At 46.1% G+C, this 243,793-nt stretch overlaps 26 protein-coding genes, 5 long non-coding RNA genes, 2 other non-coding genes and 1 pseudogene across 56 annotated transcripts; 21 read left to right on the top strand and 13 right to left on the bottom strand.

Moving 5' to 3' along the window:
- The first annotated feature begins 1,271 nt into the window (after positions 1-1,271).
- LOC100822905 (small ubiquitin-related modifier 1) lies at positions 1,272-1,653 on the top strand. The gene has a single exon (XM_003560002.2). The coding sequence runs from the start codon at positions 1,309-1,311 to the stop codon at positions 1,651-1,653; it is 345 nt and encodes a 114-aa protein (XP_003560050.1). The 5' UTR covers positions 1,272-1,308.
- A 321-nt stretch (positions 1,654-1,974) lies between these two features.
- LOC100822593 (probable indole-3-acetic acid-amido synthetase GH3.7) lies at positions 1,975-4,823 on the bottom strand. Its single transcript, XM_003560001.4, is given in 5 exon segments — positions 1,975-2,833; positions 3,228-3,968; positions 3,971-4,062; positions 4,233-4,334; positions 4,447-4,823. Coding segments are annotated over 5 exon segments (1,869 nt in total). The 5' UTR covers positions 4,764-4,823; the 3' UTR covers positions 1,975-2,216.
- A 1,588-nt stretch (positions 4,824-6,411) lies between these two features.
- On the top strand, positions 6,412-9,160 carry LOC112269829. The gene is made up of 2 exons (XM_024457097.1): positions 6,412-6,706; positions 8,624-9,160. The coding sequence occupies exons 1-2, from the start codon at positions 6,412-6,414 to the stop codon at positions 9,037-9,039; spliced, it is 711 nt and encodes a 236-aa protein (XP_024312865.1). The 3' UTR covers positions 9,040-9,160.
- Positions 9,161-10,978: 1,818 nt separating this feature from the next.
- Positions 10,979-12,178, top strand: LOC104582050. Its single transcript, XM_010231332.1, has 3 exons — positions 10,979-11,528; positions 12,039-12,115; positions 12,158-12,178. Exons 1-3 carry the CDS (start codon positions 10,979-10,981, stop codon positions 12,176-12,178), a joined length of 648 nt encoding a protein of 215 aa, XP_010229634.1.
- A 1,632-nt stretch (positions 12,179-13,810) lies between these two features.
- On the top strand, positions 13,811-20,504 carry LOC100822100. Of its 7 annotated transcripts, XR_002962290.1 has the most exons (10): positions 13,811-14,229; positions 14,341-14,417; positions 14,496-14,572; positions 14,771-14,884; positions 15,001-15,126; positions 15,228-15,337; positions 16,606-16,747; positions 18,393-18,493; positions 18,718-18,814; positions 19,876-20,174. It is a non-coding gene; the product is annotated as an uncharacterized LOC100822100 (long non-coding RNA). The 7 variants fall into 7 exon arrangements; XR_002962291.1 differs by lacking the exon at positions 19,876-20,174 and adding an exon at positions 20,200-20,504 and having other exon boundaries at positions 13,811-14,417; XR_002962289.1 differs by having other exon boundaries at positions 13,811-14,417; positions 18,422-18,493.
- Positions 20,505-20,819: 315 nt separating this feature from the next.
- LOC112269881 lies at positions 20,820-22,584 on the top strand. The gene is made up of 2 exons (XR_002962110.1): positions 20,820-21,525; positions 21,918-22,584. It is a non-coding gene; the product is annotated as an uncharacterized LOC112269881 (long non-coding RNA).
- A 1,288-nt stretch (positions 22,585-23,872) lies between these two features.
- LOC100821657 lies at positions 23,873-24,376 on the top strand. The gene has a single exon (XM_003559998.1). The coding sequence runs from the start codon at positions 23,873-23,875 to the stop codon at positions 24,374-24,376; it is 504 nt and encodes a 167-aa protein (XP_003560046.1).
- A 2,922-nt stretch (positions 24,377-27,298) lies between these two features.
- Positions 27,299-31,604, bottom strand: LOC100821789 (40S ribosomal protein Sa-2). Its single transcript, XM_003562799.4, has 5 exons — positions 31,359-31,604; positions 28,748-29,010; positions 28,466-28,663; positions 28,157-28,355; positions 27,299-27,702 (listed from the first exon to the last, which is right to left on the bottom strand). The coding sequence occupies exons 1-5, from the start codon at positions 31,498-31,500 to the stop codon at positions 27,590-27,592; spliced, it is 915 nt and encodes a 304-aa protein (XP_003562847.1). The 5' UTR covers positions 31,501-31,604; the 3' UTR covers positions 27,299-27,589.
- Positions 31,605-37,457: 5,853 nt separating this feature from the next.
- Positions 37,458-40,711, top strand: LOC100821477 (tubulin alpha-1 chain). The gene is made up of 5 exons (XM_003562798.4): positions 37,458-37,570; positions 38,398-38,612; positions 38,705-38,904; positions 39,468-39,976; positions 40,095-40,711. Exons 1-5 carry the CDS (start codon positions 37,458-37,460, stop codon positions 40,408-40,410), a joined length of 1,353 nt encoding a protein of 450 aa, XP_003562846.1. The 3' UTR covers positions 40,411-40,711.
- Positions 40,712-41,875: 1,164 nt separating this feature from the next.
- Positions 41,876-42,934, top strand: LOC100821354 (putative cyclin-dependent kinase F-2). The gene has a single exon (XM_003559997.1). The coding sequence runs from the start codon at positions 41,876-41,878 to the stop codon at positions 42,932-42,934; it is 1,059 nt and encodes a 352-aa protein (XP_003560045.1).
- Positions 42,935-44,834: 1,900 nt separating this feature from the next.
- Positions 44,835-46,054, bottom strand: LOC100821055 (ethylene-responsive transcription factor RAP2-11). Its single transcript, XM_014896462.2, has one exon. The coding sequence runs from the start codon at positions 45,967-45,969 to the stop codon at positions 45,088-45,090; it is 882 nt and encodes a 293-aa protein (XP_014751948.1). The 5' UTR covers positions 45,970-46,054; the 3' UTR covers positions 44,835-45,087.
- Positions 46,055-48,933: 2,879 nt separating this feature from the next.
- On the bottom strand, positions 48,934-59,584 carry LOC100821182 (importin-5). Of its 2 annotated transcripts, XM_003562797.4 has the most exons (20): positions 58,132-59,562; positions 57,245-57,448; positions 55,109-55,213; positions 54,944-55,009; positions 54,618-54,782; positions 54,188-54,262; positions 53,956-54,107; positions 53,557-53,692; positions 53,397-53,466; positions 53,201-53,328; positions 53,047-53,103; positions 51,556-51,741; positions 51,369-51,461; positions 50,655-50,740; positions 50,515-50,581; positions 50,353-50,419; positions 50,137-50,273; positions 49,792-49,883; positions 49,649-49,715; positions 48,934-49,418 (listed from the first exon to the last, which is right to left on the bottom strand). In XM_003562797.4, the coding sequence occupies exons 1-20, from the start codon at positions 59,383-59,385 to the stop codon at positions 49,266-49,268; spliced, it is 3,360 nt and encodes a 1,119-aa protein (XP_003562845.1). In that variant the 5' UTR covers positions 59,386-59,562; the 3' UTR covers positions 48,934-49,265. The 2 variants fall into 2 exon arrangements, with proteins under 2 accessions (XP_003562845.1, XP_010236548.1); XM_010238246.3 differs by lacking the exons at positions 48,934-49,418; positions 49,649-49,715; positions 49,792-49,883; ... (2 more) ...; positions 50,515-50,581; positions 50,655-50,740 and adding an exon at positions 50,839-50,929 and having other exon boundaries at positions 58,132-59,584.
- Positions 59,585-60,882: 1,298 nt separating this feature from the next.
- Positions 60,883-65,156, top strand: LOC104584100. 3 transcript variants are annotated; one of them, XM_010238234.3, is made up of 2 exons: positions 60,883-61,452; positions 62,102-62,606. In XM_010238234.3, exons 1-2 carry the CDS (start codon positions 61,111-61,113, stop codon positions 62,117-62,119), a joined length of 360 nt encoding a protein of 119 aa, XP_010236536.1. In that variant the 5' UTR covers positions 60,883-61,110; the 3' UTR covers positions 62,120-62,606. The 3 variants fall into 3 exon arrangements, with proteins under 3 accessions (XP_010236536.1, XP_024313404.1, XP_010236540.1); XM_024457636.1 differs by lacking the exon at positions 62,102-62,606 and adding an exon at positions 65,139-65,156 and having other exon boundaries at positions 60,884-61,452; XM_010238238.3 differs by having other exon boundaries at positions 60,884-61,452; positions 62,173-62,606.
- LOC100846863 (beta-hexosaminidase 2) lies at positions 63,936-66,235 on the bottom strand. The gene is made up of 2 exons (XM_014895713.2): positions 65,161-66,235; positions 63,936-65,064 (listed from the first exon to the last, which is right to left on the bottom strand). The coding sequence occupies exons 1-2, from the start codon at positions 66,005-66,007 to the stop codon at positions 64,121-64,123; spliced, it is 1,791 nt and encodes a 596-aa protein (XP_014751199.1). The 5' UTR covers positions 66,008-66,235; the 3' UTR covers positions 63,936-64,120.
- A 960-nt stretch (positions 66,236-67,195) lies between these two features.
- Positions 67,196-67,298, bottom strand: LOC112270351. Its single transcript, XR_002962742.1, has one exon. It is a non-coding gene; the product is annotated as a U6 spliceosomal RNA (small nuclear RNA).
- Positions 67,299-70,281: 2,983 nt separating this feature from the next.
- Positions 70,282-71,737, top strand: LOC112270020. Of its 3 annotated transcripts, none has more exons than XR_002962308.1 (4): positions 70,282-70,678; positions 70,912-71,296; positions 71,405-71,443; positions 71,568-71,737. It is a non-coding gene; the product is annotated as an uncharacterized LOC112270020 (long non-coding RNA). The 3 variants fall into 3 exon arrangements; XR_002962309.1 differs by having other exon boundaries at positions 70,286-70,678; positions 71,196-71,296; positions 71,405-71,448; XR_002962307.1 differs by having other exon boundaries at positions 70,296-70,678; positions 71,196-71,296.
- Positions 71,738-71,883: 146 nt separating this feature from the next.
- Positions 71,884-78,212, bottom strand: LOC100846686. Its single transcript, XM_014897806.2, has 2 exons — positions 75,998-78,212; positions 71,884-73,972 (listed from the first exon to the last, which is right to left on the bottom strand). The coding sequence occupies exons 1-2, from the start codon at positions 78,104-78,106 to the stop codon at positions 72,017-72,019; spliced, it is 4,065 nt and encodes a 1,354-aa protein (XP_014753292.2). The 5' UTR covers positions 78,107-78,212; the 3' UTR covers positions 71,884-72,016.
- A 908-nt stretch (positions 78,213-79,120) lies between these two features.
- LOC100846554 lies at positions 79,121-85,265 on the bottom strand (annotated as a pseudogene).
- A 1,871-nt stretch (positions 85,266-87,136) lies between these two features.
- LOC100846075 (L-type lectin-domain containing receptor kinase IV.4) lies at positions 87,137-95,427 on the bottom strand. Its single transcript, XM_014897005.2, has 2 exons — positions 93,188-95,427; positions 87,137-89,072 (listed from the first exon to the last, which is right to left on the bottom strand). The coding sequence occupies exons 1-2, from the start codon at positions 95,231-95,233 to the stop codon at positions 87,423-87,425; spliced, it is 3,696 nt and encodes a 1,231-aa protein (XP_014752491.1). The 5' UTR covers positions 95,234-95,427; the 3' UTR covers positions 87,137-87,422.
- A 521-nt stretch (positions 95,428-95,948) lies between these two features.
- On the top strand, positions 95,949-106,221 carry LOC100845771 (uncharacterized hydrolase YugF). 4 transcript variants are annotated; one of them, XR_731975.3, is made up of 10 exons: positions 95,949-96,378; positions 96,510-96,602; positions 101,649-101,857; positions 102,878-103,022; positions 103,099-103,171; positions 104,473-104,619; positions 104,700-104,825; positions 104,947-105,013; positions 105,328-105,433; positions 105,947-106,221. XR_731975.3 is itself a non-coding variant. In XM_010238220.3 (9 exons), exons 1-8 carry the CDS (start codon positions 96,143-96,145, stop codon positions 105,004-105,006), a joined length of 1,089 nt encoding a protein of 362 aa, XP_010236522.1. In that variant the 5' UTR covers positions 95,949-96,142; the 3' UTR covers positions 105,007-105,013; positions 105,328-105,562. The 4 variants fall into 4 exon arrangements, 2 of the variants coding, with proteins under 2 accessions (XP_010236522.1, XP_010236519.1); XR_001405273.2 differs by having other exon boundaries at positions 95,950-96,378; positions 105,239-105,433; XM_010238220.3 differs by lacking the exon at positions 105,947-106,221 and having other exon boundaries at positions 105,328-105,562.
- An 839-nt stretch (positions 106,222-107,060) lies between these two features.
- LOC104584083 lies at positions 107,061-110,358 on the top strand. The gene is made up of 2 exons (XM_010238201.3): positions 107,061-107,632; positions 108,521-110,358. The coding sequence occupies exons 1-2, from the start codon at positions 107,524-107,526 to the stop codon at positions 110,071-110,073; spliced, it is 1,662 nt and encodes a 553-aa protein (XP_010236503.1). The 5' UTR covers positions 107,061-107,523; the 3' UTR covers positions 110,074-110,358.
- A 4,390-nt stretch (positions 110,359-114,748) lies between these two features.
- LOC112269719 lies at positions 114,749-117,938 on the top strand. The gene is made up of 2 exons (XR_002961634.1): positions 114,749-115,245; positions 117,387-117,938. It is a non-coding gene; the product is annotated as an uncharacterized LOC112269719 (long non-coding RNA).
- LOC100844851 lies at positions 117,828-121,645 on the bottom strand. Of its 3 annotated transcripts, none has more exons than XR_731972.3 (5): positions 121,035-121,645; positions 120,789-120,963; positions 120,223-120,292; positions 118,756-119,550; positions 117,828-118,131 (listed from the first exon to the last, which is right to left on the bottom strand). It is a non-coding gene; the product is annotated as an uncharacterized LOC100844851 (long non-coding RNA). The 3 variants fall into 3 exon arrangements; XR_731973.3 differs by having other exon boundaries at positions 121,141-121,645; XR_731971.3 differs by having other exon boundaries at positions 120,789-121,641.
- Positions 121,646-132,040: 10,395 nt separating this feature from the next.
- LOC100846251 (glucan endo-1,3-beta-glucosidase 4) lies at positions 132,041-136,241 on the top strand. Of its 2 annotated transcripts, none has more exons than XM_010238190.3 (5): positions 132,041-132,631; positions 133,040-133,182; positions 133,421-134,677; positions 135,805-135,832; positions 135,922-136,241. In XM_010238190.3, the coding sequence occupies exons 2-5, from the start codon at positions 133,092-133,094 to the stop codon at positions 136,049-136,051; spliced, it is 1,506 nt and encodes a 501-aa protein (XP_010236492.1). In that variant the 5' UTR covers positions 132,041-132,631; positions 133,040-133,091; the 3' UTR covers positions 136,052-136,241. The 2 variants fall into 2 exon arrangements, with proteins under 2 accessions (XP_010236492.1, XP_014752418.1); XM_014896932.2 differs by lacking the exon at positions 132,041-132,631 and adding an exon at positions 132,658-132,916.
- A 38,692-nt stretch (positions 136,242-174,933) lies between these two features.
- Positions 174,934-178,225, top strand: LOC100844544 (constitutive photomorphogenesis protein 10). 3 transcript variants are annotated; one of them, XM_014896934.2, is made up of 5 exons: positions 174,934-175,128; positions 175,198-175,505; positions 175,693-175,766; positions 177,594-177,741; positions 177,893-178,225. In XM_014896934.2, exons 2-5 carry the CDS (start codon positions 175,253-175,255, stop codon positions 177,988-177,990), a joined length of 573 nt encoding a protein of 190 aa, XP_014752420.1. In that variant the 5' UTR covers positions 174,934-175,128; positions 175,198-175,252; the 3' UTR covers positions 177,991-178,225. The 3 variants fall into 3 exon arrangements, with proteins under 3 accessions (XP_014752420.1, XP_014752419.1, XP_003562836.1); XM_014896933.2 differs by having other exon boundaries at positions 175,219-175,505; positions 177,893-178,210; XM_003562788.4 differs by having other exon boundaries at positions 174,935-175,128; positions 175,228-175,505; positions 177,893-178,210.
- Positions 178,226-178,408: 183 nt separating this feature from the next.
- LOC100844245 (putative mediator of RNA polymerase II transcription subunit 26) lies at positions 178,409-180,574 on the top strand. The gene has a single exon (XM_003562787.4). The coding sequence runs from the start codon at positions 178,861-178,863 to the stop codon at positions 180,271-180,273; it is 1,413 nt and encodes a 470-aa protein (XP_003562835.1). The 5' UTR covers positions 178,409-178,860; the 3' UTR covers positions 180,274-180,574.
- Positions 180,575-182,545: 1,971 nt separating this feature from the next.
- On the top strand, positions 182,546-183,892 carry LOC100843944 (chlorophyll a-b binding protein 7, chloroplastic). Its single transcript, XM_003562786.4, has 4 exons — positions 182,546-182,849; positions 182,941-183,244; positions 183,356-183,566; positions 183,657-183,892. The coding sequence occupies exons 1-4, from the start codon at positions 182,606-182,608 to the stop codon at positions 183,672-183,674; spliced, it is 777 nt and encodes a 258-aa protein (XP_003562834.1). The 5' UTR covers positions 182,546-182,605; the 3' UTR covers positions 183,675-183,892.
- A 1,323-nt stretch (positions 183,893-185,215) lies between these two features.
- LOC100843332 (succinate--CoA ligase [ADP-forming] subunit alpha, mitochondrial) lies at positions 185,216-190,893 on the top strand. Its single transcript, XM_003562784.3, has 7 exons — positions 185,216-185,544; positions 186,651-186,860; positions 187,323-187,493; positions 187,568-187,691; positions 188,155-188,216; positions 189,358-189,439; positions 190,485-190,893. The coding sequence occupies exons 1-7, from the start codon at positions 185,350-185,352 to the stop codon at positions 190,622-190,624; spliced, it is 984 nt and encodes a 327-aa protein (XP_003562832.1). The 5' UTR covers positions 185,216-185,349; the 3' UTR covers positions 190,625-190,893.
- A 452-nt stretch (positions 190,894-191,345) lies between these two features.
- LOC100843636 (bet1-like protein At4g14600) lies at positions 191,346-194,224 on the bottom strand. Its single transcript, XM_003562785.4, has 4 exons — positions 193,956-194,224; positions 193,719-193,824; positions 192,301-192,357; positions 191,346-191,765 (listed from the first exon to the last, which is right to left on the bottom strand). The coding sequence occupies exons 1-4, from the start codon at positions 193,994-193,996 to the stop codon at positions 191,604-191,606; spliced, it is 366 nt and encodes a 121-aa protein (XP_003562833.1). The 5' UTR covers positions 193,997-194,224; the 3' UTR covers positions 191,346-191,603.
- A 2,611-nt stretch (positions 194,225-196,835) lies between these two features.
- LOC100843030 (major facilitator superfamily domain-containing protein 12) lies at positions 196,836-203,033 on the top strand. Of its 2 annotated transcripts, none has more exons than XM_003562783.4 (13): positions 196,836-197,237; positions 198,397-198,599; positions 199,230-199,299; positions 199,406-199,602; positions 199,694-199,769; positions 199,857-199,931; positions 200,013-200,092; positions 200,313-200,439; positions 201,154-201,213; positions 201,654-201,704; positions 201,808-201,966; positions 202,267-202,399; positions 202,508-203,033. In XM_003562783.4, the coding sequence occupies exons 2-13, from the start codon at positions 198,430-198,432 to the stop codon at positions 202,675-202,677; spliced, it is 1,368 nt and encodes a 455-aa protein (XP_003562831.1). In that variant the 5' UTR covers positions 196,836-197,237; positions 198,397-198,429; the 3' UTR covers positions 202,678-203,033. The 2 variants fall into 2 exon arrangements, with proteins under 2 accessions (XP_003562831.1, XP_024313580.1); XM_024457812.1 differs by lacking the exon at positions 196,836-197,237 and adding an exon at positions 197,484-197,932.
- A 2,647-nt stretch (positions 203,034-205,680) lies between these two features.
- On the top strand, positions 205,681-213,916 carry LOC100845345 (probable histone acetyltransferase HAC-like 3). Of its 2 annotated transcripts, none has more exons than XM_024456968.1 (17): positions 205,681-205,871; positions 206,566-206,740; positions 207,288-207,393; positions 207,851-208,088; positions 208,162-208,341; positions 208,428-209,353; positions 209,610-209,879; positions 209,957-210,229; positions 210,585-210,713; positions 210,828-211,028; positions 211,117-211,259; positions 211,342-211,627; positions 211,707-211,846; positions 212,114-212,192; positions 212,321-212,590; positions 212,975-213,195; positions 213,308-213,916. In XM_024456968.1, the coding sequence occupies exons 2-17, from the start codon at positions 206,586-206,588 to the stop codon at positions 213,369-213,371; spliced, it is 3,681 nt and encodes a 1,226-aa protein (XP_024312736.1). In that variant the 5' UTR covers positions 205,681-205,871; positions 206,566-206,585; the 3' UTR covers positions 213,372-213,916. The 2 variants fall into 2 exon arrangements, with proteins under 2 accessions (XP_024312736.1, XP_003560039.1); XM_003559991.4 differs by having other exon boundaries at positions 205,683-205,871; positions 212,978-213,195.
- Positions 213,917-215,306: 1,390 nt separating this feature from the next.
- On the bottom strand, positions 215,307-215,427 carry MIR1432 (microRNA MIR1432). The gene has a single exon (NR_127122.1). It is a non-coding gene; the product is annotated as a microRNA MIR1432 (primary transcript).
- A 4,788-nt stretch (positions 215,428-220,215) lies between these two features.
- Positions 220,216-224,374, top strand: LOC100842725 (5-formyltetrahydrofolate cyclo-ligase, mitochondrial). 3 transcript variants are annotated; one of them, XM_010238148.3, is made up of 9 exons: positions 220,216-220,546; positions 221,116-221,253; positions 221,320-221,481; positions 221,607-221,648; positions 221,754-221,799; positions 222,635-222,705; positions 222,954-223,029; positions 223,166-223,248; positions 223,973-224,374. In XM_010238148.3, the coding sequence occupies exons 1-9, from the start codon at positions 220,300-220,302 to the stop codon at positions 224,110-224,112; spliced, it is 1,005 nt and encodes a 334-aa protein (XP_010236450.1). In that variant the 5' UTR covers positions 220,216-220,299; the 3' UTR covers positions 224,113-224,374. The 3 variants fall into 3 exon arrangements, with proteins under 3 accessions (XP_010236450.1, XP_003562830.1, XP_024313556.1); XM_024457788.1 differs by lacking the exon at positions 220,216-220,546 and adding an exon at positions 220,562-220,637; XM_003562782.4 differs by lacking the exons at positions 222,954-223,029; positions 223,166-223,248 and having other exon boundaries at positions 220,221-220,546; positions 223,973-224,332.
- A 7,555-nt stretch (positions 224,375-231,929) lies between these two features.
- Positions 231,930-233,627, bottom strand: LOC100842420 (protein BZR1 homolog 1). Its single transcript, XM_003562781.4, has 2 exons — positions 233,241-233,627; positions 231,930-233,101 (listed from the first exon to the last, which is right to left on the bottom strand). Exons 1-2 carry the CDS (start codon positions 233,499-233,501, stop codon positions 232,322-232,324), a joined length of 1,041 nt encoding a protein of 346 aa, XP_003562829.1. The 5' UTR covers positions 233,502-233,627; the 3' UTR covers positions 231,930-232,321.
- Positions 233,628-243,793: the final 10,166 nt, after the last annotated feature.

The following is a 243,793-nucleotide window of genomic DNA, read 5'->3' as shown; positions in this document are numbered from 1 at the left end:
TCGGACCCTATATATAAGGCCCCTGCACTCGATCTCCGCATCCATTCCCAAAGCCATTCGCAACAACACTCCACCGCTCACACGGCAAAACATCCACAACGAGGCAGCAGGCACACTGCTGGAAGCTCAAGCTAGCCATGCCTCCGCCGGCGGCCAGGCAAGAGGCGGAGGAGGAGGACTCGAAGGCGGCGGTGAAGCCCCTGATGGTGATGCTCAAGGTGGTGAGCGAGGAGCGCGTGGTCCGCCACGCCATGAAGATGACCGACAAGCTCCAGGTCATTATGGACGTGTGGTACCACAAGATGCCCGACATCCCATACGGCAGCGGCTTGTTCACGCTCAACGGCTCCCGGTTACGCCCTGAGAAGACCGTGGCCGAGCTCGAGCTGGAGGACGACGACATGATCGATTTCTTCGAACACATGATTGGAGGCCGGAAGTCGGATGCTGGACTGATCTCCGCGTAGGAGGCGCCTAGCCGACGGGATTAATTTGATCTCCGTAGGTCAGAATTGTTATCTGTATGGGGCATTTAAGCGTTACTCCGTACTACTAGCTAATTAGTATTGTTGGGAGGCAAATTGCTCGATCATGTGAGCGGTTCAGAGTAGTTGTTCTTGGATTTAGATGCCATCGTCTGTTCACCTTCCTATCTATTTTGTGATTTAGTTGAACCATGTCGTCTTTTATGCGTGGTGATCGAGTTTTTAAAATGAAACAACCAAACACACTGCAGGCGCCATCTTTCCTGAGATGGAAGCAGGACTAGACGCGTGAGCAGCATCCCACTCTGGTGAATGGCTTAAAAACCAACATTCGTAGTATTTTCAGACTTTGTTGTTGTTTGTTTTTCATATACTTTCTACTCACCACCAAAGTTTTGGAGAAATGTCAAGTTGGAAAAAGGTAAAACTAGAGTCGATGATATCGAAGGGTCATTTTTCAAAGCAAACACTTTTAGTACTTCGAAAAAAGAAAGAGTCTACAGAACTCTGCCTGAGCCTGTAGCCCAGTCCAACAGGCAACTTAACAGTGGCGCCGCTTTGGAGATGCACATTCCGGTGCAATTTATGTCCGCTTGGTGGCAAATGAATACCTTGATCGCTTCATTCCCCGCGCAGAGCACGTGACGAGCAGCCGAAACGTCGGTCGCTTTTGGCGTTACAAATCCCCGGTAAATTAAAACCATCCATGCAGCACGCGCACGGCCTTTATAAGGACCCGCAACACCAGACAGAAAACAAAACCAAGCCCAAAAACCCACTCACAACCGGAGGAAATCGGTCATCAGGCACCGGCGAACCGGCGATGTCGGCGGCGGTGCGTTGCAAGGAGGAGAAAGAGGAGAAGGACCGGAAGCCGGTGATCAAGCCTGGCGTGCACGTGACGCTCAAGGTGCAGGACACGGACGGGCGGTCGGTGTACCACACGATGCGGCGCACGGAGAAGCTGCAGGGCCTCATGGACTTCTACTACGCCCGCGTGGCGCCCGCGGTGGCCTACGGCACGGGCCGGTTCCTCTACGACGGCGGGAGGCTGGGCGGGGCGCAGACGCCGGAGGAGCTCGAGATGGAGGACGGCGACGAGGTCGACTTCTTCTCCGAGCTGCTCGGCGGCGCAGCCGGACGGGTTCCGGGGCCGATGGACGCGTAGGATGTAGTCACGATCGTCGACGTCGGCGTACTAGGCGAGTGGTGCTTTTACGAGTGACTTGCTGGTCTGCTGACTGCTGGTTGTCATATCATGGCCCCTAATCTTGCTGCCCAGTTCCTGTTGCAGTTCTGAAAGAAAAGAAGATGTTCTTCTGCATTTCCTTCTCCTGGTTGTCTCAAAATATTGTGGCTCTGGTGCGCCCGATACACCGAGTTATGTTACCATGATGATAAAATCTGAGAAGAGTCAGAGATCATAGCCACACGGCCCACATCTATTCACCAAGCTACACTATTTTGAGTCCAAACTCGACACCACACGAGGACCAAAAGAAAAATTACCAATCCAGTGTTGACGGTGACAATTTGCCAAATTTACAGCCAATCTGTATTATCTACAGTTCATGTTCTTTTTCACAAATCTACAGTTCTCACATTGAGACTTACATTTCTTTTTCTTATTTCTTGTGTTCTCAACATGGATTTAAACTTACAGCGCTGCTTTAAGTAGTACAATGTTTGTCGTACAAGGGATACCATATGAACCGTCAGATGAGTACATTCTCAAGTCCGGACGAGCCCAGTAGCATCAATTCCTCTGGATTCATACAAAGGACAGCTTGGATTTTGCTGGCTAAAGAACCTCCCTGCTACCCTCTCCTCCAACACCATCAGCGCTTCTACCGATCGAATAGCAGTTGGAGTTTTGTACTGACTGGCTGATGTGCCTCTGGAGATAAAGAAGTCCATCAGAGCATCAAATGCACCATGTTTCAGCACCCTTATCTCCAGTGGCCTGATTGACCCGCGGTGTCTGCTTTTGTGGTACATTTCATCAAAGCATTCTTCCACAGTCGAACAACAATTCTCCATGGCAGTTCGATCGATATCACTAGCCATATGGTTGCGACTTGCACTACTGACCAGCTCCCAGAACAGGATATAGTGGCCAGGCAACACAGATATGTCCGCATATGCTGTGCTGCCACCAAGCATGTAACCAAGAGGCCTAAGATGGAGCGCGTCAGCTTGTGAAATGGCCTTGAGCAGGTCCTCCTCACTTATCTTCTCATAGTCTATGCTTAACAAAACATCATGCCGTCCTGAGAAGTGGAACAGTGGTGTTGCATTGTAGAAGCCACTCACCGTAAAAATATCACCAACTCGGTATCTGTAAAGACCTGGTATGCACAAGATGTGAACTCAAAACATATTCACCCCATATTCTGAGGCAAGTTGGACCACAAGTTCTTCCTATTATTTTTCAGAACTTAATGAAATCCTTGATTGTAAACTTTATAACATAGCAAATCCACCAAGCTATGCAAATAAAATAAATCATCTTACACAAGCATGAGTAAATTATTATATTAGTAGGATGCCAATATCATTTAGTGTGTACTTAATGGATAAGCATGACACAATAAAGTGCTAGTTCGATTGGGTTCTTAACACTAATCATGCGTTTGGAAAATAAACCGATCAGAGATATATCATGATGACCAACACAGCTACAAGAAATGTGAAAAAAATATATGCAGATAGGAGATGATAAGGAGTAGCCCAACGGCTGACCTGCAAATGTGGTGACAATCAGCTCATAGCGCCGGCCAATTTTGACATCCACAAGATCCACAAGCTTTATCTCAACCAAGTTATCATCAAAACCATTAGTTCTCTGTACCTTTTCCTCATCAGCATGTGTGATCTCCGCAAACTCAAAGTAGGCAATGTTTGGAAGCAATGCATATGACACACAGGAAGGTGGATCAAGAGGCTTTAGATTGACACCTGGGGCGCACTCTGTACATGCATACAAGGGCGAGACAAATGGTGTCCCACCACCATAACTCTCAAGAATTGGAATGTACTGTGACATCGAGCCGGTAACAACAGTCCGGATATATCGTGCTCCTGGCCAGAGCCTCCTCACTATCCCATCCCAAGGCTTCCTGGCGCACTCCAATACAATCTCATCAGCTAGTGCTGGGTCAGGTACTTGCAGGTAACGTTCAGTGATGGCAACACGCAAAGGTTCGTGTGTGATCCAGTCACTGAGATGCCCACTGCGGATATTATCGCACATCTCCTTCCAGTTACATTCCAAAAAATTGATACCTCTAACAAAACTATTAGCAAAGGTGCCACCAACACGGTCTACATCTCTGCGTTGAACCAGGCCGCACAGCAACTGGCAGTACATGCTCTGCTTGCTATCTGGGCAGAGAATCGCCTCTATGGGACTTGTGCACCTGTCGAACTCGCTAAAGTCACGGTCCTGGAACTGGCTGCTGTGGTAGTATGCAGTAAGACTCACTGGACAGGCAAGCCTGACAAGGTCCGATCTCCAGGAAAGGCAAACATGAGGTACATCCCCTTGCCGCATTTATCCTTATCAGCGTGCAGATGCCTAAAACAATGTACACCCGATGCTTAGATTATACTCCTACAACAGCAGCAGCAGATAAATTGTGCACTCTTAAACCTCGTGCACATGATAATTACACAGACGTACTCCAGTTGGTAAAGAAACATTTATCCAAAGGGATAATTAACAAGACCCAGCCACCCTATGCTTACATGTTTATCACTAGCGCCTGGACAGCCTGGAAGAAGGCCTTCCGGTCGATCTCCTCCTCTGTAGACGGCAAGAGCTTCTGCTGTCCCCCAGATGTGCCCGAGCTGCGTCCGCGAGCGCTCGTCGGCAAAATTCCACCGTGAGAAACAAGTGCACAACAATTTGTCGATCGATTTCTATACATAAGGCCGGACACACCTCAGGGACGGGGTTTACCTTCTGAGGAGGTGGGTGATACGCTCGGAGCAGACGATGTCCGACGGCTCCCCGGCGGCGACGCGGTCCACGTACGGCTTGACGTCCTCGTACCCTGATACGGGGACGCTCTTCTTGAAGGCCTCCCGGAGGTCGTCGGCGGACGCGCCGGGTGGCAGACCGCCCAGGAAGCGACGGAGGTACCCGGTGTGGGCGTTCCGCGTGATGATCTGCGTGAGGAGGTCCCGCTGGAGCGCCGCGGCGTCGGTGGTGAGGCGCTCGATGAGGCCACGGCCGGCGGCCGCGTCCGCCGGGTCGAATTCCGGCAGCGACGCCATTACGGGCGGCTGCCAAGTTGGGGAGTTGACCCTGCTGGTGAAGTGGAGCAATGCTGGAGTGGGATCCGTTGTTTTTTTTTTCTCCACGAAACATATTTTTCCTCCGCAAAGGTATCGCTGCACGGTACCAATGGGCCCATTTATCCGGCCCATTCTTAATTCGTCAAGGCGGTCACGGAAACCCTGGCCCGTTCGCCAAACCCAAGCAGCTCCCACCTCCATGCTAGGCAACCGATGTACAAACACGAAGGCTGTGTTTCTCCTCTGCTTGGGCCAGCTGGGCCGAGTTAACGGACAGGTGGAATTCCGATTTCGCCCATAAGTCATACTGCTCGCCTCGGAAAGCATGACAGTTGGCTCAGGGAGACCCCAATATAGATTCACGTGGACCCTTCGATGAGGAAAATGGAGGGTCTATATGTTAAGGGTACCACAAAAGAAATCTCTATTGACTAACGCCGCAAAAGAGCTCTATGTTTATACCGGCGGAGTCCAGAAGACCTTGTAAAGATCCTAAAAGAGTGAATAAGGTTATGAAGGTTAAGCATGCATTCATATCACCATTTATGCATTATGAAAAGGCTAAGAAATAAGAATTTTTATAGGAGGCAAATACCCTAATTAGACCCCAAATAATTTTTTCTGGTAAAATCAGACCAATGACTTTAAGAATTTTACACAGGTCTCTACTGAGCCCATGCAAATTTTCAATATTTTTGGAGCTTATTCTTAATTTAACCTATATTTGAAAATATTATAAAAATGGTAAATCTATTTCCGAAATCCATTACTTACTCCGTCCAACAAAGGATGTATCAACTTTGACTAAATTTGAATGCATCTATACACTACGTCATGTTTAGATACATCACATTTTTGACAAACTTGAGACATAACAGAAAAGGAAAAAAATATCTCTGAGGCCGATGGACCACTTGGTGCAAACCTAGACGTTTGTTTCCCTTTCGTGTTTGATGATGCCTTCGTCGTCCTTGCGTGGGTCTTGCCCACATCACGCTATATCGACGGGCCTCGTATGGCATGGAATCAAGTGTTACTAATCGCGGGATAAGTACATGGGATTATGTGAAAAACGTGTTTACTTGTGTTTCTTGATTTTAACTTTTGATCTGCACCGCACGTCTTACATCCGATGGTCCACATGTATAGTGTGCATTGGATACGTCACCTTGCTAGTCAGCGCACATATCTTTTCCTCGCTACAAATATAAGGAAAACATTAGTTAAGTTCCTAAAATTAGATATTACTTGGCTACAAATCGACAACGCGGTGCATTTAATTGAAAATTTACAAAAGGAATTGGCCAGCTGTAATTTACGATGATGCATCCAACCACGATGAGTTGTACCAGGGAAAAACAAAACTAGAAAATCAGAGGAGGATCCTCTCACATATTGCACACTGACACATGGTCACTGACATGTGGGTCCCATTAATGGACCGCCTATTTTACAACGAGCCCAACTCATGTGCAGCATGTAAGACGGTCTCTCTCAAACTTAGAAATATGATCCTTAGCTGTCGCCGAAATTAAATCACCGCCCCTTTATTAGCTCACCCAGGGCGTCGGGCACTCCTCCTGCTCAAAGCAAATCGGCCAACACGCTCAATATTACTTCCGGTAGTATGTCGTCTCTCTCGACCACAACGGCGGCGCGAGGCGTCAAGAGGGAGAGGGAGGATGGCGGGCGCATCAGGATCAAGGTGCAGGACCTTAACGGGTCCAGGATCTACTACACCATGCGGAAAACTGACAAGTTGCAGAATCTGTTTGACTTCTACTACCGTAGCATGGCTGATCTTGATCTGAACACTGGTCGGTTCGTCCTCGACGGCAAAAGGATGCAAGGTTGGCAGACGCCGTCTGGTTTCAACATGGAGGACGGCGACGAGGTGGACTTCTTCACCCAGTGTCTGGGAGGCGCACAGAGGTCGGTCTAGCTCGATCCCCGAGAGCATATTATTTCTGCATACTGTCATCATGGCTATTGTTTATTTGATTACTCATAGAGGACAGCTTTGTGTTCCTAGTATTTCTGCGTAGTATTATGGTTCCATATTTTTCACCTTGGCATCTACTTTCTCATATATTTTTGTCCAGTGACCCTTGAAGTTTCCGTTTGAAGTTTATCTCACATGAAAGCCACCATTGATGTCTTAGTTCTTGCCCACCAATTTTTTTTGTGTGTTTTCGGGTCCTTATGTCGCCCCACACAGGAAAATTGAGGGTGAAATCCTAGCCATTGTTGCCGTCTTTTCTCCCTGCTCCTCCTTGTCGCCAACAGAGTAACAGCAAGAAGCTCATGCGGCCGCCGATAACAGTTGCGGCGAGGATATTGCCACTTGTGTGAACGGCTAAATATGAAGGCAACCTTGGGTGGAGAGCCGGCGACGACTCTCAGATGTGTGGAGAGTGCAGATGCAGGCTGAGAGGTCAGGTGGTGCTGATTGTGCGCTTCTCCGTAGCCTCCCTTCCCTTACCCCCGCGTGCTAGATCTATAGTGTTTTTGCTTCGTTAACCCGTCGCCAGATCTAGATCTTGGCAACCTTGGGTCCTTGGTTTTGATGATGCAGAGGTGCTGTTGTTTGTGAGGGGGGGGGGGGGGAGGGGGGGAGGGGGGTGTGATTTGTCCGGGAGAAACGTTTGGTCAGCTTGGTGGGCACGACGGCGGTCCCCTCCTTGGAGGTTCCATTGAGGGGGGCCCTACATCCCTACCGATTTTCTCTAGGGTGAAAACTCTTGGGTGAAACCCCTTCGATTTGGCAGAGGCAACATAAATGGTGTCGTGATCTCCTTGGAGTTGTCTCGATCCCTGGGTTTGGTGTGGGTTCGTTGGCGTGTGCTGATGATTGGTGGATGTTCCGCATTTATGTGCTATTGTGCTCCACGTGCTAGCAATGACGTTGTTGATCTAGGCATGTCCGGTCAGTGAGCTCTTATGAAATCTTTTATGCGCTCTTCACAGCCTCCCGTGTGACCTTTAGCGATGGAGTAAAGAGCCTTGAATTTTTAAAAGTCTGAAATGTAAAGTGTGTTTCTGTAAAACGGTTTTTAGTTCAATTTCTTTTTCTCCTGCATCACTTAAATCGGGACCGAGTGAGCAAACAACAATCACCACCGTCCGTCAAACGATCTCCAGCACCGGCCGCCCTCTGTGGGTCGACCCCTAGCACCCATCGCTTCCACCATCGGCAACCAGCATCAGCATCAAAAATATTATGATGACTAGCGCTGGCGTGATGGTTCCTCCCTAAATAAGGTGTGTAGCTGCCCCAGGCACAATGCAAAGGGCACAAAGGGGGCCAAGAGGCGATGGATGGCTATTAGTTTGGGGTATGGGGCTGCCCGGTTTATGCTGTAGACGGTGCTTCATTTTCTTTAGAGACAAAAGTCTATTTTAAACCCTGACTTTGTAGAACTTGTCTGAATCAAAACCCCACTTCCTAATCCTAGGTTTTCGGCCCCTAACCCATCTAATTCCGATCAACTAGCCCTCTGATCCTGGGAAACCTATTTGTTTCGCTCGGGATCAATGTTGTGCCACGGGATTCGGTGAGTTAGCCTACATGTGGGCCCCTATTGTCTTGGGGAATCGCTTTGCTTCGTTTTCCTGACCAAACACGTTGAACAGACCAGCTTCAGAAAACAACAGACAGTTAAAACTTGAAGTTAACTTCCCATGACCCCGGGGATTGATTCGCATGCACCTTGAGAAATGAGAATAGGCAGCAGCGGTCTCTTTGAATTACTACTTGTGCCACCGAGATTACCGGACATAACCACAGAGAACGAGAATGCCTGGAGTCCTGTCCCACAGTCAGCGTTGGAATTAACGAGGATGCGACCATATATATACACAACTCTCCGATCTGGGCGCCGCCGCTCCCACGAAACCTAGAAAAACACAACAACACACGAACCCCACCGACCGTGCAGATCCGCCGACCATGTGGATCACTCCGGCGCGGAGCGTCAAGGGGGAGGCGAAGGACGGCGACGGGCTCATCACGATCAAGGTGCAGGACCTCAACAGGTTCAGGGTCCACTACACCATGCGGATGACCGACCAGCTGCAGAGCCTGTTCGACTTCTACTACCGCAGCATGCCCGGCGTTGATCGCAACACGGGCCGGTTCTTCGTCGACGGCAAACGGATGAAGGGCTGGCAGACCCCGGCTGACTTCAACATGGAGGACGGCGACGAGGTCGACTTCTTCGTCGAGTTGCTCGGAGGCGCGCGGAGGACGGCCTAGCTCGATCGATCGCTGACGGTCAGCGTGAGAGTACTAACGAGCAATTTATTTCTGCTTAGTGTAATCGTGGCTATCCTTTACTCACTCCGTTTCATATTAAAGTGACTCTTTATTACATGTATCTGACGTTTTTTAGACATAAATACATCCGTATTTGAACAAATTTAAATCACGTAGAGAGTATTTGATTATTGACAGAGGATTTTTGTTGTTAACTCCTAATGTATCCGTGCAGTATTATGTTTTCTGAAGTTTCACCGTGGCATCTAATTTGCTTTTTTTTTTATTTCACCCGGCAACTAGCTGGGCGACCCAGGGCATTTGTGCAGCTAACCGAACAATTAACAGATTTTTATGTTGTTTTTCAATAGTGCTTAACTCACCACAATCAATGATCGACATAATCTAGCCTATATGTATAAACATGATCCCTATTTCCTCTTGTTTAACAAATGGGGATTCTTTTTGTGTGCACGCTTCATTCGTCGTTGTCCGGCCGGGCAATCAAGACTTCCGTTGGATCAACCCTGTGCTTGCCTTGTGCGATGCCAAACAATCCTTTGTCTCGTTTGGCAGCTCAGTTTGTTTTTTCAGTATTTTCACGATACTACAGTTTCTAGAATTACCAGGGTTTTTAATTACTGTGAGGTGATTGGTTACTTCTGAAAACAGATGCTATGCAAATTTTATTCATGATATTCAGACTATATGATGGCGAGCAAATTTGAATTGGTACTGTATAATGTTGCTCCTCCTCCTGATGCTTTCACGATCAACACAGCAACAACAATGGCTTCCCTTTCTATAGGATTGATCAAGTGCACACTGTTCTAAAGCTAACGACTACCTTCAAGCTAGCTCGGTAGTTGCAGCCGACGTCTACCTGCATGCATATAGGTGAGCTAAAAACTACGGCATAAATACAGCACGACCAAACGTCCTGGTAGTTTTGGTAAAACTGAGAAAAATTGTGGTTTCTACAAACCGTAGTATTCTTTGCACAGGCAAATAATACTGTGGTTTTGAAATACCATGGTTTAAAAAATACTTTGTGTCCAAACATAGCCTAATGTTTGTCCATTTTTAACATGGCAACTCGCCGGGTGATCCACGTATTTGTGTGCAGACATTCTTATGGTGTTTCCAAGGGCGATTAACCTAGTTGCCGATTGTTCAAGACGGCTGTCAGCCAGACGGCACCGATCTATTACGACGAGAGCCAGTACGATGGTTCCTATCAAGGTGACAGTGTCGCTGTCCCAAACACAATGTGAAGGGCAGAAAGGTAGCCTAGGGGTTCAGTGACTGCATAGTTGATGCTTGACAAGGTGCTCAATTTTCTTTGGAATCCCTTTTTCTTTAAGGCTGGTCATAGTGGGGAGTAACTAAGAGTAGTGTTACTACTCTGAGTTACTATCTCGATGGTGGATAGTAAATTATGTGTGGTGTCATGCATTGTGTCATTAATTGTCTTGATTTGTGTGATATTATGGTAACATATCTAGTTACCATCTTTCTCTTTTTTTTTCATTTATTGCCATGCCATATCACGAAAATGTCTAGTTGGCATCTATGTTACTACCAAGCCCACAAAACACGTTGAACACAATCTTCAGAAAACAAACATTAAAACTTGGCATTAACTTCCCATGACTCGATCGGGGATTAATTGCAATTGGCACCTTGAGAATAGCATTGGACTCGCGCACGCGCATGGTTCCGATACTTGGGCATCCGGCCAGTCTCTTCGAATTATTATTCTCGTACCAGCGAGATAACCGGAGACAATCAAAGAGAACGAGAATGCGTGGAGTCGTGTGAAAGTGGGCTGGATTCGCGCCGCGGCCGTGTGTATATGGACACTCCCCGGGTGCCCCCTGCCCTTCCCTCGAAACCAACAACGCCCAGATCAGCAACTGCAACCACAACCCGGCCGACAATGTCTGCTCCGGCCGTGAAGAAGAGGAAGGTGAAGGTCGAGCCAGCGAAGAAGCAATTCGTCACCCCCGTTGTGACGGACGAGGAAGGGCGCAGGTTGAGCCACACCATGCGAAGCACCGACAAGCTTCAGGACCTCATACGCTTCTACTACGCCATGGTGCCCACCGCCGGGGACGGGGATGGCGTCTTCCTCCACCACGGCAGCCGGCTCCTCTGCGAAGCGACGCCGGCGGATTACAACCTGAAGGACGGCGACGAGATCCAGTTCCTCCGGGAGATCGAGCCGTGCATGTTCGTCACTCCCGTGCTGCGCGACTCAAAGGGGCGCGAGTTCACCCGCACCATGCGGAGGACCGACACGGTGCAGAGCTTGAAGGAGTACTACTGCGCCATGGTGCCTACCCTTCCATACGCTGAGGCGGTTTTCTTGTTCGACGCCAGGTTCCTTAATAATGGTGCGACGCTGGCAGACCTGGAGCTGGAGGATGGGGATCAGATCAACGTTTTTCACCACCAGCCTATGTATTGTGGGCTTCCGCCGCATCGAGGTGATCTATTTCTAGCTCTAGCAAATGCGTAAGAAAACACCACATCATATCCAAAACCCTCGTAGGGTAGTATGATTCCTGGTTGAAGAAAAGGGCATGGTCTTTATATTTTACTGTTGATTTTATTGTGCAACTGTATATATATCCTCTGGCAAGACCTCGTGTCCGTCGTGTTGATATCATGGTTAAGGCCAGATATTGAAATCCATCGTACTCCCTCCATTTCATAAAGATTGGCATGATTTTGAACAAGACCTAGTTCAAAGTCGTGCCAACCTTTATGAAATGAAGGGAGTAGATAGTATCATCAATAGAGAATACAGAAAAGAACAGCAAAAAAAATTAACGTTTTTTTGATTCATAACTTGCAAAGAACAGCAAAAAAAATTTAACTTCATTATGGATGTTTCTAAGAATAGATTTCATGTTGTGGACCGGCGGGTTTGGAATAGGCTGGTGCAGGTCGAGCGTTGAATCAGTTTCATCTCTCACTTCTGTTGCTTCTCACAGATCTGCTTGTAAGAAATTGTGCTGAGGACAGGAGAAGCAGTAGTGATGAACATCTCAAATCTCGGTGGGCAGATCAGGTATGTTTCTATACAAATACGATTTCACAGTAATGTCTGCAGTTCATGGACAATGTCCCCTGAGCTTTATCATCTTTGTTTTGGTCCAAATTCCTTGTACATTCCCGCGTGTGCTAGTTTTCTTTTTTTCTTTTTCTGTACGGTCGAGTGTAACCTAATGGGCGGCGATCTTCTTCAGCAATAAATAGATCATTGTATTTGTTTCGTCAAAAAAAAAGTGTAGTTCTAAAATATAGTTAGATGCTATCTTTTTTTCTGTCCTAAAGCAATCAGAATATATATGCCCCCTGGTGTGTGCATTGTGTGGAGAAACATGGGTTAGTTACAAGGGTTTCTGAACTTACAGTAGTCTCAGTGAGCAAGCAAACAAGCGCTAATAATTATTCAGATTCAATGCGGTTAGCTTACTCATGTTTTGATTAGAACTATGATAAGGTTGCATTATGCTAGCATGCATTGCTTGGCTTTGTTCCTTTATGGTTTATTTGCATCAATGTTTCCTCAAGAATGTGCAATATTGGTTATTTAATTTGATGTGCACGTTCCTGATGAGCCAGCTAATTAGCTAAACATACTTGTGACATATCTGTTGTCCTCCCTGTTATATTTCACTATAAGCTTGCAGCTGAATTGGGTTGTATCAACGAATACTTATTCCTTTTTCCTCGCAAAAAAAGAATACTTATTCCTTTTTAGCCTAATTAATGTCTTCCACTTTTGTTTTCCAGCCAAGGATACAGAAGAGAGGTTTATGTTCAAGATTGTCCAAGGATAACATGCATCCGTTGAATCAATTGGCTTTGCATCCTTTGAGTTTAAGTTAGAGTTAAGTTATGTGTACAAGTTCTCTCGCGGTGTTCCGAACCAAGTTCATTGTTAGGAAATGACAGAAATGCTAGTGGGTGTATTTCAATGTTCATTGCGAGGCAACAAATCATTGTTTGGAGTCAGTTGCATGGGCATAAATTTATTATCCTTTGGAATTATTTGTGATTTCTTCTACAATACTACATTTTGTAATCCACGACTATGATTTTCTTAAGGCGCCGTGTGAGTGTGCGGTGCCCACCGCGGGGGAGATGGTTTAGAGGAGATTAGACACCAGAGAACTTGATGTTGAAGGATGAGGACGTGATCAACGTCAGAATGGTTATGAATATACGATGTCATAGGCTCTTCATAGATTTCTTCTCCCGGTCATAGGTTGTTCATAGATTTCTAATTGACCCTTGATGTCACCGGCCGGTTGCAGTTTGCAAGTTGACTGTGTTATGAGGCTTCTGAAATAAGAGAGTATGCTATAGTACTAAAATATCTCCTCTACTTTGTTTAAAAATATCCATCTTGAATGACTTTGTCCACTATGATTTGTGTCATCATATAAAATTTACTCGTCTTTTTTCATCGATTTCAATGAAACTTCTCTTCCAAGAACTTTAATCCGTTGACTCACCCAAAATATGAAGAAAAAACAATGGATGTATAGAACATGTCATAACTGAAATCTGTTGAGATACCCAAAATATGAAGAATAAAACGAGTACGCCACAGTACTCGAGAGGAAGAACGGTTTAGGGAAAACTGTGAAAGTCAATGAAATTCGAAGTTTCGAACGTGTTCTATTATCTATGAATTGAACTTCAATTCATATTTAACAGCTGATGGTTTTCGTAAAAAAAAAACTTGAATTCATAATGTTCAGCAGTCGCAGTAAGGAAATTGGTATGTCGCCAGCTCGCCACCGCCGCTTCCTCCCGACGCAGCCCTGCCTGCTCCGACGGCCGTATGCCTCCTCCTCTCATCGGCCCTCGAGGCCTCTCCCATTGGTCTCGTCGCACTACGGCACCAGTGCCCTTCAACCTCCTCGACCCATCCGCCGCCTCCTTGATAACCAGATCTGGGTATATCGTCAGGCGGCATCGTTTCCCCGATCTGCCTCCTCCCGCGACAGGACGAACCCTAGGTGTGTCGCCGCCGCCCTCGCCGTCCCTCGCATGATCGCATCGATCCCCTGCACCCCCACCATGCTCGCTCAGTCCTAACATCTCTCCTCTCTCGTGATCTCGATCAACCTTGGGAGAGCTTATGTGCGCCGCCACCACCGCCTCTTAGCGGTAGGTCTCCTGCTTCTCTTGCACATTCTCCCCATCACACCAATCTCCTCTGATCCCGTTGCTCTCTCCAACTCCCTGAAAACACACTGCATCGCCATCTGCCCGCTACAGAGGTCAAGAACAAGGTCACTGAGGGGAGCCGCATATGAGTTTGCCGGGGAGAAGATGGCGAGGAAACTCCATCCAAGGTGAACTCCCTCTGCCTTTACTCGATTCTTCTTGTTGTGTTTGGGCTTTTTCAGATAAATGTGGATTACGTCCTGTAGAAGGCTGGTCTGGAGGATCCTACGCCCAGGAGACCAGGACTGTAGGACATCAAGGGACTTCATTGCCACACTGCAAGGTATTAGATTAATTTATTCTCGCCTTATCTTTCTTCTTTCAATTTCTTGATGCTTATGGTTCTATTTCGATAGTTCATTTGCGTAGTCAGGATTTGCTGGCTATTGACATCAAACTGGTTGTCTTCCCAAAAAAATTAGAAATGGTTGTTCCTGAATCAAAATTTAGATTCAAATTTGTGTTGTCTACTTGCTGGCAGCGCAAAAAGGAGAAGAAGGGCATTGTGGATGCAGATAAGAAGGCACAAAGGAAGAAAGGAGGCATGCATGTCACTAAGTTGAAAGGGCTGGATCAGAAAATCGAAACGCAAGAAGTATGATGACATTCCATTTGCGAGTTTTAGATGTCCATGTATTTATCTTAACACCGTCCATTTGCAAGGATTGGGTGTTCAAATCTTTATCTTAGCACCTTTTTGATACTTGCTAGGTGCGCATGCAAAGATTTTGATTTGCTTAGCTTGTTCCAGTAACTGATCTATTTCTTCAAAACCAATTGAACTGGTGAAGTTCATGCCTTAGGAAAACGGGTTCTACGCTGAGAAATGGCCTTCAGGTGTGAAATCAGATACAGTTAACACATGATGTTCTAGTTTTTAGTGCACACTCTCAATTCATTTCCTATCTGATCAAATGGCTTATCTATTGTTTGTGCAGATATTGCAAAGAAGAAATTATTATGTGTCCATTGTTTCCAGGATATGTTTCCTCGAGAGCCCTTTTGAGCAACTTGGATAACTGGGAGTATATCTGAATTGAATACGATGGTAAGGATCTTCTTCACACATGACTATTGAAATATATATTTCTTTAGGCTTGAGAAACTGATTTAGATAGCACTCACAGGTGAATTTATAATTAACAATGTGATTTATAATTTTGAAAAATATAATCAATTAGACTAGGTCCAGTGCTCATGGTTACATAATAATCCATATTAACCCTAAATTTCTTTAGGCTGCAATGCATAACTTGCATATAAAATGCTCGTAAAGGAGTTCTTCACACTTAGTATAAGTGGAAAGACATGAAGAACAAGGAACCTAATTATTTAGCACCAATGTGTGGTCTCGTTTTGAGTTATGTGTATTGTGACAGAAAATTGAGCTAAATATTTTGTAAATAATTTGGATAAACTCGGTGATGTATTTATTTGCTCTGCACTTATGTTCGTGCATTAGCTAGATAGAAGTACACCGACACTTTATACTTGTATTCTACAACTGGTCACAATCAATGTTTTTAGCTAGGGTACAACAATATTTGCATGTGTTGTGTGTGGTATACATAATCAAGGTGGGCTACCTGAAAATATTAGATGGTAGTGGTGCATAACTGTTAAAGTTTGAATAAGAAGTAGTTGTCTTTATACTCCATGCGAATTGATGGTCTGATTCAAACACTCTCTTTGCTAAGAGAAATGAATAACATATCTAAACTAAAATCTGAGGGTAGTTTACAAGCAGTATGCAATTCTTGTTTCTATTGCTTCATCTCAGTTTGCTTTTATAGGATTTTTTCTGCTTTGTTTTCTGATTATAGTCTATTGATGTTTTGGCTGTTTATTTTAGGAAAGCATGCAAGCAATTTCCCCAATAAGCTCTATTTCTGTAGTATTGCATATGAAAGCATAAAAATTTCAGAGCGACAATATCATTGCAAGCTATAATGAGACACACTCGTTCAGCCTTCTTTATCTATTTGTAACCTGTTAGTAGCCACACTTAAAGAAATGAGATTGCTATGTATGAAGTGTTCATCATGTTTTTAGTTTTCTATTTTTGGCCGGTTTTTGTACTTCCCTGTTTTATTATTTTAGATTGCCCAGTCGGCTAGATCTACTATGATGCTCCTTGCTTACATATATGAAATAGACTTGAGATACCTTTCAAGTTTCTTTATGTGAGTTAAGGCATCAGTTTAGTTGCAAGATATTTATTTTGTACACTCAGCATTAGACTGATTCTTATGTTACTTATTAGGAAACATGATATGTTGAGAATACGAAGTTTATGAATTTTTTTTATCATTTCAGATCAAAATTTAAAGATCACGTCCAGACCATTCCATGTATGCCGGCAATGATGATGCTGGCTAGCAAAGTGGTTGGCCACAAATTGCCAAGCTCTAATGATACTAGGCTATAACTTGCAGCATATGTTAGCGGAAGCTGATAGGTATTACTCTAAGAAAGTTATCATTGGAATTTTGGTCGATATATCAGAGAAAGTTAACATTGGAATGTTCAAATGTAGAAGGAAACATTTATATATAGCAATATTCACATCACAAAGAAAAGATATAATCACTCCGATCCATAATAAGTGTCTGGGAATTAGTACAAAGTTAGTACAATTTTGTAGTAAATCTCATACACTTATTATGGATCGGAGGGAGTGAATGCTTTGTAACTCAAAATTTTCATATTTTATGAAATGTCCAACTATACTAAGCAAGTTATCATGTCTCCTTATACTTATTGAAATTCCTACCATTTTATCGGCAAATCGATGGGCATGGCAACATGCGCTATTATGGTCTAGTATATATATACACACTAGCTAAGTGTCTGCATTTCTAGAGTTTTCACAAATTTATCTATATATATTTAAGAAAACGTTAGTTAGACCGACAATTATCCTCTTAAAGCAATTTCACATACCTAGTTAATTGCTAATCTCACATTTGCCGTCTGGTGGCAATCAATCAAGATTGCGGCTAGCGGCGATTGGCCTAGAATTTCGGAATTCACGACGGTTAGGGCGTCTGGCATCTCTATCCTCTGAGATTTCACATGACGTGATCCATTGTCGTGTACTCGAGTCTCATGTGGTCTAGAGAACAACTGACTAGGATCCTGAATCCATGATCTATCTCCTCGAGCGATAAACACTTAAACCCCTGGTTGTCAAAAGTGTTGTTGCTGAGCTAGGGGTTGCTTAGCTCATTGCTGACTTCGAGTTAGGCCCACTAATTTCGCGCGTGTTGGGGTGTTGGCTGGCTCGATGTGATCTTAGGCCAAGCCCATTGTGCAGTGGTGATACAGTCCGGGCGCCGCTCCTCCCACGCAATCCAGCAAAGACAACAACACAAGCAATCCAGCAATCCAGCAAAGACACCAGCTGTGAATTTAATAGGTAGACAGATATAGATACTCTCCGGGCGCCGCCTGTCCCACGCAATCCAGCAAAGACAACAACACAAGCACCGCAACCACAGCTGGGCAGTGGACACCAGCTGCAAATTTAATAGGTAGATATAGATACTCTCCGGGCGCCGCCGCTCCCACGCAACCCAACAAAGACAACACAAGCACCGCAACCACAGCTAGGCATTAGGTGCCGGAAACCGACGTCCGTATCGGCTGACGATGTCGGCTCCGGCAGGGAAGAAGATGAAGGGGAAGGACGCCGAGCCAGCGATGGAGCAGTTCGTCACCCCCGTTGTGACGGACCAGGAAGGGCGCAGGCTGAGCCGCACCATGCGAAGCACCAACAAGCTTCAGGACCTGATGCGCTTCTACTACGACATGGTGCCCACCGTCGAGGATGGGGATGGCTTATTCGTCCACCGCGGCAACGACAGGCTGCTCTACTACAACAAGATGCCGGCAGATTACAATCTGAAGGACGGCGACGAGATCCGGTTCCTCCCTGAGATCTCGCCTCGCGTGTTCGTCACCGCCGTGATCGTCGACTTTAAACGGCGTCAGTTCACCCGCACCATGCGGAGGACTGACAAGATTCAGAGCTTGATGAATTACTACTATGCCATGGTACCCACTGCTCGATACCATGAGCTAGTTTTTGTATATCAAAACAGGTTTCCTCATCCTGAAATGACGCTGGCAGAACTCGGGGTGGAGGATGAGGATGAGACGTTTTTGAACAGCAGCCTTCCTGGCCTTCTACGCCTCCGCCGAGGTGATATATTTCTAGCATATCCAAAACTCTCGTAGTATGCTTGTAGCAGAAATGCTTCATTATGCATGAATATTCCTGAGAATAGATTTCTACGGTCCGCTTGTCGTCCAGCGGCTGATCTTATGCATTAATCCAGCAACATCTCGTCCTCCTCTGACTTCCTGCAGGTCGAGGGACGAATTAGTTTCATCTCTCACTCTCTCTAGTTCTATGGATTCTCACAGATTGCCTGTAACAAATTGTGCTGAGGAGGAGCGTGGAAGCAGTAGGGGAAGCAGTACCTCTTGAGGGACATCTCAATTCTCAGCAGCCAGAGACGAGGTATGTTTCTGCTACCAAACTACAGGTTCTGCGGTGGGCTGTTTCAGGTTTTTAAGCCTTTCAAGGATGCATACACATGTTTTGTTTAAAGCTTGAGCATTTGATTAATGTCATCTCTTTAGGTGAAATGAAGTCAATATCCGCCTTTGTAGAATTGATATGTCTTGGTTTTCACCATTTGTAATTTATGTGAATTGACGAGTTCATTCTGTGGGGGGTAGCTTTGTCATTTTTCTGCTTCTATACAAGCCTAATACGACTTTACAATAATCTGCGTAGTAAAATATATGATTAGATGCTCTCTCTTTTCATGAGTTATCATGCATGCCTTACTCTGAAGTTGAAGTTTTGGTTTGGTCGGCGCGCGGAGCCAACAATTTTCTTTTGTCCTTGTGATAATTTATCGGCACAATGATTTTTCTTAACACGAAGCTCCAAATTTGTAGTACACAATAAGTTTTCAATTGCAAATTGTGGAATGGTCCAGATTTAAATAGCCAAGTGTATATGTATGTTCAAGTTTGCTTGATGATCAAACCGGCACCATTTTTTAACTCCTCTGTCAGTTAACTTGGGATCAAAATGCCAGTCTTTTAAGCATTTAGTATTCGGCAATTACAGTCAGCTACTCCATTAGATTCAATTATTTGTCAATCAGATTTTGTTCTGTTAAAGGTGGGCCTTATTGCACTTTCTTGCAATTTATCAGGGTATTTAGCTAGCGTTTGATTCTGTCAGTACAAATGCCACGCTATGGTTATGAGAGTTCACTTCTTGCTGTGCTTTCCTAACTAGCAGATTTTGTTGTCTCGTACTTATGCTTGTACAAGTTTGAACGCTGTTAGACATCAGTTGAGCTGAAGCAAACGGGTTTTTGTCATCCCAGCTTCATTAACGAAACCGTAGACAGTGTCCTGATGAGCCAGATAATTAGCTAAACATACTTGTGACATAGCTCTTGTCCGACCTGTTATATTTTACTATCAGATTGTAAGAATTGAATTGTAAGTCATATTTATTCCTTTTTAGCCCAATTAACGTCCTCCACTTCTGTTTTCCAGGTAAGGATAAAGAAGAGGTTTATGTCGAAGTATTGTCCAAGGATAAAGTGCATCGGTTAAATCAATTGGCTTAGCATCTTTTGAGTTAAGTTTTATGCAGACCAAGTTCTCTGGAGGTGTTGCGAACCATGTTCATTGTTAGGAAATGACAGAAATGCTATAGTGGGTATTTCAATGTTCATTGTGAGGCAACAAAACATTGTTTCTGGAGTCATTGGACGGGCATAAATTTATTATCCTTTGGAATATTTGTGATTTCCTTTTGTTTTTTAGTACAATACTATGATTTTTTGTATTTACCTGTGGTTTTTACTGTTTTTGGAGGTGATCCTGGTGAACCCTAAAATCATCTTTGGTGGTCTTGGGGATTTCGTGCGTGTGGATTTCCTTGCCTTGAATCCAAACGAGAACGCACATGGCCAATGAAAGATTTCCATCGAAACCATTGCCCGTCGTATGAGATCAACTGATCAAGGATGAAGCATCGTAGGACGATGGCATATGAAGTGTGTGGTGGAGTAGTGTATTGTATCCGTGCATTCTATGACCATTTAAACTTGCAATTTGATAGCTGTGTAGTGTGAAAACGAAGTACAGTCGATTGGAAATGCACACGATAGTTTTTCCTATCGAAAGGGGACACGAATTTAAAACCTTAACACGGTCTCCCGAAATTTGGGACCCCGGGACGAAACATTGAAAATAACAGATTTGCTAAAAAAACTATTCGTCTTGTCTAACAAAGGATGTCTTAATTTTGATTAAATTTGAATGCATCTATACACAAAATCATGTTTAGGTACATCCAAATTTTGACAAACTTGAAACATTTTTATTGGACGGAGAGAGTATTATCTTGAGTCCAAAATTTGACTCATGCTGTCATGCATGCATGATGGTATCCAGAGTGCTCCATTTGCTTTGGGAATCCCTTTGCCTCGCAAAACACGTTAAACCCAGGCTTCAGAACAACAGAGACACTAATCTTTGCTGCTTCTTAATTCACACAGTTACTTCAGTCCATCTACGTCGTCCGCCTCACCCGCGTAAAGAAAACCAGTCGCGCGCGCTCCCGCGTCCCGCGATGAGAAAACCGAACAACAAAAGAACCGGTTTATGCGCCTGACAGTCCCGATCCCGATCGGATTCCCCTGCCTCCGTCGCCACTTCTCCGTCGCCGCCGCCCTTCCTCGCCTCCGCCACTGCCGCCGTTTCCCATCTCAGCAGCCGCAGCCCTCTATCCTCGCGTGCTCCGGCGACCCAACCATCCACCAGGGTTCCCCTTAAGGCACTCCAATCTCCATGGCCATGGAAGCCTACTACCTTCGCCGCCGCCATCTGCACCCGCCTACGCTCGCTCCCCGTCCTCTTCCGGATATAGCTGCCACGGAGTTCATTGCCCCGACCGGCATGGCCACCACGGCCGCCATCCTCCGCTCCCTCTCTATCCCTGCATCCTCCTCTGCCGGATCCAACCGCCATGGAGCTCGCTGCCGCAGGCTGCCGGCGCCATCCCACCCTGAAGCTGCGTAGCGACCACGGGCTCGCGATGGACGCGGCGGTGGCATCCGCCGCCTCGGCGACAACCTTTTGTTGGATCACCGGCTTGTGCAACATGCAGGATGCGGCTGCCCCTGGTTCTATTGCTAGGTATTGGCCCACGCCCCACTTTGCTCTACTTGATTTTCAGCCTATCTTTCTTCTCTTAGGCTCCTACTAATCTTGTGAGAACCATAGAAGTTAAGGCCAAACGTTAAGTCCAAAAACCTTTGTATCTGCGTTTAGTTCATCTGAATCAGAGCTAGACGTCGCAAGAGGAGTTTGTCTTAGCATGAAATCTAATTCAGAGAGATTGTTATAACTAAATCTTCACAAATGATCAGTCATGCATGCTCAAAATTGTAACACTTGGATGCTCAGACTTTACAGGCTAATGCACCATAAGCTGGATCCTTGTTGATAGAAAAAGTTGATCTGTACGGATGTCTTCTTGTGTTGACGGTGATCTGTACCAATGTTAATATGTTTGGGATTTATTACAGGGACCAAGAGAAAAATTAGCTCACCATCTTCTATGCTGGAAAGGTGCTTGTGTTCAGCGACTTCCCAGCAGCTGACATGGCAAAGAACTTGATTCAGCTGGTAGCAAGGGCAAACATGCCATTCAGAACACCCATGTATCCACACCTATTATCGACAGCAGCAAGGTCGAAACAGTCGTGTCGGCTTCACCAAGTAGCTTGCCTGGTGCGCAGACTGTACTTAATCTAAGTCTTCAAGCTTCATCCTGAAAAGGCACTAACTTAGTTGTTGCCGATTTAAAATGAATCAAGAAGGTCAGTCCCTATATTTTTGTCATTAGCTAGCAAGCTGTTTTCCTTTAAGCTTTTATAGAAGGAAACGGAAAGCATTGTACTTGACCGAGAAAGGGCAGAATTTATGTGATGATACAATGAATGGCCTACTTGCAAGAAATAGATGCTGTAAAAATTAACTTGCAGATTCCCTTTATCTCCCATGTATTAAACATTGACCTGATTTTGCAACAACAGAGGATGGATGTATTTTATTTTTATGGGCTATGTATACAGACTCCTAGCTACTGTATTTTTTTATGTTGTAAGCTCGGATTAATGTATGGGTCAGTATGCCATGTTTCTTCAGTTTTTAGTATATGTCAAGTACTAAGATGTGTTGTCCCGGAGATCATTTTTATGGTTCCTGGAATTTATTCCTAAATACTTGTCGCTGTACGGAGATTAACTTCTAACATGGAGTACATTTTATGGTCTTGCTTTTCATGCTGAATGCTAGCCGCATCGGCAGAACTGGACAATTCCTGATCATGATGAAATAAACAGTGCTAAAGATTGCCTGTTGTTGTAAGTCCGACAATCCGAATGGATGTCATGCACATTTGGAGCGAGACAATGCTAGATCTAAACGAAGGCAATATAGTGAGCAGAGTGCATGAAAGGAGAAGGGAAGATGACAAGTTTTCTTGTTTCATGGTGGGGGTTGGAGAAAGAGAGATAGATAACTGTCGAGATGCACAGTGATATCCTGATACAAAGTAAGCTGGAGAATAAAAAAATGCTTGTCTAAGTTGTTTGTCGATTCAGTTCGATCCCAAAACTTAATAAGGTGAGTAGAAGAAGATGCTAGGCAATTTAAAAGGGTGGTGGTTAGATATTCGCACGGTGGGTGCCAGAAAAGACGAAGACAAAACATCTATTGTGATGGAGCTGTGAATTACAAGGGTGTCACAGAGGTGCAAATATAATAAAATCGTCATTGTACGTACATATGATGTCTTATTACAAGGACAAATATAATAAGATTGCCTGTTGTTGTACCAGCAAAGCAAAGCAGGACACCCTACTGCCATTTTTAAAGGATTAAAGGGACCAGGTGAACTGACCGATTTGCATTTTTCAATTCACGTGTTTATTGCCAGACGTTCGCAGAAATTATGATATTTTTATCATGATTTATGGATGAAGTTTTCGATCCATAACAACGCATGGGCACCTTAACTGGTTGGAATTAAGTCCCTCGAGAGTCAGGGCGGCACCTTGAGAATAGTATTCGACTGAGTGCTCCATTTGCTTTGGGAATCCCTTTTGCTTCTCAAAACACGTTGACCGCAAGCTTCACACAAACAGAGACATTAACTAGAATGAACTCCCTCGAGTCAGGGATTAATCTTCACCTTGAGAATGGCATCAATTGGTTAGTATTGGACTCGTGCATTCATGGTCCCCGTCGATTCTCGGTTATCCGGGGAGTCTCCTTGAACTATCTGTGCCCACCGAGATTACCGGAGATAATCAAAGAGAACGAGAATGCATGCAGTCATGGCCCTGGACGGCTCTGTCGCTGCGGCCGACTATATATACTCCCGGCGCATCGCCACCTAAAGCAACAGCACCATCACTAGCACCACCACAACCAGAGCTGATCTCTATAGCGCGCAGCGTAGACTGGCCGGCCGGACATGGCGAAGGCGAACAGCGGGCAGTTCGTCACCCCCGTGGTGAAGGACGAGGAAGGGCGCCGGCTGAGCCGCACCATGCGAAGGACGGACAAGCTGGACGTGCTCATGGACTTCTACTACAGCGCCATGGCGCCCGTCGTTGAGCACGGGTACGGGGTTTTCCTGTACCACGGCCGGCGGATCAAGTGCGAAGAGACGCCGGCGGACCGTGGGATGGAAGACGGCGCCGAGGTCGAGTTCTTCCTGGTGACTAGGCCGCGGGTGTTCGTCACTCCCGTGTTAGAGGACCGTCATGGGCGCAGGTTCACCTTTTCCATTGGTAGAACTGACAGGATGCAGCGCCTAATGGATTTTTACAACGGCATGGTGCCGGCTGAAATGTCCGGGGAGACGAGATTCTATTTTTCAGGCAAAGAAATTACAAGAGAGCAGAAACCAGAGAACCTGATGTTGGAGGATGAGGACGTGATCAACGTCAAAGCGTATGATCCATTCGCCGACTGAGTTGCTCATCGATTTGTAACCCTTGTCACTGTTGGACATATGCCCTAGAGTTAATAATAAATTTGTTATTATTCAAATTTCCTTGTTCTTGATGAATGTTTATTATTCATGCTATAATTGTATTAACAGAAAACTAAATCCATGTATGGATAAATAAACAAATACCGTGTTCCTAATACGCCTGTACTAGATTAGCTCGTTGGTTAAAAGATGGTTAAGGTTTATTAACCATAGACATGTGTTGTCATTTAATAACGAGGTCATATCATAGGAGAATGATGTGATGTGCAGACCCAAACCTAAGCATAACTTTTGATCATGTCACTTAAGTTTAAATTGCTAATGATTTTATTATGTCAAGTATCATTTCTTTAGACCATGAGATCATGCTACTCCCTAGTACCGGAAGAATACTTTGTGGACATCAACCGTCATCTCGTAACTGGGTGATCATAAAGGTGTTCTTGAGGTATATCGGAAGGTGCTTGTTGGGTTGTATGGATCAAGACTGGGATTTGTCACTCCATGTGACGGAGAGATATCTCTGGGCCCTCTCGGTAATATAACATCCTAATGAGCTTGGAAGCATGTAACTAATGTGTTTAGTCACGGGGATATTATATTGCGGTACGAGTAAAGATAACTTGCCGGTAACGAGATTGAACTAGGTATGGTGATACCGATGATCAAATCCCGGGCAATTAATATATCGCGAGACAAAAGGGAATTGGATACCGGATTAATTGAATCCTCGACACAGTGGTTCAACCGATGAGATCTTCGTGGAATATGTGGGAGCCATTATGGACATCCAGGTCCCGTTATTGGTTATTGATCAAAGAGGTGTCTCGGTCATGTCCGCATGTTCTTGAATCCGTAGGGTCACACACTTAACGCTTAATGTCGCTAGGGTACGATGAGATAATAGATGGTGATATCGAATATTGATTCGGAGTCCAGGATGGGATCCAGGACATCACGGGGAGCTTCGGAATGGTCCGGAGATAAAGAATTATATATGAAAAAGCTGTTTCGGAAAAGTTCGGGATATTTTCCGGTATTGCCCGAGAATATTCTGGAAGGTTCCGGAAGTTCTCGGAAGGTTTTGAAATGTTCCGGATTATTTCTGAGAATTTAATTGGGCCTCTATAGTAATTAATTAGAGAAATCTAATTAATTATCCCCTATGGGCTTAGCCCCATTAGGGGAAAGGGAAGCCTTCGGTGGGAGTTGTCCACCACGTGGTGGAGCTCACGTACGTGGGGAGACCAAACAGAAGGATTGGGAATGCTTACGGGACTCCCTGCCCGGCCACCTCTAGGAAAGGAAAGGAAAAACTGAATTAGAGAATTGATCCTATGTGATCAAATTCCTATTTCTTGAGAGACAAGAAAGGAAAGGTGAGATTGTCTAGGAAGAGAGAGGCCAAGCCTCTTAAAGAGCAGGTTTTGTCGACGTAGATCTGACGCGGCGGTCACATGTGGAAGAGACTTTCCTTTATTATGTTCAACTTTCATCTTAATTATGAGTTCTGTAGTGAAACAGTTCAAGAAACAATGATATTAATGATGAAACATGAGGGAATTGTTGGCTAGGGACATATGTAGACTGAATTATTATTATTTTTGAGAGAGAGCAACGATGTGGTTTTATTCATTTATGAGACAAAGTACAAAAGATGATACACGGACGAAAAACACAAATAACGAATATATTCAACAAAACTAAAAGCTTCGTTGTAGTCCCTTTTCTTGATCCACCCTTCGCATCTTGATGCTTCTCCACGTATTCGTCGGCAAATTTCTAAAATACAATACTTACACAAGCTGAACTAATCTTAAAGATTTTGAGAAACTGCATCAGCCACCCACCGCAAACGGTGCGTGAAAATCTAGGAGCTTGATGAATTCCAGCTATGTTAGGCTGGTAGCGCACTCTGATCATTTGATGCTTCCTAGGCTCAATCTAATACTAGCAAAAGATGCCCGAGTAGGAATGACATGGGCCGGACACGAACTCAACAATCACCACCGGGCCAGAATAAACACACACCAAAAAGGACGCACAAAGTTCGGACTACAGCTAAGGACAAGGCTAGGATCAAAGGCCAAGGCCCAACAGGATCTACATTAAGAACGATCATGGTATCTGCTTGGAGGTAACAATGCACACAAGACCTATATGGGGCCTATAACTAATGGAGAACTGGCAGCTATAGCTTGCTGGTACATATGGTGGGAAAGAAGACAATTGAGCAAGCGTGAATCGATTCAAACTCCCCATCGCTCTGCGATGGCGATTCAAGCCCTCGCTATGAATTATGTGCGGGCTTATTCCAAGCCAACAGGGTCAGACAGGCATGGTTGGCGTCGACCTCCAGAAGGAATGCAGAAGCTTAACATTGATGCTTCTTTTATCGAGGATTTGGAAGAAGGGGCGACAGGAGCCGTTGTACGAGATGCAAATGGTGCTTTTGAAGGGGCAATGAACAGCATAATCCTGGTTGTGTACGATGCCACAATGGCAGAGGCCTTGACGCTCCAACGTGGTATTTTGCTCAGAGTTTAGGTGCTCCAACCTACTGATAAATCCTGATTGCAGCGAGGTCGTACATGAGATGACAAGTGGTAATTGGCCATCATCTCCGGCAGCAGCCATTTACATCTGTTTGGAGATTCTGAAGGACTTTGGGAAGATGATCATCGAGAATTGTCCGAGATTCTAGCAAAGTAGCTCATGAGCTAGAACCTCCCTAGTTTTATTTTACCTTTGCTCATCGATGATGTAACTTTGGTCTAATTTGCAATAAACCTACCCATGATGGCCTTCCCTAAAAAAAAAGAACGATCATGGTATGCATGTCGCTGGCAAATTCACTTGGCATACACCTTGGATTTTTCGTGTGATCAAGTACTAGGAAAGTAACAAAATAGCGAACAAATCGACTACCAACTTGTTGCTGGACATACATGTCGCTGGCAAATTCACTTGGCATAAAGTTATCCGTCCGAGGAAACATAAGGTTGGGGGCAACTCATAGTCAACAAGACAAAATCGATTTGCATCTAACACAATTCCTACTGTAAAAATTAAATCTACTTAAGCATGTCTACCAAAAGGATTCTTAAACGGCAAATAACTCATGATCCATGTGCTTTTACTCTTCTGGCAAATAACTCAGTCATCCACCCATGATCCATGTGCTTTACTCTTCTACTCCCAGTTCGGGGTAGCCGTAGCAGGTGCAGGCGCACTGCCTTGTTCCCAACCAGGGGCGGCAGGTGGGGGGGCAGCAACTGCATCCCATCCAGCATCAGCCGCAGGAGCTGCAATTCAGAATACCAATTTGTTCAGGTTGCTATCAAACAACATGCAAGCAGACATCTACATCTAAATCACCAGATGCAGGATGGGAAATAGAAATATCGAATAGGAGTTATCATTTCCCGGGTAAAGGTATAACATAACAGTTGGCTTCATATATCGGACTATAGGCATAGACCAAATATTGAGATCAAGGTTCTAAATTAATGCCAGCAGGCAGCCTGACTTAAAATGTGGGCCGAACCTTATGCTAGCACCAAAAAACATGATAGGAGCTTAACTCGCTGCAAACGCAAGCTTAAACCCAGCCTCAAGCCTTCCTAGGCCAGCCACAAGGTAGTATACAACATTGACACTTGAGAAAAAAAAACATCAAAGATAAACTTCATGCATATGACTGAAGGTTGATTTTCCGTTCGTTGGTAATCTAATAGCACGAAATGAAAGAAATCGAACCTGCAGCACCAGTCCAGTCAGCACCAGCTTCGGCCACAACGGCAGCAGGTGGAGCGGCAGCTCCTGGCCATTCACCACCCCAGGTATCTGCTGTGGGCGCAGCATATTCTGCCACTGCACCATAGTCAGGAGCTACCAGAGCCTCTTCTTCTTCAAGCTCCTTTGCTTCCTCGGGGTCCCTGTAGAAGAACAGATCAACCTACAAAAGAGAAACAGCAGGCAGCAGTAATTAGAAAAATAAAATATTGTATTAATAACATAACAAAAATAATGTTTAGCACAATACTGCTTTGGATTGTTGAAACTAACCATGATATCCCACTTGTGCCCTGGGAGAATTGTACCACGCATCTGCAGAACCATCCTAGCAAGCAGCCAAAATAGGCAACCAATGCTCTGCTTTCCCTTATTGTTGGCAGGAATGCCAATATCAACATAACGCATAGGAGAGTCAGTATCGCAGAAGGCAATGGTGGGAATGTTTCCAAGAGCGGCCTCCTTAATGGGCTGTACACAGTTTAACAAAACAATCAACAAAGGTCCTCATTTGAGTAAATGAACAAGAGCTTGTAAACAAATACAAGCTTATACCTGATGATCAGTCCTGGGATCAGTCAAGATAAGCAGGCGTGGCTCACTGAATGATGTTTGCATCTGGTTGGTGAATGTACCAGGTGTGTGCCTACCAGCAATGGCATTAGCACCAGTGTACTGCGCAAACTTGAGGACAGCCCTCTGGCCATAGGGCCTAGCAGACTGCACAATGATATCCTGAGGGTTCTCAATCGCAACAATGACCCTCGCAGCCATCACAAGCTTCTCCCAAGTCTTGCCAAGGTTGATAATGTAAATACCTGAAATTTTTTGCAGAAAGGAAGACATGCTCAATTGCATTTAAAGTTTTTTACATTGTTGATTGACGGAAGAAATTGTGAAATTGACCGTAAAGCAGCTAGCAATTGACTAAGGCAATCTCATGAATTCCCACATGTGCAACGATTCACAGGATCATATTCATTGTTCACAAGTTGCCACCAGAACTCAGTTACATAAACATATTCTACTGAGGTCCGTTAAGATGTTCTGGTTAGCACATCGGATTGTAGTCACCTCACACAGAAGTTTTTCTGACTAGAAACAAACTGTGACTGAACTGACCTCTCTAACCCAGTTTGATTGGAATTCTGGTTCTGGATATTTGACTGTTAGCTAACTAGACAATTGGGATTCATCTCTAGTGGTTGCTGCTTCTGGACATTAAGTATAGTTGTGCAGAAGTGTTCTACTAACCATCTAATGGTTGTACTAACATTATTCTATAAAGAGGTACAGCTCACCTTATGGTTCTAAGCTTTTGGATCCTGGAACTAATCAATTGCTTAACATGGTTAACTTTACTTCTAAAGCCTGACCTGGTTTCCCACTAGTTGGCTTATACAATGTTTAACCAATAAGTCTACCAAATCTGGGAACAAAGCATCTAACCGTAAAACCTGTTGGTGGTCTTTTGGGTTCTAGCTACACTGCACTGGAAACAGAAGATATGCTACAGTACACCCTTGACAAAGAAACTACAGGCTACCACTTCTAGCTCAATGAATTCAAGGTAGTGAGGTTCAGTTTATTTGCATACAAGTACAGAGAAACCATCACAAATCAGTTTTAGTCTAACACGAATTTGTTTCTAGATATAGCTCCTCTATTTTTTTATCTAAACAGGTAGGCAACCAGAAACACACAAAAACAGTTATTTACATGTTCAGAAACTTGAACAAATGCAGTAATTTTTACTACACTACAGATCAGTTCTACTGTAGGAAGCACATACACCGATACGTATCCGATACACGATATGGGGAACCGCGATACGTCAATTTTTAGAAAATATAGATACGAGGATACGTAGACGTTTGTACATATACATTATAATTATAAATAATACGAATACAGGAAGTAAGATTTTTCATCAAAAGAAAACTTGTCTGCATTGCTGGCTCCACCATGAACAGAACGTGCCCCAGTTCCTGCAGTGTTTGATCTCCCAATCGAAGCTGAAGTTCTGCTTTCCATGGCTGACCTGAACAGAAAAGGGAGAACTGGAGAAGAGAAGAAATCAATCCACCGTTCCAACTGAGAAGGGAGAAAAGAAGAGGTGGTTAGGGAAAAGAAGACTCACAATCTCTCAGATGCTGGAGAGGCCCCGGCTATGGTAGCAGACAACGAGCGACAGGTCAACGGCGGATGAATGCAGCGGTGGGAGACGGGCTGCAGGCAGCAGGCACAGGCTCCTCCTTCCACATTGCCTGGTGCTAGGAGAGCCTGGCGGTGGCACCTCGGCGAACTCATACAATACAAGAGGGAGGGGTAGGTCGTGCAAAAGATGGGGAAGGATAGATCGTTGCGATTTTGTTGGTTTCCCGTATCGAGCAGGTATCGGAGAGGTATCCTTCACGTATCCGAATTTTTTTCTTTTCTTTTAATCAAAAAATAATCCAATAGGCCAAAATACGTGTCGGGCCGTATCCCCGTATCCATGCAGTATCCGATACGAGTATGCTGGTTTTTTGTTGTATTCGTGTTTCGTATGTTCTAACAGAAGCATGCAAGCAAGGCAAACATATACAAAGCAACACCACCTTAAAATTTAAGCAATCAGGAATCTGGTGATCCACTGTAGTTCTCAGATCAGAGACGAGCTTGTGCAATGAAAATAAATTCACAGATTTTTACTCTTTAATAGACCTAAATGATTTTCCGAAATGACACTACCTGCTATGGAACACAAGGTCTGAAACTGAATTAACAGAGCTCCTATGTGCAAGCATACACTGATGTCATTGAGTTCAGCATGCTACCAAAGATGTTACTTGCAGTAATTCAAACAAGGCGTCTATTTACACAACAATCATCTAGATACACTAGGAAATAGTCAATGCAACTCCACGGACCAGTAACTAAAGCTACCGAAGGAGCAATTTTGCACAGCTTGTTCACATGATTTGACAGTCTGAACACGCCTATAATTGACAAGTAAACACTAGGCTGCAGCACAGTAGGCATTTGGACATCACAAGATGTGCAGGGAGTTCAACTTAAAAAACAACACTCGTGCGCCTAGTCAGACCAGTAACGCGGCCTGATCTACGATTTCTAAGACGAGCAATAACAAGTGCATCATGATATGAGGCGATTCGTTGGGTACCGTCTGTGCGGCGCTTGAAGACGTAGCGCTCCATCTGGAAGTCGCAGTTCTTGGTGCCGAGGTGGACGTCCGCGGCGAGCATCATCTGGATGTCCTGCTGCTGCTGGGTCAGCGCCGGGGCGCCTCCTTCCGCCGCCGCCATGATTGGAGGTTAGGGTTTTGCGCTGTGCGCGACAGCGCGAGAGAGCAGAGGAGGTGGGGAGGGCACGGGAGGTGGCGGCGCGAGGGGTCGCGGCGAGGAGACGGGGCTGGACTACTTATATGGGATAAAACCCTAGGTCGGGATCTCTTGCAGTTTTCCTTTTCGCCCCCCGTATGGGCGACCTATTTGCGTTTCTGTGATTTCAGGACTTCAGAAAGTATGGCGTTGTTCGCTTTCCGCGTGTGTTTCTCTCTGTTTGTTTTTTCGTTTGCTCCCTGTAGCGAGGCAGGAGGTTCGGCTGGACTCGCATGCGATGTTTTTTTTTTTGTTTGATACGCTCATTGATGTGTGATTCTTGTATGGGGAGGCCAGATCTCTTCCTGGCGATTCAGTCTCATCCCTTCCAACGGCTTCCAGCTGCATCACAGTTTTTGACAGACACAAAGCTTGATTCAGAGCAAGACAAGATGATGAAGAACAGTCACCGTCACCCACTCCTTGGCGGGGGCGAACGTTCAGCGGCCGTTAGGCCACCGCCTCTGTGAGCATGAGCAGCCCGAAGGCTCGACCTAGGTTCACCAATGTCGACCATGTCGTCGCCCTCCTCCCTCGCCGCCCGCCGCCCTCTCACTCGCCGAGTCGCCGATTTAGGGTTAGGCCGAAGGGGAATTGTGGGAAGATGAAGGAGAAGAATGTGTGGCGGGGTTTTCGCAACAACTTAAACAAAACGTTTTTTTTACAATAAACCAAGTCCACGCGACGCGCCTTGGCCATGCTGGCAAGGCACGTGGCGGCTTCGGAATGCATCTGACGAAAAGTGAATACGCATACAAGTTTTGAAGAGCCCCATTTTTTAAGTTCTTGTATCAAATTGCTCGCGGCCCAAGTTCTTGTAGTGCGGGTGTTATTACCTCGAGGCGTTAAAGAAAGAAAAGCTCCTCCAACATGCTTTTGCTGCTAGACTCACTTATGGGACCCATCGGCCATAATATAAAATTAGATTCTAAGACCTTATCCAACCTTTTCCATCTCACTCCTTCCTCTCAGCCCTGGCCCCACCAAAGTAACAATAATTTTTAGATAAGTTAGAACCCAAGTAAGTTGTTGAATCAGTTCCACAAAAAATTCTTAGCACTAGCTGCTGCAAACGTGCAACAGTTAGAACCAGTGTTTGAACTAGTTAGCTATGCTTGTTGACCAACGCTTCACATGGCCTTGGTTTGTGTTGCAAATCTACTAATTTGGTACCTCGTATGGAGTACTCCCTCCGATTCATAAAAAGTGCCGCTCACTTTACAAAATTCATATTAATTTAGTACAAAATAGACGACACTTTTTATGTACGGAGGGAGTAATTTTTTTAGTTAACTGAAGACATGACAACTGCCGATCTACTAAAATTCATCAGAAAATGTGTTTCTACCAAGTCGACGGATTTGATTCCTAACCCTACGTGCGTGCCGGTGCTGCTCCCCATTTTACACTGACATCAGAATTCAGAACCGTATCCCGTGGGAGGAACCCCCGAACGAGATCGAGGCCGACGCAAGCTCACCCCGCGGCGGCACCGAAATCCCCTGCCGTTCCATCCTCGCGTCTCTCCTTGCTGAGACCTTAGCCGCCTGCATGGGCATGCAAGGAAAACAAAAGTTGAATATCATATACTCAGGAGTGTATGTTGTATCGAACATAACGTTCATACGTGCTGACTTGCATGCAGTTTGATGTGGAAATTTTTGTGCTACTGTACTACAGTACCTTGCGAGGACCGGAGGCCGTGAAGTGGACCTTGTGCGGCGTTTGCTGCTGGTGGCCGCCAAGGAGCAGGGCCAGGCCTGTGGCCGCCGCCGCGATCCCCACGGAGCAGAGCACCCCGACGGCGTGCTGCTGCCACCCGTGGCCGTGGTGATCGCCTTCGCCTTCTTCTCCCCCGTCCTTGCTGCGCCCTTCTTCCTCTCCTGCCCCCGCCTCGATCAAGTCTTCCTCGCTCTCCGCGCCGGAGGAGCACGCCGTGGCGCGCGTGCAATGTGCTGCAGCTTCGAGTTCAGCGGCGGAGGACACGGGCTCGGAGGCGAAGTAGTTGGCGTCGATCGTCTTTTCGTTGTTGCCGGCGAGAAACCTTGCCTCCTGGTCGGCATCGTCGTCGTCGTCGTCGTCGTTGAGATGGTACGAACGGGTCATCAGGTCGGCGGCGTCGGGGACGAGCACGAACTCTTCCGCTGTCTCCTCCATGTCCATCTCCCTGACGGTGACGGGCGAATCCATATCTCGAGAGGAAGTTTTTCTGTTTCTTCCGGTGCAAGGGAAAAGGATACTACATATAGCTTGTACGTGTGCGCCGTCGTGGCGTGGGGAAGCCGGAAAGCCGAGATCGGGTGCACTGGCAGTTTTCGAGTCTGGACACGTTCCGTTGTTGGGCCGTAAAGCCGCACGGACAGATCCAAATTTCAGAAAAGCTCGAGTAAGTTTAGTTGGCCCATGAGCCCATCCAAACAAAATCTTTTTCCAGCTTCAACTTCGGTATACCTATGATTATTGGATGAAAGGCTATTTTCCTTTTTTTTTTCCCAAATTACACGAAGCAAAATTTTCTTGCAGCTTGAAAACAGTTCAAATTTGAAGGATATAATTCCTTTTGCGGGCGAGCAAATGCTTGAGGTAAAATACCCCCGTTGTTGCAAGCCGGTTTCTGTGTTTCCTTCTCGAAATAATCTTGACAAGGTAAGATCGTCGGCGCTGATTTCGGTTCTTTGGAACATCTGGGAGCGAAGAAACACAAATGCCTTATGCGATGAGACATGACCTTTAAATCTTGTGCTAACAACCTCTATTTCAAAACCTGCGTTTTCTATTTTGGTTCTTGGTTATTAATGAAAGGGTTCAGGGCTTCAGGCTGGCCTTGGCTTGTCGTATTTCTCTTAAACAAATGTTCCAGAACCACATGAAAAAGATAGCCAAAATCATCATTTTTCTGTCATCCTGGACTACGCCGCCTCCCAATCCAGCCTCAATTGTGTCGGCCCCATCACCTGTAACATTGCCGGTGTCGGATAAAGACTTCCGAAACCCTACGATGGTCACCAGCCACATTTCCTTGATGAGTAAACTTTGTTTTAAACCTTCAACCTGTAGAAACGGTCGGAATCAAACCTTGAACCTCTAATCGCTGAATTTGGCAGCTAACTAACAATTCCCGATCATCGGTGCCTTGACACTCGTTTCCAATGGGATTCGACGTGGCATCGACCAGCACTGGGATCTGTTTATCATAACCACTCCGGCAAGGCCTCTTCCCACAATTGCGTTTCCAAAAAAGAGAGAAAGGATACTCTCTCTTTTTTATACAACTGACAAAAAAGACGAAGAGTCAACGGTCATTATTATCCGGACAAAGCATTATGTCTTATATTTTCCTGTCTTGTTGTCTAGAAGCGAACGGACGTAAAAGTGAGCAGTGAACGGAGAACACGACTCCATTTCTTGACGCGATGCCTTCGTGCCCCTCTCTGGGCAACTCGATCCATCGGCCGCGCGCCCAACTCCATAGGAGCACAAGAGCAGCTAGAATGAGCAGAGCGCGGCCGAACGGCCCCTTCCGCTCAATTAAACCAGTAGAGGAAGGAATCTGTCACAAAGTTGCCCCGGTCAAGCCCAGCCTGAAGGAATCCTCTCGTGGACGTGGAAGTTGCACAATTATAAGCCACGGAACCCAACTTTCTGGCTGGCTTAAATACCCCTCCAACTTGCAGCTATCAGGCATCGCGAATGCGACGAACGAGCCGTCCCGTTGGGCTGGCCGGCAGGGGCCCGGGGAGAATAATCGAGCTTGATTAATCAGCGAGCAGGCTTGGGATCGAAGCCTCCCCTCCCCAGCTGTCACTGGTGGCAGCCTCACTGTCAGCCGTACACTGATCGGCAGCCAGCCAGCAAACACTCATGACCCGGTGACCCACTCATCAAGTAGCCATCATCACAACTAAATTAATACTCCTGCTGATTAAACCCCAATACAGTTGAGTAGACTAGCGTAGCGATCGCTGCAACGTCCGGCCGTCGACGAGCCTCGATCGGGCCGGCGCTCGGGGTTCTCCGGCTGGATCGCAGCTGTCCGTGCTGGCGACTGTCCACCGGCCGGACGGACGCCACATGACCCCATATTCCATGTTCCATCGGGTCTCATGATTGATACCTGCCCGTAACAGGTAACCAAGTGGATTGCTATGTTAATCGGGTTAATTAGAGAACCGGCCCGCCCTGTATCCTGGTGGCCTGGTGGGTAGTAGCTCGCAATCCGTACCGGCCGGGCCAGCTCAAAAGCCGAAACTTTACCACTTTTGAGAGATCGAGCTCACGGCATGTTCCGGGCCCGATCGGGACAATGTATCTGTAGTCGATCTTTGCAGGTTGGAGTGGATCCGTCCGTATTGATCTCCGATCGATGTATCGGAGCAGAAAGTGCAAAGATCAAGCAGTAAATCCCGGAGACCGGAGACCTGTAGAGTGGAGTGGATCAGTGGAGTCGAGCCGAGTGAACAACGGGAGCCGAGCGCGGTAGCTGGCGTGCGTTCGCACATGAGACAGACAGCTCACGAAAGCGGGTTCCCCATGTGCCGGCGCGGGACGGACACCTTGGCGGATGGCATTGGCATGGGCCGCACCGTGCCGTGACCCGGCCAGGTCTCTCTCTGCTTTGTTCGCTGGTGCACCCAGTCTTCCGTGGGACAAACAACACCCGGCCGGCAAACGCGCGTCACGGGGAAATGATTTGCAGCCAAATGGCGAAGCCCAGACGGCCAGAGTGCCAGACCCAAACTTCACTCATGTTTCGGATGGCAAATCCACGGAGCAAGTGCACGAGTGCGCTGATTCTTAAAAAAAAGGAAAATTATTATGTATTGAGTCTACGTGGTTAGCTAAATGCAACAATAGTGTAGTGGACCTATTTATCTCTCCCAATTAAGAAGTGACCGATCGACACTTCTTATCAGTGGTTTAAGTCTAAATAAAATCAGAAAAAAGAAAAAGGAAGGTACCCTTCTTCCAAGTTTACAAGGTGCCTAGTGTCATATACACATTTCAAAATTGGTGATGAAATTTAAACGCAATAGCACTTGCAAAAATGAAATTACCATTTGCGTCCGAAAATATTCTATTGCTATTGGGGAGAACATGGGCTTCGAAACTGAGAAGAGTATAAGTCTATCTATCAGGGGCAGGAAAAATGCAGTGACCAATCGATAACCAAAAACAAATGTTCTCATATCAAAACCCTGATGCTAAGGCACAGCCAACAGAGCAATCTCTAATCACAAAAAAATGTAGTCAAACAATGAGATCAAACTATATGTATTAATAATTCATTTAATTCCCACTTCAGCATTAACTCTTTTGCATCTACTGAGATTTTTTTTTTGCGGGTAGAGACAATTTTTTTTGAGAAAAAGAGACATTTTTGTTTTGATACCAGTGTTTTGCTTTGAGATCAATATAAAAGAGCCAAACAGAGTGTAGCTATTAGTAAACCAAACATGAAAACCTGCTAATTAACGTTCAGTATCAATAAATTCAGATTAAATGTAGCACGTCGATCTATTTCAGTTACGATGGCAAATGCATCCGCAGGCCGCAGCAGTTATCTTTCCCTCGTTGCCGTCATCGAGCCGTTTCCATTTGTGAGCCGTGCTCGTGAGCGGAACGGAACGGAAGGAAGCAGCGGCCGGCTCACGTGAATCGCGTCCACGGAGCATCGGCTTCTCGTAAAAGCAACCGCTCCCCCGCTGCTGCACCCAGGAACTACCCCCATCTTCCTCTCTCTCTCTCCTCCGCTCCGCCCCCTTTTATCTCCCGATCTCTCACATTTTGGAAAGAAGAGAGAGAGAGAGGAAGAGGCCGTTCGCTAGACCCGAGAAAAAGATCCGGGAGGAGAGGGAAGGGAGAGCGAGGAGGAGGAGGCGAAGATGAGGGAGATCATAAGCATCCACATCGGCCAGGCCGGGATCCAGGTCGGTAACGCGTGCTGGGAACTCTACTGCCTCGAGCACGGGATCCAGCAGGATGGCACCATGCCCAGGTACGTGATCCTTCTTGATCTGCAAACGCATTCCTGTTTCTTAATTCCGTGAGGCACTGCTTCGCGCGCTAGCTAGGGTTCAATTACGGTTAAATTAATTCCTAATTACGGTTAAATTAACTCCGAATTATTGGTTCCTTTTATATCTTCTGTTTTGCCTATTTTTTCGATTGCGGATCGTGGTCATCTCGGTGGAAATTTCCTTTCTATCAATGATTATTATGTTCCGTTGATCCGTTCGTTTGTATTTCCCGTTGAGCCTTCGCGATGGGCTTTTGGGGGAAGTGTTTTTATTGGCCGGTTGTCGAGAGACTAATGAGATTGTACTAATGAGATTAGTGCAATTGGTCTGTCCTGTTATTCTGTTAACTAGGCCGGACTGACGTCTTGCAGATTGTACTGCATTTCGTAGGCCGAAAACCTCTTTCGTAGGCACGTACTAGGAGACAATTGCGAGTTTCCATCTCTTTGAGATGCGAGATCTGGAAATTTAGCTCTCGTAGCATGCTTAATAAATATTGTGTAACAGGGGAGCAATGAGTGCCCGAGGGAGCACGGATCGTCCTAGATTGAAGAGTTTAATCTGGCTAGCTATTAAAAGAGGCATCCTGCCCTGTGGAGGAGAATTTGTTTTGTTGATTTGGTCTAGTGCTAATTTTAGAACCATAAAAGTTGTGCAAACGGTATCAGAATAGGAAGTCTTGATATAAAGTTATAAACACGGAAGTCTGAAACCCTTAGGGAGCAGAATGTGCAGGCCGTTGATAAGTCAGTGCACTGAGTTCTTCCAATCCAATTCTTAACACTTTCCGTCGTTTCATATTCAGTGATAGCACAGTTGGGGTCGCGCACGATGCATTCAACACATTCTTCAGTGAGACCGGTGCCGGCAAGCATGTCCCCAGGGCCATCTTTGTGGACCTTGAGCCCACTGTCATCGATGAGGTGCGCACTGGTGCCTACCGCCAGCTCTTCCACCCGGAACAGCTCATCTCAGGGAAGGAGGATGCCGCTAACAACTTTGCCCGTGGACATTACACTGGTAATTCATCTTACATTTCCATGATTGCTAGTGGAATTTTTTCGTTTGCGATTATGAATGTAAATGTTTCTGATTATATTTGTGGAATGCAGTTGGAAAGGAGATTGTAGATCTATGCCTGGACCGTGTGCGCAAGTTGGCAGACAATTGCACTGGGCTGCAGGGATTCTTGGTGTTCAATGCTGTCGGTGGTGGAACTGGATCAGGACTTGGTTCTCTGTTGTTGGAGCGTCTCTCAGTGGATTATGGCAAGAAGTCTAAGCTTGGTTTCACCATTTATCCTTCTCCACAGGTACAACTTATTCATGAATCATTGTTGTGCTATCATGTTCAGAAGTTTGAGCGTATTATTTAATAGTCCCTCCGTTCCATAATTCTTGTCTCAAATTTGCCCCAAAATGGATGTATCTATTCCTAAAAAGTGTCTAGATACATGTAATATTTCGACAAGAATTATGGAACGGAGGGAGTATGTTCTAGTTTTGTGATCTGGGAGGATGTTGTCTTAACTATCCATGAAATAATTAGAAAATGCAGTAAGCCAAGGCTCGAGTCATTTCAGTTTTTTTTAATAGAATATGTCAACAGTCAAAGTGCTAATGCTATTGTAGAATTAACTCACTTAGTGTCCTCATTTTATATCGATTCTGGAAAGCATGCACTTCACATGAGCCAACATTATCCTATATCACTGTACCTGCCTGTCCATGTGATTGTGGACCTTTCAGGCTGTTCATGTGAGTAGGTTATCTGCATCTTAGCTGTCGTGGGGCCAATATGGGTAGACTTGTTGTCAGATTATTTTCAGTTATGCCTGTCGTTCTAATTTCGATCTTATGCCACTCTGTATTTCAGGTCTCAACAGCTGTCGTAGAGCCATACAACAGTGTCCTCTCCACCCACTCTTTACTTGAGCACACCGATGTTGCTGTTCTCCTAGATAACGAGGCCATCTACGACATATGCCGGAGGTCTCTTGACATCGAGAGGCCAACCTACACCAACTTGAACAGGCTGATATCACAGATCATATCTTCACTTACCACCTCCCTGAGGTTTGATGGTGCCATCAATGTGGATGTCACAGAGTTCCAGACCAACCTTGTCCCATACCCACGTATCCATTTCATGCTTTCATCATATGCCCCTGTTATCTCTGCGGAGAAGGCTTACCATGAGCAGCTCTCCGTGCCTGAAATCACCAATGCTGTCTTTGAGCCCTCGAGCATGATGGCCAAGTGTGACCCTAGGCACGGGAAATACATGGCTTGCTGCTTGATGTACCGTGGTGATGTTGTTCCTAAGGACGTCAATGCTGCAGTTGCAACCATCAAGACCAAGAGAACTGTCCAGTTTGTTGACTGGTAAGCTATCTTTATCGCACTATTTGTTGCTCTTATTTTATCTATCACGAGAAGCTATGCACTTAATAAATGCAAACTTGATTGGCTAACTAACTGATTTATGCTGCCACTATCATAGGTGTCCCACTGGATTCAAGTGTGGAATCAACTACCAGCCACCTTCTGTTGTCCCTGGAGGCGACCTGGCGAAGGTTCAGCGTGCTGTGTGTATGATCAGCAACAACACTGCTGTTGCCGAGGTATTCTCACGCATTGACCACAAGTTTGACTTGATGTACGCCAAGCGTGCGTTCGTACACTGGTACGTCGGTGAGGGTATGGAAGAGGGAGAGTTCTCAGAAGCCCGTGAGGACTTGGCTGCGCTTGAGAAGGATTACGAAGAAGTTGGTGCCGAAGGCGCAGACGACGAGGGCGATGAGGGAGATGACTATTGAGTAGCTGGTTAATAAGTAGTTGGCTGGTTAATGATTGGTTTGATATGTATACTCGGTATGGTTCCATTGCCCTTGCGTATTGCTGTTATGCGTGTTTCCTTTTTTTGTAATGTTGCTAAATTGTTAGTCTCTGCGGGTGGCCATGATTGTTCATATCCTTTCCATTTTGGTTTTCGATGCTACTCGTCCCTTATGTGGTGTATACGCCACTCTTTAGCTGAATTGCAAATATTGTATGCTCCCTAATGCACTGTGCCATGTAACTACCGATATTTCCTATTGATCTCTTGTGCTTAGTATACATGTTCACTGCTCATTAGCGTTTTGTTCTGTACCCCAAGGCATGAAAGACCTGGCGCCACTACGCCAGTATATGGGTTGGCAGTTTAGTTAGCACATTGAGAGGCTTTGGGAAACCAAATTCGGGTTTGGTCACGGTTTCCAGATCGCTTACACGATCAGATCATCGGATTTCTGAACCCTTTTTTATAGGAGAATGTGGTATAGCCTCTGCTAAGCTGAATAATACACCAAACCACACAGGACGACCACAAGCTAGTGACAGAGCACTTGTACAACAACCTGACGAGCCTCAGCATTGGAAGATCTCCCTTCGCGAGCACTACCACTTGGCTCATGACAATCGCTGTACGCGCCAAGGAACTTCCCAGCAGGGTCACAATAGACAGCACTAGCAAAGCGTGGGTGGACCTGCATTGAGCTCCCGTGGTGCACTCGACATCGGCTGGATTTTAACTTTTCTGTTGTAGCCCAAGTAGTGGTGGACACCGGCTGATTCTCGTTCTAGCCCAGCACCATCCACTATTCCACGTTAATATCCAGAGAGATCATCTGAGAGGCGATCAACCTGACCAACTAAACCATTTTTATCCCGCAGAAAATGACCAGTAGTAGACAGGGACGTTTGGAAGATTTCGATACGAATTACCTGGCGACGCACAGTCCATATCTCCCAAAACAGTCACCAGAACTTTCATGAAACTCTCGTGTGTGATGACGAGCAATGCGTGGAGGTGAGATGATGAGCAGCAGACGCCCTCTTGTAATAAGGAAAATAAATAAAAGAGGCAGCAGCAGACGCCCAGGTCAGATTAATCAGACTTGGGCCAACTAGGTTCTGTAAGTATATGGGCTTTGTTATGGCGAGCCCGACAAAATCTAATTTGGGCCACCCGAAATCCTCATTATTTCCAATTTCTCATGGCTTCGTTAGGTTCCGTGAGTACTACGAATCCGATTTCGTGCAGCCTTGCGCGCCACCGCCACGCGACGCGCTTTCCGACTCCGAGAACCGCTCGAACTCGCCATGGCGAACCGCCCCCCGGCGGCGCGGCGCTCCTCCATATACGCGAGCCGCACTCCATTTTCGTCCTCTCACAAACCCCTTTAGCCGCGCGCGCATCCCGATCCCCCTCGATCGATCTTCCCCGCCCTAACTAGATAGATGGCCGTCAAGCGATCCGCCGCCGCCTTCTCCGTCGACGACTCTGCTCGCTCCTCCGCCCCAACAAGCCCAACCGCCCACAAGAGGAGGCGCGTCTACTGCCCCGACGACTACGAGGAGACGGGCGTCCTCGGCGAGGGCGGCTTCGGCGTCGTCGTCAGCGCGCGCCACCGCGCCACCGGCGAGCTCGTCGCCGTCAAGGCCCTCCACTCCAGCAGCAGCAGCAGCAGAAGCTCCAGCTCTAATCGCAGCAGCAGTTCCGACGCCGCCGTGAGCGGATTGATGCGGGAAGCCTCGTTCCTGGCGGCATGCCGCGGCCACCCGTCCCTCATCGGCCTTCACTCCGTCTCGCGCGACCCTTCCACGGGCGAGCTCTCCATCATCATGGACTACGCCGCCGGGCCGAGCCTCCACGACGTGCTCCACGTGCACCGCGGGAGCCGCCCGTTCCCGGAGGCCGAGGTCCGCGGCATCATGAAGGAGCTCCTGGGCGGCGCCGAGCACTTGCACGCGCAAGGCATCGTGCACCGGGACATCAAGCCGGAGAACATCCTCGTCATCGACAACAACGGCGGCATCAAGATCTGCGACCTGGGGCTGGCCATGTCGACGGCATCCGACGCCCCGCCGTACACGCGGTGCGGCACGGTGCCGTACATGGCGCCCGAGGTGCTCCTGGGGATGCCGGACTACGGCGCCATGGTGGACACGTGGTCGCTGGGCTGCGTCATGGCGGAGCTCCTGGCCGGCGAGCGGCTGTTCGACGGGGACGAACCCGGCGCCCAGATGCTGGAGATCTTCGACGTCCTCGGCGCGCCCGGGTGCAGCACGTGGCCGGCCTACAAGTCGCTGCCGCTCGCCGGGAAGCTTGCGAAGCCGCCCCGATGCATCCGGTCCTGCAGGAGGTTGAGGAAGCTGTTCCCCGAGGAGGTCCTCTCACGGGAAGGGTACCAGGTCTTGAGGGGGCTGCTTTCCTGCAACATCGACAAGCGGCTCTCGGCCACCGCCGCGCTCCGACTTCCGTGGTTCACCAACTCCGGCGATGCTTCAGCTGTGTGATAGATAGATAGATAGATAGATAGATAGATACCTCGATCGAGGCGGATGTGGTAATGCAAATGTGTTCATTGAAATGTTGTTACCAAAGAACAGAGATCTGTGTTGCCTTTCCCTGTCACATGTACTCTGTATTGCTCTTTGTGAATATACAAGGGGTATTATCTATTTTTTAATTGCTCCAGATTTCCTCAAAATTTAGTCACATTTATATACCTTCAGATCAACATTTGTTCATCTCCGTCTCTGTTTCACTTCATATAATTTATACCCCAGTCCATAATAAGTGTCTGAGATTTAGTATAAAGTTGTACTAAATCCCAAAAATCTTATCATGGATCCGAGGGAGTAGTAAGAGAGACAACAGATGTAAACTTATTTAAATTGCACACTTTTTAACTACAGTTTTACCTTCAACAATGTGTGATGTTGTCGTTTTCTTGTTTTGACAACTAATGTCATAAATATGGTTTTCCAAACGACCGGCCGCGTCGTTTTGTAGGATGTTTCATGAGGCAAGCGAGAATTATGTGACTGGACAGTAGAAACATTCCTGACAAGGAGATCTAACCGATCAATGTCATTAGTGAAAAATATCATATTACACCACCCAGTATCCCAGTGGTTAACTATATGCCAGAGGTTTTTATCTTAGCCATGATAGGGTTTTGTTGATACTGCAGGTTTCAGCTACCTCTATAAGACATTTCAAAGCATTGACGATGGATCAACTTGCTTGGGCCGGGCTGACGGACGAGCGTAGGCCGGCTACCCAGTTCTCATCAGCTGGGCTGCGAAAGAAGATGGAGCTAGAACTTGGCGGGAACCCGGCCGTTTCCGGCGCCCGTTTTTTATAGGCAAGCACCCATTCACCCAAAGTTAGCTGACACCGCGACACCCAACTTAATAGAGCTTACAGCAACTGTTCCTTTGTCTCGTTGCCTTCTGACTTGTCAAGCACTCTTTTCAGATGAAAAAAGAAGAAGAGATCAATAAAGCACTGGCCAACTGGCCATCTCAAAGCTCCCAATGGTATCGCCTCCAACCTCTAAGAACAGGGCAGAATCATGCCATATATAACAACTTTACATTCATTCATTTATTTACAAGTAGCCCAACATACTCAGCCGCGACTGACTGTTGCTGTCGTTCCCTTGCATTTGCGTACACTGAACTTGCCCCGGACGGATTGCTGCTGTGGTGTGCTACCTACTGCTATCCACTAAAGAAAGCTGCCCTCGCTCTCTTTCTTCTTCTTGTCCTGATATGTATGTGCGTTTGCTTGTGGCATTGTCGTAAGCAAGTACAAAACTAAGTGTGCAAACTGTTAGCATTTTGCTGTTGCGTTTCTTAAGCTGCAACTGATCAACCTGTAAATTGGGATTTTGGACGGACGTGACCATTTTATCATTCCCCTCCCATACTAGTGGATCTGAAAGGCGATTGGTGATTGATGGGTTCTGCTCTGCGAGTGCTTTAATACTTTAGCCAACTATATGAAAGAATGAAGTACCCATCAACCTGACCAAATTTCCGGTCAAATTTCTGGCAGAAAAACTTCAGATGGATCCAAATCTGTGGGCCTGAAGTTTGTTAAAAAAAAATCCACCGTGGATCAGTTCAATGCCCCAATAAACGGGGAAACAAGTTATTTCGGCATGGCATTTTGGGTTTAGCTCCGGTCACCAGAGGATGCCATATTCCTCTGTGCATTCCATTTCCACAGCAACTGTTCCTTTGTTATCACCTTGCAGCAATGAGCAATTGCGGGATGTTTCCAGGCTTCCAAGCAATCTACACATTCCTACTTGTGGAAAACAGGAGAACTTGCCGTTTTCTCATCCATTTTAAATCTCGGAAACTTGACTGCACCGTAGTACCTGGAGAAGCTGGACTAGATATATCATGGAATGCGCGGTGGTTTGAAGCAAATTTGAAGCATTTCGCACAAAAGTTGCACCGAATGCAACGAGCGGAAATCTAAGAACAGGTTTCCTCTTTACACTGCACTGCCTGGCCGCAGCAAAAAACCCAAGTTGACACGCACACACGCACACACGCTGACGCAAGACTGATGCATCTTCGCCTACAGAGGACAACACTCCAACGCCCGGTCGACGGCGGCCGGCCGGGTCGGCGTCGCGAAGCCGAACTAGCTAGTGGCACAGTGGCGAAAGATCCCAGAGCGGGTCGCAGGCGGACGCGTCGAACACCTTGTCGAAGTACTCCTGCAGGCCGTTCATGGCGTACAGCGACGCCGAGATCCGCCGCTCCACCTTCATCCGCTCGAACTCCGCCATCCCTCCCGCCGCCGCCGTAGGCGTCGACTCCTCCCCGGCCGCCGACGCCGCCGCGCAGCCGCCGTCGACCGCCACGAAGGCGTCCAGCTCCGTGAACTGGCCTCCCCCCAAAGCCGCCGGCTCGAACATCCAAGGCTCCAGCTCCTCCGAAACAAAATCCGGCCTGTACACCTCCCCTGCGTCGACCACCGCTTGCTTCACGGCGCCCTCCTCGCAGCTCACCCCGCTGCTGCTACTGCTAGTGCTGCTGCTGCCGCTATTACTATTGCTATTGCTATTGCTTGTGGGAGCGGCCGGTGGAGAGGAAGAAGGGATCTTGGTGGAGGCCGCGGGCGCCCTGGCCTTCTTGAGCTTCTTGTGGTGGAGGAGACCCCGGATGCGGAGTGCGAGCGGGCAGTCGGGGGAGATGCGGGGGGCGAAGTTGGTGCGGGCCTCGGCGCCGCGGAGGAGGCGGGCGGCCTCGTCGTAGGCGCGGGCGGCGGCCTCAGCGGTCTCGAAGGTGCCGAGCCACATGCGGATCTTCTGCGTGGTGTCCTTGATCTCGGCCACCCACCGCCCCGACGGCCGCTGCCGGACGCCCACGAACTTGCTGTGGCTGCTGCCGCCCTTCTTCCGGCCCCGCGGCTTCGTGGGCTTGGCTGCCTGCGCCGTGGCAGCGATGGCCTCCTGCTGGTGGTAGTAGTAGCAGTAGTCCTGGAGCTGGAGCACTGGGGGCTGCACCTGGAAGTGGAGCTCCATTTGTGAGGGAGGGAGAGCTTGGATTTTGATGGTGTGCTTGGAGTTGGGGGAAGGTAGGAGGAGTTAGGAGACAGGTGTCTGTTAAGTGTTTGCTCTGCTTTGCTTGGCAAAGGGGGGGATTTATAGGGGGGGGGGGGGGGGGGGGGGGTTTGGGCATGGCTTGATATTTCTTTTTTCAGATAGGTAAAGGCAAGGGGATTAGTGGTGATGTCCCTGTGGGGTTACTTTCAGGGCTGGTCAATCGTGGTCAAAGTAAAGTTATGGTCATGTCATATGTCCATCCATGCAGATGGAATTATGTGTTGAAGACAAGGTACCTGGCTTCTTCGGACCAATTTTTGTCCTTTCAGGGTTTTTTTGGCACCATACATGTGCATCCATGCAGATGGAAGTATGTTTGGGATGGTTGAAAATCTTAAAAGGGGTAACATTGTGTTGGAAGATTTTTAAATGAGTTAAAACGAATGAATGAGGTAAAATGTGCAACAAACTTTCTTAGTAAGGATAAAACGTTAAATTCGCTCTTAACTTCTTAAGATAACCACATCCCACTTTTAAACGGCTTGGTACGTGTGTTTTTGGGTAAGGAGTACTATACTAATGCATCAAGACGATACAAAAACATATCTGGATTCCACAACAACACGAGGTTATAGACATCAACGATGCACATGGCCAAATTTAAACAACATGACAACCAAATGTCATGCTGCAGTGAGCATCGGCACACATCAACAATCTTCAGCTTCATTCTCCTCATTTGATAACACTTGGACAAAGAGATGGGTCCTCCAAAACAACACCTCCAAGATTTTTTTTGCGAAATATGCACTTAATCGAATGTAAACCATGAAAATTCTGCTTTCTCCATATTCGTACATCCAAGCAAGCAAACATCCATGAGAATGTTTCCAAGAGCATGATCCCATTCCCACCTCAGTCAAAGGGCCTACCTCTCATAATGATTTAACAGGTCCTCACCAGTAACTGGAAAAAAATAGTCACTGACAGAACATGCAAGCAACTAATTAAGCAAGCAAGAAGCCATGAAAATTGTTTACCATGGACATGTCGCCACCCTAACTTGGATGGAGGAGTCAAAGGGTCTACATCTCCCGGTGATTTGCTACTACTAGGTCTTCACCATCATGGACTAGCTTAACCGAAAACTTTTGGGCCACTCTGATTTGGACCTGTTCATCCCTAATTTGTGGTTATCCAGTCAAACCCCTGCAGAGACTAAGTCGATTTCAGCACAGTGTGCCACTTGGCGGGTTATGAGACAACGATGACAACCGGTGTCAGTACAAACGGCTGAAAACCAACTTTTCATCAACCACGCCGCACGACTTTTGTTTTATTTATCAGAGTCACTTGACGATTTCGCCATCTGCCAAGTCTTCCTCTTTCAGTCGATGAGGCACTCAGTCCTTTGCTAGTTCAAATTTTGTCTTTTTTACGTACGCAGGCAGCAGCCGCCCTTAATCTGTTTTTCGTTTAGGTGCTTGTTTTTCTTAGTTCTCTGGAAATAGTTTTTGAATAACGGCAACTTGCTGCACAAAATAAGCTTTCAAGGTTAAGGTACATTATTACTACTACCTCTGTTCCAAATTACTTGACGTTTTGATAGGCTAGTTTGGTGTAAAATGTTTTGGTAGGCCAAAATAGCCTACCAAATTCGTCCAAGTCACTTATTTCCGGACAGACGAAGTATTAATTTGAAACGGAGAAAATAGTTCAGAACATGAACACCACAAAGTTCTTCCAAAGAAAATCTGAACTTGATTAATCTCTAGGGAACTTCGAGATGGCAACAAAATTGGATGATTAAGGTTGATGGCAAAAGCTCTCTCTTAATCTGAGACGCCACTGCTAGTCTGCTACGGAGTAGTATAGTGCAACGGGTCCTTTTCTTCTGCACCCATAAACCAGCATTTGAGAAGTAGCAAAATTATGGACTCGATTTAAAAAAGGCATGCTAACCTCATCGATCAAAAAGGCAAGTTTTGTCAAGTTGCCACCTGCCACGCTACTAGAATATTCTAAAAGCTCCCTTGATGGTTGAGCAATAAGACTAGCGCCACCCACATTGCGCTACGATCTTTTTTTATGTGCCGAGAGATGGCTCCAAAGAGGTTCTTCCTGATGACTGTTTGTTTTATAGCAGAGCAGATGCCTTCTTTGTCGCTGTCAAGTTGCGTTCTCTTGTCGAGCCCGGTAGATTATCTTTCCCAGTAAGACAAAAGATCGCTTTTTGGGCAGCAGAAATGTCAAGAGGGGGCATCTTCTCGCATCTATGCGTGTAGATTCGTTTCAGATTTGTCTTGTGCCAGGAGCCGCCATGAACCTGCAGGAGACGTTAATATTCCAGTCGCGTGCTACTGGGGCTAATCTCCACGGAGGAACGATTCAAACTCAGTTTCTGATGTCAAGCCCTGATACATAAAGATTATCCGATAGCTACCTTGGGTATTTCTTTTCCAACGGAGTACAATTTTGTGGATTCCTCCCACTAAGGTTATGGTGCATGCATCTAAAAGTTCATCATTCCGTTGAGAAACAAAGAATAACAGCTTCTAGAACATCATTGAAGGTCGCTAGCGAAACCTCGTTCGGGACAAGTTTGGCTGACATTGAAGCATGCATTTGATTTTGGATGACATCATTGAAATGCGATTCGGGCTTTAAAGACTTGATTTTAACCGCTTGTGCCAGCAAGCTATTAATAATACTCCCTCCGTTCCAAAATAAGTGACGTGAATTTGTATAAGAACATATACAGTTCCAAAAGAAGTGACATGAATTTGTATAAGAACCTATATCGTTCCAAAATAAGTGACATGAATTTGTATAAGAACCTACACAAAACGATGTCACTTGTTTCGTGATGGAAGAGGTTTTTTTAATCATAATAGCCGTTAGTAAACAAGCAGGCCTAAACCATTATAAACACAACATAATCCAAAACAGAAGGCTAGCATCACATTAAAACACAATAATACCATTACCAAAACTTGATGGCACCATCTGTTCAACCCAACCAACAACAAATTTTTGCCATTTCCCTTACATCTTTGACGCAGCACGTCCCAAAATCATATGTGAATACAGGATAATATACACTCTACACCAAAACCACAGGAAATGGCAACCTCCAATTCCTTGAAGCGAGCAATGCATTCACAAATGAACTCCCCCCGAGAAGATTCAACACAAAATTGGTTGACAGTAACAATGATGAATTATATCTGAAAAAACCAAGCCTGAACCTTTCAGCCATAAAAGAAAAAGGGAAACTATGTGGATAAGATGGACTGTAGCATAAGCTGCTGCTGTGGTTGCAAGCTGGAAAATGATGAGGCAAGAAAATCAGGTGGAAATGTCTTTAAAACATTGACCATCCGGGCGGTTGTTTCATCTGTAGCAAGTTCCTTCCCATTGCAGAGAACCTACATAAAAATCCAAATCATTTAGACATTTTTTCTAAAATACACATGGATATCAATAATCACTACTAGCACCCGAAGTCTGTCCACCACAAGTCTACCTCAAGAACTCGACCAAACTCCAAAAATAAACCGATCACACAAATTTATACATCAAACTGGATGTAAAAAATCAGTTTCATCATCGCGCACTAACAGGACGTGACAGAGAAAGCACGCAAGTCAGACATTACCTCAGCAAAAATTGAAACTATTTTAGGAAGATACTGCCTATGAGGCCCAAGAATATCTGCATCCGACCTGTACATAAAAACAAGTTATATTAAGTGTAAAAAACCACTACTTTTTTGTCAAGCTGCCAGTAGAGAGCACATACCTCTCCACCATTGAACAAAGCTGATCATGTACAACTTTTGCTTCTATCTTGTCATCTTTTATAGGCAAGCAACCAAGCCATGCTGGAATGATCTGAGAAGCATAAATAGATTCAGTACACATGCACAGTACAAGTAGAAGCTAGCACTATTTCGAATAGAACTTTGAACTCAAAAACTATTATTTTTTCTTAGAATCTAAAATACAATGGAGCATTCTCACATTTAATTGACAGCCCACATGTTCTTGTGTATGAATTATGGATCATCAAGTGCCACAAAGAATATGTACAACCTTAGAATGTCGACTCTATTAATAAAGCTGGAAGTGAGATTTAAGCATATACCTGAGTCACATCAATGCCATCACGATGGAATTGACATATTTTTCCAAGTGCTGAAACAGCGTTGTCATATGCCATAACATTATCTGGATGTTGTGCTTCAGGATGCCTGATAAGATTGTTCAGCTTTGACAGGGCCTCTGAATTCAAAAGCATTATATTAATGGTCTGAAATTAGAATGCTTGTAGAAGTACTAAACCAAAAGATTCAGAACTTACCTCCAACTAGAGGACGAAAAACATGACCACCAAACTCAGCGCATACGCCCAAGCCATAAACAGCAGCCTAAAACAAAAATGATTTTATCACCACATGAGTGCCATGTTTATAAAATATTGAATTGGACAAAATCAAGGCAACATGAGAACATAAATATAGACCTGCCGAACATCTGAATTATCATCATTCGATGCCTCCAACAGAAAAGGAACATAGGTATCATAATACCTGCTCAGACAAAAAGACATGATTAGTTATGATTAAAACCCAGTTTCCAGATAACTAGTGTCCAGAAACATACTTCAGAGCCGATTCTCGACATTGTTCTGCAATATCGTCAAAAATGCAGATAGCTATCCTTCTCTCCTCAGCTGTCTTATCTTTTCCCTGGAGATTACAGGTGACATAGAAATTTTTAATTAGGACAGAAATACTGGGGGCAGTAAAACAGGAATAGGCCTAGTACAGCATGATAATGGCCCGCGATCAATTGATCAATAGTCCCAGCATGTAACAAAGTGGCTACGCAGAAAGGCAGCCATAGAGCAAAGTCAAAAATGCTGTCTTATCTTTTCCCTGGAGATTACAGATGACATAAATTTTTTTAATTAGGACAGAAATACTGGGGGCAGTAAAACAGGAATAGACCTAGTACAGCATGATAATGGCCCGCGATCAATTGATCAATAGTCCCAGCATGTAACAAAGTGGCTACGCAGAAAGGCAGCCATAGAGCAAAGTCAAAAATGATTATTTATATCCAAGCTAACAAAGTTTTACATTACTGCTTGCCATCTCCATCGAGGTTTTCATAAAATATAACAGTTTAATTAAAGAAAGGCATGACATTCAATTCCACAGTTCTTGTGGACCATGGATGCATCCTATTGCACGGTTCTTGTGTGATCATAGATGCATTCTATTCCAGTATGAATAGAACAACAACTGAATGCAACACAATAGACAAAGAGAGCTCATCAAAGAACGGCAAGAAGGCAGGATTAAATCGACTTACCAACATCGGTGTAATGTACACAGAGAGCTCATCAAAGAACGGCAAGAAGGAAGCTTTGAAGGTTTTGATCAAAGTTCCTAGGCACTCGCCAACCTGAATTTTAAGAAACAGATAATATTAATTCGAAGATGAACTCAAAAGGACAGGTGATTTCTAGGGCCCAACGAATCATGTCAAGACACACAACCTGATCAAACACTTCCTCCTCCTGTTCATTCTCTTCTTTGAGTAGTTCTCCTTCATCAGCATCAAAATCTTCGGCTTTCGTTCTCTCTACCCTGTCTCTTTTCCTGGTTGCACTGGCTATAATAACATTCTTAATCTCATCTGAAATAGCTCTTACTTGGTTTTCATCAAGGAGGCGCCCAGAAAGCTGTTCAGTGAAAGTAACATCAATGAGAAATATGTTTGTGCAAAGTGCAAACCCTTTTAGAAATAAAAGAGCAGTTAAATAGCATGCCATACAGAACAGATAATTCAGTAACATGTTATAGATTATCAATCCAGGCTTTCCTTCATAGATTGATCCCCTCAAAAACAAAAACAAATTGTGTCCAGTCATTCAAATTCAAGCTTCTGAAAAGCACTGCGGGCTTAACAAACAGAGAAACTGATAAATCTAACTTGCTCTACAGTGATTAATCCTGCGTGCTTCTGTACAAAGGGTTCATTTGGCTTGTACCAAGAAGTTTTTCTTTGGAAGAAGCAACTTTATGGTAATACCAAGATTCCAAAAGGTGGTACCCCATGCTTGCCTGGGCGCAAGGCGGTCAGGAAGAGAGGGAGAGCGAGAGAGGCGGCCGCATGCTGAAGTTGATGGATGATATGTGGTAAGATTGAAGAAGCTCCTAGCTACTGGATTGGAGTTGAACCACCATGGCTGGTGTTGAAGGTTGGAGGTTGGGGGTTGCTTTTTAAAAAGTATCAGTTGTGGTCAATGGCAACTGGATACAGAGATTGAACAACCCATAAGGAGAGTGGACGGTCCAGATTTGTGCCAGAAGATAGACAGTCCAAATTCATAAATAAAAAACTTAAATGGACCACATATCCGTCTTTATCGTCTTCCTCCTGCTGTGAACATTCGCCCCCCTGCTGCGACCTCACCATCTAAACCCCTCCCTGGCTTTGACCCACTATGACAAACTCCGCCACCACCGCACCTCGCCATCCAGTGCATTCCATGTAGAGAATTGGCCATCCAGCGCCTCCCCATGCCACCACATAAGCACCCTAGGCGCTGTCAATATGCCAGCCTAGTGCCTAGAACCTTGGGTAGTATTAATACTTACAAACTCCACCAAACTATAATGTAAGGTAATCTGTGAGTTAATGAAGAGTGAAGTGCATATTCAGACTGACATGCAGAAGTGCGACTCACCCTGTCCCTCAGCATTGCTGAGACAGGATCAAAAGTTTAGTGTCCTCAACTGCATAATAATTCATAGATGAGGGTGGCTATCCCTTACATATGAACAATATGGCCCATATAAACAATATGTGCATACAATTAAAGGTACTTCATCATGAATCATTGTGCTGCTAAAATTTCAGCTAGACAAGTTAAAATCCATATATTCCCAAAACCAGATATTCTTTCTAAAATGCACAGGTGACACAACCCTTCACCAAGTACTGTATAAGCCAGTGCACTGCATAATCAGAAAATAGAACAAACCTGCATGCACTCGTTCAACGAATCCAGCATGGATGAGCACATTTCGGTTTCTGGCTCCTGTATGGTTGGACGGATGCATCAAATTCCGGCTGTTAGCATGGAGTAAATAAAACAATTTGTGTTATGATGAATAAAGAACAAGATTTTGCTAGACCTTGTGCAGCGCCTCCACGAGAGCTGGAATTATGTAATCAGACAATTGTTTAACATAAGACTCATCACGTCCTTGAGCCTGCCCCTTCTCAACAGCCAACTTTGCCGAACGTAAAAGTTCAGGCATAGCTGCATAGTCGTTGCAAAAAGTCGTAAGAAAATATGCAAACCTAATCACAAATAATTGTGGAACATACCTGCAACAGCAGCTCTCCTCACTTCTTCATGGAAGTAAAATTTAAGCAAAGGAACCAGCGTAGGAGCAACCTAAATGGAAATGTGTTCCAATCACATGGTGGTAAGCAGAGTCCAGAATCAGACAATTGATTTGATGAATAACTGAATGAGATAACAAACCTGATCAATCCATGGGAAGAACCCCTCCTTGAGCTCATCAGCATAGCAGCAAAGCATGTTGCAAGCTGTTGCTTTCTCTTCCAGCACACTAGTTCGGATTCCTATTCTTTTGTCCCCCAGTGTGATTGTTTCAATGCTGGGCGAAATACAAAATTGAGAGGCAAAAATAAGAACTATTGTAGGCAGTGTTCTATTTTAGGGGAGGTATTACTATTCAGCATGGAAGTTAAACTAAACCTCTTACTGTTCTCTAAAAGTTTCTAAAAGGAAGAGGTGAACCAAGCACATATTATACTAATTATACTAATTCAAATGACAAGGCTTCCAGGAATAAAGGCACCAATTTCTATTTCAGTGGATAGAACATCACAATAGAATTGTTGAATTGGTAACACAAACCTATCATCATCTGATTCTATTTCATCATCTGATTCAGCTGAAGTAATTGTGACATCAGGCTTCAGCTGAGCAGACTGAAGCAGCGGCGGCATAACAACACTCATGTAAGGAAGAAAATCCTGTCCAAGGCATTTGCATAGCCTGGCCCAAGCCTGTCATGCAGGAAGATTGTTATACAAATTCAAAATATTCTTTAACTCAAAGTATTCACTTTACAAGCTGTGAAGCAAACCTGCAACATGTAGCTGGTTATCGGATCGTCTGTTTCCATCGGAGTTCCTTGCAAAGCCATAAGTACTTCCATGACCTAGAAAAAAACCGAGGCAAGTAAAGAAAAATATATCTCGATAAAAAATACAACCGTCCAGGATGCAAATCATAAATGCAGTTACAGAACAAAAGGATACAAAGTTAGAAACTGAAGTGCTGAACAGTGAAAACCAACAATACATATGGAAAAAAAAGTGAGAATACCACAAACTAAAAGAAAGTGAGTATTGTTCCACCGTTAAAAAACCAGCCCATCAATTTGTATGCAATGAGAAAAACATGTAACCGTAAATTGATTCACCAACATGAATAATGATGACCATCTGAAATTCAAGTAATATAGAAATGTGCACTCCGTAAAAATTAAATTTTAAATGAAAGGACATGCTAACCTGCTTGGCGTCATCCCTAAACTTCTCCTTGCCCACAGCCATTCCAACAAGACTAATACACTCCATGGACTTGGCACGGAGCATCCGATTAGACTTGTCCGTTGCATTCATTAAAATAGCTTTCAGGTATGGCATAACAGCATCATAGTATTTATTGAAGTGGTCCTGCAACAGAAAGCGTATGAAATGATGTTATAAAATCATCACAGTGAGCAAACTAAAATTCATGAAAAAATACCCTATCTATTCATATGAGATTAACACAAAAATTAAGTCAATCACACATGATACTGAATGTAGTTATTAACTTCCAGACGAACATTTACCTGTGATGAGTCAGCTACTGATGCTAAAGCTGTCAATGCTCCCTCTTGCACCATTTGCTTGCCATTCTAAAATACAACATGAGAAGTTAACACATTCTCCACTGATAAAAGCAATTATGCTAAGCAGCTAAAATGTGAAATGTATTCAACGGGGTAAATGTATACCTGAAGAAGAACAAGCAACTTGCCAACAATCCCATCCAGGTATGGTGTCAAAATTTCTGGTGTGCAATTCTCACTGAAATTCAAGATAGCAGACGCAGCATGTGCCTGTCAAGAAGGATAAGACACAATATATCAATATAAGAATGCTATTTGATGCCTAATATGCAAAATATAAAATATGGGAGCGGAACTTCCAAGCCATAAGTTATAGCACAAGTATCATGAGTTTTAGAAAAGTAGTATCACAATGGATTCAAAACATTAAGGCAGCATCAGTGTCAGAAGCCCTAGTAAGTTAATACCATACACATGCAAATTCAATGCATTACAGTTTTCTACACTTAGCCACCAGCCCACCACTAGCACATGGACCATGCACAGCAAAAAATAAATGCCATGGGAATTTTTTTAGAATAAATATAATCAATTTAAGGAAGATTTATAGGGATCAGATTGGTTATAGAGGAACAATGTCAGATATGCACGGCCTAGATGGGATACAGAGGGGCGCAGTAAACCAAGCAAACATTTGGTATGGAGTAGAAATTGTTAATTTTATATGAATTCAGAAAACCAAATTATTAATCTATCTTGTAAAGTACTACCTCCGTTCCTAAATAAAAGTAGTCCTAGCTTTGTCCTATCCAAGTTCATAGAAAAATGTATCAGCATCTAGAATATCAAATAAGTATACTATGAAAATATATATCATGATGGATTTAATAAAAATAATTCTGAGTCGTAAATGTTGGTAGACTTTTCTATAAAGTTGGTCAAAGTTTAAAAAGTTTAACATACAAAGCTAGGACTTCTTACATTTAGGAACAGAGGGAGTACAAGTTAAGAGCACGTCACAATAAACTTCACGTTGTAGACTTCATAACCATTCAGAAAGTAGGTGTCCAAATATCTACTGAGGCGGAGCCAGGGGCGAGCAGGGACTAGACCCCCCAACCAACCCATCGATCAGGCCCCCCTATTGGTTTTGCAGTGCTGAGTAGTACTGAGTACTTGCCCATCAGCAAAGAACACGTTTGACTTCCTAAGGTCCTCAGTCAAACCCATGGATGACAGCCCAGGAAGGTCCATTACAGGAATTAGATGGGACCTCATGTCTTGATGGATGTACACTGCCAAGGAGGCAACGAGAGGCCAATCCATCAAAAGCATATACAGCTTCCTTGTTTGGTTGTTGCCTAGCCACCGACGACGCTCTGTCGACTATGGATCAGTGCCACCACATGGCTGCCGCCTACCAAGTGCCAACCCGTGTGTCACTCTACCCGGCAACCCTGAAACCTCACCATACGGCTCACACATAGATCTAAGGTATATCATAGACCTCAGGCATATCATATATTGATATTACATACAGATTTACACACTTTTATAGATCTAATACAAGTACAAGGTAACACGGACTTGGACGCTTGGCATTACTATTCATTTTAGATTTAGATCTAAGTACTCCTTTTCTTGTATGAGTAGTTCGATGGCTAGTGGCCGACTTGTTATAACGATCTCAGTGCTACTTTTAGGTGATAAATCTCAGCTCAAATCGGATACATGTATGTCCGGAAGTATTACTATTTCTAAAATATCAAATTTTGCGATCTGGAGGGCACTGTTTATTAGATTCACAACAAAGAATGTTCTAGGTCTATTATCTGCCATGAATTCACTAAGTAAAGCTGCAATTGCTTACACACTGTCTGACTATATCTACTAGATATATTTGTGCTTCCCTATCTACTGTCTTACGGACAGCAGTAAAAATCTGGAGAATACAAAGTTTGTGCTGTTTTTTTTCGCTCCTGTACTGGTAAAGAAATGCCTAATTAGTCCAACTACATCACATATAGGTTGAACTGCTTCGTCTAATGAAGAACCTTGTCGGATGTCTGGAGCTCGAAAGGAGTATGTATCTTAGATCTGAATGTGCTATATCTAGTTGTAACATTTTGGTCCAGAATGTACTAAACATACTAAAATCTTCTCAATCAGAGTTTTGCTGATGTGATCTCAGTCACATAAGCACTGGGAAACCATAAAAATGCATCATAAAAAAACGAAATTTTGGAGTTAAATGGTGTGAGATCAACTTATCAAGTTTAATGCTGAAATTTCAACACTTGCCTGCACCCGTGGATTCTGGAAATCGTCCATGGCGTTAGCCAATGCAGGCAGCACCTTTTGGTGGTACTGAACCTGCAAGTCTGGGCCCAAATCTGTAGACAGTTGACCAATGGCATTGATTGCAGCCCACCGTACACGAGGATGAGGATGTTGAAATCCATTCAATATCATTGAAACCACCTGCTCCAAATTTTTAAGCATAACCTGCCAGTAATAAACAGTAAAAAATGAGGAGATGAGCTAGTGTGGCTTATTGCTAGCCCAAAGGTCTTATACGCATGGCAATTTAGTATTTCTAGTGGGTGAACATGAGGAATCAATGGAAAAGCAAGGTAGCCAATGTCTGGTCATCCTATTTCTTATTTATAATACACAAATGATAATGAATAAATATTTGTTTACCTATTCAATAATCAATAAAGCAACTTAAATATTTCTCCAGCATTTCCAAGTTTTCAGCAAGCTTTTGAAGAAAAAAATTGGGCACAAATGAAAGAACGTAGCACCTGTGTGGCTTAGTAGTAACCCAATGGTCGTGTATGCATGGCAATTTAGTATTTCGAGTCGCTTAAAATGAAGAATCAATGGAAAAGCAAGGTAGCCTCCTATTTCTTATTTATAGTTCACAGATACTCCCTCCATTCCATAATTCTTGTCTCAAATTTGCCCAAAAATGGATGTATCTATTCCTAAAAAGTGTCTAGATACATGTAATATTTCGACAAGAATTATGAAACGGAGGGAGTAACAAAGAATGGATATTTGTTTACTTATTCAATAATCTATCGAGCAACATTAAGTATTCCTCTAGCATTCCAAGTTTTCAGCAAGCTTTTGAAGTAAACAAATATATTGCATAGGGAAAATGCCAAAGTTATCAGGCAAACCTTTGCACATCCTTCTGCAATCTGTGCAAGTGTGATGAGCGCAGCATGGTGCTTCTGCCATTCAGGAGCAGAGAGGTATTGTGGAAGCAGCTCAGATGCAATTGGCACAATTGCATTTCCGCCAATGGCAATGGCGAGACGGTCAAGGCACTCCTGTGCTACTCCATAGTTGTTCCCTTCACCTGCATCTTCATCCTCAGTTTCGGCTGTGTGCCATGCAGCGTCCTCCTCTACATCAAGCAGCATCTGCATGAGCACTTGAAAAAGTCTGCCAACAAACTGTGGGAGTCGCCGCATCATTCCTGGTGCACGCTCCCTCGCCTCTGCAAGAGTGATAACAAACTCTACAGCCAGGTGCCTAGTCCCATCCTCCAGCTGTGTAGCTTCAGCTATTTGCAGCATTGCTCCTGCCACATCCGCAATCTGTCGCCGCAGGAACCTTGGCTCTGCACCAGCGAGCTCCACGAGCAGCTCCAGCGCCTCCTGTGCAGATGCCTCCTGGGCAGAGTTTAGGCAATCCGTGAGTGCCCTCATCATCGCGGGCAGCAAATCCTGCATCTTGTCACGGTCGGCGTTGGTGGGCAGGCACTGAACGAGATTAACCGCAGCACTCAGTGCAGCGATGCGAACATCAGGCGATGTTTGGTGCGCCAGAGCAGAGGCGAGGAGGTTGTGGATGGTCATCAAGTGGTCGAGAAGAGATTCAGCAATGTAATCCGCAAGTCGAGCGAAGATGAGCAGCGCCGACTCCTGCAAGTTGGGCGCCTCCGGGGTCGAGGCAGCCTGGAAGAGGAACGGGAGAAGCTCGGCCCACGTGTTCTCCGGGAGGAGGAGCGCGGCGAGCTCGGATATGGCGTCGCAGACCTTCTTCGCGATGGGCTTGGGGGGGTCGGACTGGAGCGCGCTGAGGAGGTGGGACTTGAGCGCGGCCTGACCAGCGGGGGAGAGGAGGGGCCAGAGCGGCACCGGCGCGGCGGCGGACGAGTCGGAGGAGGGCGTCGGGGACAGGAGCTTGCGAAGGAGGACCGCGGCCATGGCGCGGAGTTCCGCGGGGGTGGCCGGCGCCGAGAGCGACGACGCGAGGCGCAGCGCGAGGGGCTCCGGGTGGGAGCCGCGGAGGCGGTGGAAGGCGGCCTCGGCGGCGGCGCGGTCGGCGTTGGAGGCCGACATGAGCGTGGAGAGCAGCGCGTCGAACGCCGCCGGGTCGCCACCCAGCAGCGCGGCGGCCGCGGCCTGGTCTTCGGCGGACGCCATCGGATCGGGTGCGGGCCCAGTCGGCGGCGGCGCGGCTAGGGTTTGCGGGAGGAGGAGGCGGCGGCGGCGGGACAGCGTGAGAGGGAGAGGGGGGCTTGGACAGAGGAAGAGGGCGACTCGGGATGGGTTTAATAATATATGGGTAGGGTTTGGGAGAGATGCGGCTCGGGGCTCGGCGGAGGTGGGGCAGAACAGAAGGAGAGGAGAGGGAGAAGGAAGGATGGGGTTTGGTTTAGTTGCGTTTGGGTTTGGGTTCGAACAGTTTCGCGGGATTCTTGTCCCCGTCTGCGGCCTCCGGTCATCCGGTGCCTGCCAACCCCTTGCTATTATTCCCGTAGATTTTATTTCCGTTGCGGCTTGCCGATTGTCTGTTCTCCTCTCCGAAATCCGGGTCATGTGTGCGGCCCTGGCGGCGCTCGAGTGTGAGCTGGGGATGGATGGAGCGGGGAAGACGAGTATGGAAGGTATGATTGGCCATTGATGATGGGTACAGGCAGGCGGCCGGGTTCCATCTCACACCACGTCATGATTGACCGCCTGGTGGCTGACAGGGGGGACATGACAGGGCCGCCTCCTATAAGCTTCCAGGGGTTTATGATTTTCTCTTATTTTTTGGGGCGCTTTTATTTAGCTGTACAAACGCGCACGCTCGAAGTGAAGAAGTCCGGTCTCGTAGTCGTTTTTGTTTCCCTAGTTACTGGATTTCAAAAATTCAAGTTTGAGCGGTTTATTCACATTATAACAACTCCGAGAAATCATATTTGTGTTCGGTGGAGTCACTTGGTTCAAAATCAAGGCCGAACAATTCATGCAAAGCCAACTACCAATCATTTTGAGGTTTTCTTGGATCTATTAACTAATTTGGTTTGTGGAGTTGGTGGTGTGTTCAATTTTCCTATCACAATTGTAGTGGGACTAAAATTCCTATTGCTTTTCTGTTTGGTATTTGATAGCATCACACCAATATTCAGGCGATCGCACCCCTCAAACATGTGAGACAGCATTTGTCACAACTTCTATCCATAAACATGTGGCTAACTCACTAAACGTGCTCGTCTCTGAGATCCTTCCTCATATACATGGATGCCAAGGAACCGCCTATTACCTCAATCACTTGACATGAGAAAGATTAGTGGTGCATAGGTGACAAAGGAAGTTAATGAAATAGGTGGTGGTTGCTAGCCGATTTCTAGACCCGCGTGATGACTCGTGGTACCATCGGAGGAAGTAAAATCACGGTAAGTTCTTTTCGGCTTCAGTTTTTCCAAAAACTGAGAAACTGTTTAAGCTTCGCCATCAACATAAATTGTTGCGGAGAGAAGCCACAGAGAAACTACAGTTGAGTTCTTTTTAGTTTCTACCATTTGAGCTTGGTGCTTGAGTTTACTCCGAGAAGTCTATAACGTCCTTGATTGAAACAGACTATATTTTCTGTACCTAATAATAAAAGCAATAGTTTTCGTCGGGGCAGTTTTTCGTTTTATCCTTCTGTTTTTTAAGAATCATCCCGCGGTCCAAGACATTTGAGTTTTTCTGCAAAATTCACCATGTCTCCCACCGGCTGCCGCCCCTCGATCGACCGCGGCGGGGACGACGACCCGCGAGGGGAAGAGTCGTTCGTCAACGCGCCTGTCCAGCCCCACCCGCGACGCCACCGCCTACTCCTTCTGCTGCCACGCAGCGGTCTTCTTCAGCCCGCCGACGAGCCCCGCCCGCGGCGCTGGCATGGGCCTGGACTTCGACTTCTCGGCCCGCTTCCCGTCGCCCTCCGCTGCAGCCATGTCCTCCGCCGACGAGCTCTTCCACAACGGGCAGATCCGACCCGTGCCCCGCCTCTCCGCCATCCTGCTCCAGCACCACCAGCAACACGCTTCCATGGCGGCCTCCTCCTCGCCTCCGCTGGTGGCAGTGGAGTCCGTGGATGCTTCCGGCGAGCGGGAGCACTGGCGCGTGCGGGGTGGCGGCGGCATGGATTTGTTCCCGCCACAGTCGGAGGAATTCTTTGCTTGGTTAGGGAAGGAAAAGAACTCTCCATGCCTGCGCATCCCATCCCTCCTGTCCGTGAAGGTATTTTCTGATCCTTTTGTTTTTCCTCTGTAAGGATGTGAACTATATGTGTATTATTCTGAAGTATGTGTATTTAGCCTGCTCACTTTCTGAAACAACAAGTTTATTGATGCATGGTAAAGACTAAAGATACACAAATAACCACAGTACCGCTCGGCATTCTTGGATGCAATTAAGCTGTTGAATGATATGTTTCGCTTGCTTGATTACATGTCAAACCCTGTTGTCTTTTCGTGGATTTGTATAGATTTTTATACAAATCCACGCCAGTTATTTATGGACGGAGGGACTACTTTGAGAAAACTATGTTATGGTTCTGGTACTTCTCTACCTAATTAAGTACACAAAGGACATGAGTTGAGCTCTCTAGGATTAGGATGACCACGACATGGCTTGGAGTTTGGCCTTTGGGCTTCGTTATGCTAACATGAGCAAATGCTTAAAGGGTGTTCGGTGTGCTCTGTAATTTTAAATCAAAGGTAATTGAAACCGGAAGAATCGCATGGTTTCTGTAAGCTAGAAAGAGAGAGGCCATGGTGCGTGAAAAAAGAATCGCATGTGGGAAATGCAAATCTAGCTTTAGATTCAGTTTCTTTTGTCGAACTAACATATTAATTGTCAACTGGTTGCTTTCTTCATGTTTCTACAGGAAGTAAGTTTCTTCTAGATAGTGCTTGCTTGGTTCGCATTTCATTACAAAATCTGCCGCTTTGTGTACAGTCTCTGATATCTTAAGGACATGGCGAAAAACACTGTGTTTTGAAGAGATAACGCCCATTCAGGATGAAGCATCCATCTAATGTGGAAAGCATGCAAACAATTTCAAGCAATCATACTTAGTTTGTTCAGCAACAACATATGCCATAAACTGACTAAGTTTATCCACGTTTGTTGTGCATTTAGTCATTATCGATGTATATTCTTTTAGGAGCTGTGGGTAGAGTTATAGGAGCCCAAGTTTGTTTTGACAAGGATTTATTTTCAAAAGACCGTGACAACACATGGACATTGAACTAGTTATATATGATGAATTTTGGGGTTGGGCTACTCAAGGAAGCCGGATGAAAATCGAGTTCTTTTCGACTTTACCCGGTGGACTTAGAAGCTGTCCTAGAAGTCAGAAAGAATTGGACCTAAGAAAATGTGGTGATGTCGATGATGTGGTGATCGTTGTTGCCATGGCACCACCGATGCCAAGGAAGAAATGACTTGGCATAGATGGAAAAGGTCACAGATCTAGGAACTATGTCGGATGGAGATATCAATTGGCAAATACAACAAGAAGGCCGAAGAATACATGGTTTTTGCAACGAAAAAAGCAAACATGGAGATGCCTGAGTGATGTGAATGAGGACCGGTTTATGAGAATTTGAGGTGAGAAAGTAGACGGAGATTTGATCGGGATTTTAGAGCAACCGGGAGATGGAATTTGGAGAGAGATTCGTGGACTTTTAATGTGTGAAACTAATAGAATGCAAGTTTTCATTTGCCCGAATTACTAAACTTCCCCACATGCGCCCGGTGCGAAAGCCAGCACTCCTGGCATGATTTGGGACAAAGTGAGTCAGGAAGCAAAGTTAGTGACACCATTTTTCTATATTTTTCAAGTTAATGTACTAAACTGAAAAATTATACCCTATTTAGGACGACATAATCCTTAGGATTTGCCTACAATGATCATCAATTTCGCCCATGCATTTCTGTTTCCTTTGCTTCATGCTCCCTCCGTTTCATAAACGTTGGCACGTATTTGAACTAGAGCCAATTCAAACCCGTGTCAACCTTTATGTAATGGAGGGAGTAATAATTAAATTTCAAATTTATTTACTATTAGTGAAATTAAATGCATTCCCTCACTCTCTCTATCTCTTCGCTCCTCCAAATGTTTATTTTGCTGCAAATCACCCAAAGTCTGTCATCTCACGTTTTCAATTTGCTATGAGCCAAAGTGACCCTAACTCCGTAAGAAACGATAGATACCCGAGCTCAAGAGATGCGATCTCACTCTAAAAGGTCAAAAATCATAGAGCTGTAAATAGAATGCCGTAGAGATATAGGATTTGATGTTTAATTAGATCACCTGCATGACGTTCCTGCGTAATCCGAACGCAATAGACGAAGAAGCTTAACTCGCTGTCAGGGTAAAATAATCCTAGATGGAAAACGCAGCTAGCGGGCAAATATGGGATCAGTTCTGCCGTTAGAGAGCTCGATGTCAGCTGCGTGTGAAAAGCATCCTCATGTCACAACAAAGAAAGTTCTACAGTTTTAGATAAACAAATCAAAATAAGAAATCGAGCGATGATGCAAACAATTTCCACGGGAAAGAGCCGGGGTTGATTGGCACAAACAACTCGACATTAACATCAACATTACTTTAATCAAATCAAGCACCAGTACAAGCACTGAATTAGCAAATGGGCCCCATGACGACAAAGCCGGCTTTCAAGGTCGGACAACTCCACACTACTTGTAGCATCAGATTAGATAAACATAACATGCCTTCCACTTCACACATAAAAAATCAAAGAACAAATCGACAAGCAGAAATGGCACTACCGGTAGTAGAATCCTCTCGCACAATCACACAACAAGAACAAAACAACATTGTTCTTACAACTCTCATGACTTTTCCATTGCCGGGATGCCGGAATGCCGGGTAATGTCCTTACCGAACCAGGTCGCACATTCCGGGGCGTGTCCGGCACCAGAGCGGCTGGATGGGCTCGGCGCGGACCCCTCTCCCCACCATGCGCTGCCGCCAGTCGTTGAGTCGGTCCGTGGCCTCGGCGTACCGTTTCTTGCCGGTCGCGTCGCGGTTCCCCGACCACAGCGCCTCTGCCATGGCCGAAGCCCTGGGCCAAATCCTGGCGTCCAGCACGGTCGTGTCGGCCTGCTCCGTCCACAGCGCCACCTCCCCGCCGATGACCAGCTTCGCCTCCTCCGCCGTGAGCCCGTGCGCGATGTCGTAGTCGTACACCCGCTGCCACGTCTTGAACGGCCCACACCAGGAACCCCCATTGGTGTCGTAGTCGCTCCTCGGGTCGTCGTACACCGCGTTGTTACCCACGAAGTCGCCGTGGCCGCAGTCCAGGTAGTAGAAGGACGCCGAGGAGACGATGGCCCTGTACCCGGCCTGCACGATCAGCTTCGTGTTGTTGGACCCGTTGTTCCACGTCTGCAGGATGGTGGTCGCCGGCGGGATCAGCGACGCGCTCACGTTCACGGTGGCGTCCAGGAGCACATCCTCCCAGAACACGGCCGTGCGGTTCTTGGACACCACGTGCGGGTGCACGGCGCGCACGTACTTTTCCAGGAGCTGGCTCAGCGTGCCGCCGTTGGCGATGTCGGCCTGGATCGATGGGTCCGCTTGCCAGCAGCCCGGGGTCACCTCGTCCGCGCCCGCGTGGTAGAATCCGTCCGGGAACAGGGAGGTGACGTCGTTGATGACGTTGGCCATGACCTCGAACGTCTTGGCCTTCAGCGGGTTCAGCTGTCCCGAACCCGGCTCCGCCGCCAGCCTGCTGCCCCAGTCGTTCGCGTCGGGCAGCCAGAACTTCCCCGCGCACGACACCACCTCCGGGTACGCCCCGGCCCACGACGCCGTGTGCCCTGAAATAACAAAGGGATTAATTAGTGGGCTAATGTAACTAATTGGGCCATCTGCAACTGGGCCTTGTTAACAGTGAAAAAGCGGGCTTTAGATACCTGGCGCGTCGATCTCAGGCACGACGCGGACGCCGCGGCTCATGGCGAACTCGACGATGCGCGTGACGTCCTCCACGGTGTACCGCATGTCGTCCCCGTAGGCGCCCTTCTCGGCGAGCGCCGGCTCGGAGGGGAGCTCGATGGGGAACGACTGGGAGTCCGTGATGTGCCAGTGGAAGACGTTCATCTTGTTGCCGGCCATGGCGTCGATGGTCCGCAGGATGTCGGCGACGGGGAAGTACGTCCTCCCGGTGTCCAGCATCAGCCCGCGGTGCTGGTACAGCGGTCGGTCCTCCACGCGCACGCCAGCGGCAACCACCAGCTGCTCCGCCTTCGTGCTCCCGGCTCTCCACGTCAGCTGCGAGAACGTCTCGAGCCCGCGCATGGCGCCCCAGGCCGTGGACGCCGTGAGCGTGGCCGCGCCGCCCGCGAGCGGGATCTGGAGCGCGTAGGACTCGTCCACGCCGTCCTGGAGCGGGGCCTGGGGGTCGGACACGGCCAGGGTCAGGCTCTCGAGCGCGGTTTGGGCCGTGACGTTGGCCGCGGGCCGGACGATGGGCCGGTACCGCTCGGTGAAGAGCAGCGCCGTGTAGCGCTGCGCGGCGGAGACGAGGTAGGGGTTTTGTTCCCCGGACGAAGGCGCGACGACGATGCGGAACGACGGGGAGAACGTCATGGCCATGAGTGGCTCCGCCCACGACATGGACACCGGCTTGGGCCACACATTGACGGGGAACGAAGACGATGGCGTCGTCGGCGTCGTCTGGGCGCGCGACCGCAGCGGCGCCAAGCTCAGCAAGGACAGGAGCAGGATTGCAAGGAAGCCATGCCTGTTGTTGGCCGCCATGTGTGCTTTGGCTTGAGCTCCTCTGCTCCTGTGCACTGTCTGCAGCGTATGATATATGATTGGTAGATTTATACGCTTGCTGATGGGTGCATCAATGTTGCCATTCGAGTTATATAAGGTTGGTGTCGCTATGTAATTAACGGCATTTTGCTCTCAGCTTTTGTCATGTCCATGTCCATGTCCTAATACTACAGACGGTGTATTGGATGCGCTACGCACATATTACAAGACTCCAAGTGGCTCTTTCAGGGCGACTTGGCTCTACCGTTCGTCTGTTTCTGAATTCTCTGGCTTCCAATTCGTTGCGTTTTATGTATATACGCCGGTTAGCCTGCATGCGCTACGTTTTAATTTCCTTGGATAATCAGGAGAATGTGCGTAGTGTCAGACGTTTATGCGTGCACTATTGTATTGCTGGAAGCTGATCGATTTGACGTGTTCATTCCGTCTGGCCCAAAAAGTATGTAGCGGAACGGCTGAAACGGCAGGCAGGAGCACGTAGTTTAAACAGGCATGCGTTAAGCAGATCACGGTGGACGGCCTACTGATTGTATTATACTCGATGCTTAGGTGAGCATTCAGCATTGTAGCGCATCGACTTTATTCTAGTGCTGCTGCAAGACAGCAAGAGAAGTAGCAGTCGAACACAACGTCCGTGATCCATCTGGTGTTGCATGAGCCTAGCTAGATTAGCTAAGAATTTCATGGCTTGCGCCCGCTGTCAGATTGTCTTTTTTTAAGATGCATCGGCGAAAGTTGGATTGATTCAAGAAGGGGGGGGACTTGAGCTTCCAATAGAAGTTATACCCAACGGTATTTTGCCGTGAAATTAGATGAGATGCGTTGGATGAAATAACAAGGTCACACTCTGTTAGAAAAAGAAATGGAAAATACATCTATGAAGTACGCTCCGGTTATATGATGCCTGAAAGATAAAGAACAAGTTTTTGGAGCATTTGATGCATGTATGAGGAAAACACCTCATTCGTTGCAAGATCAAAAGAGCCAAGAAGCACAGGGGATCGAACTGGAATATCTTAGGGGCACTTCTGTAGGCAAGAGATAAAAGATGAAGGACAAAATTGGCTTTCCAAGAAAAAAAAGATCTAAGGGCCTGGAAAGAAAACTCGAGAGACCTATTTGAATATAAGGGCAATGAAATACTGCAGGGACCAGTCGAAATCTCGAAAAAATTTGGACCATTTCTCGATTTGTGCGTGTCATCCTTGCGCAGGGGCCATGCTAATCTTCTCTGTATCGTTCCAATTTTATCGGATGTCCCCGAAGGGACAACCATGGTTCGGAGCGTTAGTTTATAAACAACACGGATTGTTCCTCGCTGGGCGAGGTGGTACTAAACACCCAATCTGTTGCCTGGTTGCTTCCCGCGGAGCCATGGGCCATGCCCATCCAACGGTCCCGAGCGTACAATCCTCATGCGCGGCCCAAGTTAGCAAGAGCTTGCTGGGCTTCTTTCGTTCTCCCCTTCCCCGTTACACGCATCGTGAAATACCTACATGGACTCTACAGCTCGCCATCCATTCAACATTTCAACCCATCTTCCACGGTCATGAAGCGTCATCCAGCTCCGTCTCCCATTCTCCCCTAAAAAAAAAAAAACTCCGTCTCCCATCCTAATTACCTGAGCTGGTAAACTGGACATGCTTAAAAACAGCAGGAGTCCTTGCCCAAGTGCGGCTATAATTCCCTTCATTCGATCGCTGGGTAGCTTGCAAGTCCTGTTTTGGTTTCGTTCTTTCACAATTTCCATTATAATCATCTCGTCACACAAAAGCAGATAATCATCAACTTTGAATCGTAGTGTGCATGCGCATCATGCATTACGTACATCTAGGCAGTGCTACTCACCTTCTCAATGGATGGTCCTTTTACACTTTTTTTTCCTATTTTTGACGGAAAATATCCAGGAGACCTGCACAACATGAGCTTCCACGACCAAATGTGCAATCAAAGTAGACAACGTATTTTACGTTTTCTACCCTAATATTAAAAGGACGAACGTTTCCTCCGTCGTCGTCCACCGGATATTTGCATTTTATCCCCTACCAAAGTGTGAAATCAACCTGCCGTCCAACCCTTCGTTAACTCGATTCCTCGCACCTCTGCCGCCCTCTGCCTCTGTCATGGCCCTGAACCTCGCCGGTCGTGCGGATCGATCTAGATCGAGGGCCTTCTCGTCCTCTCCCCACGACTCGCTCTGCTCCACCTTGGCTGTCCCAGCCGCGCCTCGTCCCGGGCGGACGCCGCCGCCAACCTCCTCGGATGGGACACGCACGGGAGAACGCCGTGTCCGAAGCCGCCGCCCTCACCCTCTGCGGACGATGCGGTCGCCCTCCCCAGCCACGAGCTCGCACCAGAGACGCCCCCCACTCCTCATCTAGGTCGTGACGGGACGCAGCCCCATACCCCGCCGTCGCCATCCTTCCCCACGGCCAAGGCCCACTATAGCAGGGGATCCGACTGTACATCCAACGGCAACAAGGTCGACATCAGCACCGAGCTCGCCCCGATCCATTCCGTCCGCGAAGGGCACCTTAAGACCAACCTATATAAGCCAATTCAGTTCTCGTCACGGATCTAGAAGACTTTGTATGATATTATGTAGATGCTCACGAGAACACTTGGGGTGAGCACAGCTTTGTGTCAAAGATATAAGCCAATTGCAGTTTTAGTACCCCTTTGTGCTGAAGTTATACACAAATTGCAGTTTTATTACCAATTAAATTCCAAAAGAAGTGAAAAGGAGAGATCTTACATACACCACTAACAGTTCTGCATAGCACATGGTGGAAGATGGTGTAGTAGCACTGAGAGACGCAAGGATTGCTGACGAGGGTTGCGGTGTCATGGTGAGTAGAGATAAGGTCAGAAATTTGCTATTGTTTTGGGTCCTTGGTCATTTTAGATGTTTCCTGGTTAGACACCCGTAACTGTAAATATTCATGTTGCTTTAGTTTTTCTTCAGATATAAGTTAATTCGAACAATATTTTATGAGTCATCTGTGAAAGCTTGTTTAAGAAAAGAAATTGTTTATGTTATGACCAAAGTTGATTTGATCTGAACTATGAACATGCATGTAAGTTGCTTGGATTTGGAAGAATTGCACTGGGCCTAAGCTTATGTTTCAGGAGGGTTCTTGCTTAATGTAGGTCTTGTGCTAATTCTGGCTGGTGTGGGAGATGAGGGCATGTCGGTGAGATGAAATAGTTTCTTTATTGCTTTCTTTCCAGTAATGTCTAAATGCTGATGCTCATGCATGTTTTCAATTAATCTATTTGTTCAAATTGGTTATAATATTTAACATTTAACTGCAATGCATGTGAATATATGGGGCTCTTCAGACCTTGATTTTCCAGCGGGGGAGATGAAATCTTTTATCCCAAATAGGGCAATGCTTCACAGACAGCTTCGATGTGGAACGCAATGCATCTTCTTCACAATCTTCAGATGCTACTGTTATTATTGACGGTGAAGTAGTTCGTATATCAACAATGTTAACCGAGGTACCATAATGGAGCCAGTAGCTTGACAGATATCAACTCGAAGCCTGGTGATACTGCTATAGTCTACTCATGTGAATTAGCAGAAGTAAAAGGAGAATTTGACCCTGCTAAAGCTGCTGGCCTGGACCAAAGTATCGCGAACTTCAACTTGGTAACTCTGTGCGGGCTGATCAATTTGATAAAATGGTCAGTGCTGATTGCTAAGTTGCCGAACTGAATTTTCTCAAACCGGTCTTTTGACAGGCTCATGGCCTCTCCGCACTAGCACATACTCTATGTCACTTAAAGGGCCTGTCTCTATTCACTGGACCTCCTCGCTGTGGTGGCGTGGTGCAGGTCATGCAGACCTAAAAGTTCCCAATTCTTTTTGTTATGTAGAGCAAGATGTGCTCAACCCGGTCACAAAGTTTCAAGAGTTAGCTCTACAAATAGATATAAAAAGTAAGACAATTCGACGGAATGGAGTAACACCAATGTTATGTAGAGCAAGATGTGTTCCAAATTCCAATGCTAGGTCTGTATGAACAATTGATTCAATACAAGTGACGAATAGAACACCATCTGTGTAGACAGTTCACTTGTCAAGCTTGATTCTAGATTTAGGAAGTAAATGACACTTTGATTAATAGCATTGTTTTATCCATTGCGAATGTCAAATCATGTTGCTTTTCTATAAAAATGAATTTTCATGTGCATATGTTTAAGAGGCCGTGGCAACGCACGAGCACTGGACTAGTTTAAAATGGAAGGAGCTAAAGCTTAGTTGCCTTTTTTTTAATTTTAAGTCAGTCATTTTCTGGGCCATCCGATCGCATCAACATCCCTGAAATTTTGGTTGGCTTTTCTTTCTTTTTTTTTCCTTTTTGCTCGACAGCTTCGTTTTCCATGTCTCGCCACTCCCTGGATTCCTCACTCCCCTGGGTGGCTGGGTGCCTCACGCCGCCTCCGCCGCCGCCGTGGCCGCCGCTGCCCCTGCTACGCTCGAGCCGCCCCCCATCCTTGCTACTGTGCCGCGCCGCCGTGCATTAGCCGTTTCCGATCGCTCGCTGACGTCCCTGCTGCGCCGTCGCTATCCAGGCCACCCCTGCTGCTCCTCCAGTCCGAGTCTCCGGCTTCCGTCCCTGCTGCTCCTTCGCCGCCGAGCAGGTCAGCATTCTCCTTCCCCTCCCTCACTCCCTGTCTACCTCCTATATGTTCTGTGCTCCCCTCTTCTCTGTTCCCTCGTGCCTCTTCTCTATCTCCTCTATTCTCTCATTCTCTGGAACTCTGAATCTCTCCATCTCTATATACTAAATTGCTGGTTTGTGAATCTCTCTTTTATGTAGTATGATTGTTGGTTGGTGGTTGTTGTAGGTTTTGATTGACCTGTTTCTACTCAGGTTAGTGGAGGAAATTTGTGTTCGGTGGATGTGATTTTCAGCTGAGCATGGATTGCTTGTTCCATGTTTTTGCTTGAATTGATCAGGAGGGTTGGTTCTGCAGCTATTTATGTTCAGTTGGGTTGTGCTCCCTCTCTAATGGAAGTGATTTTGGTGAAATACATGGTTGATGTGTGTTGATTAGGCTATCATTGCTTCAGTTTTGGTTCAATGGCAGGAGCAGCTTGTGGTTGTCCAAAGTATTGATGCATGTGTTCATGATATGCTATTTTTTGCAATCGCAGTCATGCTAAATATGTAATGCATTCTACTCTTCTAGACATGGTGCGTCAATCATTTAGTACTGTCTCTGCTATCGGCGGCAGAGTTTGCTCATCCCTGTCCAGTGAGTTCCCCGGCCTTTTCTTTTTGTTGCCGACGAACGGTGATTTGTGGTTCGCTTTGCTCATGTTTTTATTGCTTTGTTTTTTGGCTCGAATGTGGCGTGGCGAAGACATAAGAGGCGAGGGTTTTCGATCCATGCTCATCGGCGGTGAGGTCTACTCAGTGTGTGATTAATTAGTTGGTCATTTTTTCTGTTCCATAGCAAATGGTTGTGCTTGTTCGCTTACTCGCGCTTATTTTGTATTTGATTTTGCTTCCCTTATTCTTCGCAGCGGATGTGGCAATGCGAAGGCAGCAGAGATGAGGTGTTTTCCATCTCTTCTCGTCGACGACGTAGTTTGCTCTCCTCCGTCCGGTGAGTTCTCTGTTTTCTCTGTCCACGGTGAAATGGTTGTTGTAGTTTGCTTCCTCGAGCTTCTTGGTTTCATTTCCCCGGCGAAAAATTGGTGATTGCAGCGAATGGGGCGCACTGGGAACACTGGATGTAATATGAAAATAGTTCTTTCTAAAAGAATTGATGACGGGACTGGCAGAGAGTGTAGGAAGATTAGATGGTGTGAGGCAACAATACTAAGATATAGAAGATCATAGACAACTGAATGAATAGAAGACACTATTAAAAAAACTTACTTACAAACCCTCAAAGGAGAGAGAGAGAGAGAGAGAGAGAGAGAGAGAGAGCAATAAATAGGGGTATGAAGAGTTGATTACAAACACCGATTCATCTCCCGTCTAAAAGAACTGTCACTGAAGAATCACCGGATACAGTGTGAACGCTCTTCGCAAATAGAGGACATGGCATGATGTACGAATCGAACCCTTCATTCTGCATCAACGCCAATGTGCTATAGCTTATGTAGGTTGGAGACAAGTTAGGAACCGACCTGCTACGATCTAGGTACTGCATGACCTTTCTTGCACTAGGCCTTGTATTGGGTGATGGGTGTGCACACAATAAACCTAGTTTGAGAACGATGGTTACCTCCTGTATATCAAACTTTCCCATGAGTCCTGGATCCACTGTGTCGAGGATTGAACCATTACGGTGATGCTCAAGGACCCAGTCGATCAACACCATCTTGTTACCGTGTTTTTCACTCTCGACTGGCCTCCGTCCACAAACAACCTCTAGGAGGAACACACCAAATGCAAATATATCGGTTGCAGGTGTTGCCTTCCCGGTGCGTAAAAGTTCAGGTGCAAGGTACCCCATGGTGCCAACAACATGGGTTGTTTGACCATCCATGCCATGGTCATATAACCGCGCGAGACCAAAATCGCCTAACCGTGCATTCATTTGGCTATCCAAGAGCACATTGCTAGCCTTTATATCTCGGTGGATGACGATTTGCTCCCAATCCTCATGTAGATATAACAAGCTTGACGCAATGCCTTTGATGACCCAATACCTCTCTTGCCAATTTAGAGATGGTCCATTTTTGTTGTATAAGTACTTATCAAGACTACCATTTTCCATATAATCATAAACCAAAAGAAGTTCACTCTTGCGTCGGCAGTAGCCCAGTAACTGTGCGAGATTTCGGTGCCGGAGACGACCGATGCTCACCAACTCAGCTACAAACTCCCTTACTCCTTGCCTTGAACCATGCGACACTCTCTTCACCGCGACCTCCAAACTAGATGCAGGAAGCACCCCTTTGTACACCTTCCCAAATCCTCCAGCCCCTAGTAAATTCTTGTCCTTGAAACCATCGGTGGCACAAAACAGATCTTTGTATGCGAATCTGTGCGGTCCAAATTCATCCTCCCAATCTTCACGCACCTCAGCATATCGATGCCGACGCCACACAAAGAAGAAGACAACAACTAGCACTGCAGCGACGAGCAATGCGGTGGCCAGTGGCAGCACAACATCCAAGAGCTTGGACCGAGGCTTTGGACCCACGCGTGGCAGGGTGGGAAGCTTGGAGAAGTGAAGTGGTGGGGAAGGTCCATCGAGGCTGAAGCTCCATCCCAACACATAATGGTGTGTGAACACGACGCCTGATGACGATGAGAAGCCCACATACATTGGGTCCTCCATGAAGGTGGATAGATCAATTACCTCGGAGAGCAGAGGTTTCCTGGGCTTGGGCACTTGTATCGGGGCTAACGTCACATTGAGTTGCCTGCCCTGGCCATCATAGTCTACCCACACCTGCATCAGCTTTCGGCTGTTTAGCATCAGGCCTCGGAAGGCGCCATCATCATCGCCATAGTAACCTGCCGGCTTGGCCTGCCGTGACATGAGGCTGTTCACGTTGATGCCGACGTGGTTGCTATTGATGTCGCTGAACTCAGGGTTCATGATGGTGTCGAGCTCGACCGCCAAGATTCGGTTGCTCGCGGTGCCGTTTGTTGCATTGAGGAGGCCTAGGTACTGCCCGGCGTTTGCCGTTGACAGGTTCATGGTCGGGGTGACCACGAAGGCGAGCCCTTGGTCACTCAAGCCGTCGTATCTGGACACAACGGCGAACACGAAGGACGTGGAGAAGGACCGCGCCACGGCAGTGGTGTTCGTCGACGTGGGCTTGTTGAGGAAGCGGAGCGGCACGGGGTGGAAGGCGTGGCCTTTAGTCTGGTAAGTAAAGTTTGTGAGTGCGAGGAGGCCATTGGGCAGGACGGTAGCGAGTCCGTCTAGCGTAAGGTTTGCTGCCGCAAAGCCTTGGTAAGTAAACTGGCCGTCGTCCGCCGACGAGGCCATTTCTCCGCCCAAGCTCAGCAGCAAGAGCAGAAAAAGAGACAGCATGGTTTCTTTCTCTGCCCGCACTTTGCCCTGTTGCCTTCAAGAAGCTTAGACACAACTCCACTCAATCGGTACTGTTTATAACCACGATCGGTACAGTTTTTGACCTCGTGGAGATGGATCGTAGCCTACGACAGCAGACACCGGAGCTGAAAGTTACAGGAGGGACTATTTTTTCCATCTAAAAGTTGGCAGTCTACGACTTTTATGAAAGGATATGATATACTGATGTCGCCTGTTATTTCTTTTTTCCGAAGAACAAAACTAGTAGCCATTTGTCTGGTGCCTTAGCTGATACGGCGGCTCTGGTGTGGACAGGGACAATTTTGTATTCCTGTGAGAGTTCTGGTCACAGATTGCTAGCTACTTCTTGAAAACTGCTGTCCATCCTGTTTAGTACAACTAATATCTTCTGAAACTGCAAGTGGTCGGAGTTGCGAGTCTAGCTTGTGACTTGTGACTTTTGAGCCGGGTAAACGATGTGCATTGAAGCGTGAGAACGTTGTCATACAATGCACGTGGTAGAAAAGAAGGATGTCTGAATTTGCGGTTATCAGCCTCACATAGATCAGTTCCATAACAACTCTTCCTCTGAATTCCCCCTTTTCTTTGTACTTTCTTTAGATAACCGACAGGAATGAGTAGTAAATCAGTTCAGATGGCCAAGTGATGATTACTTTTCCTTACACGATGGCTAGATGCACCTACTCTCTCTTTTCCTGTTCTCAGGAATCCATGGACTTCTGGGTTTCTTTTTTCCTTCCCGAAGATGAAGCTTCATAGCTATGACAGTGTGAGACATTATCGCAGGGACTAATGGCGTGTTGATTCTTGGCTGGGATTCATTTCCACGGAACAAGACAATTTAGCGGTTTGTCATTGCGGTCAATTAGTTTGACATTTCTATACGTTCTTCCGTTTCAAAGAGGAACTGTCAGCTTTGCTTCGCCGCCCAGCCAGGAGGGACTAGGGAGACGCCAAGAGGGGCTTCCACATCGGACGCGCCCGGCCATCACGACACCAGAGGCCGCCCATCAGCAAGCCCGGCTCACAAGGCGCGGCCAAGCAGGCCACGACGTCAGGCTGCAGGCCGAGCCCATATGGCCAGCCCGCGAAACACCAAGCGCTAAAAAATATCTGGATATCAGGATGTGCAAGACATCCAGAGTCTTTTTCTTTTTCTCGCCTGGATCATTCAACATGCAATTCCTTTTTGGCCTTGGAACCAGTTGTTCCAACCAAAATGTTCTTTTTTTTATAAAAAAAGAGAGGAATACTTCATGCGGTTCAGAGCAAGAAGGGCTCCGCTGCTTTTCCAACCTAGGATCTCTCTCCTTTCCATTATGAAAAATAACGGAAATACAAAGTCTGTTCCAACCACCGAACATAAGGAAAGGAAGAACAATAGAGGGGAGAGAAACCAGAAACCACGGTGGAGCATGAAACCCGCTGACCAAGCTCCCGCAATCGGGAGCCTGACTATAGGACGAAAACCTGCTCCCTAACTATAGGCCCTAACAGCATTTAACAGAAGGGCTCTGCTGCTAGCTCTCGCCTCGCTGACCAGATCAACCATCGTCTCCAATCTCAACGTACGTGCACTGCACACCTCGCCTGGGACTAGCAATTGGTTTCTCCACGAAAGACGGTGACCACTGCTTACAGCGATTGTACGATGGCCGAGATCTGCCCGAGTCGCCGAGTAAACATGGGTTGTTCAAACTGAAAAGCACTACAGAACTGACACTTGAGACAGAAAAATTTCACCAACTGAACTCGGATTCATATATTTGTAAAAGAGCTCCTTCTGTGAACTCAGATCACATGATGTGCAAATTAAGGAAGACTCGGATCACGACTGAATACATACAAGCGCTTAATGAGAGAAGGGGATCAGAATGAAAAGGAGAAATCGGTTACAAGCTTGCTTCACCTTCCTTCTAGCAGAACTGACACTGAAGACTCGCCGGATACAGTGCAAATGCTCGTCTCTGACTGAGGGCACAACGTCATGTACGAATCAAACCCTTCGTGCTGCATCAACATCATCATGCTATAGTTCACGTAGGTTGGGGACAAGTCAGGGGCCGACAGGCCACCGTCCAGGTATTGCATGACCTTTCTCATGATAGGTCTTGTGTTGGGTGACGGGTGCGAGCACATCAAACCCAATTTGAGCACGAGGATGACTTCTTCTTCATTGAAATTTCCCGCAAGCCGTGGATCTATGACGTCTAAAATTGAGTCGTTGCGGTGGTGCTCAAGCACCCAGTCGATCAACACTACCTGGTTGTTGTTCTCGTCGATGTCGATTGGCCTACGCCCACAAGTGATCTCTAGTAGAAAAATTCCAAATGCGAACATGTCAGTTAAGGGTGTTGCTTTCCCAGTGCAGACAAGTTCGGGTGCAAGGTATCCCATGGTACCAACCACATGTGTAGTTTTACCAATTGTGCCATGATCGTATAACCTTGCTAGACCAAAATCACCCAAACGCCCATTCATCTGGCTGTCCAAGAGCACATTGCTAGCCTTTATATCACGGTGGATGACAACTTGCTCCCATTCTTCATGAAGATACAATAAACTTGCCATGACACCTTTGATAATCTTGTACCTTTCGCACCAATATAAAGTCGGGCCATTTTTAATGTATAGGTACTTGTCAAGACTACCATTTTCCATGTAGTCATAGACCAAGAGAAGCTCACCCTTGCGCCGGCAGTAGCCTAGCAATTGTACAATGTTTCGGTGTCGGAGGTGACCAATGCTCACCACCTCAGCAATGAATTCCCTTACTCCTTGTCTTGAATCATGTGACACTCTTTTCACTGCAATATCTAAATTGGCTGTAGGAATGACCCCTTTGTATACTCTTCCAAAACCTCCTATACCAAGTAAATTCCTCTCCTTGAAACCATCGGTGGCAAGAAAGAGATCCTTGTACACAAACCGGTGTGGGCCAAACTCGTCCTCCCAATCCTCTCGCACCTCTGCGAATCGACGCCGATGCCACAAGAAGAAAAAGATGGTGGCTAGCACTGCAGCGACGAGCAATCCGGTGGTCAGTGGCAACACGATGTCGAAGACCTTGGATCGAGGTTTTGGACCCAAACGTGGCAGGGTGGGAAGCTTTGAGAAGTCAAGTGGCAAGGCAGGTCCGTCCAAGCTGAAACTCCATCCGAGCACGTAGTGGCGCGTGATTATACTGATACCTGCTGACGATGAGAAACCGACATACATCGTGTCCTCCATGACTGCAGAGAGATCAATGGCTTCAGAGAGTAGAGGTTTCTTGGGCTTCGGCACTTGCACAGGAGATAATGTCACATTGAGTTGCCTGGTCTGGCCATCGTAGTCCACCCACACCTGCATCGGCTTGCGGCTATTTAGCCTCAGGTCTCGGAAGGTGCCATCATCGTCGGCATAGTAGCCGGCTGGCTTTGCCTGCTGCGACACGAGGCTGTTGATGTCGATGCCGACATGGTTGCTATCGATGTCTTGGAACTCGGTGTTCATGATGGTATCGAGCTCAACCGCCAAGATGCGATTGTTGGCGGTGCCGTTCGTTGAGTTGAGAAGGCTCATGTATGGTCCGCCATTTGCCACCGAGAAGTTTGTAGTCGGGGCGACCACAAAGGCGAGCCCATAGCTGCTCAGGCCATCGTATTTGCCTACAATGGCGAACACGAAAGACGTGGAGAAAGACCGCGCCACGATGCTGGAGTTCGTGGTTGCCGAGGAGTGTTTGCGGAAGCTGAGTGGTGAGGGATAGAAGGCGTGGCCTTTTTTGTTGGAGAGTTCGAGGAGCCCGTTGGGCGTGATACTGGCGACGTCCAGCATCAGCCTCGCCGTGGCGAAACCTTGGTAGGCGAACTGGCCGTCGTCCGTGGACGAGGCCACCTCTCCATCCAGGAGCAACAGCAGGAGCAGAACAAGGACTACCACTGACTGCATGCTTGTTGCCTTCAGGAAGCTTGCACACAACCCAGTGAGTCTTTGGTCCTGCCTAATAATTGCCAGGTTTGTTACCACGCCGGTGCACAGTTTTTCTTTCGACGGCATGGAGACCTGCTGCGGGTGGTTGTGTGGTGGGCTTTGTTTGACGGTCTGGAGCCGCCGAGCTGAAAGCTACACAGTCACGGACATGGAGCTACATCCATGGATACATATATTTGCAGATATCAGCTAAACATTTGTCCTCCTCAATCATTTATTTGTTTTTTTTTGCAAAGACCGGAGATATGTCTGGCAAGGTTGCTATCAGAGATGGCTACGTTTTGAACTGTAGTGTATACTGCTGAGTCGGCGTAGTACCTTGTGAGACGGGAAGTCGTCGCGGTTCTGTCGTGAGCTAGCTGGAGCACCGTGTTGTGCGGGGCGTTGCTCGTGGTGGAAAATTAGAAAAGAAGGAGGACTGAACAAGACCTCTTGCTTTTGGAAGGAATCGATGGAGATGGACCTCCGGGCACGCTCTGCTATCTTTGGCGTGCCGTATTTTTACTATAGAAATATCGAAAATATACAGTAGTAACAGTCATGTATGACGCTGCCAACTGCCTCCTCCTGTCCTACGCTGCAGCCCCGGCGCACAAGGCGCAGCCAAGCAGGCCGAGCCCACCATGGCCGGGCCGCAAAGCACCAGGCGCTAAAAGATAGTACTCCTTCCGACACATATTATTTGTCTCAAAAAAAAATTCAAATATAGATGTATTTATGTTTAAAAAACGTTTAGATACATGTAATATTTCGACAGGTAATTCCGACGAGAGAGTAGCTGGATAGGATGTCTGGATGTGCAAGACATCTAGGGTGTAAACTTTTTTCGCTTGGTCCCTCAAGATTCAACATATACAGTCCCTGTTTGGCCTTCGAACTAGTAGTTCCAACCAAACTGTTTTTTTTTTACAATTAATTATCTTGTCACAAAGAGGAATACTTCACGCGTAGTGACGCTAGCTGTGCATGCACAGAGGATTCAGAGCAAGAGGGGCGCTGCTGCTAGCTCAGCTCCCTGACCAACCAGATGATTCAGAGAACTCACAGTTGAGACAAACAATACTGATGCACGAGACAGAATTATTTCACCACGAGAACTCGGATTCATATATATATATTACTGCTTCCGTTTCATAATTCTTGTCTCAAATTTGTTCAAAAATAGATGTATCTATTTCTAAAAAATGTTTAGGTAGATGTAATATTTCGACAAGAATTATGAAACGGAGTGAGTAGTAAAAAAGAGCTCCATCAGTCAATCAACTGAGATCACATGACGCGCAAATTATGGAAGACTCAGATCACAACCTGAATACCAGCGCTTAAAGAGAAGGGGGTCAGAATGAAAAACAGAAATTCGTTACAAGCTTTGCTTCACCTCCCTTCTAGAAAAATTGACGCTGAAGAATCGCCGGAGACAGTGCAAATGCTCGCCTCTGACTGAGGGCACACCGTTACGTACGAATCAAAACCTTCGTTGTGCATCGACATCATCATGCTATAGCTCATGTAGGTCGGAGACAAATCGGGGGCTGGCTGGTCACCGTCCATGTAATGGATGACCTTTCGCATGGTAGGCCTTGTGTTGGGCGATGGGTGAGAGCACATCAAGCCCAATTTGAGCAGGAGGGTGACTTCGTTTTTATTGAAATTCCCCGTAAGCCGTGGATCTACAACGTCCAAAATTGAGCCATTGCGGTGGTGCTCAAGCACCCAGTCGACCAAGAGTACCTGGTTGTTGTTCTCGTCGATGCTGATTGGCCTACGCCCACAGGTGACCTCTAGTAGAAAAATTCCAAACGCGAACATGTCAGTGAAGGGTGTTGCCTTCCCGGTGCAGACAAGTTCTGGCGCAAGATATCCCATGGTACCAACCACATGTGTAGTTTTAGCAACCGTGCCATGATCGTATAACCTTGCTAGACCAAAATCACCTAACCGTCCATTCATCTGGCTATCCAAGAGCACATTGCTAGCCTTTACATCTCGGTGGACGACAAGTTTTTCCCAATCCTCATGAAGATACAACAAGCTTGACATGACACCTTTGATAATTTTGCACCTTTCGAACCAATATAAAGTTGGGCCATTTTTAATGTGTAGGTACTTGTCAAGACTACCATTTTCCATGTAGTCATAGACCAGGAGAAGCTCACCCTTGCGTCGACAGTAGCCTAGCAATTGTACAATATTTCGGTGTCGGAGCCGACCAATGCTCACCACCTCAGCAATGAATTCCCTTACTCCTTGTCTTGAATCATGCGAAACTCTTTTCACTGCGATCTCTAAATTGGCTGTAGGAAGGACCCCTTTGTATACTCTCCCAAAACCTCCAATGCCAAGTAAATTCCTATCCTTGAAACCATCGGTGGCAAGAAAGAGATCCTTGTACACAAACCTGTGTGGGCCAAACTCGTCCTCCCAATCCTCTCGCACCTCGGCGAACCGGCGCTGATGCCAGAAGAAGAAGAAGATGGCAGTTAGCAGTGCAGTGGCAAGGAATGCGGTGGCCATTGGTAGCACGGCATCGAAGACCTTCGATCGAGGTTTTGGACCCACACGTGGAAGGATGGGAAGCTTGGAGAAGTCAAGCGGCGGGGTAGGTCCATCCAAGCTGAAACTCCATCCAAGCACATAGTGGCGCGTCATTAGACTAATACCCGCCGATGATGAGAAGCCGACATACATTATGTCTGCCATGATTGTAGAAAGATCAATGGCTTCAGAGAGTAGAGGATTCTTGGGCTTGGGCACTTGCACAGGAGATAATGTCACATTAAGTTGCTTGGTCTGGCTATCGTAGTCCGCCCATACCTGCATCGGCTTGTAGCTGTTTAGCCTCAGGTCTCGGAAGGTGCCATCCTCATCGGCATAGTAGCCGGCTGGCTTGGCCTGCCGCGACATGAGGCTGTTGACGTCGATGCCCACATGGTTGCTATCGATGTCTTAGAACTCGGTGTTCATGATGGTGTCGAGTTCAACCGCCAAGACGTGATTGTTGACGGTGCCGTTCGTTGTGTTGAGAAGGCCCATGTATGGTCCGGAGTTCATCGTTGAGAGGTTTGTAGTCGGGGCAATCACGAAGGCGAGCCCATAGCTGCTCAGGCCATCGTATTTACCTACGATGGCGAACACGAAAGACGTGGAGAAGGACCGCGCCACGACAGTGGTATTCATGGTTGCGGTGGAGTTTTTGTGGAAGCTGAGTGGTGTGGGGTGGAAGGCGTGACATTTTGTCTGTGCAAGCATGAGGAGGCCGCTGGGTGTGACGATGGCGTCGTCCAGCATCAGCCTCGCTGCGCCGAAACCTTGGTAGGCGAACTGGCCGTCGTCCATCGACGAGGCCACCTCTCCGTCCAGGGCCAGCAGCAGGAGCAGAGCAAGAACAAGGGCTACCATGGACTGCATAGTTTCTCGCCACACTTGCTTTGTTGGCCTTGAGGAAGCTTGCACACAACTCAGTGAGTCTTGGACTCTTGGTCCTGCCTGGGTTTATTACCAGGCGGTGCAGTTTTTCTTTTTGACAGTGTGAAGACTTGTGCATGTTTTTGTGGTGGGCTTTCTTTGACGGTCCGGAGACGCCGAGCTAAAAGCTACACAGACAAGGACCTACATCCATGGATATCTTTGCAGATGTCAGCTAAACATTTGTTCTCAGTCATTTATTTATTTTTTGCACCTAATACCTGAGCTCATACGTCCTGTACTTGTGCAACGACCGGAGAAATTTCTGGCAGGGTTCCTATCAGAGATGGCTACGTTTTGACTGTAGTATATCCTGCTGAGTAGGCGTAGTCCCTTCTGAGACGACGGGAAGTCGTCGCGGCTGTGTCGTGAGCTGGTTGAAGCGCCGTGTTGTGCGGGGCGTTGCTCGTGGTGGAAAATTAGAAAAGAAGGAGGACTGAACTGAACAAGACCTCTTGGTTTTGATAGGAATCGAGGGCAGGCTCTGCTGTCTTTCGGTCAATTTTTTTCTGAAAAAGAGGGAAAAAAATATGGCCTCCGTATCGGTTGATGTATACAGTCATGATATTATTAAGTTTTAGTGGTCGTACAATCTCAAGAGACAAAACCAAAAACATCCATCAGAGGTTACATCTCAGAAAAAAATCAACTAGAAAAACATATCATCCTTCCAGCCTAAGATATGGTGCGCCACTCAAACCGACCGAAAAATTCCTCAATGACCGTCTCCAACCAGCTGCACCCAAATTTTATAAATAACTTGGCCACCGTCGGAAACAGTAGGGACTGATTACGGAGCCAATGTACCGCACCGAGGACGACCTGCAAAAAGATTGAGACTTTTTTCTTGCGAAAAATAACCTAGCAAACCAATACATGCACTCGGATTTTTTTTACTGTCACTCGAATTGGGTGTAGGCTGTAGATATTTCATTTTATAGAACAAGTTGTTGGCCGTAGATGAGTACTTCTACTTATTTTTCATCTGCTAGCTCGTTATACTGGATCGGCCTAGGCGGGAGTTGTTGCGAGCGCGGCGTACCGAACCCAGACAATAAACTTCCTCGTTTAGGTTTTGTGTGTCTCGCCGGCGACTCAAAGGCGAGAGCTCTACAAACGACAATGGCGACAGTTTAGAGACCATATATGACCTATCTCTCCGAGCCACAAGAAACATAGATGGACCGAAAATTTTGAGTGAGCCGCGCATTGTTTAAAGTTTGAACTTCAATTCTTCAAACCGAAGACCGGCACTGGCCTGGAGATTATTCGGATTCAAAAATAATTTGCTGCATGAGATAGAATATTTCACCATGAGAACACTCATGATTCATATATTAGTAAGCTCTGTCAGGACAGATCACATGAAGACTCACCGAAAAAAGGGGAAAATAGATCACAAATTCATTACAAGTGCGTTTAAAGAGAGGGCGAGGAGAATGAAAAAGAGAAATAGGTTACAAGCTTTTTCATCTCCCATCTAGCAGAGCCGAAACTGAAGACTCACCAGATACAGTAAGAATGCTCGTCTCAGACGGAGGACACGTCGATATGTATGAATCAAAACCTTCGTTCTGCATCATCGTCATCGTGCTGTAGCTCATATAGGTTGGAGACAGGTCAGGAGCCGACTGGCCACCGTCCAAGTATTGCATGACCTTTCGCATGCTAGGCCTTGTGTTGGGCAATGGATGGGAACACAACAAACCCAGTTTGAGTATGAGGGTGGCTTCTTCTCTGTTAAAATTCCCTAAGAGCTTCCGATCTACAACGTCTAAAACTGAGTCGTTGTGGTGGTGCTCAAGCACCCAATCGACCAACACAACCTGATTGTTGTTCTCGTCGATGCTGATTGGCCTATGTCCACATGTGACCTCTAATAGAAAGATGCCAAACGCGAACACGTCGGTTAAGGGTGTTGCCTTTCCGGTGCGTACAAGTTCTGGTGCAAGGTATCCCATGGTACCAACCACATGTGTAGTTTTAGCAACCGTGCCATGATCATATAACCTTGCTAGACCGAAATCACCCAACCGTCCATTCATCTGGCTATCCAGTAACACATTGCTAGCCTTTATATCTCGATGGATGACGATTTGCTCCCACTCCTCATGCAGATACAGTAAGCTTGATGCGACACCTTTGATTATCCGGTACCTCTCGTGCCAATGTAGAGCCATGCCATTTCTATTGTACAGGTACTTGTCAAGACTCCCATTTACCATGTAATCATAGACCAAGAGAAGTTCACCCTTGCGCCGACAGTAGCCTAGCAATTGTGCGAGATTCCGATGTCTCATACGTCCAATGCTAACAACCTCAGCAACAAACTCCCTTACTCCTTGCTTTGAATCATGTGACACTCTTTTTACCGCGATCTCCAAATTAGTTGCAGGAAGCACCCCTTTGTATACTCTTCCAAACCCTCCAATGCCAAGTAAATTCTTTTCCTTGAAACCATTGGTGGCCAGAAACAGATCCTTGTATGTGAATCGGTGTGGACCAAATTCGTCCTCCCAATCCTCTTGCACCTCGGCAAATCGGTGCTGACGCCACAAGAAGAAGAAGATGGCAGCTAGCACTGCAGCGACAAGTAATGCAGTAGCCAGTGGCAGCACAACATCGAAGACCTTCGATCGAGGCTTTGGACCCACTCGTGGCAGGGTGGGAAGCTTGGAGAAGTCGAGAGGTGGGGCAGGTCCATCCAAGCTGAAGCTCCATCCAAGGACGTAGTGGCGCGTCGTTAAAATGATACCAGCTGACGATGCGAAGCCAACATACATGGTGTCTGCCATGACATTGGAGAGATCGATGGCTTCAGAGAGCAGAGGAGTCTTGGGCTTGGTCACTTGCATGGGAGCCAATGTCACATTGAGTTGCTTGGCCTGGCCGTCGTAGTCAACCCACGCGAGCATCGGCGTGCGACTGCTTAGACTCAGGTTTCGAAAGGCGCCATCGTTGTCGCTGTAGTAGCCGGCCGGCTTGGCCTGCAGCGAGATGAGGCTGTTGACGTCGATGCCCACGTGGTTGCTATTAATGTCACCGAACTCAGGGTTCATGACAGTGTCGAGCTCGATCGCCAAGATGCGGTCGCTCCCGGTGCTGTTCGTCGCGTTGAGGAGGCCCATATACTTCCCGGAGCTCGCCGTTGAGAAATCTGTGGTCGAGGAGACCACGAAGGCGAGCCCGTAGCTACTTAGGCCGCCGAACCCGGCATCGATGGCGAACACGAATGACGTGGAGAAGGACCGTGCCACGGCCGTGGTGTTCGTTGTCGTAGCCGTGGGCCTTGTGAGGAAGCTGATTGGTGTGTGGTGGAAGACGTACCCTTTGGACTCTGTCTGGTACGTGGAGTTGGTGAGCGAGAGGAGGCCGTTGGGCATGACGGTGGCTGAGTCTTCGAGCGTAACGTTCGCCCTGGAGAAGCCCTGGTAGCTGAACTGGCCGTCTTCCTGCGCCCAGGCAACCTCGCCGCCCAGGCTCAACAGCAGGACAAGAACAAGGGCCAGCATAGACATCATAGTTTCTTGCCACTCTCGCCTTGTTGCCTTCAAGACTTGCACATGCACAGCTCAACGAGGGTCTTGTATATTTGTTTCATGGATGGACATACTGAAATCATCTAGACATCTGTGATTTGTCCTCTTTGAAAGATAAATTGCATCTATGCCTTGGCTCACGCGGTGCCTTATAGGCCGAAGACAATTCTGCGTGGATAGCTAGTATCCTCTTTCTGAACTGTCGTGCCGTGCGCGGTGCGTCCTGCTAGCTGGTGGTCGCAATTGTGCGGCGTGACTCGTGTGAGAGCCGGTTTGTCAATGCACTTTGTAGAAAACTGGAAAAGAAGGACGGCTGAATGAGACCTCACTGACTTATCTAAGCAAAACAAGAAAAAAATATATTTTCATCCCTAATTTATTGAAAAGTATGTAGATGGTCTTTTATTTTTTCCGCATATTTTTCGTCCCCTAACCGAATGGTCTCTCGTCCGTCGCAAATCGGTATTAATGTTGACCTAGCGGGTTACTTAGATATTAGTGTCCGGTTTTGGTAGTTATGCGATGAAAAGTATGATGAGAAATATAGAGAAAAGGAAATTAGAAGCCATTTGCATATTCTTTGACAATTTGGAAAATGAATCATATACATTATTTTTTCTCGAAAAATAAAAAATTGGAAAATGAACAATATACTTTTCTCAAGGAAAATCCAAGGACTTCTTGGCTTTCTGCCCTTGGAGCAGTATCTACTGTAGTACACTCTTCCATAAGAACTGAAGAAGGGCCGTTGTACTGACAGTGATGTCTGTTGCTTTAAAAAAAAAGGACTAGTCCTCACTAGTTTCACATGTGGATTCTTGGTTCCGATGGAGTCTGCCGTTGAAAAAATTAGCGCTTTGGCATTGCGGTCAATACTCAATACTTTTATCCTTTATATTGCTATGGTATCGACGTGTACTCACTCTGCCAGTTTATCTCACAGTTGCTTCTAACGATCGAGGAAATTTGGAACATTGATGATTTGCCATGACCTGAACAACTTCCATCAGCTGCATATTTATCGTTATTTCAAGGGAAAACAATATATAGTTGGAGCCTGAACTTTGTGACGAGATTCAAGTTGGATCACTAACAATGCAATCAAATCTAATAATTCCAAGTTCATATTGCACTCTGGAGCAATGGAGTAGTTTTGCCAATGTGGCATATATGACGTCTACAGTTTAATGTAGAAATTCAGAAGAGATCATAAACTCCGGGATTTTTTTAATTTCTAGAATACACCCAAGTAGGCCTATTATATATTGAAAAAGAAGTTACCGTGACGCGGTTACAAGCCCGTAGGCAACAAAGGCGACTACTCTATTACAGCCCACTCCGGATCGACTCTACCACCGATACAAAAATCAAACACCCTTTGAACAACGCCGCACTAGCCCAAGCTCGTCCCTCTCTGCACATGGTCTGTAAGACTTGATCAATCCTAGGCGCCGCTGAGTTTCTATGCTTCCAAAGGCACCAACACACAAGAGTTATACTAGTATTGAGATTCTTCTGCTCCTTCTTGTTGTTCACCTCCAATCTCGTCCACCACTTGACGAGCGAATCATTTGGCGAAGGGAGCCAACAAAATTTTCCCCACTCCTGCAAGCAAGATGCCCAAATCTGCCTGGCGAAAACACAGCCAAGGAGAAGATGATCCCAACGTTTGCTGGTCTTGATTGCAAAATGGGCATCTGCCGGGTTTGGCAGGCCACTTCTGCCAAGCCGGTCTGGCGTCCAGCATCGATTACGGATTGCTAACCACATGAAGACCTTGCACTTGCTCGGTGCTCGCAAATCCCAGACTTGAAAATGATCTGCTTGTTTTGAAAATTAAATTGGCATTTTTTTGCACTAACTTTCCCTAGTACTATGCAGCTTACGGAGATAATATCTAAGAAAAAAAATACAAGAACGATTCATTTTGGCACTACACAATTTAATGTTCACCCTCTCAATTTTGCACTAGAGAACTGACATTTGAAAAACTGAAACTGATGCATCAGACATAAATAATTTACTACTAGAACCCGCATTTGTCGTAGCTTAGTAAAAGAGCTCCGCCAACTGGCAGAGAAGAAGTACCAACTTTGATTACAACTCCCCAGAATTAGAGGGAGAGATGAATAAAATAGAGAAGTAAGCTATGACAAAGAGCTCCACCAACTTGCAGAGAAGAAGTACCAGCTCTGATTACAACTCCCCAGAATTAGAGGGAGAGATGAATAAAACAGAGAAGTCGATTACGAACTTACAAGTCCCTGGAAATAGAGGGAGAGATGAATAAAACAGAGAAGTTGATTACAAACTTACAAGTCCCCGGAATTAGAGGGAGAGAAGAATAAAACAGAGAAGTAGATTAATTACAAGATGTTTCATCTCCCCTCTAGCAAAACCGTCACCGAAGAGTCATCTGACATGGTGCAAAAGCTCCCTGCGGACGAGACATGCGTACTTACACCTTCTACCTGTAATATCCCCATTGTGTTGTCGCTCTTGTAGGTTGGAGACAAGTTAGAAGTTGAGTGTCCACCATCTAGAAACTGCATGACCTTCCGCATGCTAGGCCTTATGTTGGGGGATGGATGGGAGCACATCAAACCTAGATTGAGCACGAGGATGGCCTCCTCTGTGTTGCAGTTTCCAATGAGTCGTGGATCTACCGTGTCGAGAATAGAACCGTTACGTTGGTGCTCAAGGACCCAGTCGACAAGCACTATCCGGTGATTGTTTTCGTCCATACTGAATGGCCTACGCCCACATGTGACCTCTAAGAGAAACACGCCAAATGCAAACACATCCGTTAAGGGTGTTGCTTTCCCAGTGCGCACCAGTTCTGGTGCAAGGTATCCCATGGTGCCAACCACATGTGTAGTTCTAGCAATCGTGCCATGATCGTATAACCTTGCCAGACCAAAATCACCCAACCGTCCATTCATCTGGCTATCCAGGAGCACATTGCTTGCCTTTATATCTCGGTGGATGATGACCTGCTCCCAGTCCTCATGTAGATATAACAAGCTTGACGCAATGCCTTTGATGACCCAATACCTCTGATGCCAATATAGAGATGGGCCATTTTCGTTATGTAGGTACTTGTCGAGACTACCATTTTTCATGTAGTCGTAGACCAAAATAAGTTCACCGTTCCGCCGACAGTAGCCTAGCAATTGTGCGAGGTTTCGGTGTCGAAGTCGACCAATGCTCACCACCTCTGCAATGAACTCTCGTAGTCCTTGCCTTGAATCATGTGACACTATCTTCACCGCAATCTCAAAATTGGATGCGGGAAGCACCCCTTTGTATACTCTTCCGAACCCTCCAACACCAACTAAATTGCTACACTTGAACCCATTAGTAGCATGAAATAGATCCTTGTATGCAAAACGGTGTGGGCCAAACTCGTACTCCCAATCCTCTCTCACCTCGGAAAACCGGCGGCGACGAAAGACAAAGACGGCAACAAGCAGTGCAGCGACGACCAATGCAGTGGTGAGTGGCAGCATGATACCCAAGATCTTGGATCGTGTCTTTGTATCCACACGCGGCAGTGTTGGAAGCTTGGAGAAGTCAAGCGGCAAGGCAGGTCCGTCCAAGCTGAAGCTCCATCCGAGCACGTAGTGGTGCGCGATTATTGTACCTGAAGACGATGAGAAGCCAACGTACATCATGTCAACCATGATTGGGGAGAGATCAATGGCTTCAGAGAGCAGAGGATTCTTGGGCTTCGACATTTGCATGGGAGCTAATGTCACATTGAGTCGCTTGACCTGTCCGTCATAGTCCACCCACACCTGCATCGGTTCACGGCTGCTTAGCGTGAGGTCTCGGAAGGCGCCGTCCTCATCGTTGTAGTAGCCGGCCGTCTTTGCCTGCCGCGACACGAGACTGTTGACGTCGATACCCACATGGTTGCTGTTGATGTCGTGGAACTCGGTGTTCATGATGGTGTCGAGCTCAACCGCCAAGATGCGATTGTTCGGGGTGCCGTTCGTTGCGTTGAGAAGGCCGAGGTACTGCCGCCTGTTTGCGGTGGAGAAGTCCGTAGTCGGGGAGACCACAAAAGCGAGCCCATCACAACTTAAGCCATGATATTCGTCTTCAATGGCAAACACGAAGGATGTGGAAAAGGAGCGTGCCACAACGGCGGTGTTCATTACCGTCTTGGACTCTTGGATGAACCGGAGAGGCGTGGGGTGGAAAGCGTGGCCATTTGGCGGGTTAATGGAGTTGGTGAGCGCGAGGACGCCGCTGGGCATGACTTTGGCGGAGCCGTCCAAGGTCAGCTTCCCCGCCGCGAAACCATGGTAGTCGAACTGTCCTTCTTTCGCCGACCAGGCCAGCTTTCCGTCGAGGAGCAGCAGTAGGAGCAGAACAAGAGCTACCATAGTCGGCATAGCTTGTGTGCACACAAATATGAAGTGTTGGCCTAAAAAAAAGTATGAGGTGTTGGTGTTAATCATTGATGGATATAGGGAATACTGACGTGACGTAAATATTTGTCCTACGAGTATTTAAGAGAAAAAAAATGCTTTTAATAGGTTTATGGGTCTATTCCTTAGTTGATACGGCACCTTTAACTACTCTGTAGACCAGAGACAGCGAGAGGGTTTTTTATGAAATTTCCTGCTGTACTGCTTAGAACTATCTACTCCGTATGAAATTTCCAAGTCAGTCGCATTCAGTAAGCGCCGTGCCCTTCACGGTGACAGCGACCGGGGTCAGTCCATGGGGTAGAAAACAGGGATGGCCGAATGAGACCCGTTCACATTCGTATCTCCAATTTTGTGATTATTTCTAGATCAGATCAATTTTACATCCGACCAGAACTTTTCTACTCCGTATTTGAATTCCAGTTTTGCAGTTTCTTTATCCAACTAAGAGTGAGAAGTACCTCCCTCTATTGAAGATGCAGAAAGTGAGACATAGGGGCGCACAGGGGTCCACATTTTTAGTCGACTAGCTCAAAACTCGTATTTTGCTACGGATGAATTAAAGTGGTTGGAATATCCGACATAGACTAAAAAACCAGTATTATGTGTTAGTGGCACTTTTTTTATGTCACCTTTGATGGCTAGCATCATCGCCACTCAGTAATTTGCAATAGGTTTAGTTGTTTGCACTAGAATAGAACGAGGTAAGAGGTGGTGAGAATGTGACGGACCCGACACGGGGCTGTTGACGTCGATACCCACATGGTTGCTGTTGATGTCGTGGAACTCGGTGTTCATGATGGTGTCGAGTTCAACCGCCAAAATACGGCCGGTCGCGGTGCCGTTCGTCGTGTTGAGAAGGCCCAGATACTGCGCCCTGTTCGCCGTCGAGAAGTTTGAAGTCGGAGAGACCACAAATGCGAGACCATGACAACTTAGACCGTGGTATTCGTCATCAATGGCAAACACAAAGGATATGAAAAAGGAGCGCGCCGTGAAGGTGGTTTTCATTCCCGACGTGGACCCTTGGAGGAACTGGAGTGGTGTGGGGGTGGAAAGCGTGGCCGTTTGGCGGGTAAATGGAGTTTGTGAGCGTCAGGATGCCGTTCGGCATGACGGTGGCGGAGCCGTCCAAGATAAGGTTCCCCGCCGCCGCGAAGCCTGCCTTGGTAGTGGAACTGGGCGTCTTCCGCCGACCAGGCCCAACAGCAGGAGCAGAACGAGAGCTACCATATTCTTCTTGGCACCAGAACAGAGCAGGAGCATAACAAGAGCTGCCAGAACAAGAGCAGGAGACAGTAGCTTCTTGGCGCACTTGTTGCCCTGTTGCCTTGAAGAATCGTGTGCAGACAACTATGAGGTGTTAATCATGGATGGGTGTACTGATTGATGTCACGTAAATGTTTCTCCTACGAGTATTTAAGAGAAAAACTGCATTTAATACGTTTATGAGTCAATCTCTACCTTAGCTGATACGGCGCCCGTCTACTCTTTAGACCGGAGACTGCGAGGGTTCTTATCAGAGGCGGCTATTTTTTGTTGTGCATCTCCTGCTTAGTAATAGTACTAGCTAGGCTATGATTTCCAAGTCGTTGCATTGAGTAAGCGCCGTGCGACAGCGTGGTCAGTCCACATGGTAGAAAATATGGATATGGCCGAATGTGACCCCGTTCACGTTCCTTCTGTTTCCAATTTTGAGATTATTGAGCTGACCTAGATCAGAACAATTTATAACGACCCTTCTATTTGAATTCCAATTTTGGAGTTTCTTTTGGGCATCGGACTGTTTTTAGTAGTCTAGCTCAATTAAAGGTGGCAATCGGTCGAGTTTTGTCAAGTCAATCATTACCGTACCCGTATCCATACACATGATCTTACCTGCGATTCTTCTAATGGGCTTATAATCGACCATACCCATGGTTACCCCTCGGATTTAACCTACTGAAGTGATTATACACTAACATAAGAGCATAATAGACACGAAACAATTGATACTATATATGTAGGTTAAAATATTAAAGTGATTGTGCATCTATAGAAGATCATAATTCAAATGAAAAAATGATAGTGCATTTTCATACTTGTTGTTGTGCGATTTGTTGGTCTATCTGAAATTGTGTTTTATTTTTGTTATGAACCGAAAGCACAACACGATGTTGCCAAGGCAAGGCACCATATTAAATCCATACCATCCAAATTATTTAAATTATTAGATCTTAATGTTCAAGATTTAACAAGCGAAATATATTTGATGAGCTAGCTCTGAGGGGTTTAATACCCATATAAGCCCATCGTATTTACGTTAGTGTTAAGTCAATACTCTGTAAGACTATGAATGTTATGTACGTTAGTGTTAAGTCAATATCTGCTAGACTCTGTAAGACTATGAATGTTATGACCTCTTAGGTTATTATTTCACTCTTTTTATTCGTGAATCATGAGATGGTAAATATGTATCATAATCTATATTTTTTGTAAATATGTGTCACTAAAGGTTACTGAAGAATTGTAACCAAACTAGCTAAGTGACCTGTGCTCTTAATTGTGTTGTCTTCTCTAGAGCATCTTTAATTGTTGTCTTAAGGGTTTTTTTTAGGCTAAACCCATTAATTCTGCGTGTGGTGGGCCAGTTGTTGCTGATGGGCTAATGACTGCCTAGCTTGTCGTCGATCTTAGCCAGACCAATTAATCCTATGTGCAGTGGTGGTAGAGAGTGGTGGGTGAACGAACTCCGATTGCAAATTAATAGGTAGTATAAGCGTAGCTCGTTGTCAATTTTTGGCCCGATCCATTAATTTTGTTGTGACGGTGGTAGAGAGTTGTGAAGTAACAAACACCAACCGTAAATTAATAAGTACTTGTTCCGTTCCATAATTCTTGTCGAAATATTACATGTATTTAGATATTTTTTAGGAATAGATACATCCATTTTTGGTCAAATTTGAGACAAGAATTATGGGATGGAGTGAGTAGTATAGATATAGATATATGTAGAGCAATGCATGAAAGCATGATGACATGAAGTGTACGTGTAATATGATCGTCTTTATCCTTGGTGGATTGATTAAGTGAAGGATACTTGGATTCTCTCTATCATTTATATCACTGGGTTACTCCACTGAAATCTACACAATTGAAATGCTCAAAATTTACTGAAATTCCACTAGATTCCAAAAATTCAGAGAGGCCTCATGGAATATAAAAAATATGGAGAAACACATCATTGAAATTCAAAACAAACATTTGAAAAAAAATCTTTAATTCCGGTTTGACCAAAATTTCGCTCTGGTTTCACACCCAAAATGAGATATTAATAAAATTTAAAAATCTTAGCAAAACCGTAACGAAGCACCTCTTGGTGTGTTGGTGTAATGATGGGTGCATCTCCACTCGTCAGGGTTCAAATCGTGGTGATCACAGTTATAGTTATGTTGTAGGGGTTTTCCTTACGGTCTTTCCGTAAAAAACCCGTAATGAAACATACACCAAATTTGAAATGTTCAAAATTCACATAAATTAGAGTATACAACCTTTACAATTGGAAGGTAAGTCTTAATCTATACCGTATCGTTTTTATCTTTTCTGGATGAGTACCTAATCAAATCTCTAGAAGAAGCTAGGTTTTGTCAATTACACAATGAATCGCACTTGTTCACCTACGTTCCACGGCAAGAACCACGTCACCTTCCTCCCGAGAGATCAGAAATGGCACCCATGCTCGTCGACGACGCATTTGGCACCACGTTCTGCTTGAACTCCCCGTTGTACATCCTCTCGACCATGCTGAAGCTAAGGTACGCCGGCGACAGGTCCGGGAGGATCATGTCGCCGTCGAGGTACTGCATGACTTGCCGCATGGTCGGCCTCGCGTTGGCCAGCGGGTGCGAGCACAGCAGCCCGAGTTTTAGCACCAGCGAGACGTCGTCCGGGCTAAACCCAGCCGGAATCCTGGGGTCAACCGCGTCAAAGATTAAACCCTTGCGCCATAGCTCGACCACACGATCTACGAGCACGATCCGGTTGTCACGCTCATATTGCTCGATCGGCCTTCGCCCACAAGTGATCTCCAGAAGGAACGCGCCGAAGGCGAACACATCCGTGGACGGGGTTGCCTTGCCCGTGTGCCCGAGCTCCGGAGCCAGGTAGCCCATGGTGCCGACAACGTGCGTCGTGTGCGCGTCCCCTCCGTGATCATAGAGCCTTGCAAGCCCGAAATCACCCAGCCGGCCGTTCATCTCGCCGTCGAGAAGCACGTTGCTGGCTTTCACGTCCCGGTGGATGACGACCTGCTCCCAATCCTCGTGGAGATACAGCAACCCGGAGGCCACCCCTCTGATGATACGAAACCTCTGGAACCAATCCAGTGTCCCTGCCGCGGTGCTTGAGCTTGATCCATCGTCGTCATCGTGCAAGTACTTGTCGAGGCTCCCGTTGGGCATGTAATCGTAGACCAGGAGGAGCTCCCCTTTGCGGCGGCAGTAGCCGAGCAGCTGCACGAGGTTCCGGTGCCGCAGCCGCCCGATGCTGGCCACCTCCGCGACGAACTCCTTCATCCCTTGCCTCGACTCGTGGGACACCTTCTTCACGGCGACCTCCATGTCCCCGGGCTTCCGGAGCACGCCCCTGTAGACGCTCCCGAAGCCTCCTTCCCCGAGTAAGTTCTTCTCGCTGAACCCCTTGGTGGCATGGAAGAGTTCTTTGTAGGTGAACCGGTGCGGGCCGAAGGCGTCCTCCCAGTCCTCACGCAGCTCCGAGTACTTGATACGCCGGCGCACGAAGATGTAAATCCCGACGCCTAGAGCCAGAACGAGCGCCGCCGACGCGATGGGGAGGACGATCTCCAGCACCTTGGACCGCGGCTTGGGCCAGGCCCGCGGCAAGGCCGGGAGTGCCCGGATGTTCAGGGCCGGGGCCGGCCCGTCCAGCGCGAAGCTCCAGCCGACGACGAAGTGGCGCGTGGAGAGGACGCCCGTGGCCGACGAGAAGCCCACGTACGCCGTGCTCTGCACCACGACCGAGAGGTCGACGGCGGTCCTGAGGAGGGGCCTCCTGGGCCGGGCCAGGCCCAGGGGAGCCATGGTGACCGTGACCTGCTTTGCGGCCCCGTCGTAGTCCACCCACACCTGCATCGCCTTCCGGCTGATCAGGCTCAGGTTCCGGAACGTCCCCGGCGTGCCGTCGTCGTAGTACCCGGCGTCGGCGGAATCAACCGACATGAGACTATCCACGTCGACGCCGACGTGGTTGCCGTTGATGTCGCGGAACTCGGCGTTGAAGAGCGTGTCGAACTCCACGGCGAAGATGCGGTCGCTGCGGTTGCCGTTGTTGGTGTCGTTGAGGAGGCCCAGGAACTGGCCCGGGAGCGCCGTGGAGAGCACGTCCCTGGACGCGGCCACGAAGAAGGCCATGCCGTGGCTGCTCAGGTCCGCGTACTGCCCGTAGATGGCGAACACGAAGGACGTCGAGAAGGAGCGCACCGCCGCCGTGGTGGCGTTCGTCGATGATGATGCGGCGCGGAAGGGCAGCGGGGAATGGTGGAAGGCCTGACCTTTGGTTTGCATGGTGCCGTTGGTTAGTAGAAGGAGGCCGTTGGGGGTGACCGTGGCCCCGCCGGCGCCGTCCAGCGTCAGGTTGGCGCCGGTGAAGCCGTTGTAGGTGAACTGCGTGCCGTCATCGCCGGTGGCCGCGAGGCAGCGATCGGCGGCCACGAGGAGGAGGAGAAGAGCTACCAGGTGGTGCGGTTCGGGAAGCATGGCTCTGAAGGTATCAATCACTTCGCCGGCCGTGGCCACGGCCAGGGGTGGATATTATGGGTGCTCTCGGTCTTCTGAAGGATTAGCTGAGAATCCTCTGTTTTTTGTCCAGGAGTAAAGCGGTCAAGAAAAGAGTCATTTTTTTTTTGTCAGTGTTTGCGGCGAGGAAAATTCCGGGATGCTCGTGGGTTCGTGGTGCGTTCGACGTACCTAGAAGTTGTGTGGTCTGATGTCTGGATTGACTGCAGCAGTATCTATAGTTCTACGCATTTGCACCACATGTGGTCAATGCCATCTTGTTGTCTTTCACGGAAGAAACTTAGAAACGTACGACGCCCAGCCCCGGCCGGAAGTGCGTCAACTCCAAAAGTCGTTGTTCTTGACTTAATTAAAGCAGCAAAGTCATATGTAGCTACTCCAGATTTTGACTCCCCGGTGCACGTTAATTTGCACCAAACAAAGGTGTATAGAACACGCGTTCGATATCTTGTCTTACAGAACTGGCACCTTTTTTTTGTTTTTCGAGTAGGCATTTTGTTGCTGTTTGATCATTTTGGGGCCGGCAAAATGATCAGCACATCAGGAGCTGAATGTATGGAAGCGACCCGCAAAATCGCGCGTCAGTGCACTTATTTTGTTACAGTAGGACCTGGCACGGGAACAGAAAAACGGGAAGTGCCTGATCTACCCGGACGCCTGGCCCTGGCTAGCCCGTCCAACTGCCGAGGTTAACAAAAACTGGCTTCTCCGCCCGCGCGCCAGCGCCTCCCGTTCAGTTTCGCCCACGCGGCGGAACACCCATCCATCAGAGACATGGATGGCTCGCGCCGCGCGCTCCGTTAAAACTTCCCCCGCCTCGTCTCCCCAGTCTCCTCCACTCTCCAGCAGCACCGTGCGCGCGGCGGGAGGATGGCGTGCGCGGCCCCGCCCAGCCCCGTCCCCGTGCCCTCTCTCCCCGCGCGACGCCGCACGACTGCCGCCTACAGTCCCCCGTCGTCGCGGCTCTCGAGGCGTTCGTGGCTCCCCTCTGGAAACGCGCCCCGCGCTCGTCTGGCCGCCGGGGCTTCTAATGTCGAGCCGGCCGAGGAGAGCCTCCCCGCCGCGCCGCCAGGCCCTTCGGCGGCCCTGCCCCAACCAAACACCAGGTCGGTACGCGTGACACGTGCACTCCAGTTACTGAATTATCTCTACTTGCGATTTCCTCGATTTTCGAATTCTCCGATTGCCTTCGTCCTGTTTCCCAACGATATCCACATTTACATTTGTTCTGGCGCAGCACCTGGAATTGGAAGGGTTACAACATTCGCTATCAGTATGCTGGAACGTCTGGCCCTGCATTGGTTCTAATTCATGGGTTCGGGGCAAACAGGTGGGCATCATACACGCTCTTTTCTATTTGAGTTTACTATTTGCGGACAACAAAAGTTCTTCAGTGATCATCGCTCGGGGAGTTAGTTTAGCCTTTCAACTATAAATACAGTTTAATAGCTGCTGTTACACTTGATACCAACTGCTAAAATGTCTGATCGACAGACTGTTCCTTATAAATTATGCATACTTGCTAAGTTTCTATGATAAGGTGGAATACATTTCCATTCTCTGGTGAATACGAAAAATTTACCGCTTTACCAGTGAAACTGTTGGGCCTGACTATTTTTAAATCTTTTTAGATAGCAATTTTCCCATCTCGGTTTGTCAGTTTTCTTTTTCTCTGACCGTTTCGACAATGTAAAGCGTTATTTATGGTGAAAGCTTCAGTTGCATCTATTCTGTCCGGGTCGCACCATTTTTATTACTAGTACTGCTTACTGTAGCTATCAGTGGTTTGCAGTTGGGCTGAAGCAAGCCACCTTTGGTTAACTCTGTACTAGTTGAGTGCCCGTGCGTTGCTACTATGATTTAAGAAAAAGGAGGTCAGACCTTCTTAACGGGACACCTGGCCCCTGGATCCAGTGCCAGCGGGGTTTGCGGCAAGGGGACCCTCTCTCTCCTTTTCTGTTCATTATTGTGGCAGACGTGCTTCAGCGACTTCTTCTTGCTGCTTCTGCCAATGGACAAATCTCGCACCCCATCGACGAGACCTTGCCTTGCCTGGTCCTCCAGTATGCCGACGACACCCTTATCATCCTGCGTGCCGACCACTCTCAGCTTGTTCATCTGAAGGACGTTCTCTCAAATTTCTCGCTGGCCACGGGTCTGCAAATTAATTTCCACAAAAGTACCTTCATGCCAATTCACGTCGACGCTCAAGATGCAAGCTCAATGGCAGGAATCTTCGTGTTACGAAAATAGAGATTAAACTAGAAATGAGAGACACGAATTTTAACGTGGAAACCCTCGCGGGAAAACCACGGATGCACGAAGGCGCAACTTCACTATGTTGGAGTATTACAAGCACGAGACGACATGCCGTCTTTAGGTGTGACTACATGGGGGTATATATAACGGGCAATAAACATGAGTCCTAGTAGGACAAGGAAAAACGAGTTCAACTCGTATACCAACACAAAGCCCAAACCTATCCTGCTACGTCTAGCAGAGTTGGTAACGGATTCGGATCACTTTTCAACAATCTCCACCTTGAGTCGAATCCCCTCAAGTAGTCGAAGAAAGTAAACACCTCCAAACAAATGAGCATAAACACCTTGTGCGTCAAAGTCCATAGGACTAGTGAGTAATACCAACTAAGCCTGAGCAAAGCTCAAACTTATTGGCAGGAACTTGTTTTGTCATCATATCAGCTGGATTATCATGTGTATTAATCTTGCTGACTTTAACATCACCTTCAGCAATGACACCTCGAATAAAGTGATATCTCACATCAATGTGCTTTGTTCTCTCATGGAACATTTGATCCTTTGTTAGGTAAATAGCACTATGACTATCACAAAATATTGTAGTGCAAGACGCACTTCCACAAAGCTCAGTAAATAAACCTCTTAGCCAAACAACTTCTTTACAAGCTTCTGAAATAGCCATATACTCGGCTTCTGTAGTGGACAAGGCAACTGTAGCTTGAAGACTTGCTTTCCAACTAACGGCACATCTTCCAATGGTGAACACATAACCGGTAAGAGATCTCCTCTTATCTGAATCACCAGCAAAATCTGAATCCACATAACCAACAAGTCCATCTCTAGATTTTCCAAATTGTAAACAAACATTTGCAATGCCCTGCAAGTATCTGAAAATCCACTGAACTGCTTTCCAATGCTCTTTACCAGGATTAGCCATGTATCTACTAACAACACTCAACGCATGAGATAAATCGGGGCGAGAACAAACCATGGCACACATAAGTGAACCAACTGCGCTGGAATAGGGAACTCTAGACATGTACTCAATATCATCATCTGACTGTGGACATGAATCTGAAGAAAGTCTGAAATGTGCAGCTAAAGGAGTACTCACTGGTTTTAAATTCTGCATGTTGAAACGATGCAATACTTTATTGATATACCCTTTCTGACTTAGGTATAATTTTCCAGAGTGTCTATCTTTGGAAATCTCCATACCAAGAATCTTCTTTGCTGCACCAAGATCCTTCATCTCAAATTCACTATTTAACTGTGCCTTTAGTTTCGCAATATCAGCCTTGTCCTTTGCAGCAATCAACATATCATCAACATATAGGAGCAAGTAGATAGGAGAACTATTAGTTGTCTTTAAATAAACACAACTATCATAGTCTGATCTTCTGAAACCCTGAGAGATCATAAAGGAGTCAAACCTCTTGTACCATTGTCTTGGTGATTGCTTCAAACCATAAAGAGATTTCTTTAACTTGCAAGCAAAATTCTCCTTTCCCGGAACGACAAAACCTTCCGGTTGCTCCATATAAATGTCTTCTTCGAGCTCCCCATGTAAGAATGCAGTTTTCACATCCATTTGCTCAAGCTCATAATCACGCATAGCCACAATGCTGAGTAAAGTACGAATAGAACTATGCTTGACAACAGGGGAAAAGACATCTGTAAAATCAATACCAGGGATTTGGCTGTAACCTTTTGCAACAAGCCTTGCTTTGTACCTGACCTCTTCGGTCAGGGTGACGCCCTCCTTTTTCTTGAAAATCCACTTGCAACGGATAGGCTTCTTCTCACTTGGCAACTTGACTAACTCCCAAGTGCCATTTTTCTCAAGAGATTCCATCTCATCATGCATGGCAGTCATCCATTTATTTGAATCAACAGAAGTAACATCCTCTGAATAAGTTGAAGGTTCAGCATTACCTTCAATTTCTTCTGCCACACTCAAAGCATATGCAACAACGTTGCATTCTTCAATCAACCTCCTGGGTCGAACAATATTTCTTTTAGTCCTATCAACTGCAATGGACCGTTGTGGTGGCTACACAACATTGGGGTTGCCCGATCTCTTCGTTCCCTCAGAATTACCTTGGGCTGCCTTTGTCTTCTCACAAACTTAAGTTATCCGCCTTCCGTCCCATTATCGACAAGGTCGACCGCCGTCTTGCCGGCTGGAAAGGGAAGCTTCTTTCCATCAGCGGTCGCTCTATTTTAGTTCGTGTTGTTCTTAGATCCCTACCTTCCTACGCTATGGGGGCCATCCTGCTTCCTGCGGGCACTATTCAGGAAATTGACAAGCGTTGTAGGGCCTTTTTCTGGACTGGTGAGGACCATGCAAACGGGGGAAACTGTAAAGTTGCTTGGGATGAGGTTTGTGCTCCAATGGAAAAAGGGGGCTTAGGTTTCCGTTGCCTTCGCACTCACAATTCTTGTCTCCTCCTTAAACACCTTGCCAAGCTTCACTCACCTTCGGCGGCTCCCTGGGAGCAACGTTTCGCCTCGACCTACGGTTGGTCCGATCACCGAGACCTTGGCGATTCCCATCCCATGGACTCGCCTGTTTGGAAAGATCTTTTAGCCGGCCTAGACCTTTTTCGCAGCCTTACCAAGGTCACCATTGGCGACGGCCTCGCAACCTCATTCTGGCTTGACCTCTGGCTGGGGGATGTTCCCCTTGCCTCCCGCTTCCCCGCCCAGTTCTGACATTCTCTAAGGCCCAACATCTCTGTTGCTTCGGCTTTTCTCTCTTTTGACAGCCTTACGACCTTTCGCCCCCGACTCTCCAATGCGGCGACCATCGAGTTTGGCGACTTGCAAATTTTGTTGGCTACTGTGATTTGAATTTACAGGTCAAGGACTCACGTGTCAGTAGGCTGGACGGCAAGCCCCTTTCCATAGGATCTGCTTACTCGGCTTCCTTTGCGGATAAGCACAACGACCCGGCCGCCTCCGTCATCTGGAAGAGCTTCGCCCCGAACAGCTGCAGGATCTTCATGTGGCTGGCTTGCAAAAACCGACTATTCACCAATGAGAGACGCTTCCGACGTGGGCTATCAAACTCCGACAAGTGCCCGTTCTGCGACTGCCCGGAAACAACTTCTCACATGCTTCTTCATTGCCAATCGATTCAGGGGGTCTGGTCGGCGCTTCAATCGATCCATCCTGATGCTACTTCTGTTAACGACATCATTGATCTCTCCACCAATAGGCAGCCGCCAGACAGGGTGCACTCTTCAGTTCTTCTTCTCGTTCTCTGGAATATTTGGAAAAGGAGAAACTCGATGGTTTTCAATGCTGTCCTCGAAGATGTCAATACTGTTATTGAGAGATGCTCTGCGGATGCCTCTCTCTGGGCTCATAGATGCAGCTCACCTACACCTCAAAGACTCATGGCGGACTGGGCGATCATGTTGTCTCATCTGGCGAGACGTTTGTAATAAGTCGTAACCTCTGTATATTCTTCCCCCAACCCCCTAACTCCCTGTAAAGTTCCGGTTTTTGTTTAATAAAAGTTGTGCAGGCTGGCTTTCGCCCGCCGTAGTTCGGGTCAAAAAGAACAATGGAACTTTTTAGATAGCAATTTGTCCATCTCGGTTTGTTTGTTTTCTTTTTCTCTGAACTTTTCGGCAAGGTAAAAAGCGTCATTTATGATGAAAGTTTAAGTTGTATCTATTCTAGTGATAACAATGGAACTTTTTTTTTATCTTAAACTATACTACTCCCTCCGACCCATATTGCTTGTCTCAAATTTGCCCAAATATACATGTATCTATGTTTAAAAAGCGTCTAGATACATGTAATATTTCAACAAGTAATATGGGTTGGAGGGAGTAGTATTTTATTGAAAAATACTTTACATTTGTAGTTTGATTGTAGCTTTTGGTTGGACATGTTTCCATTGCACAAATTTGCACAGAGACAACTTAGAAAATAATGTTTCCATTGTACAAATTTTAGATAATGTGAGTTAAAAATTAACTTCCCCGTTTCACAAAAAAATATATTCCATGTACGTCCCATCTTTTTTATGTGTTTTCCTGGCATGTTAACAGCCTTATTTTCTTCATCAACCATGTACTGATTTCTCCTTTTTGGTTCTCCCTCAGTGACCATTGGCGGAAAAATATCCCTGTCCTTGCCACGGCAAATAGAGTTTATGCAATTGATCTAATTGGCTATGGCTATTCCGATAAGCCTAATCCACGTGAGTTTAAAGAAAGCTTTTATACTTTTGAGACTTGGGGAGAACAACTTAATACGTTTTGTGCTGAAGTGGTCAGGAGTGAAGCTTTCTTCATATGCAATTCAATTGGAGGTATGTTGGATGCTTACACACACAGCATGGAACAGTTATGTTTATAAGGACAAAATTTGTGTTTACTTTGGTTTAATGCTGCAATGAATTTGGCTGTGTGCCAATATTGATGCAGAGGCCAGGGATTACTCCGTTTTCGAAAAAAAAAATATAGACAGGAATTAATGTAGCAGGACAGTTCTGGTTACTTGCTACAGTCTGTAATAGACATTGAGGAAGCACAGATACGTGGATACGTATCTGATATGCGATACGGGGATACCGCGATACGTCAATTTTTAAAAACATAGATACGGTGATACGTTTCTATATATATGTTAAATAAAAAAAATACAAAAAGTAAAGATTTTTATATGAGAAGCAGCCAAAAATTGTGCTGCATTGCCAGATTCTTGCCAGTTCCTACGGTGCTCTAGCTCCCAATTAAAGTTGGCACTCTTCTTGCCGTGGCTGACCTGGGCAGAGAAGGGAACCAGAGAAGAGAAGTCAAGAAATCAATCAGCCATTCCATCTGAACAGAGAAGGGAGATGGGTAGGATGATGGCCGGTGGGCTTTTTCTGATGTTTAGTTTCCTGTATCCCACAAGTATCGGGAGGTATCCCTCGCGTATTGGATATTTTTATTTTTTTTGAATCGAAAAATCATCCGATACGGGCAAAATACGTATCGGGGAGTATCCGGCCGTATCCCCGTATCCATGCAGTATCCGATGCCGGCTCAGAGCCGTATCCGTGTTTCCTAAGTTCCAGAGCACATTTCCTCTTAATTTGAACTTGGTTATTTCAGCAAGCACACTTCCTGCATTGGATAACAGGTAGGCCAAAATGCTGTCTGCCCTGACTTAAACTTAGAAATTTCATCTTTTAAAGTGTCACCGTGATGAGCATAGGAAAGGTGCTGTTTTAAATTTGATTGCTCACAAATATCATGTTTTATTTTGTGTATATATGTCACTTGAGACGATTTCTTTTTGTAGAAACTGCTTAGTGAACACATTTAGTTTTTACATTATACTGCAGGGCTTGTTGGTCTGCAGGCAGCTGTTATGGAACCTCAAACGTGTAAGGGTATTGTTTTATTGGATATTTCACTAAGAATGCTTCATATAAACAAGCAGCCATGGTTCGGAAAGCCTTTCATCAGATCATTTCAAAGTCTCTTAAGGTAATTCACATTTCATGCTTTGTCACGATCTTCTTGCTCATTTGTTCTTTGCTAATAATGCCTTTCTGGTTGTCAGGAACACTGTTGTTGGAAGGCTCTTCTTTAATGCAATTGCAACACCAGAATCTGTGAAAAATATTCTTTGTCAGGTATTTATTTTAGCCTTTCATCTTTTAAATAGGTACTACAAATTATGTAAGAACAATATGTGGCATATATACAAAATCCATAGAATGTAATAATATTCAAATGGGAAACCTCTCGAATTAAGTAAAAACACAGATCTGGCTTGCTTGAATCAAATCATGTGCGTGGGCAAGAAATACCCTGTCTATGTAAAGTTAGACATGTCACAAACATTACAAATGTATTGGAGGTAACGCCAGTAAGCTTGAACCGTGAGCTGAAAGCTACCATAAGCTTGCACCCTAAACTAAGTACTACTATTAGAGTCATTCGAAGGATAACTGTGACCTTTCTACTAGGTGACGCCATATTCCCTATCTTACGAGTGTTCGCATGTTATGCACAAGCTGAAGCTCCTTGGCTGTAATCGTACTAATTATCTAGCAACAATGTTAAAGTAGAAGTCTAGAATACTATTCGTCCCATAAGTGCATGATATGTTTGCATGTTCCTTCTCAGATGTAGTACAGGCCAGTGAACAATTCCACCAGTAGGAATTCAGGAGTTAGTCAGTCTGTCTGTCTGTCTGTCTGTCTGTCAGGTTATAGATCCATGCCTGGCAACATTCAAGGTTGGTTTGAGATTATGTTCTTTGATAAGAAATGCTCCTTATAGATAGACTGTTGATCATTGTTCTGTAGGTCGCCTCAAATATGGAATTTCCTTCAGCAATTGTCTGTCCATTTTCTTAAAAAGCTTTGTCTGTCCACCTATTGGCTTGCCATTCTCCATGTAGAAGGAAATGTAATAGGTTAGAGCCCATTAGTTTTTTTTAACGCAGTTAGAGCCCATTAGTTTTCCATATGAAGAGTAGCAAACTGTACTCTCACAATATGTGTGTTCCCCTGTTGAAGAGGTTGGTATTAGATAACATGTATCACGCATTTCTTGCTAGTAATGTTTATCTTCAGTTTAGAAGAGTGTTAATTTGTGATGGTGCATTATTTTGAATCTGATAAGCAAACAAATACATGCATGCATGCTGCAGCAAATATGAGTTATATGCCTTACGTTCCAGAGGACAGTTTCATTGGATTTATTCAAATTCTTTAGGATTTTCTTTCCAAAACGTGCAATAGAAACATCTAAATTAAATGCAAGAGCTCTGTACCATATGTTTCTAGTGAAGCTTGGAGATGCCTTTGTTTCATTGTCTGTGAAGTACAAAACGTTTTTTTTCCTTCTTTAAAGATTAGTTGAATACTGCAATGTGTAACTTATTTTCCCCACCTTTATACTTTTTCTAATTCTGATAAAATTCCAGTGCTACCATGACACATCCGCGGTTACAGATGAATTAGTTCAGATGATTCTGCAGCCAGGTCTTGATCCTGGTGCGGTGGATGTATTCCTTGAGTTCATCTGCTACTCGGGAGGTCCTCTACCTGAAGAGTTACTTCCCATGGTGAAGGTTAGGATTTCTTTAGTTGTGTGATTGGTCGTTTCTTTTGTTTGTTAATTTTTTGTAAGGGTTTGTTTTCGATTGTGCAGTGTCCAGTTTTGGTAGCTTGGGGGGAGAAAGATCCATGGGAGCCTGTGGAGCTTGGAAGAGCCTATGGATCTTTTGATGCTGTTGAAGATTTTGTTGTCTTGCCAAACGTTGGGCACTGCCCGCAGGTCCTCTATCTAATAGCTGGATTTAGTTGAATATTTTGTATTGCAACCTGCCTAGCATTTTAGTAACAATCTATATGCATAAGGCAGCACCTGTCTCATATATTTATATTTCTTGTTGCAGGATGAAGCACCTCAGCTTGTAAATCCACTTGTCGAATCATTTGTTAAGCTCCATAGTTAACACATAGGTGGGTTGTTTTCTTTGTTTTTTCAAAGCCCTTTGTCCACTGGATCCAAAAGTTGCTGGAATATGGAAATGTATATTTCATTGCCGGATAACAAATGGGCTGTTCTTTCATAGGCCCTCTAGTTGTTTACACTGCCAATCCAGTTATTAGTTCATATAAATTGATAATAGAAAATACAATATTGCTTCTTTTCTGGAAATACAAGTTTTACTATTTTCTCTGCAGTACTTTCATTTGAGCACTGGTGGCGAAAACATACATTATATTGCAATTCAGGTATGAGATATTAGGAATTATCTGATTTTATATTACAGTAAATGAAGAACCTGTCTCCTCAGAATGGAAAAGTTCCGATGCCAGCAGCACAGATGTTTTATTCTGGTTTTACTCTTGACGGGATAATTGAAGTGATACAAGTTGGTATGTACATAAATTTCGTCCTTGTCTGCATCCATTGTTGGTAGAATCTCCACAATTTGTACAAACATGACGCTAAATGTTAATGTTGACATTCTTATCCCTTAAGATTTTTGTTCTGATACTGCTTTAGAGAATGGACAATACAGTGCTTAGTGAGGTGCTTTCAAAAAATAAACAGGTGCTTGTTTTTACAGGACAGGTGCTTAGTTTGGACCTCTAGCATAGAAATAAACATTGTTTCTTAAGGATAAACTGGTTTAATTTTATAGGCACCTCCTTAAGCACCTTGCATTGTACATGATCTTATATTCCTCTGTTTATAGTTACTCCCTCCGTTGCATAATTCTTGTCTCAAATTTGCCTAAAAAGCGTCTAGATACATAATATTTCGACAAGAATTATGAAACGGAGGTAGTACATGTTTTGGACATGAACACAATCTTAGACATGTAACTTTGACCGTTAATTTTCATAAGTATGAGATACTAAAAAAAATCATTTCTCGTGTTGCAGCAAACATTACATATCGCAATGGTATTTTTTTTTGAAAAGGAAAAGTGGTGAATGTGGATCATGAATATCGGGCGAACGCTGTGCCCTGTTGGTAAAATGCATTACTGGCCAGCACTTAGCTTCCTCAGCCCTCAGGCGCCCCTCGCAGGAACAGTTCATCATGGGAAATTAACGCCAAGCTGATGTGACACTGCGCCACGTAGATGTTTTAGTCCAAGACATGGCAAAAAAACATGGGCCGCAGATTAATTATCATGCAAGGTGTTGGTTTACTATTTTTCGACCGAGTCACCGACGAATTAGTAAGCAAAAGCACCCATGAGTCTAAACGCTTGCATAGTCCCATCGGTAGGACAAGACCGAGTCTCGTAACAATAGACTTTGAACAAAAATGCTCTGTTCTTGCTATACATCCAGCATGCAAACCCATTGGCCACACAGGAATCTCTCACCTGCAGTCGCGCGTCACCATCTCCCTGTTGGTTTGGTCTAGCTACCTCGTGTGATTGAGTATGAAAGGAAACAAAAGAAGCAAAACTTTGACGTATTTGTTATTGCGAACAACTCTTGAACGAAAAGGCTCGTCTTCTTGTAATCATCGTAACCACTACGCGCGTGTTGCAATAATCTGGCATTAGCAGTACCATTTTCCATAGGATCGAATCAAGGAAATGCATATTTTACCGTTCGCTGACTCAACTCTTTTTTTTGACGAAAAAGATAGGAGCTCTGTCATTGCATTAAGCATTAAGAAGAGAGAAACCATACAATCTACAAGATTTCGCTGACTCAACTAACGCTACGAGTCAATAACAATCGGTACTATGCAGCTACGGAGTAATATATAGTCCATATCGATATATATCGCGTACCTACAGCGATAGATATGGTCGTTTTTGGGCGCACGTTTTTCTTTTCTCTGCAAAGAAGCCTTCTTCTGCCCTTGTTCCGATCCATGGGCCATGGCCTCCAACTAACACACGTTCTCAAGTCCAAACGGCACGAAACGTTAAACAACACACACACACAGCCGGTACGTGTGCTCCACATGGAACTGATGATGCTTGCTATAGTGATATGGGGATGGACAATTAATGTTGGATAAGACTTGTGTATCCCCAAAGATGGAAGAGCCGTCAAGCCAAGCCATACTTAAACCCTGCAAAGCTAAAGCTAAAGCCAAAGCCAGAGGAGCTACGTGAAGTGAAGTCATCGGCAATACATCAAAGCACATTGTTCTCTTGCAAGTAACCACATGCCAAAGTGGTGGCAGAAGTAGCCGATAAGCCAGCGATCCTGGTCTGTGGCTACGAGGGCCGGCCCGGCTTTTGCCAAAGCCGGTACGTGTGTCGCCGAAAGAGACAAGTATAGGCAGCCTGCCAGACCCTCTGCCAAGAGTCCCAAGCCTTTAAAAAGGGACACCCATTTGCATGCCCCCCTCTGGAGCTGCGTGCAAGTGACTCGATCGAGATTTACAGAGAAACGAGCCGTGCACGCTTGGATCGAGCTAGCCTTGGCCCTTGGCATCCGTTTCTCTTCATCCTGCGATTGCCGTCGTCGTTGCCCGGCCGCCGGTGATGTCGAAGAGCAAGTCGTGGCTGGGCTGTGTGCCCAGGAGCACAGCAGCGCTGCCCGTGGAGAAGCACTTCGCGCTGCCGGCTCCGATGCCGTCGTGGCCGTCTTCAGGTACGTGGGTCAGTGGGTGCATGTTCAATTTGTCCATGCCATGTCTTTTTGTTCTTCCGGTATGTCGAGGTTGCTGTAGCCTAGAGGCTTGGCTGAAACTACAACAAGGAACAAGGAACACGCTTTGCTGCATTCATGAACTACAGGGTCATGCTCTGTTCTGAATTGATGTTAAAATTGTTTTATATGATTTTAATGAATGGTTAAGAAATTCCATACTATACGTGATGAAGTTGGCGACAATCATGGTTAAGAAATTCCTCAAAAAAAGTTGGCGAGAATAATGGATCCTCACACCAGCATATAATCTTGACCTAATCATCCAATCAAAGTTGCTTACGAGGTTACGCTTGTCGTTATTCAGGATAGCATATGCCTAGTTGGATTCTGTTTCCTATTTTTGTGGTTACGACTTATACAACTCAAATTTTTTTTGGCGAGAACGAGTCACAAATTTGAACTATATATAGACACGCCATCTGAACAGCGTAATTATTAATCATGTATACTAATTTAACATCTCACTTTGCTACGGATTAAAGAACATACACTACATTTTTTATTAAAATACATCCATTTGTTGACTCAGGTAAAATAAATCCATATATTTCCCACATCAAATGGTTTTGTTCCAAATGAATAGGTACGTACTATGATTTGAAACTAAATGAATAGTGCAAAGAGCACGAAATCAACAATTCTTATCCTACACATGTCAAGTTCTTGCACTTTTTGCTTCCAATAAAGCAGGGCCAAAAGTCTTTCCTAAAGAAACTGTTCTTACACAACATCTCACCAACAATGATTCGAACTTCAAATTTGCTCAGTTTTTCTCAACTCCTAAACATTTTTGTCTGACCACTGTCATAATTGCTCTCCCGATTTCAGACGGAGGATTCGCGAAGGGCAGCATAGACCTCGGAGGCCTGGAGGCGCGCCAAGTCACGACGTTCACCAAGGTCTGGTCCACGGCGCAGGGCGGCCAAGACGGCCTGGGCGCCACCTTCCTGAAGCCATCGCCAATCCCCGCCGGATTCCACGCGCTCGGGCATTACGCGCAGCCCAACAGCCGCCCGCTCTTCGGCCACGTCCTCGTCGTGCGTGCCGCCGCTTCCGGCACCGGCACCGGGTCAGCGCAGCAGCTCCTCGCTCCGCCGCTGGACTACACGCTGGTCTGGTCCAGCGGCGGCCAGGACGACGGCGGCTTCTTCTGGCTCCCTACGCCGCCCGACGGCTACAAGGCCGTCGGCGTCGCGGTCACGGCCACGAAAGACAAGCCGCGGCTGGACGAGGTCACGTGCGTGCGCGCCGACTTCACCGAGGCCTGCGAGGCCGAGGAGCCCGTGTGGAGCAGCGACAAGGACGGCTTCAGCGCCAGCAGTTTAAGACCCACGGCCCGTGGCATCGACGCCCGGGGCGTGCACACCGGCACGTTCCTGGCACAGAGCAGCGGCATCACGCCCTCGTTAGCGTGTCTCAAGAACAACAACGCGGCGTACACGTCGTCCATGCCGCGCCTGGCTCAGGTGCACGCCATCCTCGCCGCCTACGCGCCGCTGGTGTACCTCCACCCGGACGACCCGTACATGCCATCGTCGGTCACATGGTTCTTCGAGAACGGAGCCTTGCTGTTCAAAAAGGGCAGCGAGACGGCCCCGACACCCGTGGCCGCCGATGGGTCGAACCTCCCGCAAGGCGGCGGCAACGACGGCGAGTTCTGGCTGGACCTCCCGGGAGACGGTAATGAGAAGGAGAGGGTGAAGAAGGGCGACCTGGGCAGCGCCAAGGCGTACGTGCAAGCCAAGCCGATGCTGGGGGGCACGGCGACGGACCTCGCATTGTGGTTCTTCTACCCGTTCAACGGGCCGGCGCGGGCCAAGGTCGGCCCGCTCAACATCCCGCTGGGCCGGATCGGGGAGCACGTCGGCGACTGGGAGCACCTGACGCTGCGCGTGAGCAACTTCTCCGGGGAGCTCCTCCGGGTCTACCTCTCGCAGCACAGCGCGGGGACGTGGGTGGACGCTTCGCTTCTGGAGTACGAAGATAGCGCTAGCGGCAACGGCAGGAGGAGGCCCGTGGCGTACGCGTCGAGGCACGGGCACGCGTTCTACCCCAAGGAAGGGCTGGTGCTGCAGGGGGACGCGAAGCTCGGGGTCGGGATACGGAACGACTGCGCCAAGGGGAGCAGGATGGACACGCGGTGCGAAGTGGTTTCGGGTGAGTATTTGGGGGTGGTTGAGCCGGCGTGGCTCGGGTTCGAGCGAGGGTGGGGGCCCAAGGAGGAGTACGACATCGGGCGTGAGATCAACCGCGTGGCCAGGTTCTTGCCCCGGGCGATGAAGGAGCGGCTGGGGAAGCTGGTGAACAAGCTGTTCGTCGGGGAAGGGCCGACGGGGCCCAAGATGAAGGGCAGCTGGAGAAATGACGAGAGGGAGGCCTGATATCGATGATGATGATGGCTCCATTCGATCGCTAATCAGAGGCCATGTCCTCACGCAAGGACGAGCTCAAGAGATTGAGGATGGGGGACGTGTCAAAGTTATTAATCTGCATAGTTTGTTCTTGGTAGGTGTTCTGTGTACATCTTCAGTTGATGTGTTCATGTGTATTGTGTAGTAGTTACCCATGCATGTACGTGTTTACTTGCAAGGAGACTAAGAAAGTAAGAATACCATCACATCTATCTATTTCTGATTTGAAAAATTGAAAACGAGCTTGGGTGAAAAGTACAAGTAAATACGGAAATTGAAATGATACATGTTTCATAAAATGCATTATGTCGAAAGAACTTTATGAACTTAGGGATCAAATCTCCAAATTTGAAGGCCGAACCAGGTCGTGATAATTTGGACCATTTTTTAGTTGAAATGTTTATTAGGGTTTCATTTAGCATTAATTATGGGCATTATGATTAAAGTCACCGTTTCCATGTATACATAATTATGTACCATGTTCTATAGGTGTTTAATAAGAAAATGAATAATACTCAAATATTGTAAAAAAAAAGACAATATTTGCCATATTATGGGCATACAAGCTTCGAATAAAAATACAAATCAATACACAAATTTAAATGAGTAAATTTCACAGAAACACGGGTTTGGGGCTTCTTTCTCACCGAGCGACCACTTTTGCTAATTTGTCCGTTAAACCACAGGTTACGCGTCTAATTGACTCACCTCGTCCAAAATGAACGTTTAGGAAATCCTGACATTTTTTCTTACAAGTGGGTTTTCATTTGACCCCTGCTTTTCTTTTCTTTTTCCTCGTCCCTCGTCTTCTTCTTTTTCCCAAATTCCCGGCTCAACTTTTCCCCAAATTCCACTCCCGAATCACAGCGAAGAACAAGGCAAGGGAGAAATTAAGTGGCCGCCCGCCGTGGTTCTCTTCCCGCTGCCGGAGGGACGACAGGCACCTCGTGCCGGGCGATATCGACGATCTGCTCTCCAGCATCGTGGTCGGGGAGGGCAGTCAGGGGATGTGGCCTGAGACCTGCGTTGTTGTCGACACCGTTCCGAGGCAGCGAAACACCGTCAGGGGACGAGGCAGCCCCTGCGCTTATGTATGTGACGTTGTGCCCCTGTGCCGGCTACGACGGAGATGGGCTCGAGTTCCTGCGCCCCTGTGCCGGCTACGACGAAGATGTGCTCGAGGATGTGGATGGTGGAGCCCACGGGCCAGACCGCATGCGTGCACATCACCTTCGGCTCCAGCAGCTTCCGAAGCAGGTCGCGCTCCACGGGCACAATGGCGTCGAGAGCCTTGTCAGGTTGCTAGCGCTCGCGGGTGCCAAGGACAGGCATGCAATGCCGGCTAGCATGCCAGCCTCGTCGCTAGGGACACAACGACGTCTGTGGCCGCCGCAGTGTTCCCGTCGGTGAGGAGGCTGGCGTTGTAGAAGAAGACGAGGGGAAGAGGAAAAGGAAAGAAAAAGGCAAGGTGTTCGATAAAGAAGATGCGACGCCTAGGGATGCAAACGGGATCCCACTTCCAGTTCATTTGTCAAATCTTCTATTCAAAATTTTGCTCAAAATTTGAACAAGACATTTGAGAATTGAACTAGAAACGGGACTTTCGCGGGATCCCATTTGCACCCTTAGCGACGCCTGACAGACGGGACCCACTTGTAAGAAAAACTTAAGCGTTAATTTTGGGCAAGGTGAGACAATTAGAGGCATGACCTTTTGTTTTGCGGACAAATTAACAAAAGTGATGGCTCGCTGAGAAAAAAGTCTCAAAACCTGTGGTTCTATGAAATTTACTCAATTTCAATTAGTACATGCTTGACAAAATGCATCTATTTATATATGACAATATGAGGATACCAAGGGAGCCTCGTGTTGAGCTCGTCACATAATTGTTCTAGCCCTCAACGATCAAGAGGGTAAGGATGTTATATTCGTTGGGCTGGCCTAAAACATTAAAAAAAGGCCCATGTAGGCCCAATATATTCCAATACCATGAGATCTAAGTAATCGAATCGTTTAAAAAGAGTTAAAAAAAAAACAAGAAACCGCGCACGCAACGAGTGGCGGGACTAGGGGGAACGATGGGCGGCGGCGGCGTGCTCCAAGCACCAGGACGACGCAACGCTGGGAGATAGCAGGAAACGGCCTAGCAAGTGCCCCACCCAGCCCCAAAAAAAAGACGATTGACGCCTCTGACGAACGCTACAACTAGCACGAGCTGCAGAAGGCCATTGCTCAAACGTAAGGTAGAACCGCAAGAGATCAAGAAATAAAAGATACTCTCTCCATTCTAAAATTCTTGTCGAAATCTTACATATATCTAAACATTTTTTAAAATAGATACATCCATTTTGAAACAAATTTAAGACAAGAATTATGAAATGATGGGAGTAGATGTTTATTACCGATATGATAGTTTTTATGGACTGAACATGATTCTTGGTGGACATATGCTTAATCAGTTTTTATTGCCATCAATCCCACCGAGAGTTCATCCTCTCCTGCTTATTGGGACGGAGTTTTGGTTCGGTGGAGTCAGTAGTCACCGACATATGGATCCAAACCCCACGCAGTTTTATGACAGCTAACTTAGGTGGGCTCACTATGTTTTGGCTTGAAGCAACGAGATATTTTTATTTTTTTGCAGCACACATCGGTAGCGTTAGACTTTGGCTTAATTCATTTTTCTTGCTTATATTTATTATAGGTTTTGCTATTTCTTAGGAGACCGAGAAAAAAATATTTTTTAGTTGATAATATCAATTTTTTGATTCAATCAGTGAGATTTGTGTAAGATTAATGTAGATCTGATAGATAAAAAAATCTTAATTGAATGGCTACGATTTTCGAACGAGAAATAACTGTTTTTTAGGCGATGGAGAAATATCTATTAGCATGCCTTCCTTGCCAACTACTTTTGCACGTGGCATTCTGCAACTATGCAAAAGTTTGCCTAACAACCCAAGAGCCTTTTGGAATAGTATAGATAAGAAAATGTGTGAAAAAAGAGAAATTATATTTCCCGCTCTATCATTTTTTAGCTCGTCTTCGTTTCACGGGGAAAACCGAGGACAACTTTAGGAATAGCTTTACCTAAAAAAAAAACTTTAGGAATAGCAAAAAATAAATAAAATCGGGTAGCCACCGGCAACTGGCTGATGATCTGAATTTTAATTCTAGATACATAGCTAATATCACATGAAACGATCAATCAATTTGATGCAAATATTGATTGACCAGTCAGTCAACTCACATTCTAAACTTTAATTGCGAATTACTGCCTGGAACCACACACAAAACACCCATATGTTTCCTAACTAATAGGTGTAATGGGTTTGGTTAATTTTACTTTTGTACATGTGATGGGTTGATTAATCTTACATTCCTTACCACCAATCGTCCTGATGAAGCTAACTTCATCTGAGTTTTTTCTAATACCACTCAAACACAACATGACGATTCTTATAAACATTCAACCTACCTACTGACTACTGTGACCTAGGTTCAACTCACTTATACTGATACAATCGTTGAGGTAATTTCTTATACTAATATAATACCATGTAGAGATGGTGCACTCATAAAAAAAAAACCATGATTTTAGTGTTTTGTGTAATTTGTAGTTAAAAAAGAAGCTTATTTAATATAATTAATAGTTGGGAAATAAAATGTTTGCGCGGGACTCCTTTCTACTCGTTATCTGAAGAGTAGACCTCCAAATCTGAAGGCTAAAGCAAGTTTTGTAATAATTTGGTCACCTTTTGAGTTGCAATCCGCTCCGTTCCGCCAGGGTCATTACCAAATCGAAGTGGGTCTAGCTAGGCCACTGTGCCATCTCTCAGAAAATGTGTCAGGACATACACGTCGACCCATCACTGTTCAAGCTTGTTGACTCGCGAGATGGAGTAGACTGCAATGGCCAGGTTAGCTACATTTAAACATCGACTGCTTCTTCCTTCCGGAATCCGTTGTTTTCTTTACCGCTTCTGGTCTGAAGATCTGTTTTATCAGCGACCGATCCCTCTGCGGCCCGGCGATACGAACTACTGTACCGAATATTCCATATACAGAGGAGAGGCCTGTGTGATGGCAGACCGGAGTTTTCTCTCCCTAGTCCCTACTCCCTAGCACTGATGAGGATTCTTTTTTTGGCGAGATAAATGGACTGCCATACGTGCAGGAACATGCTAAACTAGAGCTGTGGATTTGACCAGATCAGTTTTCAACCTCGTCAATGATTTCGAGCACATCGGCAAAGTACAGTGTTATTGTGAGAACCTTGCACTCTAACCATCTTCTTTATGTTGTTACCATGGTCTGTGAATCTATTTGCAAGGACTGATTATATACGACCCTCACCATAACATCAACCGGTGTGCAAACTTTTTTACATCGAAACTTCCCCCGTGGGTGCGGCACAATACGGAGTATAGAACAAGTCACATCAAGCACTGGTCAGGGTTCACCTACGACTACTACACAGGTATGTCCAGAGAAACACAGGCGTGATGTGGTACTGCAAGAAGCAGACGGATCAATGGGTACTACAGTGATGAACTAAGGAGCACCAGATCAATGATAATGCCGCGCCATGATCTGGCAACACGCCCTGCACAGATCCCTTTATCAAAATGGACAGTGCGGCTTGATATAGGTGCACCGTGCACATGTTGACCCAACTACCCAAGCCAACAATCTCTATCTTCCTCTCGGGCTCTCTTCTCCCTCTCTTCTGTCCCTCCCGTGACCCAACTACCCAAGCCTCTTTTGTTCATCTCTCTCTCTCTCTCTCTCTCTCTCACTCACTCTCTGACTCTCTCTCTCTCTCTCTCTGACTCTCTCTCTCTGCTTGTGCCGCATAATCACCGGCGGCGGCGGCCATGGCACGGCGTACCCCTGCTGGAGCTCAACGCGGCGCTGGACCCAACGGGCGGGCGCGGTCTCGCCTCAGGGGAAGGGCCTGTTCGGGAGGCTCTGGCCGGCCGTCGCGGGCTTCCGCGCGCTCGCCGGGCTCTACCTCCACTACAACACGCTTAGCCCCTTAGCGGCGTCGTGCACCGGGAGCTCGCCAGGCTCGGTCAAGTTGTCAACAACTTCTCCGGGCCGATCCAGCCCGAGATCTCGGCGCCATGGCCTCGCTGCAAGGTGAGCAAAGTCAACAGATTTGCTTCTCTTGCTCCGTTCTATTCTCGTTTAGGAACAGAGAAAAATCGAGAGAGGATTTGCTAGTTGGAATAATCCAGAGAGATTATACTGAAAAATTAAGTTCTAAAAAAAATTTAAGGAGAGAGCAGAGCTGATTTCTCTCTATTGGTTTGGGCACGTTTTCTTGTATATTACATAAGTATAATTTCCTTAGCATTTAAAAGAGCTACGATTCCTTTCCATATCTTGTCGATTCTTTTCCGATTTTTTTTCTACTGCTGAGCTTGCTCTTCCTTTCCATATCTTGTCGATTCCTTTCCGGTTCCTTTTCTGAGCTTGCTCTTCCTCCTGCTAGCTTTCTCTTGACCAAGCGTTTGACCACGAATTATAGTTCATTAAGATGTGACTAATGTGATTGAAATGAGATCATAATCATAAAAAGTGTTAGTTCAAAGCAAAGCTAATAGGCTTACTATTAGTAGTATGCATATAGCGACTGGATACAAGTTAATTTTGCACCCGAATTGAAGCACCTCGGCCTATATAGCCGGGCGGCACTTCACGCAGACCGCCCCACGCCCCCACCCCGCTGAGCCTAAGTGCCTAACACCATGAGTACGACGCCGAGCGAAGCTCCGCCGGCGATAAACTGTGCTCCGTGCCCGCCCTGCCCTAGTTGCCCGGCGCTGCCCGCATGTCCACCGCAGGTCTGCCCGTCGCTGCCGCCTTGCGTCCTAGTCGTGGCCCGAGTTGCATCGCTCCCAGACGACAGCCTGACCCCATCCATCTTTTCGGCCAAGAACCCACCGGACACGCCCACCACGCAGTTCACATGCTGTGAGTGCGGTCCGTGTCCGGCCCCTCCGGCTTGCGAGCCCATCGTTTGCCCTACGGCACCGCCGTGCACATTGCCCCCTCCGCAGGCCCGCGCCAGCGGCCCGCGCCTGTCAGCCCATGCGGTATATGGGCTGATTGGCGGCGGATTGGGCCTGCTGCTGACGCTGCTGATGATTTGGACCTACTTCCGAGGATGCTTCTGCCGCCGCCGTCGACATCGCTGCCACACCAACTCCGTCGTCGTCAACGTCGCCACTGCACCAGCGTCGCCGCCGCCCCGATCACCGTCACCAGCTCCGGCGTCTTCGCCTCCGCCCACCTACCACTACAGTTATGCTCCGGCGTCTTCGCCTCCGCCTACTCCGCCTTCCTACGACTACATTTCTGGCATGTAGGTTAGGGCGTCTCTAAATTGTTGCTTCTCGTAGATTAATGCTAGCAGTCCTTTGATTTCAGTTCTCGGCGTCTTTATTTGTTGTTTTCTCGTGACTATTTGGAGTACGGATGGCAACCGATGGGTTCGTGTACGGGTACGGCTCAACCATACCTATACCCGACGACCCAACTCTCAACCGTTACCCGTACCAGTACCCGTGGTCGGGTATGAAATTTTACCATACCCGCCACCTGTCACGGGTACGGGTAACCCGCGGGTATTTTTACCCGACCCGCTGGAACGGAGAAGCGTCGGCGACGCGCGTGTACGAGGCGGCGGCGGAGCTCGGGGCCGCATCGGCGGTGGCGCTTGCGCTCAGAGGAGGCCCGCGCGTAGGGCAGCAACGCGCGTGGGCTGGGCAGGGGCGGCGGCGCTCCCGCTCAGCAGAGGCCCGCACGCGCGACACGGGCGGCGGAGGCTCACAGTCGCGGCGGGGGCGGCGGCGCTCGGGCTTGGCTGCGGGACGACGCACGTGGCAGGGGCGGAGGGCTGGTGGTGGGCTGCCGGCGTCGGACCGGCGAAGTTGTCGAGTGGAGGAGGCGGCTCAGGCGGGGCAACGAACAAGAGGAGGCTGGATGCTTGGCAGCGCGGGGAAGGGTCGAGGGATGGGATTTAGGGTTAGCTCATGGGTGGTTGGGTGCCATTATACGAAGGAACTGGGCTGGGCCTTAGGCAAGGAGATTTAATGGGCTTGTGTACTGGGCTTATAACTAGGTGTGGGTATGCAGTTACACGGGTTCGGGTACTTCAATACCATACTCGTACCCGCCAAACCCGTCGGGTATATAATTTTACCATTTACATATCACAGGTATTTTTTCTTAACAAACCCGCGTCTTAAACGGGTAAATACCCGTTGGGTATGCAGGTATGGTGCCATCCGGATTTGGAGTGCTCTGGCCATACTCGTACCTTAATTGCTGCTATTTGTGGACTGTAATATGTTAAACATCAAAGCTAGATCTCAACATTATTCAAGGGGTTGTGTCATATGTTTTTGGAAGACATACAAAGTACTCATTCAAGGAGTACCTCATTGAAACTAATAGTTTGTCGGTTGAAACTGAAATATTTTAAAATCATTTTCTGACAACACCATAAAACTTTCTGACAACACTATAAAACTTTTGCTTCCAGCAACACACACACAACAAATGCAGTCACAGCTAAGCTCCAGACCTTTTAATGCATCTAAACTCCGTGTGCATGCCGTGATGTGAGCAATAACAGAACAGCAATCTATATGAATTACGGGAGAAACAACAGAAGCAGATAAGCAAATAAATTCTAGCCGGAGCACACGATCACAGGGCGAAATACACGTGCTCGTAATCCTTCACCATAAAATCTTTGCAGTTAGTGAAAAACAATGACAGGAAGCGAATCTCATTATCTCAACACCAGCAACCGTACCGCCATCGTCAGCTAACTCTATTAAGTTCGACATATATAGCACATGTTGCAGCTTGCAGCTTGCAAAAGCTAACCCTAGAAGCTCGGTGAAGCAAAGCCAACCATCATCCAGGTCTAAGCGGGTCTTCCATTATCAACCTCCAAAGCTAGATTGCAAGAACCACACCTCTGATTCTCTGAATGATTTTCGGCAACAGCACCTGAAGCAGGAACGGTGATCATATTTAAAAAAAATACAAAATATGTACAAAATGTACAGGTACAAATAGAGGGGTAACCCCCAGGACACAAAACACACATAGGAGTTAAGGTACATTATTGATAAGACTAAACCAGTCAAGAGATAGCAAGTATAATAGATTCCTCAAGCCTAGGGAAATGATACATTAATTCCTGCCTGAAGCAACTAAACCAGCGACTAACAGAAGGGCCATCCCTATCAAAGACTACTAGATGGATAAGCGCGTTTTGCTGCGCCATCAACACTCATTTGTAACCAAATTAATATCCCACTTGCGTTTTTTTCAATTATAGCTCATAATCTGCTATAATTGCCTAGAGAAGCATTATCAAAATCGATCAAAACAATAACAGTCGCATATGGGACTGTCTGATCAGCTCATTGCTTCCTGGCCCAAGATTCCTACAACTAAATTTTTTTAGCTATAGTCAGACATGCAAACACAACAAAAACATCAGTAATCATGAATTAGCCTATGTCAATTGAATTTCTCCTCTACACAATGTGGGTGTTACAAACACACACCACCAAAAGGAATTAGAAAAAAGAGGAAACAGATAGGGAAGCAGGAGGCCAGGCGAACCTGGAGTTGCCGTTGGACGAGGGGAGGCGGATCTCCGCCACCGACGCGACCCCTGGGCGAACAGGTCCTCGTATGGCACAGCGAAGTCCCCAGATTCACAACAGCCGAATATCTCCCTGTAGTCCGTCCTTGAGCCGGTCGGAGAGACGAAGGTAGGCGGCGCTTTTTTTTTCTTTAATGCTTCTTCTCTTGGCATGTTCAAATTCGCCTCCCAAAATTGTGTGTTGTTGTCAGGCCTAGGAGTTGTACAAGAAGTTCTCTGCCAGTGCTACAGGTTAAGCTCCAGTGCTATATGTTAGTACTGATTTAGGCATTTGTATTCGTATTTAATCCTCCATAAGTAGTTCCCAACATATAATGAAATTGGGTGTTCCTTGACAAGCAGTTTTTTTTTCTGAAGAAAAAGAAGTGACGACTTTCCATTATTATTTTTCCATGTCAAATATTTTCAGCAAAAAACCAGCATAAGATTGTTGCAGCAATGTAACATATGCAGGTAAGTGTGTGTTTATTAGTTTGCATTATATTCAGATAGTGTCTGCAATTGCGAAGAATTTGAAGTTCTTGTGTCTACTACTTATTACACTCCATACTTTTAGAGCTCAGCATCGTGACTAACTTACTCCGACAGATAGACTAATTACACGTGGTGATACCTGCACAAGTTGTCCTGCACCGCATGGTAACCATTGTGATGCAGAATTCTCTCAGATAGCTAGTTACCACTTACCATATCCTACACAAAAAAGCTTTCCTCAATTTCTTACGTCCTCCTTGATTGCAGATCTGTTGGACCTGGATTTTACAATTCAAGTCCACTTAAAAAATCCAGACAAATGCAGCCAATTTCCAGAAATGCATGCCATAACAACTCACTTCCCAATTTACAAAATGCAAACTTGAAAATAGATTGGAGAGAAACATGCCAATTAGTTTCAGCATTCTCTGCAGAGTAGGATGTCCACATTTTGATATTTTGAACCAACACAGAACATATTGTAGCTGTCATAATCTCTCCTTTTTTGCGTAATCTATTATTTTGACTTTTCATGTTGAAATTTTAATAATAGTCAGTATGTACATTCTAACTATTTCACAATAGGCAGCCTTAGTTCAAGCACAAAAACGTGGAGACATTACACAACAAAGGTCAAATTTTTAAGAAGCAAACATTTTGGTTTTGTGTAGATGCTATTTCCTTATATTAAGGACGGATTAAAATTAGACAATGCAGAGACTACACAGAAAAATATTTTTGTCAACACCATCTGAAGGAGATCATTCAAACTTAGTAGCATGGAGCATGTACAGAACAAATCTTTCTAGTCTTAGGATCATATGCACCCACTATTTGTTTATAGGTACTTGTGCAAGCCAAAAAAAGCAGCTCTACAAACAAGCAAGGGAAAAGGGGTATACTTCCTCACGAATTTTGAGAACCAATATAACGATAAGTAGAATACTGACCTTTGGCTATTTTTTTAATAAGCTGACTCAATTGATTCCTTGCATCTTTGCTGAATTTCATGCCACACACCTGCAAAGATAGTCTGGTGGTCAACATACACATGTAATCTAATTAATGATTTTACAAAACAAAGTGGCACCACAGAAGTGCGAAGTCTCTCAAAGATATTGTACTTCCTTAGCAAATCTGTCTGATCTCTGATGTAAATGCAAGCATAATAATATGACGGTCACATGACTTTTAGTTTGAGTAAACTCCCAAGCTGCAGTATTGGTAACGGTAATAGTAAATCAAGCTTTAAGGTAAAACAAACAATGAAGAATTAACAAAAATGTCAAACAGTAAATTACAGGTTTTGGTACCGTCAAACGACTCAGACATCAGAAAAGGGTGCTCCGTATTATTTATAATAAAGAGATAACCCTTGCTTACAAGCAATTCGCCTAATTTAAACAACTAGGGAGTACATAGATACATGATCCTTAGATTTGAAAAAAGCAACCGCATCAAATCATATCAAGTCAGCCGGAGGGAGGAGGGGGGGGGGGAGGGGAGGGAAACTGACCTGCCCGTGCTCGGCTCCTCGGCAGGACGGCCGAGACCGGATTCGGCAGGAGCAGGAAGGGTGGCAGCGCAGCAGCAGGACGGCGAGCGGCACCGGCGCAACCACGGAGCAGCAGGGACGGGAGTGGCTCATCAGCAAATTCAAATACCCCATCGACGACAGAAGCTCAACCCGCCTAAGAAAAAACAAACCGTCAGGAACATGAATCCGGAGATGCCAGCGCCGAACGAGAAGAGATCGAGTCACCCGTGCGCCATCGAGAAAGAACCCTAGATGACAGCGCAGCCCATAGAGAACAAGTATCCAGATACGAGCGAAGGCACGCGGGAGATGAGGCAGCTCCGGGGCGCACCAAGCAACGGCAGATCGAGCGGGAGCGGCGCCGTCGTCGCGGCTTCAGACGAGTGGAACGGGAGAGGGCCGACAGCGAGCAACTTCCCGGAACCACGCCCACCAGCACCCAATCGGCCACACGGTGGAGCCCTTTTCTTTTAGCATAACAAGATGGAGCCTTCTAGAACACACCCGAAGATAGCCGCCAGCGAAAGCAAAGGCCCAGCACGCAACAAGATCGACGGCCCAACCAGGCCCGCAACCCACACAGAAACGAAAGACACAACAACATTGACGTATCGACGTGGACACTTCCAGGCTTCCAGCAACGGGAGGATTCTCCGACCTCTAGAGAAGAGAACTCTGCCCCAAGTTACTGACAATACAAGTTACTGACCCAAGTTTCAAGTACTAACCAGAACTCCGAACTCACTCCTAAAGTGGTAATTGGAACACTTTTGAAGTGCTACATCAGTCTAGCCCCTGGGGCTTTTCCCCGCAGCAAACATATATGATCAGAAATCAATTCTGACATGGTAGTTAAAAAGAATCATGCGAGCAACCACGTCACAACCAGGACACAAAAACATTTTGTATTCAAACAAAAAAACAAATAATTTATCAAAAACTTGAAACGGCTCCCTCGCCCCCGCGTCGCCATCCTCTGGCGACACGGGGGAACCCAAGCTACCGCCGGCATTAGCCACCTCCCTCCTCTCCTCCGCATCGCCGCCGCCGGAGGGTTGCCGGCGAAGCCGCGCGTGCACAGGGAAGGTGGTGGCGGGGCGGGGTTTTTTTTTCTCCTCGTGGCGTGTGGTGGCGGCGCGAGGTCACGGTGGGCACCCGGCGCTCGACGCCGGCCCGCGCGAGGTGGTGGTGTGGCGGTGTGCGCGTGTGGCTAGTGATGGGGCGGGCTCGATCAGGGCCTGCTTGGGCCGAGAGGGCGGGGGCCTGTGCTGGTGCGGACGGCTCTTCCTCGTGGCCGGCGTTGCAGATCCACGGCTAATGTCTCCGGATCCGGTGCTGGGGAGGCGTGGAGTGGTGGTACGGAGGGAGTAAAATACTTTTATCATGTTTTATTTTTTTATATACTTGTATATAAGGTGTTCAAATAACTTTTTGTAAATTTGTCAGTTTTTTTATTTAAATCAAAATTCAAGTTTTTTTAGCACAGTGTAAACAATATTTGTGTACGAATGAATATTAGACGGACACAGAGAAGACAAGATTTATGTTTATTTTCGTGTATGCACAAAATAGTATAGTACTAGAGCCCAAGACCTTTTTATTGTGATCTGAAATTAATCCGCAGGCCGAGGCACAGATAGACCCTAGTTACCGGCCTGCTTTTCCTTGAGACAAAAAAAAATACAAATAAAACCAATACGGTACTGCAGTACCAAGCACGAGACACAAAGATCTCATGGTCGACTGAGAAATAAAAATTCTCAGGCGACTGAGCTAGAGTCGGTCCCAAAAATATAACAGAGGTAAAAAAAAAACTCCTTCACATGTGGATTGACTACTAATAATCATGCATGCATAAATAAATACTTGCACTCGTCTTCTGCGCCATCTTGGCGTTGTGAGCACTGGCGCATCCATAGGTTGGCTTTGGACCATCCTGAATTTTAAATACGGTCCATATATTCCTGTATATTCAGCCTAAAAAGGAGAAAAGGAAAACCATATAGACCCAGGTGAACAACATCAAGTCCAAACCCATATCCTCATGTGCCTCCTTTGCCCTTTTGTACGTAAGTCTGGCACTCTCGCCTAACCATTACGCACAAGAATCAACAATTGCTGGTGCAGTTTATATTCGTTCTTCTGCATATATGGTTGCGATTTATAGTTAGGGTAAAAAAAATTACTCATTGGACCACCCTGACTCAAAATCCTAGATCCGCCAATGGCTGTGAGGTCCGGGGAACCTCGGATCTTTTGAGATGCATCCACAAGTGTTTATTGGTATGAGTCATGTGGTCTTCATCGGCAACACTATGGCAGAGGGTCTGATGTCGTTGAGAATAAAGGTACTCTGGTTCTTCCTCTGCTGCGGCGGTGCCTTACTGGACGATGCCACGAGGCCAGAAAGTTTTACTCGCCGCAGGTTCGATGTGTCTGATCTAGCGGATTATGACTTTGTGTCCTCGCAGATCCGTTCATACGGTTTTGATAAGTTTTTGTCGGTGTGTTATGGTGCCTTTGCTGGTATGATCTTTTGTTACTTTGAAGTACTTTTCTAATGTTCTAGTGAAGCTTTTGTTATTCGGCGACCTGTACTTTTAAGGGATCATCCCCGACCCAAGTACGTTCAACGCTCATGACTTCTCATCTTTTTGGATGTGCGACTCAAGTGGCTTTTTGAAACCTTTGAAGGTAATCAACTTTGTACAGGGGTATGAGTGGCATTGCTGCCGCTAAAGTCTAATTGCAGCCTGTTTACTAAAACATCGGCAGTATTTCTTGTTGCAAAGATTGGTATCATGTAGAAAATGTATTCAGGAAATCTCATTGTAATTCTTAGTTATATGAGTTGATTTGTAAACTTCTAGGTCAATGATCCTGGCCATTGTATCTGTAATGATTTTGAAGTCTAATAAAGTTACATGTTATTTAAAAAAAAACTTGCACGAAATTCAAATCCATTTGAATTTAGATCGGATTTTAATCCTTTCAAAGCATTGTACGGCATAATCTACCTGCCAGACTGAAAATCCGGACCCACCATTGGCTTACTATGGTCATTTTAGAACTTTTCTATGTTGGGGTCGATGTCAATTCGATGGCTAGAGCAAGGTCGGACATGGCAGTCTCAACGGAAGACATTCAGTTCATTGACAGCATTGGTAGTAGAATGCGCGGACAATGACATCAATGGGACGAAAGGGAATGTCTAGGAGGTTTGTTTGCGGGAGTATTGTCCGGCAACGGCGGCGGCCGAAGTCGGGTCGGGCCACTGGCTTCGTCGCGTCTAGGCGATGCTCCTGGCGTGAGGGTTCGGCCTGCAGAGCTCTAGCTTCACTAAAAAGACCAGCGGCACCGGCAAAGGCACGGCTTCAGGGGCGACACGGCCAATGGCATATGTTGCTCGTGCCACCTCAGTCTGCAGGTTGGTCACGGTTGTCTCTTGGTGAGAGGAATTGGCTAGAGTTGCTCGTGTGTGGCTTTGTTGGCGAGGTTTCGCCTCGTGATGGATTCATGGATCGGAAAAGCACCTTGACCGGTGGTGCTCACGTGCCCAAGAGACAGAACGGGCTGTAGGAATTAGTCTCTGTCAGGTGAAATTAGGAGGGTTTGACAACATGACAGAGACTAAGGGCAAGTCCAGTGGCTCCCCAATCACCTCCCCTATAGCATATTTAGGGGAGAAAACCCAAAAACGAAGCTCCAGCAGATCCCAAACCATCTCCAAAAAATTGGAGTCCCCAACTCCACCCCCCTTTCTCCCCTGCATATAGGGGCCGTTGGAGGCCTCCCCTATCCATGCTATGGAGCAACCGCTCGACCCCTCCCACCACCACGCGGGCGTTGACAGGCACGTCCCGTCTCTGTTTCTCTCGTTTTTTGGTTCGGACCGATGTCGAAACGTGGTAGATGGGATGGAAGGATGAGGGATTGGGAGGGGAATCGAGCTTTGCAATATTTACCTAAATTGCTTTCAGTTCCAGAGGTAGATGATTATATCTTGCTGCAATTTAGCTAGTTGTGCAAGGAGTCGATGAAATTGCTGTCAAATTCTTGTTCAATTTCAAATGGTAGTTACAGAAAATTCTTAAAATATAGAATAGGGGATATCTTTTAGGGGAAGTGCTGGAGTTAGGCAATTTTTAGGGGAGAATAGTTTTAGGGGGTCCCTCATTTTGAGATATAGGGGAGAAATTTAAAGTGAACTGCTGGACTTGCCCTAAGGAAGCGCTCAGACTGGGGTTTCACGATGAGGATGGGGATCCAATGAGGAATGGGAGGGAGCCGGGGACTAGCTTTTGAGAGCAATTCTAACTCTAGCAGATACCGAAAAGAGCTCCGATCCGACAAATAACCGCCAGTTTTCGGTTTTGGACGCAAAAAAGACCCGAATAGATATTGAACATTTGCAGAATCCGTAAAAAAAAGATCGGATCAACCAAAGTCCACCCCCTGAGCCTGGATATCATTGGTGTCCCACGCGACCCAAACTCTAGAAAAAAAGGTTGGTGGCAGTTATGCCTTCCCACATCGTCTTCCTCCTCTCCTGCCGTCGCCGGCCCATCCCCGACCTTGGCCGCCGACGGTCAGTCCCTCACCCCTGGCCGCCGCCTCCCTCGTCCTTGCCCCCCCCCCCCCCCCCACCTTCCCTCGTCCCTGGCCGCCCCTGACCTCGCCCCTGCCCGCTTCCATTGTCCCTGCCCGCCCCAGACCTTGCCCCTGCCTGCCTCCATCGTCCCTGGCCGCCCGTGGCCGCGCTCGTCCAGAGCTCCATTTGGCAAACCGTTTCCCTGAATCGGCTCGTTGATTGATGAGGATTGAATCTCATGCTTTAATTTGAGGAAAAACTGTTTGGAATTTGGAGATTGGATGGAGATTTAATGAGGCATATGCGTAGTGTTCTTACCGGTTTTACGGATTATGTATTCAGGATCTGTTCCGCATGGATCAAATGGGAACCGAAAACACGATATCGGTACGCATTTTTTAGGGTCGGAAAATTCGGTAACAGTTAGAGTTGCTCTCAGGGCGTCCGTTCCAATTAGGAACCGGGTGATTAAATTCAGATGATAAAAAGCCAGAATCTGTTCAGGATTAATTTGGCAGGTTCAGATTCGAGAGAACCGGTGGATTGATTGATGAACGCCGTGGCTACCTGGTGCGTGCGTGCTCTTTTTTTTTTTGGAACAACCAGCTTTACCCAACCGCAGCAAACATCGAAATACAAGCAATGTCTGGAACTCACAGAAGCCACACCCGATGACCCACCGACAACGGTGAGGCCGCCTTAAGCTTGTACATTAAACTAGTGTTTCTCATATTTGAACGACACATCAGAGAAAAGCCGGCTCCTATCACCAATATCCTTCTAGAGGTGGAGATCGAACGGAATATGAAGGTTTTTTTTTTTGGGCAGGTGGCCAACTGTTTGGAAGGGATTTCAGCCCAAAGGCTACCTGAAGCTTAAATTCTAATCGGTGTTTATTTAAATTGAAACGAAAAATCAATTATATTTATATTTTGATTAATTTGACGGAAAAAAACATCACTCATTTTTAGGAAAAAGATTTTTCAAATATCAAAAAACTTACAATCAGATAATGATTATTGTTAAACAAATGATTGTTGAGCCGTCCGAATAGACAAAATCTTTCATGGAGTAAAATAGTTACTCAAACTTCCAGCTTAAAATAAATCTTGCATTAAGTTGGACATCCTCATGTAAACTATCTCCTACCGATCGAGAGGAGAGAATCACACATGGGACTGGAAGGGGCCGCCGTAGAAGAACCTCCCGTTGACCACGGGAGTCACAGCATACGTGTTCGGCAGACTGAGATACTGAGGCAAGTTATCAGTCACGAGCGAAGCCTGCCCGATCTGATTGATGACCTGGATGTTGCTGAAGGACGCCGCGGCCATGGCATTGTCGTTTGGCAGGTACCCGCTGCCCATTGGAACCACATCTGTACTGGGGGACGGAGACACCGTGACACCACCGAAATAGATGTGGGTCGCTCGATCTGCCAAACCGCCATTATTAAATAGCGATTTGGGAAAACGACCGATCAGTGTAGGTTCTTGCTGGTTAGACCCGTAATGCACGAGCCAGACGCCTGATGCGACGTCCTGTATCATAAGTCCGCGACATAAAATTAGAAACTATATAAACTACTGTACTACTAATACAACACTATGATATAACAGTAATATACACAGTATGTAAACCTATTGCGTACCTTGATAACTTTAATTGTGATGTTTTGCTTGACTCCGTTGGGCTGGGAGACAGGCTGAATCACATCACCGAGAGCTATGGCCGCACCAGGCTCAGGCTGGAAATCCACAGCACAGTTGGTGTTGACGCAGCGCGTTTTCTGAAGCCCGTCGTTCTGCATCAAAAGAAAGAATTAGAACATTAGTAATGAGAAAAGAAAAGGAGCGATCACTCGGTCTAGGTCACTCACCGTCCAAACAGCAGCTAAATGAGTGCGTGTATCACCACCGTACAATGATGGGTTGACCTAGTAGCAAATGAGGTTGACATCGTAAGCGTGTGTATATATATATATATATATAGATAGAGAGGATGATGAGATGATTACTTACCTCCCAACCGATATGAATGACGTGCAAACTGGTTGCCGCACCGTCTCCTTCATTGAAGATGTGAAGAGCGGCCGAAGAGTACTGCTTTCCGCTCAACGAGAAGTCGTACACGTCCATCGTCGCGCTGATTCCGTAGTAACCAGCGGAATCTCCCGCTCGCATTTGGTGATATGCCCACTGCGTGCGTGATGGCAAATTAACAAATCGTTAAGGGGATCATTTTTACACTAACAACTACGAAGTAGAAAAAAAAACAATGCTCAAATCAAATGAATTGAGGGTGCCAATTAAGCTAGCTAGCATGCAAAATAAAAACGAAGACAAATTAATTAGGGTGTAGCTATATCTAAGTTGACTGATTTGTAAGCAAAAACTTTGAATTTAAGTTGACAAATTAGAACCGTTGAATTAGTATCTAGATCTCATCTTGTCCATTTTTTTTCATCGTCCGTTTCGAATCGTAAAGGACAAATCATATTAAACGGCTGAGAAATCATATAGCAAAACCGATTAAAATAAGATCAATGATATGTATTCCCTCAAATCTTAAAGTCTTGCCATGGTTTTAGTTCAATCTGATCTTTGTAGTGAACCAAGATACGGGAAGACTCATGCCGTAGGTTTCCAGGGAGGCAGACTTGTCAGTATCCGCCAATCCTTGAAGCAAACCTTGATTTAAGAAGCTTTTTTCGTTCTTGGGTTCCTGAATCAAAATACAATAAAATTACTGGCAAAAACGTAGATTTGAGTTTAAGTATGTCAAATGACGCGTAACCTATTCTCTCCGATCCTAAATTGTTGTTATATATATATATATATATATATATATATATATATATATATATATATATAAACGTTTTTAAAAAATAGATACATCCATCTTGAACAAATTTGAATCAAGAATTTAGATTTTGGATCAGACACAGCGTAGCATCGTACCTCGTGGCTTGTTCGGTGGAGGCGTGCTGCATTGGTTCCACCGGCGAAAAGCAGCAGCAACACGGCGGCTAGAGAAGAATAACCCATCACGAATCGCTCAGCAGCTATCATCACGTAGTAGCAATAGTAAGATTGCAGAGGAAAAGAGAAAGGGTGCCGAGTACGGAATCTTTGGTGAAACAAGCGTCGTGATTTATAGGGGGCGGTTTGGTTCCTTCATTTTTGGAATGCATGCGACGCTGCTTACAAGGGAAAGGAGTCCGGATATATCTCTGCATGCATGGTATAAACGCGCTGCTACAAGAATTTTTTTCGGGGGGAATACATGGAAAGGAAATATTTGATGGAGTATATCCTTCCATACTTTCAATTCTACCGTTGGAAGGAAACTAACTACGGAGTAGTAGTATCGTGTCCTCCGCATTATTGTTGCTATATTTTTCTTTAAACACCAGATCAGTAATAAATTTCGTATGAGACAAGCTAGAGTTTGTGAGACAGAGTGCAAGATCATAGCCGCCTCAGGGATCTGCCGGTTCCTCTTGCCTTCGGCTGTCATCTTGGCGTCGCTGTCCTCTTAGACGTATCAAGAAAACTTAATACTACTCTGACTGGTATTACTTGTCCCAAATTTGTCTAAATACGGATGTATCTATGTGTAAAAAGTGGCTAGATATATGTAATATTTCGATAAATAATTCCGGCCGGAGGAAGTAATATAAATTCGAAAGAAATGTGTTCCTCGTCGACAACGCTATGATGCAGGATAAAAATACTCTGGTTCTTCCTTTTTCGTGGTGGTACTTTGCCAAGCGGAACCTGGGAGTCAAAGAGTTTTTCCGTCTACAAATTCAATGTGTCCGACCATGCAAATATTGAGTCAGTGTCTTCGTAGAACCGCTCATGCAGATATGATGAGTTTGTGTTAGTGTGTCCTGACGATTTTATTATTATGATATTTCTTGGTTTTGAAGCCCTTTTCTTGTGTTCTGATTAAGATTTTGGGTTTGATGACTTGTACATTTAGGTGATCATCCCCGGTACAAGTATGTTCAACGATCGTGACTTCCCGTCTTTTTGGATGAGCGACTCAAGGGGTACTTCATAACTTGTGAACAAAAACAACGAAAAGTATAGACGAGAGATTTTAATATATTGTTCATGTATGCTGCGCTAGTCAACAAAAAAATATTAGCTTACCATTAACCGTATATTAGTTATATTATCCGCAACTAATGTTCAGATCATGAACTGACGTTAGTCTTTACCTGATATGATTGACGATACAAAAAATTAAAGTTCACATGTGGAATTGATCAATCGATTGTTTGCATTGATAGATCATGTGTACGTCAAGTTATATTGGTAGATAGAGTTTTCGTGAAATAATCAGAATGTGTGATTAAAGTTTTACATGATTATTAGATCATGAGCTAGTCGTTGTTATCCGTGTATAACACATCCTTGTAAATATAATAAATACTCCCTCCGTCCAACAAAAGATGTCTCAACTTTGACTAAATTTGAATGCATCTATACACTAACTCATGTCTAGATACATTCAAATTTTGACAAATTTGAGACATCTTTTGTTGGACGGAGGGAGTATTTATTATATTTACAAGGATGTGTTATAGTATAAGTTATGACAAATAGAACTAATCTTACTATTTAATATTCTCATGACCCACAAAGACAAGCAACAAAATATAAAGTTGAGAGATAATATATTGGTTGACTGATAGAGTATCTTAGAATAAATATTGACCTATATCACTAAGCATGACATAATTCGCCCGTGCAAATATATTTGGCGGATGGAATTGATCTTACTGCTTAATATTCTCTTGACCCGTGAAGAGAAACAATGGAAAATGAAGTTGAGAGACAATATATTGATCCCCTAATAAAGTATGTTAAAATAAATATTGACTTACCACTGACCATGACATATTGGGCCTTGGTAGGCCTTAAACCAATTTAATGTTTCATTGTCTAGCCCATCAAATGTATCCATCTTATTAAATATGTTTTTGGAATTATAACTCAGTCTTGCCGGTCTCTACCTGAGACTGATCATAAATGATATGTATCACATTGTACAAAAATTGAAGTTTACATTCTTGTCAAACAGTTGTTTGCTGGTATGTCGTGTCTACGTCAAGTTATATTAGTAGGTAGAAATTGACAACAATAATCAATCATAATGTGATCATAAACATTTAATTTACATGAATATTCTAGTGACATTCGGAATAAAATTTAGAACGTAAACTAATCGTTTGTCTGTTTTGTCCTTGTTCTGGCTTTTGATTAGTAAGTGTTTTGTGTTCGCTAACCAGTCAGTTGTTCATACATAATGTTAATAACCAGATTTAAATTTTAGGGTCACGTATTGATATACATCTTTTTTTAAATACCCACTAATAACTTGTCATTTGTAAAATACAATATGCTGGTCATTTGTAATACCCACTAATAACTTGTCATTTGTAATAAAAAAATATTTCTTTTATGGCTTTTGCAAAAATACTCTTTAAATTAAATTTTAGCAAAAAGAAAACTGAAACAATTATTCAGCGGGCAGTTTGAGAGGATGCCCAATGTGCTAGTTTACATAAAAGTGAAAAAAATACAGGAATGTGGATATGCATCTTAGGCACCTGCAAAATTTTGTATTTATATTTTACTCCGCATAGTAGTCCATGAATTGGTCCCGATCCAATCCACAACCAAAACAAAAATTCAAATTTATATTTTACTCCACAAAAAAGTCTTAGTCCATGAATTGATCTCAATCTACTCAATCAACGTCCTTTTTACAATGTCATGTAATGCCCATTTCATTTCATATTAGGTGTCGTAAATTTGTTTAGATATGCAGGCATCTAAACACATTTTAGTTTGTAGACGGAGGGTTCAACCGTGAACGGGTTCAACCTGTTGAGTCTTGAGTGTTGACTCACGAAGTGGAGACAACGATCTCGGGATCAAGATCTGCGCGACGACAGCTCGAACGAGAGAGAAAATTGCACATTCCACCACCTATTGGGGACGTTGTTGCGCAAAACACCACTTCTACGAATTTTTTGCAGATTTCACCACATATTGGTCTAATGAGTTGCAGATAGGTCTTAATAGCGTGTTAGGCGAGCTAACCACGTTTTGACCTGTGGGCCCCGCATGTGAGTGCCAACGTGGACCGAGCCCCTTACCACGGTGGACCGGGTCGGGTCTGAGCCAACCGATTAAAATGAAATCATGCCTGATTCGGTGGAGGTAGACCCGACCCGACCCGATTTACCATATTTTGGAACCTAATTAGACGTGATTTCCTTTTAACCAGTTGGCTCCAAACCCGACCCGGTCCACCGTGCCAAAGAGCTCGGTACACGTTGGCACTGACGTGCGGGGCCCATAGGTTAGAAACGTGATTAAGTCGTGTAACACGCTATTATGACCTATCTGCAACTAATTAGACCAATATGTGATAAAATCTACAAAAGTTTCGTAGAAGTGAACGTGCAATTCGAGGAGCGGTTCCACCGCCGGAGAGGCAGAAGAAAACGGTCCAAGGCCGGAATTCAAAGAGCCGGACCAATCCAGCCAGCCGCGCACAGCCGTGACCACGGCTGTGCGCCGACAGAAACGCTGGCTTTTCTCCACTCCTCCGGAGCCAGCAAACAGCGCAGCACAGCACACACCGCTCCCCCACCCCAGTCATCTCACGCCCCCTGCCACCACGCCGCCCAATTGCCCAAAGCTTGGGCAACGAAAAAAATTCGCCCTTTTGTTCCTCCTCTCCGCTTTCCCAACCTCCCTTTTTCTTTTCTAATCGTCCTGCAGGCCTCCAAGAAACTTGACCCCAACCCAAGTCGGATCTGCGGCGCACGCAGCTCCCTCCCTCACTCTCTCACTCAATCCCCCTCTTTTCTTTAATCCTCTTGCCACTCTTAATTATTACCATGAGCTGCTGAGTTAACCTTCCAAGAAACAGAAGCTGGAGAGCCTCCAAAAACCAAGAACAGAGTGAGCAAGTAGTAGGATACGGGGGCAAGCAGACTCCAACTGGCTTCCTCGCATTCGCCGTGTGCCGCGTGAGAGAGGGAAGCTTCCCGTTCCTCACTGTCTCTGGAGGGAGACTCCGGTGTGGTCCAGTTCTTGTGCTTAGTCCAGACGGTTCTTCCTTCCTGCCATCTCCGCTTGCGGCGATCTCTGCTCGGAGGAAGAAGAGGAGGGCTCTTCTCTGGGGGGGACCAACAAGAGATCAGGTGGTTTGTTTGCTCCTTTTCCGCTGTCCTGTTCTTGCGATTGTGATGTCGCTATTTATTGTTTCTTGGAGCCTTGTGCTCTTTTCTGCTCGTTTGTTGTTCCTCCCCTCCCCTGTTCGTCTTCTCTGATCTGTCCCCCAAATTCGCCCCTTTGTTTGCTTCGAAAACAAAATACCACCTTTTCTCTTCGTTCAGTTGCCGATTTGTCTGCTTTGTTTGCACCATACTAGTCAAATCCATACATGATTCATCGATCTGAGTTGATTCCATAGACTCAGTGCCCAGGTGCGGGCAAAGCGTAATGTCGCTCTAACATACATTTTGCATTTCAGCAGTTTTACTTAGTAAATTTAGTGGTTTCTATTCCTGTTGAATGATGGAAGAAAATGTCTGGTGTTGATATTTCAGCTTTTATCAAGAGATTCTAAGAAAGTGCCCCTGGTGGATCATAACTAATCAGATGCTTGGCCGCAGGCGCAACAACATGTTGCCCAAGAGACTGGAGGGCGTGTTGTTGTTGTTGTTTATGCTCATGGTTTCCAATGCTTCAGGTACCCTAGCACGTGGATGTGGTTTAAATTATCTCAGTGCTCTGCACATGATTAGCAAACTTCATTGTATTAATGCATCTTGCATCTTGATTTCCTGTTGTTCCAGTGGCTAGTTAAGGGCACTATGTTTTTCTCTGAACTGACAAAATAGTAGCTAAATGAATACAATCATACATCTGCTCCAGTATGTATGTAAAATTTCTTTACATAAAATTTGTTGATGCTCTGCTGTGTTTAGGAGCATTTGTTGGCGTCCATGTTGGCACCGGTGTCTCAGACCTGCCATCACCATCAGACATAGTCTCAATCCTTAAAGCAAAGAGGATTCAACATGTTCGGTTGGTTGATTCAGACCATAAGATGCTAGTTGCCCTTGCCAATACCGGAATCGAAGTGATGGTTGGGGTGCCAAATGATCAGCTGCTTCGTGTGGGGCAGTCTCGTTCTACAGCAGCTGATTGGATTAATAAGAATGTTGCTGCCTACATTCCGGCTACTAACATCACCTATATTGCCGTGGGTGATGAGGTTCTTACTACTATTCCAAATGCAGCTCTTGTTCTTGTACCTGCACTGCAATTCCTCCAATCAGCACTGTTAGCTGCAAACCTCAATACCCAGGTGAAAATTTCAAGTCCTCATTCGATGGATATGATCTCTAAGGCATTTCCTCCCTCTACTGCCACTTTCAACTCGACATGGAGCTCAATAATGTCCCAATATCTTCAGTTTCTGAATAATACAGGGTCTTCCTTCATGCTGAATGCTCAACCCTATTATGGCTATGTGAAAGGGCAAGGCGTATTCCCTTTAGAGTATGCCCTGTTCCGGTCACTCAACCCCAACAGTAAGATTGCAGATCCGAACAGTAATTTGTTCTATACCAATATGTTTGATGCTATGGTGGATGCTGCATACAACTCAATGCAAGCAATGAATTTCACCGGGATTCCTGTTATGGTCACAGCTTCTGGTTGGCCATGGCGTGGTGCACGAAATGAGCCGGCTGCTGATGTTGATAATGCTTTGGCTTACAATACAAACCTCATACGCCATGTACTAAATAGTTCCGGTACACCTAGCCAGCCAAAGAATCAAGTAAGCACATACCTATTTGAGTTGTTCAGTGAGGATCGTCGGACAGGACCTGTTTCGGAGCAGAATTGGGGGATTATGTTTACCAATGCAAGTGCAGTTTACTCCCTGGCATTTGAAGATGTAGCTGCAAATAATACAGATTCACCGGCTTTGCGTGGGATGTTTTGTGTGGCAAATTCAAGTGCATCCCATAGTGCACTAAAGCAAAGCTTGGATTGGGCATGCGGTCCTGGCTCCGCAAACTGCAGTGCAATTCAACCTGGGCAGCCGTGCTATAAATCAGATGACATTGTAGCTGTTGCTTCTTATGCTTTCAACGATTATTACCATAGAACGCAAACAAGTGGCGGTACATGCAACTTCAATGGCACAGCAACTATATCATCTACTGATCCAAGTAAGCTGGATTTTTCTCTTGACTATCAATTTCTTAGCTAGTAAGAAGTAGAATGGCTAGCTGCACAATCATGAAATTACCTGGTGTACATCTGGGTACTCCTCAATGGCTCGCACTTCATAAAAGAAGTATTATCCTTGGTCTCGGCATTAAAAATGGCATCTCATAAGACCTAATTTAGCAATCATATGTTACTATTTGTGCAACACTTGGCAATCTTTAATCTTCACCCTAGATCTTCACTCATCCTCTAGAACTTGGGGGAAACAGTAAAGCTGCTTACATCTATGGAAATTGTGGTGCATGTTTTTCATTTTCGCCTAATCATTAGTCATCATAGCTCTCTTGCCCTGTTTCCCCCCCTTTTTGTTATATGAAAGAATTGTTATACTCCTAGTATTCTATTTTATTGTTTTCTACTTTTCTTAGCCCACTTAGTCTGTCAGCATGATTGAATATTTGTATCATAGCACAAGTTTTCTTTAAGACTTTATGTTGGTAAGGCTGGTAGCCTCGTAGTAATGTAGCTATGCAGCTCAATCTATTGTTGATATGCCCAGAGTTCCTGGCAATGTAGACTTGCACAGAAACTTCTATACAGAACATGGGCATAAGTGACAAGGTTTGCTTTAGTAAGATGAGATATGTGAAACATATATGTACCTGTCCTCACATATGTTTGAATCCACGTGGTTTTTTAAGAGGCCTTGGCATACGGCATGTACATCTACAGAAGATTGCTTTGGTCCAAATAGAAGTGAAAGTAGCTCAACTGCAAAATTATTCGTTTGATGGTTCCTCTGCCTGTAAATACAAGGAAAAAGGACATGTTTGGTTTTGTGTATATCTAATGAGGCATGAAAAACCATGCAGAGGGGTCTGAAGCCAATCAAACTAGAACAAGTGCTTGACTTTTTATCTGGCCATGCTAATATAGTGTAAACCATGTACCGTTACTTGGTTAGAAAATAATGACCATCGTCTTTTTGTTACTCACGTTATAATATAAGGTGCTCTCCTTTTGTTTCATAGAGATCAAGAGTGTTTCCTTTTGCAGTCCTGCTATTACCACTTTGTTTTTGTAACATGAGCCTAATACAAAATTTCCCCTGAACTAAAATCTGCAGGCCATGGTTCATGTATTTTTTTGGGAAGGTGAGTCGAATTCCCTCGAAACTTTTGTGCTAACAGGTCGAACTTTTTTGTTGCTGTATACTGATTATGGGGTTTGGTTCTATCTGCAGCACTGGCGCCAATGGCAGTGGCAATGGTGCGGCTTCCGGACCTGTGAGCCAAGACAGTTTTGCTTCAGGATTGCAATCATGCTGGTTGGCTCACCTAGTGGTCTTGTTACCTGTTGTACTTCTGCTGTAAAACATTGTGAAATTATGTTGCATTTTGGATGAGATGCGCAGAATTTGATGCGCTTCTTGTCATTAGCTAGCGTAGGGGTGTATTGACTATTGAGGTAGATGACTTGTACCTGTCAAAATTTGTTGTCGTAGGAATGAATGGCCAAGGTGCACCAATTTTGAATCTCAGGCTGGGGTGTTTAATTGTGGAAGGTCCTGAAATTTAGAAGTTCCAAATTCTGTTTAAATATCCTGCATATGTCTTTATTGTCGAGTAGTCATAGCAATTTATGTTTTAACATAGAATCCATCAAGGAGAATAATTGAAGCATAATAAAAAAGCAGGAATATTTTTTTTGATTTTTTTTTGGAAAAAACGTAAGTAGAATACTCCCATGAAACAGGATAAAAAAAAATCCTCTCGTCTGTCCCATACCAAAGCATAGGTCAAGGTTGGCTTTGATCTCACGTGGCGATGCGGTGTCACTGTGTATGGGTGGGGCATGAGGTTCGAAGATTTTCTAGATCTGTGTGAGAAGATCTTTCAAACGATGCCAGGCTTTCTTCCTCCACAGGCCTAGTTTTTTTAATATTTTTTTGAAAAATACTGGAAAACATGTAAGTTGGGTCTGTAGATTAGAGGATTGCAACACATATGTGTTGGAACACACACGCGAGGAGGAAGAACACTCAGAACACACAGAATACACGAAGATTTTGCGCTGCGGACTGATTAGCAGCTTTTCCGTTTTCTCCTCCTTTTATTCAGTCGGCAAGTAACTTGCCTGAACCAACGATCCTAAAAACCAGGCCACGCCTGAGCAGACTGCCATGCCATCCCATGACGCCCGATCGTGCCGGTCATGCCGCTACACCTGCGGTGCGCGTGCCATCCCACGAAGCAGATGCAACCGCGCCTAATTACACGCTGAGCAAACGACTAAGTCAGTGAGCAAACGGACTCGCAACACTGACCGCTTATTACAACTGAAAGCAAAGCTATCTAATGCAGCGGGCGCTAGGGTTAAGTACAACAAATCTCCCCCTAAGCCTTGCGCCCAGTGACGATCTCCATGACACCGAGCTTCTGCTGACGTGACTAATTTCCACTTTGCCCAGCGCCTTGGTTAAAATGTCGGCAAGCTGTCCATCAGTGCTGACGTGACTAATTTCCACTTTGCCGCCCTTAATGCATTCACGAAGGAAATGAAACCGGAGATCAATGTGCTTACTCCGTTCATGATATGCACTGGATTCTTGCTGAGAGCAATTGCCGACATGTTGTCGACCCGCAGCTTCGCCGTCGACTGCTTGTTGCTAAGGATGTCATCGAGCAACCTGCACAGCCAGACGCCTTGACACGCTGCTGATGCCGCTGCTACGTACTCAGCCTCACAGGATGAGAGGGCGACGACCTTCTGTTTCTGCGATGCCCACGTGATCGCACTTGTGCTGAGGAAGAAGACAACTCCAGTGGTACTTCGCCGGTCATCGACGTCGCCGACGTGATCACTGTCACTGAAGCCAATCACCTCAGGCACCGCACTCCCCCCGCGCTTGTAACAACAGCCATATCGTGCCGTGCCAGCGACATAGCGGAGGATTTGCTTCACCGCTGCCCAATGCGGTGCTGCAAGCGCCTCCAGAAACCTGCTCACAGTCCCAACATCATAGGTGATGTCAGGTCTCGTGTTGCAGGGGTAGCAAAGACTCCTGACGATACTCCGGTACCGTGTAGCATCCACGGCTCCCCCGAAATCTCCCTTGCACAACTTCAGCCGGTTCTCCATCGGCGTGTGGCAGGGGTTGCAGCCCTTCATGCCGATTGCTTCGATGATCTTCTCGGCATAGGCACTCTGGCACAAGGTGATGGCGCCATTTGCGTGTATCACCTCAATGCCCAGGTAGTAAGATAGCAACCCCAAATCGCTCATGTCGAAGAGGCGCTGCATTTCCTCCTTGAACGCTGCGATGTCGTTGCCGTTTGTGCCGGTGATGATCAAATCGTCGACGTAGACGCCGACAAGGAGAACAGACGTCCCCGAACTCCTCTTGTACACAGCAGGTTCGTGTGGACTCCGCTCAAAGCCGAGGGATGCCAGCGACGCGTCGAGCTTCGCATTCCAGGCACGTGGCGCTTGGCGTAGTCCGTAGAGCGCCTTGCACAGGCGCAGTACTTCGTTGCCGTGTTTGTCATCGACGAAGCCAGGAGGTTGGTGGACGTAGACCTCCTCCACCAAGTCGCCGTGCAGGAAGGCTGACTTCTTGTCCATGTGATGGACGGACCAGCCGGCGTGCGCCGCGAGTGCCAGCAGCAGGCGCACAGTCTCCATGCGTGCCACCGGCGCGAACACCTCATCGAAGTCCACGCCTTGCCACTGCGTGTACCCCTTCGCAACGAGCCGCGCCCTATGCTTGATGACGTTGCCAGCTAGGTCCTTCTTGACCTTGAAGACCCAGCGCAGGCCGATGGCGCGATGCCCGTCCGGGAGCTTGGCAAACTCCCAGGTATCGTTGCCGTGAATCGCAGCGAGCTCTGCGTCCATGTCATTCTTCCAGCAAGCCTCGCTCAGAGCCTCATTGACACTGGATGGCTCCTCTGCAGCAACAAGACAAAGCCCTGCATGCTCCATCCCATCGTCAAGCTCCGCCATGATATGCTTTACCTTGCGATAGTGTGGCGGAGTGTGGTCGAGGTCATGCCGTTCGTGGCATAGCTGCCCTTGATGGATCCAGGCGATGGCGTTCGAGGATCCGGCGTGATCGTCGCGCGAGCGACGGCTGGGGAAGACGGGGTGGCGTTGTGCGTGGGCAAAGGAGGCGTCGTCCCGCCCTCGCCAATGCCGTCGTTGTAGACAACCACTAAGTGTTCGTCCGGGGCAGGCGCGTCTGCGGCGCACCCTTACGTCCAGTCCCATCTCCTCCGTTCCTCGAACGTGACGTCGGGAGTTACGTGGAGCTTGTTTGTCACCGGATCATAGAGCCTGTACGCCTTGGCTCCATCTTCGTAGCCGACGAACACCATCGGCGTTGATCTGTCCACCAGCTTGTCGATGCCGGGGCTGAGGCGCTTGACGTGCGCCACGCACCCGAACGTGCGCAGGTGGTGCACGGCAGGTTTGCGCCCATGCCATGCCTCGTAGGGCATCATGCCATCGACGCTGCGTGTTGGAGCCCGGTTGAGGAGGTACACAGCCGTGCGCACCACCTCTCCCTAGAACGTGGCCGGCATGCCCATGCTTTTCAGCCGGCACCGAGCCATCTCCACCATCGTCTGATTGCGCCTCTCCACGACGCCAATTTGCTGAGGCGTGTACGGCGCCGTCGTGCAGTGCTTGATGCCTCCATCATCACAGTACTTGCGGAAAGCGATCGAGTTGAACTCTCCGCCTCGGTCTGACCTAAACGCCAGAAGACGCCGCACCGATTCAGCTTCTTCCCGTGCCTGAATCTTCTTGAAGCGGGCGAAGGCCACTGCCTTGGTCTTGATCACCTCCAGCCACATGTACCGTGAGTGATCGTCAATCACCAGGAGGAAGTACCGATTCCCTCCTGCACTAGCCGGTGTGACTGGCCCGCAGAAGTCCGTGTGCACCAGCTCCAGAAGTTCGTCGGCACGGTACGTCGTCGCCTGCGGGAATGGGAGGCAGTGTTGCTTTCCTAGCGCACAACCATCACACACCTGGTGCACCAGCTCAACAAGGGGAATGCCAGTTGTCATGTCAGAGCGTGCGAGCTCCCGCAGTGAGCGGAAGTTCAGGTGGCCATAGCGACCATGCCATAGCCACGCCGCGTCGTCGCCGCTAGCCATCAAGCACACCGGCCTGGCCAGCGACAGGTGCAGCACGTACAAGCGCCCCTTGTTCCTTTGGACACGGGCTAGGAGCCGGCCGTCAGGGTCACGTAGACTGAGGAAGCCATGCCGGATGCGCGTGTCGCAGCCGATTTCGTCCATCTGGCCAAGGCTGACGATGTTGCTGCGTAGTCGCGGGATGTAGTAAACCTGCGACAAGGTTAGGTGTTCGCCATTTCGGCATTGGAAGAGGATCGTGCCTCTCCCTTCGATCTGCACCTCGGACCCGTCCCCGAGCTTGACAGTGCCGTACGTGCCCGTGTCCAGCTCGGAGAAGATGTCACGCCGCCCGGTCATGTGGTTGCTGGCACTCGTGTCAAGGTACCAGGCGGTGTCGTAGCTCTCGCCAGTCTTCAGCGCCTTGGCCTGGGATCTCTCTTCATTGAGATGCACCTGCTCGACGCGGTCGCAGGTTGCAGTCGTGGTAGGCGCGCCTTGGCCTGGGATCTCTCGTCATTGAGGCGTGCCGGCTCGGAGTCGTCCCCATCAGCACGTGCTAGGTTCACCTTCTCCTTGCGCTCGTGCCGAGGCTCAGGACAGTTCTTGGAGTAGTGGCCGGCATACTTGTTGCAGTTGTAGCACTTGACAGTGTACATATCGCGCTCACCGCCTTGCGCTCCACCATCTTGGTTCTTGCCATCGCGGACGCCGCGGTTGTCGTTGCCGCGCCTGCGATCCTGCTGCTTCCCACGGCGGCGATTGCCATTGCCACCGGAGCTTTGGCCTTGCGTGTGCTCTTTCTGCCGCGCGTTCCACTGCTCCTCCGTGAGAAGTAGCTGCGGCCCCCCGGCGCCATCCATGCGCCCACTGAGGTAGCGGTCCTCAGCAGAGCGCAGACGACCGATGAGATCCTCAACCGAGAGCGTTCACAGGTCCAAGAGAGTCTCGATCAACATGGCGATCTGCATGTACTGCACAGGCACACACCGGAGGAATTTCTGCACAATCTTTACCTCCTCAACAGTGTCGCCAAGGGTGCGCAGGTTGTTGACGAGTGTGGTGATGCGCATGCCGAAGGCCTCCAGCGTCTCATCGTCGTGGAACTCAATCTTCTCGAACGCCGTCCGGAGGCGCTGGGCCATAGCCTCCTGGACGTGCTCGACGCCGAGGCGCATGGTGCGTACCGTATCCCATGCCTCCTTGGCCGTCCTCTTGACCGCCAGCGTGCTCACCATTTCTGGCGGCACGGCGCGGGCTCGCAGGATGCCCCTCCACGGCGTCCCACATGTAGCTCGCCTCCATGTTCACCTGCATGACCAGGGACCACTCGACGTAGTTGGTGGGGGTGAGCGTCGGCCAAACAATGGCGCCGCTCGGGACGATGCGCTCCTGAACCATGCGCTCGTGGACGACGATTTCGTTGCCTCCACGGCGCGCCTTGCTCCGCCCACGGCTCTGGGGACGCAGACGTGTTCGTGGCGGAGTGACGGAGCGCGCGTCGCCACCCATGGCCACCGCCGGACTAGTGCGTTCGCCGTCGGCAGACATGGCGACTCCTCAGAACCTAACGGATCTGATGCCAATTGCTGGAACACACACACGCGAGGAGGAAGAACACTCAGAACACACGGAACACACGAAGATTTTGCGCTGTGAACTGATTAGCAGCTTTTCCGTTTTCTCCTCCTTTTATTCAGTCGGCAGGTAACTTCCTTGAACCAACGATCCTAAAAACCAGGCCACGCCCGAGCAGACTGCCATGCCATCCCATGACGCCCGATCGTGCCGGTCATGCCGCTACACCTGCGGAGCTCGTGCCATCCCACGAAGCAGATGCAGCCGCGCCTAATTACACGCTAAGCAAACGACTAAGTCAGTGAGCGACCGCTTATTACAACTGAAAGCAAAGCTATCTAATGCAGCGGGCGCTAGGGTTAAGTACAACAATATGAACCACACAGTGTCAGGGTGTTTGAATCCCTCCTCGCCCATAACCTTCCAACATTTAGCTATTGCGTTTATTTTTCTCAATGTCAGTCACAAGTGTCGAACTAATTTCAGAATTTGACACGGCATCAAAGATTCTTGTAAAAACCCTTTGTTATATAGAATAAAAGTTTTTCGTATGTTGATTGCCAAAGAATCTTAGAACAAATCCCTCCAATTAGAACTAGTCTGATGGCTCGTGCGTTTGTGCAAAAAATGAGTAGAATTTGATTTTATCTCTATTAAAAATTATTGGTTTTCCTTCCTAAAGTGGCATGGTTATATAATTTCTTTAGATCTTGTTTTATTTATTTATTTTTCTATCTTTAGATCTTAGCCGTTATAGTCTTGCCCACGATGATTACACTACGTGAACAAATATGGTGACTTCTTGTCCTTCTGTTTTAATTATATGTAACGGATTAAAAAAATTGTATGTTGTGTCCCAAGTAGTTTTAACCAGACAATATGCTGTTGTAAATATAGTTCATTCATCTCTATCTCTACTATCATAAACACACAGTTTACCCATGGCTCACCATCCACTCGATGTGGACCGTCGGATCAAAATTGTACTGACGTCTCAGATTGTCCCGAACGAAAAAAACTCTAGAGTGAATGGGAAAAAAATAATCTGAAACAACCCGCATTGCAGGCACCCCCCTCTGACCCTGTCTCTTCCTCCAACCGCCGTTGGTCGCTGCGATCCGCACGCCGCCCACCCACCATCACCGCACCCGCGTCTGTCTCTTTCTCCAGTCCCGTCGCCACCGGTCTCGCCCGCAGATGGAGGGCGGCCGCCACCGCCGTTGCCCCTTGTTGCGGACCGCCGGCCTCACCCGTAGATGAAGGAGTACCGCCGCCCGAATCCCCGACTCCCCGTTCTCAGCCTCGGCGGCCACAGCCCACAGGTTTTCCCACCTCGGCGATGGCGGCGAAGCCGGTGAGTCGGCTACCGAGGTGCGGGCTGATGGAAAAGGGGACGAGCGACCTGACCAGCGATGGCACCATGCTGCCATGGCTGGAGATTGACAAGGCCTCTGCCCCTCCGACCGGGGCTTCATCTGCTTAGACCACGTTGCCTCTTCCCCAACGAAGGCCTCCTGCACCCGACGACCTGCGACCTCTCTACCGACGCCTCCTCTCCTCCAGCGGCGCGGAGCGCGTGCGACGGCAGTTCCGGTGACTCGCACGTCGGTCACGGGAGTTCCTCAGTCTCCGTGGATGGCAACTGCCGAAGATGTTCGGGCGGTTAACTCCTTCCTCTTCTACAAAAAGGCCCAGGTAAGCACTTCTTCTCTTTTCTCGCCGCCTGCATTTTCTCCTTCCTCTTCTCATATGCATCGAATGTGTTTGATGAAATGGCCAAGTGGTGAATAGGGAATGATAACCTGGGGCTATAATATGATTCATATATAAAATTCCCTTTCAATACTCTGTTTTATTTGGTAAAGGATGCAACATACAGAATACCCTGGTGTTTCATGTTCATGTTATGTCATTTCAGATTGGTATGTAAGTGTTCAGAAGAAAAAAAAGATTTGTTACATCTTCGCATGCAGGCTGGTGTGGGACAATGGGCATAAGATTTCGTTATAGGCATCCTGTGTTTGAGCTCAGTCAATCTCATCCCTGTTACATGTCCATTTGTAGGTAATCTTTTCTCTAATCTAGCTTGTAATTTCTTATGCCTGCTAGATCTTGCATACATGGAATTGGTATTTAGAATGGCAATTGCTATATGCATCCTGCAATATGGGGTGCAAGTATCATGTAGTGATGTAGATAGGTGAACCATCAATGCTGAACATTGTGTATTTTGTTCTGCTTTAGTTAATTCTTGCCAATTTTGCCTCGTGTATCTGTAGGTATAAGATTTAAATGTTCCTTGTGTGCATGGTTGATTCCTATTTTATAAACTGGTACATAGGCCATTAGATGTTTGACTCTTATAGATATTCACAGAATCAGCATCACTCTCCCGAAATTCAGTTGTATTAAACTTCTGTTGAGACACTTCACAAAGCTACCACCACCACATGCATTGCAAATCAATGCAAGTGTGCCCCTAATGCTGTTTTCTTGTGGTGCATATATTTTAACTCATGGAATCTGAAATTGCTTCTCGCTGCATTATTTTAGATGGAGGTTGCTGTTTGGAAGGAGCTCGACCACCCAAATGATATAGAGGTGATCAGTTCTGCTGTCATGTGCCCTATCTCAACTTCCTCTGTTGTACTACAATGTTGTTTGAAATGACCGCATTGCATATACACAAGAAATGTACGTATTACAAATATAACTAAAGGAGGCATATGAGAAATGTATTGGCATTTTTTTAACAATGTAGCACCATTTGCTATGTCATGAATTAGTTGTTCTGTAGGGCACTTTGTTATTTAATAGCAAAATGAAACGGTTTGTCAACTATGTTCTGGAAAGAAACAGTGGCTCAATAAAAATGTTTAACCTATACTATTTGACACTAGCTTGATCGCTGAAATATTTGTGTCTCCGTTGCAACGCATGGGCACTCAGCTAGTGTAATAACATATTCAGTATTTTCATATGTGCGGTTGACATCACCTTATTCATCTTTTTTTTAGGACACGACTAGTGAGCGGCCGGCTGCTGGTTAAGCAGTGCGAGCCAACGCCCAGCATGGAAAGTACCGAATCCACTCGATCGACGTAGAAAGGAAAGAATACGTGGTTGGATGCTCGTGAAAGTGTGAACACGCGTGAATTCCGCGTAGGAAGCCCACTGCCCACCACGCATCTAACTGCATGCGCATGCTTGCTTTTAATTCGTATTTTTTCAAAATGTCATAACTTTCAAACAGAGCATCGTAATTATAATCCGTTTTCACCGTTGGCTTTATCGTGGCAAGATCTTCAAAACTAGATCTCTATTGGGTATATTTTGACCAAATTTGTTTGAAAATCAACTTTTGTGTTAAACAATATCACTATTTGTATTTTTTTTGCAACTTTGTCTCCAGGGCTACGTTGAAGCGAAAATTGCTATAAAGAAGATTAAATGAGTCACACTTGCTTGTAGTACACGCGAAATTGCAACTTTGGTTCTGTAACAACAACTTTGAACATCATGTTTGCAAATTTGGCTCATATACTGGTAACTTTGGTTCATATACTAGCAACCTTGACTTCATCGCAGACAACCTAGTAACTTTGCCTCCCACACTAGTAACTTTGCCATGTGCACTCGCACCTTTTCGTCCCATACAGGTGGCAGTTTTGTTGCCCTGTAGCAACATTTGATCCATCATAGACAACCTTGGTATGTTCGGTGCCAAGTTTCAATAAGATGATTGCAACTTTGTCTTTATGCCGGCAATTTTCTCTTCTATTATGTCAAATTTGGCTCACATATAGCAATTTTTGTTCTCATACTAGCAACTTTCGCTCCTAGCCCTAACAATTTTTGCTCCACTTTCGCAACTTTGAAAAAGTTCATATACTCGCAACTTTGGCTCACATATCAACAACTTTGGTTTATATATTGACAACTCTTTTTGTGGGTAAATATATTGACAATTTTATTTCTCTTATACTACCAACTTTGGCGCACATACTAGCAACTTTGTCTTTCACATTTGCAACTTTGGATCCTACATGACAACTTGGACTCCCAATCCGGTGGCAGTGTTTGCCACTATAGCTATTTTCACTCTATCGCAAACATCTTCGAACATCTTTAATGTTTAAGGTTGAATCTTTCGCTAATGTGCCGAGAACTTGCGTTTGTGTTAGCAATTTTGACACTCATACTAACAACTTTGGCTCACATATTGGAAAGCTTTGACATACATATTAGCAACTTTGAGTCCTACCGATGATTTTAGATTCCATACTTGCAATTTTCGTTCTCATAATCGCAACTTTATCTCACAAATTAGCAACTTCCCTTCTAAGTTAGCAACTTTGTCTTTTGTGATGTCAACTTTTCTTCTAAGTTAGCAACTCTGCCTCCCATAGCAAGTGGCCACTTTGTGCCTTGTAGCAACTTTCGCTCCATCGCAGACAACTTTGTCTACTATTCTCACAAATTTAGCTCTCATATTAGCAACTTTTGCTCCCGTACCGGTAGCAGTTTTTGATCCAGTTTCTTACCTTTGGAAAAGTTGTATGCCAACAACTTTGGCTCTCATACCAACAACTTTGCAGTTTTGGCCCACTTTAGCAAATTTCACTCTCTCACAGAAAACTTTAAGGACAACTTTAATGTTCCGGCTTGAACTTTTTGGTAACGTGTTGACAACTTTTCTTCTGTACTAGAAACTTTAACTCTTATAATAGCAACTTTGGCTAATATACTGACAACTTTGTCATATACTACCAAGTTTGATGCACATGACTCCAGTCCCAACAACTTTGGCTCCCATACCAACAACTTTTGCTCACATACTGCCGGCGTTTTCTCATATGTCGGTGGTATTTTTCTCCATTCTAGCAACTTTGGCTCCTATACTGAGAACTTTCGTATGCCCGATGACATCTTTTTACTAACGTGTTGGCAAGGCTATCTTCTGTGAAAGCAACTTTCACCTCACACTATCAACTTTGACTCTCATTCTAGAGACTGTATTTGCCACACTGACAACTTTACCTTCCATCTTAATAACTTTGGCTATCATAGTAGCAACTTTAGATCTCACACCGGCAACTTTAGCGCTCATACCGGCAACTTTAGCTGTCATGATGGCAACTTTTGCTCATATAACGGTGGTATTTTTTGTTTCACTCTAAGAACTTTGCCTCCTATACTAACATTATTTTGGTGTGCGCGATGGCAACTTTCGCTAATGTGTCGGCAACTTTGGCTTGTGTTAAGTTCAGCCATTTTCGCTCGTATATTGACAACTTTGACCTCTATACTAGCAACTTTCGTTCTCATACTAGAAATGCCAACTCCTCTACTAGCAACTTTAGCTGTTATGCCAGCAACTTTGCCTCCTATATTAGCAATGTTGGCTCCTATACTGACAATTTTGAATATCATACTAGCAATGTGTGACAATTTTGTCTTTTATGCTGGCAACTTTCCTGATAAAACGGTCAACTTCGTCTTTTGTTCTCGCAATCTTCGATGGGTACAAACTTATGGCTAATAAAACAACTATTTTGGGTATTATAGCAAGTGATTTTTTGGAGCGAATTTTAGCAACTAACTATTCAGATTTAGCAACTAATTACACGTCTTTAGCAACTTTACGTTCAAAAAATCAGCTTTTATTAGAGGAAAAAAATCAGCTTGTATATATCCTCATGCTGTATCTTTTTCCCGTGGGCCACAGCCCACCTTTCTCTTCCTTCTTCTTTTTATTATTGGGCCGCACCTCCTTCACTTAGCCCATGTTGTGGCTGACAGCATCTACTGGCCCATTGGATCAAACACGTCGTCTTCCTCCTCGCGTTCAACCTCCAGAAGCAATTCCAGTGGAAGCCATTGAATTCTCCTTCAATTCTCTCTCCTCCATATGATTCTCCTCAAATTGATACATGGGAATTACTTCTGTTCACCCCACGAATCGATTCTGCCCTTTAGCTCCCCGTTTCATCTCCTTTATCTTCTCCAATTTTAAGATTGTTTTTCTGTTGCTATTGAGCAGTCATAGGCACCAGCAACATCAAATCACTAACCTAACAGGCGAATCGGTCCGCCAGAAGACATGCTGCGGCTCAGACCCGACATAGCACCATCATCGAATAGATCAGAGAACAAAAGGTGTCCAAGTCAGGGGCGCGAGGGGCGGGGTCGAGTGCAGCGGCCGGGCCAGAGAGGCAGCCACATGGGAGGGCACGGATGGAGGAAGGGGAGGAGACACGCCAGGAGTCCCAGTGATCTAGTCGCGCGACTCGTGCTCAGGTCTACCTTCCCGACGAATCAACTCCACCCACGCAGGCACCTGGTTGGGACGACCAAATCGTATCGGGAACGGAAGACGGAATCCCTCGCAGAGAGGCCGCTGCGCCGGGAATCCCTCGCAGAGGCCGTCGAGGCTCTGCCACTGCTTGGGCCTGGCACCCCTTCCCGCCCCGCCGGAATCCCTCACTGTGCCGGGGCAGCGGCGCGCGGCCAGCCCCATTCCAGTCGCGTCGTATGTAGGGAGAGGAAGGGGAGCGGTGGGAGGAGAAGGTGTCGTGGTGGTGTCACGGCAGATGCCATAGGATGTCTTAACTTGGGGCCGATGGACGATGGAGGATCCGGAGGAGTGAGGACGTGAAGGAAAACACGCACAAATCACACAAGCACAGACGGATCTACCCAGGTCCGGAGCCCTCTTGCCGAGGTAAGACTCCTACTCCTACTTTCTTGTATTAGTCGGGATAGACAAGCTCTACAATGGCGCTCCTTGAGCTGTATTCTTGAGGAAGAAGAAGAAGAAGAAGGTGAAAAACCCTAGATGTCTAAGTGCACCGCCCTTTTCTACAGAGGGGTAAGGTTCTATTTATAGGCCGCCCATGTCACACTGACATGTGGGCCGAGTCTAACGTCATCTTCCTGGGGCCCCGCCGGGCACGCGGCTTGGTTCCCTCCCGGTAGCACCATAGGGGACAAGACAACTTTACTTTTCCTCGGCACCCTGCAGAAAGTACCGCTATCCTCTGCCGGCTTCCGTCAGAGATTCTCTTTCGGTGCTTCCTCTCTGCAGTCGCCTGGCGTCGGTACGTAAGCACTGACTGCTTTTCTGAAACAATGATGGCACTGCTTTACTCTGCACCGCATGGTCAGGATAAGACCGTTGAGAGATCTCGGCCACCGCCGAGATCAAGGTGCTCGTCCTTATCCTGCAAACTCATAAGACAATGCAGTCATGCGGCATACCTCCAGGATGCCGGCTTAGTGTTAGTTTGACTCTACGATGCCGTCATACAAAACCATGCCGGCTTTGCCTCCGTCATCTCGGCTAGAGTTGTGTCGCCATGACCCTACCCGGGGTCATCCCCCCGACACTAGTCCCCGAAGCTGTTGCGGTCCGGCAGGGAAGAATGTCGGGCCACGACAGTTTCTCATAGACAGACCACCAAAGCCTACTTGGGCTTAGCCGAGAAGGATGCCAAGACAACCACAGGTTCTCCTAGCCGATATCAATTCATTCCGACATTCCAAGTCAGCATGCTTATCCAGCCCTTAGCCGAGATTTTTTTTTCTCCATGGCCGACAGTTGAAAACTTACTTTCGCCGATATAGATGCCACCTGTGACTTGGATTTTACACTCCTTTAAACTAACGGGAGGATAAGGCAGGAGTTACTGCCATTGCGCTTTTTGAGGCGAGCGCGTCGTTCCATCGGATAGTAAAGCCGACAAAGCCATTAAGGGGGAAATTTCGGTTCCCACGCAGACACTTATCCTCTCAGATCTTGAGGGATTCTCGGCACCACGCCGCGCAGTAACCAAGCTCATGCGTTTTAATGGGATTAACGGCTCAAGAACCGTGCGCGTTCTTCCCGTTGGCCACGGGGATCGTGGGTGCGGAGGATCCGCAACCCATTACTGCGCCACGGGTATAAATAACAGGGGAGGGCGAGGGTTAAAAACCCTTCGCACTCCTCACACTCTTCGTCCTCCTCTACTCTCTTGCTCTTCGCGCACTCCGCCGCCACTGCTAGCTCCGAGCTTCCCCGTCGCGGCGGTTTCTTGCTCTCGCCACCGAGCTCGCCACCGCCGCTTCGCTCACACTTGCCTAGGTCTCCGCCGCATTTGCTTGCTTGCCCGAGCCTCGTGCAAGCATCCCCTTCACTGAAAACTCCAAACCCTAGATCTACTTTCCGTCCATCGCGTCTTCTTCCCGCAACCCCGCCGTCAACCCTGCTGGTCAGCAGGCTGAGGAGAGGACCGGTTCCGAGCGAGCCGGCTGGGAGGGCTCTGATATCACTCCGGCGGACATCCAGTGGCTCCGTCGCTTCCGGCGAATCCCGGAGGACATCGAATGCCGGATCCCCGGCGGCGAGACCGTGCCAACTCTGGAGCCCGGTGAGCACGTCGTTTTCCTTGCGCATTTTGAACGCGGCTTCGCCCTTTCTGCTAGCGATTTTCTTAGGAATTTCCTAGACTTTTTTGGCCTCCAGCCGCACCACCTTCCGGCGAATGCCATCCTCACTCTCTCGGCATTCGTCACCTGCTGCGAAGGCTATCTCGGCCTCTGGCCCTCCATCGACCTGTGGTCCCGGTACTTCATGTTCCGGCCACAGGTTCTTCCTAATAAGGACAATCCCGGTGCCGCAAAGCCGATGACCCAATGTGGCGCCACCACCGTCATTCCTCGCCGGGGTTCTGCCTTCCCCCGGATTCAGGGTCTTGATTCTTGTAAAAAATGGCTCAAGACCTTTTTCTATGTCAAAAACTCCTGCGAAGCCGAGAAGATCAATCCACCGGGATTCGAAGTCGGCCCCCCGAAGGAGAAAAGAAACTGGTCATACGACCCAAAGGAGACCCTCCCGGAGGTCAATGAGATCCACGCCGCCATCCTCGAACTCAAGGACAACGGGATGACGACTGACGACTTGTTGGCCACTTTTGTGTACCGGCGGCTGTGTCCGCTCTAGCGTCGGGTACACAAGATGTGTTTTTATGGCGGCCAATTCGACCCGCTCATGCCAAAGTCTGGCGCTGGGTCGAAGTGATCGACAAAACAAACATGTCGGAGAAGTGGACATGGGGTATGCCGGCTTACAGCTGGGATCGCCGCGCTCCTCTGGTAAGTTTTGGTTCTTACTTATCTCCTGTTCATGTCCGACATATGGTTATGTCGGCACTTATCTAATGAGTGCTTATCTCGGCTCAATCTGACTTCTTTGTGCAGAGGTTCTCTCTTCAGCGAAACGAAGATAGGAATTCCCCGAACAAACGTTTCGCGGCCCCGCGCAGGTCCATTGACGCTGAAGATCCGGATTCAGGGGACTTCATGCCGATCGCCCACGCCGGCCCTCGCCGTATTGAGTGTAAGGATCTCCGACATCCTCTTGTAATCCTTACCATACTTGTTGTCTCCATCGCAGCCGGAAATCGCCCAACTTGCTGCCACGGGGGCCAAGAAGGCTAAAGGCCCCGCTACTGCAGCAGGATCGGCGGCTCCGGGTTCCACTGGCCCGCAGCCTTCCGAAAGGCAGCAGGGAGTTCCCCTCCGGACGACCAGCGGGCATAGCTGGGGGTTGTTGGGCCAGTTCGTGATGGACTGGAACAACGCCGACCTCTACGAGGTGACCTCCAGCACCCTCCAGTCGGCGCGGCAGAGCCCCTTGGTGGGACCACCACCAGCAGCAACTTCGGAGTCAGTATCGGCCCGGATGTACCAAGCAAGGTTGGCCTTGTTTGAGACCAGCCGAGCTACAGAGGTATGAAGAATTCCTACCTTAACTTCTAATTCTAGTATAGTATCCATACTCCTAGTCCCCGAGGTTTAGGGCGAGTAAAAATTAGTCGGCCTGAAGCTTATCTCATAAAACTTCAAACACCTATTCCCCAAGATTCAGGCCGGATTTAGAGTAGTCGGCCTGAAGCTTAGAAACTTCAGACACTTATTCCCCGAGATTCAAGCGGGGTTTAGAGTAGTCGGCCTGAAGCTTAGAAACTTCAGACACTTATTCCCTGAGATTTAAGCCGAGTTTAGAATAGTCGGCCTGAAGCTTAGAAACTTCAGACACTTATTCCCTGAGATTCAGGCCGGGTTTAGAATAGTCGGTCTGAAGCTTATAACCGTTGATTTCCTACAGCAGTAAACTTATCTGTGAATCGCTGTTTTGTAGCTCTCCATGAACAAGTGCACCGCCGCCTTCAAGGGGCTTTTAGCCAAGTATAAAAAGCTGGCGGCGGCACACAAGGCGCTGAAGGCTGAGCGCGAGAGCCAGAGTAAATATATTTCACCGGAATAAAACCTTTGTCCGGGTATCAATGCTCTGCCAAGACTAACACTTGCTCTTGTTCACAGCCGGGGACAATGCTCAAGTAGCGGAGCTGCTGAAGCGCGTCGTCGAGGTCCAAGGTATCACTTCATCCCTATTCTGGATTTCATCCGTATTAGACGTCCGCTTCTGTAATATATGTTTGCTAAACAGATGAGAAGACTCGCTTGGCGGAGCAGCATCGGGAAGAAGTGACCCGGCTGCAGGCGCAAATCGCGGCGCAGGCCGAGGCGCGCCAAACCGAGGTGAGTCAACTCACCTCGGCCCTCTCTTCCCATGCCGATAGGAAGATCCGCCTGGAAAGCGAGGTGAAAAAGTGCAAGGGTCTAGTTGCCCAACTTGAGACCCGCGCTACTGCCGCCGAGTTAGAGGATGCCGAGAAGACCCAGCTGTTCAAGGTCGTCCGGCACGAGCTCATCAAAATTGATAATATGCTGACGAGTAAGTCGCCTTGGTGCAAATTTCTTCATCTGATCATTTGTCCGACTAAAAGAAATAGGGTGCCGAGACTCACTACTATTTGCCTGTTTTTGCCAGAATTCTTCCGCCAATCCCTCAAGAGTGCCCAAGAGGCCGTGAGGACGGCCCGCCGAAAGAGGGATCCGGCAGGGGCAGCGGTGCCGTATGAATACGACTTGGTGGATTACCTGGTGAGCAGCGCAAGCCGGATCAATCCACTGAAGGCATTCGGCGTCAACATGCTGAATGCCGGCATCCGGGCCTTCGTGCTCTCTAGCCGGGGGAAGAAGCTCCGACGGACATCCCGGAGTTGGCGAAGCGCTTGCTGGAGGTGGAGTCTCGGCTAAGTAACTGGCGGGAGTCGGCCGCGCGCATCGACGCCGACAAGGCATTGTCGTTCGTACTGTCTTGGTACAACGGCATCAACCTCGACATGCTGCAGTCGATGCATGTCGGCTCCCCTTATCTCAAGGATCCCGAGTTGTTCACCAAGCGCAAGGAGCGGGCTTACTCCTTCATCCAGTATGCCGACGTGCATATGTTTGTGGAGGGCCCGACATCTGAAGCCGAAGCCGAGATGACCGACGGAGATGAGGAAGAGACGGTGGATGAGGAGATCGCCGTTGAGTCGGCCTCCACTGCGACGGATGCTCCAAGTACCGACGCCAACAACCCCTCTGTCTCTTCTTAGCTTATGTCAGAAAAAACTCTAGAATTATCAGATCCCCGGAATGCCGGGTGCAAATGTAACCTGAATAATACACTTTTGTTTGTAAGACAGCATGTTTTTAATTAAATTAAGTCTTTTGCTTATCGAATTCCCGACCGGGTCCCCGAGTTCATTTTTTCTCTTAGTGAAATTTTGTGACTTCGGTTCCTTTGTCCGCCTTGTCGGTGTTCGACATATGAATCGCAAAGTGATAAAACCATCCTTTCGAAAAAAGTAATTCGATGAATTCGCTTGGCAATAACCGAGTTAAGAAAGAAATGCCGAGTTAAAAGAACGTGCATCTCGGATTGCTTGTTTCCGCAATCGTTTTTCATGTGTTCGGTTATTTTATACCCGTCTCTAGCTTGCCATGAAGCCGGGTTGCGGACAGCAGCGAAGTCATAGAGGGAATTTTCAACACCGACACATTACTAAACCGACATAAGATCACAAAACTAAGCCATGCCGACATACGAAAGATAATTGCGATGCAGCACTTAAATGACATGGAAGTCCCTGAGTTTCTTTTGAGAATCCGGCGGATAATTTCATTGTCGCACCAGTGGCTTCCAGGGTACCACCGCTGCATGACGCGTGGGACACCTCGCTTGCTCCCCGGGAGGATCGCACCCCCGGCAGCACCCCGCGAGTTGCCCGGCAAGTCACCAGCACGGCAGGGCTAGCCGGGCTGCGGGGTTGCCCTGGAGGGCAGCAAGAGAAATCCCGCCTGGGCGCTTCCCAGGAAGGTTACTTGCTGGGAAGGGCGCTACCGGGCACAGGCGCCCGTTACAGGAGCGGGACCGAGTGGGCAGGACAGCAACGCCACGTGGCCACTCGGTGGGCTCCCCGTGCGCAGGGTTTGTCAGGACAAGGAGTGAAGCACACTCAAGCATTAAATGCTCCGACAAAAAGGGGATTCCCTGTCTAGTCAGCCTACAGTGACTGGCCCGGTGTAAATTTTAGGCACGTAGGACCCTAGTTGCAGGGCTACCCATCCTGCATGCAAGCCAGCGCGGCAGGGCCGAGCTGCCCTGGCTCCATGTTCGCCATTTGTCACCTATGCACCGAGGCACCTGTGGTATCCCCTTCGGTATAAAAGGAGGAAAACCACCAACGGTCAAAGGGTTGGATGGACTCTCGGTTCACTACTAATTCTAGCCAAGAGTAGCAAGTAGCACTTAGCTAAGAAGAGAGAGAGCACCCGGAGACTCCCCCCGGCAACTTGTAAACCCTTGCTCATCGGTTAATAGCAAACTCAGAAGCAGGACGTAGGGTTTTACACCTCAGGGTGGCCCGAACCTGGGTAAAAACAATCTTGTGTTCATCGTGTCCCAACGCTTAACATTGGCCTCGCCGGCGATCCCCATCGCCCACTGCCGAACCTAAAAGGGGGTGCTCGCGCATCCTCGATGTTTGAGCCCCGTGCTACGACATTCATTGTCTTAAAACATTCAGCATAAGGAAAAAACGATATAAATACTCAGCTCTCAAGTATAGAACGGACGAAGCAAAGCTACGTTCGATGGCCTCTTTGTTTCCTCGCCTGACCGGTCCATCCTGTTTGCCTTGGGATCTTGTGCATCTATAAAATAGTAGGAATCATTGTGAAGCGCTTTGCTCACAATGAAGGGTCCTTCCCATGGGGGTGATAGTTTATGCATGCCGGCTGTGCGCTGCACAAGTCGGAGAATGAGGTCCCCTTCCCAGAATACTCGCGGGTTGACCTTTCGGCTGTGATAACACCTTAGGTGTTGTTTATAGATGGCCGATCGAGACAGAGCCAATTCCCGTGCTTCTTCGAGCAGGTCGACATCATTTTCTCGGGCATCTTTTACCTCGGCTCCGTATACATGGTTACTCGTGGAGAGTCATGTTCAATGTCAGCTGGTAGGACAGCTTCCGCCCCGTATACAAGGAAGAATGGCGTGTAGCCTGTAGAGCGATTGGGAGTCGTCCTGAGACTCCATAGCATAGCCGGGAGTTCATCCAGCTAGCATCCCGGAGTACGTTCCAATGGTTCGATTACCCGAAGTTTTATGCTGGCTAAAACCATGTCGTTTGCTCTTTCAACTTGTCCATTGGATTGAGGATGTGCTACAGAAGCGATATCTAGCCGGATCTTCTTCTCCGCACAGAATCGCGCGAAAGGTGCCTCCACGAAGTTTGTTCCATTATCCGTGATGATACTGTGCGGGTACCCATATCTCAAGATGATATCCTTCAGAAATGACACTGCGGTTTTGCCGTCACACTTTCGTATCGGCTTTACCTCAATCCATTTGCTGAACTTGTCGACCATAACCAAGATATACGTCATGCCTCCTCGCGCCCGCTTGAACGGTCCCACCATATCCAAACACCAAACAGCGAACGGCCAAGTGATTGGAATGGTCTTGAGCTCAGATCCCAGCATAAGAATCTTGCTGGCATATCTCTGGCAGCCGTTACACTTCCTGACTATGTCTTCTGCTTCCTGCAATGCACTCGGCCAGTAAAAACCATGTCGGAAAGCTTTGACCACTATCGTTCTCGAAGACACATGATGGCCACACTCTCCCTGATGAATATCCCGGAGTATTTCTTGCCCTTCTTCCGGCTCGACGCATTGTTGTAGGACATTAGTGACACTCCTCTTGTATAGCTCTCTATTGATGATGGTGTATGCCTTCGCCCTTCTCTGAATTTGTCTTGCCGTCACATCCTGTTCCGGGAGACTCCCATCCTTGAGATAAGACATTATCGATTGCGCCCAAGCCGGCAGAGGTCGAATAGTGAAAATCGGTTCATCCGGTACGTCTACTTCCATTGGCTCAATCGCCATTGCTTCTGCCGAGTTAAGGCGCTCAGTCCCCGGGTTATCGGAACCGTTACCACTGTCAATGTTCATGGCGGTGACGTCGGCTTCTAAGTTCGCCGGAATAAATATCGACTCCGATTCTGGTGATGGCTTGATGGATGGTTTGCGTAAATGCTCTCATGCCACACCAGCCTGAATAGCCTGTCGCGTTGAGCCGAGTTTCGACAGTGTGTCGGCTGCCTCATTTTCCGCCCGCGGTATATGGTGAAACTCGCACCCTTCGAAGTGGCCAGTAATCTTCTGAACATGGAAACGGTATAGCGCCATATTGGCATCCAATGCATGCCAATTTCTGGAAGCCTGCTGGACCACCAGATCGGAATCACCAAAGCACTGATTTCGGCGGACTCCAATTTCTTTTGCCATTTTCAGTCCGTGCACAAGTGCTTCATACTCGGCTACATTATTTGATGCTGCGAAGTGAATTTGCAATACGTACTTAAGTTGGTCGCGCTTTGGCGAGGTCAGAACTATGCCGGCACCAAGCCCACTTTTCATCTTAGAGCCGTCAAAATGCATTTTTCAGTAGTTAGTTTCCAGGGGCAGTGGTTCATACTCCATCTCGGCCCAATCCACCAAGAAATCCGCCAGAGCCTGAGATTTCATGGCATCCCGTCTGTCGTACTGCAGCGCATAGGGTGCCAACTCGACAGCCCATTTTGCGACCCGGCCGTTCGCGTCTTTGTTACTCATGATTTCCGAGACGGGCGCCTCACATATAACTCGGATCTGATGTGCCTCAAAGTAATGTTTCAGCTTCTTTGCCGCCATATACACGCCATACGCCATTTTCTGGTAATGGGGGTAATTCTGCTTAGCCGACGATAACACCTCGCTCAAGTAATATACCGGCCTTTGCACCGATTTGCCGTTTTCATCTCTTTCCACCACGATCACGGCACTAACGACTCGGTTCGTTGCTGCTATGTATAACAGCATTGGCTTCTTCTCCATCGGCGAGGCTAATATTGGTGTTGTAGCAATCATCTTTTTCAGCTCTTGAAAAGCTAGGTCTGCCTGTGGCGTCCACACAAATTTGTCGGTTTTCTTCATAAGCTGGTAAAAGGGCATAGCCTTTTCACCAAGCCGACTAACGAAATGACTCAGCGATGCTAGGCATCTAGTGAATTTTTGCACATCTTTGAGGCACTTCGGCAGTTTCATTCTTTCTATAGCGGCAATTTTCACATGGTTCATTTCTATACCTCGGCTTGATACCGGGAACCCAAGCAATTTCCCTGCCTGCACACCAAATGTAAATTTGGCCGGGTTCAGTTTCATTCGGAATCTCCTCAGATTTGCGAATGTTTCCCGGATATCATCCAGGAGCGTGGCGCTTTTCTTGGTTTTTATGACGACATCGTTGACATATACCTGCACATTTTTGCCGAGTTGATCGTGCAAGCATTTTTGCATGCACCTTTGATAAGTGGCCCCTGCATTTCTCAAACTGCACGGCATAGTGCGATAGCAATAAGCCCCGAACGGGGTGATAAATGATGTCTTTATTTGATCATTAGGGTTCAGTGGTATCTGGTGAAAAACCAGAGTACGCGTCTACAAAAGACAGCAACTCACACCCGGCAGTGGAGTCAATCACTTGATCGATCCAAGGTAATGGAAATGGATCTTTGGGACATGCCTTGTTTAGGCTGGTGTAGTCGATACACATGCGCCACACCTTGGCAGCAGTTGGGTCGTCTTTCTTCTTCTCGACCATGAACGGGTTTGCCAGCCAGTCGGGATGCAACACTTCCATTATAAAGCCGGCAGCTAGAAGCCGGGATACCTCTTCCGATATGACTTTCCTTCTGTCGTCGGCGAAGCGTCGAAGGGGCTACTTCACCGGTCTTGCGTCTGGTCGGACATGCAATGACTGCTCAGCCAACTCCCTCGGCACACCTGGCAGGTCTTGATTTGACCATGCAAAGATATCCCGATTCTCACGGAGGAAGCTGTTGAGCTCGCCTTCCTATTTTTCTCCCAGGCCGGCATCAATGATGACGGTGCGGTCCGGGAACTCGCTGTCAACATATACCTTCTTTGTCTCCTTGGCTGCCTCGAAAGTCACACTTCCATGGAGATTGGTCATAGCCAGCAGGCCAATTTGTGCCGCCTGAGCCATCGCAACAGCCTCTTGTAACTTTTTCTTCTCGCCAGCAATGACAAGCGACTCGGCTAGAGTAGATCCGGCCGCTGCACAATCCGTTGAGCGTTTGTAGTTGCCAGTGATGGTTATGGTACCATTTGGTCCCGGCATCTTCATCTTCAGATAACCAATGTGAGTAGTAGCCATGAACTTGGCGAGTGCCGGTCTGCCAAGCAGCGCATGGTACGGACTGCTAAGGTCCACCACCTCGAACACTAGGTTTTTGGTCCGACAGTTCTCCCTGGTGCCGAATAAAATGTCCACTCGGATCTTGCCTACCGGGGCACAAAACACTCCCGGCACAAGACCGTGAAAGGTAGTCCAGCTGGGCTCAAGCATGTTATCAGTAATGCCGAGCTTAAGCATCGTGTCCCGGTACAGGATATTGATGCTGCTCCCATTATCAATGAGAACCCGAGTGTACTTGACGTTAAAGTCGGGCCCGATGAGTGTCGGATCGACCACCAGGGCATATCTGCCAGGGTTGAGCATAACTTTGGGATGGTCCACCCGGTTCCAGTTGATCTCCTGCTCCGACCAATACATGAACTTTGGAACAGTCGGCATAACAGCATTGACCTCCATCTCTCGCCTGCGCTGACTTTGCTTGTCAGTTGGCTCAGTGATGAAGATCATGTAGCTTTCGTGATGCTCCTTGTACTCATTTCTCCCGACATACCCCGGGATTTCTTGTACTTCCACCTGGTTGACAGCATTGTTTGCCTGAGGGGGTCCCTAGATCTGTGCGTTTGCGCTTGTGAGCGGTGGAGAAGGGGGTAACCGACTTGCTTCGCCCTTCTCGGCCTGCTGCATCCAACTGCATTGCCGCGTTGTGTGGTTCGCTGACTTGTTGGGGTTAGTCGTGTGAAAACGACAAGGCTGATCCAACATCACCTCGAACATATACTTCGGCTTATCCTGCCATGGCTTCTTTTGTTCTCCCTTCTTAACCCATTGCTGATTTCCTGTTTTCTGACGTTGGCTGGAGCCGGCATCAGGTTGATCCTGAATTGCGGCGACATGGGCTGGCCCATACCGGTAATCCGGCCTATCATCCCTTCTCCTGTTGCGATGATCTTGATGATCGTTCTTTCGGAATGCCCCGGCAGGATTGTATGTCGGCTGCTCCCTTTGTGGTTCTGCCGGCATCAGCGATGGCTGAGTTGGATCGCCAAGCGCATACATGTCGACGATTCTGATCATCTCAGATAGAGTAGCCGGCATCTCTCTTTGCAGGTTCTGCCACAACATGCTGCCGTGTCGGCATCCTTGGGCAAACCACGCTATGGCTTGCGATTCCATTATCCCTTCGCAGGAATTGCGGAGATTGTTTCACCTTGTCAGGTAATCCCGGTCGGTCTCGTTGTCTCTTTGCTTGCACATGGACCATTGTTGAGGATGATTTGGCCTCTTGTGAGTGCTAGTGAAATTGCTGACAAAAGCTTCCTCGAAGTCTATCCGGCAATTGATGCTGCCTTCCAGCAAGTTGTTCAGCCATATCCTTGTCGGCCCTACCAGCATCTGGGGTACATAACGTACTGCCATCTGCGGGTCCGCCTGCCACGCTCACCGCCGTGACATAGTCTTCCAGCCAATCTTCCGGCTTAGTGCTGCCGTCATACGTTCTCGTACCCCTAGGCAGCTGGAAACACGAGGCTGGTCTCTCCCTCATGATCCGATGCGCAAAGCAACGCAGTCCCGAAGGGCCTTGCTCCTCCAGAAGCTTGGACAGATAAATTCTGTCAAGCCGATGTCAGGCATCCAGAGGTGATACTTGTCTGCTCCTAACTCGGGCTCCGAGCGGGCCGAGATTATCACGCTCTCGCCTGATATAACCCTCGTCACCCATAGCCGAGTATCCGTCATCGTAACGGTCATACCGGCGATCTTCACCTTGATATGGAGGGTTGCGCCCGACACCCTGTTGTCCTGTAGCAGTATTGGGTGCCGGACCCCAAGGTCGGTGTCCTTAAACGAGTAACGCTCCTGTTAGTGTCGGCGATTGTTGCCAGGACGCAGACCACTTTGGCTGTCATCAACCCTCCTGACCATCTGCTTCTCGGCCAGAGCCGGGTCATAACGCTCCAGTTGTTTATCCCGGCCAGAGTTAACGCTTTTGTCCCGTTTGTCACCAGGTGAGGACGCTTGCTTGTCAACGCGGCCACTAGAACCTGTAGCCGAGTGAATAACCTGAGATGCACCGGGTTTGTCGTGCATTCTCATATCCGCCCGTTCCGCTCGTTAGTTGTTTGGAGCAGCTCTTTCGCACGCAGCCGTTGCTGCCGAAGTGCCTCTCCCGTGAGATTCGGCAACTCCTCAACCACAGCCTCGGCAGCCCTGAGAATTTGACAAGGGTATTGTATTTCGGCTTCAGTGCTGAGGCAAAACTTGCCGACACTGCTGGCGCACCCCTGCCGTCTCTTGTCATCTCGGCATTCAAGTTCTTGCCATGGTTATGCACTTCCCCAACTCTACTAGGGTTAGTAAATGCAGTAGAACTAATGCCATGAGCTGTTATACTCACGGAGCGAGATGTCGAGCTGTTGTCGAGCGTGAGCGACGTCGACTGCTTCCTTCAGCAGCTTCTGTCTCTCCAACTCCAACTCCGCCTGCAGCTGGGTCGGGTTAGCGTTCGATGCTACCGGCGCGGTCAGCCGTTCGATGGAGGCCTGGATCTGAGTTGGCTTTGGTGGCAGGGCCGACGTGCCGGCCTGAGCGGTGATGTTCTCCGGCTTCTCCAAGGGGAGCTTCACCGTTCTGCCGGACTTGGTAGGGACCGCGCCACTTCCTGCAGCGTCCCTTCCCGCATCAACGCCATGAGCCGTCACCATGACCTCCACACGGTTAGAGGGGCAGTCGGCGTGCAGATGGCGGGGGGATCTTCGGCCATCACCACCTGCTCTGGGTACCTGCAGGGACTGTCAGTAGCAACATAAACCTCGTGCATGCCGAAGTTGATGAAGCAGCCTGCACAGGGAAGCGGTGTGCCCTTGAAGCAGCCCGCGTTGTTGTCGAGTAGGCCCAGAGAGCCGAATCTCTAGAGCAACCCGGAGACCACGCGCTCTCCGGTGACGAGGAAGCTTCCCGTCCGGATGAAAACTCCAACCAGCGCCGCTGCTGGCCCCACGGTGGGTGCCAACTAGCGTGGTGGTGTCACGGCAGATGCCATATGATGGCTTAACTTGGGGCCGATGGACGATGGAGGATCCGGAGGAGGGAGGACATGAAGGCAAACACGCACAAATCACACAAGCACACACAGATCTACCCAGGTTCGGAGCCCTCTTGCCAAGGTAAGACTCCTATTCCTCCTTTCTTGTATTAGTTGGGATAGACAAGCTCTACAATGTCCTTGAGCTGTATTCTTTAGGAAGAAGAAGAAGAAGAAGGTGAAAAACCCTAGATGTCTAAGTGCACCGCCCCTTTCTACAGAGGGGTAAGGTTCTATTTATAGGCCGCCCATGTCACACTGACATGTGGGCCGAGTCTAACGTCATGTTCCTGGGGCCCCGCCGGGCACGCGGCTTGGTTCCCTCCCGGTAGCACCATAGGGGACAAGACAACTTTACTTTTCCCTGGCACCCCGCAGAAAGTACCGCTATCCTCTGCCGGCTTCCGTCAGAGATTCTCTTTCGGTGCTTCCTCTCTGCAGTCGCTGCTTTACTCTGCACCGTGTGGTCAGGATAAGACCGTTGAGAGATCTCGGCCACCGCCGAGATCAAGATGCTCGTCCTTATCCTGCAAACTCATATGACAATGGAGTCATGCCGGCATACCTCCAGAATGCCGGCTTAGTATTAGTTTGACTCTACGATGCCGGCATACAAAACCATGCCGGCTTTGCCTCCGTCTTCTCGGCTAGAGTTGTGTCGCCATGACCCTACCCAGGGTCATCCCCCCGACAGAAGTGGAGGTAGGGAGCAGGTGGGTGGTGGGGGCAAAGGGGGGCCGGGAGGAAGAGCAGCAGAGGGAGACGGGGGTGTCGGGAGGAGGAGCAGCAGGAGGGAGAATGGAGGAAGGGGAAGCGTGTAACAGTCCAAGAGCAACATCTTACATTTAAGCCCTTGTTGGACCTGTTTGTAATTTAATTCTTGTTGCATGACATTTTACATTTGCATCCATGCCATGTCATCTCTTCTTTGCTTCACATAAATTGGAAAATTACATTTTAACTTGTGGTTTGAAATCTTGTTGTTTGAATTTGCTAGAAGATTCAAATATGAATCATCCTTCCTTCTTTGAGTTTAAATTCCTTTTCCTATATTTTACAAATGTCATTCAAATGGGTTTTGATTTACACCTTTACCCCATTTGAATATTTCCCAAATAGTAGTACCATATTTGAACTCTACTATTTCTCAGCTTTTCAAAATGGTATTTGAAATTTGAATCCAAAAACTATTTGCAAAACAGAAAACAGAAAAAGGGAAAAGGAAAAAGAAAAAAACAAGAAAAAAAGATAACCTCTTACCTTTCGGCCCAGCAGCCCCGTCGCGCCCCCAGCCCAGCGACGCGCCCAGCGGCCCATCTCCTCACCGCGCGCGCCTGCGTTGCGCCTTCCAGCCGCGAAGACGCATTTTCACGGTTTACGCCTTGTCTCACAGGGGTTCTTCCTCCTCTGCTTTTCGTGTTCCTGGCCGGTGAGCCCCCCCCCCCCCCCCCGCGCCACGTTGACGTCCACAGCGACAGGGAGAGCTCCATGCCCCTACTTAAGCCGCGTCGCGCCCCTCCTCGCAGCCCTAGCGCCAGGAAAACCCTAGACGGGTCCTCCTCTCCCTTTTTCTACGCGCCGCCGTCGCCTTCCTTTCCGAGCCGTGGGCGCCGCCGCGTCGAGCCACCGTCTCCGTCGTCCTCAAGCCCAGCCGACCGGGTCAAAAGAACCGCGAGCGCGTCTACTTCGTCTACACACGAGTAATTGGCCGGAGATCGACTACGGGCACGACTACTTCATCTTCTTCCCCTTCGGCCGTCGACGAGCACTTCTTCAATTCCAGCGAGCCACCGACTTCTTTCCTCGTCAGTTTCCGCCCAAGGCTTCGCGGTGAGCTCCTCTCTCTCCCGCTTCTTTCCGCACACGTTTTGGTGCCCCGTAGCCTTGTAGCTGCACGCACGCGCTTCGGCATGCCGCCGGCGAGCTCCTGCTCGTCGCCGTGCCGTCGATCTCGCTAAGGACCATGTCATGGCATTTGTGCCACCTAGATCTTCTCCGCGCGCCGCCGCTCTTTCCGTCGTTAGCTAGTCCTTCGCCGCGCCGTGTGGTCACCGCCGGCGAGCAATGGTCGTGGCCGCCGCGCGCGCCCGCAAGATGCCAGCTTTCATCGGGTTAAAAGGGTTTACGCCCTTGATCTGTTGAGATCCGTATTCGCAGCCCAACTGGCCGCTTGCTCCGTCCGTTCGCCCAGATCCGCGCGTCGCGGGTTCGATCCCTCACCCGTGTGGAATAAAACCCCCAAATTTGTGTGCTTTAACCGGCCACTGACAAGTGGGCCCCATGGACCCACCTATCATTTGCCTGGTGCACCGCTGCGCCCGGTGGACTGAGTCCATGCGCCGGGTTTGTTTAGAATTTCTTTTTGGGTTTTGTTTAAATTCCAGAAATGCTTAAATCTTGTTTAATTCATAGTAAATGCATGCTAAATCCAAATTGGGCAAACCATATATGTTTTTGAATCAGAAAAATGTAAGGAATTTAACTGTACTGCTAGTTTTCCATTTTGACGTTTAGAATTTCAGATTTGAAATTCAAACGTATGAACTTGTCTAGTCTCTATTATGGAAAGAGGAGAGGAGGCCGTAGCCTTTATAGGGACGCGGTCGATGCTGCGAATTATGGACGAAGGAGGCAACCGCGGAGGTGACGGCGCGCAGCGGCAAACATGGCATGCGGCAGCGCGGGCGGCGTGATTTCAGGGCTTGCCTGTCGAGGGAGGAGACCCTAACAGGCGGGCCCCGCTCATCAGCGAGGACGCGGGCGCGGCGCTGGGCTGGGCTGCGGGCGCGTGCGAGGAGTTTGGCCGGTTTGGCCCAATTCGGCCGGCCGGTCCGTTTTCCCTTTTTTTTTTCCTTTTAGCCTTTTTCTCTTTTCTTTTTCTGATTTCTTTGATAACTTTTGATTTTGAACTCCAAATTGATCCAAATAAATTCCAGAAAATTTGTAAAATCATGTTTTATCATGATTCAACTTTTGGGAGTAATCTCCCCTCAAAATAAAATATATAAAAATACATTTTTCCTATAAATGCCTTTAGGGCTATATAACTATTTAAATAAAATAGTTTTTCAACTCCAAATAATTATCCAAAAATTATGGGATTGCCTATTTATGCAATAAACCCCATTTATAGATAAACCCTATTGGTTTAAAGATCCAAAGTTCAAAAGGGTGAAAACCCTAGGGTTTAAATTGAAATAAAATCTTTTAAAGCCTTTTGAGATTCAAATTTGAATTCAAATATGCAAATGTGGCATGATGCTCATGGATGCAATGCACATGTAAGAATTTGAAATTTTGGGATGTTACAGACCTAACCCCCCTTAAGATGAATCTCGTCCTCGAGATTCGGTTTGGCTAGCAAAGAGGTGCGGGTGGTCTTCTCGAAGATCATCTTCGCGTTCCCAAGTAGCTTCCTCTTCAGTGTGATGGTCCCACTGAACCTTGCAAAACTTGATGGTCTTGGATCGGGTATGTCTCTCTGCTGTATCCAAGATTCTGATCGATTTCTCCTCATAGGTGAGATCACTCTGCAGTTGGAAACGGTATCGTGTCCCTTAGTGGTGTGTCGGCCATCTCGGGGTGACACTTCTTCAGTTGCGACACATGGAAGACATTGTGGACATTGGACACTGCTTCCGGTAAATCCAATTTGTAGGCTACTTCTCCTTGGCGTGACGAGATCTTGAAAGGTCCAATGAAACGGGGTGCTAGCTTTCCCTTGATTCCAAATCTCCTAACTCCGCGTATCGGTGAAACTCTGTGATACGCTCTATCTTCAGCCTCGTAGGTAACCTCCCTACGTTTGGAGTCTGCATAGCTCTTTTGTCTTGACTGAGCTACCTTCAGCCTGTCTCGGATAAGTCTAACCTTTTCCTCGGCATCTTTTATCATATCCGAGCCAAATAGGCTACGGTCTCCTACACCATCCCATAACAATGGTGTTCTGCACTTCCTTCCATACAAAGCTTCAAACGGGGACATCCCAATGCTGGCTTGGAAACTATTGTTGTACGAGAATTCTACATAAGGCAGGTTGTCATCCCAACTGGATCCATAATCTAGAGCGTAGGCTCTCAACATATCCTCAAGGATCTAATTCACACGCTCGGTCTGTCCATCCGTCTACGGATGAAAAACTGTGCTGAACTCTAGTCTCGTTCCTAGAGAGTCATGTAGTTGTCCCAAAAATCTTGAGGTAAATTGGGTACCTCTGTCTGAAACTATTTCCTTGGGTACTCTGTGTAAACACACGATTCTGGATATGTAGCGTTTTGCTAACTGTGCGCTGGTGTATGTGGTCTTCACGGGTATGAAGTGGGCAACCTTGGTCAAATGGTCAACCACTACCCAAATGGAATCATACCCTGATTTGGTCGTTGGTAAACCGGTGATAAAGTCCATGCCTACTTTATACCTTTTCCAGTCTGGTATTGGCAGTGGTCTTAGCAATCCTGTCGGTTTCTGGTGTTCTGCCTTAACTCTGCTGCACACATTGCACAAGGCAATGAATTCTGCGATGTCTCGCTTCAATCCGGACCACCAAAATGTCTCCTTTAGGTCCATATACATTTTCGTGTTCCCAAGGTGGATTGAGTACGGTGAGTCGTGGGCTTCTTGCAAAATCAGCTTTTTGATTTCCGAATCCTGCGGTACGCAAATGCGTTTACCGAACCATATGGTACCCTGGTCGTCTTCTCGGAAATCTTTGGCCTTTCCGCTAATCATATTCTCTTTTATTTCCTTTATTTCCGAATCGCCCTTCTGTGCTTCTCTAATCTTATCCAACAACGTGGGCTGTACTTTCAAAGTAGCTAAATAACCTTCCGGTACTATTTCTAGTCTAAGGTCTTTGAACTGTTCGCACAATTCTGGCGGTAAATCCCCAGCTATCAGTCCATTCAAATAGCCCTTGCGGCTTAAAGCGTCGGCTACTACATTAGCCTTGCCTGGATGGTATTGCAAGTTCAGATTATAATCTTTTTATCAACTCTAGCCATCTTCTCTGCCTCAGATTCAACTCCTTTTGGGTGAAATTGTACTTCAGGCTCTTGTGATCAGTAAATAGTTCACAATGTTTTCCCATCAGGTAGTGTCTCCAAGTCTTCAGGGCGTGCACTACCGATGCTAATTCCAAATCATGCGTGGGATAGTTGCATTCATGGCTCTTTAGTTGTCGCGAAGCGTATACTACAACTCTTTCTGCATGCATTAACACTCCTCCCAATCCTTGACGTGAGGCGTCACAGTATACTTGAAAATCCTCTTGCAGGTCAGGTAAAACAAGGATGGGCGCAGACACTAGTCTCTTCTTCAACTCCTGGAAACTCTCTTCACATTTCTCATTCCAGGCAAACTTCTTCTCTTTCTTTAAGAGCTCAGTCATGGGTTTTGCTATTCTGGAGAAATTCCCAATGAACCTCCGGTAGTAACCAGCAAGCCCAAGGAAACTGCGGACTTCTCCAACCTTATTAGGTGCCTCCCATTCTGTAACTGCTGCAACCTTAGCTGCGTCAACAGCTACTCCGGCTCCTGACACTATGTGTCCAAGAAAGCTAACTTCTGACAACCAAAAGTCGCACTTGCTGAATTTGGCGTACAGCTTGTGCGCTCTCAGCTTCTCCAAAATCATGCGCAGATGCTGCCCATGCTCTTCTTTGCTCTTGGAATATACCAAGATGTCATCTATGAATACCACGACAAACTTGTCCAAGAATTCCATGAACACCTTGTTCATCATGTTCATGAAGTATGCAGGTGCATTGGTCAATCCAAATGGCATCACGGTATACTCATATAGACCATACCTAGTGGTGAATGTCGTCTTGGGTATATCCATCTCTCGGATTTTCAGCTAGAAATACCCTGATCGCAGATCGAACTTTGAAAACACTTGAGCTCCCTTCAATTGAACGAAAAGAACATTAATTATGGGCAGAGGATATTTATTCTTTATCGTCACTTCATTTAGTGAACGATAGTCGATGCACATTCGTTGGCTCTTGTCCTTCTTTTCCACAAACAGGACAGGGGCTCCCCATGGTGATGAACTGGGGCGGATGAAACCTTTTGACAGTTGCTCGGCAAGCTGTTTCTTCAATTCCTTTAACTCATCCACAGCCATCTTATATGGTCTCTTGGCTATGGGTCCACTTCCTGGCATTAACTCGATGAGGAATTCGACGTCACGGTCTGGTGGCATGCCTGGTAATTCCTCTGGTATACGTCCGGGTATTCTTTCACTATTGGTACTTCGTCCATGCTAACCCCCTTCAGAGCATTAACCTTGGGTTTCTTAAGCTCATGGGTTGACTTGTACCGTATGCGTCTTTGGTCAGGGGTAGTGAGTGTGACAGTCCTCTGGGCACAGTCTACTAGTCCTTCATACAGGGTCAACCAGTCCATTCCCAGGATTAGGTCTAGTCCTCGGGAATCTATAACTATGAGATCAGAGGGAAAAGTGTGTCTCCCAATACTTAGGAGTAGCTGGTGGCAGTGTCGGGTTGCTAGCATTGTTCCACCTGGTGAGTTCACTTTCATGGGTCTACCCATGGTCTCAGAGGGTAATTTGCCTCTTTCTACCAACACTCTTGAAATGAATGAATGTGATGCACCGGTGTCGAATAGAACTAGTACTTCAAAAGCATTAATGTGGAAGGTGGCAAGTATGATATCTGGTTCCTCGGTGATCTCTTCCACGTCCACGTGATTCACGTGGCCCTTCTGGAACGGATTGGGCTTGTTCCCAGTGCCATCTTGGTTCTCCGGGCAGTTGGTGGCTTAGTGTCCCAGCTTGTGACACTTGAAGCACTCCACTTTGCTCAGGTCCTTGTTGGCATTGTGGTTCTGACCATTGTTGCTCTGGCCATTGCCGTTGTTCCTGCCATTTCCATTACCATTGGTGGGCCTTGGGCGAGCGAACTGATGCTGATGCTGGTGCTGCGGATGGTGCCAGTTCCCATTGCCACCCTGGTGGTGGTGTCCTTGGCTTCCCTGCGGTGGCTGTTATGGTTCCCGTTCCTGCTCAAGGAGGAACTGCCACTTCCATCATAGGAGGTTCGCTGCTTCTCGTGCAGGCCGGTTTGAGAGCCTCCTTGGTGAAGTCTCTTCTTGCGGCTCTCCATTTGAGTGAGCTTGCTCTCTAGAATGATGGCCTTGTCAATCAAGGACTGGTAGGTGGGGGTATAAGCAACAGCGAGTTGAACCGACAGCTCGTCGTTCAGACCGTCCAAGAATTTCTCTCTGCGCTTCGCATCGGTGTTCACATCGTCCGACGCGTAGCGGGACAGCAGGTTGAAAACTTCTAAATATTCCGACATAGGGCGGCTCCCCTATCGCAGTCTGTGAAACTCCTTCTTTTTCAAACTGAGCACCCCCGCAGAGATGTGGGCGGTGCGGAAGGCTTCCTGGAACATATCCCAGGTGACATGTTCAATGGGGGTGGTGATCTGGAAATTCTCCCACCAAGATGGTGCAGGTCCTTCAGGTAAGTGAGCTGCAAAGCTCACTTTTTCCTCGTCGTTGCAGTTGATGGTGACCAAATTCTTGTTGACTGAACGAAGCCAATCGTCAGCCATAATGGGCTCAGTGGAACTCAAAAAGGTAGGCGGGCGCAATCACAGAAATCTGGTCAGCATATCCACTTGATGGTTGTTGTTGTTGTTCTGCTGATTATTGTTGGCCATTTGCTAGGTAATCAGTTGCAGAAATTGGGTCTGTGCTGCCAACAGTTGCTGCATGGTGGCAGCATTCCCGTCTGCTTCGGCATTGCCGGCCTCAATGTTGTTGGCGGGATTTTGGCGTCTCGAAGGCATCTGTTTAGGCTAGCATAGATGAGGAAACAGATAGGATGTCTAGCGCCCCACAAAACCGATATTTAACACAAGCATATCTCAATCATTCATAAAAAGTTTTGAAAAAGATAGCAAATCACACTTGTTCATGATGCGGTACTGCCCATAAGAAAAGAGTACGGGAAAAAGCAATCGATCTACATTGCCATACACATAACTTGTATGGTCAATGACTAGCTCGCAATACTGATAACGAAAAGAAATGATAAAGTCTGGCAGGCATCAACAAGTCTAAGGAAGTGTGGCTGATGGTGCGGTCCCGTTCGCCTTCCTCTTGGAGCGGGTGTTGGAGGCAAGGGTGTCCATCTCATGAACCTCCTGGGCTCCTCCTCCTCAGTCGGTACCTCCTCCTGAGGCTCCATCTCCTGATCCTGTGGCGGAGGTGGGGTCTGAACAGGCGCCGGTGCTGTAGCTGGTGCGGCTGCGGCTGCGATGAACGCCTGTAACTGCTCGCAGTAGTAGCGAGCCTGGTCTCTCTCATACTTCAGCTGGTCAATGGCGTCCCCCATGTTGAGGATGGTGTTTTCCAACACGGTCTTGTCCTCCAGCCACTGGGTCTTCTCTCCCAGCAGATTACCGACCTGCTCCTCGGCTAGGTCGGCCCTGGTCATCTCGTGCTCGAGGCAAGACTCTAAGTCCACTGTGTTTACCTCCATGTTCTCGAAGTGAGTCGTCACCGGGGTCGCATCCTCGTCATTGGTTGTTGCCACTGCTGAGCATGCATGGTTCCGCCTTCCAAAGAGGAGGAAGGGGGAATCCTCGGAAAACTCGTGTCGATAGTCCCGGCACACCTGCGTGAAGGCGCACTGCATGGCGAACTGAAGGCCATGCTCGAAGGTGGGGTAGCGGCTGATGAAGGTGATATCCGGCGTTGCTGGCGCGATCTCACGCCCGCGGATCTTCGCCTCCATCTCCACCGTGGCTGCCATCCCTCGGGTGCGGCGGTCTCGACTCGGCCTCTGAACCTAGGAGGTGGCAGGTCGAGGAACGCACACAGTGCCGCCAAAGGGGCACTGAACAACTGGCCGTCGTCGGTGGAGGGGTTGTAGACTCTGATAAACGGCAGTATGTTGCCAAAAGGTGTTGGGCTTCCCATCTATTGAAAACAAGAAGAAAAGGTAAGGGAGTATCAGTGACATGATCAAATGGTCGGATGTATGTAGAATAAAATAAAAGATAGTAGAGTGGGAATAAAGTGATAAGAATTAATATAAATGGTGGAATGGCAAAATAAAATTGGATGCATAATAATATGTGAATAACATGGCAACATGATTATAGTGGTGGTTGGTATAATAAAACAAACATGATTGTAGTTGTTTCATAGCTCTTCCATGGGGCCACATAGTTCGGGCGTTTCATTTGGCATATCGCATATACACTGGTGTTATGTTTCGAGATTTGTCGGTACTTTGCATACATATAGGATTGCGGCACTAGTCTGGAGTGGTCATCCTGCGGGCCCTGAACCATTACCAACTGTCCTCGCAACTCTTGAGTCTGTACGACGCTTCGGCCGGGCTCTCGTTTCAGATTAGACTCAGTTGGGTGGTCCCCTGGATAGTTGTGGGGGTTGGAAACGTCGTGTCGCCCAATCCTGCCGACACACGTCTTTGTGTGTTCCTACTCGAGTGGCAACAAGGGTTGGACGAACGTGTACGGGTAAATTGGCACACCCTGCAGGGATAAATCTTTCAGAAAGCCGTGTCCGCGGTTATGGACGACTTGGTTGGTCATTACTTGATCATAGAGAACTTAATCATTTTAATCAACTTAATCTCATAAACTTGAGTACTAATTAGCCTTAATCATGGATATGCTTAAAATTGCTTAAGTCTGAGTGCCTTTGGATCATTTCCTCACAAGGGGTTGATAAGAGGTTGTGTTTGGTTGGTGTTAGTTATTAGAAGATCACCTCACTTAGTAGACGCTTCTTATCCTCTAATTAGACGATGTCATTAGTGTGTCTCTCCAGATATATTGATGTTGCATAACCCCACCATATTATCCATCCTTTTGAGACTTGTTGCATATCTAGTTTAGATCTCCCGTAAGTCTTGCGAGTACTTTGTACTCAGTTGCTTTGCAACGTTGTTTTCTCCAGAGTTCCCAGAGGAGCAGGTGAGTGGTTACTTTGTGGAGTTCGACGACGACAGCTTCGACGTTTAGCCAGCAGATTCCAGAGCAGGGTTCTGTGAACTTGTGGCGGGCTCTCCTTTCAGTTTCAGCCTCTTAGGCAATAATTGTAACTTGTCCGTACTCGGGCCTAATTTGCTTCCGCTGGTGTAATGATGATTGTGGACATGTGTCCGTGAGTTGTAATAACTTGGTATTTTCGCTCTTTGTATGAGCTTGACTTAATCTTGTGTCTTAGAAGTGATTGAAGCGACCGCCCCCATATAGGGTTCGATCTCTGTGCTTACCGTGCTAGTCTCTGGATCGACTCACTAGCACACACAGTTTCATGATGAAATATCCAGAAACAAAGGTCAAAGTACTTTATTACATCGCATCATCCAGAATTTAATAGTACTTACAACCTTGCATAACCCCTTGGGTCAGCATAACAAATAGGGTTTCAAGATATCAAAATATTGTTTCACAAATGGCAGCGGAAAAAGGTGGAGCAAATGGGCCACAACTACTTCCAAAGGAGAAAGCATGTTGGAACGTAAGCACATGACCCAAAGAACATCGACGAACCTCACTCTTCGTCAGATTCACCTGCATTATTAATTGCAACTACTACGTGATCAATACATTTGGATGTATTGGCAAGTTCACCTGGAAGTTATAGCAGACCTAACAATGTACATGCAGTATATGGCAAGGTGGGATTTGGCTAATTGCATAAAAGCATCAATGCTTCATCCTATCATTTTTAAACAAATAGTTTTGAATTCTATTGGACACGGGGTAGAAACACCCACGCTCCTATTAACCTATTTACATTGAGTAGACACATCAATGCTCCTACCCAGTTCAATCCATTCGTTTTATTATGAAATTGGAATGAGTGAGACCTTCCTTACAGCCCCCAGATCTAGTTGCTCATAATTGTCCGTAACCAGACACACAGCTAAGTACTTAGTTTGACACTCTCGAGAGGTTGTACACATTCCCCACAAGAAATCGACGTGTTAATCCCTTGCTATCCTCAGGGTAGAGTAGCAATGGCATCGACTACAGAAATTTTCAGAACATAATCCCCCAAACCACCCGAGGGACGCGTCCCCACCTACACTGCCACATACCGATATCACCTCGGATCCGGGTTCATATTTCTTACATCCATCCTGGCAGAGCCCATAATACCATGTGGTTGTACTGGAAGCTACTAAAAAGGAAACTAGTCCAGTCTCTGGTCACCCCGGGTGGCATCCCACATTTGCGACGCAAGCGCTTCCATAGAAATGGCGAGACGACTCATAGAAATGGACCCATAGAAATGGACCTGACGTCGCATACATCTCAAATACTCAAAGCAGCCCACCCAGGACGGTTCATTGAATTACTTGTTTTGCCATACACTAGGAAAACCATACTTTAATACAATAACATCACATTGTAATAATACCAACCCTCATATACTAACATTGCATAGCGTTTACTACTACGTTAGCAATTGGTGGTGAGGACATGGCAAGGGTATCCTATACTACTAGGAGAAATCATAGCTAGCATAGATACAATAATAATCCTAACAATGCAACTAATAAAATCTAGTGCATAATAAAATAATAGGATGATGGTCAAAGTGAACTTGCCTTGATAGCAGTTGGTGTTCAAGCACTCTTCACAATCACACTGATCGTTCTCCGAGAAAACTATACGAGCAAACAAACATACACAAACATAAACAAACAATTCACATCACGACAAAAGAAAGTATGCTATGATGCGATGCAACATGTGACATCAATTGGTTTATTTTATTTGGGTGATCAACTGATCCTAAGCATTAGTAATTAAAATTAATGCATTAGGTTTAAAAACAAAATGCAAAGACTAGGGATTAAACCCTAAATCAAGGTTTTATTGGCATCAGCCAAAAGATTTAATTCAAAAAAAAATTATTTATCTGTCCCAATGGACAGAGGATAATAAAAAAAAAATTGGGCACTGGTTTCAATTAAAAAGAATTTCTAAATAATTAGTTATGAATTAAATGGCATTAAACCCTAATCTGTAAATTGGCTGTGATTCAAATATTCAAATTTAAATTTAAACAGTGCCAAAAGAATCTACAGGTTGAGAGCTTTCCAAAAAGATAAAGTTTGTCAAATTTGGCCAAAGGGTTTAAAAGTTATAAGCATTTGAAGTTACAAGGGATTTTCTGTAAAAGTGCCATTTAAATTAATTCCGGGATTTACATTTTCATTTTTATAATGTGTTGCCACGTGTCAGCTTCTCATTGGACGATACCGGTTCGTTTAAATGAATCAAACTCGATCTAATCTTGGCCGTTGCATCTGGATCGGACGGCTGAGATCGTTCGGGCTCACCTCAGGGAACCCTATGGTTCCGGCGACGGAGTCCGGCAGCGGCGTGGCACGGGCGGGCAGTGGCGGGCGGCGTTCGGGTGGCCTTCGGGCTCGGGGAATACCGGCGACGTGAGCGGCGCGACGAGGCGGAGGCCGTGACGTGCTTGGAACGGCGAGAGGAGGTTCACATCGACGCCTAGGACGACGGGAAGGCTCCGGCGGTGCGGGTGCGTCTCCAGCAAGGTCGGGCGGCGTGGCTCCGGCGGCTAGGGGGCACCATAAACAAAATCGTGTGCGTCAAAATGTGCGCATGGTCGAGGAGCTCCAGAAATTTGAAGACTCGCGCGCGAGGGCTCACCGGCGTGTCGTCACGAAGCGATGGACGGCGGCGGCAGTGGAGTTCTCCGGCGGTAAATTCCGGCAGCCTGGGGGCGTGTGCGCGTGGGGGGTTTAGGGGGAAAGAGGAGAGGAGGCCGTGGCCTTTATAGGGACGCGGTCGGTGCTGCGAATTATGGACGGAGGAGGCAATCGCGGAGGTGACGGCGCGCGGCGGCAAACACGGCAAGCGGTGGCGCGGGCGGCGTGATTTCGGGGCTTGCCTGTCGGGGGAGGAGACCCTGACAGGTGGACCCCGCTCGTCAGCGAGGGCGCGGGCGCGGCGCTGGGCTGGGCTGCGGGCGCGCGCGAGGAGTTGGGCCGGTTCGGCCCAATTCGGCCGGGTCGGTCCGTTTCCCCTTTTTTTTTCCTTTTAGCTTTTTCTCTTTTTCTTTTTCTGATTTCTTTGATAACTTTTGATTTTGAACTCCAAATTGATCCAAATAAATTTCAGAAAATTTGTAAAATCATGTTTTATCATAATTCAACTTTTGGGAGTAATTTCCCCTCAAAATAAAATATATAAAAATACATTTGCCCTATAAATGCCTTTAGGGCTATATAACTATTTAGATAAAATAGTTTTTCAACTCCAAATAATTATCCAAAAATTATGAGATTGTCTATTTATGCAATAAAACCCTATTTATAGATAAACCATATTGGTTTAAAGATCCAAAGTTCAAAAGGGTGAAAACTCTAGGGTTTAAATTGAAATAAAATCTTTTAAAGCCTTTTGAGATTTAAATTTGAATTCAAATATGCAAATGTGGCATGATGCTCATGGATGCAATGCACATGTAAGAATTTAAATTTTGGGATACAGACCTAACCCCCTTTAAGATGAATCTCATCTTCAAGATTCGGTTTGGTTAGCAAAAAGGTACGGGTTCGATCGAGCCAGCTTGATCGGACTACACGCGCGTGCGTGCACTCGGACGTCAAAAAAAAGTGCAGCTGCACCATCCCATCTAGCCTTTAGTTTTTATTTTATTTTAAAATTCAACCCAACATGCATTCCTTCGGTGCCTGCCTGGGCGGCTGGGCCACGCCAGGCTGAAGACTCGCTTAGAAGAAAACAAAAACCTTCGCCAAGCTGCAAAAAAAAATAAACCCCATTGACCCATTCTTCACTGGCGCATCGCGGCGTCAAGCTCAAGCGAGCAGCGGGCCAGCGGCAGGGGGGGCACCGGGGCGGGCTTCAGCCGCGCGGGCGCGGCAGGAGGGACGACCCGGCAGCTGACATCCAAGCATAGAGTGGCGACCGAACATCACCAGGCGCTGGGCGATTTAAGGTTTGTTTCGGAATTCTGCGAGCTTGTGATCTGTGATTATGGTATGCGAATTATAAATTTGCGATGCAGTTCTCAAATTCCAGAGTTAAGTTTGTGCAGCTTTGTTCTGCCACTGGTTGCAAGCATGTCCTCGTCATCCTCTTTCCCTACTTCTCGCTTCCCTTTCGCCGCCGGTGGCGCCGGTGCCGGGGGCCCTGGCGGAGGAGGCGGCAGCGGGAGCAGCATGAGGCCGTGGGGGTCGAGTGGAGGGACGTCGGTATCGTCGTCTGGGAAGCGGATACAGAAGGAGTTGCTGGACCTCAACGCTTCCGACTGCTCCGCTGGTCCCAAGGGCGATAACCTCTACCACTGGCTCTCCACCATCATCGGACCCCAAGGTATAAGATTTATATCCTCTGCACTTTCTCCTGGCTAGTAGCCAGTTCAACACAGGAAAAGCCCTTGGGAACTTCAATTTAACTTGTTAAAATTGTTGTGGTTCCCCCCCTCGATGACATTCGTGTGGTAAAGAATTAGTAATGTAAGGGACCCGTAATTTGGTTTAACACTGTACTTTTATTGCAGGATCTCCATATGAAGGAGGGATATTTTTTCTTGATATTGTTTTTCCACTTGATTATCCGTTCAAACCTCCTGCGGTAAGAACTAAGAAATCGCCTCTTTTGTTTTGCTAGTATGCTTCTGCAAGTACCATAAATCGCCAATATGAGTTAGGGTGTACTAATACCCACCTAATATAGATTTTTTTTCTTAGATTCCACGAACATAAGTTATCTAGATTGTTTAGCACAGGTTTTGCTGTTTTGTTCTGTTCTATTTTGGTTTTGGTCGACAAGTTTTGGTGCCTTCTCAGTGTTCAAGAAAAATTCATCTAGAACATCAAACCGTATAAGATTGTTATTATGTATATTGTGCAACTAGAATCCTGGTTATTCAATATGAAAGAGACCAAGGGAAAAGAAGTCCCTGCTGATTTTTTTTAATTAAGTGAGGTGAGTCCTCGGGCCTGGGTTGGTGGGTTCACAATCATGTGTGCTCACCATTGCACCCTGCAAGCCTTCTCGAATCCTAAATTTTCTCAGTAAAATCATTCTCAGTAGGTAATGGAATGATAACCATGCAAAAAGAGAATTTGACATGAAAGTTTGTTATCGCCAAACTTCTAACCACTACCATAATTCAGTAAAAAAAACCTGGAAAGAGGAAACTGTATTGAGTTGTCAGTCAAGAATCAAGATTCATCCAGAAATACCACACTTCAGTGGTCACAATTCTGGGGAAACATGGAGAAGCCAGCAAAGAGCATGATGCTGAAGAACCTAGATGAAAAGAAAAGGGTTGCGTAAAAGGGAGTTTACTTCGCTGCTAATTAATGTTCCTTTTGTTTCTACTGAAATGATGTGTGTTTCCCTAGTCACAAGAAGTGTCATGATTTTCTTTCATCTATTCACTACTATGTTGATTATGTGCAAAGAAAACATATCTGGAGTTTCTGTTTCACAATTTGTATTCAGAGGGGAAAAAACTCTGCAGATGCTAAGGTGTTGTTTTTTCTAGTTCTCCTGACTTATGCTATGGCATGCTTTTAGCTAATGCTTTGTCGAGAAAAGATTTTCTTTTCGAAAAACGCAGAGCTTGCGTCTCGATGCATTGACAGAAAGAATGTACTTACAAGCCCAAGAAGAGGCGACACAACCGACCACTCAAATAAGACCACAACCAACGGACGCAAGACTAACATCACAACCGGCGCCACCAGGAGACAACAGGAGAAAAGATTTTGCAAAGAAAGATTTTGTCCACTGGAAGCCTTGCTAGTTACATCTATGTTCTTGAGTTCATCTTTATCTTTTGTTGACGTATTGTTTGTATTTTGGCATATCTTTGCTTAGATTACAAGTCTATAAGAGAATTATGTAATTAGCAAGCCTGGCACAGATTCCTGTCTATTTACTGGTCTTATTGATTTATCAGTATCCATCTGCTGGCTATAGTCCACCAACACGTTTTGGAGGTCCACCTAATACCTTTGACAGATGATGCCTTAGTGGTAGGTTGGGATACGAGGGATCAGCAACAGCCAACCTCCATTTCCGGATTTCAGTAATATAACTGTGCTAGCACTAGTTTTACCTACCTCAAAGCTTTACAGTGTGTCCTTTCCGAAAAGAAAAAAAAGCTTTACTGTGTGCTACATGTACCACGACCAGCATGCGGAACTAGGCATAAACCAAACACAGGTCACCATGGCAATCATAGTTGAAATAATATGTCTGTAGTGTGTGACTCTGTCAACGTTTCTTAAAGAAAAGGTTACTCAATTATACTGTAGCATATACACCATACGTCTATATGCTGATTTTACAAGTGATGATTATCATGGTAAATTTGCAAACGGTAATTCAATCCAATATTTTAGCACCAGGGATTAACTTGTGGTGACAATTGTGCTGTCACTTTCCTAGGTGACTTTCAAAACAAGGATTTATCACTGTAATGTTGACTCCACTGGGACAGTGAGTTTGGAGATTTTGAAGGATGGCTGGAGTCCAGCCTTAACTATTTCAAAGGTGCTACTGGCGATCAAAGCCATCATCACAAATCCAGATCCATGTATGTTCCAGTATTACCAAGATCCCATTTTCTGAACTACCTTCTGTGTAAAATGGAATATATTCGAACTAATTTACTGCCTAGTTTCTGCACAATCATTGCTTTATTTCTACTTGAAAGCCTTACACTATATGATGTTTTGTATGTGCAGATAACCCACTTGTGGAGAGAATTGCACGTTTGTACTTGACTGATAGAGCTAAGCATGATGAAATAGCTGCTGAATGGACAATGAGGTTTGCCAGATAGGGAGTCCTGTCTGCAGCTAAGAAAGAATACTGATTCTGTAAATTAATAATCCTTTATGTAGACTGAAATGTAGAATTTGGCAAAGGATCAATTGTTTGTTTAATCTGAGTTGTGACATAAAGATGTGCTTTACAAGCACTATTTCAGTGTTAGCTTTTAGGTGCAGAATTGGCTTTAATTGTGTTATACTGATCAAAGTTGCCCCTAGCAATTCTTCTGAGTCGGTTCTCTTTTATGAGCCAGTTCCTGCAATGATATTTAGCTTCTCTCTGAATTTTGAAATGACAGTGAGATTTGTTCATACGAGCAAAAATACCATGTAATAAGCAGAAGGGAAGGTTCACTGACCAGAAACCTTTTCACATTTCAATTGTGTGTACAGTCGATTAATTTATTCAGTCAAACTATGTTAACCCTGTCAGTCAAACTTTCACTTGAAACCAAATTTTGCTGGTTATCAATTGCTAGGCTGCTGGGTATAGCTTCAATCACACATGAATGTTCTTTGTTTCTGAAATTCTGCCTACTTTTTATTATTCCTTGTACAGTCTGATTCATGGTATGTTGTCAACATAGTACGATCGAAGTGTACTACTGGACAAGGAATCAGTTGTTTAAGGCTGAATATTGGTCCCTTGCTTAACATTGCTAACTTCAATCTTACTTCATGTAGGAATGAAAGGCTACTAAGACAGGTCATCTTCTAAATCATAAACAAATCAGACTAAACCTTTGAAATGGACATTCCACCAGTTCACCACAGTATAGACTCAGACTGCACATCTCAACACATCAGGCGGCCTATAACTTCTCCATCCCAGAGAAGGAGCAACCAACTCTTTCTGGTGATCTCTCCTCATACCCCAAACAATGGCCACCGAATGTGATGAGAACAAATCCCGCCGCTTCAATCGTGCCATGTCAAGGCGAACACGAAGACCGACAAGCCTTGTCGCTTGTTATGAAGATCGGTATGTGCCTCCCCTGGCACGGCAGCTACTCCAAGAAGCCAGGCTGAAGACATTGTTCCAGTGCCAAGATGCAGAGCTGCAGGCACCTCAGCAATGTGAGGATGCAGATCAGAAGATGGAGATTCCACAGGGACCACAGCTGTGGGAAGTTGTTGAGCAGAAGGCACCAGAGCAATATCAAGATGAGTGGGAGAAGAAACCGCACCAATATGGAGATGAAGAGCAGGAGAAGAAACCACAGGAGTATCAAGTTGAGGAGCACAACATACCAAAGCAATATCAAGATGAGGAGGAGAAGACGGCACCACAACACCAAGATGAGAAGGCACCAGAGCAGTGCCTATATGAGGAGCAAAAGACACCCAGCCAACACCAAAACGAGGATGAGGAGAAGAAACTGCAGCAGTATCAAGATGAAGAGCAGGAGAAACCACAGCAGTATCAAGAGGAGGAGCAGACCATACCGAAGCATCATCAGGATGAGGAGCACAAGACACCACAACAACACCAAGATGAGGAGAAGACACCAGAGCAATACCAAGATGAAGAGCAGAAGACAGCTAAACTGTGCCAACAAGATGAGAAGACACCAGAGCAATATCAAGACGAAGGGCAGAATGTACCGAAGGAATACCTAGATGATGAGCAGAAGATATTGCAGCAGTATGAAGATAATAAAGCACCAGAGCAATGCCAAAATGTGGAGAAAAAGGTACCAGAGCTATACCAAGATGAGGAGAAGGCTGGTAAACAATGCCAAGATGAAGACGAGAAGACATCAGAGCAATGTGAAGATGAAGAGCAGAAGGCACAGCAGGGATGCCAAGAACAAGATGAGGAGCAAAAGGCACCAGAGCTGTACCAAGATGAGGAGAAAATGGGTAAGCATTGCCGAGATGAAGATGAGAAGACATCAGAGCAATATCAAGATGAAGAGCAGAATGCACAGCAGGAGCGCCAACACATAGAGCAGAAGGCCCCGGAGCAACGTAAAAGCGTAAATAAGCCGATCACGCCACCGCCTATCGACGGCGTACCCAGGTTTTCCCTTCTGGAGCTGATACGAGAGAAGCAGCTTGGCACTGGAGATGCAAAAGCTAACAGCAACTTCAGCTGCGGGGAGAATGCCTTTGCTGATTATAGAGCTCTGGGGGCAGCACCAACCGGCGGCACGACACTGGCCATGGTGATAAGGCGATCTGATGGAGCGAAGAAGCCTACGGGGATTATCCGCAGGTGCATGAAGGCCTTGAATCAGATGGTCAAGGCCAAACATGGATCCAAGAAGAACGTGCCCTTCAACCATGTTTGAGTGAACACAGGTCCGGGGAGTTTTTCTTGCTAGATTGTGGGCATCTCAGAATAATGCACGACTGTGCAAAGACCGAATTTTGGGCATGACATAAGATCTGTTAAATCTGCAAAGGAACTCCACAGCAAGCCCTGCCGCCTACGTTGAACAAATTTGTTATCTGAGATGTTGTCTTATGGCATTTGATCAGTTATGTATTTACCTAATGATGTGAAACAATCTGAATCCGGCCACGGTCGCACCTTTTGCAAAATATTACTGTATAATGTTGAAGTATAAGTGGATTGTCTAACCTTTTTCATTAGATTGGTCTTTTGGTTGCGTTGGCTAGCGCATGAAACTCTTCGTGATATTAGAGTCAAGAGGTTTTGAGTTCAAAACCCAGCTGCCGAAATTAAATTGTGACACGCACGTTTAGGCATAAGGGAGCCACACGTGTTGAAGTATAAATGGATTGACTAACCATTTCCATCATATCGGTCTTTTGATTGCGTTAACTAGCACATCTGCACATGAAGCTCTTCGTATAGAAGTATGAACACGAAGGAATTCCTGGTTCTACCGACAGTTTCTCAAAGGAGATCAGCAAGGGTGTGTTGGTGCACCCTCCCTTTCTTCCTTTTTGAGGGTCGCATCCCCCTTTTCTTTTTGGTCTGTATGATGAATATCGAGAGTGCAAGTTAGTGGAGGAAAAGGTGAGAAGAGGGAAATCCGTGAGGTGCTCTTGATTTGGTGATGCAACGTGTGTGTACATCACAGAGTTCTACTCCTTTCGACTTTCGTGATCTGTCGCAAGATGCTGTCAAGTTTTGTTGGAGCAGGTGCTCTTTTCAAAATAACAGGGTGTTGGTCACTTGGTTGTAACCGCACCGACTGAAAAGTAGGGCCAAAATGCATGTGTCAGTTTGTAGTGTTAACAATGTTGAATTTGGGAGCCATTCTGTCGAAGGGACAAATGGCGTAAATAAAGAACTTGGAGAAATAGCGACGCGTCTCTTTAAACTTCAAAATGTGGAAAAGTTGATGTGGAAGCCACTGGCAAAGAATATATTAAAAACTTAAAAGGTTATAGTAGTAGCTTCGGAGTAGACTTGAGGAAGATTTGATATGAATAAACACGAAATAATCAGTAGGGTGGTCACAGTTCGATTTAGACAAGCTTGATCGCATCATCTACCGTTGGCTCAGGCTCGCAATGTCCTCCCTCTGTTTCAAAATATCTCTCCATTTGGGTTTGTCCCAAATCAAAGCTTGTCAACTTTGACCAAGTTTGTATAAGAAAATTATAAACAACACCAGACTATTACCTTTAGGACTATTATCAAATATATTTTCATATCGCATTTGTTCGGTGTTACATGTGTTGCTGTTTTTTTTTCTACAGACACCGTCAAAGTTAAGAAAGTTTTGACTTAAAATAACCCAAATGTACAAATATAAGAGATGGAGGGAGTAGTTGACATTACTTTGCTGACGGTGGTTTTGCGTGTCAAACATCCTTTTTGTTTTGACTGTTGCTAGAAAAATAAAGTTCCTTAACTTGCCAATTTATATCAAGTCATTAGCAAGTTAATGTCATGTTGAGTTCATGGGAGCAATATATCAGGTACATGATATAAATTGGTACTTTTTCCGTACCACAAAACATACCATATAGATTTGTGCACTTGGATCAAGACATTTCTCGTTTTCAGTGTCTGACCATTCGTATTAGATTAATATTATGTAAGTTTGGAGAGGAACAAATCGCCATATGTGTCAAAATTATAACTATGGATTACTTTAGACCAAGTAGACTCGTTTGAATTAGTGTGTGAATCATGTCAACGGTACAGCTCCCTTTTGGAAGATACTTCCTCCCTCGATAAAAGGTTAGCACGGTTTTAAAGAACTTTTCCGCCCTTTGCATTGTGAGATGCAGTCGTGCAATGGCATTACGGCAAATTGGCAATGCAACCCACGCCCCTAATTAGCCCCCTTATTTCTTCGCTTCGTGGATAGATGCCACATATATCATCTTGTCGATATACTACAAGTCTGCAACTCGGGCGCGAAATGTCGAGCGCGTCGTCCAATCGCGTGCCGCCCCCTGATTTTCATCAGGCCGCCGCCTGGCTGCCCCCCACGTCAGCACCCCGCGAGACGCCCGCAGCCAAGGGATCGGATTCCCCCTTGCCGCGTGGCACGCCACGGCCGCGCTCGCTATCTCCTCCCGGATAACCAGGGGCCCGCGCCTAGATCGCCCATAAACTGCCGCGCGCCACACGCACACCACCTCTCACTCGCACACCCCACGCACGCGCGCGCAGAGCTACACAGCTAGCGGACGACGATGGCGCTCGTCTCCTCCTCCTCCTCCTCCCCCGCCGCCGTCGCGGCGCTCCCCAGCAACGGGCTCGCCGGCGCGCGGACCTCCTTCCTCGGCGGCGCCGCCGGCAGGGCGGCGGCGGCGCGGCCGTCGTTCGCCGTGCGCGCCGCGGCGCCCGAGAGGCCCATCTGGTTCCCCGGGAGCACCCCTCCCCCGTGGCTCGACGGCAGCCTCCCGGGCGACTTCGGCTTTGATCCCTGGGGCCTCGGTAAGCCCTGATCAATCTCTTTGACATGTGGCAGTCTTAATTTGATGGGCTTTGTTGTGGGCTAATTTGATTAATTTTTGTGCGTGCGTAGGATCGGACCCGGAGAGCTTGCGGTGGAACGTGCAGGCGGAGCTGGTGCACTGCCGGTGGGCGATGCTGGGCGCGGCGGGGATCTTCATCCCGGAGCTCCTGACCAAGATCGGCATCCTCAACACCCCGTCGTGGTACACGGCCGGCGAGCAGACCTACTTCGCCGACACCACCACGCTCTTCATCGTCGAGCTCATCCTCATCGGATGGGCCGAGGGCCGCCGGTGGGCCGACATCATCAAGCCCGGTTGCGTCAACACCGACCCCATCTTCCCCAACAACAAGCTCACCGGCACCGACGTCGGGTATACATATATACACACACTTGCTTTAATTCCATGTCTCGGTCTCCTTCCTTGTGTGCTACTAACAAATAGGCTGATCGGTTCATTGTGTTTGTGTGTTGGAAATGTTAGGTACCCTGGTGGTCTGTGGTTTGACCCGCTCGGCTACGGCTCCGGCTCGCCGGAGAAGATCAAGGAGCTGCGCACCAAGGAGATCAAGAACGGCCGTCTCGCCATGCTCGCCGTCATGGGCGCGTGGTTCCAGGCAGAGTACACCGGCACCGGCCCCATTGACAACCTCTTCGCCCACCTCGCTGACCCCGGCCACGCCACCATCTTCCGGGTATGTTCACACCATCATTTGAGCCAAATGACATTGTTGTATACGCATCGCCATGATAAATGACTCTTTTTTGTGTTTGTTTGTTCTTAGGCCTTCACCCCGAACTAAGGAGCACGTTGGAGTTAGCAACGACTAATCCGAAGAGTGTGCTGCCATGGGGAAGAAGAATGCTGGCAAAATTAATTTGCTTTTTTTGGGGAGAATGGACTGGATGATGGTATGTAATTGTGGAACAATGCATGCTTGTTGGATGTGTACTTGTACTATGGTGTAACCAATGTAAAAAATGGATACGTTTAGATCGAAGCTATATTCTCATCGTTGAATCAGAGCCCCTTGATGTCGTGCAATGGTCGTAACATGGGCGGCATCTTTATATGGTTGTTTGATAACAAAAACTGTAACGGCGAGCTAGTTGTGGTGGCGTCGGCCATACCACATTGCCATCCCGCCCTCAATGCACCTTCATATTGTCGTTAAATGTGAATCTTTTTTTCGAAAATGTAGGAACCCTCACCCCTAAGCTTCTCTGGCCTCCGACATACATCAACCATCGGCACCCCTACCTTACCTCACATGCATGGCTGATGATGTCAAAAACGTAAAAGTGAGCTAGTCGGGCGTAGCGTTAGACAACCGCATTGCCACCCCGCTCTCAATGCACCTTCGTATTGTCGTGTTACCGCCTCATTAGTCCCTTTAGGCTATGCATGCATGGTGGTGAATATTTTTTTCGAACATGCAGAAACCCTAACCCCTAAAGTTTTCTGGCCTTCCACGTCCAACCCGCATTGTCCATCCAAACCCCTTACCTCACCTCACACGCATGACCGACGATGTTGCACTGCATTGCCACTCCGCCCTCAATGCATTTGGATACGCCTTGTTCGTCCCTTTTATGCTCGTCAGAGAGCATGGTTAATATGCTCTAATACTTAGGAACCTTGACCACTTAAACCTCTCCGTTGTCGGTGGCCCATCACAACGCCTCACAATGCAGGGCATATGTCCTTTCCCAACTTATATGTAGCTTGGCCATTTTGGTTGGTGACCACAACTCACCTTGACAATCTTTTGTCCAATTCATATTGGGTTGTCTATTCATCTGTTGCATGATTATTTTTTTAATAGCAGACATATTTTAAGCCTTGTGATGAGCATCCAAACATCCATATCTCAGAGTCAACTCCTAAGTGACCTATGAGCTAAAAACTACACACTAAAATTTCACTAGAGTCGCACAATTTAATTTGAAAGATAGTAACTCTAGATATTTTTTTTGACAACTGGTAATTCTAGATTTATAATAGCGAGGGATTTTAAGATACTGAGATTTTCAAAATGGTACGTGGTTGTGTGCTTTTTCTGTCCATGCATCTCTTTGTCTAGAAGAAAGAAGATGGCAATGCTTCTCGGTCCACTTTTAATGTGTTTCCTTGGCAAATTTGGTCTAAGACACGATTCAGATAGCTAGCTAACATTAGCACCGGTTGGTTTAGGACTCAATATGCAGCTCAAAATAAAAGCCCATGCACCAATATAAATTCAATCAAATCAATACAAATCAAAGAGGCCCTCGGCTACAGCTACGCTATACGTTCCAAAAATAGTGATAAATACAGGGGCTTAACCGGAAGTGCGACCATCCGATGCCAACTTCTCCTGCAAGAATGGATCGCGAGACCCCAGAAAACTGAGGAAAGTAGACCGAGCCCAAAACGAAATCGAATCGAGAGGAAAAAAAGGAGGAGCACGCGCCGCCGCCAGGCCACAGCACATCGCCATGGCCGCCTCCTCCCGCCGCGCGTCGCAGCTGCTGGGGTCCGCCGCCTCCCGCCTCATCCACGCGCGGGGATACGCGGCCGCACCCTCGCCGGCGGTGTTCGTCGACAAGAGCACCCGCGTGATCTGCCAGGGCATCACCGGCAAGAACGGCACCTTCCACACCGAGCAGGCCATCGAGTACGGCACCAACATGGTACGTCCCCTGCGGCCCAATCCCGCCGCCCGCCTCTTCGATGTCTTGTTCGATCTGTACATTTCTTCCTCTCTAGCACGCCGTTCTAGGGTTTGAGATAGAGAAAGCCGATGCTGTGCGATCTCGCGAATGAGCGATTGCCGATCTCCATTTCTGGGCTTTTAGGGTCTAGTCTCTTACCAATGTGTGTGTGGCTATAGGGATATTCTTTACCGTGCAACCCAGCGAACCAGCACCTTCGCATTATCATGACTCACAAAACAAAACTTAAATAAACAAGTTTTTTATGGATCCATGAACGTTTTGTAAATCTAGGGCCTGGTTGGTCTAAGTTTTCAAAGAGCGAGAATCAATCTCCATGATGCACGCTATGTGATTTTGAAGCTGCTCTTGGAAAAATCCAACACGACTAAATCTTGTGTTTATAATGTTGCAGTTCTTCAATAAGTGGGATGGAGAAATCGAGACATGTTTTACTTTTGGCCTGTTTTGTAGTACTAATTAGTAAACCATGCAATGTCCCCCTAGACAACAGAAGTGTCTCGCATATGAAGAGGAACTTGTCATGCAGGTGGTTGAAATCACGTAAAGCATCCCGAGAGCCTGGATCTCGACTGGTGCTTGGCAGGTTGTGCGTTATAATTTTACTATACTTCCTCCGTCCAACAAAGGATGTCTCAACTTTGACTAAATTTGAATGCATCTGTACACTAAGTCATGTCTAGATACATCCAAATTTTGACAAACTTGAGACATCTTTTGTTGGACGGAGGGAGTACCGCATTCTTGACCAGCAGTTCATAAGGGTGGACTGCCACATTTTGGGCCTAACAGTGACATTGGCCCAAATGTGTTTGTTTTTATATGTTATGATATTAGCTGGTGTATGAATGTATCTCAAAAGAAGCCTTTGCACCGTTCGATCAAAGACTTGACATGTTTTTGTATGGGTGTTTTGACTTTGCTTCAGTAAGGTATTTTAGATATGTGGTTTTAACTTTTATAGGAAAAGTATCTTCAACTGATTAACTTGTCTTTGCTATGTTTTTCATCAGATGTTGCCCTTTTAACTGAGTTATTACTTCTCAATGTCTCATTTGTAACAGGTTGGTGGAGTTACTCCTAAGAAAGGTGGAACTGAACACTTAGGCCTTCCAGTTTTCAACTCAGTAGCGGAAGCTAAGGCCGAGACAAAGGCGAATGCATCTGTTATATATGTTCCTCCACCATTTGCTGCTGCAGCAATAATGGAGGCAATGGAAGCAGAGCTTGACCTTGTTGTCTGCATTACTGAAGGGATTCCTCAGCATGACATGGTAACAATTTAAGTACATAATTAGTCAGTTTGTTTGCTGTATTTCTGATCATGATATTTTTTCTAAACGTTATTTGCTCTTCTCTTCATTTATAGCTGTACATGTAGGTTGCAGTTTTTGTAATCAAAACACTAGAAAAAAGTAAAGTGTGTGATCAACGTCACTCAGTACGTATAGACATATAGTGATGTGATGATTAACATACACGGAACATATTGAGATTTACTTTTCCCTCATCTGTAATTTTGGTAAATAATAAATAGAAGATGCAACCTGACCTGAAATTTATCCTCTTCCACTTGGCGGTTAACTTGGTGATATTATGTGCACAATGTAAATAACTTATGCCACACCATAATTGTTTTTTGTCTTTCTCGATTTTAGTTATTTCTTCCATTTCTGGTTTGCTTTGTTAACGAAGCTTGGTTGAGTAATCACAAGTTTTTCCTTTCTAAATTCCAGGTGAAAGTGAAGGCTGCTTTGAACAGGCAATCAAAAACCCGATTGATTGGGCCAAACTGCCCTGGTATAATTAAGCCTGGTGAATGTAAGATTGGAATCATGCCAGGTTACATCCACAAGCCAGGGCGCATTGGAATAGTATCTCGTTCTGGTACCTTGACATATGAAGCGGTATGCCAATTATTATAGAGTTGCTTTTAACATGAAATACATTTTCTTAAAGTGTATTTTACTCTTCATTACAGGTGTTTCAAACAACAGCCGTGGGCTTGGGGCAGTCAACCTGTGTAGGCATGGGTGGTGACCCCTTTAATGGCACTAATTTCGTTGACTGCCTAGAAAAGTTTGTTGCGGATCCTCAGACAGAAGGTGCATTGTTTGTGGCTGAACCTCCACATTATTCATTATATGCCTATCTTTTTCTTCCATTTATTCGAGGGATATCTAGATTATTCCTTAATCTGTTGGGTACTACCACAGGTCACCAGCATGATTAGATTACAATTTTATTCTAATAACATTCTGGCTGCTATGAGTTGATAGGATAAATAGTAGACCTTGATCATGACTATAGCTTAAGTTATCTATACTTGTATACGCTGCACATGTAGGCATCTTACAAATTGCTTGCTCTGAGCAACTGAACAGTTCAATTTATAAGAGAAAGAAAGTTAGTCATATAGCAGAATGGAGCTCCCTCTTCAGCATGTTGTTAATATCTTGTATAGTAATTAAGGCATTTAAATACTCCTGTTACATCCTATAATACTGTTGGAGGTTGTATGTCTTTCAGTTATTGTTCTCACTGGTAAAACTGATGTATGCTTTTTAGGTATTGTTGTCATTGGAGAAATTGGAGGTACTGCCGAAGAGGATGCTGCAGCCTTTATCCAGGTGAGAGTCTGTTAGGATACCTTTTTGTGTGTGTTCTTGATAGCATTTAAAAGTTTAAAACCCATGCTCTTTAATTTTGCAGTATCTATTGGACTCTCAATATTCATTGAGATGATCATAATCTTGATCAAAAGATGTAATTATCAGCCATTTTGATTTTACATATGGAGCTGTTAGTTATCTTATGTTGTGGTCCATTTTTTTTCTACATCCAAATATAGTGCTCCCTCCGATCCATGATATGTGTTCCGATCCATGGTAAGTGTCTTAGGTTTAGTACAACATTGTACTAAACCTGAGACACTTATTATGGATCGGAGGGAGTAGCTTAGAATCCGTGGTGGTGATTTAGTTTGCCATGATTCCACAGAATAGATTGAACTGCCGTATTTATGTGATCTTCCTTGCTCCGTGCCCCTCTTCTCATCCCTTCTCTTTTTATGAACACGCTATGGAGCCAATACATGTTGTAGATGCTAGATACATCACAGGAACAGTAAAGGCCCTTCTGGCCTAACCGTTAGATAGTTCATGTTTGTAATTAAATATGCTTATTAGATAAGCTCTAAAGATTGTTTGGGTAAAAGCAGGTACAATTGGAGGCTTATATGATCCATAAGCACCTTCCCCTATTTTTGGCTTTTGCATGGAAAGGCTTTGCTTCATCGAGAAAATCTTGGGGTGCTAATTGTCTGGGCCTAGCTTGAGATCAGACACACACGCCCAAGTTTTAGAATTTTCCAGAGACCCAAACAAGTTGTTTTATGATAACCATTTTGGTTAGATAGGCCATTGCCTCACATGACCCCAAATCTTAATCACTAGCAAAACAGTATGTATAAGATTCATTCAGTTTCAGTAACAGTCCAAGTAGGCCACCCCACTCTTATCAGTTATCATGGTCACATGACATGTAATAACGACCTAGGTTGTATCTAGTTAGGTTAAATGTTACAAACCATGCGTTGATTCTTTCTTGGCATTATGAAGTGACAAGATTATGAGGCACTACTGATATTCCATCTTTAGTTATAATATTGCTTGTGTCTAGTTGCTGCCTTGCTGGAACTTTCTCTCTTTTTTTTGTGATGTAAGCAGTACTTCTGATCAGCTAATCTAACTTGACATGCAAACAATTCAGGAGAGCAAAACAGAAAAGCCTGTTGTCGCATTCATAGCTGGACTTACTGCACCTCCGGGCCGTCGCATGGGTCATGCTGGAGGTATGGACTTAACAAGAAGTTATTATTATTTTTCGTTCACAATTCATGCTATACCAGTATCCATTCCTCGTAAGCTCTATACTCTTTGAAATTAGAAAGATGATCATGGAAGTATCAAGTTGAAAAAATGGTCCTGTCTGGGTAATTTTAAGAACTAGATGATGCCTTGCACGTTGTTGCGGAAATTTTTAGTTAATATATGTGAGCCCACGTTGTTGAGAACATACATGAGTGAAAAATAGCAACAAAAGAGTATCCAGTGAAAATGTATAATGGGATTGTATGGTAGATTATAGATTCTTCACTTAGTGGAAATAGCTTGATGAAAAGTAGCATGCATGCATGTGCAAAAAATATGAGTTTTCCACTAAATAGGTGTGAACAAATTAATGGTGTGATGACGTGGCATGCTTGCATGTTGAGAAAAATCAAGTAGTGGGTTTCTCCTACTTAGATAGAGAAGATAGGTAATGGCAGTTAAGATGTTGCCAGATTGTTTATTAATTCCGTGTGGTTTTCTATTGTTCTGCATGGCAATGGTACTTCAGATTCTTCAGAAAAAAAGATCCTATGTAGATGCTATTCAATTTGCAATAATCAATAGATAACAAAAGATAAATACTTAGCAATTTTCACAGGTTTGGACCCTTCTTTTTGGTTCTTCACTTAATCCTTTCAGTATGGACCCAATTTGGCCACCCAGTAGGCACCTTTGCCATCGAGTCTGTCATGGGTCCATTCAATTACTTTGGTAGCCGAACTATGTTTTCCTCTACTATATAATAATATAAATAGGTAATTATGAATGGATTTTGTGTGTTTTTTAAGTGGCACATCCCTGTATACAAAGTAGAGAGCTTTAAGAGTAACATTTTATTAAACTCATGGTGGCAATCTTGGTTGCTTTAATTTCTTGCTGCAATTCTCAACTATGAGAACAAAACTTTCTTGCTGCAAGTCTCAGGACAAAACTGTTGCACTTATTTCACGTTTGGAATCAAGTTCAACTGTTTCATGTACTAATTGCACATTTTTTATGATACAGCAATTGTGTCTGGGGGTAAGGGTACCGCCCAAGACAAGATCAAGGCACTCAGAGATGCTGGGGTTACTGTTGTTGAGTCACCAGCTAAGATTGGTTCGACCATGTTCGAACTTTTCAAGCAGCGTGGAATGGTAGAGTAGAGAGAAGCAATGGTACAGAAGAGAAAAAACATTGGGAAACATTTTGGCGCTCGTTGGTTAATAGCGAGCCATACCTTGATAGAGCCATGTTGCCGGCCGCAAGACTGAACTACTCGGTCGTCTTTTTCTTCCCTTCTTTCTTCCCTGTCGTTTGTGTGAAGATTGGCCTCTTGAGGCTCTTTCAATGTGCTAATTTCAAATGTTCAATAAGACGAATTGTTGACACTTGCTTGGAATTCATGGCGATACCCGACCTCTTTCCAGTTTTCTTTGTTGTGTGTACATGTTTGGCTGTGCGCAACTGCGCCTGTTATTGGCTTGCCTGCTCCTTCCGCATGGCTTCTATGGCTCTAGATTCCTAGGGAGCCCATCTTCGTGTCCTGCAAGTCTGCAGTTTTCATCTTCCATGCCTCTGGTTCTAGACTACTAGTCCAGAATGCCGGCCTACATTGGAGCGAACCGAGCTATAGCCTGTCCCTACCGGGTACAAGGCCACATAACTCTGATGCTCCAGATGGCGCGCGCGGCGTCCAAATGATCGTTGTCAACGCATTTGCGATTAATTGCTTGGATCCATGGTGTATTTTGACTTCAAGAAGACGGGGAGTCAGGGACCCAAGGTTACGCATCCAAGTCATTCCGGCATAATAATTCGTTCCTTCAGACGTCAAATTCGCTGCATCAAAATATACCTGCATGCCTTTCGAAGTTTGAAGATGTGTTTCTCAAACCAAGTACTACCCGTGTTAATTCATGAACTATGTAATAAACCAACAATATCTCTTTCCAGGATACACGCTGCATGCTGCAGAACGTGCTTTCCAAATGTCAGACCCCCTGTAGTCAATTCATGACATTAGAAAGTTCCTTCGTTTTTCCCTATTCCGTTCTGCTCAAGACATGTATAGACCACAAGCCCAGATATTTGCACTTTGAAACTACATACAACTCACGGCACATTTGAGTTGATTTGACAGTCCTATCTTCTAGAGAACTTCGACAGAAAATAGACAACAAAGAAGCACAATAAAGCGAAAAGGACAACATGGACAATGTGATTTGAGCCCTGCTGGATGATGCTCTTGTTCAACCTTCGCATGTTATTCTTGACTCCAGCCTGAGCTTTCATAAGGGTCATTTGCTGTCCATGGACAAAGAGGTAACATAATCAGGGGATAAGTTTAGGATAAGGATTGTTTAAAATAGCATGAGAAACTTATTAGTTGCAAAGGTAAATATTACTCAACTAAAACAAACAATACACAATTGGTCCTTGAAGGTAATTCAGGCAATCATATATTCACATTATCTAATTCAGGTAATTATATATTACTCAACTAAAACAAACAACAAAATCATTTTTTAATAATTCATTGCAAAGGAGCAAAATTTGTAAACCTTTATCAAATACTGTGCAGACCAAATAGACCTTCAAAATCGTACACACAATATTGACCCAATAAAATACAGAGTATAAGAAACTCTTGGAATGTCTGTTTCCTTGGAAATATAGAAACCCATCCAAAAAATGGTATAGAGAGGTATGAATGAATAAGTGCAAATGGAAAAGGATGAAACTGTGACAACCACCAAGAAAAACATAATAGAACCAAGAAGTTCACCAAAGAAGTCATGGGAGAAACATGAAAAGATCGAAGGAAATAAGTGAACAATACCAGTTCATTGAGGAAATCATTCTGGAACTTGGCCTCTGAGTTTATCTCTTGGGCAACCTGGAGAAGCAATGTTATCAAATAAATAAAAAATTAGCTTCTGAAATGTGAACGAAACCAGCACCGACAGCTTGTTAGAGTCGAAGAAACAGAAGATCTGAACTTGTAAGCTTTTCTCATCAAATAACTAGACCCATTACGTGTTAAAACATGAAACATCTGAACTAAAAACCTAGGTTATGTTTTGTTTGAGCCGAAGCTTGCGCTGCCAAAATTTTGGTCAATGTTTTGCTTGCCCATGAGTTGGCCAATGTTGGCCAAGAAAACTAAGTATAGAGTGGACGAAGAGGCATTGGCATACCAAAATTTTGGTACGGTAGATCCTGGTCTCCATCCGATTATCCCCTTATACACAATATCATCTGAATACTTGTAGGATTATTTTTATGAGAACAAAAATAACAATAATGTTGTGAACCAGCCATCAACTAATTCATACTAACTCTAAGACTGTAAAGAGGCTAAACCCAGAAAAGTCAATTCCATATGAAAGTTCAGAGAGAACTAGGTGATATCCCAGAGGTGTAAGCACAGTACTCTTTTGTTGGCCGACTTGGGTTCGACTCCTGTGGCTGGGTTGGGGGAGGGCGTTGGCTTCACGGGGCAAACAAACTAATGTATTTCGTGCTTTTCTTAATAATGTGTGTACCATCAGATTACTTTTAAATATGAAAGTTCAATGATATCACTTCATGCTCATCATAGTATATCTGAGGAAGTATAAATCAATGAACAATTGAACATCCATCAAGGAGCTAATCACAAACAATGGTAATGGACCAGAGCAGGGTTGAACGGTCGAGCAAACAATGAAGGCATGAATCATATGAAGGCAGTGTTAAGTGGACCTAAGGGCAGTACTGTTGAGGAACATATTTTAAGTGGATATGACCTCAATTTACACCAGGTTGTACATAGCATTTCCATGCAACCGGAATCCATTAGCATCACATCAACTATGAACGGTCTTGTGGTGTGACTGAAAGCAATACAGGGCACCAATTTGTCACTATATTAAAAACTCTTTACATATGATGCTGATGTGAGCACCCAAAATAAAACAACTAATCTCTTGGTAATCTGAGATGGGTTCTAATTTAAGTTCCATCTACTCTGGATTCATCTCGTAAAAACTATAAAACCAAAGTAAACAAGATAACAGGCTGTGCGGCCAGAAGAACAAAATCACGGATTAATTATATCTTTGGAACGGCACCTATAACATCTACAGGGCAAGATTAAACGTACATACGATAAGTTTTGAACGTGAAATTTTCGGAAATAAAACCTCGATTAAGCATACATGACATAGATCCTGAAGAAGCTTAGAAAAAAGGGGATGGGGGAAATGGAAGTCTTACGCCTTTCAATAGGCGAACCCTTGAGTGCAGCCCATCGATCTCCTCGTCAAGATCGCCATGCACCGGGTCGATCCGCAGCTGGATCTCGTCCGAGCTCGACGCGTTCCTGCGATCCCCAATTTAACCCCAAATTCATCACTGACTCCGATCCAGTTTCGCGAAACAAATCGATCGATACAAACAGTAGATGGCAGGAATCGACCAAACAACCTGGGGATCGGATCGGGAGGGGTTTACCTGGATCGAAGCGGCCCGGAGCCGTACATCGGGTTCGCCATCGCGCGTGGGAGAGGGGGTGGCGTCCGGCTCGTCGCAAGCGAGGTTAGGTATGGTTCGAATTCAGGAGTGGGGCGCACGGGAGGTCCCGGAGAGGGTCAGGGTGGCGACGGCACGGCGGGTGGAGACCGGAGAGGACTTGATGACGTTGCCGGGGAGGGGGAGAGGGAGGGGAACAGAAGGAGGACGGCAACGTAAAAGGGGAGGCTAGGGTAGGGATGGCCGAAGGAAAGAATTGATAAGAAGTCAAAATAGGTACAGATTATTGGACTGGATTGCATATGTGTAGCCTGAATTTATCACACGTTAATACGTTATCGCCGAAACGAAGTGAGGTTTTTTTTTTCCTTACACCGCGAGAATGTCAAAATATGTGAGATACATATAGAGATCAAAATCCATTTGTCGTCAAACTTATTTTCTAGTGCCGCTGTATTTTTGTATGCTTACAAACTTTGAAAAGATAACGTCTTATGTTCGTATCAACATTTCCTAAGACAACTATGCAACGAGCAGAATCAACTTGTGTATGTTAGGAGAAGGTACAATCGTATTGCACATGGTGATATGTGCTCTCTCTCCCCCATATTAAGTCACTGTATCTAGACGTTTTTTAGTATAAAACATTCGTGTCTGGACAAATTTAAATCACTTAATATGAGACGAATGGAGTATATGCATAGTTACCGGTACAATGGAAGACTCGACGGCATCTTTGTATTTTTCTTTCTTTTTAAGATTTTATAAGTAAGCTGTGGATGCAACTCAAGATGGCAACGGGGCAGGTCTAGACGGGTCGACCAAATCCATATCCATATCCATATCCATTGCCAGACCAATTATCCATCCACGAAAATATCCATGGATGCAAAACAATATCCACATCCATATCCACCGGGTATCCATGGATTATCCATATCCATGCAATATACTCACTCCGTCCAATATTAAGTGACTCAAATTTGTGACGGCCGCAGGATAAATTTTAAGGTGTGGCGGAGTTTACACGGCAAAAAATCATATCATAACTATGCGAAAGCTTGTTGGATTACTAGATATATACTTATATTACTTTGTGTTCACAAAAATAATAATAATCCAAAAATTAGATATTGCTGCTCAAAATATCTCAATAGATGACACTTACGTGCATGACAGATCACCGATTTATAATTTATATTAACAAAAAAAACCATATAAACTTACAAAGTACTCCCTCACCGATTCTATACAAATCCACGTCACTTATTTCGGGATGGAGGGAGTACTTTATTGCAGTAACGGAAGATACATCTATCGAGTAGTGGATCCACATGTTAGTAATTTATTTATTTTAATAAATATCGGGTATACATGGATATCCATAGATCAAATATGATATCCGCGCCTGCTCCACGAGTTGGCGGGTATCCATTCGTGAATATTCATGTATCGAAAACCCGATCCATATCCACGATCCATGGGCTGGATATCCATATTTTGACTATCCATTGCCATCTTGAGTTGCAACTTTAAAAAAAAACTGGAATGAGGTCTTTTTTTGCGCGCGTTTGAATGGAAGAATGGAGTATTCTCTCCGTCCAACAAAAGATGTCTCAAATTTATCAAAAATTGGATGTATCTAAACTTGACTTAGTATATAGATGCATTCAAATTTAGTCAAAGTTGAGACATCTTTATTGGACGGAGGAATTACTTTGTTTAAAAGAAAAACAGTTTCCTTGGAAAAATGGCCAGCCTGTTGGGAAGATTCCTTGGCTTATCAGGATTCCTCCAAAAGTCATCGGAGAGGGGGCATAGCTTTTGTCAACGAAACGACGTTCTTAAAAGAAACTGATAATGAAACTCCCTTGCCGGCTTGCCGCCAAACAGTGAGTGTCCAACACAACATGTTAGAACTTGTGAGCCCGAGTCCGGTCCTACAAGATTTAGCAACATTCCTCTTCGTACCCGATAGATATTTTAGACACCATTGAATTCTAAATTTAATACACAGATGATTGCGCTAGGAATCTTAAATAGCTACTTTATTGCTAACCTCGCCGCCGCTGAGCTTTCTGCCTCAGTCTTCTTCGACGATCGTCGTCAATTTCCTTGTCGACCCGGGGCTGCGGTGAGCGCACGCTACCCGAACGTTCAAATTTCTTATTATTCACACGGCGCACCTAATGTCCAACCAGATGTCCCGAAACACCGTGAGAATATATCCAGTGCCCACCCCTTAGTACTCCCAACGCTCCCAATGCACGGTAGCACCACTAAAAAGTTTTCAAAACTTTCAAAATAAATTGAATGGGTTTATAAGATACGTGTCTACCATATCATAAAGTTTCAACTCCAAATTCATTATACACAGAGAGAAACAAAAAAGACAAATGCAAACATGAACAGTGTCAGAAATTTGTGTTTTTGTCTTTTCGCGACCTACTCACATCTGAATTTGTTTTTTTTGTTTCTTGGTGACATGGTAGACACATATCTTATGAATCTACTCAATTTATTTTAAATTTTTTAAATTTTTTTTAGAAGTGCTACCGTGAGCGCTACCTAAAAGGTGAGAACACTGGATATCTTCTGAAAACAACACGAGATCGTTTTTTAGTCACACGCACCAGGCAAATCCTCCAAGTTTTACGTGTGTTTACGCCAATCCTGGGTCGGCACACGATCTCCTCGGCTGACGCCGGTCGATCGCGCGGCGCTCTGAGCACGCAGCAGGGACGGCATGCAGCATGCTACTGCTAGAAGCACGCGTGGGCTCTTTCTGACTTCTTTTTTCTAGACAAGTTGCTCTTTCTGACTTTCTTCTCCCCCAATTGCGAAAAACTTTGTATTCCGCGCTTCCGTACCGTGTCTTCTATCGTGTCCCGAAGAGAATATCGTTTCCTAGGAATCCTCCTCCGGAACGGTCGCTGTGCCGCCCTGCCTAGTACTACTACCCCTCCTCTTCCCTCCGGCCTCCGCTCCCGCCTCCGCGCGCGCGCCCAACTCTCCTGGGCGTTTCCTCGGTGGCTCCGTCTCTTCCGATTCTCCCCTCCCTCCGGCTTGGAGGCTCCAACCTATCCCTGTCGCGTCTCCCCGCTTCCTCTCCGCCTGCCGTCCACGCGACGTTGCCCGTACGTCGCCCTCGCCCGCCCCCTTCCTCCCTCCTCCCCAAATATAGTCCGCCCAGCAGTTCCAATTCAGGGGACTCTCCCTGCTGGTGGCGGACCGGACGGACGGCGATCCACGCCGCGGCTGCAGGTGAGCCTTCTGTAAACAAATTTTTTTTAGGGGGTGAGCTTTCTGTAATCGTGTAGCTGTACTGGTGTACCTGCAGTTTGATTTGATCGGTTCCTTTTTTCTTTGTTGGATTGGGCTTTGTGTGGGTGGCCGTCGTCGTCTCTTGTTGATCGCCGTGATTTTGGGATCGTCCTGCCCCAATACGGTGGATTGGCCATTGGATTGATACGTTATGCAGTTACCCTTCTGTTGATTCCTTATAGTAGCATGTAAATTTGTATGCATGTTCATGTTCGGGTGAACCTGAGTGCGGAGGATCCACAAAAATCGGGTCTGTTGGAAAAAAAAGAGTCATGTGCAGTTAGTTTACTGTCTGAATGCTACTGTACCGGCAAGTCATGCAGGTTGTGTGAAGGTGCATATGTGTGTGGGAGTCGTTCTCCTGGGTTAGGATTATGTTGGATGGAAAGGTAGTGGAGCTCATAAAGGAATGGAGGGGGTGGCCTTGTTAGTGGACATGCGAATCTTTACTATTCTTTTAGTGTGCCATTACATTTCATCTCAAAAATCCGAACCGTGCGCTTGCTTTTTAGATGCTGCGGCTGGTAGGGATCTATATCTTTTTTTGATTTGGGCGATATTTTGGGAAGCTAGTTTGTATGCAAGCAACAGTTGGCTGCCTGAAGCCTCTGTACAGAACTTCTGAAATGCTGCATGTAAGCTCACTCTCTGTTGATCATAGTAGTACTCAAAAGGAAAATGTAATCCGTATTGTCTTTGAATTATTTATACCATAGTTCTGCCCCACCTTTCAGATTTGCTAAGTAACTACAATATTTTACTAAAGATTTATTTGATATATATATATATAGTTATCCTTAACAAAGAAGTACCACAGGTAGCATCCTGAGAGTTCTTGCATCATGCAAATTCACAATTGTTTGATCATGTAACTACATTTTTGTCACTTTGTTGATCCAATTATATTTCTAATAAGACCAAAATTTCAGTTATAATCTCATCAACTTATTTTTAGAGTCCTGAGAATGCAAACATTATCACTTGCTGTTAAACTTACATAAATCAATCTTGCAAAGCAATTCTCTTTCTTGGAAGTAGGGAGTGACACTGGGTTATTTACATGCTGAATGAAACTAACATGTTTTACTTTGAGATGTAGGTGGCACTTTTATAGTCTTGGTATCGCCAAATAATGGTTAATATGATGGATAACGAGCCATCAAGTGAATTAGAATTGGATGAACCATTAGGGAGAGTGCCAATACTTTCCTATGGTTCTGGGCACATGCTAAATGATATCACATCATCTTGTTGGTTTACATATTTGCTGGTATTCTTGACTGATGTAGGACTTAGTCCAAGGTATGCACTAAGTACTTGGGTCATAATTCTCCATTTGTACTGTAAATTGTTATATTCTGTTCTTTCATGATTTTCATATTGAATGAAGATATTTCTGCAGTCCTTTTTAGCTGTAGTTCAACTCTTTGTCTACTCTATTCAACGATTTTATAAATGCATCAGATATAAGTTCTTATTAAACTTCAGGATGACAGAATGTCTTAGATAGGATGCAATAAGTATGCCATTTAATACACTGCACATTTTGAACCTAGTATCCCATCTTTTTGTTTATTACTCCCTCCGACCCGTATTACTTGTCCCAAATTTAGTACAAAGTTGTACTAAATCAGCGACACGTAATATGGGTCAGAGGGAGTATTATTTCTGTTATGCTTTTCAGGCATCAAGCACTTAGACAGTTACATCTTCAACATGTTCCAAGAAACTAACAAGGCAATAAAAGAAGTTAATTAACTCTGTATCCTACTACGAAAATGTTATTAATCATGTTCAAAGACAGGCAGTGGACTCTGTCTAAATGTAGATTCTCTGGATCAGAGTACCAAGTTCATATTTTGAGACATATTCTGCCTTATATATTAGAAAGCTTGAAAGGATTTTTTTTACACATTTTATTCTCCTTCACAGTGATGCTGCTGTTGTCATGCTTTCTGGTCAATTGGCGGATGGCTTTGCAACAATCTTTGTTGGTGAACTGGTATGAGCCATAATTGAACGGGGTTATACCACTATTAGGTTTCTCTGCAGTTACTGTTTATTGCTCAGAAGTAGGTACATAAATGTATCTTTATGTTTTGTTTCAGATTGATCGTTTTGGACATTTCAAACTGTGGCATGCAGGAGGATCTATTCTAGTAGCAATTTCCTTCTCATCTGTTTTTGGTAGTTGTTTGCCTTGCAAACTCATGGGAACTAATTCATCTACCCTGGAGACTGTTGGATACAGCACATTTGCCTCTATTTTTAATGTTGGTTGGGCAGTTGCTCAAGTCTCTCACATGTAATGCTCCTTCCTTCCATTTTTGCTTATGTTCATTCATTGCTTGTGATTCCAGCATTTCATCAATGTATGTCTTTTATAATCCTCAAAGGTCAATGGTGAACTGCATGACATCAAACCCTACAAGTCGGGTTGCACTAGTGAGCTGTCGCAATGCCTTCACGATGGTTAGAACAATTTACTCTGCGTTGATTATACTCTGTCCAGGCACCAAAATAACTGCCTCTGACTTTCTGTTTTCATGCTAATGCTAGATCGCGAATCTTAGCTTGTATGGTATTGCTTTGCTGATATTTAGTCTACTGCAGTCAGTGAGCGTCATAGTTCAGGTACTTTCTTGTGTTCAGTAATGTACTATTATTTACCTGAGTTTTGGATTTATCTTACATTTTTCAATCCCTGTTGGTCAGTATCGGTGGATTGCTTATGTATCAATTTCAATCGGGTCTTGTTTTGTTGCCGCCTTCTTGATTGGAACAAAAGAACCAGTGTAAGATGAAAACTTTCTGGATTATGAAGTTTAATTACTCCCTCTGATCCATAATAACTGTCGGTAATTTAGTACAAATTTGTACTAACTTTGTACTAAATCCCCGGCACTTATTATGGATCGGAGGGAGCACCAAGTTTTTTTTACAAATATTCTTAACTTCCATTATTCTCTTCCTATCATTTTATTTCCAGTTTTTGAATAAGTTTCAATTCTTTAGGTTAAATCAACCTTCTCAGAATAAGAGCCTCTCCAGAATTTCATGGGCCCACTGGTTCAAGAAAGTATTGTACTACCAAGTTGCTCTAGTCTACATGTTCACTAGATTGGTGACCAATGTTTCCCAGGTATTTAGAAATCTTGCTAGTGATTGTGAGACCGAAATCACCTTTGTTTATTCCATTTACTTTGCTGCCTTGTACAGTTACTCATTTTTCAAGCATTAGATTATAATGCGCTGAAATGCCATGCTATGCATGGTAATTTGGTAAAGGACATCTCTTGCACATTAAGTTATACTCTCTTTTCCCTTTTCTAAGACGTTTTGGCAAATCAATTTGGCTTGCCAAACATCTTACATAAAGGAACAGAGGAAGTGGCACTCAGAGTTGGCTGCCCTGTTAATTGCATGCCATGGCATGGCGAAATATTGCTAAAGTTCTTCCATGAAATTTCAGTTGCATGCATTGATTATGAAACAGCATTATATTTTAGATATTTTAGTATAAAATCTTGATCAGTTCATTCTTAAATTTCTTTCACACGGGGGGTGACTCTTATCTTACACATGACTATATCAGCACACAAAAATATAGTTACAGCACATAAATAATGAAATCATGACCAGAGGTAAGAGTGAACTGACGGAAAATACAGCAGGAGAGCCTATATTGAAGATTAACAATTAGATACATGTACAAGGGGAGAGCAGTAAAAAATAATGATGGTGTGTCTGCGGCGTATCTATTGATTTGTAGTACTTTCATCGTCACTACATTCTGATCATAGGCTGGACTTCAACTGGATAGCAGATCATTCATAATATTTATATGTTTGTCCAGGCGTTTCTTGCTTTCTACGTGATAAATGATTTGGGAATGCACCAATCTTCTAAAGCATTGGTAATATTTTCTTTTCCCCTTTTGCTTTTGAATAAGTTTCTTAAGCTTTTTTTGTCCTGATGTTGATGATGTCCTTGGGGAAGTTGAACTCATGTGGTAAATATGTTATCTTACTATATTTAAGTTCCTGAATAAATAAATAAAAATAAATAGAACTGAGGAGGCAGGAGGTGCCAAAATTTGAATAGCCTAAAGTAGCTGAAGCTCACTGCATTTTGTAAGCTTGCTTTGTATGAATTCCACTATACTTGGAGGTAGGCACTCAAATTGCTCACTGTCGATATAATCTGAACGCTGAAAGTGATACTAGGTACTGATTTTCTGTTTTGCCATTGCAAGCTGTGGTCCAGTTCATGACGTCGATAAGTTTATATGCTTTGTTGCGACATTTCATAACATTGAATTTCCATGAATTAATGTGTGCTCATTTTGTTTTTCAGGTACCTGCTATTATCTATGTCTGCAGCTTGATAGTATCTGTCATGTTACAGGTCTGAGTATCTTAAAGATATTTTATCTATTTTCTTCCTCACCTCAATGGGGAGTTCGTTTTTTCAGAGGAACCAACTCAATGGAATTCTATATTGTTTATAGGAGACTAGATGGTCCAGTAGGCGTCTCAAATGTTACTTCTCGGCTGGAGCAATGCTTTGGATATTGTCTGGTGTTGGAATTGTTTTTTTACCAAGCAGAATGCACAACTTCATGTATGCGCTGTCAATCACAATAGGAGCTGCCAATGCACTTATGACAGTATGTTCTTAACCTTGATTCTATTCTAGAGAGTTAATATAGTATAATGCTTTGATGTAACTTCATGTAAAAAAATGTATTTGGCTTAAAAGTATATGGCATATGTAGACGTGTAAATGTAGGCTTGTACAGTTCTTTGACATACAGATCCATTAATGCCTTACTGCGAGTACATCATAGACCTATTGTAGATTTGCGATTGAGGTTGTCTAGATATGTGTATGTAACGCACAATCATGTTATGGATTGGGAGATCACTTTTCATCCTTCTTGTATTTTTGGTCTTTCCCTTGATCACAGGTTACAAGTATCAGCATGGAAGGTGTTTTAGTAGGAGCAGATCTAAATGGTTGTGCTTTTGTGTATGGATCCTTAAGTTTTCTTGACAAAGTGTCATGCGGCATAGCTCTGTATATTCTCGAATCCTATCAAGGTAATCTCTGTTACTTGTTATTACTTGTATCTCAGCGCTGATGAGTCATCATGACAAGCGAATTTGATACTCATGAAGTACAATGACAGTTATATTTTTGAATGGCAGGAAGTACCAAGATCAGCACCAATCACGAATCATCGGTTGGCTATTCACTTACGAGGCTTGGTTTGGGGCTAGTACCAGCTGTCTGTTCGCTGCTTTCAGCCATGGTAGCTTATACCATGGACCTCCCTGACACTCGGCGAAGACTTCTAGTGGAGCCTCTTCTTGGGTAACTTTGCTGGTAGCACTTGCACTGTAGGCCTTCAATCATCAGTCCTGTACATGTTAGTTGAAGCTACTAACAACCATATAGGCACCTATACTGTACAAATTCAGAGACATGACCGATGCACCTATACTGTATAAAGTCTTGATAAATTAGATGACGGGCAGAGAAAATTGTATACTCAGCAACGCGTTGAGTATAAACCAAAAGTAGCGCAGGAGTAAAACCCTGCTATTGGTCATACTTAATTCTGTGAATTATCTCCAGTACCTCATAGTTGTAAGTGTAGTCTACCCATATTGTTCAGATCATGCACAGCTTGTACGCATATATTCATTCTGATTTCGTAATCCTTGTGGCATACATGGGGATTTGTTTGGGGGGGGGGGGGGGGGCGATTGTGATTTCACCAGACATTTCACTTGGGATTTCTTTGCTCACGCACAGGACATGTTTCCTCCATGTTCATCTTGTTCAAACATGTACTTGAGCTCCTTTTCTTCATCCATGTCCTGAAACCTGAGGATGCAAAATGTTGATGTGTGAAGTAGTATCACATTTTCGTGAGTATTAGGTGGTTTCTCAAGTAGGAAAAGTTCCACCTGGTGTTATTTTTGTTTAGCATGAGCTCATGCGATTGGTCCACTTGAACTGGCAACGTTATATTAAGCTCGTTCATCAGGGATATGCAAGCAATCGAAGAACATGTAAAACTATGATATGCAATCTATATATTGCGAATAAAGATGAGAAGTTGAGGTTCTAAAAGCAGTCTCGGTCTGGTTAGTGAGGGAAAGCTGCAATGATGGCTAACTTTTGGCTAAACAGAGCCCAAATCGGGATGCTTAATGAGGAAAATAAGAGATTTCAGCCAGCCATTGAATCCGAATCCTACTCCGGGTTGGTTTCCTCCCTGAAAACAACCAGTCTAAAAACTGCCTAATTGTGTTAATATGAAATTACATGGGCCTAGCCCTAAGATAGTGGTGGTGCAACACATAGACATCTAAGGACGACACTGTGAAGGACTCCGTACTTGTGTATTTTGTCCATGTCTTCATACATCATCATGTCAGCTTCAAAATCCTGAAATATCCACTTGAAGCTTCGTCTCCATCTACATGCTTGATCATGCTCCAAATGCATGTCCCAATTGTCCATGACAGTTTTGTCATTTCCTGAAAAATACAAAAAAAATCTGATATAGGCAGGCCCATGAATATAGGTATCATCATATTCTCATGAACATTTTTAATAGTTTGATGAAACAAAAGTACCTGTTAATTGATTTGACGTGGTCACGTGGACAAGATCTCGTGATTGATTTTTGTATTTTCCGAAATGTGGTCATGTGTAAGGGAAGTGGGTGTAACTGTAGCTGAGATTTTCTCATCCGTAACTACCTGGAACAGATGCTATTGGAGCCTGTTAGATAACTTTGAGCAGAACAGGCGGATCTGTTGGGATCCGCTTTGATGAAAAATAAATGAAACGAACACTTAGAAGATAAATGTGCCGGCATTGCTGATTTTTCTTTTGCCTCGAGCCCTTTGGGAACAAGAGTGATGACACGAAGTTGGGACTGAACATCCGTTCTCCTCAAGTAAATCAGCGTGTTGGGGAAGCACGTTTATCACCTCGCAAAAAGTCTGGATAAAATCCAGTTGGGAAAATATTGGGACCGAACGACTTATATTATGCTCATATATGAAAATAGCTCGCTGATCTCAAGTTCTATGAATGAGGCCATGAGATTTCTCTTTGGGGAACCTGTGAAATATCACCCTGTCAGGCTGTCACAGACTCAATCATGGAAACATGTTTTTCATGGTGAGGTACAGTCACCTTTAACTCTCCTTGGTCACTAATCGTGGTCCCTTATCCCGGTTCTATCTGAAAGGTTTATTGTTTATGGTGTTTTTGTTGGCAACCAGGTAAATATATTTGTATCACTACCTTCTAAAAGTGGGGTTTTTTAAGACAGTTGATTGCATTCAATTAGAAAGAAGTGAGAGCATTTACAAGCGGGCGAAAAAACAAAATGGTTAGGAAGGGGCACCAAAATCTGCCCCGCCTGAAGCCATAAACAACATCCGCTGAGTCAATGGAACTCGCAAGACCCTAAGGAGGATCTGCTCGTGGACTAACCGGGTGACACCAATTTCATGATCCTTGCATGTTGTGTGACATAGATGATTTCTTCTTCCACGGTCAAACTGGAGGGGAAATCCACTTAATAGTTGCTACATTTAGTAGCTGCTAATATATTTGACTGTAAATTTGATCGAAGTGCAGGAAGTTCCTTCAACAAAAGTTATAGCGCCATATTATGGAACGGGGAGAGTAGGAGCCTTGTTTTTTTAATCTTCATACGAGTTAGGACACCAACATTTGTTTTGTATCATCATTATGTACTCCCTCCGTCCAACAAAAGATGTCTTAAGTTGTCAAAATTTAGATGTATTTAGATATGACTTAGTGTATAGATGCATTCAAATTTAATCAAAGTTAAGACATTCTTTGATGGATGGAATGAGTACTGTTGTACTTGATCATTTTTCAGATACTCCATCCGTCCAACAAAAGATGTCTCAAATTTATCAAAATTTAGATGTATCTAGACATGACTTAGTGAATAAATGCATTCAAATTTGATCTAAGTTGAGACATTTTTTGTTGGACGGAGAAAGTATTTGTTCTTTGAGAAAAAATCCCGAGACGGAGGCCGCCCCCAAAATCTAGTCTAGTCTAAACAAATTCGTGATCGAATTTGCAAAACCGTTCGCGGATTATCGAGCCGTCGTAGCCACGGACTGCGCGTTGCGGCACACATAAACCCATCGGTGTACTTTAGGCGCACGCCCCAATCCAAACCAAAACCAAGAACCCTCTCGACATCTCAATATCTCATCTCAAACCCTGATCCCAATTCCCAAACCGAGCCGGTATCTTCTTCGAGCCTGATCCGTATCTGGGCCGTCCTGGTGTGGGCCGCGCCGTACCCCTTTTTCCTAATATTTTTTCCGATTTCTCTCTCCTCCTCGCCCACGTCTCGTCCCGTCGACTTCCATCCCTCCCGCCGCCTTAGTCCTAGCCCTAGCCCGCCGCCGTCGGCGAGACCCAGACCCCAGCGTGCCCCCTTTTGTCCTTCCCGACGGCTTCGCACGCATCCCCCGCCGTGCTTCCGCCTGGGAACCCTAGGTAACGCCCCCTCGCAATCTCACCCCCCGATCCGGATTTCTTGGGAGTCCTGCCCCCGTACGGCTCATCTAGGGTTAGGGTTTCTTTCCTTTCTTTCTTGTTCTAGTTTCCGTAAGGCATGGGGTTAAGCGATGCCTGGTATGTCTGTTACTCTTTAGTTCCTAACATGTCCTGTTGATGACTGGTACATATCGCAGGATCAATTTTGTATCGATGCATGGTTATCTTTTTGTGCTGTTCATTCATGGTTGTGCAATTAGGTAACCTTCTTTGGTGATATGTTGGGATGTGTAGAGGTATGATCTAGGAGAGGCAATGTGTAAAATTGATTCTCTGTTGGAGCTCTCTGGGCAGGTTTATCATTTTTACCAAGCACTCTTCATATTTAGTGATTCATCATTTACCTGTTTTTAGCATTTTTGTTGAATGATAGCTAATGCATGAAGTTGTTGCATACATTTGAAAAATCGCACTTTGCAGTTGCATTTTTATTTAAATTTTGTCGACCTGTCGTCATTTGGAGTTACATTGTCTTGCTTGTGTGCTGTTATACTATCTTGTGCCAGTGCATCGGTAGCAATACTGGAATAGCATGATTTTTCTTAACGCTGCTTTATATTTTTATTACCATTTGTCCCTGGCTATTATGTGGAGTTGGTGTGCCTGCTAACCTCTTGCTGACTTAAATCTGTAGATTTCAGCTGAGATAGAAGGATGATGACACAAACCCTGCAAGGGATCCAGCGACAGTATGCACCAACTGGCTATCCTATACAAACAAAGTATACACAGAGTGCAGCGCAAATTCTTCAGCTGGATAATATGGATTCAGATACCAATCCAGTTCGTTTCATGATCCAACAGAGGATGTAAGTTCTGAAACCACTGACATCGACAACAATGCTAGCTCAGTATATCAGAAATGGTTACATTCTAAAGCATTTGTTTTAGCTATTTTAGCATGTAGTATTCTCCTTGTTTATTATATTTGATAAATCTGTCCTTGTTCATGTTTTGCTAATATGCGTTGCTCTGTAGCCTTGAGAATGATAGCATTGATTTGTTCTCTTTATAAATATAATTTCAGTCATAGGCAGAAATTTTTATAAATTTGGTAAAGTGAACTTCAGTTGCTTGTACAGCTGTTGGACTTGACACAAGTATTTTGGCATACTATGTATGACACTATCCTTGATGATTTTATTGTTTGAAACCCATGTATGTTGATAATCTGGAGTTAGATGGTTGAAAAAGGATTAGTCCTGTCCTTGGTTATTTTATTCTTCGAAACCCTTGTATAGTTGATAATTTAGAGTTAGATGGTGGTTGAAAAAGGATTAGTTTTGTCATTGTCAGTTAATTTATGACCAACATTCCCTGTTTGCACAGTATATCCTGATTTCTTTTCCTATCCAGTTTACACTGCTTGAAAGAAAGAGTGGAGTGCTATAACTGGAACCCACATTGTCTTGTTGAGTTATCAAAACAGATTGATGAGCAGCTTTATAAGGATGCTTCAAAGGTATGTGTTGCAATATAAGTCTTCCCTCAGTCTCACTTAACTGGCGTTGACGTTGGGAGACTCTTTTAAATTCTGTTCATTGAGGGTATCAAGGATGCACTTACTTTAATACTGTTCATTCAAGAGGTTAAGTGGGTCTGGCATATCATTTGATATTTGTATGTATGGTCATTTTTCATCAACTTCTGTGTAGACATTGGTTTCCTTGGTTGGTCTGTGTAACAAGGGGAGTATAGTAGTAATATTTGATAAAAAAAAATGGTGCTGTCTGGTTATTTCTGCTGTCCTGTTACATCACCTTTAGAGTTTGGCTTATCTTCTGCTGAACAGAAACTGATAGTCAAAGTCTGAGCTATTCTTGCAATTCATTAATGTTTTTCTTTCATGGAATTTGATAATTTAAATTCTGTTATCATAATTCTGGATGACTTGCTAACACCTAGTTCTTTTCTGTCAGGTCCAATACATGGATTTTGATACTATAGAAGAAAGGGTGAATGCTGTCCTCAGTACTGGATCATTTGGCAACATTGAATATGCTCGGGCTTCTTCAGCAGATTTACCCACGTTATACTCAGAACAGCCTGGGATAGATGTACCAGATCTAAGTACACAGCATGGTAGAGCTGTTTCTGGTTCTGTTAGTCTTGCGCTGCCTTCAAGAGACTTATCACATCATGTGTTCTACTCTCAGGGTGAGTTAAGACGAGTTCTCTGCTTTAACCTCACTGTAGAACTTTGGAATTTAATCTTGGCTTGTCTTTACAGGATTTGCACCAAATGTCCACCATAATGATGCTGCCAACTTTGCTTGTTCATCAGCTGATAAGATTAAACAGTGGCCTCAAAGTGCATACACCATTGCTGCTCCATGTGTGTCAGCACTACCAAAATGCAGTCATAGTCTGACTGGGAGATTTGGTGTAGTGCATAATGACCATATCCCAGGTAAATTATTTTTCTTGCCTTGACTCATGTATGAAACCAAGCTGAAGCTATTATGGTTCATAAACATCATGACCAAATTTTTCCAGGCGATGCTCATCAAGTTGATAGTCCACAACCATCAACATCTGGGAGTTCAAGCTCTTTGTCTGCAATGTTTGATCGAACCGCAAATTCTACAACTAACATCTATCCTACTGGTCAAGTACCAGACAGAGCATATGAGGAGTTGTATACAAGGAGTCACCTAACAGAGCAATCAGATCAGTCAAACATCACCGCTGGAGGCCATGACTTGTCGTATCACTATGACCAATCTAAAATGCACCCAGACACCAAAGGAGAATGTGGACTTGACGGATGCATTCAAAAAAATGAAAAACGTTGCCAGATATCAGAGAAATGCTCAAATTTAAGCACACAGTGCTCCCATAACCAATGCTGCTTTATTACTGATGTTGATAGTAGTGGTTCTGTAAGAAAGGAAGTGAGAGCTGAACAGGCATCAAATAGCACAGTCTCAAAACCAACTTCACCTACATCAGTTGAATCTTCTGGCAAGCATCATCCGGCAAAACGATTGAAGATTGATTCACCTAGTCTTTCCCATGTCAACGAAATAGAGTTTCCAAGGGAAAAACAGCTTGCCGCCAATGAAACACATCTATCTTTTGAAACAGTACAATCTGAAACCACAGAATTACCCACAAAGTCACCATCTGGCTGTTCCTTGGGAGATAGCAATACTAGCGGCAATGTTATGCTTGGACCAAACAGTGAAGAGCTACATAAGATGGAGATTATTGGATTGTCAGAGACTGCTGTACAGGTTCAAGAAGAACTGTGCTACGAAAATGGTGATGTCGAGATGAAGGACAGGCTTAGTTCAGTAGATCAAACATCTACTGGACCCAACTTAACTGCGAGGAAGAAAAGAGGGGCTTCAATACTTTATGCTTTAACTGCTGAAGAGCTTATAGATCACATGACAAGTTTGAACCAGCATACATGCCCGGTGAGTGAACAGCCCTTGATCTAATAATGGGTTCCGATTTAATATAACTTGAATCTTAGTTGATGCTATGATCTCTACATATTATGACACTGTAATATGCAAATTAATTAGTAGTTACTTTGTACTTCCACTTGAGTCTTGCTAGAAGTGTTAGTTTTCTTGAATAATGGAAACTAGATTGTCTGTATTGTGCATGCTTTTTAGTTATTGTAAGATGCAGCTCATATCCATTATCACAAGTTACTTTATTTTTCAGAGCAAGGTGATGACAGAAGAACTCCACTCAGGCCTGCCTGACCAAAACACATGCAGTTTATGTGGGTTGGAGAGGCTTATTTTTGAACCCCCTCCACGATTCTGTGCTCTCTGTTTTAAAATAATAAATTCCACGGGATCCTATTACGTTGAAGTGGAAAATGGAAATGACAAGACTTCGATATGTTGCAAATGCCACCATCTTAGTAGTGCTAAAGCTAAATATCAAAAGAGATTCAGCTATGCAGAAACAGATGCCGAGCCTGAATGGGTAATGTGCTTTTCTTATATAATTATTCTTATCCACGTACGAGTTTCTCATCTTTTATTCACTTATGTCAATTTCAGTGGGTCGAGTGCGATAAGTGCAAAGCTTGGCAGCATCAAATATGTGCTCTTTTTAACCCTAAAGTTTTGGAGGAGGCGGAATATAGTTGTGCGAAATGTTTATTGAAAGAGAAGGACCGTGGAGATATCAGTTCTCTGGAGTCATCTACTGTTCTAGGAGCATTAGATTTACCGAAGACTAAAATGAGTGATCATATTGAGCAAAGACTTTCCCAGAGGCTTGTGCAGGAGCGGCTGCTAAGGGCAAGAGCTTCAGGAAAGGGCATTGAAGAGGTATGTATTCTTGTAATTATCTGTACCACGTACAAAATAATTGTTAACCATGCAGCTAATTATAAACTTATCACACCCTCATCCCTGTATAAATCGTGTTTCTTGCGTTTCAGGATCTTTTGATAAACTAAACCTGAGTTTGTGTTTAGATTTTATTGGATCAAATAAAGATAACTTCCTGCGAGACCAGCTTAACAAAACTAGGATTGTGGAATTAGTTCTGATTGCTGATGTTTTATTCTTCATAAGATTATCTGTTTTGTTCTTGATATCATTTGCCTGTCTTCAGGTGTGTTACAGTCTGATGTCAATATTGGAGTAAACTTACTTCTATCTTATGTGCTCCATTTTTCAGGTACCAGGAGTTGAAGGTCTTACTGTTAGAGTGGTGTCCTCAGCTGCCAGAGTACTACAAGTCCTACCACGTTTTCGGGATTTTTTCAAACAAGGAAATTATCCCGGGGAATTTCCGTACAAATCAAAGGTGATTGGGTGATACTTTATTTGACACATTATTTTTCATAGTACCCAAGTTAATAATAAATCCAGCTGTTTAAGTACATAACTGGAGCTACCTTTGGCTGCCTTTTTTGTGCAGGCCATTCTCTTGTTTCAAAAGAATGAAGGTGTGGATGTTTGTCTATTCGCCATGTATGTACAAGAGTATGGGTCTGCTAGCCCATTACCAAATCAAAGGCATGTTTATCTTGCATATATCGATTCTGTCAAGTACTTCCGACCTGAAATAAAATCTGCAAGTGGGGAAGCTCTCCGTACATTTGTGTACCATGAAATTTTGGTACGGGAATTCTCATCCAACAGTTCCTTTAACGCTTTTTATTTCCACTCTGAGCTGAAAAAATTTCGGGTCTTGTTTCCCTTTCTAGATTGGCTATTTGGATTACTGCAAGAAGCAAGGATTTGTAAGCTGCTCCATATGGGCTTGCCCATCTACGAAGCGTGATGACTATGTTTTGTATTGTCATCCCACATCCCAAAAAATGCCAAAGTCTGACAAGCTTCGCAGCTGGTATGTGTTCATAACACGATATTATGACTTAAAACTAGTAAATTGTATATGGACATTCATTCGGCTTTCTCATGAATTTTAGGTACCAGAACTTGGTCAAGAAGGCTGTTAAAGAGGGTGTAGTGGTGGAGCGTAATACACTTTATGATTTTTTCCTTCAGTCCAGCGGTGAACGCAAGGCCGATATCTCAGCAGCATGCTTGCCATACTGTGAGAATGATTTCTGGCCTGGGGAAGCAGAGAGACTCCTTGAGAAGAAAGAGGACAATACCTCACAGAAGGAAGAAACACAAGTAGGAAGGCTCCTGCGGGTTGCCAAACGCGATGCCAGGAAAGGAGATCTTGATGATATCTTGCTAATGCACAAGGTTATTTTATTTAAATTGTTTTTACTACCCTATATTCAGTATAATGGTGGCACTTGACACTATTTTTTGTTGTGGGCAGCTTGGAGAAAAGATGCGGACAATGAAAGAAGATTTTATTATGCTTTGTCTGCAGCATTTTTGCAAGCATTGCCAGAAAGCTATTGTGTCCGGTAAAAGTTGGATTTGTACCAGCTGCAAAAATTTCCATCTTTGTGATCAGTAAGTATTTCTTCTAATCACTATAATTTTATTTATACTTACATAATCTACTGCCATAGTTATATATAGTGTATGACCATATACTTGGTAAGATATTCTTATGAAAAACATCTATTGCACACACATTTTCAATTTATCATCTAGTGCCTAGGCCCTTGCAACCTCAAGTGCAACTATCAGTCTGCAGCTGTTTTTTTTTATTGATCATCTGTCAATCCAGTTGCCAGCACCCATTATTGACGATGTTGTTTTTGTGAATCCTTGTAGATGTCATGCAGTGGAGCTAAATATGCCACAAAAGGATAGGCATCCGGCTAAAACAAAACAAAAGCATGCTTTTCAAAGGGTACTACTATAAACTCTGCTATACTTGTTTATTTGCTCTGTCGAACGAAGCAAGCATAATATGCATGCTTCTATTTGATAGATGTGGAATGGAATTTGTACTGACCAGATTAACTAATTGTCCTGTAGATAGAGGAAGAACCTCTTCCGGAGACTGATGATGGAGATCCAACAATGGAAAGCAAGTATTTTGACAGCAGAATAGATTTCTTGAAGCACTGCCAAGACAATCAATACCAGTTTGATACACTCCGAAGGGCAAAACACTCAACAATGATGATTCTTTATCATCTGCACGATTCAGCTTGTTCTGCCTCTAAACAAGTTGGGGAAAATTTGCACATCCATAAGCTCAGACAGACAGACAATCGCCACATATTGCAAAACTACACTCTACAGGTATCATTCTTTAAATTTGTAACTGGAACTTCTACGTCTCTACAGGTTGTGGACGTTTTGTCAAGGGCGCCATTGTTTTCTGTTTGACTAAAATTTTATTTGCAGGATTTTTCTTGAATAAAGTGAAATTTGTTGTTTATTTGACTTAAGTTTACTTGCTGGAGTAGTGGTGGTGTTTATGCTTACCTGTTTGTCCCAGTGTTTATTTTGTTGATCTTAAGCATATCCAATTTAATAATCGGTGTGAATATTATTATTCATTTTTGGGTTCTTACATTATTTATAATGTAGTTTTTTCTAAAATACTTAATCATCTCCTTTTTTACTGATAAAATGGTGGGAGCTTTTCAGCTGTTTGGTACTAATGAACTGCCTGTTTCAAAGCAGGACTACCTTGAAAGTTTGGTACATGCTTCAAAATGCTTCTTCGATCCACGGAATTGCACCTTCAAACTTTGTATTATTTTGAAGAAGCTGTTCTTCCATGGTGTACGATGTGATGTCCGCAACCGAGGAGGTTGCAGGAAGTGTGTCTTCATGTGGAAACTTTTGCTCACTCACTCAAAACACTGTGATGACAGGGACTGTTCAGTTCCCAGATGCAGGTAAAATCATCCTTCTCTGCATTATGCAGCTCCCTATCTCCAAATGCACTTTTGCATGACTCGATGCAACCCACTTCTGTGGCTGGCTGATGGTTTTTTAATTTTCCTTCAGGGATATAAAGGTATTCTTTTCTAAGACAAAGAAGCTTACTGGACCTTGTGCTGTAGAATGCTAGCGAATTTGAGACAAGCTTCCCTTGAACTACTAGTACTGTTTTTAACAGGAAGATTTGTTGATGAAAATGCAATAAACTGTTTCCGTCATAGATTGACGGTATTGCATGGTAAATAAAATGACGACTTTGTGGTGGAGGCGGCAGCAGCATAGTTAGTTGTGTCGCTGGTTTCCTGGATTTCCTGGGTGACTGGGTTCAACTGTATCATATTTATGTCCGTCGCCGGGCTGCTGTTTTTGAGCATGGATGTTATTGGGAGGAAATACCAACGGAGGCTTACTTAGACAGTCTTTGACATATGTAGTGCTGGTACATAGCTGTATAGTTTCCTGCAAGCCATAGCTGGATCACCAAAATAGATTCTTGTTTCTTTTCTCCTTTTTTCTCTGATTGTATTGAACAAGGCCACAATTTTGTTCAGTGTTGCTGTACCGTGGCTAATTCAAATTCAATGAAATGTGTATATTTACTTTTTCGCCGGTTACTGACCTGAGCCAGTTTCTCAGATGTCTACCGTGGCTAATTCAAATTCGATGAAATGTGTATACTTTTTCGCCGGTTACTGACTTGAGCCAGTTTCTCAGATGTCTCGCACTTGAAATACTACTGCCTCGTATATTGTTTTCTTTGATCAAGCCTTTGGCCAAGGATTACTCCATCGACGTGTGACTTATGTGATACAAATCATAACTATAAACAAGTACTTTTGAATAGGAATACAATGATATCAATTTTATTTCACAAAAGTTATATGTTAATAGACTAATTTTTGGTCAAAGGCTCGGTCAAAGCAAACAATACAGGTCTTAATTTAAAGAACAGAGGGAGCACGATGCCTGTGACAAGTGAGTCATTGCATATAGGTCTTAATTTAAAGAACAGAGGGAATATGACTATAGGTCTTAATTTAAAGAACAGAGGGAATATGACGCCTGTGACAAGCGAGTCATTGCTCATCTCTTGCCTTGAGCTCCATTTCATCAGAGAGGACTCAACTATTCGCTTCTAAATATACATTTGTCACGAAAAAGGATACAGGATAATGGGAAGTCTTGTTGTTTTCACAGATGAATTCTGCCCCAAACTGGAACTTCCGTAATTTTCCTTGGACTTAAAGTGAGTTAATACACAAACTTGAACCTAAGTTGAAGTTTTATTCGAACATCGTTTTGGTTTAATTTACAAGGATTTTCTCTCTAGAAGCTCTGGCTCGCAATCAAGGCAAGCTTCTCACTGAGAAGAAAAACATTAACAAAAACAAAGCAATGTAGAGAGACCTGTGTGCTTAGCTTAGCCGGGGCTCTTTGCTTTGGTCACTTTCTGTACTATATGGAGCGTCGTGCTCGACTGGTTGTCGTCCCCGACCTCCCGCACTAATCTCCCGTACTCCCGTTTCCACCACTCCAATGCTAGATGACATCGCCGCCAACGACCACCGTCCAACCGCATGATCTAAATCTGTAGTATACGCATGCGCAAGTCAGATCGATTGGATCGTTCCAAACCTTCAGCAGCACCCAGGAGAAGATGCGCTCCTTTCTTGAAGAACATGGAGTCCGTTTTTCTGAGCCTGAGATTCAACACATTCCGCAACTGATTCCATTCCACGAAGGCGTTGAAGAAGATGGAGCCCGGCAGCCTCGACGTCGCAACAGCAGCGAGGCCGGGCCGTCAATGCCAACGGTGGACGGCCGGGCTCCTGGCGCCGGCAGAGGAGGCCGAGTGCCGGCCGGCGCGACTTCTCAGCCGCGACGCGCCGTGCCTTGAGTCCGCGCTCAGCTCGCTACCTCGCTCCTCCTCCTCTGCAAAGATCAAACACGGAGGAAATCAACGAATGAAGATGCATTTTACCTCGTATTCCTCCGTAAAGCCGGCGCCAAGCCAGATACGAAGAATCAGCCTTTAGCCCTTTACACCTTTCTTACAGGGATAGTGCGTCCTATGTTCAGGGGAGATGACACCCACTCCAAGCGGATGGACACACATGGCCTAGTAACTAATTGAACTGAGCCGACCCATCAGATCGATGTCGGTGTCATCTCTCCTGAACAAAGGACCCAATCCCAATCCCATACCATGAACACCACCCTGCCCGTCCCCTCTCTGTCTCTGTCTGTTGTTTGTGCTCTGAATGAACTACGCTCTACGGGCCTTCATATATAGGCCGGGAAATTGGAATCGATGGGTTTGGCTGGCCCTGCATTCCTGCACTCAGAAACGCCGACCGACCGGGTATACGCCCGGCCAGCCATGTGACAGTCGAGGCATCTGAAATGACGCGACGACCTCTGACAAGGTCTGATTGACCGGAGAAAACTCAAACTCGTGTGTTCACTCTTAAATCCCCCGCGTCCACACCGGAAAGCTGTAGCCCGTAGGTCAATGGCGTCGTCGAGTTGGAGTATAATATTAATACGATGTACACACACACTGACACACACAAGGGGGCAACTTGGCGCCCTAGTGGTGATGCCAAGCAAGACCAGATTGAGAGTACTAGTACTCCGGCGATACTGTTGTTGCTTGTCAAGACTACAATAGCGTTTCATGTTTGTTTTTGCGCCAACAGCGCAGCAGAAGCTGTCTTAATATGTTAGGACCCTCTTTCAGATGAGAACCCTCTTTTGTTTATCTGGTAATCAATCTTTGGTTTCCACGAGAAAACTTGTCATGACCGCATGAAGTAAAGTGGGTAAACAGCTAGGTAAAATAAACTATGCATTGGTTTGATAAATTGATCACCACTTCCTTCACCCGACCGAATGATTCAGACAGGTGAAGTGCCGTTCTAGCGATTTACGCCTTGGTATTGGTTAAGGACGACGACGATTCCACAATGTTGTGTACTTCTTAGCACAAAAAAAGGCTCTATCCATGGCTTCCTTTCTGAAGATTTCATTTCGATTTTATTCTTCGTCTCCGCCTTTTCTTTCTCATTTCTTGTTGGTAGCCTTTGCATGGTTGTTGGATCAGGGAAAAAAAACATGTGCGTACTTCTCGAAACTTGCAGTACTGTAGTGAACAATATCAAAGAAAATCAAATGAAATACTCTTAAACATATGCTATGATCTACTGAAGATCGTTGGTACGTGTAATATAGTCTCTAGATTGTTCTGAAGGACATAATAAAAGTGTGATGTGACTGTCCGAAGTTCAGGATCTTGCATCAAATCTCCAGGCAGTATTATATGTTTTTTTTTATCATTACCAATCAGGCCTGCTTCATACTCAATTAATGGTGTCCCCTGACTATTTCAACATTGTAGGGTGGTATAATTAAGGAGGCGCATATAGCTTAGCCAGATATGCACCAGTTTCTGTCAGAAGCGAAAGGGGAAGATTGCTAGATCCATGCATATCATTGGTGATAACAAAGATCATTATGTAAACCAGAATAATGTGTGATGTCACATGGCAAATGTCAGCATGCATGTAACTTTGAATTGTCTTCTTTGTTTGGTTTGCACCATTGTCCGCATAATTGAGTACTATCTCACATGATGACGTATATGGACAACAAAATTAAGAGTAAAAGGCGATCACGGTCTTCAAACCTGTGCGGGTGAGATAACTTCACTTTGCATGGTCTAAAATAAGATTAGCCGGCAAGTCTGGCACACTCTGGTATTCATTTCTGTGATCTTGTCTATGTGTGCCAATTTGCCAGCTCATCGTGTTCTGGATCAAAGTGAATAAAGCACTCATTGGAGTTTAGGAATGTGGTCAGTCAGTTTTGGAGTTTAGAGATCAGAGTGATCCTATGGTACAAATTCACGACCGTGAGTGCATTTTATTCAGAAGCTAAAAGTCTTGAGAAGCAAAGAAAGAAAAGATGTAGAATTAGCTACGAAAATAATGCCATTTTATTCGGAAGCTAAAAGTCTAGAGAAGCAAAGAAAGCATTTTATTCAGAAGCTAAAAGTCTTGAGAAGCAAAGACGAAAAGATGCTAGAGGCTTTAGTAGCAGTTCGACTCCCATTGGGAGCGAATTTCAGACCGGAGGATTAAAAAAATCCTCTCGTCTGTCCCATACCAAAACACAGGTCTAAGGCCGGTTTTGATCTCACGTGGCGCCGGCATGCCGCTGTGTATGGGTGAGGCATGACGTTCAGTGATTTTCTAAGCCTGTGTGAGAAGATTTTCTTTTTTCAAACGATACGCAGGCCTAGTATTATAATGTCATTTCATCGTTGACATATGCATGCACGACCGAATGATCCAGAGTCCTGTGAAGTTCATGCACCTCAGAGATTTAGATCAAAAGAGTACAAATTGTAGATGTATGCAATGCATCTGACAGTTTTATCTTTTTCCGTTGATCTTTTGTGTGCAGCGAGAAAACGTGCATACATACTACCATGTGTGCACAGCATAAAATTTGGAAGTAGTGCTAGCGTTTTTTTGGAAGTGTTCGTTGATAGGTGTCCATGCTTTTGAATTCCTCAAATTTTCCACTCTTTTGACTAGGATTGGGACGGTTAGAATCTTTTCTGTTTTCCCATAAAAAAAAGAATCTTTTCTGTTTGTCACTTTTGACTGGGGTACAGACTTTGAATTGTCTTACTTTTTAGCGACAGATGTAACCTTGCTGCCAAGATTTGGAGTATATCCCTGTCACTGAAATAAAAATCCGCAACATTTATCCACTATTATGCAGTGCTTCAGACCGGTCAGATACGACATTGAGAGATTATGTCACCTATAGGCTGTAGCTAGGTGCAAAATTAATAGCTGGTGTCTGGTCTGAAATGGACTCGTAACCAAAAGAGAAGACCCAAGGGGACAACCGGACAAGAACTATAGTTGAAGATCTTACCATGATCTGGACAAAATCCTTTGGAAGAGCTTTTCTTTTTACATCCGTCGAAGATGATTTTTTTATCAGGAATTAATCCTGTACTGCTCTGTTTCAAAAAAACAATAAACATATCCTATAGACCTATACTACTTTTGCAAGAAATCCTTTGGGTGGATTCGCCAAATCTGGGGAAATGGCATGTGCAAAACTGATCAGTGCACGGTAAACACATATCATAACTGCTTGCTCTGTCCTTGGTGTAACATACTCCGTAGTTTAGAGCGTGCGTTCACACACACAGACAACACACAGACAGAGAGAGAGAGCGCGCTTATGGTACGTGCAAACTAAAGCAATGTGGATGACCGAGCAAATTCAAAGAATACTCTTTTGTTTTCTTCTCAAACACACATCTAAAATCTACAGTAAATGTCTATTGTTTAGTACTGAAAGAACGAAACAACTCTTCAGAGCATATGCCTGCTCGGACTAGTGCCTACAGCAATCAGAATACACGGTGGACCAGCAAGATTAAAAGACAAACTGCGTATATATGAGTCTTTTTTTTACGGGGCATGCTGGGCGTCGGGTGGGCGATAAAACACACCGATCCGCCGCCTAGCCAACCGTACGATGCACACACGCTCCACCGCTAGATCTTCGATCCATCCCGTCCTTCGTTCCTAACTGACTCCGATTCCATGAGTCCTCAGCACACCCTCTCATCTTCCTCAAAAATTCCTTCGTCGAAGCACTGTCTCCAACACCGTCTGCCTCCTTGCAGCATCGCTCGCAGCACTGGCGTTGAGCTCTCGCAACACCGGCGGTGGTCATTCACAGCAACCGTGGCGGTCGTTCGCAGCAACGGCGGCGGTCGCTCGAATGCCTCCTTGCAGCATCGCTCGCAGCACCGGCAGGGGTCGCTCACAGCAACGGCGGCAGTCGCTCGCAGCACTGGCGGCCGTTGCTCGAATGCCTCCTTGCAGCATAGTTGGCAGCACCGGCTGCTGTCGCTCGCAGCAACAGCGGCCGTCTCCCGCATCACCGCCGTCGCAACACTGGCGGCCATCGCCCGCAGCACCAACAGTAGCCGTCCCTTACTCTTGAAGCTCGCAGCTTGATGCCATGGCGGTTGGACCGGGAGAGGAAAAGAGCAGGCATGCGTGGAAAGAGATAAGGTTGAACGGGTGGAAGAGAGAAAGGATAGATAAAAAAGAAAGTGGGGAGGCCCACTCCACCGCTGGAAAGAAGTCGTAAAAAAAGGCCAGATGTCATACGCAGGAGGCAGCCGATCGAATCGTTGGATCGGTCGGTTGATACCGATCATTTCCCTTTTTTTATTCGGTAGTTTTAGATTTGTAATTCTTATTCTTCTTAAAACCATTTGATTAGTGGTTTTCTATTACTCCATCCTTTGATTGAAGCTGTCAGGTGTGTCGTTGTTCTGTTTACTCAAATGTTTTTGTTTATCTCTAGTATTCTTTGTGTTTCCATGAGAAAATCTGACATGATGCATGGATATGTCTTAGGCCCCACTCTGTGTTTCCGCACATTCACCTTGAAGGAAAACGACTGGCGCTGCACACCAGCGGCAAGAAGAGGAGGAGGAAGGTGGCTGCGCTGACCTCCGTCGCCGTCGGGCGCCTCGATGCTGAGATTCACGCCGCCGCCTGGACGTGCCGATTCCCTGTCGCCTCAGCATGCGGGCGTCGTTCTCTCGATCGATTTCCAACCCGGCCTTCTATCGGACAGAATACTTTCAGGGCTGGCATGGTCCGTGAGGGAAAAGAAAACCTGAAATGACCATCCAATCATGTTTTTTGCAACTCCGTCAGAAAACAAATGGGCTTCGAATTGAAAACGGACATTCAAACGGGCTCTTAGTTTTTTCCAATGAATCTAACGAGTGGGCCAATCTTTGAGCTGGGCCGGCATCGAGAATCTGGTAACAAGACCTCAATGGGCGGCCCCTCACCGTCCGCGCGCCGTTGCCGTGTGCATCCCCTCAAAAAAAAAAAAAATCTCTCTACAGCATCCCCTCAAAAAAAAAAAATTCTCTCTACAGCACCGCGGCAGCGAGGGAGAGATGGCCGCGCGATGAGCGTGGGACACGGCGGCACGAGGCGGGGATGATAAAATATGCGGCGTCCTCGCTGATGGTGCGCCTCCTCCTCCACCTGCCCCGTGCTCCCCCCACCTACCGCCCCCTCCTCCTGCCGCTCCACCCCGCACGGCTACGAGCGGCCGCATCGGCGTCGTTCCCCCTCGCCGCCATGTCGACGACGGCGCAGGCGGTCGCCGACGAGAAGCGCGCTGTACGCTCCGAGGTGCGCAGAGCGCTCAAGGCCCTCTCCCCCGACCAACGCGCCAGCGAAGGTGATCCCTGCCCGCCCGGCTCGAACAGCGATGGCCACTAGCTGCTCGTCGATTTGCCAATTGGAAGTGCTCTTTGCTTGCGCTGCTACTGGTCAGCTTTTTCGCTAATAGAAATTTTACGAACCTGTAGTGGTAGCGCGTGACAGAAAATGTGATGAAATTTTGTGTCATTAAGCTAGCAGGAGGTAACTTTCACGATAGAATAGATTGTTCATGCCTTTTCAATTAGACTGCTCAGCAGTAGTGTGAGAGGCATGGGGTCATAGGGACATCACTACCTGATGAGAAGTTTTAAGGTAAGAAAATAATATGTTCTAGTGGCGTTTGAAGTGGTGCTTGACTAGATGATGCGAGAAATAAGGACGAGTGTACCATCTCTTGGCTTCTGTTACTGGAACAATGTGGTTTTTTTTTGTTGTGTTAATTTGTTTCCCCTCTTTAGTGACCTGAGTGAACAAGGATTACTGGATGAGTGTAGTTCGTATTCTTCCATTGTTGGAACAAAGTTAGTTTTCTGTATCATATTTTTTTTCTAGTATCTGGAACTGAAAGTTTTCATATATTTTCAGACCTGGCTATTCAAAGCAATATTTTGAACTCTTCTTGGTTTAAAGCGAGCAAACGGCTGTGTGCCTATATTAGTTGTGCACAGTTGCGAGAAGTTGATACATCAAAAATACTAGCAGAAGTTCTATCCCAAAATTCTGGTGAGTACTATATACATGTATGCTGTGTGTTGTTTCTTGTCGCTAACTATTTGGTTGTTTCTTAAGAACATGATGGACAAGCAAAGGATATCTATGTTCCTCGAGTGGAAGATAAAAATCGGAATATGAGGATGTTTAAAATCACTACCATGGATGATTTAGTTAAAAATTCAATGAACATTCTGGAACCATCACCACTGGATGCTAGTGGAAATGCTCGTGAAGATGGTATGAAGTTTATTCCATGTTACCATGAAATGTTTCCCTATTTTACATATTTAAACTTTTTCACTGGTACTAAGTGGGATAGTCAACTTATATGCCCTAAATTGATCCAATTTTAATCTTTACAGTGTTGTCAGCCTCTTCCCCTATTGATCTTTTTCTGTTGCCTGGTAAGACCTTTATCCCTTTATTACATTCATGCCTGTCATTTTTCTTATGCGAGATCATTCATGCTGTGACATTACAAATTCAAATAATATTTGTTATTCATGCAGGACAAGCTTTTGACAGAACTGGCCGAAGACTAGGACGTGGTGGAGGGTAGGACTACACATCATTATATCATCTTTACAATAATGTCCTGTATTGAAGTTGCCAATTTAGATCTATCTCAGAATAAAAAAGGTTGCCAATGTGCAGTGAGTCCAGTGACACATTTATCCAAATCATTTGATATTCTGCACAAAGGTTTGGACCAAATGGCCAACTGTGAAATTGTTCCATTTCTAACTTTCAGTGCTAGCTAAAAACTGATCCATGTACCCTGAAATATGTTGATATTTTAGCACTGAACATCAACAACTATATTTTGTTTCATAGGCATGTATTCCAAGTTGCAATTCCTTGATGTTAAAATTTTAGCGTCTTCTGATTTCTGGTCTCAGAGGAGCCTGATGTTGGAATAACAGTTACCACACATGCAACTAAATGCATCTTTTAGATGCAGAAACTCCTGGATAGGGTGATCCACACACATAAAAAGCTTGTGGTCTAGCAAGAAATCAAATGAACCAAGGCTGTGGATCTAGAACCAAGGTGCATGTGCAAACCATCAAAAAAACTGAAAGCTTGTGGTTGTAACAAGGCTGTGGATCTAGAACCAAGGTGCATCAACACGAATCTTGTAGAATCTGGAGTTAATAGGATTGGATATGTGAACTTACTTTCTCCCTTTGAATTTAGTGTAAAACTCTATACGCAAAACCTCACGATATGTACTCTAGTCCAGTACATCTCCATGATTCCATGATATGTACTTCTATTTATTATTGGGCAGTTCATTTATCATTTGTGCCAAATTTCACTTTGTTTTGTATTTGAATATATTTTTGCTTTACCTAAATTGTCTCTTTGCATGTTTGTTCAAATTTAAAAGGTACTATGACACATTCCTGATGAGATATCAAGAACTTGCTAAAGAGAACGGGTGGAGTCAGCCTCTTCTTGGTATGGCATGCGTATTTTCAGAATTTAGTTATTTAAATTTGACTTAGCCTTCTTTCTTTAAATTATTTCTTCTCTCACGAGTTTGCAACAAGTTATTGCATTTTGTTTTATTATATTCACGTAAAGTATAGCTGTCAAAAAAAAAATCACGTAAAGTATATGTTTTATTGTGCGATACCTTGGGGTCACTTTGGTCCCTCTGCAGCTCTACCTCAAAACAGAATCAAAATGAAATGTTTTTAGGACAGACTGTGTTGGAGTAGGAGTAAGAGTAGGACCAAAGTGGGCCGTTTTGAAGCAGAAGGACCAAAGTGAGATCATGATGTAGGTACCAAAACTGTCGTGTGCCTATTATGCTACCAACTTCTGTGAGCTACTTTAGATGCCTCTTTTTTAGCGAAAACAATGGAAGGTCCCTAGTGCGCTTAATTTTTTTAATAAATGGAATGGATATGTGCAGGAGAGAGAGGTACAGGCCCTCGGGTGCAACCAGGGGAGAATTGCAACTGTCAATCCAGGCTACGCTAGCATACCCTGTTTTAGGTTAGCTCAAAGTCTAGTAGATCTAAAGAGGTTCTTGATAACAGAATAAGTGACAGACAGCAGAACCTTGCCTCTAAAAAACCCATTCCTATTTGTCCATTAAAGACCTCTTACATCTACCTATTATTTTTGTTGTTCATCCTATACTCATGTGCTTAAACCCTTATGTTTTACAAGGGACCTTTCTCGTGGACTTAACTTTAATAGCTTTTCAACGGTTCAATTGGCATGATAAGGGTGCAAATCACTGTGTTGTGGCTCATTTATATAGAGTTGACAAGCACATTATCTGCTTGAATTATGACATTTCTTAAATCAAGACTGTAGAAATGTCAAAATTAGCCATGTTCTTGGTCTGAGAAGGGCTTGTGCCTCTGGGGTCAACTTCAAAATGCCCATAGAAATGGGTTTGGCCGTTTGGGAATGAGAAACTTAAAGAGACAATGTGGTAGAATCAATGAGCCATAATTTTGGTCCATATGGCAGATGGTGAATCCTCTTCATAAAACAAGCAAATGGTGAATCAACAAAGCGACTCAAAGTTGCTTTCTGATTCCAGCTGAACAAATTGTTTTTAATTATATTTTTCATTTACTAATCATATCCATGATATACGCCTACATCAATAAAAACACCTCTGACATTGTGCATTTCGTAATTAAATTTGACTACCATTCTCTTTACCAAGTGTTCCACACTAATTGTTTGCTTACCTATTCTGAAGTTGCACTTTCATATTCGGTGCAAATTCTGGAGGAAGGCGTCATCCCAGTCAATTCAACAGATGTTCCTATTGATGCTCTGGTCACATCCTCTGGCGTTATTCCAATCAGTCCTGCGGCATTGGAGAGGTTACGAAGCTGATTGGTTTCCCGGTTCTCCCGATGCCTTCAGTCCTGACAGCAGACGACACTTTCCTGATCTCTGCCAGGAATTTGTGTATTTGTTTCCTGATCAAGCGAACTTGGTTAGATATTGCGTTTTGCCGCATTAGCCGCCCTTGAGGTGAGACTTGTGATCAAATTCAATTGCCAATGAGCATGCATGTTGTATTAAGAATTCAATTGAGCCCTCATGCACCTGAGCACTGCACTTTCCATGTTTTGCGAGCTTTTTTCACCCGAAACGGAGGCGGAAGCTTTGCCTCGTCTCATTGATAAAGGAGTTTTGAAACCTGGTTGATTATGGAAAAACCGGGTAAAATCTGTTACAACTCAAAGCTTCCATCATCGCATCTAGAACATCACATATGCCGACAACGCTTCTCACTGACTTGTAAATCAAGCCATTTGCTCACAACAAAATTGCGATCTCATCCTTAACACGCACTCCAGGGGTTTACATGTCTACATGTCTGTGCAGTATGTGTTGCTGTTCTTACTAAGATACCAGACCTAAGATTCACAATCAAGTACACCGATATTAGGCTACAGGTGCAGAATCCTCAATCCTAACACAAGAGCTACAAAAATGTCGGCACGAAGCGATCAGGGCTCGAGCGCGTCCTCAGGAGCGATGTAGGGGTCGTCGAAGAAGACGGTCTGCACCATCTTGTCCATCTCCCGGCGTGCCTCCTCCCTCTCCCGGGCTTCGCGAGCGGCGGCGATGGCCGCGCGCAGCGTGTTCTCCGGGGCGTAGAGGTCTGGCTTCACCGTGGCCGCCGCCGTTGCCGGGATCTGCGGGCCGGTCTTGCTCGTGGCTTGGAGAAGCTGCTCGCCGCAGGCCTCCTGCTTCGCCTTGATCGCGTCCTGGCAGAGGACCCTGGGACTAGCACTGCTGGCCTTGATAAGGTCTTTCTTCTTGGGCTGCTGCGGTGCCGCCGGCTTGATGATCTTGGCGCAGCACGGAATGCTCTCGCCCGCCGCCTTTCGCTTCTTGGTCGTCCCATCCTTCTTGGGACGCGACGCTTGCAGCGGCACCGGCCTGATCCTGGTGCTAGAAAGGACCTCGCCGGCGTTCTGTTTCTTGCTCTCTTCATTGGGGCGAGGTTCCTGCGCCGCATGCTTGATCTTGCTGCAGGCCTTCTGCTTCTTAGTCACTTCTTGCTGGACCTTCGCCGGCGCTTCCTTCGGGCGCGACGGCAGCACAACCAGCCTGACCATCTTGGGGCAAGGGATGCTCTCGCCGGGCTTCTGCGTCTCGATCACGTCGTCGCGGCAAACGGGGGCGTTGGCATTGGCGTTTCCTTTCGGGCGCACGACAAACGGCCTGATCCTGGCGCAAGAAAGGTGCGCGACGGTAGAAACGACGGGCTGCTCTCCCGCCGGCTTCTTGCCCGTGCGGGACCCGTCGTCGTCGTCGTCGTCGTGGCGGCGTCGCCGCTTGCCGCACGACGGCGCCGGCGTGCGGGAGAAAGAATACGAAGCAGGGTCGCAGGAGGGGTCGCGCGGGCGGCAGGGAGCCACCGCGGAAGCCATGCTGCTAACTCGTCTCTCTCGATCGATCGGCTTCGTCTTGCTTGGGTGAATTGCTACCACTAGGGGCTGGCTGATCGTGGAAGATGGGGGCTGATGGCTCGATGACTCGATCGGGATGCTGCAGGAATCGTGGGAATTTGCTTATATGGAGCGGGGCTAGCGGCGCTGCGGAGTGCCGGAGTCGGTTCTGTTTCATGCCAGTCCGTCTCCGGCCAGGAATCGGGGATCCGTTGCCAGGCCTGCTGCCGCGAAGAAATCCGTGCGCGTGTGCCACTGTTTGCCGCGTCCTGGCTTTTGTCCACCCCACCGAAAATTTGGAAAGCTAATCGATGGCAGGGTATCCGAATCCGACTACCCGCTGAGGAGCGCGTCCGTTCACGCGAAGGCGTTTTTTTTTTTTTTTTTTTCGCTTTACCTTAGTTTTTGTTTCCGCAAAATCTTATGGCTATTTGGGAGCATTTGATTTTGCTTCCGAATCGGCGCCTTACATTTTGCACCCGTGACTCCTGAACTTTCACTGAAAAAGAACTTATGAAAACCAAAATGCAGTTTGATATTTGGATTTGGGTTTTTTAAAGGAAGGCAAACACATTATTAGCTTAAAAATAAATAAAACATGATACCAATTACATCTATCTTCTCCATCACCAACCACAAATCAGTTGTCAAGGAACAAATCCACCGGAAGCAACAATATAGGATCCCGACATTTACGAGTCGTCGGTATGCCGTGTTGCAGAGTCTGATCAAACATGTGTTTATTATCCTTTTAGCACTAGCACGCCTTAAATAAGGACACAATACATGTGCATCGACGTTGCTTGATCAAGGCAAGACGCAAGACCAAGACTTCTCGCCTAGAAGCCTAGCTCACTTGGTTGGGGAATGGATGTAAAATCACATCATCTGAGTTCAAGTCCTCACCAGTAGGCGCTAACTTGCACTCATGCCAAGCTGTTGCTGACACAGAGGGCACCACATCAGGCTACCCGTGTCATGTGTTTGGATATATTTAATTTAAAAAAAGCGCCATTGCTCAACTAAATAAGCCATCATCATTCATGTTTTACCAATCAAACGGTGAATAAAACTGATGCAACATTTCAGAAATGAGATTAAAAACTATCCGAAAATGGATTACATTATTTCAGAACACACGTTCTACACCAAGCTTCAAGCCCCGCTTAATTAAGCATGGGACTTATTGAGCGTCAACGTAGGAAGTTGAAACGAAATGGGAAACTATATGAAAACCTCCAAACAAAATTACAGATCTGCCCGAAAAGAACTACAAGCACAAATCTACAATGTAACGCTCAGACAAGTCCTGGGGAGATATGCGCGAATCGTTGAAGAAGACTGTCTGCACCACCTTGTCCATCTCCCGGCGGGCCTCCTCCCTCCTGCGCCATTCCACCTCCTCGAAGCTCTCCGTGAGATCCTGCATCACCCAGCTGCCGCCGTCGAGAGAACCGGCAGCAGGTTTCACCGCGGGCGCGACCTCGATCGGCATCGGCATCTGCTGCTGCTGCGGGGCCGTGGCCGCGGGACAGGGATCCGGACGCGCCTTGGACTGATCAGACCGCGAGCTCCTCGAGTGGCTCCTTCTCCTTCCCCTGTCCTTCTCGTCGCGGTCACGCTCATGGGTCTTGTCGTTCCGGTGGGAGCCGTGCCTTGTCCTTCTGCAAGATTCGCGGGAGGGCGAACGAGAACGAGGCCTCTATCGTCGTCCGCGGCGCTTCGATTCTGGCGACTCCTCTCTGTAGCGGCGGCGGTGCGCAGTCGTAGCGCTCTCCCTCTTCCTCTTTGCCGTCGTGTCTGGGGACGCGCCGCGCGTGTCTTCGCGTCGGCGGCGAGTACTCCTCATCGCGGCGACGCTGCCGCTTGGCGTCGTCTGAGTCTGGCCTCGCGACGCAGGCAGGGTTGATGCGAACCCGGGTGGCGGCGCGCGACGGCGACGGCGGGAGAAGCGTGGTCGGGCTGCGCGTGTATGTAGTGGAGCGCCCGGCGTGGGCGGGGAGCGAGGCCACGGCGGCGGCCATGCCCGATCGTTCTTCTTCTCTACCAAAGGTTTGGGATTTGGGGGAAAGTTAAGTTAATCGGGAGTACGTATAGTGGTTGCTGGCTCTAGTACGTCGCCGGGCGGGCGGTGTCGGTTGGGGACTTGAACAGGATTGGATTATTGGGGAGGCGGTGGCGAGATCATGATGCGTGGGTGCTCCTAATATGGAGAGGAGACGAGGCGGTTGTCTCCGGTGTTGGTGTCCGACTCGGGAACGGAGGGTTTGCCGCCGACTTGAATCTTGATGGCGAGTGGGGTTCGGAGGCGCGATGGTTCGTGTTCACTTTCGACGCTCGGCCACTCGGCTTCGCGCCAAATCGGACGTGAATACGGATTATTCAGCTTGGCATTCATTGGTCTTCCCGTGCTTTAAAAAAAAAGTCATGAACTATCGAAAAAAAAACACAAAAAATTTAGTACAAAGCAACTCATATAACTAAGGAATTACAATCAAATTTGTCAACGTCTTTTCCATGATATCAATCTATGCAATAAAATATCATCGAGACTTCAACAAAAAGGTTAAATTTGAGCACGAAATATCATAGAAATTTCAACACCGTCACTTGTACCACTGCACGAAGTTGACTAAATTCAGAGGTTAAGTGCATTGAGTCGTCCATCCAAAAAGATGGAAATACATGAATCGAGCGTTGGACGTATTTGTACGGAGGATGATTGAATCCTAAAAATTACATGTCGTCGAATCACAAGATATTCACCAAAATACCAGAAAAAGACTCGAAAGCCACAAAATACCATACCAACAAAACATCACGACACATCGACGACAAGAGCTCTTCTATGTTACCCGGACTAAATATTAGCCATTCATTTGCCTTAAACTATTGGCTAATATTATGTGGTAGTCCACTACAAGTCTTCAGGAGTAATACCTCGAAATGATACAGAATATCACCGTATAAAGGTCAAAACCGTAATCAAGACAAGATCTTTTAATACTATATTTTTGTCAAGTGTTTTTTTTTTTTGCAATCTAACTCGGGGTGTCAACACAAAATCAGCGGAAGAAAAGAAAAATAGAACATTTGGATCCATATTAATGAACCCTAATTCGGTGCAGCCGCCAGGGCACGGATCCACGAGCGACCTGATTAATTATCAAATGAGCAGGTGCAGCGGCTAGGGCCTGGATCCACCACCGCGGAGGGGTTTGATGAATGAGCACCATGCCGTGCACCTCCGTGTGTTGCTAATCCCATTAACATCTTTCCGGCGGCCGGCGATCAAGGTTGTGACGCTAGGGTTGATGACACCACCGTTTTGATGGATCGAGTGCAGCGCTAGGTTGGGCACCGTTCGCTCGATTGAAAGGACTAAAGTCAAAAGTACTGCTAGAAAAATTGTCTAGCTAGATTGCCCTTCTCTATGAACGGTCAGATTGGCTTAGTAATCCACCAGCCATCCAGGAGTACCAAGGTAGCGTAAAAAAACACATCGACAAAAACACATCAAACCCAGTCCCTTTCAGATTGCAATGTGTCCCATGCATGCACCCCCATCGTCCGAATCTGAGATACGTTCATCCATATTCGAAGGTCTGCCTGTCCAAGTTGGACCGGGTCAAGAATCTGTTCTCCTCAGCCAGAAGCTCCTCTATGCAGTTTGAGCTAGATCCCTCAGCCGTTGTCCTCCGCTCGAGATCACACCATCATTGCCTGTCGATCTCCAATAGTTTGTTGAAGCCCCATCGTTCTCCTCTAGCCAAAGCTCCCGTCTCCATTTTGGGCAGTTTGCCAGTTTGAACTTGGAAGTCCCACCATTGTCATCTCCATTCAACATGTCAGTTTGAAGGTGCTTGGGACAGAAAAAAAAATATACCCTGGATTATCCTAAGTTAAATTTTACAATTGTCCACTAGAAGGCAAAGGCACAATTCATTCCAAGATAATACTACCTCCATTTTTTTAAAGATTTGCATATTAGTTTTTATCAAGACAAGACTTTGAACACAAATTACTATGTTAAAGTGTGAGACCACAAGTATCATGAAGTAGTTTTGATAACGAATCTAGTACTAATTTCATGTCATATAAACCACACATTCACATAGTAATTAGTGGTCAAAGCATTATCTTAATGAAAGCTAATATGACAATCTTTATGACACAAATTAAAATCAACAAGAGGATCGATGCGTGAACTGTTGTTCAGGTATACATATGGCCGCATCCAATGATCCAATTCCAAACCTCTGCCTGTCAATCAACACCAAAAGATATCAATGAGATGGTGACGAATTTATGTACTCACACTCCTTATCAAGGTCAAATGCGGCGGTGTTGAAGCTGCAGAAACGTGTAGGGACAAGTTCATTGAGCTTGGGGTCGATCTCAGCTGACTGATGGCAGCCAACAACGTGAAGAGCCAACAGCGCGTTCTTCCTCTCCAGCAGCGCCTTCTCATTCCCCTTCTGCCTCTCCACCTGCGCCGCCATCTCCAATGCTTCTCGCTCTGCTTCCTCCTCCACTAGCTCCTCCCACGAGGGCTGCTCCAGCATCTTGTCGTGGTCCTGGCCCACCAGGATGTCTGTCACGGCAACTAGCACAAGTCTGTAGGAACCCTAGCTTACCACAATCTATCTCCCTTGCCAAGCGAAATTTGAAAGCACTAGGACGCCACGAGATCGCCCGGTATTACCGGCTCGGCGGCTCGGTTTGGGATAGTATATATTGGGGCCGGGTTGGACTCGCAGTCCGTGGCCTTGCCGTTCGGAGTTGCCTTCGGAAACGAATTTGTTTAGCCAAGCCTAGATCCTTTCACTCACCGGCGGGCGGCGGCGGCGTTGCTTGCGCGCTTCGCGGTCGGGGAAAGAAAAGGAAGGCAGACGCGAGCGGCGAGCGAGCAGTCACGGCAGGGTTGCCGCCGTGGTCAGGGTCGATCAGGTGAGATGGGCTGGCTGATCAGATGGGCCAACGTAGGCGGGTGGCTCTTGGATGGGCTGGGAAGGATATGCGCAAAAGTCCTTTGACCCACGCGTGAGTAGGGAGACAGAAGCTGGGCCGGCTGGCATTCAGCCCAAGGAAAAGGAAACCCTTTTTCCTTTTTCTTCAACGCTGAATTGAAAAAATAAAACAAACGAGATCCGATTCGCACCAGGAAAATACGAGAAATTGCACAGAGGCTATACGCATTATTTCAGATCTAACAAAAATATTTCTTATAGCCAAAATCAAAGCATTTTTTTTAGGTAAAAAAAAATCAAAGCATTTAGATACAATGAGCTTACACGCTGCCACGCACATATATCCCGCTGCAATCAACCAACCGCAGGGTGGGAGGTGGTCTCGTCGCCGGCACCGGCACCGCGACGCACGAGTGGAAACAATTAGAAAGAACTCCACCACCCGTCGGTCGCTGGCTGGCTCGCCGAAATCCAGCAGAACACGCGTGCATCGCGCCGAATCGCATCCATCGGCGCCCTTCTCCTTCTTCCGCAGCTAGCTGGTGCGATAGCGGCGTGTGGTCGCTCCCCGGGCAAGCCCACGTGCAAGTGCGGACGGAACCGACGACTGCGGTGCGGCTGGCTGCCCCTGTCAAGCACGCGAACCGGGCAACGCCGGCCCACGACGCAATCAACCGGTTCGAGCCGCCGTACATAAAGTAGGCCGACCCCGGAAGCCGGAAGCAGACAACCGCGCTCATTGCGTGACTGCACAATGGCGCTGTTGGAGATGCCTCGTCTGACTCACGGCCCCGCCACCAAAGCACCCACAGACACAGCAAATAAGCAAGTACGGAGTGTCACTGCATACAGACTATGATTAATTGGATATTTGGACTCATCTGCCGCCGCCTGGCATGCACCGATCAGGCCAGGCCGGAGCTGAAGACCACCGAAAGAACAAAACAAGTCATATACACCATCTAATGTTTTTCTACCCCAGATGAATTGCTAAGTAAGTACTCCTGGCAGCATTTATCCGCATGTTCATGTTTGTGCAACCGGTACCAGTTTTTTTTTGTTGTTGTTGCATGCGGAGCCAAAATTATCTACGGGAAAATTATAGACCCAACGATTGTTACCCAACTGTTCTCTGAATTTTCTTTTACAACAGTGTGTTTCCAATCAGGCAAAATCCTCGTGTTTGACAGGACAGACATTGGCGTCCCGTGCCGATGGTGGAGAATCTGAACCTGGCTGCACATGCTGTAAAACCGAAAGTAAGCAGAAGTGGAAGAGATGAACTTGCTGGCTTAAAGCGAACTCCGTCCAACTTCTAACTCCGCTCGACTCTTCTCCACATGAGCTAACGCACATTTTGAGGAGATACACATGCATTGCAAGACAAGAACACAACGAATCAAGCTACTACATCCATGAATAATGAAATGAAACAATCGATCGATGATCAGCCGAGACGAACAATTGTTCCTGATCTCCCCTGGTTCTCTCTTGTCTGAGGAAATCGAACAACCGATGCATCATCCCCTACGCCTACAATGAGAGAAAAGCCCGAATGCAGCTGGTACTCGAACTCGAGGTCCATGAAAGATAGCAGCTTTCTATCATGGCCTAGGATAACCGGCGAGACCTGACATTCAGCACAGTACGAGTGCTCAGCGACGGCCGTCATTTCGCGCCGACGCCGAGCGTGAGCTCGAGCTCCTCGGCCGCGACCTCATGGATCCTCTCCCCTTCCCACGGCGTGACCCTCCCCTTGTCGAACTCGAACTCCGCTCCTCCACGGCCCCTCTCCCCCGCCGCCGCCATCATCCCCTCGATCTCCATGGAGCTGGACCCAGACGCGCCGCCTCCTCGGTTGCTGTTGTTGTTGTTGTTGACGAGGTTGTATGCCGGGGACGTGGGCGCCGTGGTGGCCGCCATCTGGCAGCTGATCCAGCGGCCGGAGTCGACGGTGGAGGAGACGTCCGACTCGTCGCACTCGGGGATGGTGTCCGGGTGCTCGTGGCGGCGGCCGCGGGTGGGGCTGGCGGGCGCGGAGAGCGCGAAGAAGGGGTGCCGGAACGGGTACTCGGCGTCGCCGCCCCAGCCGCCCTGCTTCTGGATCTTGGGGGGCCGGGAGGAGGAGGACGTGGGCGAGGAGAGCGGCGGCGTGACGGGGGCGCTGTTGGAGACGCGCAGCGGGGGCAGGTTCGGGAGGCCCCGGAGGAACGGGAGGAGGCTGCAGGCGGCGGCGCTCGCGGGATGGTGGTTGAGGTTGTTGGTGGTGTCGAGGCGATTGGGGCTCGGGAAGCTGGAGGAAGCCGGGCTCGCGTGGTAGGACGGCACCGGGCTCGGGAACGACGAGGACGGCGCGCTCAGGAGCTGCGAGGACGAGCAGGGGCTCATCCCCGCGGACGACACCCCGCTGCCACCGAACGGCCCCGACGACGGCGGCGGCTTGTATCCCTGCCATGAAATCAAACGAGAACGGGGGCTCAGCTGCGAGTCCCGACTCCAGATCTACAAATTCGAGCTAGATCCACGAAATGTGGATGGAGAGAAGAAGGAATAGGGGGGGATCGATCGATCGATCTTGGTATGTTACCTTGCGGTAGGTGGTGCCGTCGTCCTCGACGACCCAGCCGGCCTCGCGGCAGAGCTCCTTGAGCACCTCGTTGTTGTCGCAGTGCTTGGGGAGCTTGTAGTTGCCGAGCGCGCGGAGGCCCGTGAAGATCTTGGCGGCGATGGCCCGGCGCCGCCGCTCCCGCCGCTTGTTGTTCTCCCGCTCCTTCCACGTCGGCGTCCGCCCCAGCCCGCCGTCCCCCGCCGCCGCTTCCCCCGCTGCCCGCGCCGCCCCCGACGTCATGCTAGCTCTCTCAGCTCTGCGACTCTGCTGAGTGCTGCCTTCCTTCCCTCCCCCTTCTCTCTCCACTTGGCTAGCTCGTTTCTTTAATGGTGAGGTAGGCTGCTACAGGAACGGTATGGGAGCTATAGCTAGCTGCTGCTGCGGTGCGGTGTGGAGTGCTGAGCTTTCCCTGTCGCGTGGGGGCCGCGGCGCGCTGGTGCTGGGCTCACGAGGAGGGCAGTACGGGTGAGTGTGAGTGACCGGCCCCACGCTTTACTGCAACTGGATTGGCTAGATTCTACTGCTGGTGGTGTCCGATCCGGACCCACGTTCCAGCTCTCGCTCTCACTGCCCTAGGCTCGGCTTTTGAGGACGGTGAGCGTGAAGTGTGCTGTGCTTTGGTGTGTGTCTGAGTGAGTGTGGATGTCGAACCAGTGTGGTGCGTGTCATGTTGTGATCCGCTGGGATTTTACCCGACGAATTTCACGGCTGTCGTACTGGCAGTGTAGCCACTGCACAACAAGGAGCATCTAGATTCTAGTAGAGCGGAGTTGTATAGCCGGAGTAGACGGTTCCAGTCACTACAAAGTGCGTGCGTAGAAGCTTTTTGTACGTACTTACTGTACCGCCGAGCCGTGCCTCGATTAAGATCCGGTGAATTCAGAGGGCTACTGTAAACAAGTGTACAATACCCCCAAATCGGAAATTGCTTCCGCATTTTGATCGTCAGTGTGAACCATCATCCTTGCCGCCGTGGCGCTGTCTGGAACGAAATCCATTCCCACCGCCAATCATTTTCTACTGTCTCGGAGCCTGGGATAGACGTGTGTGTGCTGGCGTGCTGCCATTATAGGCTAATCAGGGGAACCTGGAGGCTGGAGAGACGACGGTGGCAGGCAGGGCTAAATTAAGCGGCCGGTGTCGACAGTCGCCAGCCTCGACCGGAAGTTCTGTTTGCTTTGACCGCGTGGGCAATGGCTGAAGCTCGCGATTTATTACACTTTCACGTTCGCACGCACGTACGTGCGCCTGCGGCTGCGAGAGGGCGCGCCCACTCGTCTTATTTATGCCGTCGTCACGGTGCCCGTGGCGATGCTGAGAATCGCCTGTTTAGCTGGGTCTGACGGTCGGTGCGCGAGAGGAGGAGTAGATAATTAGGCGGCAGACGGGGGACCATTACGGCAGAATCTGTGGACCGCAGACGGGTCCCGTTGGGAGGTTTGACCGGCCGAGAGGATTATGTTTTTTCAGGGACACGGGAGGATTAACATGTTGTATCGCCCGGCCCGGCCTGGCCCGGGGTGCGGCCTACTAAGCGAAAAGAGCCCAATAGCCCGGTATGATCTAAATCTATTTATCCTTTTAGTTTGAGGATCAGTTACGCAACTTTTTTTTTTTGAGGAAAGGATCAGTTACGCATTTAAGAGCATTTTCGGAAGACATGAACGGGACAAAACACTTAATTTCGTTAAAACAAGCTCCACGGGAATGTACAGACATAAGATACGAAAAAGACTTGTTATTCATAATTCTAAGCCAGGAGGACGTGAGTCGCCGAAGTGCCTCAGTCCGGCGGTCACCAAAGGATGAGCTTCCGATAGGATTGAGTGGGGCGTCAGGAAGACGACGTTGAAGACACATTCGTTGCATTGCCACCAAAATTTTCACATAGTGAGGATTTCGGGGGATCAGGTCAGGATGTACATGGCGGCCTGTTTAGTGTCCGTTTAGGCACCAGCCAAGTGTGCGGACACGCATCGGGAGGCAAACACGGTACCAAAACACACTAAAATGCATACTATGTGGGTTTCGCGGTGCTGTTTTAAGCCGCCGTTGACATCCCTAGGATCAAGCGTCTTTGATCTTCGAAGAACCCACCCGCTCCGAAGTATCAGCGAACACAACTTGAAAGTGTCCACCGGCTGTGCGGAAATAGACTGAATTTAAAAGTGCTGCAACACATAATGGCAAACCTGACGTGCAAACACTGTTCATGTCATTTATCGGCCAATTTAGAAACGAGGCGTAATTCGATACGACCCTCCCGGCGTAAGTCATCGGGTTTTCAGGGCCCCGCGACTTAAGTCAAGCCTCTTTAGGTATAACCCGCCGTAAGCCCATATCCAAGCCATGTATACCCCGTAGTCGCGTACGTATTCGTCTACGGCGTCGAGGTAACCCGCCCGCGAATGTAAATAGGAAAAAGAAATAAAAGGAAATGAAAACAAAAACAGAAACGGCCGGATCAACGCCACGAATCGCACACGCGATACATTCTTGGCTGGCGTTTTCCAAAAAAAATATCATGCGGCGGCCGCCATCTGCGATTCTGTCCGGCGGAAGAGACCTGACACCACCTCGCCATCCTTTTACATAGATCTCCATGAAAACTCCGGCAGCCGGACACATATCTCGACGAAGTGGTCTCGTTCGACCAACCCTACCGTGGTTCCCACCTCCTCCATTCGTCCGAAGGTAATGCTGTGCTTCATGCTATTGGCGTCCACGCCAACCTCATGTATGTTAGTCCAGCTAGCGCTATAGTTTAGCTCCGCCACCCCGGTAGCCACCTATACATTCTGGCTTTTTCATTAGCAATAACATCGCAAGTTCATGTGGTTGTGTAGTGCTGAGGTATGGAGGACGACAACGGATACGCGGGCGGGGATTCTAGTTCGGATGAATCCACATCGTCTAGTCCTAGGAACGGGCCATTTGGTGGCGAAGGAACCGACGACGGAAACGTGAGGCTTGAGCACGAATTAGGTGTTGATCATGAGCAGGCAGATCCTGCTGATTCGGACTACATGAGCGATGTAAGTTGTATACCTCGTTTCCTATTCATACCTGAAGCGATGATAAATACAAGGAATGTGATGCCAAGTTATGACGCGTATGGTTTCATTTCTTTTTACAGTCCATGATGGGCTCCGGCGATGAATATGAATACATTGGGGATTCGGACATTGACATGGGGCATGAAGAAGACCCTGAAGAATCGGAGGTTATTGCGGGGTCCTACTCGGGAAGCACGAGTGAGGTACGTTGATCAGCTGTTACATGATTTAATGATATCAAGACTTATATATGTACTTCACATTGTGTAGTTGCAAGACCATCTTTAGGACAAAGAAGCAGGAGACTACAATTTTAACATGAACATTGAACTTGACGAAGATCGGCGTGGTAGATACCGTCAGATAATGGAGATGGTTTTCTATTCGGAAGATGCTGCTTACAGTTTCAACAACAACTATGCTAAAGAAAATGGATTCAGCATAAGAAGAGATAAGGTGAAATGAACCAAGAATGCTCCCGGTCAAGTATGCTTAAGGCGTTTTGTCTGTTCGAGGGAAGGCAAACGTCATAAGAGGTACTTTGCCAACCTGCGAGGCCGCTTGCAAAGGCTAAGGGCTGAATCTCGATGCAACTGCAAAGCGCATCTCGTTGTGAAGCTCGACCGTCAGCATGGGTTTTGGGTTGTTGGAAGGTTCGACGACCTCCACAACAATATATTGGCCAAAGCGGATGAAGTCCCATTTCTTCGGTCGCATAGGAAAATCAAAGATTTTCAGAAAGCAGAAATTTTAGCATTGGGAGCTGCTGGGGTCAGGAGTAGCTTCATAAGCAAATACGGGAGATACAACGAAGTGGGATTCGTGAGACGGGACATGTATAACATGTGTACCAGAGAGAAGAGAAAGCTGATTGCGAAGGGTGACGCGTCCACCTCACTCGGCATTATGCTCAGCAGGAGGGACAATGATCCTGATCTCTTACGTGCGGGTTTGGGCTTCAATGGTCGTCGCCCATACCTCGGCGGTGCTTTCTGAGATAGGTCTGAAGTACTAACTTTTCTCCATCTTGCGCCTTCCGAGAGGTCGTCTTCAATCTGCAAGTTGACATGGAACACATGCAGATGAAGGACAAATAGGTAGTTGGCACTTCTAATGGATGAACAAAACCGGTTAACACATACAACCCTCACCCTGCAGTTTTTCCCACGGCCATGGACTTGATCGTACGCATCTCTCTTGGTAGCTTCCGGCTCGCCCCAGTTCATCACGAGTAGCCTCATAGACATCTCGACGTCACACTGACTTTCCTTAAAAGGTCTAAGCTTCTCCCAATATAGGTACTGTATGCATAATTAACATTACATACGCCGTTGTAACATGCAAATGTAAATAAATTCTAAATGAAAAATAGTCGGCTTGTACCTGTATTAGTGCAAGATTTTCTCGAGGCCATTGAATAATCGAGTCACCCTTTTTCACCTTGCCCAACCCATCAAACAAGATGGACAACGTGAATGCATTCCAGTTAAACAGGCGCATTCTTTTGATATCATCCACAAGTGCAAAATATTCTTTGGGGACAATGAGTCCATTATCAGGCGCGAGCAGTACGCCAATAAGGACTAGGACAGAACGTCGGAGGAAGTCGTCATCCCCCGTCCCATCCCTTACAGTATCCTCAATGAGTTGGTCGATCACAAGGTTGTGTGTTTGTCTACTAACAAACCTCGAAGGAATTCGATCTCGTACGTCTAAACCTTCTTCAAATAAAACGCCGGCTACACTAAGGCCGGTGTTAACTAATCCTAAAATGCTTTTGACATCTCGGTGATCCAGTGAAATTGAGCCGTACTCGGACTTTTCTATCACAATTTTTTTAGAGCTGGTATCAAATCTCTTAATCATGTACTTTAAGAGACCCCTGCGCATCTTCACGAACGGCGCTTGGAGCATGCACCCTAGGTTCGTATCGGTTATGAATTTTTGCCGTTGCGCGGGTGTCCATCTGTTGACGAAGAGCAACCACTTCTCAACGGAGCATCTGATCTCGCCACTCTCCTCCATACTATATGGAAGAAAAAAGAAAAATCGCCGGTGATCAAACCCTAGATGGAACCGAGCAGATCAGCGTATCAGAACATGATGACGCCATAGATGCGACGGAACATACCTATCAACGTGCTGGCATAGGAGACAAGGAAGGAGGATTCGACCGTCGACGCCGCAGCAAGCAGATCCTTTCTGGCTGTGAGAGTTGATGGGCGCCGAAGTACGTAGATCTCAAAGGTGGCCGGGGAAAAGGGTAAGAAGCGGATCGTCGTGCCTACGGATTTCCTGAGCTGATAATAAGCACTCCCTGATTTACGTCGTGGTAGTTACCTTAATGCTCGCACGTACGGCGTGATGATGGATGCCGGTTTGGACCAAAGTAGCCGGCCCGTATTGGGCGGACCGGCCCAGCTACGATAATAAAAAAGAGCCCATTGCGTGTCAGATACTGGGTGAACCGGCCCAGCTATGATAACCATCAAATTTAAATGAATTAGAAATTGTGCATTCAGAAACAACTCGGAGGCTTGTTGTGTTTCCTACATGAAGTGCATTGACAAATTGCGCATTAAGAAATTTAAATATGTGATTAATAAATCACTACATATTGACACTCTGGCAAAGAATTCACAATTTTGTAACATTATTTTAATTCGACAAATCAAATTTAAATGAATTTAAAATTCAAAAAATATGAAAACATCTTGAAATTGAAAATGCTTTTGCATTAACGCAATACACACCGAATATGGTAAGTGCACCAAATTTCATAAGATTTGGGTAAAGTCATGAAGTCAAAATCTCAAAATGCCTTCATATCTCCAACATCTTTAAGAGGTGTTTCAGAAACAACTCGGAGGCTTGTTGTGTTTTCTACATGAAGTGCATTGTGAAATTGTGCATTAAGAAATATAAATATGTGATTAATAAATCACTATATATTGACACTCTGGCAAAGAATTCACAATTTTGTAACATTATTTAATTTGAAACATCAAATTTAAATCAATTTGAAATTTAAAAAATATGAAAACATCTTCAAATTGAAAATGGTTTTGCATTCACGCAATACACACCGAATATGGTAAGTGCACCAAATTTCACAAGATTTGGATAAAGTCATGAAGTCAAAATCTTGAAATGCTTTCATATCTCAAACATCTCTAAGAGGTGTTTCAGAAACAATTTGGAGGCTTGTTTTGTTTTATACATGAAGCGCATTGTGAAATTGTGCATTAAGAAATTAAAATATGTGATTAATAAATCACTATATAGTGACACTCTGGCAAAGAATTCACAATTTTGTAACATTATTTTAATTCGACACATCAAATTTAAATGAATTTAAAATTCAAAAAATATTAAAACATCTTGAAATTGAAAATGCTTTTGCATTAACGCAAAACACACCGAATATGATAAGTGTACCAAATTTCACAAGATTTGAGTAAAGTCATGAAGTCAAAATCTCAAAATGCATTCATATCTCCAACATCTCTAAGTAGGCCTGGTAAATGGTTTAGAATCAGACCATATCCAAGCCAAACCATAGCCGGATACGACGTAGACCCTAATCAATCCAATTTATGATTAACTTGTGAGAAACCGAACCAGCCCAAACCGAATGACACCTCAAACCAAACCAGTCCAAACCATTCCTTCAAACCCATTTTCCTCAAATGGTTTCAAACCATGACCTGAGATACGTATCCGTGCACGCACGGACTCCAGCAGCTATGGCTGTGCATATAGCTAGCCAACGGGATCTTCTGTTGCATCCCCCATGCTGCTGTGCCGCCGTCGACCGCGTGGATGTTTGATCGAGTTCAACTGGCAAGGAAGGCAGTGTAAAAATCTATGCTTATTACCAGCACTATATAACAAATAAAAAGACCAGTAGACAGTTATATATCCTAGCTGCCATTATTTTCTCCTTCTCAGTTGCAATTTGCGATTTTCTGTCAGAAACTTTGCATGTTCATTAATAAACAGGACAGAGTCTAGAACAGAGAAGGACTATAGCATAACAGAATAGACACACACTGGAAGAATATGGACTCATTACAAAGCACACATTAAGGTCACTACTGGACTGAGGACTGATGTATTTTACTTCACTGAATTAGCATGAATCTGGACTTACAACACTGAGATAGTGAAGAAGAAACATGCAGCAGTGTCGCAACAAAACCATCAGAGAAAGTCTTCATTTGATCATCTTCATATATCACCATGAACATAGGAGTACACAAATCAAACCTGATAAGTGGAAGGAACCAATGTACTAGTAGTTCAACAATCTGGAATATACGGTAATTAAAGTTTTCGGACATAAAACGAGATTAAAATTCACATGTGAATCATCTTCTGCAACTGCAAGTCTCTTCGGAGGAGGTTCAGCAGAGGAGGTTCTGCAAATCATCACCAACAGATTGCGTTCTTTCAAGATAATCAAATTTGTCTATTTTCAGCAGTGTCCACTCTTGAAGAGATAAAACGCTTAGACATGTCCTGTCGACCTCATACCACCAAGATATTTTCATTAGGAACGCCTACCATTTTCTCTAATTGCTGAACATATTAAGCTGCAATTTTCTCCAATATTTCAAGCTAATTTAGTCAACAAGTACTGGGTTGAGGCTTCAATGAACCTGCAATAAAATTATCATACATGCTGACTACATGTCTGCTGCTACTTCATTTGGTTTACCAAAGCACATGCCTACTGCTACTTACATTTGGTTTTCTTGAGACACACATTACCATCCTTTTTGGTTATCAAAATACCAGTTGGTTGGAGTTTTGGGTGTAACATGTGATTAACTACGAGATTTTATATGTTAGATGGAGTTCAGTATTGACACTTGCAATAATAAATTGCATGCTTAAAATTTTCACTGAATATGAATGATTCTACATGTAGGAATTCACTGAAAATTTTGCTAACCAATGCTCAGCTAATTACGAAAACTCTCAACAAAAGGAAGCAGCTAGTTTGATAACCAACGAGAAGAAAGAAACAACTATCAAGCACCAATTGTTAACAAGAACACAGATGAACAACTTTTGCTACGAAAATAATAATCAAGAACACTAGATGAGGTATTCCTTTTTGTTGCTTCGGGGTAAGGAATCGTCACCTGCCACGTGAAGACGAAGGGAACCCGAGGAGGAAGCTCGCGCATGACGGCGTCGGGCAACATCGCAGCCTCGCCCAAGCTCCCGCGGATGGTGACGCCCTGCTCCGACTATTCACCCCACTGCCGGCGTCGTTGATCCCCGGCTCCAGCGACTCCGCAACGGCCGTTCTCTCACCATGGGGATACGGTAAGGTAGGGCGAGGGGGAGAGGGTACTTGGCCGGTCGGCGGCGGCGACGGCGGCGCGATTCTGGCAGTGGCGGGGGAGATTGGGATTTGGGTGTTGGAGGGAGATCGGGGAGAGAGGGAGTAAAGAACAAATGAACCCGTCCGGAATCGATGGATTGAACCTGTTGGAACCCATGGATTGAGATCTGACCATTTTTCCCCAGACCAAACCGAACCAAACCACGTTCACCTAAGAACTGCACCAGACCAAACCGTTTGTGAACACGAACCACTTCCACCCGCCCAAACAAAACCCATTTAAGAACCCAAACCATTAAAACCATTTAATACCAAACCATTTACCAGGCCTATCTCAAAGAGGTGTTTCAGAAACAACTCGGAGGCTTGTTGCATTTTCTACATGAAGTGCATTATGAAATTGTGCATTAAGAAATATAAATATGTGATTAATAAATCACTATATATTGACACTCTGGCAAAGAATTCACAATTTTGTAACAATTTAACTGGACACATCAAATTTAAATGAATTTGAAATTCAAAAAAAAAATGAAAACATCTTACAAGTATTTCACATTATTATGATTATTTTAATTTCTGTCACTAAATATTGATAATTGAAATACTTCACAATTTTCTTACAAGTATTTCACATTATTAAGATTATTTTAATTTCTGACAAAAATTTCCATTTACCACCCAAAATTGAAATAATTCAAATGTTGTACGAAATAAAGCAAATTGGGTTATATATAGTATTCATAAGACCGTACAAAAAATCTTATCTATAGAATATGAGGAAATTTGGTTCAAATTGACCATATCAATTTACAGCCAAATTTACAAAACATATATTACTCATTTTTTTGGTCCTTCTTTATTAAATGAGCCTGTCACTATGCTAACCGCCGAGTCGCGCGGTCTTCCCGGTGGTTTCCATTGCCAGCAGAATCACGCATCTTGACAGGCCGCAGTTTTCACGCCGTCTGCAGTCGCATCTCCCGACGCTTGGTTGTTACCCGTGCATTAAGGCCCCAACCAACCCCGGAACGCCTCCCTCCCTGTTAAAAGCCGGCCGCAAGCGTAAATCAACGCCTCCACCGGAAACAAACCGCCTCGCATCCCCTCTTCCTCTCCCTCCTTCCTTCCCCGGCGAGAACCCATGGATACCACGCCTCCGCTGTTGCCGCCGCCTTCTCCGTCGGCATCGCCTCAGCCACCGCCGCTGCCACCGAATTCACCCGCGGTACCCGTGCGCATTTGGTCCACCCGAAGAATGTTGGAAGAAATGAATCGCCGGTCGGATCCAGTCCCCCGCGGGGGACGCCGGACTCGTCCAATTCCGAGGCGTGGAGTCTTCCCGCCCGAGCGTAACCAAGGCAGCCGCGGATTTCAGGGGCGCGTGGAGAGCGTCGAAGAATGCTCCGCGGGAAGCGACGGCAAGACCGATGCGGAGAGCACGCCGGCACGGGAGGCGGCGGAGTGTGCCCGCTCGACGCAGCGACGGGCCTCCGGCCTGGAAGACGGAGCCGCCGTGGACAGTGACGGCACCGACGCGTCCAATTAGTTTAGTATTATTATTTTGCAAAGTTTAAAATAATTCCTGTGTAATCTGCTCTCCTCACCGTATGTGGCCGTAACTGCCGGGATATTAATCCCGCCTTTAAATAATTGCAAGTGTTGTGTATTAGTTATAGTTACTTCGATTTAAATAATTGCAATTCTTTGTGTATTAGTTCTACGTTACGTCGATTTAAATACTTGCAAGTGTTCACTTGAAAATACGCGCGTTAAATTCCACCCCAAGTGGCCGTAACTGTGCCGGGATATTATTTCCGCTTTTAATCTTACCCCGTTGGGGTTACGTCATATTGCCTTAACCACGATTCACGCAATCAGACGAGGTAAAATGCCAGCGAGCTGACGGCTAACCCCAAAAAAGGAAGAGGCCCTGATATTGATTTTTTGCGTTCAGCCGAACCCTTTTATACCGGTGACGGCGCCTCTAAACGGGCGAGGTGGGACTAAAACACCCTTTCCCCAGGCGCAAGCGATAGTGCGCGAACGCTTTTGGGCCACGACGCTCGCATTTTACCTCGTCTCGGCCCAGAGAGGGGGTGTTTTAGTCCCACCTCGCC

The sequence above is a fragment of the Brachypodium distachyon genome, chromosome 1 (genome assembly GCF_000005505.3).
Source record: "Brachypodium distachyon strain Bd21 chromosome 1, Brachypodium_distachyon_v3.0, whole genome shotgun sequence".
NCBI classification, from domain to species: Eukaryota; Viridiplantae; Streptophyta; class Magnoliopsida; order Poales; family Poaceae; genus Brachypodium; species Brachypodium distachyon.
This window is presented reverse-complemented; position numbering and strand designations above follow the sequence as displayed.

Bases quoted from the DNA above. Each gene is read 5' to 3' on its own strand.
- LOC100821789 (XM_003562799.4), bottom strand. From the start codon at position 31,500: ATGGCGGCGGCGGAAGGAGGCGCCCCGGCGCTGACCCAGCAGCAGCAG. The intron at 29,011-31,358 runs GTACCCAACGAA...AAAAAATTTCAG, and splicing joins CTTCAAGCGCCGCACAGACG to GTATTTACATTATCAACCTT. The intron at 28,664-28,747 runs GTATAAGCTTGT...AACTGTGTACAG, and splicing joins ATCCCAGGACTGATCATCAG to CCCATTAAGGAGGCCGCTCT.
- LOC112269829 (XM_024457097.1), top strand. From the start codon at position 6,412: ATGTCGTCTCTCTCGACCACAACGGCGGCGCGAGGCGTCAAGAGGGAG. The intron at 6,707-8,623 runs GCGCACAGAGGT...GGAATTAACGAG, and splicing joins CTTCACCCAGTGTCTGGGAG to GATGCGACCATATATATACA.
- LOC100846686 (XM_014897806.2), bottom strand. From the start codon at position 78,106: ATGCCGTCGAAAGAAAAACTGTGCACCGGCGTGGTAACAAACCTGGCA. The intron at 73,973-75,997 runs GTGTCAGTTCTG...GACGACGGCCAG, and splicing joins CTGTATCCGGCGAGTCTTCA to TTTACTTACCAAGGCTTTGC.
- LOC104584100 (XM_010238234.3), top strand. From the start codon at position 61,111: ATGGGCCTGGACTTCGACTTCTCGGCCCGCTTCCCGTCGCCCTCCGCT.
- LOC100844245 (XM_003562787.4), top strand. From the start codon at position 178,861: ATGGCCACCGAATGTGATGAGAACAAATCCCGCCGCTTCAATCGTGCC.
- LOC100821055 (XM_014896462.2), bottom strand. From the start codon at position 45,969: ATGGAGCTCCACTTCCAGGTGCAGCCCCCAGTGCTCCAGCTCCAGGAC.
- LOC104582050 (XM_010231332.1), top strand. From the start codon at position 10,979: ATGTCTGCTCCGGCCGTGAAGAAGAGGAAGGTGAAGGTCGAGCCAGCG. The intron at 11,529-12,038 runs GTGATCTATTTC...TGCTTCTCACAG, and splicing joins TGGGCTTCCGCCGCATCGAG to ATCTGCTTGTAAGAAATTGT. The intron at 12,116-12,157 runs GTATGTTTCTAT...TAATGTCTGCAG, and splicing joins AATCTCGGTGGGCAGATCAG to TTCATGGACAATGTCCCCTG.
- LOC100846863 (XM_014895713.2), bottom strand. From the start codon at position 66,007: ATGGCGGCCAACAACAGGCATGGCTTCCTTGCAATCCTGCTCCTGTCC. The intron at 65,065-65,160 runs GTATCTAAAGCC...TTGTTATTTCAG, and splicing joins GCCTGAGATCGACGCGCCAG to GGCACACGGCGTCGTGGGCC.
- LOC100846075 (XM_014897005.2), bottom strand. From the start codon at position 95,233: ATGCTTCCCGAACCGCACCACCTGGTAGCTCTTCTCCTCCTCCTCGTG. The intron at 89,073-93,187 runs ATTTCTGATCTC...TCCACCGCAAAC, and splicing joins CGTCGACGAGCATGGGTGCC to AGGCGGCAGTACCTCGGCCT.
- LOC100821657 (XM_003559998.1), top strand. From the start codon at position 23,873: ATGGCGAAGGCGAACAGCGGGCAGTTCGTCACCCCCGTGGTGAAGGAC.
- LOC100843332 (XM_003562784.3), top strand. From the start codon at position 185,350: ATGGCCGCCTCCTCCCGCCGCGCGTCGCAGCTGCTGGGGTCCGCCGCC. The intron at 185,545-186,650 runs GTACGTCCCCTG...CATTTGTAACAG, and splicing joins TCGAGTACGGCACCAACATG to GTTGGTGGAGTTACTCCTAA. The intron at 187,494-187,567 runs GTATGCCAATTA...TCTTCATTACAG, and splicing joins GTACCTTGACATATGAAGCG to GTGTTTCAAACAACAGCCGT.
- LOC100844544 (XM_014896934.2), top strand. From the start codon at position 175,253: ATGTCCTCGTCATCCTCTTTCCCTACTTCTCGCTTCCCTTTCGCCGCC. The intron at 175,767-177,593 runs GTAAGAACTAAG...TCACTTTCCTAG, and splicing joins ATCCGTTCAAACCTCCTGCG to GTGACTTTCAAAACAAGGAT. The intron at 177,742-177,892 runs GTATGTTCCAGT...TTGTATGTGCAG, and splicing joins CATCACAAATCCAGATCCAT to ATAACCCACTTGTGGAGAGA.
- LOC100842420 (XM_003562781.4), bottom strand. From the start codon at position 233,501: ATGACGTCGGGGGCGGCGCGGGCAGCGGGGGAAGCGGCGGCGGGGGAC. The intron at 233,102-233,240 runs GTAACATACCAA...ATTTCATGGCAG, and splicing joins ACGGCACCACCTACCGCAAG to GGATACAAGCCGCCGCCGTC.
- LOC100843030 (XM_003562783.4), top strand. From the start codon at position 198,430: ATGGTTAATATGATGGATAACGAGCCATCAAGTGAATTAGAATTGGAT. The intron at 199,603-199,693 runs GTAATGCTCCTT...TAATCCTCAAAG, and splicing joins GTTGCTCAAGTCTCTCACAT to GTCAATGGTGAACTGCATGA. The intron at 199,932-200,012 runs GTACTTTCTTGT...CCTGTTGGTCAG, and splicing joins CAGTGAGCGTCATAGTTCAG to TATCGGTGGATTGCTTATGT.
- LOC100843944 (XM_003562786.4), top strand. From the start codon at position 182,606: ATGGCGCTCGTCTCCTCCTCCTCCTCCTCCCCCGCCGCCGTCGCGGCG. The intron at 182,850-182,940 runs GTAAGCCCTGAT...GTGCGTGCGTAG, and splicing joins CTTTGATCCCTGGGGCCTCG to GATCGGACCCGGAGAGCTTG. The intron at 183,245-183,355 runs GTATACATATAT...TGGAAATGTTAG, and splicing joins CTCACCGGCACCGACGTCGG to GTACCCTGGTGGTCTGTGGT.
- LOC100843636 (XM_003562785.4), bottom strand. From the start codon at position 193,996: ATGGCGAACCCGATGTACGGCTCCGGGCCGCTTCGATCCAG. The intron at 192,358-193,718 runs GTAAGACTTCCA...TTGCTTCTCCAG, and splicing joins GGGTTCGCCTATTGAAAGGC to GTTGCCCAAGAGATAAACTC. The intron at 191,766-192,300 runs GTATTGTTCACT...GTCCATGGACAG, and splicing joins ATGATTTCCTCAATGAACTG to CAAATGACCCTTATGAAAGC.
- LOC104584083 (XM_010238201.3), top strand. From the start codon at position 107,524: ATGTCGAAGAGCAAGTCGTGGCTGGGCTGTGTGCCCAGGAGCACAGCA. The intron at 107,633-108,520 runs GTACGTGGGTCA...TCCCGATTTCAG, and splicing joins GCCGTCGTGGCCGTCTTCAG to ACGGAGGATTCGCGAAGGGC.
- LOC100842725 (XM_010238148.3), top strand. From the start codon at position 220,300: ATGATAAAATATGCGGCGTCCTCGCTGATGGTGCGCCTCCTCCTCCAC. The intron at 221,649-221,753 runs GTAAGACCTTTA...TTATTCATGCAG, and splicing joins TGATCTTTTTCTGTTGCCTG to GACAAGCTTTTGACAGAACT. The intron at 223,249-223,972 runs GTTAGCTCAAAG...CCTATTCTGAAG, and splicing joins GCTAGCATACCCTGTTTTAG to TTGCACTTTCATATTCGGTG.
- LOC100821477 (XM_003562798.4), top strand. From the start codon at position 37,458: ATGAGGGAGATCATAAGCATCCACATCGGCCAGGCCGGGATCCAGGTC. The intron at 38,613-38,704 runs GTAATTCATCTT...TGTGGAATGCAG, and splicing joins TGCCCGTGGACATTACACTG to TTGGAAAGGAGATTGTAGAT. The intron at 39,977-40,094 runs GTAAGCTATCTT...CCACTATCATAG, and splicing joins ACTGTCCAGTTTGTTGACTG to GTGTCCCACTGGATTCAAGT.
- LOC100846251 (XM_010238190.3), top strand. From the start codon at position 133,092: ATGCTTGGCCGCAGGCGCAACAACATGTTGCCCAAGAGACTGGAGGGC. The intron at 134,678-135,804 runs GTAAGCTGGATT...TAAAATCTGCAG, and splicing joins TATATCATCTACTGATCCAA to GCCATGGTTCATGTATTTTT. The intron at 135,833-135,921 runs GTGAGTCGAATT...TTCTATCTGCAG, and splicing joins TCATGTATTTTTTTGGGAAG to CACTGGCGCCAATGGCAGTG.
- LOC100821354 (XM_003559997.1), top strand. From the start codon at position 41,876: ATGGCCGTCAAGCGATCCGCCGCCGCCTTCTCCGTCGACGACTCTGCT.
- LOC100845771 (XM_010238220.3), top strand. From the start codon at position 96,143: ATGGCGTGCGCGGCCCCGCCCAGCCCCGTCCCCGTGCCCTCTCTCCCC. The intron at 96,603-101,648 runs GTGGGCATCATA...GTTCTCCCTCAG, and splicing joins CATGGGTTCGGGGCAAACAG to TGACCATTGGCGGAAAAATA. The intron at 104,620-104,699 runs GTTAGGATTTCT...TCGATTGTGCAG, and splicing joins AGTTACTTCCCATGGTGAAG to TGTCCAGTTTTGGTAGCTTG.
- LOC100822905 (XM_003560002.2), top strand. From the start codon at position 1,309: ATGTCGGCGGCGGTGCGTTGCAAGGAGGAGAAAGAGGAGAAGGACCGG.
- LOC100821182 (XM_003562797.4), bottom strand. From the start codon at position 59,385: ATGGCGTCCGCCGAAGACCAGGCCGCGGCCGCCGCGCTGCTGGGTGGC. The intron at 57,449-58,131 runs GTTTGCCTGATA...TATTACTGGCAG, and splicing joins TTGCAGAAGGATGTGCAAAG to GTTATGCTTAAAAATTTGGA. The intron at 54,263-54,617 runs GTTAGCATGTCC...GTTTTTTTCTAG, and splicing joins TTAGGGATGACGCCAAGCAG to GTCATGGAAGTACTTATGGC.
- LOC100845345 (XM_024456968.1), top strand. From the start codon at position 206,586: ATGATGACACAAACCCTGCAAGGGATCCAGCGACAGTATGCACCAACT. The intron at 206,741-207,287 runs GTAAGTTCTGAA...TTTCCTATCCAG, and splicing joins TTCATGATCCAACAGAGGAT to TTTACACTGCTTGAAAGAAA. The intron at 211,628-211,706 runs GTTATTTTATTT...TGTTGTGGGCAG, and splicing joins ATATCTTGCTAATGCACAAG to CTTGGAGAAAAGATGCGGAC.